This window comes from Neoarius graeffei, chromosome 1 (assembly GCF_027579695.1).
Source record: "Neoarius graeffei isolate fNeoGra1 chromosome 1, fNeoGra1.pri, whole genome shotgun sequence".
NCBI classification, from domain to species: Eukaryota; Metazoa; Chordata; class Actinopteri; order Siluriformes; family Ariidae; genus Neoarius; species Neoarius graeffei.
The window spans coordinates 86,492,127-86,780,484 of NC_083569.1; the positions used below are offsets into that span (position 1 = coordinate 86,492,127).

A 288,358-nucleotide genomic window follows, 5' to 3' on the forward strand; every position below is an offset into this window, starting at 1 on the left:
AAAGGAGTCCGAGGGAGAACGGGGTTTTGTCTTAGCAGCGTGGCTACAGGCGCTGATAGCAGCAAGTATGTGTGTGCACGCAAACACTATACTACTATACTACTAGTGTTGTACACACATTTTCCCACTCCCTTATTTAGACTTGTGAAGCAGTTTGCTCAACTGCTTGCGCTTCTGCTTCGGGGTCGGGCTCCGGGTCAAAAGCGAAAGCTTGGACTGTTGCTTGACCTGCCATTGCTACTGTTCACACACAGCTAGCATGGCCGCAGCTTGGTCAAGCCCCTCCCCCCATGGCCCGCCCCCACCCTCTACCCTTCCCCGCCTCCTGCTTCTCATTAGCAAAACGACGCACTGGGAAAAGCGCTGAAATGGGGCTTTCTCCCAGGAGGCTAAATTTACGTGCCGAGGGTTCATTTCGAGAAAGGCTGCGGATATAACATCCGGAAGCCTCCACGAGCCCGTTTAAAGCATCAACAAACCACCATGCCATGGGACCTTTAAATTGTTGTTTGCTGGAAGAGAAGAGCAGGGACTATTGAGAATCGAGCGGCTGTGGTTTATTTACACTTGATATTAAAACTTGTAGCGTCCTAGCAACCACCACAAAGACACTTACAAAAAGCCCAGAAATTCCTCCTTACCCTGGCATAAACGATACAGGATTTATCTTGGTGTCCTGATCACCAGATCTTTAACCCAGCCACATATAAAAAGTTGTTCTCCTCCATGCTCTTCCAGGTTTTCATCTGTTTGTCCGTGTAGAACGATGTCTGCAGCACCAGGGTGTTTGAGATGTCGGGGAACTCAACGGATGGATAATTTTCCAATTCATAGGAAAAATCTTTCTTTACTAGCGAGTAAGGATCTATCCCATCGCAAAGAGCAACTTTCTGAAGGTATCCTGACTGTGTATTGGCCTCTAAACTGTGAAAATTGTCAGAGACGGTTTCACTTGCTCTTTACATGACAACAGCCAAAACAGTTTGACTGAACACCACTTCATTCACCGGAAGTAAACTCACAAGCAAAAGTCATGTGACTGAATACAACCTATATTCTATTCCAGGTTAACCACTCGCAAAGAACGACTGAAAAATCTTCAACTCCGTGGACTGTCAGTGAAGAAAGTGGCAGGATGGTGGCTGCACACTGACTGTATGGCAGGCCTCGGAGAGAGCTGTTCTCACACAGCATCGTTATTGTGGGCTTGAAGCTGGAGTGAAACAAAGGGATTCACTGACAGTGACCAATAAAAAGGCGGACTGGGTTCTTCCTCCTGCTGTGAAAAAAAGTCTCCTACTCCCGGATCAGAGATATTTCCTTTCTAAAGAAATGCCCAAGTCAAGTTCCTCAGCCACAATCAGAAGTTCAAGACAAAGTTCTAGGGAAAGAAAAGAAAAGAAAGCAAGTACAACTTTATTCATCACACACACTTGTGAAATTTCCTCTCTGCATTTAACCCATCTGGGGCAATGAACACACACACACACGTGAGCAATGAGCACACACACATACCCAGAGCAGTGGGCAGCCATGCTAACAGCACCCAGGGAGCAGTTGGGAGTTAGGTGCCTCGCTCAAGGCTGTCCCATATTAACCTAACCACATGTCTTTGGATTGTGGGGGAAACCAGAGCACCCAGAGGAAACCCACGCAGACACGGGGAGAACATGAAAACTCCAAACAGAAAGGCCCTTGCCGGCCGCTGGGTTCGAACCCAGAACCTTCCTGCTGTGAGGCGACCGTGCTCACCCCTACACCACCGTGCTACCATTATGTGAAAGGGGAGAGCGCAAACGCAGTCCCCCACTACCAGAAATTCTCTCATCTCATTATCTCTAGCCGCTTTATCCTGTTCTACAGGGTCACAGGCAAGCTGGAGCCTATCCCAGCTGACTACGGGCGAAAGGCGGGGTACACTCTGGACAAGTCGCTAGGTCATCACAGGGCTGACACATAGACACAGACAACCATTCACACTCACATTCACACCTACGGTCAATTTAGAGTCACCAGTTAACCTAACCTGCATGTCTTTAGACTGTGGGGGAAACCAGAGCACCCGGAGGAAACCCACGCGGACATGGGGAGAACATGCAAACTCCGCACAGAAAGGCCCTCGCCGGCCACGGGGCTCGAACCCGGACCTTCTTGCTGTGAGGTGACAGCGCTAACCACTACACCACCGTGCCGTCACCAGAAATTATGCAGTTGAGAATTCACAAAGGTCAGCACAGCCTGAGTGCAATGGCTGGGCCTCACCTTGAGCAAACCACCTTCTTGATCATGGTGTTGCCCCTGCCAGGGAGACGGTAATACTGTTTATCTTTTTCTCTGTTTGAACGATTGGAACCACAAACAGCGCAAACATGAACCATATTTAAGACAGATTAATCCTTGCTTACAGGAAAGACGATGTCTGGTTGTCCCCCAGTAGACGCTATCATGTGATGTGTGACGTCATGTGCAAGGAGTCTATAATATCAGCCAAATTCATCCAGATGACAGACAACTGTGTGATCAAAATATGACCATCGAAGAAGTCTCTTATGCAATTGACCATCTAAAGGTGAACAGATCTCCCAGTGCTGATGGTCCCTCTGCTGAATTTGAGGAGACCTTTCCAGAAGAGTTGGCCCCCTTTATAACTGAAGTCATATTAGAAAGTACTGAAGTAGACACTCTCCCCCCCAGTGACTCAGGGCTTGATTACTTTCATTCCCAAACCCAAAAACCATCTCATGTCTATTGATAACTAGCGACCTATTTTCATTCCTGAATAATGACAAGATTTCTGCCTCCATAAGTGCTAAACAAATTAAAAATGTATTAGATTCAGTTATTGATGAAGTTCAGTCAGGATTTTTAAGAAAAAAAAAATACATATTTCTAATAATATCAGGTTTGTCCTTGATTTGATTGATTATTCCTTCTTCTGTCCTGATGACCGCTACATCCTCTTTTTGGACTTCTATAAACAGGGATGTGATTGGCCAAGGACAAAAAAAAGCAGGAAAATATAGAGACCCATAATGCGACATGGCAGCAGGGTGGTGTGGTATGGCGCGGCAACGACGTGGTGCGGCAACAATGCAGCCACTACACACAGTAACCTCATTTTGATACTTTTAATGACAAGTGCAATACGCAAACATTTAGTGCCAATTTTCATCATTGGAAAACAATTATTTTTAGGGCAAACAACCTCAAACATCAAACAGTAGGTGCAGATATTAGAACAGGTGATGAGCACACACACTTTTTTCAAAATATGCACAATAACAATGTCAGTAAGTGTAGTATAAAGTCAAGAAGTGTAACAAAGTACAAAGTCAGGAAGTGTAACATGGACATAAGTGAAAAAACACTAAACTCCCTCATCAACAGCTTTAATGTCAGGGCTGTTCACTGCAAGTCTGGCCATAAGTCCAAAGTATGCTAGAAAAGATATAATAAAATAAATTATACAATTATGACACAATCCCTGCATATTTTAGCCAATAAACACAAACTGCAGTACACATGAACTTGGTCTATCACCAGTATACTGACATTGTTATTATGCAGCATGTATGATAATGTGCTATGCAGCCAAGATGGACTATAATAATAGTTCAAGTTTTTCATCAGCATCAATGATGTTGATATTATGTTGCCTACACTTATGTTATTATGAACCACATTGAACATTCTGTAATTAAGCAATATAACAAGGGTGGGAGTGTGGCTGTTCCTGGATATCCTCACAGGTGTGGTTTAGCTGCAGGCATGAAGCCGGGGCTGAGAGTAATCAATGAGTATTGCTATCTTGGCAAGGCATTCCAATAATCTCTACCAACTCAACTACAGAACAGGGTATACTGTACAGCAATCCTTAAATTAAATACCTTTTTTTTTACTACCTTTAGATTTTTACACCATCATGACAGAGTTGCAAGTGTTAATCAGTGACCTTTTGCAATGTGTACACAGATTTTTAACATGTATGCTATACATACTAGTGTTTCAAATGACAAACCACCAGTGAATTGCTATGACGTCGGCATCAAACTGTTGAGACCTCAGGTTTGAGACGATAATCTTGATAGGCTAAAGCCCACCATTTAAACAAACTGATGCGAATTGTAGCAGACAGAATTTCAATCAAATTAGGACACCTCATAGTCAAAAAAATAATACCTCTACAACCAAATTTAACACTTAATTGCTTTGTTCACTTAATGCTAACATTCTAAAACCTTAGTAACATTAGGAAGCCATCTTATGCGAACGGCTAGGCAATTGCTAGGCAAACAATTTTGTTAGCTGTGGCAAATCATGTTGAATGCTGACACACGAAACTTTCCTTTCCCAAAAACAAAAAAATGCCTTTTTCCAACTATACAAGTAAATCATCTAAACACTTTCAAGAGGAGAAATGTTTACTCACTGATACCTGCCGTTTTCATTTTTTTCAACCTAGCCTGATAGCTACACATTGACCAACCTGGCTAGTACCATAACTGGCTAACTAAGAAACATTTGACTAACGTTAGCATTAATACCACCGTGGCAAATCTTGGACATTGAGATCAGTGAAAAACTATTAGATAATAGACATGCAAACAAATACATGAAAACAATATTAGCATGCTACGTCACACACGAGAGTAGGGTGACAGCTGCATCCATTCCAACAACAAACTGACTACTAACGTGCGTGCGTCTTACATTACTTGACTCGGGTCACAAAGGTTACTCTCACGTTATGCATAATGCGCTTTTTTTTTTTATTATTATTGGCACCGCTTAACCTAGGGTAGGTTATTATGCGCACGCGTGGCTCATTGGAGTTGCCTATGGATAATGTGGTCCTACCCTAGCCTAGTAAACTAGACCCACCCGCCTAGCGGCCAAAAATATTTTTGCCTACGAGTGGGTCTAGCCTCGGACCATATCAGCAACACACCCCGGGCATCAAATCGTGCCCGCCAATCACAACGCAAGGTTTTTGTTTGGATTCTTTGGGCGGGCTTTTGCAGGAGTGACAAGGCTGCGCGACGCTGGAGAAAGCGCTATTGAACAGCGCTCGTTTGACTCCGCTTTGGAATCAGTTTTAGAAGAATTAGACTTGGAGTTTTCGTTGAAACATGAGCAGGAAGAGGCTCTCCGCTCATTCCATGATCGCTGAAGCTTCACCAAAACACTCGACGCTCCAATGGTGTCCCTCTTCACATGCTGTTTGTTTACCCCATAGACATATAAACAGACGCCGCATTGAGCTGGTGGCCCGTTGCTGGGATACGTCAGAGTGTCCGCCATATTTGATGTGGCAAATCTTCCCCGTAAACCAATGTAAGTAAATGGACTGAACTTCATAAAGCCCCTTTCTACAATAATATTTAACTCGATGCCTTTTATTCACCCATTAAGACACACACGTATATATTTGGGAAACAAACAGGCATCAAAACAACACCTATAACTTTTAATGTGATGGTTATAAATAGTGTGCAAAATACCCTGTACACTGCAAACTAGCGATAGATAGCTCAGGTAAGCTAATCAGTCAGCATACCGTAGCAAGCTACCAAAACCTGAGGCCACAATAACCAACCTTAATATGATAAATGACTTAACCAGACTGAATATGATAAATGATGGAAATAGTGGAAAAACTGGAAATAGTGAATGAAAATAAAAATTGCCTGTTTTATTTATTGAGTCACCACACAGACCTACTCTCGTTGAATAAAGTGAGCTGAATGAGTGCCAAACTGAGTTCGGCCAGGTTCTAACGTCATACCAAAACAAAATACATCACTGATTCCTTCACATTCAGAAAGGTTAAAAACGTTCATCATAGTGTGGCACTGTATTATCTAATTCTCACTGCTTATAACTATACACCTCCCCAGTGGAGATGAGCTGGGAAACTGAAGACTGAAGGAACAGTATTGAAAAGTATTTTTCCAGTCTCACCTGTGAAAGGTAATCCCATGTGATCTTGTTTGGACGGTAAACCTGTTGGTACAGTTAAACGCAGCACATGAATGAGGCATCTTTATTCTCAGCTACTGTCTAGACGCTATACCAGACGGTTGAAGAATCTCCACTTTGCCACATCCAATATGGCGGCGAGGATGACGTATGATTCTACGCAGAATGCGGCATCTATGTTTATGTGTCTATGGTTTACCCTCCCCCACTGCTTTCTGTCGCTCTGACTACGTCACAGTCACTGTTGCGCCGATTGATCAGAGCATTGGCCTATACGCACAGAGACAGTTTGAAAGACAACGGGTTGTTCCTACCCACACCCTTCGGAAACGTCTACAACCGAGACCAGACTAAATATTCACATTTAGTCTGGCTTGCCAGGCTAGTCCTACCCTACCATACGTATTTGCATGTGTAGCCTGGTGAGGGGTGGCCTCTGGTGGAGAAAGGTGGAATTTTACCTTCTTTATGTGCTGTACCTTTAAGAAATCAAAAACGCGAACGGACTACGGCAACCCCACTAGGCCATTGAAGGGAGGCGTGACTTCCTGATAGGAAGAACCGGGAAGATTCACAGGAAAAGCGAGGTTGGGGGGTTAATGGTTTAAAAACCCTGTTATAACACTTGAGTGAGCAATGTAAGTTCGTACATTTATACTTAAAATAGTTCAAATACAAATGAAGTGTCATTGAAAAATTTGAGTTTGAATGTTCTGGTGCACGTAGCAGATGGAGTTTGATTGGTCTACCGTGTATTGGAGACTGGAGAAACGTGGGTGATAGTTGCTAGTAACGAAAGTGAGTATGATTTATAAGACTGTACCGCTTAATTTTTAATTACCAGTAACAATGATGTTATTTAGAGAATAATCAACTGTATGGTTGTTCCGTTCACAGCCTGTCCACTGCCGTATTTTTGGGGTTTATTGGTACTGTAACGTGTCGAATCCATTGTTTGCACTGTAACGTATGGGATGTGGTTTATTCCCCGCGCATTTTATGTGTACTACTTATACATTTCGTAAGCACTCGGTTAGGTTTTCTGGTGTTTTGTGTTTGGTAAGATTGTTTCAAGAATAAGACACCTGGTTCACAGAGGGGGACCAAATTGTTTTGATTATATAAACAAACTCTTATCCCGGGCTTCAACTAGCCTACTGGGAACTTTGGTTTTCAATAAATCCATTTTATATTCAATTGCATTTGTGCGCTGTGTGTATTTCTCCCGGCTACAAATCTTGGTACCAGGAGTGGGGTTACTTGTACATATAGGCGCCCAGGGGTGGTGAGTTATAGTGCAAACAATCCAAAATACGGCAGTGGTGAAGAACGGCTCGGGTCCAGTGAGGAGGAGCCAACCTGGTGTGGTCAGATCACTGTGCAAGGGAGCGTGCGGATTGCAGACAAGGCCAGGTGTGCGTCGTTGGAGGGGACGGCATCCATCCACTCCCAGGGGACACCGTTGCAGAGACGTTATCCTTTGATTAGCGTGCTTTAAGGACTGAATCTCTCAGGATGGACGTATCGATTAATCTTGAAAGTGAGGACCCTATACAGGTGGACATTCAAGCACAGTTGACTAAACTTAGAGAGGAGCATGAAAGAGCTATGGCTACCATTGCAGGTTTGCGAGGTGAAGACAATAGATCTTATGTCTATATTTCCAGGGAGCGTCACATTGCTCCCTTTAGCGGGGATCTTGAGAAAGATGGGAGGTCAGTGGATAACTTCATTGAAGAGATTGAGAGGGTTCTCCGTACAATGGCAAATCGGTCAGCTCATGATAAGTATGATTTTGTCATGTCATTACTGAAAGGGTCTGCTTTAGAAGAAGTACGACTTTGCACAGATGACAAACCCATTCTGGTGGAAGACTTGTATAAGCACTTGAGGGAAGCGTTCACTGATAAACGTAGTGTGCCCCAGCTCCTGCATGATTTCTATAGCTGCAAACAGAGAGAGGGTGAGGACATACTTGACTATTCCCATGCCGTGCGGAAGGCCTTGCAACAGGTTGTCAAACGCTCACCTACTTCAATTTCCAATGTGCAAGTGGCCTTGCGGGACCAGTTTGTGGAGGGGATTCGTGAGCCTACTCTGAGACGGGAACTTAGAAGATACGTGAGAGGTAAACCCGCTAGCACAATGGTAGAAGTGCGTGAGGAAGCTAGTCTCTGGACAATGGAGGAGCCCTCTGCACATGCCAAATCCACCAAGAGTAAGAGTAGAGCATCTGATCAGGGAGATGAGGCCTACTGTGCAGCAGTTGGCGCCTCGGGACAAAATCCCATGAGCTTGAATGACGTTTTGAAGGTGGTGTCAGAGCAAGGGAAGCAAATTAATGAGCTAACACAAGCAATAAAAGACCTAACAACTCAGACAGCAACCACCTCCAGGGTACAGCCCCGGGCTCCTTTAAGATTTACACAAGATGGTAAGCCAATCTGTCTGAAGTGTCAGAAAGAAGGCCATATCGCCAAAGAATGTCCACAGAAATACAAGGTGAGGGGGGTGGTTAACTCTGGGGCTCAGGGAAACGACCCACCCCAATTGCTGTGAGCCAGGCAATTCGGGGAGAAAATACAGGCTCAAAGATGTTACCCTCTCATGACGTCTTATTGCAACGAGCAGTAGGCACTTGTCCAGTGGTAGAAATTAAGGTGAGGGGTGTACCCATTTCTTGTTTGCTGGATACAGGGAGTCAAGTGAGCACCATTACTGAAAAATTCTTCTATGAGCATTTGGGTGGGCAGGACAAAGATGTCCTGTCTACCACTGGGTGGCTCAAGTTGACAGCAGCTAACGGATTAGACATTCCGTATAAGGGGTATCTCGAGTTGGAAGTGGAGGCTATGGGGATGAATATCCCTCACTGCGGGTTCTTGGTTGTGAAAGACCTACACGATTCGCGGGGCTCAGCTCCAGGCATAATTGGCATGAATGTCATCAGCCGATGTCGTCAGTTGGCCCAAGCTGAATTTGATACCACATCGGGAGGGAAACTACTTTCTGAATGGAGGACTGCATTCCAGAATGTACAGGAATGTAGACCTGACAAAACTGTGATGGTGAGGACAGCGAGTAAAGGGTCATTGTATGTACCGGCAGGGGCAGTCACCGTCGTCCAGACTCGAGTACAGGCTGCAATGTTGAAACGGGAAGGGCCATGGTTGCTAGAGCCTAGTAGAATTTCGCTACCTGGAGGGGTAGTGGTCATGCCTACTTTGGTCAATGTGCATGGTAATTGGGTTCCTGTTCAAATTTGTAATTTGTCAGAGGAGGATGTATGGCTCCATCCAAGAACCCGGCTAGGTGTTCTGATGCCAGTACAGTGCATGGATAATGAACAACAATGCGAAGTCAGGTTTCAACGCATAGCAGCAGACACTGAGCAGATATCTTTGGACATGGGTGAGAAGGACACAGACACTAACATAACAAACCTCTTGGATAATCTGGATGTGGGTGGCACAACAGAACAGCAGACACAGTTGCGATCGGTATTGTCCAACTATGCGCAGGTGTTTGCTGTGGGGGAGGAGGATCTGGGATACACAGATAGAGTAGTTCATGAAATTAAACTGGTCGATGATGTCCCAGTTAACCTACCTTACCGCAGAATCCCGCCCACTCAGTATAAGGAGGTAAAAGAGCATATCTCCCAGTTATTGAGAAAGGGAGTCATACAGGAGAGCTCAAGCGCTTATGCCTCACCGGTAGTGGTGGTTAGGAAATCAGATGGCACCATACGTCTTTGTGTTGATTATAGGAAATTAAACCAGAAAACCATGCGTGATGCATTCCCCTTACCCCGCATCGATGAGAGTTTCGACGCTTTGCGAGGTGCAAAATTCTTCTCCAGTATTGACTTAGCCAGCGGCTATCATCAAGTAGCAGTCGCGGAACATGACCGCCATAAGACGGCCTTTACAACTCCGTTTGGCCTTTATGAACACCTAAGGATGCCGTTTGGAGTCTGTAATGGGCCCGCGACTTTCCAAAGATTAATGCAGGCAACCATGAACGACTTGGTTTTTCAGATTCTGTTAGTATACTTAGATGACATTTGTTTGTTCTCTAACACTTTCAGTGAACACTTGGAGAGATTGGATCTTGTACTAAGGCGATTGCAAGAGACCGGTCTAAAGGTAAAGATTGAGAAGTGTCATTTCTTACAAGAAAGAGTGACATTCTTAGGGCACCAAATCTCTGCTGAAGGAATAGGAACAGATCCTCACAAAATAGCTGCGGTAAGGGAGTGGCCAGTACCCACCACGTTAAAAGGATTGCGTTCGTTCCTGGGGTTCTGTAGCTACTATAGGAGGTTTGTTCAGGGATTTTCAAAGATAGCAGGTCCTCTGCATGATTTAGTGAATGTGTGCCTTGATGTGGGGCCCCCTGCCAAGGTCAATCAGATGCTAAACACCCTATGGAATGCTGAATGCCAGAAGGCCTTCGATGAGTTAAAGGAGAAGTTTACAAGCGCACCTGTGCTGGGTTTTGCAGATTTTACTGCTCCGTTTATTGTTGAAACTGATGCGAGTGGACTTGGGTTAGGAGCTGTACTGTCACAGCGGCAGGATGGCGTTATGAGAGTGATTTCTTATGCAAGTCGGAGATTGCGAAATGCTGAGAAAAATGACAAAAACTACAGTAGCATGAAGCTAGAGCTCTTAGCCCTAAAGTGGGCGATAGTGGAAAAATTTCGTGGTTATTTACTGGGAGCTAAATTTACTGTCATTACAGATAATAATCCACTGTGTCACCTCAACACAGCAAGGCTAGGAGCCATCGAACAAAGATGGGTGGCACAGCTGGCGACATTTGATTTTGACGTACAGTATCGCCCAGGGCGTTGTAATGCAGCTGCAGATGCCCTCTCTAGGCAGCCCTTAGCAGGGGAGCCTCAGGGTGCCCCAGAAGACATTGAGTATGACAATTGTACTGTGATTTGCAACGTGATGAGGAAGGGTACAGCTCTGCATTCTGAATTGGCTGAAATGGGCATGGCAAGATGTGAGGCAAGAAAGATACGAGCCTCTAGTGCAGTCACTCCCCCTATAAACCCGGCTCAGGGATCGACACTTAGCCTCCCGGGATATTCGAGAGATGAATTGTGTATGTTTCAACGTCAGGATCCAGTTCTTAGTGAATTTAAAACACTTTGGGATCAGAAACATAGACCAAGTGGGGGGGACAGAGCAGTTTTGTCGAAGCCTTTAAAATCTTTGCTCAAGCAATGGGTCCACATCAGGGAGTGTGATGGGCTACTGTATCGGGTGGTGCATGATGTAAGATACGGTGAGTGCTTCCAGCTCTTGATCCCTGAGGTTCTGAAAAGACAGGTCCTTGAGAATGTGCATGATGCCATGGGCCACCAAGGCATCGAGAGAACCTTACACCTCTTGCGGCAACGATGTTTCTGGGTTGGGATGTGGGAGGATGTGGACCGATGGATAAAGAGGTGTCAACGTTGCATCTTAACTAAAATGCCACAGCCAAAGATTCACCCGCAAATGAAGTCTTTCATAGCCAGTAGGCCACTGGAAGTAGTGGCTGTAGATTTTACAGTGCTGGAGCCTGCAACAGATGGTAGGGAAAATGTGCTAGTGGTAACAGACGTTTTTACCAAATTCACACAAGCTTACCCTACACGAGACCAGAAGGCAAACACCACAGCCAGGATTCTTCTCAGAGAGTGGTTCATGAAATATGGCGTACCGGAAAGGTTGCATTCAGATCAGGGCCGCAATTTTGAAAGTGAGGTAATTGCGGAGCTGTGCAAGTTGTATGGCGTCAGGAAGAGTCGCACCACACCTCACCATCCCACAGGAAATGCTCAATGTGAGAGGTTCAATCGGACCCTCCATGAGTTGTTGCGCACTCTGCCCCCTGAAAAAAAACGTCGTTGGCCTGAACACTTACCCGAGTTAGTGTATGCCTACAATGTGACTCCTCACTCAACCACTGGGTACTCTCCCCATTACCTACTCTTTGGAGTGGAACCCCGATTACCAGTAGATGCATTGTTGGGACGGGAGGGCCCTGGGGTTACCAATCAAGACTGGTTAGCTGTGCATCAAAAGAGGTTGAAGGAGGCCCACGCCCGAGCCAAGGCGTTTACAGAACAAAAAGCAGCTGAGAGAATGGCCTTACAGAAAGGAAAGGTTTATTGTCCACCGATTGATATTGGGCAGGTTGTATACATCAGAAATCGACCTCAAGGACGTAACAAAATTCAGGACGCTTGGCAGTCTGCCTCATACCGGGTAGTTGGTATTAAGGGGACTACGTACACCCTAGAACCTATTGGGGGGGGGCCGGCTAAGAGGGTGAATAGGGTGGACATCAGGCCATGTGCGGGTGGGGAGTTGGTTGACTCAGACCCTGAAAAGAGCAAGCGCAGACAGCCTCTAGAGTCAGTCAGAAGCGAGGACTCAGAGTCGGGCAGTGAATGCTCAGATGATGAAATGAGGGGAGAACTTGTTCCCATTGATGAAGTGACTGGTAATACAAGAGTGGAAAATGAAATTGGGGTCGGAATGTCCAATGAAGAATATCTAGGGGCTGAAGGGATAGCCCAGCCTCACCCTTATGAGGATGAGGGCACCGACCCTGAAGAAGATACCGGTTCAGAATCAGCCAGTATCCCTGTCTGCATCCCCCGTAGAAGCACAAGGCAGAATGCCGGACAACATTCAAACTTGTACCACCAACCTAGATCAGTGTTAGAGTCTGGTCCAGTTTGTCCCACTCAGGATTCAAATTGATATAGCAGTCCTGTGCAAAGAGGTTAAGGTGACACTGATAGTCATCGAGGACGTTGACTCCTTAGCAGGGGAGAATGTAGCCTGGTGAGGGGTGGCCTCTGGTGGAGAAAGGTGGAATTTTACCTTCTTTATGTGCTGTACCTTTAAGAAATCAAAAACGCGAACGGACTACGGCAACCCCACTAGGCCATTGAAGGGAGGCGTGACTTCCTGATAGGAAGAACCGGGAAGATTCACAGGAAAAGCGAGGTTGGGGGGTTAATGGTTTAAAAACCCTGTTATAACACTTGAGTGAGCAATGTAAGTTCGTACATTTATACTTAAAATAGTTCAAATACAAATGAAGTGTCATTGAAAAATTTGAGTTTGAATGTTCTGGTGCACGTAGCAGATGGAGTTTGATTGGTCTACCGTGTATTGGAGACTGGAGAAACGTGGGTGATAGTTGCTAGTAACGAAAGTGAGTATGATTTATAAGACTGTACCGCTTAATTTTTAATTACCAGTAACAATGATGTTATTTAGAGAATAATCAACTGTATGGTTGTTCCGTTCACAGCCTGTCCACTGCCGTATTTTTGGGGTTTATTGGTACTGTAACGTGTCGAATCCATTGTTTGCACTGTAACGTATGGGATGTGGTTTATTCCCCGCGCATTTTATGTGTACTACTTATACATTTCGTAAGCACTCGGTTAGGTTTTCTGGTGTTTTGTGTTTGGTAAGATTGTTTCAAGAATAAGACACCTGGTTCACAGAGGGGGACCAAATTGTTTTGATTATATAAACAAACTCTTATCCCGGGCTTCAACTAGCCTACTGGGAACTTTGGTTTTCAATAAATCCATTTTATATTCAATTGCATTTGTGCGCTGTGTGTATTTCTCCCGGCTACACATGATTCACGAGGGTCGCATTTTTATGCCTGAAAATCCGGAAGAATCACATCCTCGAACAATACTGCATGTCATCAATAAACCCGCTAGAAGGGAATAGAATACGAAAAAAAAAAAAAAGTGTCCTGTATGCGTAATAGTTAAATAATATTGGCTGGCATCGAATGGTCTATCAAATATATTCCATTCAGCGAGCATGATACTGAACGAGTCGAAGACAAGTAGCTGAATGGAACATAGCTGATAGATCATGAAAAAAGCCAGCCAATATTATTATTAATGCACATTCGATGGAACAATTATAGATTTTACAAAGTGTTAAGAACAGGGGCCTTTCAGGTGTTCAGTGCAGCTTTCGCTTTCAAAATTCTCTCAAAATCTTCTGCCTTTAACGAAGCAAACCTGGCGGCCATGTTTGTTTACAAACTGTCCCAGTTGCTCACTTGTGCGGAAGTTTTACACGCAAGATGCATCTTATTGCATTTTCAATTCACTGCAACAGGTTACTGCGGGCGCCGCTGGCAGAACAGAGAAATGCCGATACACTTCTCATTGAATATTCGCATCATGTTGTCTTGACAACCATGCAATGTCGTAAACCATATTCAACGCTCATTCTCCATTGGGTAGAGTGACGTGATAGACGTAGGATAAGTGATACGCTAACAATATTGCATGCTATCAAACCAAATGAACGAAACCTGCTAGAAGGGAATAGAACACGTTTTTATTCCATTGAAAAAAAGTGTCCTGGAAGTATAATAATTCCCGATATTTCACTCCGATGAGGTCACTCCCAGTGATTTCCTGTTGACTGGATGCATGTTTGTCAACATGGTGAACCGGTTCAAAATTACGATTCTTCTGATTAACTTGAGGATTTTTTTTTTGTGTGGATGTATCGATATATTATAAAGATCAGGGGTTCCCAAACTTTTCCATGCCAAGGCCCCCCGAACAGCATTAGCTTCTGGCCGGGGACCCCTTTGCAAACCCACAGACAATGCTACAAAATATGTAAAGAAACATCAACTTTTAGAATCTTTTCTCTTACTTTTATTCAATAGTCAATAATTGTTACATTTGTTTAGCATAAGAATATTATTAACTAACATGTTTTCAACACAAATATTTTCGCACTGAACAATAAACTGTATAACCTCCTGTAGTACCCGATTCAACTCGTTATCCATCCTTTTTACGACCAGTGCCTCGCGATGGAGCGTGCAGTGTGTGGCCACTACATGCAGGGCCTTCTGCTTAATGAGCGCGGTCACTCCACTGATCTTCCCGGTCATTGCCGCGGCTCCGTCCGAACACACCCCCACACAACAGGTCCAGTCCAATCCGTTAGACTCGATGTAACGTCCAAAACCTGAAAAATGTCTTTCCCAGTAGTTCTTCTTTCAAGTGCTTTACAAAATAGTATTTCCTCCACAAATCTTTCCTGTGAAATAAATCTGATGTACACAAGCAGTTGGGCCTCATTGGATAAATCTGTGCTCTCATCCAGCTGAAGTGCGAAGTATTCGCTGGCTCTCACCTGCTCCAACAGCTGAGCAGATACGTCTTGAGCCATGTCACCAATCCGTCGGCTCACGGTGTTAGAGAGTGGGACAGCATCGATTTTTTTGGCAGCATCCTCACCAAGCAATTCTCGGACAATGTCTTTAGTGGCTGGTAAAATCAAATCTTCTCCAGTTGAGTGAGGTTTAGCACGAGCAATGTGGTACGAGGCTAAAAATGATGCCTTCAGGGCCCGCTCGGGGACAGTACGGTAGCTTGCTGGGTGAATACAGCAGATTGCCTGACCAAATGCTCTTCTTTGCGTCTGAAGAAATCTACTGTTTTTTTGGCATCTGTCGGATGTTTTTGTACCAAGTGGCGCTGAAGTTTCGAAGGTTTTAAGCACTCGTTTGACAGGGTCTCCAGACAGAGGACGCATTTCGGGAAATCATGGCCATTTTTCTGTATGGCTGTAAAGCCATACTTAATGTATGCTGCGTCATATTTTCGGATTTTAGTTGGCCAGGACTTTAGTTTTTTTCGCAGCAGTGTCCTCCACAGCAGGGCTGTTGGTTTGTTCCTTCGGTCTCTTCTTCAAAAACCTGTCCATCTTGCGCTAGCAATACGCTAGCTTGAGGAGCAAAGCAGCTTGATAAATGGCGCAAACCGCAACGCCACAGGCAATCGGAGAGATGAGCATGGCAAACAACGTTTCGATATGTATTAATAATTATATTTTATAATAATGATTAAAAAACTAATTACAATATATTTAATAATAAAGTATTTTTTTTCCGCAATTTGTTATAGTCCCTCCAACTTTCTGAGGCCCCTCCAGCGCCCCCTGGCAGCCCCCACTTTGAAAACCACTGATAAAGAACATTAGACAGTGGCACAAAGATATGAAGTTTATCTTCTTGTGAATATGTTCACCACTCAAACGTCATATCTTCGTGCAACTGTATAATATCCTCTCTTTTTTTTATAAATTACATATAATTTATAATAAATGTTTTAAACACACTTTGAAGCCTTGTACTCAGATGGGTAAGCTTGACAATGTCTCAAAAGCATTTCCTTGTTCAACAGCCTTCATCTCTGTATATTTCCGTCTCTAAATTCCCACAAGCACTCGACTCAATTATGCATTTACACAAACCTAAAAAATATCTGGTCTACAGCACAGGTTTCCGAGTCCTACAGTAGGCCATATCCTGCACATCCGAGTGTTAAAAATCACCCAAATCAAGTCAGAACTGGTTGTTGATTAGATGATTCATTTAAGTGGGGGGGTTAAATGTGCAAGTCAGGAAATATTCCATGACCAGGACTGAACCTGTGGTCTCCAAAAACCGGAGCATTTTTCTTTCATGGAGCTGGTGGTGTTTGGATGCATTTGCCACACACTAACCTCAGGAATAGGGGCGTTGAGGCCAGGAACTTGAGACTGGGGTAGGACGGGGGAGGACCGTATCTCTGCATCGCAATAAGCCATGGAGGAGGAACCTTATGGGAGTTCTACAGAGAGAGAGATCGTTATTCACAACATAGCTGTGTCAGAAATGGAGATCATCAGGGGAAGAAACGTATGACAAAAGTCTGCTCATGCATGCGCACGCAGTTTGAAAACAGCAGAACAAGCAGTTCTCCACATCTGCAGCACCCTCTGCTGGATAAAGTGCACCAAGTGTTGAAAAGGGTGGGTACAATGGAGAAAGGTACCATTTGTTTTTCTTCTCCGAACCAAATAACGGCACCAAAAACACAATGCTCAGTAGCGAGTTGGAGCATTTCATCTGAACAACTACACTCAGATTTAACTTAAACCCTTCACTGTCTGCTTAAAATATAAGCGGTTACCTAAAAATCAGGAAAAGCCTTGGTGTACAAAAACACACAAAGTCGTTATTATTGTTCCATTTATTTCCCCAAACAGTGGAAATGATCACGTCCCATCACCTCCACTTATGTGTGACCCTTCACTAGCAGACAACGATTTAAAAAATAAGACACACAGGACCCAAACAGTGCTGAGAAAGTACAACTTCTTTATTAAAAAATAGGTTTAAAAATATAAAATTTTAATCTATAATCTCTTTTTATTATAAAAGCAACGCCAATAATTTGGTTGGCCAACACGAGACACATGCAACTTGGCTTAGAGTACAAGGATAAAGAAAATCACAAAGAAGGGTAGAAGTCTTCACTCACTGGTTACACCCTTATTAAATTCACATCAGTCCATTAATTCACAGCAACATGACCCAAAGTCAGATAAAAAAAAACATACACACTTAAGAGGATTCAAAGCACTGCACACTATAGATCACTCTTGTTAGAACACAACAAACCCAGTGAGGATTCTCCCAAAACAAACAAAAAAAACCAAAGCAAATTCTATGCTCCCTGACCCCAGGGTAGTATATATAGCAGTTACATATGCCAAGGCTAGATGAGCACTCAGTGAAATTCCTAACCAAGGAAACCCGCACGATCCAAAAAAACAACAAAATAATAAAAATATAAAACAAATGAAAGCAAAACAGTGACTATTAACATTCTGCCACCACTGTACACCGTCCTGCGCTATGGTGGCGTCACGCCAGTTAGCTTACTCCAGCTCCCGGCCCAACTTCCCCGCTGGTACGGCTTGCATCTGACCACACAAACCACCAAGGGCACACCACATACGTCTTATTGGCTTCTCTCGGATACCAGCTATTGAGGTATTTCACCTGACGTCACAGGGTCACGTGACGCCCCGGTGTCCGCCATTTTGGACGGCAAGCTAGCTAATGTCAAAAACAGTAGCTGGTATGTTACTGTAGCAATGTTTACGTTCAGTCATTTGGATGACTGTTAAAACCTTTCAGTCTCAAGTTTTTCCTTTACTGGATTTACTAGTTTACTGAGCCAGCCGGCCCCGGAGCGCTAGCCAGCCAGCCGGCCGGCCCCGGAGCGCTAGCCAGCCAGCCGGCCGGCCCCGGAGCGCTAGCCAGCCAGCCGGCTCCGAAGAGCTAGCTAGCCCCGGAGCGCTAGCCAGCCAGCCGGCCGGCCCCGGAGCGCTAGCCAGCCAGCCGGCCGGCCCCGGAGCGCTAGCCAGCCAGCCGGCCGGCCCCGGAGCGCTAGCCAGCCAGCCGGCCGGCCCCGGAGCGCTAGCCAGCCAGCCGGCCGGCCCCGGAGCGCTAGCCAGCCAGCCGGCCGGCCCCGGAGCGCTAGCCAGCCAGCCGGCCGGCCCCGGAGCGCTAGCCAGCCAGCCGGCCGGCCCCGGAGCGCTAGCCAGCCAGCCGGCCGGCCCCGGAGCGCTAGCCAGCCAGCCGGCCGGCCCCGGAGCGCTAGCCAGCCGGCCGGCTCCGGAGCGCTAGCCAGCCGGCCGGCTCCGAAGAGCTAGCTAGCCCCGGAGCGCTAGCTAGCCAGCCAGCCGGCCGGCCCCGGAGCGCTAGCCAGCCAGCCGGCCGGCCCCGGAGCGCTAGCCAGCCGGCCGGCTCTGGAGAGCTAGCCAGCCGGCCGGCTCCGAAGAGCTAGCTAGCCCCGAAGAGCTAGCTAGCCCCGAAGAGCTAGCTAGCCCCGGAGCGCTAGCTAGCCAGCCAGCCAGCCGGCCCCGGAGCGCTAGCCAGCCAGCCGGCCGGCCCCGGAGCGCTAGCCAGCCAGCCGGCCGGCTCCGAAGCGCTAGCTAGCCCCGGAGCGCTAGCTAGCCAGCCAGCCAGCCGGCCCCGGAGCGCTAGCTAGCCGGCCGGCCGGCCCCGGAGCGCTAGCTAGCCGGCCGGCCGGCCCCGGAGCGCTAGCTAGCCGGCCGGCCGGCCCCGGAGCGCTAGCTAGCCGGCCGGCTGGCCCCGGAGCGCTAGCCAGCCCCGGAGCGCTAGCTAGCCAGCCAGCCAGCCCGCCCCGGAGCGCTAGCCAGCCAGCCAGCCCGCCCCGGAGCGCGCTCAGTAAACTAGTAAATACAGTAAAGGAAAAACTTATAACGGGCCATGTCTCAACAGACTAAGAAGTTATTTCAATGACATTTAATAACATTTTGTTTATCCTGAGGACCGAAAGTAAATGAAAATGTGAACAAATCTTAGCTGTCAGTGAACAATCCTGGTGGAAGCAGGTAAACGTCGTTCTCCAAGCCTGCTAACCTCAATTTTTGCAAATACCTCTCCCTCTGCTCACCCTGTAAATGCTCTACGTCGCTGGATAGTGAAGGTGTTTTCTGCATCTCGCTCCTTTTTCTTTTATGTTTTTCGTTTGTCGCCTTCCTCGCATTCAAACTGATTCGAGCCGTGCCGTCCAAAATGGCAGCGTCACATGACTTGGTCACGTGAGTGAAATACCTCAATACCAACAACCATACACGTTGAAGGCTAGTGATTTCGCCTCACTGTTGGAGTAACATTTCGAAGCTTCAAAAGTTTCACTCGTAGTGTAACTACAGACTTCTAGACCTCACCAGCCAACTTGACGATGGTGCCCTGGCGAATGCTACAACTCATGTACTGCAACCCGCTAATGAGACCAAACAATACTTTGGGACCCAACGCGAGATTTCAAAGGCTCTCTGAGCGTCAAAGTAAAAGTCTCCCACTTACAGCTACTCCATTCTGCCGGTTACATATGTATTAATGTACCGTATTTTTCGGACTATAAGTCGCACTTTTTTCATGGTTCGGCTGGCCATGCGACTTGTACTCAGGTGCAATGTATATACGTTTTTTTTTCACCGCGAGAGGGCGCTATGTAGCTTTGCGTGCAAGTATGTGCCGTGTACTCTATTAATACCACTGAAAGAAAAAAAAATACCGTTACAACTGACAACAAAACAAATTAGCATTACAACAACAACGACTGAACAGAAATATGCCGCCAAAAAGAAAATCATATACTGCTGAATTCAACCTGCAAGTAATTAAATATGCAGCCGAAAATGGTAATAGGGCAGCTGAACGAAAGTTTGGATGCAGTGAAAAACTTGGTAGGGACTGGAGAAAAGCGGAGGATAATTTGAAGAGAATGAAGAAAACAAAAAAAGCTAACCGAGGGCTAAAGGCTAGATGGCCACGTTTAGAAGAGGAGGTATACAAATGGGTCCTCGAACAACGCGCTGCCGGGAGAGGCCTGTCAACTGTGCAGTTACGGCTCCATGCTCAGGTAATTGCCAAGGCAATGGATATAGCGGACTTTGCAGGGGGTCCGTCTTGGTGTTACCGCTTTATGCAACATAACCGCCTCTCTATCCGAGCACGGACAACCGTGTGTCAAAAATCGCCGGCCAACTTCCAAGTCAAAATTGATAACTTCCACGAGTTTCTGACAAATGAAGTAGCTGAGCACAACGTGACACCAGATCATATCATCAACATGGATGAAGTCCCCCTTACATTTGACATCCCCGAAGTGTCGCAGAAAAGGGGTAAAGACTGAACATAGGGACAACGGGTCATGAGAAGTCACACTTCACAGTGGTGCTGGCATGCTGTGGAGACGGAACGAAGTTGCCTCCCATGGTCATCTTCAAACGCAAAACAATGCCGAAAATTGAATGCCCCCCCTCAGTTGTCCTGGCTATGAATGAGAAGGGGTGGATGGACCAGGACATGATGAACGTGTGACTGACAAAGTGCTATGCCAAGCGTCCGGATGGGTTCTTCAAAACACGCAAGGCCCTGCTTGTGATGGACAGTATGCGGGCGCACATCACACCACAGTTTAAAGAAAAATTGAAGGCTTTCAACTCCATCCCTGCCATCATTCCTGGAGGCTTGACAAAAGTGCTCCAGCCACTGGACATCTCGGTGAACCGGAGCTTCAAGGCAGTTCTGCGACAACTGTGGGAGCAGTGGATGATTGATGGGGAACACAGCTTCATGGCAACCGGGAAGATGCGCCATGCAACTTTCCTTGATGTCATCGGGTGGATTGACAAAGCATGGGCTTCAGTGACAACGGAAACCATCCTGTCGGGGTTTCGAAAGGCTGGAATAACTGGAGCTGATGCTGAGTCTGACGACAGCCACGCAGAAGAGGAAACGGCGCTTCGTCTGCCGCTGGAGTTGGCAGAGTTGTTCAGAAGCGACACCGAGGATGAGGAATTCAATGGATTTGCTGATTTGGAGTGAAATCGTCAGCTTGATAAACTTGATTGACCTGTGTTTTATTATTAATGATAGGCCTATAGTTATTTAAATAAGTTATGTAATGATTTTCGGCCTATAGGCTATTGAATAACTTGATGTTACGGTACATATTCAGCCAGTTTTTCTCTGGGCTATTATAAATGATTTTGTTTTGCATTTTTAAAAATAACTCTCCTTCCAAGATGAACTTTATTCTTCGTCTCTGATGTTATGGTGTTAATGGTCTGAATAATGTTTTTATCTGATATGACGTTAACTGGCAGGCGCACTTTCTGCCTGTTTTTTTCTCTGAGCGTTTTTTTTTTTTTCACTAGACGGTTGTTTTTACTACCGTACCTGTCTTTGGAGATGATATACCTATAGCCTACTTGGCCTCTGATTTGATGAAATAAAATTCGACAAAAATGAAGAATGACACTCCTCGATGATGACTACAGCTTTAATAACAGAGATGAAAGAGCCATGGGGCGATAATAAGCCCTACCGTAAAAATATTCTAAAAGCAAACTGATTAATGCATCAGTAATAGGCTACTAATATTAGTTATAATAATAATAATATAGGCTATTAGTAATAACGATAGTGATAGTATTAAAGATAGTAGTAGATATTTAAAATAATCAGACGAGGCTACTTACAGGGCAAAGGGCGCGTTATCACTGCTCAGCTGTTCGTTTATTAAATAAACAATGCAGTCGCGCAGTAACCACGCGCCGCTTATCAGATAGAATCACAGATTCTATGGATAGAATAACCCTTCAAAAAAGTGCGACTTGTAGTCCGGTGCGACGTATACGTGTTTTTTTCGTCTTCATAATGCATTTTTTGGCTGATGCGACTTAAACTCCGGAGCGACGTATAGTCCGGAAAATACGGTAATTTAATTTCACAGTAAAGATATTGTTCTTTCAGGATTTACTTAAAGGAGAACTGAAGTCATTTTTAAACTTACTTTATTTCTTAATTAACGTGTTCAATTGTGTTTTCGGTTTTAGTAACCTTATATCGTGACTCGTATTGGCAACTAATTGCAATTAAATATTATACTTATTGGCCTATTCGGTTTTTAGCCATGCTGAATTTAGTTCGTTTGGTCCACGGCAGGTGTCGCTTATCTTCACGAGACTTCAAAATGTGAAGTGTCAGCCAGGTGTCAGTGCCGCCATTTTGAAAACTGCTTTCCAAAACGAAGTATTGCACAAAAACGAGTTTAAATGATGATTACTGCCTGCTTTTTTCAAACTTTCCTGATTGCTATCAAAACAAACAAAACTTCCAGCTTGATTACGTCAGCATTCGAAAGAGGGTGCGCACGTCTTTTGATAATGTTGGCAGATGTCGGTCACTTTGATTTCTGCTGTACGTTTTACTTCTGTGCTACGATGTCTCGCACAGGTCTCAACCAATCTCGTTTACACCCATCGCTTGGACATATGGACTGATATTACAGAGCGTATTTCAAAACACCCATAACTTGCTATAGCAGTGACAGAATAGCGATCAGAAATGCATTCTGATATTTCATAAAATGGGAGAAATAGAATTTTGATGATAAAAAAAAAAAAAATTTTTTTTTTGCCTTCAGTTCTCCTTTGGGGGCGGCACGGTGGTGTAGTGGTTAGCGCTGTCGCCTCACAGCAAGAAGGTCCTGGGTTCGAGCCCCGGGGCCGGCGAGGGCCTTTCTGTGTGGAGTTTGCATGTTCTCCCCGTGTCCGCGTGGGTTTCCTCCGGGTGCTCCGGTTTCCCCCACAGTCCAAAGACATGCAGGTTAGGTTAACTGGTGACTCTAAATTGACCGTAGGTGTGAATGTGAGTGTGAATGGTTGTCTGTGTCTATGTGTCAGCCCTGTGATGACCTGGCGACTTGTCCAGGGTGTACCCCGCCTTTCGCCCGTAGTCAGCTGGGATAGGCTCCAGCTTGCCTGCGACCCTGTAGAAGGATAAAGCGGCTAGAGATAATGAGATGAGTTCTCCTTTGATATACACTGTTTGCTCTAGTTACCAGTAAATTTGACATTTGAAATAGCTTTTTGGGACTGTGATAGTGGAGAGGCGGGGTCTCCTTCGACACCTGTGTGCAAACGGTGCCTCAAGTTGTGTGTGATGGGCGGAGGCAATATCTACCCTGATGAAACATTAGACGCACATACATCCCAATTTGTACAGAGAATTCCAGGAACGGAAGCTGCGCATTATGATGGGTACTGAACTTCATCCATGGTTGGCTTGTTCAGGAAATTTCCTGTCCTGAATCTAGCTAACAGTTTAGCTGCTCTAAAGTTACACAGGGCTAACTGGCAGCCAGCCACTGTGATGATCGCGCATTAATACGCTTTAATTTTAAAACGCATCACTTTCACTACATTCACACGCAGCGTCTGCATCACTGCGGAGTTTTCAAGCTCCGAAAATGGAGACGGGGGGAGATGCTCCTAGATATCATTTTAGTGTGGACGGGCAAAAACAGGACGTTTGGAAACAATGACGCAGAGACCCACGTTCGCTTCCTGATTGGGTCTCAGTTATGACACATCTTTCCCCAGATTCGTCAGCCATCACATGACCCTTTCCCAGAAGAAAACAAACGAGATCAGCTGTTTATCCCGGCATGCCCAGTGTACATGAATGGTCATGTGGTGTGTGCGCGTGTTTGTATCAACAGAGATCATTTCTGATACGGAGCTAAACACACTCATCTGAACAAAAACTCTATTTAAAACGCTGTTTTAAAACATTAACGCAGATGGATCCTTAGTCTATTTCGCAGTCTGCTCCTTCCTTAATTAATTCACGAATGAAAGAATAACGATGCTTTGGAAATAACCTTAGGTCAGATATTTGTAAAGTTAACCGACTTATAAATCCTTCTTTCTACACCTGTCACTCATTTAATGCAGTGTTTAAACAATACAAATTTTGAAGTTTATTAATTTATCAGTTTGTATGAATATTTATTACACTGGTAGCAAACTAGTACCGTTACCGTTCTACCACGCCAGGTACCGAGCCAACACTAATATGCACATGGGGAACAAACACACCACGCAAACGAGATCAACAAGAAGAACTCACAGGGCCAGTGGGCATGCCCAGAGCGATCCTCAGCTCATCAGACAGATCTCCAGGTTTCTTCTCCTTCAGCCGCGTCTCAAACTCCTTCCCCTGAGAGACGGAGCGCAAAGCAGAACCATGAGGAGGAGTCACACAAAAGGCACGAGAGAGACACAGAGCATGAATATACGAAATCCTTTTTCTGAAAACACTTTCCAGAGAAAGGTCAGCGCTACTCAAACAGTCGGCATTTTTTCACTCAGGGTACACATTTGCAGAAATAAGACGTTATGCAGGTGTATTAAAAAAAGAAAAAAAAGTCATGTTTCTTGTATTAAACTTATGTTTACATTAGTGTCATCGGATCACCACAGAGAACAATTTTTAAATTTTGTTTCCATGTTGATTCATTTTTTATGCCTTTTTGGTCCATTTTGGCATGTTCTACTGTACACTGAACTATAGATCATACAAAACCCCACATCTCTAGTGCATTTTGTGCTACAAGATTGATATGAAATGATAATGTAGCATCTCTGCTTCATTTAATAAATGCATATAAAGGAGTCCTTTATCACCCGGCAAAAATTTTGCAGTTCTTTAATAATGTGTCCGTCGTTATGCCAAATGACGTTTTTGGTCAGTGTTCTCAAAAAGGAACCCAAAAACTCAATCACGGATTCTTTTAATGCTATCCATTTTGGTAGTTTCAATCTCTATACATGTCGGAATAATGCACAGAAAAATGTGTTGACTGTAAGGCACCGACACCTTTCAGCGTTGATTGAAAATGTTCACTGGGATAATGGAAAAAGCAACGTAGTCTCCGTAGTCCTCTCTAAACTCGGGGTTTAATCAGGGTTAAAGAATTTCCCTTAATGTTTTTATAATTACCATGAGAAGTAAAGGTATAAAAATGCTTTTAGTCATTACAGACTTGAAGTAATTGCACTGAGTACTGGTTTAATTGAGAAATGTAGTCTCCGTAGCCCCCAATTCTTCATTAGGCGTTTCTTCGTTAGAAAAGATATTTGATTCTTTATTCGTACAAATGTTCATTCAATAAAGAACTAGGTAAAATATCCAAATATCCTTCTGTTAGCAGTATTTTTGTTTTATCGCATAATAAAATGTGAAAAAAAAATGCTCTTAGCGATCAAGATTCAGGAGTGTCATTTCATAATATTTCCAATAAAATAAATGTTATTTCCCAGCTGGGAGGTCCGTCTGGTGAAATACCGTGACTGAGGTCTTGAAAGTACTGAACAACGCCCTCTGGGCCGAGGTCACGGTATTTCACCATATGGACCGACCTTACGCTGGTAAATATATTTATTTTTTTCTTTACCAAATTCTAACAGAAAACGAGAGCGCCCGAAAGGGAAAACCGAGCCGAGCCGCCATTTTGAATCCTCATTCACGGCTGTAATGCAAATGGCTTCCTCCTCGGTATACAAGTGCACTTCCATGGCAGGAAAAATACTACATTTTGCCGCCTATGTAGTCCCCTATTTATACAAATAGGAGTCATTCAGGATTCAGCCATGTTTTTGCTCAGCGTTAGCAACAGTTACAGGTTTTTAGCTTTCTCCTGAAATGTTTTCTTTTATTTCTTCTTCCTCAGGGTAGTAAAACTCACTTTCGCTGTGAACACTGTCGTTATCGCTATCCATGCTGTAAAATTAATGCTATTCTCCTGAGAAATGCTGGCAAAAATTTATAAGATTTTTGAGAAAAATCTTATAAATAAATCTTATTAAAAAAAATAAATAAATGTTGACAAAAAAAAAATGCTACCATGTTTGTTGTTGTGAACAAGCGAGTCGACAAAAGGTCCATACCCGGGGTCCGCTCGCCAGCCAATCAAAGCGCAGGATTTGGACTGCGAAAAAAATAAATCTAGTTATACCTTTAAAATTTATATAATTCACCGAAACAGTGGTCTTGAGGCGGCACGGTGGTGTAGAGGTTAGCGCTGTCGCCTCACAGCAAGAAGGTCCTGGGTTCGAGCCCCGGGGCCGGCGAGGGCCTTTCTGTGTGGAGTTTGCATGTTCTCCCCGTGTCCGCGTGGGTTTCCTCCAGGTGCTCCGGTTTCCCCCACAGTCCAAAGACATGCAGGTTAGGTTAACTGGTGACTCTAAATTGACCGTAGGTGTGAATGGTTGTCTGTGTCTATGTGTCAGCCCTGTGATGACCTGGCGACTTGTCCAGGGTGTACCCCGCCTTTCGCCCGTAGTCAGCTGGGATAGGCTCCAGCTTGCCTGCGACCCTGTAGAAGGACAAAGCGGCTAGAGATAATGAGAATGAGATGAGTGGTCTTGATCAACAGGCCATATCTTCTGAATCAGATGAGGAGACCTCATGAAATTTTCACACTGTAATATTAAGATATGTGGAAACAAAATGCACCGACTAAAAATCTGAAAACCAAACTTTCAAAAAAAAAAAAAAGACCATTTTGGAACAGAAACGTGTACCGAGTGAAAAAATGCAGAGTTAAACATGAGAAAGGCCAGTGCATTACCTTGTAGTACAGGTCTCCATGGATGGTGAGCTTCTGCTTGATCTGCCACTTGAAGAAGGCGTCATGGAGCTTCTGGTAGTCGATGTCAATCTTTCCCATCTTTGGGCGAACTTTCTCTCGCATTTTGGTCTTCATAGTTTTTGCATCCTCCTGTTGAAAGGACAGAAACATTGAGCCGGTATAACCTTTCCTTTCCTCACATTTTATTCAAAAGCACGGGGTGAAGGTTACACTGTACTGCAACAGCATGGAATTCCAACGAAAGGAACAGCAAAGTTGATTACATGTGTGGAGCACAAACACCAACCGGTTTTCCTCTTCAGTTTGTGTTTGAATTTCACCAACCTCTCTTACAGCCTTTAAAACCAACAAAGATCCTTCAGGATTTTCTAGATCAGTAAATCATTTTGAACTGTTAAGCCAGTATCTCACTGGGCTGCGACAGCCTGCGACTAGCTGGAGACACAATTGCAATAAAATATGCGAATTTCCACTTGGAATCGCACTGAATTGATATTCGCATATTTTACCGCAATTGTTGCGTCTCCAACTAGTCGCAGGCTGTCGCAGCCCGGCTTTCCCTCGGCAGGCAGGGAAGTAGAGGAAACCTCACGGAAACTGACTTGAGAAGGGTTCGCGACGGCTTTGCGACACCGGCGACGCGTTTGCGGCTATTTTGAGAGAAATTTTGTCGCACGAATTTTTTGAACATGTTCAAAATTTCAGCGACGAAGGAGCGACACTTTGCAACTCATGCGAGGAAATTGAGAATCCCCGCCAATGTTTCAAGACACTTTTGAAACTCTCTCGCGAATGACGTTCGCAATTTGTCGCAGCCCAGTGAGATACTAGCCTTAGGGCGTTCCATCTGAGATGAAGATCATGATGAGAGCAGAAAGCATGTAGCAGCTCCACACACACACGGTGAAACTGCAGTATATTTGCACTAACAGGTCACAGGGATTATGGTCTGGCACTAGTGACGAGATACATCAGGCCATAATGTTAACTTTTTGAGGCCATTTAAGGTGTCAAAAGTTTTTACCCCCCCTTGAATTTCCTTTTGCCCTAAAATTTTGCGGTATTTCGGCAAGTTTTCAAGTACACGGTTCAAGGCAATACTGATATGTTTTCTAGTGGTAGAATTGAGTTATCTAGACAAAAGTACATGTTTAAAAAAATTTGTTTTTATTATTTTTAAGAACATTTATTTCTGCAACAGAACAAGACAAGCCCTGAAAACATGACGCATCAATCAATATCATACTGCATTGTACAGTACTAGGGATGGCGAAAACTAAAAAAAAAAAAAATCTTGAGGGACCACCGAGCCTCATTAGCCGGTTAAAGTCGGTTAACCTACGAGTTTAAAATTCTAGAATTGGAATTATTAGAATCTATTCCAAATCTAACCGCGAGCATCCGCACATTCAGTCCCAGTCGCTGCCCTCCACTCACATTCCCTTTTCTACAGCGCCAAACATTTAGTCAAACGCGGCACTGATGTCGAGGGGTTTGTATTGGAGCGGAGGACAAATGGCTGCAGCTTAGAGACAGTTTCAGTTGGCCATGATGGCGCTGAAAATAAAGTCAAGTGCTAGAAGAAGTACATAACATTCAGTGATGGGAATAACGGCGTTAAAATAAAGGCTGTTATAACGCCGGGTAATCTAATTAATTAGCTACAATCGTTATAACGCCGTTACCAATATCAACACGCCATTACTGCATGGTATTGAAGTTGCTCTGAAGCCGTCACCGACTTGGCTCACAGACATAAAAGCTGCGTTTGTCGCTCCCCCTCCAGACACCGCTGTCGTTTCATTCTCTCCCCTTCCCTCCAAAAGTCGGCATCTGCGCCTTTAGTTTGTGTGGAGAGATCTGATCTGCAATAACATGCATTGTTGGCTACAGACCGAAACATACTTTCAGAATGCACTGGCCAAGGCAGGACTAAACTCCATGTGCCTTCTAATAATAATTAAAAAAAAAAAAACAGAATAGTAATTTGTAAGCTAAAAAGCCTGTGTCTACACTTTTCTTTTGCTGAGTGGCAGCTGTCTTCAACTGGGGCAGGAGGGCGGGACATGACTGAATGGGTGTTTCTGATTTGTCAGCTGTCTTCAACTGGGGCGGGAGGGCGGGACATGACTGAATGGGTGTTTCTGATTTGTCAGCTGTCGTCCTTACACCGCATGGCATGCCCCAAGCGTTTACAACACAGAATTCCAGGTTCTCCGCTCCAAAATCGGCAGCTTCAAAACGATTGATTTTTTTTTAACCGACGACCAAAAAAAAAAAAAAAATTAACCGGTTGACGTTGATTCGGTCAACCACCGGTCAGTCAGTCATCGGTTAACATCCCTATACAGTACGACTATGTAATACGTCTTTTTATATAGGAGTTTAGGACACAAACACACTGTTTTGCTGATAACAATGACGAGCAATCCTGCAAACATGAATTATAAAACAGGAGTCTGTCCTGCAGTGCTGATTTGCCATTGCATTTAGGAGGCAATTAAACCACCCGTCCTCCTCATTTACTGTAGAGGGTGTGGTTTACTATTTGAGACACAAAAGCACGTCTTTCCGTTCATTGAATACTTACCACTAGCTTTTTACACACACGCACGACGATTTGCTCTTCAGCCTTTTAGCAGGATATACAGGTTAAAAAATAAACATCAAAATGTAGAATTGAAAACTATTTGTTTCAACTGATCCTTCAGTTTCACAGAAACAGCAATAAAAAAACGACTTTTTTTGAGTAGCGATTGCAGAATTGCTTTATATTTATACTCAAGAATCATTCACGCACAGGACAGGCATTTTACAAGGAACTTTGGTATGTCGCAGCCGGGGCCTGAACCTGCGACCTCCTGCTCAGGGGGGCAAACGCTCTACCACTGAACCGCCGCGGAGTTTTAAGAACGGGGAAAATTCTTGCGAATCAACATCTTTAATGTAACTTCTTATTCACGTAACAGGGCTCGACATTAACGTTTGTCCGCTTGTCCGGGACAAGTGATCCTTTATGTCGGACAAGTTCATCGTCTCAGTTACTTGTCTGATCGGACAAGTGCCAAAATACGCCGATATTCGGGTTACATATCAAATTTATCAGTTTATTCACATGATTTCCGAAGCATCTCACTCGACATATTGTTTTGATGAATCGCCGGATGTTTCTCTTCGGAAAGAGCGATGTGCGCATGCGCAATATTCCACTTGCGAAACCGGCCAATACCGCTTTGTGTATTTGAGCTGAAAAGTAAACGGTCGTTTATCAGACCCTCCAGGATTTCGCGATGTTGCAATTTGCAACTTCAACGCAAATTCAACCAATCCCCGTGAATTCAGGGTGGTGTTGCGATTATATCCAATCACCGCAACTTTCCCACAAATTTGACCAATCGTTGGCGTCGTCTTGAGGTGACGTCGACAAACTACCTTCCGCCTTACTTCCGTGTTTCCGTTCAAGAGAAGCAGCATGTGCGAGTCAGTGTTTATGTAGGCTTAAATTCTGTTACTGAAAGTGTGTTATGTTTACAGTGAAGGACTGTGTGCACTTTACATTATTTTTTTTACTTAATACAAGAAGTTAATGGATGCCAACATTTTTGCCAAAATGGTATTTTATTTTCCATTGTTTAGGCAGCTTCAGCATCATACTGTGAGATTCTGTTCAAATTGGGTTTTTTTTTCCTTCTATGAAGCCTGAGCCATTTATTTTATTAGTTTATAATTATTGTTTAATTTAGTCTTCAGGAGAGACTGCCTGCACACAGTACTAGTATTAATAGTTTTTTTCTTACATGAAAGCTGAGGCATTTATATTATATTTTAAGGTAACTTCATGTTGTGCTGTGAGGTTCTATGCACTTTAGCTTTTGAACCAACAGGTGCATTTGGATAAGTAAAGCCTATTTTTCTGCATTTTTGTAGTCCTGGTAAAGTTGTTTATAGGACCATTTCTCAGTGTCTTTGTTTTTTTAATCAATAGTTTTTCAGTAATAACTTAATATTTAACATATCACTCAATTTTAATCACAAAAAGAGAAAACCGCAACAATTTCTCGCAACTTTCACTTCCTCCCGCAATGTAATCGCAACAAAAACCTAAAAAACACCGCAACTTTCATCGCAACCATTAAATACCATACAGGAGCCACAATGAATAATTAGACAACAATTAATCAGTGGAGGATATATATTCAAAGTTAATAATTTAAAAATGAAAATATACTGTATAATTTTAATTTTCTGGTTTTCAATTTCTCATAAATAAATTAATGATTGATGGAGTCCAATTTTTTTCTGCAGTGAATAGATTGTGTTAAAGTAATTCTGGTGAAATTAGTTTATTACAAATAGTTTTTGTGGGTTTTTTTTCTCAAATTTTTCTTTGGACAAGTAAATTTCCTTTCAACTTGCCCGACAGGACAAGTGGTTTCAAAAGTTAATGTAAAGCCCTGCGTAACATCTACCCCTTTTCCACAAAATCAGTTCCAGGGCTGGTTCGGGGCCAGTGCTGGTGCTGGTTCACAACTCGTTTAACTTGCGAGTCAGCTGAGAACCAGTTTGCTTTTCCATAGCTCACGGTGCTAAGGGAAGCCATGTCATTACGTCGCTGTATATGTCAGTTACGTCGCTATGTTTGCATAAACCTTGGCGCGAATATCGAAGTAAAAACACCACAGAAGAAGCAGCAGCAACAATAAATGACTTCGTGTTTGTACAGCTGCTGCTTCTCGTCGCTTAAAAATGGCGATCTTTCGCAGTCTTGTTATTGTTGTTGGTCTTAACAACTCCACCCCCCCGCTGACGTAAGCGGTTCTTTCCTCTGGCCCAGCAGAGAGTTGGTGCTAGCCTGGAACTGGTTTTTCTGGCCCAGAGCCAGTTCTTTGTCAATGGAAACAGAAAACCCGGTTCCAAACTAAGCACTGGCCCCGAAACAGCCCTGGAACTGCTTTGGTGGAAAAGGGGCAATTGAGACCGACAGAACACTTCCACTCGAGTTTTTTTTTTTCAATGCTCAAAGCGAATAACTGAGCGGGTCCACATTAAAAACACAACTAAAGAGGAGGGGGAAAAGGGTTTGGAACATGATTATCCACAGCAATGCTTTTATCCTGGGTATAACTGGACGAGGTGGACATAATTGCTCTCAAAGCTGTTCATGAGTCACACATTAATAGAGAACATCATCTACATCTGAGGTCACTGGTCAAATAAAACATTTGCCCATAGTTTATCAAGACCAGAAGCTACACAATCCAAAGATGATTGTGAATATATAGTAAATGCATGCAAGTAACCGAGTGGTTCACCTTCTCCTGCAGGGCTTCTCTCATCTCCTGGATCCCGGTGCGTTTGATGAACTCGGGCAGCTCGAAGGGTGGTTTCTCGATACCCCTCTTCCCCTGCAGGTACTTCCTCTTGAAGCACCAGTGGCGTGGTACGGGTACGGTGTTCCTTGTGGCCTTCAGGTGCACCAGCAGCTTGGGCTCCTGCGCAGTCACGTCATGCATCTCCACCACGTCATCCATCTCCACCACGTCTGGACGAGCCACCAGCTAGCGAACGAGAGGAAACGGTGATCAAAGATTACACATTGTGTATACATGGATAACTCAGGCTTTATATTTCTACATATCTTTGTGTGAGAAACCTGTTTGAGCTCCGCTACAGTCAACCTGTTCATCCTCCTCAGCTTCTTCTTGGAGAGTTTTGGCACATCCTGTTTGGTTTCCTGTGAGAACAAGAAGAAGGGGAGATCTAGTTCAATACAGAACACACAAAATAGAACAGACCCAAACGTTCCAGGGACACGTCACCTCGTCACTGTCTTTCTTTTCCTCTAAAAATTTCTTCTTATACGAGGTGATTTCCTGCCTCTCAGTCTTCTCCGGCTCTTTCTCCTTCTCTTTCTTCACCTCATCGGTCAACTGGGGGACACCACAGAAACCCATAAAAACCACAATAATACGTCTTAGCAATCAGAGCGCTGCTGTGCTGAAACGTGAGAAGCGCGTAACACCCGACTCTTGGTTTTCAGCCTTAGTTTGCACTCTCGACTCGGCAGGACGTAAACGCTCACCTTAAACGCTTCGAAGATCCTCTTGAAGAAAATGTAGTTGGGGTCATAGATCTCCGGCTCCTCGGTGACGTACTCGATCTCCACTGCGTGATCTTTCTCTTTGTCCTTCTCAGCCTCGTTCTTTCTCACCTCCACTTGATCATTCTTCTCCTGACTCCTCTTCTTCTTCTTCTTCCGGTTCCTGTGTCTGCGGCTTTTCTGGAGGTCACATTCAAGTTTTAATGGTCACCATCAATGAAGAAAGTGTTGCATTTTGCTGAACTAAAAGTCATTAATGGCAGTAAAAGGCGTGGGGATGCTGGGAGGTGGCTTTTTTTTTTGGGGGGGGGAGAGAGAGATCAGCATCTCTGCATTGGGACAGGCTGCATTGCTCATCCTGTAGTTAATCAAGTTAAACGAATGGCTGCTAAAAGAAATGTAAGCCGGCTGATTGAATTATTGCCACAAACAGACTTGCAAACTTACTCCGAGCATTAAAAAGAAGAGGAGCTGATTGGAGAAGTAAGGAATAAATCTGTGTTATATTTTCCAAAGAAAGGTTTTATCCTCCTCTCACTTTTTAAATAAACTTGTATCATGACTTTAACGATCAATTAGCAGCACACGTCAATTAGCTATGAACCAGAGATGGGACCAAGTCACACATGTGCAAGTCTCAAGTAAATCTCAAGTCTTAACCTTCAAGTCCCAAGTAAGTCCCAAGTCTTTTTTGTCTTGGGCAAGTCAAGTCAAGTCAAGTCCTATAATAAGTCAAGTCAAGTCACCTTAGGTGTACTGGCGTAATTTTAGCAGCAGAATATGAATTTAATACATTGAAAAGGCAATACATAAGTAAATGTCAGTAAACATCCCTGGCACATGTGCCCAACCTGTTAAATATTTGCATTTTAAATACTCATGTTCTGTAAAATACATCATGGAATAAAACAAAACAGTAATAATGTCACAAAGTTATTTATTGATGGCAAAATTGATTGCAAGATTGAAAGCCAACTAAGTTTCTCACATTGTCATCAGCCAACAAGAAAAATAAACAGAGAATTGGCATTCTGTTATGTGCGTAGTTAAAAGAGGGTAGGACGACACCTTGGGTTAACAGGGGCATGAGCTCCTCCAATCTCTAATCACGTCAGATGAGATGATTATTATTAATAAGATACACGTGGAGAAACCTGAAGTGACTTCGATGTATGTTTGCGCCAGTAAAAAAAAAACCCCAAAGGATAGAGAAATGTGTCAGACATAATTTAGGTCTCAAAAAGAAGACCTGTTCGCCCGTGCAAAAGTGACATCATGTTACCCCATAGGACAAGCTCCAGAGGTGTGTGCAAAAGCGCTCTCTCTCTCTCTCTCCCTCTCCGAGGCTGCCTCAGCCTGTGCGGAGCGGGGACAGATAGAACGACTTTAGCGCGGGAGTCTTGGTTCCCGCTATAATAGATTGTTACGAAAATAAATGTTAAATGAAATATGCATCCCGCGCATTCCTTTCCACAGGAACTTTGCTCACAACGTTTCGGTCGTGGCTAACGCACTGTCCTCCTTACCACAAGTGCAACGTTTCGGGAACAATACGGAAAGGACAGCGCGCGGGATTCATCTTTCCTTCAACAATTACCCAGAGACTTTTTAAATGACCTCACTGGGAAATATCCAGTGCACCTGTTCAGTTACAGAGTTGCGCTCTCTAAATTGTAGTCATTCAGACCATTGTTTTGGCGGCCTGGTAGCCTGATATACTAAATGTAAATTCATGGTTTGGATGACTGCACAATTTATTTTCCTAACACTGTGTTACAGCGGGAACCGAGACTCCCGCGCACAGTCAGCCTATTTTGCAGAGTTTAGTATCGCTGCTAGCCTGTATTCAAACAGCGAGTGGCATGCCGGGGAATCCAAATCGTGGCGCTTTCTTCAATAGTGCATGATAGGCAGTGGGATGGAGTTTTCTTTTCTTTTTTGATCGGGTAGTGTGACGAAAAAAATGTGCAGGTTGCTGCAGTGCTATTTCAAACGGCTATGATAAACTCCCTGCCTCTCTGCCCTATGGACAGTCTGGCTAATGTACATGAACACACTTACACCAATTTGTGCTGCTCATGAACGCGTACATGTTCACAAGCTGACCATTAGCTTAACCCTGAAACAGAACAACAGGGTAGGAAGCTGCTTATGTTATTCAGCATCACGACTGCAAAGTGCACAATCAACTTACTACTACTGATATACAATATCATTAAACTTGACATAACTACATTGCTTACCAGCATTCACATAAGAATTTCACAATAATAAACTGAATCCCTAGCTACATCTGCAACGGCTAAAATCCTCCTACCGCTCACTCTCGTGGCTAACATTGGCTAACGAGGAGTTTAGCTGCGATCACCAAATAACAACACATTAATAAACTTACTGGGCAGAATGGATCTTCAAATGCCGGACGAAATTGGAGGTCGTGGTCTGGCTGTCAGAAATCGTCACGTTGCAAATCTTGCACTGCGCCGTTCGTCGTTTACCTTCTAGGCAGTAGCCCTTGAAGCCGAAAGTGATGACTCTTGGGATGGCTGACATGATGATATGATGTGAAATCTGTGAACACACCGTGGCATGGGGCGTGCCGGTATATAGCCCACGCAGAGAGCGTGCCTGATGGACAGGGCGGTGACAACGCAACGGCAGTGCAATCAAAATTACTGAAGTATGTGCATATTACATTTTATTTTCACAATAAAAACACGATGGAAATAACACTCAAGTCACTCAAGTCATCGTGTGTCAAGTCAAGTCAAGTCCCGAGTCTTAAACTTCCAAGTCCGAGTCAAGTCTCAAGTATTTTCATGTTTTGTCAAGTCAAGTCACAAGTCATGAAAACAGTGACTCGAGTCCAAGTCCCCAAGTCTCAAGTCCCCACCTCTGCTATGAACACATACAGTTAGGTCCATAAATATTTGGACAGAGAACATTTTTCTAATTTTGGTTCTGTACATTACCACAATGAATTGTGAACAAAATTCAGATGTAGTTGAAGTTCAGACTTTCAGCTTTAATTCAGTGGGTTGAACAAAATGATTGCATAAAAATGTGAGGAACTAAAGCATTTTTTAAACACAATCCCTTCATTTCAGGGGCTCAAAAGTAATTGAACAAATTAAATAATTGTAAATAAAATGTTCATTTCTAATACTTGGTTGAAAACCCTTTGTTGGCAATGACTGCCTGAAGTCTTGAACTCATGGACATCACCAGACGCTGCGTTTCCTCCTTTTTAATGCTCTGCCAGGCCTTTACTGCAGCGGTTTTCAGTTGCTGTTTGTTTGTGGGCCTTTCTGTCTGCAGTTTAGTCTTTAACAAGTGAAATGCATGCTCAATTGGGTTGAGATCAGGTGACTGACTTGGCCATTCAAGAATATTCCACTTCTTTGCTTTAATAAACTCCTGGGTTGCTTTGGCTTTATGTTTTGGGTCATTGTCCATCTGTATTATGAAATGCTGACCAATCAGTTTGGCTGGATTTGAGCACACAGTATGTCTCTGAATACCTCAGAATTCATCCGGCTGCTTCTGTCTTGTGTCACATCATCAATAAACACTAGTGACCCAGTGCCACACTGTAAAAAATAGAATTACGCTTTGTTCAAGTTATTCCATATTCACAATTGAATGGACAAGAAAATATGAATAATTATTAACGAACAGAAAAATCCACATCAAACTGATAGGGTGCACCTCAATGATGTGTAAATATCAGGGCCGGTTCTGCCCTAATCTGGACCCGGGTGCAACATCGCGCAACCCCTAAAAAAAACACACACACACACACACACACACACACACACACACACACACACACACACACACACACACACCAGTCTAAATCAGGACAACCATCACATAACTATAACTATAAACATTCTACATCAACTATTTTAACTAAATGGGCTATAATAAATCAGCCTGCAGCCACGGCGGGCTAAAGTAACCATTCAATGACACAACTGAAAGCCTGCAGGAGATAGTCCCTGTGTCCTCGATTTCTTCTGTTCGTCTACTAAGCCAAGAAGTATATACTCGTTTTGCGTTTTCTGCCTCCTTTTTTGTATTTTCAACCCTGCGTTTATTTTCTTTCCTTTTCTGAAAACCCGATTTGTGTCCAGACATTTTGTTCTGCTACCAACGAACTAACTCGTCAGGTCTCGTCTCTCGAGCCCGCGATGATGCCCGTGGGAAGGGCAACAACTGATACATTTTTACAAACAGCCAATAAACAGCCAATAGGGAGGTTGCAACGTTCAGGCTCTCCTTTGCTCAGAGACACTCAGTAACGCACTTATTCAGGAGCAGAGAGAACTCTTTATTTTTTTATTGGGGCCCCTCTCCACACCAGTCCCGGGTGCAAATGCTATTGTTGCTACCCCTCCAGAACCGGCCCTGGTAAATATACAATAGTGAATAATCTGAATTGAAAATACATGATTGCCACAGGTGTTTATTCAGCGCATGCTCTTAATGACCAAGACACGGGGTTTCCTCTCCCAAATGCAAGGGCTGGGCAATGTGGTTCTCTCTCCAGTTGAAGTTCATGGCTCGGGTGGATAAGGTGCCATACCATAAATCCGGGGACCCGGGTTCGATTCCGACCCGAGGTCATGTCCCGATCCCTCCCTGTCTCTCTCTCCTGCTCATTTCCTGTCTCTACACTGTCCTATCCAAATAAAGGTGAAAAAAGCCCAAAAAAAATATCTAAAAAAAAAAAACTTGTGATAACCTCAATTGCGGCGGCACGGTGGTGTAGTGGTTAGCGCTGTCGCCTCACAGCAAGAAGGTCCTGGGTTCGAGCCCCGGGGCCGGCGAGGGCCTTTCTGTGTGGAGTTTGCATGTTCTCCCCGTGTCCGCGTGGGTTTCCTCCGGGTGCTCCGGTTTCCCCCACAGTCCAAAGACATGCATGTTAGGTTAACTGGTGAATCTAAAATTGACCGTAGGTGTGAATGTGAGTGTGAATGGTTGTCTGTGTCTATGTGTCAGCCCTGTGATGACCTGGCGACTTGTCCAGGGTGTACCCTGCCTTTCGCCCATAGTCAGCTGGGATAGGCTCCAGCTTGCCTGCGACCCTGTAGAAGGATAAAGCGGCTAGAGATAATGAGATGAGATGAACCTCAATTGCCTTTTTGTACTACTGTGAATGCCACCGTTCAGCAAAAAGAGAAATCTATGTTGGCAGAATGAGGAATTGAAAATTCACTTAATTAAGAATTCTTAATAAAGATAACAGTGTTATCATAGTTTGGATTATCATGGGCACATCGTTGGCAAAACATAAAATTCTTAATGCAGACGGTTGCCTTGAAATTTCAAGTATTCTCAACTATTCTTTTTTTACAGTGCACTGGCAGCCATGCATGCCCAAGCCATCACACTGCCTCCGTCGTGTTTTACAGATGATGTGGTATGCTTTGGGTCATGAGCTGTACCACGCCTTCGCCATACTTTTTTCTTTCCATCATTCTGGTAGAGGTTGATCTTGGTTTCATCTGTCCAAAGAATGTTCTTCCAGAACTGTGCTGGCTTTTTTAGATGTTTTTTAGCAAAGTCCAATCTAGCCTTTTTATTCTTGAGGCTTATGAGTGGCTTGCACCGTGCAGTGAACCCTCTGTATTTACTTTCATGCAGTCTTCTCTTTATGGTAGATTTGGATATTGATACGCCTACCTCCTGGAGAGTATTGTTCACTTGGTTGGCTATTGTGAAGGGGTTTCTCTTCACCATGGAAATTATTCTGCGATCATCCACCACTGTTGTCTTCTGTGGGCGTCCAGGTCTTTTTGCATTGATGAGTTCACCAGTGCTTTCTTTCTTTCTCAGGATGTACCAAACTGTAGATTTTGCCACTCCTAATATTGTAGCAATTTCTCGGATGGGTTTTTTCTGTTTTCGCAGCTTAAGGATGGCTTGTTTCACCTGCATGGAGAGCTCCTTTGACCGCATGTTTTCTTCACAGTAAAATCTTCCAAATGCAAGCACCGCACCTCAAATCAACTCCAGGCCTTTTATCTGCTTAATTGAGAATGACATAACAAAGGAATTGCCCACACCTGCCCATGAAATAGCCTTTGAGTCAATTGTCCAATTACTTTTGGTCCCTTTAAAAACAGGGTAGCACATGTTAAGGAGCTGAAACTCGTAAACCCTTCATCCAATTTTAATGTGGATATCCTCAAATGAAAGCTGAAAGTCTGGACTTTAGGTCCATGTCCATTATATAACTATAACTTGAATAGGTTTCAGTAAACAGGTAAAAAAAAAAAACAACAAAATTTGTGTCAGTGTCCAAATATATACGGACCTAACTGTACAATAAACCTTTCTACTGACTACAGAGAATGAAACGAAAGACTGCTGGTAAAACTCACCTCTTTTTTAGAGAGTGTGCTTTCTTCTTCATAATCCGAGTACGGACGAGAGCTGTTCATGTCCACATCGGCCGTGTCGTCATCTTCCTCTTCTGAGAACACAACACACACACAGTGTTAACCCTTCCGTTTCCTGGAGCAGTTTGCTCGGCTCAAGGCCGTTCACTGCGTTCTCACCTGTAGGAGCGGCGGTGAGCTGCTCCTGTCGGACCTCCTTCAGCTGCAGGATCTTCTCCAGAGCCTGAGGGATCTTCGGCCCGACTCCCACATCATCACTCTGCCACGCCTGATCACGCAACATACAAGAGATAAAATATCTGGATCAGCAAAGAACAAAATAGTTATTTTTACATTAAGACCTGCGACTTTCATGTCATTTCCAAAAGTTAAGACCCAGAACACTCATAAAATCCCATCATGCACTGCACTGGCTCGTGTCAAGCTGCTGTAGTGTCATGCAAGCAGAACAGCCAGAACACACTGGTGCAGCGATGAAACCATTTTCGTGAAGCATAAAAGAGCAGGTCATACCTCTCTCGCATCTTCTCCAGGTGGAGGTGGTACTCTCTGCCTCTGACTGCTCTGCGGTACCATGGAAACGCCTGGAGGGGGTGGGCCACTGGTTATCAAGGCTACAAGAAGTAGTGTTGAGATGGTGAGAGGTGAATGAAATTTATAGCTCAGCTCACTATTTCAAGCAAGTAGCTTTTTTTGTCCCGCTAGAAAAATTTACAAATTGAGAAGATTGTGTTTACGCCCATACCTAATGTAAAAATAGCCTTTTGTTACTAGCTGTTTTTTGTTTTAATTAGGTAAAGGTGTAGATCTGGAGGGTCCTCAGGCATAGTGTTTTGGTAAACTGGGATGTATGGATGCTGTCACCCCCCGGCTATCACACATTCACTCGAGTTTGTTGATGGTGTAGTGGCTGCTGCTTTATGTCCTGGGGCTCCCTCATGTCTGTGTTACCTTCTGGCTCTCCCTTTTAGTTATACCGTCATAGTTGTTGGCCGCTGTGGCCTGATGGTTAGAGAAGTAGCTTTGGGCCCAAAAGGTCACTGGTTCGATTCCCTGGATCAGCAGGACTAGCTGAAGTGCCCTTGAGTAAGGCACCTAATCCCCCCCCCCCAAGTGCTCTGGCAAGAGTGCTGGTGTACCTCGTGTCCAATTAGCCAAAGAAAAGCTGATGATGTGATCATCAGCTCGGGTGGTTCCCGACTGTCATAATTAGCCTTGCCGGAGTCCTTGCTTACACTCAATGCAAAACGTATACTGTTTTTAACCATTCAGTGACACCGGGCATACCCAACAACTTGTGTTTTCACATCTCGATCTCCTGAGATGGAGATGCTGACCTCTTCGGCTCCTCGGACCTGCCTGATCCATCCTGATGCCCTACTTCTGGTTGGAGTCTCATCACATCGCTCCTGTGGAGGACGGCCCCGCATGGACAGTCGAAAGTCGCACTTGGAAGATGCTCTGGACACTTACAGTTTTGCTATGATGGCTGAGGACTACAACTGACATGAGAACTTTAGGACTGCAGTCGTACTCAAGTCTCCAACAGTTGATAACTTCAAACAGACTTCATATTTAACACTGAGGTTGCGATCCCCCCGGGGGGACTTTTTGGACTGTTCCAAACACACGTCTGAAGCTCCGCGAGTTTTTGTGCTAGAAACATTCAAGTAACACCACTAGAAACCTTGAATCTTCTAGTTTTCCAAAAAATTTTTTTTATATATCTCAACAGCCTCTTAACGACACACCCTTCAGCTATTCACATGTTAAGCGCATGGAACATCAGTGTCGTCATTCGCTCATTGTGTAGCAAGGGGAGGTGAGAACACGCCCCATTTCACCGGTATAAACAAGCGCACATGTTCACTTGTTTCCATACCAACTGAGAAACTTTGAGGAATGGCCAATGCAAGGAAGATGTCTCACTAGCGGTTGTTGTCATGCTTTTTCGGTTAGTGTATAGGGAGAGCTACATTACATTTAGCAGACGCTTTTATCCAAAGCGACCTTACAATTGAGAAAAACAAAATCAAGCTACAGTAAAACACAGGAAATCAGAGTAAGAAGTGAGTGCATGTTTGATGGTTAGTGGGTTGTTAGGATAGGAGGTGCTCTTTGAAGAGAAAGAACTAGTTGATCGAAACGTGCCATGTTATTTTCGTCAAGTTTTGAAAACATTTTTCTGTTGCCAAACTATGTTTCACTGATTTACAGTAATTAGTTACCTAAATCAACATGCCCTGCATAGTCATAGTTTATCTTCATTGCTAACTTTAGATTTATTATAGTCCGTGCATAAGATTATGAAATGCAGCTCTGGCTTTTAGGGCTTCTTTTCTTTGCAGTAACTTTCCAAGCAGAGAGGTGTGGGAGGGGGCAGGGAGGTACAGGGGCCAGGGGCTTTGACAAATGGACTATTGACAGTGACGGGGGGGGGGGGGGGGGGGGGAGAGATTACAGGTGAATTACACCTACCTCATCAATATTCATTTGAAAGGCCAACTGGCTTTGAAGAAAACAAGCTGTGTTCACACTTATACCGGTACGAAAGTGGTATAACTGTATCGATACAAAGTATACCGGTACAGTTTAGTGCATCTGTCCACACTAGCGAGAAATGTTTGTGGTTTTCTTTCACGGAAGTTGAAATGCGCGTGCGCGAAATGTTTCCGTGGTTACCGAGTAACTTCCTTCCGAGAATATGGCGGATGAAACAATGCGTGTGTGCTTTTTGTTGTCAATGTACAGTCTGTATTTCTGGTGGTCATTTATTCAGTCGAACCGTATAAAACGCGCGAGGCAGTTACGAATCTCCCTTTCTCCCCCCTCCCTCCCTCCTCTTCCTTTCTCCCCCCCCCTCCTCTTCCTTTCTCCCCTCCCTCTTCTTCCTTTCTCCCCCCCTCCCTCCCTCCCTCTCTCCCCCCCTCCCTCCCTCCCTCTTCTTCCTTTCTCCCTCCCTCCCTCCCTCCCTCCCTCCCTCCCTCTTCTTCCTTTCTCCCTCCCTCCCTCCCTCCCTCCCTCCCTCTTCTTCCTTTCTCCCCCCCTCCCTCCCTCCCTCCCTCTTCTTCCTTTCTCCCCCCCTCCCTCCCTCCCTCTTCTTCCTTTCTCCCCCCCTCCCTCTTTCTTTCCTTCTCTTCCCCTCCCTTTCTCCCTCTTCTTCCTTTCTCCCCCCTCCCTCTTTCCTTCTCTTCTCCTCCCTTTCTCCCTCTTCTTCCTTTCTCCCTCCCCCTCCCCTCCCTTTCTCCCTCCCCCTCCCCTCCCTTTCTCCCTCCCCCTCCCCTCCCTTTCTCCCTCTTTCCTTCTCTTCCCCTCTTCTTCCTTTCTTCCTCCCTCTTCCTCCCTCTTTCCCCCTCCCCTCCCTTTTCCCCTCCCCTCCCTTTTCCCCTCTTCTTCCTTTCTTCCTCCCTCTTTCTCCCTCCCTCCCCCCCGCTCCCTTTCTCTGCTCCATGTAGCTCCACGGTCGTTTTGTTTTCGCATGCGCATTATATTTGTATTGATACAGAGCCGCTTCATCTGTCCACACTACAGCGAAGCACTACAGTACCGATACTGTACCGGTACGAAACCCATACATTTGTGGGTTTCGTACCGATACAGTTATACCGCTACAGTACCGGTATGGACCCTTTTCACGTGACGTCACGACAAACGCGGCCGCCATTTTGGACATGTACTACCAGTAGTTTACCACAGCCAACATTGAGGAACGACAGCAAAGAAAGTTTTTACTTTCAGCAAGACTTCCATCATGCCACTATATTGTTGTGCACCTGGATGTAGTAACCATCAACAAACAAGGCAAGGGTTATCGTTTTATCGGATCCCGGTAGATGCTGACTGACAGAGAAGATGGATAGCGGCATACCAACACTTGTGTAGTGACCACTTTGTTGGAGGTAAGACGAATAAAATTAGCCAGAAAAGGCATTACATTGCTGTTAACATTCCATTCTAGTTTACTGTAATTATGATCTGGCAGCTATTTACACCGGATCCAGTGTAAATAGCTGCCGGAGCCAACGTCCGAGCTAGCGAGCTAGCGCTGGCTCCGGCCGGGCGCGAGCTAGCGTTGGCTCCGGCAGCTATTTACACTGGATCCGGTGTAAATAGCTGCCAGATCATAATTACAGTAAACTAGTAAATACAGTTTTCTGCATCTCGCTCCTATTTCTTTTATGTTTGTCGCTTTCCTCGCATTCAAATCGATTCGAGCAGAAGTCCACTACATGTCCAAAATGGCGGTCGCTGTTACGAAGGTCACGTGACTGAAAAGGGTCTATAGTTGCTAGTGTGGACAGGTGTTGTGGTACGAAAGTAGTATCGTATCAGTACAAAATCCCTAGTGTGGACAGGGTAATAGATAGTCTGAAGTTTCTACAATTAGTATTGAAATTACAGAAAATTTCTGAATGCTGTTCTTACTTTTACGTAGCCAACACCTATGTTTACAAGGTTCAGACTTCAAAAGTCTTGCGTAGATATATTTATAGTGTTTTTTTTTACAAGGTTTGAAGACTCTGAAAATAGTTTTTTGTAAGGTTGTTTGCACTTAATTGAAATAAAAACAAATTTCATTACATTCACTTACTCTCATATTGCTGAGGGCGTCCAGAATATAACCATGTGTGTCACTTTTGCATGGATGTTTTTAGTTGGATGAAATACTTAAAAATGTCAAGGTTTATCAGACTGCCACAGAGCGTCTGACAGGCCCAGGACCTCAGAGTGTTTTACTATAATTCATTTCCTGGTTACATAGTTGTACTTTGACTATATAGAACACCATTATAGAAGCTTTTTATTTATAAAATCGCGCCAGCTTATCACCCAGATGAGGATGGGTTCCCTTTTGAGGTTTCTTCCTCGTGTCATCTGAGGGAGTTTTTCCTAGCCACAGGCTTGCTCATCAGCAGGGGTGTAGTGGTAAAAAAAGAGGTGGGTAAACTATAAATTTTGGGATCGGGGGACCACGACGTTGTAAGGGCCAATTCATAGTTGACGCAAGCATGACGCAAGGATGCTACGATGCGTATTGTATGAAACAACTTTTCTGACACATAGGAGTGTGTGTGTGTGTGTGTGTGTGCATGACAGTGCATGTGTGTGTGTGTGTGTATATATATGACAGAGTGTTTGTGAATGTGCATGTGTGTGTACTTGTGTGTGTGAGTGCATGTATGTATGTGTGTGATAAGGGTTCCCTGAGGTCTCTACTCTATATCATTCATAAAACAAGATACACAATAAGTATGTTTGAGGTTTATTAAATCTTAATAAAGAGAAAAATAATGTCAGTGTGAAAGAATGGCAAATTACACATACCAACAGTAGGCCATATGAAATCCATAAGCTGACAGATCACAGCAGTAGACCTTGCACTAGAAGAATGTTAACTTTTGTATGTGTGTGTATGAAAGTGTTTGTGTGTGAGTGTGAATGTGCATGTGTGAGTGAGTCCAAGCATTTGTGTATGTGTGTGTGTGACACCAAGTAGAGTGGTGTTTATGAAATCTAAATAATCAATAAAGAGAGAAAAATAAAGACTGTGTGTAAGAATGGCAAATTACACATACTTTCAGTCCAGATGTGTGGATGGCATCTGATGCTTTCTGATACTGTCTCAGTTTCCTCTGCCTCCATTTCGTCTGTCTCTGCATCTTCTCTGTCTGATTCTCCTCCCTCATTTTCTCTTCCTTCTGTTCCGTCTATTTCTGTTTTTCTTCCCTCATTTTCTCCTCTCTCTGTTTCTCCCTCAGTTTCCTCTATCAAAGTTTCTCTTAAAGGCCTATCTGATTCTCCATCCATTTGCCTTCTCTCTTTTCCTCCCTTTTCTCCTCTTGTAGTTGATCCTGTTTCATCCTCTCTTTGCCCTATTTTCCTCCTCTCACTCTCTCCTCCTTCTGTCTCTCCTCCTGCTGTTTCTCCTGGCCCCGCAACACTGTCTGTCTCTCCACCACTATCTGTAAAATTAAATTAAAACGGCTAAGTACACCAATCATGTGGACAAGTATTTCTGCCCAATCTGAATGCTATAGCCTTCTTTAAAAAATAAACACACACACCCACACCGAGAAGGGCGGGGAGGAGTGACTTGCCTAACGTTACTTTAGGCTAAGTTCTCTATGTTATGTCCGTGACATGAAGCTAGCATGCTGTCATCATGACTTCGAGATTAACATGAAATGACAACTATTTGTCTTACAATGCGCTACAAATACTGAATTTATGTTGATATAATAATTACCAAAAACTTTAGACTGCACTAACAACGTCATTTGTCTGCCAGAAAGGTAGGCTAATTTGTTGGCACAAGTTAACAACCTAACGTTAGTTAGTGGCATGGTTCACAAACCAAAACGATGGGGAGTTTATCCTAAAACGTGAAGTTCAGGATTCTTTTTGGACTCACTGTGTCGAGACGTTTTGCTGGTATCAGCTGGAAGGGTGATGCTCCGACGCTTCAGAAATCGCCTAATATCCATTTCTTCACCATTTCTTCACACACGTAATCAGTGACTAATGAATGTCGCAGTCTGCTGGCTCCCGCAAGAGGGCGAGCGGTAGACAGACAATTACTACGCGTAGGCTACGCAGTGTTGATAAAACCCACAAGAACTTGTGCAGGATCTACTAGGTGTAGGCAATTGAAAAATAACGGAAAAGCTGTTTTAATATCTGTATAAAACAAGAGACATACGTGCGTAAACTGTATTTAGAGGTGGGTAAACTATGCTTGGACGTGCGTAAACTATATTTAGAGGTTCATAAACGCTATTTCCTAAAATCTGGAGGTGGGTAAACGGCGTTTATGTGCGTTTACGCACCACTACATCCCAGCTCATCAGGGATAAACAAATTTATTAGGGACAAAATTAGCTGAGGTGTTTAAAGCCTTTAAATTTTCTGCAAAGCTGTTTTGCGACAATATTGTTAAAAGCGCTATACAAAGAAACTTGTATCTCGCCTAGAGCAGTATGTTGGCATTCATGGCACTGCTCTCCAATGGTTTAGGTCATACTTGGCAAATAGGAGCTTCGCTGTGATGATTGGCGACCTCTGTTCTTCATATGCATCCCTCTCTTGTGGGGTGCCACAGGGCTCTATTCTCGGCCCGATTCTGTTTTCTTTGTACATGTAACCTCTGGGATCAATTATAAAAAAAACCCACAATCTGTCTTTTCATTTTTATGCTGATGATTTGCAGATATATTTGCCCATGAGACCCAATGAAAATACGGCGCTTACTAAGTTACTGGCTTGTATTACTGACGTAAAGCAGTGTCTGGCACGGAACTTTTTGCATTTGAACGACAGCAAAACAATGTATTTTATTTGGCACGTCACCCACGTCAAATGTTTTTACAACAAATTTTGGTACTCTGGCCCCCTTTTTTAAACCATTTGTACAAAATCTTGGGGTAACGTTTGACAGTGGGCTTAAATTTGATAAACAGATTAGTTCTGTTGTTAGAACGAGCTTTTTTCAACTTCGTCTCTTGGCCAAAGCGAAGCCGTTTCTTAGTCGGCAGGATCTCGAGAAGGCAATTCATGCATTTATCAGTTCGAGACTGGACTATTGTAATGCCCTGTATGTTGGCCTCAGCCAGTCTTCAATTTTACGTCTTCAACTTGTACAGAACGCTGCGGCCCGATTTTTAACAAGCACGCCTAGACGTGAACACATTACTCCTGTGTTGTCGTCACTCCATTGGCTTCCAGTCTGTTTTAGAATTGATTTTAAACTTCTGTTTGTTTTTAATGCCATCAATGGCCTGGCTCCCTCTTACCTGTCTGAGATTTTAACTATTCGTGATCGTGGTAGGGCCCTGCGTTCTTCGGGTCAGCTTCTGTTAGAAGCTCCAAGGTCGAGATATAAACAGTGGGGTGATCGTTCTTTTGCTGTCGCTGCTCCCAGACTGTGGAACAATCTGCCCCCGACATTCGCACCACTATTGATCCCGGCCTTTTTAAATCCAAGTTGAAGACCTACTTTTTTAGATTGGCATACAATCCTGACTAGGGGAGTCTTGTTTTTGAGGGGTGCTTCGTTTCGTCTGTTTTATTTCATGTACTTCTGAAAGGCTTCTGGTAATCTGCAGCACGGTGGCACCTTCCGCAGTCAAAACCTGTTTTTATGCGTTTTGGTGTTCTGTTTTATGGGTTTGATGTAAAGCACTTTGGGTACCTTTTGGTTATTGTAAAGGGCTATATAAATAAAATTTGATTGATTGAAAGAAACTGACTTGACAATTCAAACAGGAAAAATAATAATAATAAAAAAAATCCTGGCTGTCTTGGTTGACACGCCTCTGCAACATTGCGTGGCGGTCAGGGACAGTGCCTCTGGAGTGGCAGACTGGGGTGGTGGTCCCTCTTTTTAAGAAAGGGGACCGGAGAGTGTGCCCCAATTATAGGGGAATCACAGGCTTCTGGTAATCTGCAGCACGGTGGCACCTTCCGCAGTCAAAACCTGTGTTTTTATGCGTTTTGGTGTTCTGTTTTATGGGTTTGATGTAAAGCACTTTGGGTACCTTTTGGTTATTGTAAAGGGCTATATAAATAAAATTTGATTGATTGAAAGAAACTGACTTGACAATTCAAACAGGAAAAATAATAATAAAAAAAATCCTGGCTGTCTTGGTTGACACGCCTCTGCAACATCGCGTGGCGGTCAGGGACAGTGCCTCTGGAGTGGCAGACTGGGGTGGTGGTCCCTCTTTTTAAGAAAGGGGACCGGAGAGTGTGCCCCAATTATAGGGGAATCACACTTCTCAGCCTCCCAGGGAAGGTTTACTCCAGGGTACTGGAGAGGAGAATTCGACCAATAGTCGAACCTCGGATCCAGGAGGAACAATGCGGTTTTCGTCCTGGTCGCGGAACACTGGACCAGCTCTATACCCTTCATAGGGTGCTCGAGGGTTCATGGGAGTTTGCCCAACCAGTCCACATGTGCTTTGTGGATCTGGAGAAGGCATTCGACCGTGTCCCCCGTAGTATTCTGTGGGGGGTGCTTCGGGAGTATGGGGTTCGGGGCTCTTTGCTAAGGGCTGTCCGGTCCCTGTACGAACGGAGCAGGAGTCTGGTTCGCATTGCCGGCAGTAAGTCAGACCTGTTCCCAGTGCATGTTGGACTCCGGCAGGGCTGCCCTTTGTCACCGGTTCTGTTCATAATTTTTATGGACAGAATTTCTAGGCGCAGCCAGGGGCCAGAAGGAATCCTGTTTGGGAACCACAGGATTTCATCTCTGCTTTTTGCGGATGATGTTGTCCTGTTGGCTTCTTCAAACCAGGACCTTCAGCATGCACTGGGGCGGTTTGCAGTCGAGTGTGAAGCGGCTGGGATGAGAATCAGCACCTCCAAGTCCGAGGCCATGGTTCTCGACCGGAAAAGGGTGGCTTGCCCTCTCCAGGTTGGTGGAGAAGTTCTGCCTCAAGTGGAGGAGTTTAAGTATCTCGGGATCTTGTTCACGAGTGACGGAAGGATGGAGCGTGAGATCGACAGGCGGATCGGTGCAGCCTCCGCAGTGATGCGGTCGCTTTACCGGTCCGTTGTGGTGAAGAAGGAGCTGAGCCAAAAGGCGAAGCTCTCAATTTACCGGTCGATCTACGTTCCGACTCTCACCTATGGTCATGAGCTTTGGGTAATGACCGAAAGGACAAGATCGCGGATACAAGCGGCCGAAATGAGTTTCCTTCGCAGGGTGGCTGGGCGCTCCCTTAGAGATAGGGTGAGAAGCACAGTCACTCGGGAGGAGCTCGGAGTAGAGCCGCTGCTGCTCCACATCGAGAGGAATCAGCTGAGGTGGCTCGGGCATCTTTTTCGGATGCCTCCTGGACGCCTCCCTGGGGAGGTGTTCCAGGCATGTCCCCCCGGGAGGAGGCCCCGGGGAAGACCCAGGACACGCTGGAGGGACTATGTCTCTCGGCTGGCCTGGGAACGCCTCGGTGTTCTTCCCGAGGAGCTGGCCGAGGTGTCTGGGGAAAGGGAAGTTTGGGCTTCCCTGCTTAGACTGCTGCCTCCGCGACCCGGTCCCGGATAAAGCGGAAGAAGACGAGACGAGACGAGACGAGAAAAAAAAACCTATGCAGCCATCTACAATATAGCTACATTGATATATGAACCTAGATCTGGTTTGAATTGAAAAGGAAAAGGTTGCTATTAAAGACAATCAGCATACACTCTACTACTTACCAGAGAAAGCAAGTGAGAAATCTGCAATTCATCCCCGAGTCTTAAGCTGAACATTGACAGTTAATAAAAGCTCATCAGGAAATCTCCACAAAAGCACTGCCATGTGCAAAATTTGAGACACTGCAATGAAATACACGAGCAGCACGAAACCTGGTTATGTTAGAAAGGTAGCAGGGGCTAATGCTAACTAAAGAAGAAACCCGTAATGCTCGCGCTTCTGCTCCACTCAGGGCTGTTAAACCCAACATTTAACTGAACTGAACCACATCAGATCAGGAGTGAATTCAAGTTTAGAGAATCATTACTTATTGTTTTGTGGATCATATGTACTAAACATCAGATCACATCTGACATGCTACTGCACGGCTCGAAATTCGCGGTGGTCCGGTCGCCCGAGGCGACTTAATTTGTCATTTGGCAGTTAATTCCTGTCACTAGCCAGCCCGGCTGGCTAGTTTAAAAAAAAAAAAAAAATTATATATGTATGAAGCGAAGATTCAGACACACCGCCAACTAAAGCCGCCACATATTAAGCGTGTGCCGTGTCTGTGTTCATCGATGTGTTTATCGGCGGGACGGAAAATACCGAAGAATTCCGAATCATATCGTGTACGAGTCAGGCTGTCAGTTTTTTCACTACTGCGCATGCATATAACGCATCTTGTTGAATATCGCGGTAATGACGTTATCAAATTCAATAGATGGGGCCACATTATCGTCCATTTAAACACGCGTTTTTGTTGTTTCATCTACATCGCAATGAAGCTTTGGCAGATGTGGAATTTTCTGAAAGGTGTACAGAAACCGCCAGAGACGGGGACAAAGCGACCTCGGTCTGAAGAGGAGGAAAAGGCCGCCGATAAAGCGTACGAGAAGGAGAAACGACAAAGGACTTATAAGCAAACATGGGAGCAGGGTAGGCCTTGGCTGCGATACGATTTTTATGGAATAATTACTTTTCAAGTTGATTCCTAGTCAATATGAAGCTCCTAATGCTTTCTCTCTCAAATGGTTAAATACAGAAAGTAGGGGTGGGACACGATTAAAAATTTTAATCTAATCAGAGCCTTTGAAATTAATTAATCGAAATTAATCGCATAGAAATATCTGACTTGAGAACAGGTAGAAAGACATTTTTTCCACATGGATTTTGAATGACAATACATAAGCTTAAATCAACAAAATATTGTTTATTTTTTTTTTCAAAACCAAGATCAACAAGCCAGTGCAAATTCTGCCATAAAGTTCAGCATATTTAGGAAAGTTAATTTCAGAAATTCAGGTAGCTTTATAGGTATAGGTAGATCTTCTGTAAACTATAACTGGGTTTTTTTTTGGGTAAAACGCAATACTTTCCAAGTACATTCAGAACAAGGTAAACCCTGTTAGAAAACATCTCTGTTGCCTCTGAGGCTTTAACACACTTTGTTGATTTATCAACAGTTGAAATGATTACAAAAAAAAAATCAGAGAAATTAAATCAAATTCAGTCCAACTCTGAATAACATTGGCCAAGACAAACAGTTCAACATAAAGTGATCCATTAAAAAACGTGCCATAAAGTTCAGCATATTTAGGAAAGTTAATTTCAGAAATTCAGGTAGCTTTATAGGTATAGGTAGATCTTCTGTAAACTAGAACACTTTTTTTGTAAAACGCAATTCTTTCAAGTACATTCAGAGCAATGTAAATAAACCCTGTTAGAAAACATCTCTGTTACCTCTGAGGCTTTAACACACTGTTGATTTATCAACGGTTGAAATGATTACAAAAAAATAAGAGAGAAATTAAATCAAACTCAGTCCAACCCTGAATAACATTGGCCAAGACAAACAGTTCAACATAAAGTGATCCATTAAAAAGTGCCAGTGATTGACCTCAATCTCAATTCTTCCAATATCCTTTTGAAAAATAACTGGCCAACTGGCCTCAGGACACATTTAACTGATTACTGCTCCTTCTCTTTCAGCCAGTTGTTGAGACAAACTAGCCTGTTGACATTTTCGGAGCTCAAGGCTGCCCTCTTCTTTTGAGCTATATTACCTGCCAGGGAGAATAATCTTTCGCAAGGGACAGAAGTGGCAGGGCTGCCCAGATACTTGCGGGCCAGGGCAGAGAGCTGTGGATGGGCTCCCTCATGAGTGGACCACCACTGCAGTGGGCAGTCTCTCTCACTGATGGTAGGCTCTGCCCTGTAACGGGTCAAGGCTCCTTTGGGCCAATCTTCATCCTCCGATTCAGAATCTGAATTATACAGCAGGAGGCTCCTCTTCCTTGCTGGCTCCTCTGTGCGTTCCGGAGTGGCTCTGCCTGGTTGTTTTTGCACCAGTGCCTCAATGCTGGTCCACACCTCTCCTCGCTCTCCTCTTGGTAGACACTTTAGGTCCTTAAAATCAGAGTAAGAATCAGAAACAGGTTTGTTGTCGGTTGTCAGTCAGTCATTTGTTGTCAGTCAGAGATTTACAGTGTAAAAGCTGGGTGAAATTCATTGTCATATATGGTTTCCATCATGTTGTTATTCCATAGAAGGGGGGGGGGGGGGGCAGAGGAAACGGGTTCATAAGCAAGAAAAGAGAAAACAAGACCATTACATGTTACCTTAAAACGAGGGTCAAGTGCTGTTGCCACTCTGAGCCATCCATGGTTGAGGGCATCCTCGCGTTGAGACAGTTCCTTTTCAAACACAGCCTTGAACTTCACCACATAAGCTGGGTCGTCATCTGAGGCCTCCATGGTGCGGGTCAGGTGGCGGAGAGCAGGTAACAACTGAGGGTAGAGGTCGACCGATCTATCGGCTGAATTTTGCCATTTTTTAATGAATCGGCATCGGCTGATTTTCTTATTTGGTCGCGCCGATTTAAAGTCAGGCACGACAGCTACGTAGAACGCGGCGTGCAAAAGACCCAAGCCAACAAATGTTTCAGGAGTCAGCAGAGATAGCCTACAGGTAAGGCTTCAATTCTTACATTTCAATGTCCTAAAGTCGTATATTTGCTCTCATGATAGTTGTAATCTGTGATGTGTTGCTTCATTTAGCGAAAGGAAAAACGAATAGCATTTCAACTGCATCGGAGTTGTAGAATTCCTCTCGAAACGAAACGTTGCGATGCGTAGCCTTGTGGCCGCGAGTGCGTCGGGAATGCGTCGACTATGTAAGCCCCCTTAACGCTGGTGACCGCTATGTTCCGATCTAAACTGTAGTAACGGACAATCTAAGTGAAAAGTTAACAAAAAGAGGACGCAAAACTAACCTGTGAACGTATTATAACATTGCCATCCCATGTCCATTCGTTTTCGCGATGTATACATGTTTGATTTGATTGTGAACCAGAGACCGATGCTAGACCTCTGCAGTTCCTATTTCCGGTTTCCTGCACAGCATGCTGGGAGACGGAGTTTTATATTGTTGAAACAGAAACGTGTGAAAGTTCAAGGCATGGAAGTTCCACAGTGAAACTGTATAACTTGAACATGTATTTTACCATTTTGAAGTAACTATCTGAAGTTGTCACATCATGGAAGTATTCTTGCACTCTGTTAGTCTATTGATTATTTTAATACGTTTAAGTCATTAATTTGTTAATTCTTATGATGAGTACAGTCATTTATATAATATATAGTATAAATATTATGTATGTTATTTATAATGAAAATAAATGTTATGAATAATAAAATCTAAATGAAATTAATAATTTTTCATTAACATATAGTAACAGTAACATTGAAGGCACTATTAAATGCTAATTGTGTTAAGTTTATAAGTGTTGTGCGTCCTCTTACTAGTATGATATTTTAGCATGCCAATTAAGGACAACACGATAGCATATCGGCCCTAAAAACCGGCCCAAAAAAATTGGCAGCTCATATCGGCTGACTCTGACCTCTAAATATCAGTATTGCCATCGGCTTTAGAAAAACCCATATCGGTCGACCTCTAGTTGAGGGCATCCTCGCGTTGAGACAGTTCCTTTTCAAACGCAGCCTTGAACTTCACCACATAAGCTGGGTCATCATCTGAGGCCTCCATGGTGCGGGTCAGGTGGCAGAGAGCAGGTAACACAACTGAGCACGACACATAATTCTCACCCCCAAGGAGCTCTGTCACATCTCTGCAGAGGATAGTTAATCAATCAATCAAATCAATCAATCAATATTATGTAAATAGCACATCATACATAACTGTCATTCAATGTGCTAAAGAGTAGAGAAAGACAAGAAAGAAGGGTATTGCAATAGTCAACTCTACAGGTAATTAAAGCGTGGATTAATTTCTGCAAATCCTGTTTACATACAACATTTTTAATTTTAGCCATGTTCCTAAGGTGCCAAAAAGCTGATTACAGTGATTAATTATTTTGCCATTTAATAGTGGATTAAAAACAGTATCAACTTTATACTATAGTCATAGTGATATTAACATTCAGTACAATACATTTTGGAAGGGTAATTTAAGTTATACTGGACTCTCAGTCAAATCACAACGTTTTGAATCCCATTAATGAAAGTTGGTGAGTGTTTACCTGCATGGTGAAAGTAGGGTTTCGAGCCTCTGCAGTCTGTCCCACTCAGCAGTAGTCAACATGGTGAGCTTGTGCTTGGCGAGCGTAGCCTTCACAGCATCTTGGTTCTTCAGCAGACGAGAGACCATCAACAGGGTGGAATTCCATCTTGTGGAAACGTCCTGCATCAGTGGCTCGTTGTCTTGGCCTAGTTGCGTTTGCTCCTGGTGCAGTTCCTCTGTGTTTGAGGGGCTGTGTTTAAAATGCCCGACTATCTTACGACATCTCACCAGTGTGGCTGTGAACCCGCTGTCAGCAAGGCAAACTGTGATCGTCCTCTGTAACAGGTGAGCAACACATGGCATGTGCTGGAATGTGAGCTGTCTCATTGCAGCGGTCATGGCATGGGCACTGTCTGTTCCGATTGTGGTGACTTTCTGTGTGATTTCCCAGGCCTCTGCCACAGACTCAAAATCTTCTGCCGCATTTTCAGCAAAGTGCCTTGTGGTGATCTTCTTGATGGTTAAGGCAAACGAGTGAAGACGCCACTTGTCAATAAAGTGTGCCGTCACACCGAGGTAATTTGCGTTGCTGACCGAGGTCCAGTGATCCCCAGTAATAGCGACGCATTCTGCTTTTTCCAACAAATTCTCTTTCTCTCCCTTTTCACTGTCGTAGAGCTGCTGGACCCTCTTTGTCACTGTTTTTCTGCATGGCAGCTCATACGTGGTGTCAGACAACGCAATCTGAAGTACCTTTTCCAGCCCCTTATCTTCTACCACTGCAATGGGTCTGCAGTCGAGAGCCGCCCAGTAAGCCAGCGCGTTGGTCATTTTCTCTGCCGTGGTCTTGCTGACCTTGCCCTTGAAACTCAGTTGATGTAGTGTGGGTTGGCTGTGTGTCGTCCATGTTGGGTTAGCTTGCGCGCCATCTGCCAAGCTTGCTGCTACATGTTTGGCATTGAGGTGGTATTTCAGGCTTGATGCACTGCGGTGATACACGAACTCCTTGTTGCACAATTTACATACGACCACGCTCTTATCAACTCTCCCATCCTGTATTTTATAACAGAATTTCCCCTGCATGGGGCCAACTAAAACGTTCTCATCCGCTTCTTGTACTTCTTCCATCTCTCCTTCCAAAAACCAGCGTCCTTTGAAAACCGGCGTTCTTTTTCTCCTGTTCTTTTTCTGTTTCCGTCCGGCTGTATTCCGTCACGCATTAGTGCTGCCCCCACAGGTAAAATCCCAAACGACGACTTCTGAGTTTCCAGAAGGCTGTGTACACCATCAGACGTAATGCCACTCTCCACTGCTCTAATGCAGAAGGACGTGTCTGTTATAGTGTGCGATTAAAATACGTTGTTTTTTTTTAACGCGTTGATATTTGTGATTAATTAATCGAAATTAACGCGCTAATGTCCCAGCCCTAACAGAAAGCATGTTGGACATATTTTGGGTGCTATAGTCATAATAGTAAGTATATTTGTTTTCAATACTCATACACCAAGTTGCCAAGTTTTCCAATATATTATTATTTGTTGATATTCTATTATGGTGCTCTGTGTTGTTCTCATTTATGTATTTAACAACAGTATCAAAATACTCGGGTCTTGAAATAAATGCACATTAGTCATGAACAACGGTAACTACTCTCTTTTGCGTTATTTTTGACAGAAGTAAAATTCACACATGAACAAATTTTGGCGAGTTGATTTTCTGTTTCGCTAGTCACTTTGGAAGGTAACTAGTCCGGCTGGCTGGTGAAAAAAATATATGAATTTCTAGGCCTGTACTGGTACCGATACGCATAACGTTCAATTATTCAGTCGGTTTAAAGGCAATGTGAGGCTCCTGTTTGAAAGCTACAATACCGTTCAAAAGTTTGGGGTCACCCAGACAATTGTGTGTTTTCCATGAAAAGTCACACTTTTATTTACCACCATAAGTTGTAAAATGAATAGAAAATATAGTCAAGACATTTTTCTGGCCATTTTGAGCATTTAATCGACCCCACAAATGTGATGCTCCAGAAACTCAATCTGCTCAAAGGAAGGTCAGTTTTATAGCTTCTCTAAAGAGCTCAACTGTTTTCAGCTGTGCTAACATGATTGTACAAGGGTTTTCTAATCATCCATTAGCCTTCTGAGGCAATGAGCAAACACATTGTACCATTAGAACACTGGAGTGAGAGTTGCTGGAAATGGGCCTCTATACACCTATGGAGATATTGCACCAAAAACCAGACATTTGCAGCTAGAATAGTCATTTACCACATTAGCAATGTATAGATTGGATTTCTGATTAGTTTAAAGTGATCTTCATTGAAAAGAACAGTGCTTTTCTTTCAAAAATAAGGACATTTCAAAGTGACCCCAAACTTTTGAACGGTAGTGTACATCAGACCAATACATATAAACTACTTTAAATAAGTGCTCTCTAACACACAATTGAAGACTTGAATAAACACAGGATATGTCTGGCAGCCATCTTGGCGAGGTAATGTACAACAATGCAGTTAAAGGTGCTGACTGCAAAGTCATCTGAAATATAAAAAAAAAAAAATTTAATTGGGCGTGACATTTTCCTGTCTCACATGTGGAGGAAACGATCATTTTGCTGTCCTGAGGGTCGCTTTCCTCTGTTCTGGGACTGAACATCCTGCCTTGAGGTAAACAGTACGGCGCTACGGAAACAGCCGAACACGAGGAGCTTTAACTAATTAGCATAACTATGGAACTGAGTCACACCAAGATGGCAACATGCGGAAAACATCGTGACTCTGCATCGACCTCGGAGAGTTTTCAGTCACAGGGATATAATTTATGGTTGACATTCGCGAACAAATTTGTGAAACAAAAGATGACTCTTTTCTCTGTTCCTGCTTTTGTGTTCTCGTTTCTTTCTCTGTAAGCCCAAAACATTAGGTGTATAACTCCATGCTCGCTACTGTGGAGTCGAGCCCACGCATTCTCAGGCTAAGATCGCTAAGCGCTAGCTAGAATGATTTAGTTACCTGTCCAGAAAAATGAGGTCATCTAATCTTGCTCCATCTTGCAGCTGCACTTACTAGTCAGGTTTTCCTTTTCTTTTCCGCTGGAGGGAGAGTCGAGTCCGCCATGTTTGCCCACGCTGACTTGTTTTGGTTAACAGTAGGTCAGACGCCCCACGGTGGTCACATGATATTGTTGCTCACTTACTTCAGCAATCTCCGGAATCGTAAAACGCGGGACACTTTTTATCTCGGCAAAACATTTACACACAGGATACACGGTGTGTGCAGCAGCGAAACATCTCCAAACTCCAACAGCAACAAAACATTTTACCCAGAATTCAACTTTGCAGTCAGAAGCTTAAAAAGCAATTCTGACTCCGCTCTAACTGTGGAGTGGCGGAACAGACAGTCACCTCTGAGTGGAGGAATAGGGGGCAGCAGGTTGGGTGCAGGTCCTGCTTCTGGGGCCCGGGTGCCTGGTGGTCCCACCTGCTGCAGCTTAACCAGCTCCTGCTGCCTCTCGTGCTCCAGCAGCTGTGCAGCCTGGAGACAAACAGGAGAAGCTTAGTGGTGAAATGGGAACGAAACCCGCTGAACACGTTCAAATTAACTCTTTTTTTTTTAGCCGAATCTCAGAGTACCAAACTAAAACCTGTGTACATGAGTACAGTGGTTATTAATGTTCTTACTCTCTTCTGTTGCTCGAGAAGCTCCTGCTCCTTCAGCTGCTCCTCCATCACTCTGGAATCGCCCTGAAACACCACACACACACACACACACACACACACACACTAATCCATTTCACTTCCATCAGCAGGCACCCAAATTGTGGGTCATAAGAAGGAAACCATCTTAAATAGACAATATAACATCGACATTGTGATACATTACGCCACTAACTGCATTTCAGAGAGACACAGTTTGTGCCCAACACTGTTCCTTGTAGCAAGCAGCAGCAGTTTAAAGACCAGGGCTGTGAAATAAAAATGACAAAATCCGAAGAAACAATTTTAGCAGGGGGTCTGGGAGGAGCAGCCCCCCAGGAGCCGGGGGCCCCAGAAGCTGAACAGATTGTGTGTATATTGATAGATTTGAAGCATCTCCTGAAAGCAAATATTTTCTCAACCATGCCATTTAATTTGAACTGTATTATTATTATTATAAATTGAATATATAAAATGTGAACAAGATGGTCTACCTGGTAATCTATAGTTCGACAGCTTCAATTTCACCAATTCCGCATGTTTTTTTCCTTTAACATGGTCAACCAAACGCGTTCTTCCACCAGAACCGTACTTCACATCCTGATGGCACAAGATGCGGTAAGCTTTCCCCGGTTCTTTTATCTTCCGTATGTGCTCATTCACTACCGACTTTAAATTCCAGCCATCGCCAATTCCATGGATTTTTGATGCCGTTTTCCTTGTCAAACGTTTTTGACATCGTCGGTCTTCCCGTCCTCCCTCTGAACGATGTCCCTCCGTGACACGGACATACCGCGAAATTCTCCTTTTCAAAACCGTTGATATCAAAAGCGTGTTTAAAGAGCACAAGATTCATGCCATGGTTTGTAAGCATGGCGCAAATGCCGTAAACCGGTCTGTCATTGTTGCAAAAGAAACCCCCCCCCCCAATTTTTATTGCAAAATTAGATGATTTACTAAAATGATAATTTTTGGAGGCCAAATTCACGGAATTCTGCGGATTTTTCACAGCCCTGAAAGACTAAAACATACTTTTAGCTACATTTTGAGGTTTGCTTTGGTTAAACCAAAATACTGATACTTTTCATGCATTGTTGGAATGTTTTATGTACAGGATATTTTTCAGACACTCTGCCCACCAATTAATAAGTTGTCCATTCCTGGTATGATTTGTGGTTGCTGAGAAAAAGGGTGTTTCAAACAGACAGAGGTTTAAAAAAAAAAAAACCAACAGTCTTATCCCCTCCTCAGATTCTTTCAAATCTATTTAAGCACAGCCTTATCATACCTGACCGGCCCTCTGAGCGATCTTCTGCGGGTCGTCCTGTGCCATGCCAGAGGAGATGCCCGGTGGCTCCATGCTCATGCGGATACCAGGTGGAGGTGGTCCTCCCATTATGCCCATGGCCTGCAGCACGCCCATGCCTGGCGGCAGAGGCATAGACGGCATTGGGAGCATGGGAGGCAGACCTGGCATCTGACACAGTGAGAGAATTTGCATGAGACAAAAGGTACTCTTGTTGGACACCATAACTTTAAATCCCCCAAGTGTCCCATCACTCCAACATCATGCTAAGCAAAACAGTGTTTGCTTTTCAACTGTTAGCTACCTTACAATGATCTGAAACAAGAGTCTGCAGAGATCCCTTACCGTCGTCATGGCCTTGTCATCTCCGCCGGGCAAGCTGGGTTTAGTCAACATCACACCGGTCTGAGGAAACAAATCACAATCTACAGCTCGTCATTGATGAAAACAAGACGCACATGGCTTTTACACCGTTCTGTCAGCATCACGCTTTAGACTGTCGCTGTGAACAATAACTCAAGCCACTGTCTGTGGTACAAGTAGCTTAGTAACAACAAGACCCAAAATATATTTCACAAGAAACAATTTCGTCAGAAAATAAGAAAACGGTTCCTCTACACTCAGTCGGAGAGTGCAGACAGAAAGGGAACATCAAAAGACTACGGATTTAAAACCTTCCCGAGAACATACAGGGTGTCCAAAACCAACAGGACCTAAACTACAAGTTGTCGTACTTATTTATTTGCACTTATTTTTCCCCCCCATACAGGTGGCATTAAAATAAACTGGATGACAAGGAAGAGAGCTTGCTTCTTCGTCTTGGTTCCTGACTTTTCAGACACCCTGTACATCGCTTCGATAACTGAATGTTCATCCATCTAGAAAAGAGCGCCTCTGCATTTCATACTTGTCCACCAGATAGGCGCAAGAAACGTTATAAAGTGACCTGAATGCATTTATGAAAAACTGAAAGAACTTTAAATTTGACTTTAAAGCATTGCTGCTGGTGTACAAATCTCTAAATGGTACAGGGCCCAATTACCTCTCTGATATGTTGCAGCGGCCTAACCCAATCAGATCTACCAGATCGCAGCAGCAACATTTACTGGTAAAACCTGTTGTTAAAACAAAGTGTGGTGAAGCAGCTTTTAGCTACTGTGCAGTACAGCTATGGAACCAACTGCCAGAGGACATCAAAAATGCTCCTGCTGTTGGCAGCTTCAAATCTAGACTAAAGACCAAGCTGTTCTCAGATGCTTTCTGCTAACTGATAAATATCATCTTTACATGATTTTAAACTTTACTTTTACAGTCTCTGCATGTTTTAAACTTTACTTAACTTTTATTCTGTTTTATTCTGCTGTTTTTTACTGAACTTTTACTTCATTTTATTATTTTATTTCTACTATTGTTTAATTCTTATTTCTCTCTTCTTCCCCCTTTATTTTATATAATTTTATTTTCTATTGTTTACTGTTTTGCCTTTACCTCTGTAAAGCACATTGAACTGCCACTGTGTATGAAATGCGCTATATAAATAAACTTGCCTTGCCTTTAGTTGTATAGTTTCTGTATAGACTTCAAGTTTAATCTTGAATAATAAAAGATTGTGTTTAAACCTCGAAATGTGAGGTGTGTGAGGATTTCAGAGGATAAACTTCATATGCAAGTCTTCGGCACGTGCAAAGAATTTCTGTAGAGCAAAGAGGAGTTCAAAAATAATGAAACTGAATGCTTAAGATGTCTCATCTCATCTCATTATCTCTAGCCGCTTTATCCTTCTACAGGGTCGCAGGCAAGCTGGAGCCTATCCCAGCTGACTACGGGCGAAAGGCGGGGTACACCCTGGACAAGTCGCCAGGTCATCACAGGGCTGACACATAGACACAGACAACCATTCACACTCACACCTACGGTCAATTTAGAGTCACCAGTTAACCTAACCTGCATGTCTTTGGACTGTGGGGGAAACCGGAGCACCCGGAGGAAACCCACGCGGACACGGGGAGAACATGCAAACTCCACACAGAAAGGCCCTCGCCGGCCCCGGGGCTCGAACCCAGGACCTTCTTGCTGTGAGGCGACAGCGCTAACCACTACACCACCGTGCCGCCCTGCTTAAGATGTAAAAAAAAAAAAAAAAAAAAAAAAAAACACTATAAAGAGCAGCAAACAGTAATAAATGAAACAAAGTCAGTGTTGGGTGTGATGACCCTTTGCTTTTAAAAAAATAAATAAATAAAAATTATGAGTGCTCTGAGGGCACAATATCCCCCGCTGGCAACTCAGCCATAACTCTGGTAAAACGTGACTGAATTGAATGAAATTGCAATATGTGTATTACCGACATATAACAAAGAAATCTGACAAGTTTCATGAAATTCCTCCAAAAACCGAGAGAGGAGTTGATTTCAGAAGGTGAGTACCGTTCCTGGGGCGGATGGATATCAGACATCGCCATGACATAATCCCCCTTCGGGCCTTTCAGCCAGCAGGACACAATAAAAATTGTGAGGGAAGTTGATTTCAGAAAGCAAGCACACCTTGATGAAATTGCCAAAGTACAAGTTTGTTAATAATCAAGGGCATAACTCTGGTAAAAAATTTGCCCAAATTAAACGAAATTTCAAGACGTGTATAACTGTAATATAAACTTTTACCAAATTGGGTGAAATTCCTCCACAAATTGTGAGAGGAGTTGATTTCAGAAGAAAAACACACCCTCATGACATCGTCAATCAAGCGCTGTAACTCTGGTCAAATGTGACCCAATTTAACAAAATTATAATGTGTGTATTACCGACATCTAACAAAGAATCCTGCCAAGTTTCGTGACATTCCTCCACAAATTGTGAGAGGAGATGATTTCAGAAGGTGAGCACCCTTACCGGGACAGACGGATGTCGCCACGACATCATCCCCTTTCGGGCCTTTCAGCGTCTCTCGGGTACAATTTGTGCAGTTTTAGAACATACTCAAAGCAGCAGCCTTGAGTACGTTCTTTCGATGCAAACATTTTCCTCGAACATTTATTTCCATGCTGGAAAACTAATGCACTAAGGTTTAGAAATCTAATGTTTTTGAGAAGCCACCTTTGTCACATGCACACTCAAGCACAGTGAAATTTATCCTCTGCATTTAACAGTGAGCAATGAGCGCGTGCACACTCGGAGCAGTGGGCGGCCATGCTACAGCGCCCGGGGAGCAGTTAGGTGCCTCGCTCAAGGGCGCTTCAGCCCATGGCTGCCTCATGTTAACCTCACCACATGTCTTTGAACTGACTCGATAATGTAGATATCAGAAAATAAAAAAGTCTATATCCGTAAGCCATAGCCGAATGGATAGAGAAGCAGCTTTGGGATCAAAAGGTTGCTGGTTCGAGTCCCTGGACCAGCAGGATGCTGAACATATCTGTTTAGTCAAGCCATTTGTTAATGGTGTTTATGAGGTAAAGGTGTAGATCTGGAGGGTCCTCAGACATAAAGAGTTTTGGTAAACTGGGATGTATGGATGCTGTCAGTCCCCCACTCGCTTGCTCACTCGAGTTTGTGGACGGTGTAGTGGCTGCTGCTTTATGTCCAGGGGCTCCCTCATGCCTGTGTTACCTTCTGGCTCTCCCCTTTTAGTTAGGAAGTCATAGTTAGTTGCCGGAGTCCCTGCTTGCACTCAGTGCAATATGTATACTGTTCCTACTTATTCAGGTGACATTGGGCATACCTAACAACCTGTGTCCCCCCCCCAATCTGTCCCTCTGAGTTATATGTCGGTCCTGGGATAGAGATGCTGACCTCTTCTGCTCCTCAGACCTGCCATCGCATTGCTCCTGTGGAGGACGGCCCCATGAGGACAGTTGGGGGTCGCACCTGGAGGACGCTCTGGACTCTTGCATACCCCTTTTCCACCAAATCAGTTCCAGGGCTGATTCGGGGCCAGTGTTGGTGCTGGTTCACAACTCGTTCAACCTGCGAGTCAGCTGAGAACCAGTTTGCTTTTCCATAGCTCGGGGTGCTAAGGGGAGCCACGTCATTACGTCGTTGCGTTTGCATAAACCTTGGCGCGAACATCGAAGCAACAACAACACAGAGAAGAAGAAGCAGCAGCAGCAACAACAACAATAATGGATGACTTCGCGTTTGTACAGCTGCTGCTTCTCGTCGCTTAAAAATGGCGACCTTTCGCGGTCTTGCTATTGTTGTTGGTCTTAACAACTCCGCCCCCCCGCTGACATAAGCAGTTCTTTCCTCTGGCCCAGCAAAGAGCTGGTGCTAGCCTGGAACTGGTTTTTCTGGCCCCAGAGCCAGTTCTTTGTCAGTGAAAACAGAAAACCCGGTTCCAAACTAAGCACTGGCCCCGAACCAGCCCTGGAACTGCTTTGGTGGAAAAGGGGAAGCAGTGGTGCTTTTGTGGCTGGGGGCTGCGGTTGACTTTAGGACTGCAGTTGTCGTGAACGGTTTTGCGCTTGGGTTTCTGTCGGTGGGGGGTTTATAGCATCAACGAAGCTGACTTTATGTTAGGACTGTTAATGTTATAGTCATGTTGTCTGTTGTTGCCCAAATGAGGATGGGTTCCCTTTTGAGTCTGGTTCCTCTCGAGTAGGGCTGCGTACCAGTACTGTCCCATGAAAATCGATTCGGTATAGGTCCAAAATACCGGATCATGAAGTACCAGTACTGTACCGAACCGATATAAATTTACACCAAGTATCTGCTTATTTTGTGACTGAAGATGCGTAAATCCTACCACAAAGACAAAAATTTAGCACTGGAAAAGACGTAAAATGCCGCGCTGAAACTTGAAATCAGAGCCATCTTTGATTTGAGATCCTCTCGCCACAGTCTCACGAGACATTGCGAGAGCCTGGCTGATCCAGCGTTCTGATTGGTCAAAAAGACTCAAAATCAGGTCAGCCATTTTTCCTTTGCTGGCATTGGCAGTCTTTGCTGCTTTGTGTAATTTTGCCGCGCAAGTTAAAGGCCGCGGACTGCGCGGAGTCTATAGTACTCTAGTGTAGTCACTTCTCACTGTGAGACAACTTATGACTTTTTGTCCCAAGTTAACTATAGTGTGAGCAACGGTCTCAAAAGTAGCCGGTCACCGGCAGCAAATCGCCGTCTGTGGCTTGTTATGCCGCCGGCTATTGTCAGTCGAGTCACAAAACCTAATATTAAATATTTCTGACGGCAAAAAAGTTGTGAATGTAAATTACATCCACTATGTCATGTATGTCCGTTGCCGTGTCAACTTTGTTTACATCCTCGACATGAGAGCAGCCATTACTGCCCCTTGTGCCATATGTAAGCCGTACTCTGATTGGCTTAGAGTGTTCCATGGACTGTGAATGGTTCATACCATCATGTGACTCACAAATGGCGATGAAGAGAGTTGCAAGCGGCTCCATGCTGGATGCGTGGCTAAAAAGGTCTAGAGGGAAAGGTAAGTACGTTTTGAATGCAAATTTATTCTGTCATTGTGTTGATATAGAAAAATAAATACGTCTTAGTCCACCGTTTCTCAGCCTTGCTTAAGACATTATAATCGCAGATCGTAAAGTTGACTCTGCGTTTGACAGCTGCTCGAAAAAACAAACTGCGTGCGTAACAACGCTAATCAAGCTTAAGCTAGACGACCCGCCTCAAATACCCGTCCCGGGTAAATGTCATCCCAATTTTAGATGACCTGTTCGTAGGCCCCTACATGTATATATAAATTCAAGAAATATTTTTATATCATATAATCTTACTTTCTTTGATTTATTTTGGTATGAATCTGGAAAAACCTGTCACCTTAGCTTAGTCAAAGTGCACATCAGACTTAAAATTATTATATCATCCATATGTGGATTTCAATCGGACTACTTATGTGTTTGTTTGCAAATATTTCTGAAATTTGATAAAATGACTGAGGTATGGTTTCATATTTCAAGTTTCCAAATAGCATTGATTACCCTTTATTTTCACTGTTAAAAGTTACCAGAGGCCACCATTTCTCAGTGCATTTCATAAAATTTTCCGTGCCAAAAAAAGGGGGGCGCACCCCTCCCTTTGAAACCCCCCCCTGCACGCTTTGCGTGCATTATGTCTGCCGCTGGCAGACATTTTACCATTTTGCACCCTGCTGTAAATTATTTGTACCCTGCTATTCTCCCAAACTTTGAAGCCCCTGTGTGAGACTGACGCTACGTTCACACTGCAAGGCTTAATGCTCAATTCCGATTTTTTTGTGAAATCCGATTTTTTTGTGAGGTCGTTCACATTAACAAATATATGCGACTTGTATGTGATCCTCAGTATGAACAAAAAGCGACCTAAAAGTGTTCCGCATGCGCATTGCAGGATACGACGACGTCACACGCAGTGAGCATGGCCAGTGTTTACGGAAGTAAAACCGCCCGGTTGCGGTATGACCCATCCAATCTAGCTTGAATAGCTGTATCCCCCCAAATGGAAATCAGCTCCCTAACCTCTGCGTCCTTCCATTGAGAAGATTCAGAACCTTCACAGCCTGAAGCGTCCCTCGCATTGATGTCATGCGCAGGGGCGCAGATACGTTTTTTGAACTGCAAGGGACAAAAAACTGGGGGGGACAAAGCTGCCAGCAAACCAACCCCAACATGCCTGTCAAACTTGTTGTTAGTAACCATAGCAACCAAGCTCGAGCTCGCAACCTGTGCAGTCTGCGCAGCTCAACCAACTGAATATCAGTCTTTGTTTTGTTTTATGTGAGTTGTTGCAACTATGTATACACTGCTGTGCACCTCAATAAACTGAATGGTAATTAGTCTTTTGATTTTTCCATGAGGTTTGCCTTATGCAAAGAAAGACAGCATAGACGTTTTTTCCTCCCTATAAGTGGGGGGGACCGAACGAGGTGAATTTAAATCTGGGTGGGACGAATCCCCCCCTCTATCTGCACCCGTGATTATGCACCATGTTGTTGTAACTTTTTTGAGAGACCCGCCGCCTACTTCAGCGCAGAATAGTGACGTTTGTGGCTTGTTGATGACGTGTAAGTCGGATGAATGCGACCTGGCGGTTCAGACTGAAGTCGCATATGAAAAGAGCGGATAGGAATCGGAATTAGGACCACATATCCAAACGGCCTGGGTCGGATTTGAAAAAATCGGATCTGTGTCGTTCATATTGTCAATAAAAGATCGGATTTGAGTCACTTCAGCCTGCAGTGTGAACGTAGCCCGAGAGGGTGACTGAGAAGTGAGGTAGGAAACCTAGTTATGTTCGGTTTTCTTTGAATAAACATACTGACAAGTTGTCAACAGTTTATTAATGTTTCTGTCATTATTAAAGAAGTTCAGAAGAATTTGTCAAATTGTTCAGGTACAGGTCCGGACCTGTATCTAAACCTCTGTACCGGTACCTGATGTTACGTTTAGGTACGCAGCCCTACTCTTGAGCTTTCTTCCTCATGTCGTCTGAGGGAGTTTTTCCTTGCCACCGTCGCCACAGGCTGCTCATTGCGGATAGACTAGGGATAAAATTAGCTCATATTTCAAAGGAACAGTCCACCGTACTTCCATAATGAAATATGCTCTTATCGGAATTGAGACGAGCTGCTCCGTACCTGTCCGAGCTTTGCGCGACCTCCCAGTCAGTCAGATGACAGGCGTACTAACACCTTCTGCGTGCTTTGACAGCGCATTGATACGGAGCTCAGATATCAATGCGCTGCCGAAGCACGCAGAAGGTGTTAGTACGCCTGTCATTATAGTGCCGACTTTCCATAGCATAGAAAATCGCCACGTTTCAATTTGTGTAACTGAACTTGTTTCATGTCACTGGTCATATAAACCTATGTAAACAGGAAAAACGCGGAAGAGTTTGGTCGCATCTAACCACAGCCCCAAAAAATACCATTGGCCATACTGAGCCTAGCTACATTGCTAACAGGAGTGACGGCGCGTCTGACTGACTGGGAGGTCGCGCAAAGCTCGGAGAGGTGCGGAGCAGCTCGTCTCAATTCAGAGAAGAGCATATTTCATTATGGAAGTGTGGTGGACTGTTCCTTTAAGTCGTTCAGATTCTGTAAAGCTGCTTTGCGACAGTGTTTATTGTTAAAAGCGCTATACAAATAAACTTGACCCGAACCCCAGGCTGCTCTGTGGATGAGAGCATCTGCTAAATGCCATTAATGTAATATAACAAAGTTTGTACTAAAAAAAAGTGCCCAAGACTTTTGCACAGTCCAAATGGTGGGAAGTGGGCTTTGTGAAATGTTACCTGCATCATGTAGGATTTCAGTCTGTCTATTAACTCTTCTCTCGGGCCTAAAGACAGAACAGAGCACAGCACACTTTCAGCATTTACACACTCAAAGCTTAAAAAGAAGAAAACTCCAGCGGAAATGAATATATTAGAAACGGAAGTGAGTGAAAAAGGGAGGTTGAGGGACTGAGTAAACTGTGCTGGAGCTCACCGTTAGCGCTTTTCCACACAAACATGGCGGACCGCCTCATTCATTTACACCAGGCTCAGCGCCATTAGGAATAAAACACGGCCTTACACTGGCGCACGCAATACAATACAGAGAGAGACAAAACATTCTGCAACAAGGCAAGTTATGAAATCACACCAAGCTATAGCCGGTTTTGTTTTTCTCAAGCTAATGCTAACGCTAACATACAGCGCTGCTTGCCGTTAGCTGAGCTAGCTAACCGGCGCACTCACTCGGGGGTTGTTTGTTTGTTTGTAGATGAGCTCGTTTTTCTCACCCATAACAGGCGCTCCGATCTCCGTCAGTTTGGCCTGTAACTCGGGGCCGCTCCATGAGTTCAGGTCCGGGTTCGGCTCTGTGCCCGGGATTCCATCAGCCGCCATCTTTATTTTCTGATTTGCACACAGCGCGCTGCACACAACACATTCACACAGATCTGGCGCAGAGGATCATGGGAACTTCCGCATACGTCCAGGCAACGCGAACGGGGCGCGCATGCGCATCCACACAACAGTCCTCAGAAATGTGAATGTGTTTGAGCAGATAGATTTCCTCAGAGGATATTCTGTGTAAATTATAGCAATTCTATATAATTTAGTCAGTAAATATACACATACTGAAGTATCAGAAACATATTTTAAAACAAGTGTTGCCAGGCAAAACAAACCTCACCTGGGAGCACTTACTCATCATGAATATGAAGTGAGTAAGTAAAATGTATTTCTAAAGCACATTTAAACACAGTTTACACTGACCAAAGTGCTGTACAGAGTGTAAAAATAAATAGATATAAAATATATAAAGAAACAAAAACAACTGATTTAAACGTTAGCAACAAAAGACAAACAATTACTGACATGACAAAAGAAAAACAGTTAAAATGTAGGGAATGCTGATGCTAACTTGGTGTATGAGTATTGAAAACAAATATACTGACTATCATGACTATAGCACCCAAAATATGTCCAACATGCTTTCTGTATTTAACCATTTATGAGAGAGAAAGCATTAGGAGCTTCATATTGACTAGGAATCAACTTGAAAAAAATTAATTATTCCATAAAAATCGTATCGCAGCCGAGGCCTACCCTGCTCCCACGTTTGCTTATAAGTCCTTTGTCGTTTCTCCTTCTCGTACGCTTTATCGGTGGCCTTTTTCTCCTCTTCAGACCGAGGTCGCTTTGTCCCCGTCTCTGGCGGTTTCTGTACACCTTTCAGAAAATTCCACATCGCAACGTAGCTTTGGCAGATGTAGATGTAAACAACAACAAAAACGCGTGTTTAAATGGGCAATAATGTGGCCGCATCTATTGAATTTGATAACGTCATTACCGCGATATTCAACGAGATGCGTTATATGCATGTGCAGTAGTGAAAAAACCGACAGCCTGACTCGTACACGATATGATTCGGAATTCTTCGGTATTTTCCGTCCCATCGATGAACACAGACACGGCACATGCTTAATATGTGGCGGCTTTAGTTGACGGTGTGTCTGAATCTTCGCTTCATATATATTTTTTATTTTCAACTAAGTGACAGGAATTACCCGCCAAATGACAAATTAAGTCGCCTCGGGCGACCGGACCACCGCGAATTTCGAGCCGTGTAAGGCATGGATGACTTTTTCCAGGTCATTGTATGACAGAACAGATTTAAGTTTTGCAATCATCCTTAATTGGTAGAAACTAGTCTTAACAACAGAAGAGATTTGTTTGTCAAGGCTGAGTTGGGAGTCTAGAATAACACCCAGGTTTCTTGCATGGGTTTTGACAAATGGAGAGAGCCAAGGTTGCCAGAGATGGAATTTCTGGATTTTGGGGGGCCGAAGATTATGACCTCAGTTTTGTCTTCATTTAACTGGAGGAAGTTATTGGCCATCCAGTTTTGAATTTCTTTAAGGCAGCCCAGAAGAGGCTACAAGGAATTTCCAGATTTTAGAGGGAGGTACATTTGGGAATCGTCAGCATAAAAGTGGAATGTAATATTACATTTTCTAATGATGTTACCCAGTGGGAGCATATATAGGCAAAAAAGAACAGGACCCAGGATGGACCCCTGGGGGACACCGCAAGACGCAGGGGGTGAGGAGTATTGGCCTATGGACACTGAAAAGGTTCTTTGCTGGAGGTATGAGTGGAACCATTTTAGAGCAGAACCCTTAATCCCAACCCACTGTTCAAGCCAGGCCAGCAGTGTTGTGTGGTCTACAGTGTCAAATGCAGCACTAAGGTCCAACGGGATAAGAATGGCATTATCACCAAAGTCGAGGGTGAGCAGCAGGTCGTTTGTTACCTTTAACAGGGCTGTCTCAGTGCTATGACGGGCCTTAAAGCCAGATTGAAATGGTTCTAGGATTTCTGCTGAATTAAGGAAGGGAAGAAACTGTGTTAACACAACCTTTTCCATAATTTTTGAAATGAATGGGAGTTTAGAGATGGGCCTGGACATTTTTTAAACATTTTGGATCAAGGTTATGCTTTTTAAGGAGAGGCTGGACTACCGCGTGCTTAAAACAGGTGGGAACACTACCGGTGGCAAGGCAGGAATTTAGAATGATTTGAATGCTTGGACCAATAACATCAAGTACATCTTTAATAATCAGGGAAGGGATAGGGTCGTGACTCGGGCTGTTGAAGTTTTCATGTGTTTTACAGTGTCCCACAGCTCAGTGTATGAAACTGCCTGAAAGTGGTCAAAGGTAGCTGTGGCATGGGGGAGGTATGGGGGGGGGGGGGGTTCAGATACAACAGGAGAAAACTGTACCCTAATGTGGTCAATTTTCTCAATGAAAAACTTCAGGAATTTCTCACAGCGGTCGGTGGATGCCTCGACCTCTGGGGACACTTGAGGGTTAATAATTGAGTTGATGCAACTAAATAAAATCTTTGGCCGGTGGGAATGTTCTTCTATGATGTCAGAGTAATGCTTATTTATTTATTTATTTAGTTATAAGCTTTGCCACAAAGGCAGGGCGACCCCACAGAGCATAGCTCCACTACGGGGACCCAATCTAAAAAAAAAAATTAAATAAATAATGATAATAGTAATTGACAACAATGACGATAATAATAATAGAAAATTTCCAACAAAAGTAAAAGAAAATAATAATAATTACAACAAGGCAATAGTAATACTAATAATTAACAACAAAAATGATAGTAATAATAGTAATTAACAGCAAAGACGATCACTAATTTGACGACACGTGTGACACTTAATACATATAGATTTAAAGGACTGAGGGACGTTTACATTGTAAAATTGTTCAGTAATATTCATATAGTACTCGCATAGTTCCTTCTTGAACTGGCTTAGTTTGATTATAGTTCTAATATGTGCAGGTAAGATGTTCCATACTCTTGCAACTCTGATGTAGTAACTGTTTTGAAACGTTACAGTTCGTGATGTAGGAACATTTAACAAAGGTCCTTTGACAGTATTCCTTGTTGTCCTTCTTGAGATGTTAATGGAGATGTTAGGGTCGCTATCAGCTGCTAGACGTTTGAAAAGATGAATTAGATCCAAATACTCGAGCCAATAAGTTATTGGAAGTAGTCCAAGCTTGAGGAGTCGATCTTTATCGCTGACCTCCGTTCTAAAAGGCAGGGATAGGATGTATTTGGTTGCCCATCGTTGAACTCTTTCCATGGTGGTGATTAGCGAGAGAGTTTGAGGGGCCCAGACTTGAGAACAATAAGCAAATATGCTCCGGATCAGGGTGGTGGAGAGGATAAAACGAACAAAAGAGTCGTGGATACCAGTTGATGATCTTCTTACAAACCCGAGCATTTTATTTGCTTTGGCAGTTACTGTGCGTACATGGGTTGTCCACTTGAGGTCAGATGACACAAGGATCCCAAGGTCCTTATGAGCATTTATAGATTTTACCTGATCTTCATTTAGATGATGAGATGAATTGACAGGCTCAGTGTTCCAGGTAATGGAAAGAAGGCAACTCTTAGAGATATTTAAATCCATACGCCACTGTTTGCACCACTCACATATACAATCGAGGTCCCGCTGAAGGATCACTTCATGTTCTAAGATCTTAATGGCCCGATAGCACTTGGTGTCATCGGCAAACAATGCAACAGATGTTGAGGAGACAACTTGAGGAAGGTCATTAACGTAGACGAGGAAGAGGAGAGGCCCAAGTATTGAGCCTTGAGGAACTCCAGATGCGACTTTAAGTGGTGGAGATGTAACACCAAGAACTGTAACCCTTTGGTAACGATCTGAGAGAGAGTTCTCAAACCACTTCAGATTACCACAGATCCCAAAACGTTGGAGTTTCCAAAGAAGTAGATGGTGGTCTACCCTGTTGAAGGCCTTGGCAAAGTCAAGATAGATGGCATCAGTCTGCACTCTTTTGTCAAGCAATTTGCCAATTTCATGCAGAACTGAGAGAAGCCGAGTTGTTGTGGATTTCCACTTTAAAGGAACAGTCCACCGTACTTCCATAATGAAATATGCCCTTATCTGAATTGAGACGAGCTGCTCCGTACCTCTCCGAGCTTTGCGCGACCTCCCAGTCAGTCAGACGCGCTGTCACTCCTGTTAGCAATGTAGCTAGGCTCAGCATGGCCAATGGTATTTTTTGGGGCTGTAGTTAGATGCGACCAAACTCTTCCGCGTTTGTCCTGTTTACATAGGTTACATTACGGAGCTCAGTATCAATGCGCTGTCGAAGCACGCAGAAGGTGTTAGTACGCCTGTCATTATAGTGCGGACTTTCCATAGCATAGAAAATTGCCACGTTTCAATTTGTGTAACTGAACTTTGTTTCATGTCACTGGTCATATAAACCTATGTAAACAGGAAAAACGCTGAAGAGTTTGGTCGCATCTAACTACAGCCCCAAAAAATACCATTGGCCATGCTGAGCCTAGCTACATTGCTAACAGGAGTGACAGCGCGTTTGACTAACTGGGAGGTCGCGCAAAGCTCGGAGAGGTACGGAGCAGCTCGTCTCAATTCAGATAAGAGCATATTTCATTATGGAAGTAAGGTGGACTGTTCCTTTAAGAATCCATGTTGGAGTTGATGTAGCTTAAAAGAGATATGATCGATGATTTTGTTGTAAACACAGTGTTCCATTACCTTTGAGACAAGCGGTAGTAAGGAAATTGGCCTGTAGTTAGAGACTTCATTAGCTGGGCCATTCTATAATATCGGGACGATGTTCGAAAGTTTCCATTCGGCTGGTAACTTGCCTAATGTTAGACATTTATTGAAGAGGGAACATAGTGATGTACATATCAGGGTTCTCCACGAGAGGTTTTAGAGGGGCGGGCCGCCCCCCTTTCTGTGATTCCCGCCCCTGTTTAATTTCTGCCGCCCCTTTACAAAAGGTAGAGACGTCCCTTTGTTTTCTTTGTGACAGATAGCCTTTCTCTGTTGGAGTACCGACAACGCGACAACACCCGAGTGTGAAACTCATTTACCAGCAATTAGTTTAGTCAGTCTGACGATTATAGTCTAAGAAAAGCGTTTCACACTTCGGCGTTTTTGACACATTGTTCTTGCGCCGGGAGATAACACGCTGTGGCAGCGGGGGTGTGGTCAAGCATCGGTCTGTGACAGGAGGGCGGAGTCAGGGAAGGTAAGTGGCAGAATCACTACACCTGTCGTTAATTAATGTGTTTGTGTGTCTTCCCAGTGACCGCGCCCTATTTAAGGAGAGAGAGCGAGAGCAGAGGGAGCTCTCTCCCGAACCAGACGGCTGATGTGTGTGCGTGTGTCTGAGCGTGTGTGAGAGTATATATGAACGCTGAAAAGCTGAATAAAAGAGAGTTTTGTGAACTCAGTTCTGGCCTGCCGTCCTTCTGTGCTCTCCCGGGTTTCAGCACCACTGTGACAGTTCATGTAGGTGGGTGGAGCACAGAAGGACGGCAGGCCAGAACTGAGTTCACAAAACTCTCTTTTATTCAGCTTTTCAGCGTTCATATATACTCGCACACACGCACACACACCAGCCGTCTGGTTGGGGAGAGCTCCCTCTGCTCTCGCTCTCTCTCCTTAAATAGGGCGCGGTCACTGGGAAGACACACAAACACATTAATTAATGACAGGTGTAGTGATTCTGCCATTTACTTTCCCTGACTCCGCCCTCCTGTCACAGACCGATGCTTGACCACGCCCCCGCTGCCACACACGCCTTTATAATAACGTGTGAATCGACACCAAGTTCGAGATAACTGATTGTTATTGTCGGCAGAGAAATAAAGGATAAAAACAAAAAGTTCAAAGTTGGTGCGGAGCAGTGTAAATATAGTTAAAACAACATCTTTTCAATGTACTTTACTCTCTCAAAAAAATTATTTTTTTCCAGTGGTGCCTGCAATTACATTTCCATTTCAAACAATGTCAGCTTTTGTGGAGCAGTGTGAATATAGTTAATACAAAAACTTTTCTGTACTTTTCTGTTCTTTCTTTGTAGTTTGCTAAATAAAAATATATTTTTCCAGTTCCATTTCAAACAATGTGTCTGAATATGATGTGTAAGTGTGTAATGTATGATGTGTTTTGTACCAGTCCAATTGATTCCTCCATTCTAAATGATTACTATTTGAGAGTATTTTATGCAAATTATATGCAAATGACATGTAAATTTATGCAAATTAGTTTCAAGGTCATCCGATTGACCCCCACCCCCCTATATTTTCAATCCGTGGAGAACCCTGCATATGTATAGTGCACAACTCCTCAACAATCGAGCTGGTATCTTGTCAGGACCAGTAGCTTTTGTTACATTCAGCGATAGTAGGGCGTCTTTTACATCATTTGAAGAAAGTTGTAGCTCATCTATAGTGTCAACCAAAGGAGTTTTTACAGCTTCAGATGGTGTATGGCTTTGATAATCTTCAGGATTCAGCGGAGGCTTGAGTGTAGAATAGAAGTAGTTGTTGAACAAATTAGCCACTTCGATAGGATTATTAGCAGCTTCTTTGATTGTTCCATCGTTGCTTTTCAAGACCATTTTGCAAGGTACGCTTGACTGTTTAGATGTTGATTTAAAGATAGACCAGAACTTCTTAGTGCTTGATTTTAACAGAGTTGGTAGAGTTTCAAAGAATTCCTTACGCTTAAGGGTGATAAGTGCCTTAGATTGTCGACGTAGTGTGCAAAATCTTTCACGTAGGTTAGTGAAACGTAGTTTTAGCTTTGGCTTTTCTCCTAGCGGTCTCTTTTTTCTTTAATAGATGCTTGACTTCACTGTCGATCCACGGGGGAGAGCAGCACCTTTTGATCATCTTCGATGGAATGTATTCTGAAGCAGCAGCTAAAAAGATATCACTCCAGCATTGCCAATCTGAGTCAATGTCGATATTAGATGTCGGTGATGGTGAAAGATCAGCGAATGTTAAAGAAGCAGAGAGACTGTCCCAGTCAACGTTTTTATAGTCAAAAACAGTTCTTGAATCGCGTGAAGAAATAGTCGCGTGTGTTGTGAGGTCGAAGAACAATAGGGAATGATCAGTGAAGATACCCATTGTTCCAGGTTCAATGCATGTTATGTTTGAAACCATCTCTGGGGAGTTGACAAAAATGAGATCTAAAATGTTATCTTGTCTTGTTGGATGCATATTTAATTGCTGTAAAAAAAAAGTCAAAAGTCAGTTCATGAAAATCCAAAGAACCAGAAGAGATATTCCTCCCAATGGATGTTGAAATAAAATCAGAGTTCCAAGTTAAGTCAGGAAAATTAAAGTCACCAGTAATCAGTATTTTATCGTACTTTGAAGTGAGTTCGAGTAGCAAAGTAAACAGTGACAGCCATTCATTAAGATCACAATTCGGAGGCCGGTAGCAAACGCAGAGAAGACAGTTTTTAGATTTAAAACATTCAAGTTCAATAGCAATGATCTCCAAATGGTTAGACCAGTCCCCTAAAACGATTCCATTGAAAATTAAGGTATCCTTTAGGGCTAAAAGTACACCTCCTCCTCGCTTATCAGCCGCGTGATCTTTTCGAATTATGTTCTATCCAGTTGGAATGATTTCAGTGTCAGAGATACTGTCGTTAAGCCGTGATTCAGAGGCTGTCCACACGGCAACGGATTCAAGTGAATCTGATAAAATTGTTTATCGTTTCGGCCTGGCGTCCACATGGCACCGGCGTTTTGGGTGCCCCAAAACGATATTTTTTGAGAACGGCTTCCAGAGTGGAAAAATCTGGCAACGGTGCCATTGCGAAGTCGTCTGGATGAGTAGAACGGATTTGTTTACGATGATGTCACAACCACATGACTAGAACAAGCAGCATTCTCGCTGTTTTGTATGAACCACTGCATTGCATTCACTTTTGTATACAGCTTTTCTTTTAAATAAACAAGTAACTGAACCATTTCTTGAATTTCTTTTTTGTATTGGATAAGACCTGCTTTTCAAAATGTTCACACACAATATAAAAAGTTATATAAATTATATATATATAGGGCGGCACGGTGGTGTAGTGGTTAGCGCTGTCGCCTCACAGCAAGAAGGTCCGGGTTCGAGCCCCATGGCCGGCGAGGGCCTTTCTGTGCGGAGTTTGCATGTTCTCCCCGTGTCCGCGTGGGTTTCCTCCGGGTGCTCCGGTTTCCCCCACAGTCCAAAGACATGCAGGTTAGGTTAACTGGTGACTCTAAATTGAGCGTAGGTGTGAATGTGAGTGTGAATGGTTGTCTGTGTCTATGTGTCAGCCCTGTGATGACCTGGTGACTTGTCCAGGGTGTACCCCGCCTTTCGCCCGTAGTCAGCTGGGATAGGCTCCAGCTTGCCTGCGACCCTGTAGAACAGGATAAAGCGGCTAGAGATAATGAGATGAGATAAATTATATAAAAATGCTTTTCAAAATGTTCACACACAATAAGAAAATTAAGTTATATAAAACTATGCACACTAATAAAGCTAATTTGTACACACAGAAGGCACGATTTCCTCGCGTAGTCGCAGCCATCATCATCATCATCTTGTGTGTTTTCACGCTGGGTAGAAGAAGGGGTTTATGCGCATGCGTCCTACTACTTCTATTGTTCTGGTGTCTCCGATGGGACCGTCTTACAGCGCACCTAGAGGTGTGGCATGTGTATTGCACAGTTTTCAGCAAGCGTTGCGTTGCCATATGTACCTGATATTTTACTGATCCATTGCCCATGTGGACGCGATATTTTTTTTAATAAAATCTCGTTGCCGTTGTCGTGTGGATGTAGCCTCAGTGATGGCAATGATGTCCAGCTCTTTTGCATAAACCAGATCTTGAAAGGCTTTCAGATTGCTGATTTGAGTCCCGTCAGATGACTTATTTAGGCTGCGAAGACTCTGAGCGTTAAATGACAAGCAGCGAAAATTTGATGCGACAATAACGTTCCTGGGTGTTGTATCTGAAGCTTGTCTTGGACATGAAACAAATTTGCTAGCCATAAGTAGGAAAATTACATTAAAAACCATAAAAATATTAGAGACACAAAAGCACACAAACACATCCGGGACATGAACGCGCGTGTAACCCGGCGAGGACGTGCGCGTAACCCGGCGAGGCTCTAGCTTTCTTAGCAGCAGCCTGGAAATTTGACAGAGAAGTTCGGAACATTTCTAGGGACACCATGAGGTGGTCCTTCTTCCATTTCCGCTCGGCTCTACGACAGACCTGCCTGAGGAGGCGGGTAGACTCATCAAGCCACTGTTGGGATTTAAAATTGGGACGTCTGAATTTAAGAGGAGCCACAGTGTCTAAGATGGCAACACAGGAGGTATTGAAAAGGAGCATTAAAGGGATAGTTCGGGATTTTTGACATGAATCTGTATGGCATCCCCATCAATAGTGTCGTGCAAACACACTGACTTACCCCTGACAGCATCCTGTGAGTCCAGTTCTTGTCCAGTTTTGGTCCAGACGAAAGTAGTCCGGCAAGTTTGTTGGGGTCACGAAAGTAAAACGTTTTTCGTCTCAAAACAGTATGTGTTCAAAAGAGTGATATATTTGCATCACAAAACCGTTGCCAAATAAAAAGTCAGACCTCGAAATCGCTTGGCACTATTTTCTCTCCCTTCTTATCACTGCGCGCTGCCGCCAGGTGACAGCCACGGCTGTTTCATTCATTGTTTTAGTGATGGGAATTTCGGCTCTTTTTCGGGAGCCGGCTCTTTTGGCTCTTCTTACTATAAGGAGCCGGCTCTTTCGGCTCCCAAACGGCTCCTGAGATTTTATTTTTGATTTAATTGCTGCAATTAACTAGTTTAATTCATTACATTATTATTTATATTTTATCAATAGGATGTTTTCCATTTTATTTTTTAGTTTTTGTAGCCGGGCGGCACGGTGGTGTAGTGGTTAGCGCTGTCGCCTCACAGCAAGAAGGTCCTGGGTTCGAGCCCCGGGGCCGGCGAGGGCCTTTCTGTGTGGAGTTTGCATGTTCTCCCCGTGTCCGCGTGGGTTTCCTCCGGGTGCTCCGGTTTCCCCCACAGTCCAAAGACATGCAGGTTAGGTTAACTGGTGACTCTAAATTGACCGTAGGTGTGAATGTGAGTGTGAATGGTTGTCTGTGTCTATGTGTCAGCCCTGTGATGACCTGGCGACTTGTCCAGGGTGTACCCCGCCTTTCGCCCGTAGTCAGCTGGGATAGGCTCCAGCTTGCCTGCGACCCTGTAGAAGGATAAAGCGGCTAGAGATAATGAGATGAGATGAGTTTTTGTAGCCATTGTAAAGGTTTGTAAAGTATAGCAGTGTAACAATGTTCTAGCTATAGAAATAAAACTTACTTACCAATTAATAAATTATTTTCTCACAAACATAATGCAAAACTGTGTTACATTACCAATATAAAATACACAGAAGACATCAACTGTTTATCCTTTATGGCTTTATTTCACACTCGACCTTGAACAAAATGCCACAAAATAAATTATGAAGTATAAATCAGGCCTAAGAAACTATGAAGCAAAGTTGGAAATTATTTTAACAAACACAGAACAATGTGCAACAAAATATGTGGCACCTTGAGCGCATGTAAAAAGAGAAAAAAGTGCCGCACTCTGCTCCACCAGTAATGAGAAGCCGCTGGAACAGCAAATATGCTCCTGTTATAATGACTGCTGTCTCGTTGTATACCGCAGATTAATCTGGCCATGCCAAGGCGGTTGCCGACCGAACCTGTCAATTTATGAGCGACAATTTATATCATGAGCTTTAGGAATTCACGGCAACAAAACAATGATCATGGTTGTCAAATAGACAATCATCCTTCAGCTGAGCTGAACTCTGTCTCTCTCTCTCTCTCTCTCTCTCTCTCTCTCTGAGGCACCTAAGGACAAAAAACTAATTCGGCTCCCCAACTCGGCTCCCACCGAAGAGCCGGCTCCCGTCGTTCACTTCAAAGAGCCGGCTCTTTGAACCGGATCGTTCGCGACCGACACATCACTACATTGTTTACTGCTAGCAAAGTTAGCGACAACATCTCTGACTACGACGGTGAAATGTGTGCGGAGATTCAGCCACATCTTTGTTGCTACAGCCTGGATAGTCGCAAGTGCGCACCATTTTCACAAATATATTATTGTATAGGTTATAGAAGGTGATAAATTTGTCGCTGCTCTTGCTCTCAAATTAGCTTGTTAGTGCCGCTGATCTGAACTCCTAATCACTGCCAAACAATGGGAAAGGTGTTGATTCCTGCGCAGATGTCAACATGACAGCGCGCAGTGATACCGAGGGAGAGAAAATAGTGCCAAGCGATTTCGAGGTCTGACTTTTTATTTGCCAACGGTTTTGTGATGCAAATATATCACTCTTTTGAACACGTACTGTTTTGAGACGAAAAACGTTTTACTTTCGTGACCCCAACAAACTTGCCGGACTACTTTCGTCTGGACCAAAACTGGACAAGAACTGGACTCACAGGATGCTGTCAGGGGTAAGTCAGTGTGTTTGCACGACACTATTGATGGGGATGCCATACAGATTCATGTCAAAAATCCCGAACTATCCCTTTAACTCCTCTGGACTGGAGAGGTGCTGATGTGCAGTGGAAATAGAGGTGGTAATGTCATTTATTAAATAACATCGAGAGAACTTCTTTGCAGTGAAAGAGTTAATATGACGGGAGTAGTGACCAGAAGATCTGGTTGTAAACAGGTGGTGAAATAATTTTACGCTGAACACAATAGGCATATGATCGGAGATAGATGCATCCTCGATGCACATGGAATCAATGGAAAACCCACAGGATAAAATGAGATCCAAAGTGTGGCCATGAACATGGGTTGGCTGATTGATGTGTTGGATAAGGCCAAAAGAATCCAATAAGGAACAGAACTCACTAACCATCATTAGCACACTAACTGTTAAAGTCAAATACAAGTGTTAGCGTGTTAACTGTTAAACGCTGTCAAACCTTAGCGTTAGCGCTAATTTAAAAACGCTGTCAAAAACGAGCGTCAGCACGCTAACTTAACAAAAACTGTGAAAGACCAGCATTAGCGTGCTAACATTTAACAAAAACACTCAAACACTAATGTTAGCGCACTAACTGTTAACAAAAATGCTGTCAAACACGAGCATTAGTGCGCTAACATTTAACAAAAACGCTCTCAAACTCTAGTGTTAGCATGCTAACTATTAACAAAAACCCTGTGAAAAATAAGTGTTAGGATGGTAACTTTTAACAAAAACGCTTTCAAAAACGAGCATCAGCGTGTTAACAAAAATGCTGTCAAACTCTAGTGTTAGCATGCTAGTTTAACAAACCTGTCAAAAATGAATGTTAGCGCACTAACTTAACAAAAACGCTGTCAAACTCTAACGTTAGCATGCTGATTGGTCACAAATGAGCATTACCGCGCTAACTTAACAAAAATGCTGTCAAACTCTAGCATTAGCGTGCTGTTAACAAAACTGCTGTCAAACTCTAGCATTAGTGTGCTGTTAAAAACGCTGTCAAACGCTAGCATTAGTGTGCTAACGTTGAACAAAAACGCTCTCAAACTCTAGTGTTAGCACGCTAACTGTTAACAAAAACCCTGTGAAAAAAGCGTTAGGACGCTAACTTTCAACAAAAGCGCTTTCAAAAACGAGCATCAGCGTGTTAACAAAAATGCTGTCAAACTCTAGCATCAACACAGTAACTGTTAAAAAACGCTGTCAGAAACGAGCGTCAGCACACTAACTTAACAAAAACCACCAAACACGAACAAAACATTCACAAACTCTAACATTAGCATGGTAACTATTCATAAAAAACGCTTTCAAAAACGAGCATCTGCGGGCTTAACGTTAACAAAAACACTGTCACACTTTAATGTTTGCTAAAGTGTGCTAACTTAACAAAAACCATCAAACATTAGCATTAGTGCGCTAACGTTGAACAAAAACATTCACAAACTCTGTTAACGCACTAACTTAACAAAAATGCTGTCAAACTCCAGTGTTAGTACGCTAACTTCACAAAAACGCTTTCAAACTCTAGCCTTAGCATGCTAACCTAACAAACTCACTTTCAAAAATGAGCATCAGCGGGCTAACTGTTAACAAAAATGCTGCCAAGCACGAGTGCTAGCGTGCTATTAACAAAAATGCTTTCAAAAACAAGCATCAGCACGCTAACTGTAAATAAAAATGCTGTCAAACTTTAACGTTAATGCACAAACTTAACAAAAACACTGTCAAACTCTAGCGTCCGTCTGCTAAATGTTAAAAAAAGTCAAATACAAGTGTCAGCGCACTAACTTAACAAAAACTGTCAAACAATAATATTAGTGCACTAACGTTTAACAAAAACGCTGTCAAACTTTAACATTAGAATGCTAACTGTTAAAACGCTGTCAAACTCGACCATTAGCATGCTAACGTTTAACAAAAACACTTTCAAACACTAGCATTAGTGTGCTAACCTAACAAAAATGTTGTCAAACTCTAGCATTAGCGTGCTAACTGTGAATAAAAACACCTTTCAAAAAACGAGCATCAGCATGCTAACTGTAAACAAAAACGCTGTCAAACTAATGTTAGCACGCGGTGAACAAAAATGAGCATCAGTGCGCTAACTGAACAGAAATGAGCATCTCCACAAAAACACTATCAAACTCACGTTAGCATGCTTACTGAACAAAAATGTTGTCAATCTCCAGCGTTAATGTGCTAACTTAACAAAAACGCTTTCAAACTCTCACGTTAGCATGCTTACTTAACAAAAATATTACGTAGTGGATGTTCATTATGTCTAACTATTACAAATATTTTAAGTTCGTTTCTTAGACAAGGATATTTTTTAATCTTGTTACCTTGTTGACAGTTTCGGCGAGAATCTCCCGCCTTCTTCAGAAACAGTCACCAGATGTCGAGTGGTGACGTGCCTTATCAGCTGATGTTGCGTGCAGGAGGCGTGAACGTCCCGCCCAATTTGACAGGTACTCCACGCCTTCTGCTGTCAGGTCGCTCCTCCAGGACTGCGCTCCAGGTGTGCAACAGTGCGTACGCTCCCTCGTCCCGGTTCATCGTCCTCTGCGCCCGCTTGCGTATCTCCACTGCCTCTAAAATCCAACGCTGGAATCTATTTTCTTCAGCGCGAATGACTCTGGCCTCTTCCCAATTCATTATGTCATTTTGCCGTTTGCAGTGGTCTGAAATGGCTGATTTCAGGTTTTCTTGGTTTGCTTTTTCTTTTTCGGATCTTGTGAGTCTTCTTGTTGTTTCTTTTTCACATTCTAATTGGTGTTCTTTCCTTCGAGTATGGAAGCATCTGCCCGTTTCACCAATATAGACTTTATTACATGAACGGCAAGGGATTTCATAGATGACGTTGCATTTATTGTCCAGTTGTATTTTGTCTTTGGGGTGAACTAGCAGCTGTCGGAGGTTCTTGTATGGTTTGACCGAGGTGTTGATGTGGTATTTCCTCATGGATCGTTGGATGCGTTCTGTGACTCCTTTTATGTACGGTAGTGTGACAAAGCCTCGGTTTGTTTTTTCGGTGTTTTTTCTTGTTTGTTTATTTTCTTTTATTTGTGTCTGTAATTTCCCTTTCCGAATTGCCCACGGTGGATATTGGCAGTTTTTTAATGCCTGTTGGATGTGTTGTTCCTCCTCCTGTCTGTCTTTCTCCTCCGTAATGTTCTGTGCTCGGTCGTATAGTGTTCTGATTACTGACATTTTGTGTGCGATGGGATGTTCAGATGTCCAGAGAAGATATTGGTCGGTGTGTGTAGGTTTTCTGTATGTTGTAATTCTAATGTTCCCTTCTTCTGTGTGGTGTATTTTTAAGTCCAAAAAATATATAAGGCACGTCACCACTCGACATCTGGTGACTGTTTCTGAAGAAGGCGGGAGATTCTCGCCGAAACTGTCAACAAGGTAACAAGATTAAAAAATATCCTTGTCTAAGAAACGAACTTAAAATATAACAAAAATATTGTCAATCTCTAGCGTTAATGTGCTAGCTTAACAAAAACGCTTTCAAACACGAATGTTAGCGTGCTAACTTAACAAAAACGGTTTCAAAAACAATTAGCGCTCCAACTGTGAACAAAAATGCTGTGAAACTTTAACGTTAGTGTGCTAACTTAACAAAAACACTGTCAAACATGATAGTGCATTAACTGTTAACAAAATGCTGTCAAACTCTAGTGCGAGCACGCTAACTGTTAACAGAAACGCTTTCAAACACTAGCGTTAGCATACCGTTAGAAAAATGCTTTCAATCACTAGCGTTAGCATGCTAACTTAACAAAAACACTGTCAAACTAGCATTAGTGTGCTAACTGTTAACAGAAACGCTTTCAGACACTAGCATTAGCGTGCTAGCATTTAACAAAAACGGTCTTAAATGCTAACGTGAGTGCGCTAAGTGATCACAAAAATATTTATTCATGTAGTTTATTTATTTATGTAAAGAAGAGAATGCAGTGTTTGTAAATAAAAGCTGAGGTTGATGGTGTTTGTGTGTGATGAAGTGTGAAGGAGAAACACAGTGGTGTTGGGTTTTATCTACACAGACATCAGCAGCTGAACTTCATCCATTTTATTGATCAGATTCAATTCTGCAGTAAATCTCAGTGTGAACTGTAAATCAGCTTTATTCAGATTTGATTCGCAACGACAAACTTCCACAATCATAATGTGTAAAAAACAGACTGTAGGATTCAAATGATTTATTGATGAGAAAACAAACCCCAGGCATTAAAATAAACTGTACAGAACTTTAAAAGGGGAAATGTCTTTCTAACATTCACCAGAAAAAGTAAAATATTTCTTTTGATTCTCACCATTTAATAGATGATTAAATCTGTGAGGTGAAAATTCATTCAGTCTTTAATACAGGAGAGATGATCAGTGGGGCTGCGTTTTTATCTCCAGCATTATAACCAGGATGGAAGAATGGATAGAGTTTCTCAGTGAAAGACTGAGCAGTGAAAGAGTAGATATGAGATCTGGACTTCACATCATAAAAGGAGACCAGACCCTCGTCATAATCCACAAACACCCCCACCGTCTCCACCTTCTCTCTCAGTGGGAGGCGGACATCGGGATCAGCATTAGCCCAGTACTGATTCTCATCCCTCAGTCTCACAGTCCAGACTCCATACTGAGGTTTCAGTGTAATCCACTCCTTCCTGTTAATGTTCTCTCTCACAACTCCTAATGTCCACGCAGTTTTCCCTCTGACCTGCACCTCATAATAAAATCTCCCTGAGAAACTCTGCTTTCCCACAACACCGAAATACCGATCAAACCTCAGTAGTATGAGATTCTGCCGCTTGTCTCCACCTCTCACTTCTTTTCCATCAGCAGACAGGATGAGATATGGATTTGCTGTATCAGGATCCAGAGTCACATCCACTGAGAGAAACACACAGTGTGTGATGTGAGTTTGCAGGTAAAAAAGATTAAATCATCATCCAGTGGCTCAGATTCATTCGGATTTATGAGAGGATTTGTAGAAGATTAAATAATTCAACATTTTTAAATGATCTCTTGTAAAAAGAGAAAACTTGTCCACACTGTTCCAAATGTCTGTCGTTTTCACAGCATTTTTACTGAATAATGAACAAATGCTGACTGTTGAACCTGTAGACAGCATGTTGCTGTAGATGTGAAAAGCATCATGGTCTAAACTCTCTGCTGGGTGAATTCCACACTCAATAGATTTTTCCTGTGAAATACAACACCGTCATTTTGAGAGGGATTTTTTTAGCAGGATCTTTTTCACCTGCTTTTCTCCAGACAGTTTTGTTGTCAGAGTTTACTGATAAGATTCCACTATTTCTTCAGCCTTTGACTTCAGTAAGGTCACTGAGCTCATTATTTTACTATTGTACGGTAATTGATCAGTTTTCAGGCTCCCTGTGTGTGTAAGTTTAAAAGCGCACTGGGAGAGAGAAGGAGAGAGACACACCTTCATTAGCTCGTAGGCGAGTGTGTATAATATTCCCAAAATAAACTATTTACACACAGCATTGTGAGAGATTTTATTATCTGGAGGCATTTAGTTGATGACGTCATCAGTTTGGTGTCGGAGTAACATTACTGGATAAAAGCTAAAGTGGAATCGTGTGTGTGTGTGTGTGTGTGTGTGACTGAGCTCTGTGTAAAATCTGGAGGGCTCAGAGCCCATCCCCTGCTGTAGAGACGAGTGAAGCCACCTGGCCGCCATCTTACCGCTCACATCGCGTGTATTTGGTTTGTGTGTTAAAGCGTCGTATCCGATCAAATTTGCCCCAAGAAAAGTATCTCCTGACTTTTTCCCCTTTCATTCCCTCCTCTTATTTTCTCCACTTTATCCCCCCATTCCTTACAGATCTTTATCGCACTCCGCTTCACTGTTATTGGTTTTTCCCTTTTCCAGTTCAGTCTCTGATCTTTTTTTTTTTGAACGGCTCTTTTACTCCTATAATTATTTTTATGGAGATTATTTCAGTTTCTCTTATACAGTCGATATTTCTCTTTCGTATATTTCTTCTTCCTTTCTATCTATCTAGAGCAGCAGCTACAATTATCGACAGTCCATAATTATCGACACCTTTTCAGATTTACCAATAAAAAACAATTTTAAAAAGCTGAGTTTCAGTTATAACAGTTATTATTGGTTAATCAACCGGAAGACCCGCCTCACCCTTTGATCTTGTCGTCTGATGACACAGCTTGCTACCTGAGATGGAATTTTTTAGCATGATCAGCAATTTGAGGAAAACCCGGGCGTCATCATCGCAGGTAAGCATGGTGGAAAGATCATGGACATGTTTTTACTGATCAAATTCACCGATATTTCATGATCTCCTTGTCGAAACCTACTTTGTTTCTGACTCTTTCATTTGACAGTCGCCATTTTGTATCTAAACGAGCGTTTGAGAGTCACGTGAGGTGTCGATAATAGTGATCACTTTCGTTTAGTAGATATGTTATGTTCATTATGTCTTCTTATTAAATCAAATCATTAGTTTTCTTTTGTTTCAGACATGTAAAAGTTTTTTCCTTTACCTGACATGTTTCGACGGTGTGACCTCCCTGTCAATATTGACCCTCTGATGAAGACGGAAGTTACACCGTCGAAACATGTCAGGTAAAGGAAAAAACTTTTACATGTCTGAAACAAAAGAAAACTAATGATTTGAATAGTGATCACTTTCACCGGTGTCCACCATTATCGACACCCTGTGGAATTAAGGGACATTTACAACTGTTATGGATCGATCTTTGTGTAACATTGTTGAAGTCGATGAAGGACTTAAAAAAATATGAAAGTGCTGTGATTTGTAATAATTTTTTTCTGATTGATAACAGAATGGAATGTGTATCGAGTATTTGGAATCCGATTGGAAGAAATAGAATTAGAGCAGAATTAAATTCCTAACATATAAAAAATTACATGCTTGAAATATTCAGATTTTTCGATTCCATTCAGAATTTTTTTTTGCAGTTTGTTGTAAATATCGACCACATATTACAATATCAGGAGACATTTTATATTTTGGTTTGAGGAATGACATGCGACCTTTGACCCGGATGTCCATGCGGTTACAATGTCAATTGCCTGTTGAGATTTATTGGTAAACGACAAAACTAGAAATTAATACAAACAACAATGAATGACGAACAAAATGTGCTCGATGAGAATACTTAGAAAGTGGAACAAAAAGATTTTCTGACAGGTTCAACATTACCAGTTCATTTGTTTACAAACATTAGAATTACTTCCTCATTTACGTAAACACCGACATCCATATATTTATATAAAAGATATTTTGTACTAAATATAAAAGTCTATGTAAAACTAATTTGAAATAAAAACTGTTTTGTTAACTTAATACCACATACCGATTATTTTTTAATGTAAATAATCATCTGGATGTCGATAATTGTGGAACGGTGTCACGTGATCTGATACGCTCAGTAATCAGGAATCAACTCTTTTTTTTTTTTCTCCAGTGGAAGTTTGAGTCATTATTCATGCACAATTTACATACTGAAAATCTTTTCTACTTTTGCAACGGCCAAAAGATTGTTAGTGTTGATAATTGTAGCCGCTGCTCGCTCTATCTATCTATCTATCTATCTATCTATCTATCTATCTATCTATCTATCTATCTATCTATCTATCTATCTATCTATCTATCTATCTATCTATCTATTATTATTATTACACAAACACAAAGGCTGTACAATATTTCCTTTCTATTTCGGACAGTTGCTGAAACAGGATTATTTTCTCGTGTTATTTGCCATTTTCACTTCATTCTCACAGTCATGTCTTAACAGTGTTTATTGGTCACATAATTCACCGTCATTTTCGACACAAACAACTCAATTTTGATGCTTTTTCTTTTTAAGACTGCACAGTGTTTAGTAAATGGTGTGACCTTTAATGTGTGAGACAAATGCAGTGAGAAATAGAACTTGGCAAATGATGTGACAAACAAATGCGACTTTTATCCGCACAAACGGCGCTGTGCACACACGTGTAAAAATGATCACACTATCAACACTCGCAGGTGAAATGTCCGTCCACAGCCTTTGACCTGACGGTTTGTACAGTTCACTGCTGCACATGCAGACGTTTTTCTTGTCATTTTTCTCACCAACTCCATAAATAACTTGTCCAGTTTTTTCTCCTTGTCAAACCGGCCGAGTCGACAGATTTGTTGATTTTCGAAGGTAAATCTGCCATAATTTTCTGAATATTGTTGCTATTAACATCAGGTTTGAGAAAATCATTAAATGATGAAATCTAAAAAATATTGGTGAATAAGTTAGTTAATGAAATCTTATTTCTTTGACATCACCATTCACTAGTTACTGCTCACAGATTCACTGGGTAAGTCCTTTATCTTTCAAATGAATATGTACATGTATTTATATGGTCATGTGACCTTACTAATGAAGTGTTCATTCGTATTAAAACAATTCTATGATCAATAAAGTCAATAAAGAAGCAGAGTCAATATCTGCATATCTGTAATGTGTGTACAATGTGCTTAAATTATTCATTTAATCCCTATAATACGCCCTTTAATGTCCCTCGGCCCACATCACTTTAAATGTATAAAGTTATAAATGTGGTATTTTGGGATCATAATGTAGCCCCCTACTAATTTTAGTTCATCCTTTTGTATTTTTTTTTTGTTGTTATCTGCAGTGTAGGGTTGCCCTGGTTTATAAAATATCACCTCATTTATTACTTATGTGATTTATTTTATGCATTAAAAGAGGAAACTGTATTTTTGTTAAAGTGTTCAAATACCCCACGTTTAGAGCAGACCTTGAACTTCTCATGTCTGTTTTCTGCGGGGGATAGACAGGTGTCAATCAAACAAGTTGGGATAGACTTTTGACCTGTCGGATTTTGTGAGGGGCGGGACTTAGTTCAGACACGACGACACGGAGCGAGGAGAGAAAAAGAGGATAATACCTGTTTTAAGTTCATTTTATTCTTTGGAAATACTTTTTTTTGGAAGAATTAAAAGCCCAGTGGGATTGCGACTTTGTGTAACTCTAACCAGCGGAGTGTGGGCTGCGTTGGGAGACGTTTTAGTGCAAACCTGGGCATTTTACGGCCCGCGGGCCGCATCCGGCCCTTTGGTTCATTCTGACCGGCCCGCGTAAGGTTAATTAGAAATTACAAAATAAACGTATTTTCTAATTTTACCTCATGCATGGGCTGAATGTGCATTGCTTTTATTTTGAAGGTGTGTTCAACAAAAACGCAATGCGCGCGACATGAACATGACATGAAATCCCACGAAACCTAATCCCGCGATAACTACTGCCGTAATTTGTCCAGACCAACCACAAACTTGTACGTCATCCTTCAAACGGTCCAGCCAATCACATAGTGTGACGTCACCAGCAGGCGCCGGAGCCCGAGCCGATCTGTAGATCTGATTCCTACTTTTTGGTGAATAATCTCATTATTTTTACAAAATATTACATACACAAGTGTCGATATGCCAAATCCCCCCCTTCATGGCCTGCTCTTAAGAATGAACTGTCCTTGTTACAAAAATGTCTGAAATATATAAACAATCCCCATGCAGATATACTGCACACATTCATAGCACAAGTTAACCTTTCATAAACACCTCGTTTTTTTCCATTTTACATATATTGTGTATATATATGTATTTGATAAGTTTTCTTTTTAGATTATATTTTCAGAGGAGGTGTGATTTTATGTTGTAATATAAAATAATTGTTTATGTTTAATTTAATAAAAAAAGATCTGATTCCTACACCGAATCGACTGATGATCATCTGCCAGCTGTGCTTCGCATCTCCACCTCAGACATTCAACCTGACTCTGATGCACTCGTTAAAGACCAACAGAGACTAGATTTCTCTCACTGAACAAATAAAAAACTGAAAAACAGTTTTTTGAGGTGATTAGACTACAAATGTGGGCATCATTATTATAATCTGATGTATCTTGCTTGATATTTGGAGTAGAAAGACAATATTGTGATGTCTTTATTGTGTTTTGGGGTGAATGTGACTGAAAAAAATGGTACAAACGTTCACATTTTAACCATTGTTTTGGGAAATTTGATTGAATAAATGACATTCTTTGTAAGGCAAGCTCGTTTTTTCCATACTCTTACCAGTCTTAGCAGCTTGTAAAAACAATGTTATTTATTGCTTTATATAAAGAAATACAATTAATATTACGCAGAATCTAGTTCAGCCTTTTGGTCCGGCCCTCCACTAAATTTTCTGTTTTTCATGTGGCCCCATGGAAAAAATAATTGCCCAGCCCTGTTTTAGTGAGTATGGTGACTGAGCTCGTTCTTACCATTAGTTGCTAAGCTACTACTGTTAGCATGTAAATGGAGTTAGCTGACTAGCGTGCGCCTTCACAGGAGCGAAGGAGACCTACGTTGGGCTGCATGTAGGAAGCCTGGGATTATTTACAAGTTTCTGAGTGAGTATAGGTATTGTGGATGCTAAAATTATGCACATGGTTGTTCATCAGTGTATTCATTTGAGATTTTGACTTTCAATGTTAGTGTGCTTCAGACATCGCCACTCATGCTGCTGCAATAGAGGTGCTCAGGACTTGCAGCTGCCAGGGACTTTCTGCACGTGGACCGAGTTTTTCTTCTTCCTCCTGCTCGCTGTGTGTGGAAGGTTTGAATGGACTGTTACTACCATCTTTCTGAGTTTCCAAGGGACTGAGAGTACTAACTATTCTCCAGCTGAGGGTTACATATGAGCTCCAACAGCGCACCAACGAACATGCTACCATAGACTGAGTTAGAAAATCCCGGGTAATATTATTATTTTCATTTGTTTATTTTATTTATTTTTTTTTGGGGGGGGGGTTGAAATAAATACTGTGATATTTTTGCAATCAATGTGTGTGTATGAGAGTGATTCGTGTTAAATAGTGATGTAAGCCATGTCACTGCAAGATCTGATTTATGTGGAACATTAAAGGGCCATATCTGAGTAAGTACGAAGCATGGGAGTTAAAGCTCACACATACAGTATAGCTAAATTATAAGCTAACTGGGCCTCTTTGCACCTTGGTTTGAATCATGTTTTTTTTTTGTACAACCCCGATTCCAAAAAAGTTGAGACAAAGTACAAATTGTAAATAAAAACGGAATGCAATGATGTGGAAGTTTCAAAATTCTATATTTTATTCAGAATAGAACATAGATGACATATCAAATGTTTAAACTGAGAAAATGTATCATTTAAAGAGAAATTAGGTGATTTTAAATTTCATGACAACAACACATCTCAAAAAAGTTGGGACAAGGCCATGTTTCCCACTGTGAGACATCCCCTTTTCTCTTTACAACAGTCTGTAAACGTCTGGGGACTGAGGAGACAAGTTGCTCAAGTTTAGGGATAGGAATGTTAACCCATTCTTTTTTTTTAAAGATATTTTTTTGGGCTTTTTGCACCTTTATTGGATAGGACAGTGTAGAGACAGGAAACGAGCGGGAGAGAGAGAGACGGGAAGGGATCGGGAAATGACCTCGGGCCGGAATCGAACCCGGGTCGCCCGCATTCATGGTATGGCGCCTTAACCACCTGAGCCACGACGCCCCCAATGTTAACCCATTCTTGTCTAATATAGGATTCGAGTTGCTCAACTGTCTTAGTTTTTTTTTGTCGTATCTTCCGTTTTATGATGCGCCAGATGTTTTCTATGGGTGAAAGATCTGGTCTGCAGGCTGGCCAGTTCAGTACCCGGACCCTTCTTCTACGCAGCCATGATGCTGTAATTGATGCAGTATGTGGTTTGGCATTGTCATGTTGGAAAATGCAAGGTCTTCCCTGAAAGAGATGTCGTCTGGATGGGAGCATATGTTGCTCTAGAACCTGGATATACCTTTCAGCATTGATGGTGTCTTTCCAGATGTGCAAGCTGCCCATGCCACACGCACTAATGCAACCCCATACCATCAGAGATGCAGGCTTCTGAACTGAGTGCTGATAACAACTTGGGTCGTCCTTCTCCTCTTTAGTCCGAATGACACGGCGTCCCTGATTTCCATAAAGAACTTCACATTCTGATTTGTCTGACCACAGAACAGTTTTCCACTTTGCCACAGTCCATTTTAAATGAGCCTTGGCCCAGAGAAGACGTCTGCGCTTCTGGATCATGTTTAGATACGGCTTCTTCTTTGAACTATAGAGTTTTAGCTGGCAACGGCGGATGGCACGGTGAATTGTGTTCACAGATAATGTTCTCTGGAAATATTCCAGAACCCATTTTGTGATTTCCGATACAGACGCATGCCTGTATGTGATGTAGTGCCGTCTAAGGGCCCGAAGATCATGGGCACCCAGTATGGTTTTCCGGCCTTGACCCTTACACAGAGATTCTTCCAGATTCTCTGAATCTTTTGATGATATTATGCACTGTAGATGATGATATGTTCAAACTCTTTGCAATTTTACACTGTCGAACTCCTTTCTGATATTGCTCCACTATTTGTCGGTGCAGAATTAGGGGGATTGGTGATCCTCTTCCCATCTTTACTTCTGAGAGCCGCTGCCACTCCAAGGTGCTCTTTTTTATACCCAGTCATGTTAATGACCTATTGCCAGTTGGCCTAACGAGTTGCAATTTGGTCCTCCAGCTGTTCCTTTTTTGTACCTTTAACCTTTCCAGCCTCTTATTGCCCCTGTCCCAACTTTTTTGAGATGTGTTGCTGTCATGAAATTTCAAATGAGCCAATATTTGGCATGAAATTTCAAAATGTCTCACTTTCGACATTTGATATGTTGTCTATGTTCTATTGTGAATACAATATCAGTTTTTGAGATTTGTAAATTATTGCATTCCGTTTTTAATTACAATTTGTATTTTGTCCCAACCTGTTTGCACCGTGGGTCAGAGAGGACTGAAATTTCATCTGTGCTGTATGTCGAGCATGTATAGCATATTTGACAATGAAGTTGACTTGACTTGACTCCTGACATTTATTTACTATAGATCAGGATTTTAAAACATGAATCAGCCTCAGAGATGCGCAGAAACGTCAGCAGTGATTCCATAATATCCATGCAAATTTAAGCTCCAAGATTCATGTCGGGGAAATAATTAGTTTTAGAAAGCGATGACTGACACAATTCTTTGTATATTTGAGAGGAAACATCAACTTCTTTGAGTGTTTGTGTCACTTGTTGATATTCCACGTGCGCCGGATCCGCCATGTTTCTATCACAGAGTCGGTGTCGGCAGTGAGGAGACTCGAGCTAATAAACTCACGAGGTGCAGGTTCACATCAGATTATTTGAGCTCACGCCAATATATACATCTCATCTCATTATCTCTAGCCGCTTTATCCTTCTACAGGGTCGCAGGCAAGCTGGAGCCTATCCCAGCTGACTATGGGTGAAAGGCGGGGTATACCCTGGACAAGTGCGCATATATATATGAATATGAGACCATCTAAGCTTCTGTTTATGTAAAAATTGATGGATTTTACAATTATCGAGCCGTTTTGTAATCAGAACTAAAGGTTGAATTGAACAGTTAAACCACTTACAGTGGGGTGATGGGCTTAATTTTTATCTGAAAATGCGGCTGAAGAGACGATCTATTAGTCTGTCAGTGTTTAAACCTCTGTGGGAAACTGAGTGAGCCGTCAGAAAACAAAAGAAAAGAGGAATCTATCTTTTCTCTGTTCCTGCTTTTGTGTTCTCGTTTCTTTCTCTGTAAGATCAAAACATTAGGTGTATAACTCCATACTCACTACTGTGGAGTCGAGCCCATGCGTTCTCAGGCTAAGATCACTAAGCGCCAGCTAGAACAATTTGAACAATCTGTCCAGAAAAATGATGTCATCTAATCCTGCTCTCTCTTCCAGCTGCACTCACTAGTCAGGTTTTCCTTTTCTTTTCCGCTGGAGGGAGAGTCGAGTCCGCCATGTTTGCCCACGCCGATGTGTTTCGGTTAAAAGTAGGTCAGACGCCCCATGGTGGTCACGTGATATTGTTGCTCACTTGCTTCGGCAATCTCCAGAATTGTAAAATGCGGGACGCTTTTTATCTCGGCAAAACATTTACACACAGGATACACGGTGTGTGCAGCAGCGAAACATCTCCAAACTCCAACAGCAACAGAAATAAAACATTTTACCCAGAATTCAACTTTGCAGTCAGAACCTTTAACTGCATGATTATAAAACTCTTCGACTTCTTCGTCCAGCACAACAACAACATTCACCTCTGAAAGGGAAAGAGTTTTATACTCATCACTTTTCCACACACATGGTGGAACAAATCATTCTTTCAGAATAATCCATTTTTTCCACACAGTGTTTTACTCACATTTATAATCTTTCATTTTTACAAGTGAAGCTGAATTCAATCAAATCATAAAGCTGAACAGTGAAGGCTAAAGAACAGTGGTTTACTCAGAGTCTGGGGATTTGGACTCAACCCCTTCCAGTCTGATCTACCAGTGGATAAATAGTTTGTATGATCTATAACGATGTCCAAAGTTGATGCTAAGGCCATTATTAAAAAATGTTCTGTTTCCGGTCCACCGGCCGGGTGAGTGCCGTTTGTGTGGTTGAAAATATTTTTTTAACGCCAGTTTTTCGACATTTTTTTCAGGTTCATAAATCTAAAATCAAACTTGACATTTACGCATTCCCAGGGCTTTCCACTAAGGTGGTGTTTACATTAGACCGTATCCGTCTCGTTTTCGTCGCGGATGCACTGTCCGTGCACGTTAAAACGCCGGGAAACGACTCCACAGGCGGAACAACTTGAATCCGCCAGGGCCCACGTATTCAACCCAGTTCGTATCTGATCCGGTGCTGTGTAAACATTGAGGGACGAGGAAACGCTGTGCTGAGCTCTAGCTGACGTCGTCATTGGACAACGTCACTGTGACATCCACCTTCCTGATTCGCTGGCGTTGGGATCACACACACAGCGGCTCAGTCCCGAATCACTGCTCGTGCGCTTCACTCGCGCGCTCTGTGAGCTGCGCAGGGCCGGAGTGCGCACCCTCCAGAGGGCACTCGCTGTTCAGGGCGGAGTGATTTGGAGCGCAGGAGGAAGCGCTGAGCCGCACTGAGGTTTATTTACACATTTCAACTTATTTACCTCCTTCAGGCGCTTCAGTGAGAACATGAACATCACAGCCAGGTGTGTTTATCTGCTGCAGAAGGTGTTCGCTTGCCATCCTTCCACTTGCAAGTGGTGAGTGACTTGCACATGCCCGATATGCACTGGGATCATGTGACGTGCCGTCTAATTAGTCATGTGATTAGCGTATCCGTGTATTGGCGTTGCTGTGTGCACGCGAATCGTTTTAAAAACGTTAATCTGATGATCCGCTGATACGGTCTAATGTAAACACCACCTAAGGCTCATACTAGCCAGCCATGACAAATAAGTAGCCGGGGGGGGGGAGTAAACACAAAATAAACTCCTGTGCACGCAGCTCCCAGGATTAAATGTATTTTCCACAGACCATTTATTTATTCACTTTACTCAAATACAAAGTAAAATGGCAGTAAATCTTCTTTCTTTTCTTGCGTATTGCATCATGAGGCGTTCCTGGCTTGTAAATCTCTTATTTTCGGTGCATGACACATTCACGCAGCTGAGCATGCTATGAATTAACAACGACAACGGTCTGCAGTGGCGGCTACACAATTACACACTCAGCGAACATTTCTCCATTTGTGTATGAAAATACACTCCAACCACTCAGTTTGGTTTCATTTACAACCAACGGTGTCTTTTGATGCCAGCACGTAATTGAACGAGAGAAGACTGGTTTACCGGAGACAAAATAAGCGTTATCTCTGCTTCTGTTCCCTCCGACGGCCCCGACACACTACTGCCTCCGCCGAGTGCGCGCGCATTCTGAACTGAATCAGCTCTGCGCATGCGCCGTGCGGCACAGAAAAATGGCAGCCACCATGAAGGAAGGAGATCCGGAGTTTTCAAACATTTGCTTAAGTGTGAAATCGCAAAATGGTATTCTAGCGAACAAGAAAATAGTAAAGATTCAGAAAAACAAATCATTCAGTGATCATTTTAATAGTGTAATTTCATCCGAACTAGGCCTAACGCTCGATTTAGAACTACAAAAAGTCCGTGTGTCGGACATTTTAAGTACCTTTGTAAAAGTTTTGCAAATGTTGCAGTCAGCATTTAAAATGCTAACTTAAAGTTTTTGTACACGTTTCAGTTGATTAAACTGTCATATTTTATTAAATGTGTCTGCTTTTGTAATAAAAAAGTATTGAAAGAAAAAGCAAACACAGCATTGCGATTTCTTATCCATCCATATAAAACAAAAAATCCCTCCCTCCCGACTGAAATTTTTTTTGCTCACCCGGTGGACAGGAAACGGATTTTTTTTTAAGGATGGCCTAATCTGTGTTTCTCTCCTATGAATGAATGAATGAAAAGTACAAACAGGTCTCAGGTGCTCCATTATAACTCACTAACTCCCCCACACTCCTGCTGCAGACTCCGGAGAAAGAAATAACCTGAGAGTTATAAAACACATTTCTTTATGGATCTGATTCAAATCCACGATGACCTTCACCGTGTTCTGTTGCTATAGTGATACAGGGGCGCGCTCGTGAGAGGGGAGACGTTTAATGGTACGACACGCTCCAGACTCGATGGCCTTTGCCTCGCCCAGAGTAACCCGGAAGTTAAACTGGAATATTTGTGGTGTTGAATTTTGCAGCCTGAATCTGACTGGTTGAATCCGACACTGAAATTAGCGACCTGAATCCAGATTTCTGAAGATCTGAAAACTCAATTATTCTGTCTGAATTTCTGAACACTGAAAAAATATATTTGAAGAAACATCCTTGATTTTTTAAATCTGAATTTTAAAACATGAATCTTTGAACACTGAAAAACGATAACTTGCATTTCAAGGATGTTAATTCAAAATAAATAAATACAGACATGAGGTTTGCAACTGTATATATTTCACTCCTGGGTGTAAATTAGAGTGTTTTGGGTTTTAACCCCCCAATAATCAAAAGCAGCCAATACAACGCCCCAAATAATCATATCATCATGATGAATGAAAAATATTAACTGTTATAAAACATGATAAAGTGGTCGGTTTTCTCGATTCAATGTAATTAGGAAGTAAAGAATGACATTTCTTTCAGCCCCCCGTCCCTGTGTAAGACGTGTTTGTGGAACCCATCCTCCTCTCCCCGCGTCTTCTCACAAGCAGTAGCCGGTGCGAGCGGGAGCGAGCCATCATACAAAATGAAAAGAGGAGCAACAAAAAACCAACCAACAGCTTTAACTTGTTGGTGCAACAAAAAGAGAAAAGCCTCTTCCCAACAGGAGGTATGTTACTGTAATGGCGCTGACACTCATGAGTCAAAGAACTGAATGAAAGTCTGATTTTCTGCTGTGGTTTCACTGTGTGAGGTGAACTGTTAGCTAACTAGACTAGCCTTCAGAGAATCACACCACTTTTATCAGAGATACTCGCTAACTGCGATTATCTCGATTATTTCGAAGATTTATCAAGTGGTTATTTTTAAATAATAATTTAGGAATTACCCGTTGCCAGGGTTTTAACAACGATTAATGCTGCAATAATTATGAGGCAGGTAATGATTCACTCAATTGACATTTTGATTCACGATATACATTTTTAAAATAGCGAATGATTTCATGTCCATTATTTGCTTGGAAATCCCCTCAAATTATATCACTTCCCAGCCACAGACTGGCCTGTTTGTTTGTTTGAGATATTCCAGAAATAAACGTATCACAATCACCAATTTTCAGAGGGAACTAAATTTCACCAGTTTTATGAAATCGAAAGGTAGTCTCGCTTTAACAATGACTGTAACAGGTTGCCACTAAATTTAACACTAACAGCAGCATTAACTGCAATGAAACTTTAAAACGAACAGATCATTGTAACATATCACAGTAATAACAATTAAAAACATCTCCTCCACGTTTTTATTCACAACTGCCTCGAGTAATCAAGATGGCACAACATGCACTGCTAAATGTGAACACAAACATTATCCTGGTTCAGTATTTTCAAGTATTTTCTGCACAGATTACACTATTGTACAAGACTGCTCAGTGAGGTCATTATACAATTTTACATACATTTTTATAATTATAAAAAATTAAAAATACCCCCTTTACAAAATATTTTTAATGATCCTATGCCTGGCCCTTTCCCAGTGGATCTAGTTAGTCTACGTGCTGATTAAACATGTATTTTATTAATGTCCTAGCAACGGCTAAAATGGCTAGGATACAAGGTCTGTAATTATTAAACCCCCCCCCCCCCCCCCCCCCCAAACTAAAAACCCAAGGCCTCGCCCTTCCACTACCACAGTGATCAGTGCACACTCATTGACAAATGGCTTAATTTACATTAGGGGGGGACCATTAAAATCCCAGGAATATTCTTAAATTAATATTAAATTAATTTAAATATCCCAGGAATGTTTCCTCGGGAATATTCTTTACTCTGCAAACGTCTTTTGTTTTTTTCCAAGTTTAACATGGAGCAGTATTTTAAATAGAGCAGCAGCTGCAATTATAAGTAAATTGTGCCTAATTACTCAAACTTCCACTGGGAAAAAAATGTTGATTCCTGATTACTTAGAGCAGGGGTGTCAAACTCATTTTGGTTCAGGGGCCACATACAGCCCATCTGATCTCAAGTGGGCCGGACCAGTCAAATAATTGCAAAATAACCTTCGTCAACTCCAAATCTTTAGCATTGTTTTTTCAGTAGGCTATGCTTTATGCTTCAGCCTACATTTGTAGCTGACATAATCACTGATCACAAGGGATCGAGATTATTACACATTTATTCACAGAGAGGCCAATGGATTTGAAATAAAATGCATTTCACTCTCAAACAACTGGTTTATTTTTATACAGTTGAGTGAATACATTTTTACATCTGACAACCTGAACCAACTCCCCACACTAAACTCAAGTGGGAGCTATGAAGAAAGTAGCCTAAACATCCTGCCTAAATGTGCAAATTTATGAAAAATAAAATTAAATTAACAAACATAAAAGTTATAGCAGTGCATGAGCAATACGATTAGGCTACATCAGATCAAACTATTTTGTAGGCTCGGCCTACTGAAGCTGAGAATGATACACTGCACAATATTCATTGTCTTTTAAAGTGAAACCAGAGTAATCTTATTTTCAAAGAACTGCATTCTTCAGACTGCAAACATTTGTGAACATTACAAGAATTAGGCCCAGGCCTTAATGCTGATTAACCTCCCTCCCCGCTTTCCCTCACCAAGTCTATCGGCTGCTGCTGGCTCCTGACACTTGGCATCTTTTAGCCTTCACGAGGGCATCAATATCAGGTTTCAAATCCTGAGTAGCAGCACATTTCACAATGTCATTCAAGTGTGCGTTTGATAACCTTGAGCGGTGCTTTGTTTTGTTGAGGTTCATAACAGAGAACACCTGTTCACAAAAATAGGTAGTCCCAAACATGGATAAAACCTTTGCAGCCAGGGATGTTAATTTGGGGTACCCTGGCAAGAGATATTGATAAAACGTGTCCTAAGCTCACCAACGCAAATTTCTGCTTCATATCAGAATCACACTGCAAGTCAATTATCTCGAGTTGGATGTCAGCGGGCATATCAGAAGCACTGAGCATTTCGGTTATTTCTTTAAAAATTCATAAGTTGTCACAGGAATGGGCTAGAGATTTACTTTTTTTTGACATCCTTAGAAATTTTTTCTCTACAAGTCTGGGGCCGGATTAAACCATCTAGCGGGCCGTATGTTTGACACCCCTGACTTAGAGTATCAGATCACGTGACACCGTTCCACAATTATCGACACCCAGATGATATTTTTTGAAATAAATAAACAACCGGTATGTGGTATTAAGTGAAAACAAAACAGTTTTTTATTCAAAATTAGTTTTACATAGACTTATATTTAGTACAAAATATCTTTTATATAAATATATCAATGTCGGTGCTTACGTAAATGAGGAAATAATTCTAATGTACGGTGGCCGGGAAGTGCAAAACAAAATTACAAACTGTAAAACACTTTTACATTTATTAAAACAAAATTACATTGCCAAAACACTTTTACCAAGGACAAAACAAATTTACATCTTAGAAAACAAACTGACAAGATGTGAAACACTTTTATGACGCTGAGACAAATCTACAAGTGGCAGAACACTTTTACGAGTCCCGGAACAAATTTACAAATGAAAATCTTGACAGAAGGGGAATGTACCAAATGCCGCAAGCAACTTGGAAGTACGGTTGCCGGGAAGTGATGGAGTGAGCGGTCGATCTGTGTCGTCTTCTATGGAGTTTATGGTGAAAGAACTTCAACTGTGACTGAACGATGTTTTGCCCCTTTTGTGGAAAACACATGAACCACAAAATGGAACTCTGTCCATTCCAGCAGAATAACTGTGTCCATCATATAAACAGTTCCTGGAGTACAGAAGCTCAAAGACAGAAGAACGACAGTCCTGTAACTGTGGGCTGAAAGGAAGATATCGGCCAAAACAACGAAGGAAACGTGTCCAGGTAAGCTGTATTGGCTGTTCTATACATAGCATTGCAAAACTGTATATCATATTTTATCAGTGCATGATATATGAAATTAATTTTATGTTTCTATTATTTTACTAGATAAACATAAAATTGATGGTGCCACATGGAACTGATTTAAAAGCTCTAAGAGGGAAAACACTCCCGTTATTTACAGACCCGGAGGTAGCAGCACCTGATCTACTGAAACAAGCTGTCCAGAAAATGCGAAATTTCAACAAGGACATGCGTGATGGACTGTATATTCTTTTCTCTAGACTGCTCAGAGGTGATCCATGTGCCTGGGTCAGAAAAGCCATTCAAACTGCCAGAATATAAAAATGAAACAGGAAAAGCATATTCCAGGATTACTTTTTCATTTGCATAGAAAGACACTTTAAAGGAGGTTTGTGGAGATCATGATTCAATATTTTTTACATAATTACATACTCTACTGTAGGATACATAATCTGTTGGAATTTTTTTGTTTTTACAACAGTGGATGATACGTCAGACTCTGATTCTGAGATTGTCATCACATCAAGGAGCACAGGTAAATTCAATCAAGCTGACAGTGTGGTACATACATTTATTATGTATTTAATTTTTTAAAAATAAGTATGCATGTATTCATTCATTTCTTGGATCTATGTTTTAAGTGTAAAACCTATGTTCTGGTCTATATTTTAGAAGAACAAGGCTTGTTTTGATTATTTTGCAGTTACTATCAGAAACACGAACAACCTTTCACCATCGATATATACTATATGTGGGAAGGGAACAATAATGGAAGCTGTTAAAAATTGTTGATAATTGTATGCGTTTCCTCTCAGGTTTTTGAACCATAAAACCAAAGTACTCCCCAACACAAACCTGATGATGAAAGGTAAGTACTCACTTTTATACAAGAAGTAGTTTATCCTTAAATTGTTGATGTGATTATCCCAGAGCATTTGCTTTGATGAACATGTAGCAGAAAACACTATACATGTAATGTGATTAATAACAAAAAATAATCTCTTATTTATAAATCTTACAGTTCCTCCGACTACTAAATGTTACTCAGAGCTCTACTGTAGCCTGTCTCATGAACATAGTAACTTTCTGAATTTTCTGAATCATGTTTCCGAGATGGACCGGGACATTCAGCCACAAATCAGCCTGGACAGGTATTAAGGCAGACTGTGGCAGCCTGATGTTTCTTGCGTTCAGTGTTGTTTCATACATTTTAAATTGTTTTTCAGATAGTAAGATCTGATACTGAGGATCTGGATCCACCTGAAACAAATCCAGACAAGACTTCTTGCTACAGGGAAGTAAAAGAAATGATAAGAGCTCAATTTTAATTCATGGATTCCATGGGAAAGAAATTTGTGTTTGTAAGATGTTTTAACATGAAAATGGTAATTTCCCAACAGTAAATACACAGACCTGTACGCACCAGATGTTGAGGAAGAGGAGCTGGCTGCAGTCAGTGTGAAAACATTTACAAAAACACACAGCAATGTAAAGTAACAGCTATTAACTGTAGCATTGCAGTTTTTCACTGTACAACGTACACCACTGTCCAGCTGTGGGTGACAGATTCAGACACTTAGTGTTCAGGCATAGACAGCAATGTTTCACTCCAAATCAGATGACGGGGCTCACCACGGTCTGGTTTCATAGTTTGTCAAGATGCATTTTCACTTTTCCCTGTGATGTTTCCAACTGATTCGGATACCTCTTCACCAAATGTTACATTAATAAACAACAAAAATTCAGATATCGCCTTTTAATTATTTCTGTGATAGACTGGTCATGAGATTTTCAATCCATTTTAAAACAACAAGTGCATTTTCAAATGTACATGATTCTCAGGCTAGAAAATTTTACTTATAGAGCATCAAATTACAACATGGTCATCTCTTGGCATACATTTAAAAAAAAATGCAGGAAGAAAACCCAACAACATAACCATCAGCGTGCCACATGTAGTTCGGTTCCACTGAGTGGTAGGTTCTTCTTATAAGAACCTTCTGTGTGCTCTCCTCTCACACCCTCAAGGATTAAGGTCCCAGAGCAAATTCATCACATCATCTCTCTTCACTCGAAGATTGTACTTTTGCTCGAGTACCTGCCACATTGTGCGGCAGCCAAACAGTTGCCCAGGTCCACAAAGTTCCAATCTGATGGCGTTAATTATCGCGTTTGCAGAGGAATAATCCTTTCTGCGGTACAAACCGGCTTCATTGATTACTTTTAAAAGTCCTCAAGCTGATGTTTACACTGTGTGAACTTGACATCATATCCATGATTACATCATATGAGTGGCCTTCATTCAAATATTGTACATCATGGCAAGGCATATCTGGTCCTTCTGTCTGGTCCGTGTCCTTTTAAAACCTCTAGAGACCGTCCACACGAAAAGCAAAGCAGTGTTCAGTGGTTCATGTGTTTTCCACAAAAGGAGCAAAACATCATTCAGTCACAGTTGAAGTTCTTTCACCATAAACTCCATAGAAGATGACACAAATTGACCGCTCACTCCATCACTTCCCGGCCACCGTACTTCCAGGTCGCTTGTGGCATTTGGTACATTCCCCTTCCGTCAAGATTTTTGTTTGTAAATTTGTTTCAGGACTCGTAAAAGTGTTCTGCCACTTGTAGATTTGTCTCAGCGCTCGTAAAAAAGTGTTTCGCATCTTGTCAGTTTGTTTTCTAAGATGTAAAACTGTTTTGTCCTTGGTAAAAGTGTTTTGGCAATGTAATTTTGTTTTAATAAATGTCAAAGTGTTTCACGCTTCCCGGCCACCGTACTAATATGTTTGTAAACAAATGAAGTGATCATGTTTAACCTGTCAGAAAATCTTTTTGCTCCAATTTCTAAGTATTTTTCATAATCATATTTTGTTAATCATTCATTGTTGTTTGTATTAATTTCTAGTTTTGTAGTTTACCAATAATTCAAAACAATGCTCAGGTTGGTGAACCTTCAGTATTTTCAAGCAACTGATTTTTTTTTTCATTGAGATTTTAAATTTAGATCTAAAAATATAAAATGTCTACTGATATTGTAATATGTGGTCGATATTTACAACAAACTGCAAAAAAAAAAATTCTGAATGAAATAAAAATCTGACAATTTCAAGCATGTAATTTTCTAGATGTTAGGACTTTAATTCTGTTCTAATTCTATTTATTGCATTTGGATTCCAAATACTCTATAAACATGCCACTCTGTTATGAATCAGTAAATAATTATTATAAATCATAGCACTTATTTTTTAAAGTACTTCATGTACTTCAACAAATGTTACACAAAGATAGATCCATAACAGTTGTAAACGTCCCTTAATTCCACAGGGTGTCGATAATGGTGAACACCGGTGAAAGTGATCACTATTATCGACACTTCACGTGACTCTCAAACACGCGTTTAGATACAAAATGGCGACTGTCAAATGAAAGAGTAAGAAACCAAATAGGTTTCGACAAGGAGATCATGAAATATCGGTGAATTTGATCAGTAAAAACATGTCCATGATCTTTCCACCATGCTTACCTGCGATGATAACGCCCGGGTTTTCCTCAAATTGCTGATCGTGCTAAAAAAATTCCATCTCAGGTAATGAGCTGTGTCATCAGACGACAAGATCAAAGGGCGAGGCGGGTCTTCCGGTTGATTAATTAACCAATAATAACTGTTGGAACTGAAACTCACCTTTGTAAAATTTTATTTTTATTGGTAAATCTGAAAAGGTGTCAATAATTATGGACTGTTGATAATTGTAGCCGCCACTCTATTTCTTCTTCTAACCACAACCCCGTAAATTTATTTTTTTATGGAAGAATCCAACTCTTTAATCGCCCCAGTATCACGAGCACTGATGACCGTCTCCATTTTTGTGCAGGCCGCGTAGTTGACAGAATTGTACAATTGTACAGAATCCAATACATCACGAACCGGGATTCGTCAAAGATATCCCAACTGACCAAAAGTCAACACTTTAAACACTCTGTGAGCCGAGAACCGCTAAAAATCACAGCCAGTCTCAAAGCGTACAGAACTGAACAGTAATACTGAGGACCGAATCGCAGACCTGAACCAACACCCCCAGCTTTTTTCATCGAATTTACACTGATCTCATGAATGACCCGTATAGATGTCTAAAAACCGGAAAAATCTGATGCCTGCAAAGCAATTTAATAAATTAAATAAAAGTAGTGAGAAGTGTGTAGTCTGATGTAATGGAGTATAAATACATTTTTAAATCATAAATGTACTTGAATAAGAGTCTTGATGGTAGCTGGTGGTAAATTATTTGTGGGCCACAGTAAATAACATACATCACTAATATATAATTAAAAAGTTTATATAAAAGCTTTGTCTTTTGAATCTGAACTGTGTTTCATCTGAATAACAAACACGGTACACAGAAAAGTTTTCACCCTTTTGTTAAAAACAAACAAACAAACAAAAACTTAGTTTTGTCATCTGTCCTTTTGTGTAATTTGTACTTTGTTTAGAAAATGTGTGCTCAGTCCATCAACTTTCAGTTTCTCCTCCAAACATCTTTGAAAGGAAAAATAATGATGGAATAAATAATTCACTTCATTCACGTTCAGGTCACCTGAGACTGAGTCTGGAACACGCCCACTGGTGACGTAATACGGAAATGTCACCAAAATGGGTTAGAATATATTCACCCATTGGAGCTCAAAACTCGGGGGGCGTGTCACACTGTAGTCACATGACACGGTTGCCGCTGATTGGCTGCATGACCCTACAGCAGAGCGTCTCCCTGACTACAGCACTGGGCTCGTTACAGTTCACCCACAGACTCGCGCTTTATATCATTCTGGGTGTTTTTCTGTCCGACTGCGAGTTTAAAAAAAATCACAAACATCCATCCATCTTCTACCACTTATCTGGATCCGGGTCATGGGGGTAGCGGCAGAAGCAGAGCAGCCCAGACTTCCCTCCCCGGCCACCTCCACCAGCTCTTCCGGGGGAATACCGAGCCATTCCCGGGCCAGCCGAGAGCTGCAATCTCTCCAGAGATTTTACACAAATCTCTTATTGTTTTCTTATTTACACAAAACTATCATCATGAGGCTGTGTTCATATAAATCTATTATAGAGCTAAAGTGTGAAGCTGTAGTTCAGTGTAATGGTGAGTTTAATCCTGTAGGATCAGACTTTACTTTCTCTTTCTTCTAACAGACTCCCAGTAAACTCCCAGTGTAGGTGATGGAAACCACAGCAACCCAATAACAATCACAACTATTGTTACTCCATGATTAATGAACTGTGGATTTAAACACAGGTTACACTGAAGTTTTCCAGACAGAACATTAAAAATTTTGGAATTCAAAATTAATGTCTTTTTCCCCTCAGCACTTTTGTTTCAAAACAAAATCATATCCGTGTTATTTTCTTAAGGATCTCTCTCTCTCTCTCTCTCTCTCACACACACACACACACACACACACACACAGTAGAGTCTGTGATTTAACTGTCCTGAAGATAAAAAGTTCAAATTGTTCTTACCTGCACACAACGATTTCTTTATAAACTCTGAAATACAAAACAATATTATTTTGTATTAATTTATCCAAATACAATTAGATTCAACAAAAATAAAATTAATTAATATGTGAATAATATTTACACTACAGACCAAAAGTACAAAACAATGTACAACAAAAAAGTTTATTGCCATCAGTAGATTTTCTCTAAAAACACTGAATGTAAAGAAAGGAGAGAAATATAAATCTCTGTTCCTCTTACTAAATATATACAGTTCCCTCCATAATGTTTGGGACAAAGGCAGATGTTTGATTTGCCCCTGAACTCCACAGTTTTAAATTTGTACTCAAACAATTCACATGTGGGCGGCACGGTGGTGTAGTGGTTAGCGCTGTCGCCTCACAGCAAGAAGGTCCTGGGTTCAAGCCCTGTGGCCAGCGAGGGCCTTTCTGTGTGGAGTTTGCATGTTCTCCCCGTGTCCGCGTGGGTTTCCTCCGGGTGCTCCGGTTTCCCCCACAGTCCAAAGACATGCAGGTTAGGTTAACTAGTGACTCTAAATTGACCGTAGGTGTGAATGTGAGTGTGAATGGTTGTCTGTGTCTATGTGTCAGCCCTGTGATGACCTGGCGACTTGTCCAGGGTGTACCCCGCCTTTCGCCCGTAGTCAGCTGGGATAGGCTCCAGCTTGCCTGCGACCCTGTAGAACAGGATAAAGCGGCTAGAGATAATGAGATGAGATGAGATGAGATGAGACAATTCACATGTGGTTAAAGTGCACATCCTCAGATTTTAATAAAGCAAATGTTTATCCATTATAGTTTGACCATGTAGAAATTACAGCACTTTTTAATAATATTTGGGACACGGGGGTTCACAGGTGTTGGTGATTATTCAGGTGTGTTTAATTGCTTCATCAGTGCCGTCATCTTTAGAGTCGTCTTTTACTGTTTGTCAGCATGAAGAACAGAGTTGTGCCAATGAAAGTCAAGGACACATTAAAAGGTCGAGAGACAAAAATAAAACAGTGAGAGATATTGGCCAAACTTTCAGCTCAGCAAAACCAACTGTTTGGAACGTTCTTAAGAAGAAAGAGAGAACGGGTGAGCTTAGTAACCATAAAGGGTCTGGTAGGCCAAGGAAGAGCTCCACAGCTGATAACAGAAGAATTCTCACCATAATGAAGGAAAATCCCCATAAACCTGTCTGACAGATCAGAAACACTCTTCAGGAGGTAGGTGTGGATTTGTCAGTGAAAAATGTCTGCAGAAGACGTCATGAACAGAAATACAGAGGCGACACTGCAAGATGCAAACCACGAGTTCGCCACAGGAACAGGAGGGTCAGGATAGTTTAGTAAAAAGTGATTAAAGGAGCCTGCAGCGTTCTGGACAAAAGGTCTTGTGGACAGATAAGAGCAAGATGAACTTGTATTAGAGTGATGGCAAGAGCAGAGTGTGGAGGTGAAAAGGGACTGTCCAAGATCCGAAGCACACCACCTCATCTGTTAAACATGGGCCTGTATGGCTGCCTCAGGTACTGGCTCACTCATCTTCACTGATGATGGAACTGCTGATGGCAGCAGCACAATGAATTCTGAGTGCTGTAATGTCCACATGGTAAAACTCAGGAGGATAAAAATACCCTTTATGAAAATCTGAGGATGTGCACTCTAACCGCATGACAATGGTTTGAGGACAAATTTAAAATTGTGGAATGCAGAGGCAAATAAAAACAATATGCTTTGTCCCAAATATTATGTATCTAATTTTTCTACTCACAATTTTTAACAAATTACTTTTCACAAAGTCAGATGTCCTTACCGTCTTCCACTCTCTGTCTCTGCAGCTCTAAAAAGAGGAAAAAGTTCAAATTAGAGACGAGACATACCTGTAGGATCCTGTTTAATACACTGTTATTATTTCCCATGGTGTTAGTTGTACGTGTTGAATAAAACCAGAGTCCACTTTACTTAACTTGAGATTTCTACTTCATGATTATACATTTTATAGAGAGTAAAAATGTGGTGTTGAACACATGAATGTGTTCACAAGTAAAATATTATATACACTATATGGACAAAAGTATTCAGACACCTGACCATCACACCTCCTGTATATGAGCTTGTTGGACGTCCCATTCCAAAACCATGGGTGTTAATATGGAGTTGGCATTGGGCATATTGATGTGAAGCTTGTGTGCAGCTGTTGGCCATGGAAACCTATTTCATGAAGCTCCTGATGCACATTTCTTGGGTTGATGTTGCTTCCAGAGGCAGTTTGGATCTCTGTAGTGAGTGATGCAGCAGAGGGTTTTTCTGCACTACGTGCTTCAGCACTCAGCGGCCCTGCTCTGGGAGTTTGTGTGGACTATCACTTCGTGGTCGAGCTGTTGTTGCTCCTCGATGCTTCGCAATAATAGCGCTAGCCCTATGTTTACATTAGCGTGTCACAAGTCACTCATGTCGCTTGTAGTTTGTCTCTTGTGGGCGTGGAGCGAGCACTACTGTTGTCGCCGGTGGGTGTGTACCGTCCATTCAGCTCCATGAGAAGGAGTCCTGAACAAAATGTAGACTACAACACACAATTTACTACAAGATATGATTTACTTGTCTTTAAAATATATTTTTTCAGTTGAAACATTGTATTGAAGTTGGAAAAAATGAGGAAAATCTGGTTGCGTGTTGTATGTTACATAACATGCATATTTATATTAGCTATTAGCAACACACGCTAACTCTAATACTTCGTTACCTCGCCCCCTAGTGGGATGGCAAGGTATTGTGATCACCCTGTGAGTCTGTCTGTGTGAGTCTGTGTGTGTGTGTGTGTGTGTGTGTGTGTCCCCGTGTCCCCCACCCCAGATTTTCGCTCATAACTCAGCAACGACTGGACAGATTGACATGAAATTTGTTGGGCTGATGCATCATGATCATAGGAACCCATTCAATTCATTATGTTGTGGTGCGAAGAAAAAAGAAGAGAAAGAAAAGAGTACTTTCACATGTATATTTTCCAAACAATTCTGCTTTATGAGAAAAGAATGAACTACGATTTGTTTTGATCTGTTTAATAATACTAGCGCCGCACTGCCTGTCTTTAATGATGCCCTTGAAAATTGATAAAGCAATGTATTGTCACCCGACAAAACTTATATTCAGTTGGAGAAATGGAAGAAACATTCACACATTATCTCTAGCCGCTTTATCCTTCTACAGGGTCGCAGGCAAGCTGGAGCCTATCCCAGCTGACTACGGGCGAAAGGCGGGGTACACCCTGGACAAGTCGTCAGGTCATCACAGGGCTGACACATAGACACAGACAACCATTCACACTCACATTCACACCTACGGTCAATTTAGAGTCACCAGTTAACCTAACCTGCATGTCTTTGGACTGTGGGGGAAACCGGAGCACCCGGAGGAAACCCACGCGGACACGGGGAGAACATGCAAACTCCGCACAGAAAGGCCCTCGCCGGCCCCGGGGCTCGAACCCAGGACCTTCTTGCTGTGAGGCGACAGTGCTAACCACTACACCACCGTGCCGCCCATGGAAGAAACAAATAAGAAAAAAAAAATAGTGCATGAATATAATCTGAATGACCCCCTTCTAGCCAAGAGGAAATCGTCGTTATGCTGCAGGGGCAAGGTCTGCTATCTCTGATTGCCTTGTTTTCTTTGTAATGTCTCAAAACAGGTTTAATGAGAAATCATATATGACGGTTAAAATTAAACCATTCACAATGGCCGCCAAAGTAGCGTCATCACCTAGTTTTCGTAGCAGTTTATCGCAGTATGCAAGTTCGTTGGCCAACTGATGCTAAGCAGAAATATGCAGCAAAGCTTCTGTACAACAGTGGCACCAAAGTTTTGCCTGATCCTTATGCAGTTACGAACAAATGGGACCCAAATCCAAACACCTGGCCTGACCTTTGGCGATATCTACTGTATGTGATTGGCACGCCTTCAAAATACACAAAAGAATCAATGAAAGCCTACAAGTCTCTTGATGTTAATTATTCAGTTGTTTTATTGAAATACTCATTTATATTTGCTTTTTGTGCCTAATAATAAAAAGACAGATTAAATAGGCACAATATATAATCTTTGAAACATAAGTTAATGTTGTTGCTTCACACACACACACACACACACACACACACACACACACACACACACACACACACACACAAAAGATGTACAGTACAGTACTAAACTTCAGCAAGTTCTACATTTAGAATGCACAAGCAGTGTTTTAAATCCAGGCTATGCTATTTATCTTCAAATACATATCATGAAAATTCGACCAATCTTTTAATATCAAATATTTATACTGAAAAAAGTACATAAGTTTACTGCGAGTGCGTTTGCGGAAATCTTACTTGTGTGCTGCATACAAATCAGCTGCTCATTTTTACTCATCTTTTGTTTGATATCTAAGCAATGTCATAGCACAACAAATTATTTCTGATGAGGAAATTTTATCTAATATCATATTAAACTGCAAAACAAAATAATAAAAAATCATGTGTCTTGCCAGATATAAAGTGTCGAAAGCAAACACGGTCATTGTCAGTAGGTTCCCACTTGTCACGCTTAATTGCTGCGATCCAAAGCTTTCGGCGAGCTTCAGGTTTCTTTGGTATACGGTAAAAGCTCTTGGGATCATTCTTATCAAATCTGTATGTACAGCCGATAACACGACACTACCATAATTAATTAATGACCCAATAGCTCCGATCGGCCATTTATAAATAGCTTCTTGCCAACCAAAACATCACGTGACCATTTTATGACGCTCCCAGAGAACATGAATGGCTGCCTGTTGCTTTGTTGCTCGTGAGTGTGAACATATCTTTCCAGCTGACTGAGGCAAATCTAGCAGAGCAGAAATTTCACAAACTGGCTTGTGGTAAAAGCGGCATCCTCTGACAGAGCCGTGTTTAAAGTCACTGAGCTCTTTAGTCCGACCCATTCTACTGCCAGTGTTTGTCTGTGGAGATTGTACAGCTATGGGCTTGAGTTTATTCACCTGTTAGTAATGAGTGCGGCTGAAACAGCTGAATTAGGAGGGGTGTCCACATACTTTTGGCCATGTAGTGTACAGCAGAGCTAATGTTATGTCAAAATGATCATTCATATCAGTAATTTGTACATTTACCTAAATTCCTTTCAGACCACACACACACACATTTCTTTTGTGTAGACCTTTTAGAGTGCTTTATTATCTTACAGTTGATTATTCACTATAATTTTAAAGCACAAAATTTATTCTCACCTGCAAATTCCTTCTCCTTTTGAAGCTCTGAGGCTGAAACAGAGAAAATAGTTTTGAGTATTCTGTATAAATTCAGTATAAATAGATGAAGCAGTGTAATATAATGATAAAGTAAATGAACAACACATGAGATTGCGGTTATGAAATGTAAGCCTCCTCTGATGTTCTATATTTGTTAAATGATGAAGCACACTTCACACAGTGGAACATGATGTTACAGGTCAGTTATGACTCCGATAGAAAACAAGTCATTTAATGTATTGTGAGTGATGTGTTTGTGTCTCTGCTCTTCTTACAGAACCCTCGATGGAGTGAAATCAGAGTCAGTAGAAACTCAACCTGAATTTGTAATGCTTGAAAAGAAATGTGTAAATGTGATGATTGAAAACTGAGAGTGTGAATCTCAAGATATTTGAAGATAATTGTCCTAAATTAAACTATCTGAAATTCAGATATTCAAAATTTAGGTTATGAAATTCAAGGTTTCAGAAATTCTGGTTTCAAGAATTCCGGTCGTAATAAAATGATGTAGTATAATATCGGGTTCTGCTAACGCTGATTTCACTCCATAAACCTCCTTCCTGTTTACTTCCTGTTGTCCAAATCTGGATACATGACCTGAGCTGCCCATAATCTGGTAGCATTCATTTCACTAAACATGAGAAGGAGCTGTAATTTCTGCCCTCTGCCCCGATCTGCACCTTCTCATGAACCTTCACCATGTTAAACTGTGTTTCTAAGTCAGAGGCCCAAACAGTGTAACAACCTCCCAGTTACCTTTGTGATTATATTTGATCAGGATAATGTGGTCTGTTCAAGGTTCTGACTACAAAGTTGAATTCTGGCTAAAATGTTTTATTTCTGTTGCTGTTGGAGTTTGGCGATGTTTCACTGCTGCACACGCTGTGTATCCTGTATGTAAATGTTTTGCCGAGATAAAAAGTGTCCCGCATTTTACGATTCCAGAGACTGCCAACGCGAGTGAGCAACAATATCACATGACCACCGTGGGGTGCATCTGACCTACTTTTAACCAAAACAAGTCAGTGTGGGCAAACATGGCGGACTCGACTCTCCCTCCAGCTAAAAGCCAGCGGAAAAGAAAAGGAAAGTCCACCTAGTGAGTGCAACTGCAAGATAGAGCAAGATTAGATGACATCATTTTTCTGGACAGATAACTAAATTATTCTAGCTAGCGCTTAGCTATCTTAGCCTTAGAATGAGTGGGCTCGACTCCATGGTAGCGAGTATGGAGTTATACACCTAATGTTTTGGTCTTCCAGAGAAAGAAATGAGGAAAACAGTAACAGAGAAAAGATAGATTCCTCTTTTGTTTCACGGATCTATAGGTTGCTTGCATCCGACATCACATCCGCCTCATTAGATATGCAAGACATGAAGTGGTGGTCAGCGAAGCTCACTGTTTACAAAGCGTTACTATCACTGGGGCACCTTGCGAGTCGTTAAAATGCCCGACACTTGCATTGTTTTGGGCTGCTCAAATCGAACAAACCATACAACTGATAAATTTCTTCTGGGTTCCCCGTGAAGTGATAAAGGGTGAAAGAGCAAAGGATTTTACCAAAAGACAATGAGAGAGGCGGCTCTTTAATGTTTCGTTGCAATCGATGGGAACAGAGTCGAAGAACGCTCCAGTTTGCAGTGATCACTTTGGGAAAGGTTGGTAAATTCCTCTGATTTATTTTGTTTGGATTTGCAAATGACTCTTCTCACCATTTTTCTGTTATTTCTTGGTGTTCTGAAGTTGAGGAGATGCTTCAGTCCTCAGGTGTGTTTTTGGTAACTATTTGATCGTGGTCTCCATATTGTAAACTAATACATATTTTTCCACTTTATTTATTTATCAGGATGTCCTCACAATCTTGACAATATGCAGCATTTATTTATTCTTGCTGCACTTTCTCTGTTTTAATAAAAAAAATGTATTGTTTGCTGGAAGAGAAGAGCAGGGAGGATTGAGAATCAAGTGGCTGTGGTTTGTTTACACCCCATACTAAAACTTGTAGCGTCCTAGCGACCAGCGCAAAGATGGGTACAAAAAGCCACAAAATTCCTCCTTACCCGGCAATAAATGATACAGGATTTATTTTGTAGTGTCCTGATCCCCAGATCCTTAACCCAACAACATATAAAAAGTTGCTCTCCTCCATGCTCTTCCAGGTTTTCATCTGTTTGTCTGTGTAGAACGATGTCTGCAGCACCAGGGTGTTTGAGATGTTGGGGAACTCAATGGATGGATAATTTTCCAATTCATAGGAAAAATCCTTCTTTACTAGTGAGTTAGGATCTATCCCATTGCAAACAGCAACTTTCTGAAGGTATCTTGACCGTGTATTGGCCTCTGAACTGCAAAAATAATCAGAGACGGTTTCACTAGCTCTTTACAAAATGGCAGCCAAATTGGTTTGTCTGACCACCACTTCATTCACCGGAAGTAAACTCACAAGCAAAAGTCACGTGACTGACATTCGCAAATAGCTTCTATTCAACCACAAATTACATCCCTGTGACTCAAAACTCTCTGAGGTCGGTGTAGACTCTGTTTTCTGTGTGATCTTGGTGCGACGCAGTTCCATAGTTATGCTAAGTAAAGCTCCTCACATTCGGCTGTTTCCGTGGGGCCGTACTGTTTATCTCAAGAAGTAGGAAAACAGTACCAAAATGGAGAAAAGCGACTCTTAGCGCATCAAAATGATCACATCTCATCCATGTGATATTGTTCTCGCAAGACACAGGAAAATGCCATGCACGATTTAAAAAAAAAAAAAAACCTGAAAATTTCAGATGACTTTGCAGTCAACACCTTTAAGTTTCCTTCAATTAATTAATCAGTGTGATTTTAAAAGGACAAAAAGCTCATTCTTACCTGCTTTTTGCTTCTGCTTCTGAAGCTCTGAGGAGAAAACAGGTCCATTATTTTAACAAACAAAGAAACAAACATTAGTCAATTAATTCCAGAGTAAATAATATCATATACCGTGAGTGATCTGAAGCCTTGCTGAAATTCTCTGTGAATTCAGTTGTGGATTTACTGATAAATCATCTGTTCTACTGTTTTGTGTTTATCCATCAGTTTATGGTTTTTGAAGATCATATTCTCTTTAAATTCTGTTTTCTGGATTTCTCTGTCTGCAGCTCTTTAATAAGTCTGCAGTACTGTGTCTATAATGCAGTCAGCCACAGAAGCACTGGGCAGCAACACTGTGACTGCTGTGCTGAGAAACTTCAGAGCTGCCCACTGTGGCAGTGGCTCGGCGATGTGGAGGATCAGCAGCAGTAGCATGCAGTGCTGACAGACACAGCAACATGCTCTCGACTCTCAGTTCTTCCAGCTCCTGATTACTGCTCCCCAGTGTTGAATTATCACTTTCAGAGTTAATTTGTGACCAGTTGGACATATATAAACACTCTGGGTGTTAATTCAACACTGGGGATTTTGCTGAATGTAAGCTGAAGTTCACTAGTACACTCGTATATTAGCTCATGGACAAACAGTGTGTGTTTGGTGACCCCTGTATATATTTTTTTTTAAATCACTGCAGCCACTTTTGGTTGGAGATACACACACACACACACAGAGTATATTTGATATATACACACACACACACCTTATCGAGGTTCCTGGCCTGCCTATATAGAAACTTGAGTTTGGTATTGGCCTTACGTGTGTAACACATCTGAAAATTAGGTTAAGCCTAATTTATGTTAATGTATTGTATATTGTGTACTATGTGTTATTAACAGGAGAGTTCAATATGTAATGTAATTTCAATGTACTGTATATTGGGGTGTAAAAAAAAATATGCATTCCTAATACGAGATTTTAATATCTAATATAATTGTTTAAATATATATTGTTTATAATGGTTGTTCAGGTCCAATCCTACTGTAGTATGTGCTTTGTATTTTGTTTGTCGGACTGTAGGCCGATAAACTACACGAGTGTAACACACGTTACTTCCTATGCAGCCTGTGTTCCAGAGGGTGTGCGGGTTGCTAAGGTAACGGGGTTATGTGAATATCCTCTTGTCCGCGGTTCCACGGACATTAGTGATTTTGATTAATAGTAACACTACATGAAAGTTACGGACTTTGAGACCAGTGATCCACGGTTGTATTTTTTGTTTCCACTTGAGTCGGTTCAGCGGGACGGGGTGGAGTCACAGCTGTTTTCAATTACTGCTGTTGCTATGAGCTGTTGAGTCTCGGCTAGCAGGTTTTTTTTTTTTACTGGGGATTAAACACGTAAAAGAGGACTACTTCGAGGTGCCCGAAGGAGGTTCGTGGTACAGAGTCTTCTCAGCTGCTGCGGATGGTAGTGGGGTCGTATGGACGACGGTCAATGTTGGTATTTGGAGTCAACGTCCTAGAGTGACTACAGTTAGCTTGGGGAAGCTAACTCACAGCTGTTCGTGAGTAAACAGTGATTCTTTTCCCTCGGATGTTTAGAGCTCCAACGCGCGCCAACTTGGGTACCCATACGTTACTGTTTTAACTCCGGCCGGGTATTTTCTTTCTTTTCCCCTTTCTATCTTGAATGTGTGGTTTGTTCAGTGTTGTTGTTATTTAATATTATTAATGACTTTTGAAGAAGGTTAAGCACAGTAATGGGTTCATAATAAATGTTTATTACTTATCTTCTGATATAATCTACTGTATGCCTGATCTTACTTTCCTATGTCATGGTAATTAATGGTCTCCAATAGGTATAGTGTAAATATGTTAAATTGTCATTCTCTGAGGGTAATCAGAGTGGGGGCTCAGAGTATAGCTGTATAGAAGCACAGCAGTCAACTGTAAACATTTCCATAGTTTACCCCAGGCCTCTGTATAAGTGAGCATCATCCCTAGAGTGTAAAGAACTTGTAGTGTAATCTATTGCTGATGAGCAGGGTGTGTTACACGTATATTGTCAGCTATATGGTTACCACTAAGAGACTGGTCTAAATCAATGCCTGAGTATTTAACACAAGATTTACTGGTAATTTTTTGACCATTACATGTGATGTCCAGAGATTCGTTACTATTAAGTCTGTGTTTGGAGCCAAAAAGTACTGTATGGATTCTGTCTTGCCAAGGTGCAGAGACAACTTGTTGAGCCAGTGATCTGTGAGATAATTAATAAGTTGTGCAGATACAGCTTTTTCCAAAACCTTACTTACAATACTGAGGATTGAGACCGGACAATAGTTGCCAGCTTCAGTTTTGCTATGTTTCTTACAGATCGGGGAAATTTTAGCAGACTTGATGTCAGAAGGGATCTTACTAGTAGAAAGGGACAGATTTAGAAGATGAGTGAGTGGAGAGGTTATGAACTCAACTCCATCTTTTAAAAGATGTGGGAATCTGATCCAGTCCAGTTATTCGGATTTACATTGAGGAGAGTCTTTTGGATGAATTCCTCAGAGATTGGTTCAAATGAGAACTGAGAGCCAGAGAGACGCACCTGTTCATAGCACTTATACACATGATTAGGGCCATATTTTCCACATCCGGATGGTAACTGCAGTTGCAGAGATGATGCAGTGGTTGAAAAGAAGTTATTGAATTTCTCTGCTACCTTGGTCTTATCAAAACAGATCTGGTCATCAATGTTTAAACCAATAATCTGAGAGTTTGACTTTACCTTAGAAGTGCCAAGGGTTTTTTTTTAAAATTCACCAAAGTTCAGTTAAAGTTAAACAACACTGATGACATTTTAAATTAAGAGCTTTTGTTTTAACTTCAAACTTTAAGGTATAACTACATAACTTTTTCAGGTGAAATGTGCTGTAAACCTCCTTGTCCTTTTACTTTTCACTTTTGCAGAAAGGGTTTGTGGTAATTGAAGTGAATAGATAAAGAAATAGAGGTGAGAGTTTGAGACAGGACTGAATTAAATCATCCTCTTCAGAGAGCACGGCCAACTGGACTCCTGTGGACTGCTGACTAAAGCACAGGTTCTTTACCCTGGTCCTGGAGAACCCACTGTCCGACACATTAGTGTTCTCTGTGCTCTAACACACCTGATCCAGACGATCAGCTCATTAACAGCTCTTCCTGAGTTAAAGTGAGTGTGTTAGAGCAGGAAAAACACTGAAATGTGTAGGACAGGGGCTTCTCCAGGACCAGGGCTGGGAATCTGTGGACTAAAGCTCCGGGATAAACTGATTGAAGCTGGAGACATTACAATGGAAAATGATTGAAATATTACCTTTGTAACAGATAACTGCAGTTACTATCCATCCGACAGCAATAAGACATGCTGAAACTGAAACACCGACAACCCACCTCCAAGCATCAAAGACTTTACCTAAAATGAGAGCAAGAATAGAGATATTTTTAAGAAACCGTGCAAGAATTTGTGAAGAATTTGATAACTACTAAACACACACTTACTGACAGAATTGTAACAAAATATCCAATAGATATACAGGAATAAAAATAATGCAAAAATCGTGTGTTCATCATGCTCATGGTTCATCTTTAATCACCTCATCTGTGATGACAGTAGAATCTTACAGTATAAATATAAGAGCTTTTAATCATAGACACTTACGATTAATGATGACCTCTGTCTCCATCATGTGATGTTCTTGTAGAAGTCTGCAATAATATCTGTTGGAGTCGCTATAATCATAAACAGTGGTGCGGCTTTTCACACTGAAGCCCTCAGTGTCTCTGTGTGTCTGTGTATCTTCAGCAGGCAGAGCGGCTCCTTCTCTGTCCAGCCACACAACCTCAGGTTCAGGTTTCCAGCCTCTGGACTCACACACTAGATTAATCCCTCCTGAGTGATCATAACTCTCCATCATGATCACTGGGTGGCTTCCCTGAGCTACAGGCAATCAACAAAGTATTGCTTTAAATATACTGAAATCATGTTCAACTGTTAACCCCCATAGAGGTGATTATTTTATGCTCATTTTCAGTTTAAAGACTGTTCTTAACATGGTCAAAGAGAATACTATGAAATGTGACACTAAATATAAAACTTTACTAATTTCACGAATTTCCTCATCAAAATCACCAACTTGTGTACCAGATCCCATACCTACATGTTTTTCAAACCGATAATACCAGGAGCAGTCAAACCTCTTCTAAAAATAATCTGTTCTTCCTTCAGCACTGGCTATGTACTTAAATCCTTTCAACTAGCAGTTATCAAACCCCTGATTTAAAATCCTGACTCAACCCCTGTCTGCTGTTCAACTATATCAAACCTCTCAGTTATCTCCAAGATCCTAGAAAAGGCTGTGACACAGCAGTTATGCTCACAGGAATAAAATTCATGAAACGTATCAGTCAGGATTTAGACCTCATTATGAGGTCTAAGTAATGAGACACTAGTTAAAGTGGTAACTAGAAAATGTTGTTCAGGAAATGGCCCAGACAGCAAGCAGGATCAGCCCGCTTCCGTAAAACATGCGGCGCCCTCGGCACAGTGACGGCATCGGCTGAGACGCGGCAACCGGGAGCGGCCCGCTTCCGTAAAACCTGTGGGGTTGTCAGTTTGTCGCTGCATCGGCTGAGTCATGGCAACCGGGAGAGGGCCGGTTCCATAAAACCTGCGGCTCTGTCGGCTGTCTCTGCATCGGCTCAGTCGTGGCAACCACAAGTGGGCCAGGACATTTTTAAACTAACAGAAAATCCAGTGGCCTATACAGACCAAGGTATATATTTTTTTAACATGCAGGCTTAGGCTATTTGTTTTGGGGTGGGTAGAGATATTGATCTCGGAACCATCCTAGCAAATAGTCATGCCTACAATTTAAATTCTCAACACTAGATAGCTCAGCCCATCACAAAACTGTTACTGCGGTCAGCGAGCGCATACTGGTCTTACCCATTTTGTACAGGCAACGTAAATGCGAGGAGATGGCGTCAACATCAAAAGCACCCAGTTAAACATGGATAGAACTAGCTGTCCTTTGAACGGTTGGCGGGCGGCAAAGCGCTATATGCAAATCGTCCTGTAGATGGCTCATCTTTGCTGCCTATCAAGCTGGCGGCGACGTCACCCGGATTCAACCCATGCCACGCTGACTTGTTCATTATTTATTTATTAGTAGTAAAAAATATGTTTTTAAAAATATATATATATATATTAGAAGTCATTACATATCAAACACATTATTCTATAAAACTTTTTTTTTAATAGATAGGACAGTGTAGAGAGACAGGAAATGAGCAGGAAAGAGAGACGGGGAGAGACCGAGGAATGACCTCGGGTCGGAATCGAACCCGGGTCCCCTGATTTATGGTATGGTGCCTTAGCCATCTGAGCCATGACATCCCCATTATTCTATAAAACTATGGCCGTTCAAGTCACTGCAGTGACGTCACGTGTGCAGACGTTTAAATTGGAAGACTCCCCCCTCCACGTGCTTTTGGATTGCTGGTCCCGCGCGGTGAAGTCAAGCCGGAGCAGCTGTTAATAACCTGAGGTAAGTCTTCTATAAAAAAAAAAAATCCTTAAGACGCGTAAACGATTAGGGTTCCCTTGACCTTGTTCAGTAATATTAAATGCTTTGAGGTATGCTGATTAAAATTGATTGTTGTCGGTCTGTCAGATGATTTCGTCAGAGATTAAATGCGATATCAGAGAATTCTCAATTCAATTCGCTAGATTAATAAGATGGATGACGATCATTTTTAAAAAAATAATGTCTGTGTAAAGTGCCGACAGTGCAAATGGGCATTTTGGGGGAAATGTATGAAAATGCCGTGGACTTTGAAGCGCGAAACCGGAAGTAAACAAACCCTGCGCCATATTGGAAGGCCAACAAACTCGTGATTAGGGGGAAATAACGGCAGCGCGCGGTATTTGAACCCACGAGGCACTTGGATCATCAAAAACCTACAATGGTAAACTTTTGTGCTGTTGGGGTGTTCTAATGCTGCGTTCATGTGCTATGGGAATTATGGTAAATACCAAACGCCGACATGGAAAGCACACATGAACGCCTCCTCTTGTGGTATTTTCCCACTGGGCAACTCGTAGAAAATTTTGGTACGAGTTGCCGAGATGAGATGAACTTTAACCTTTTCAACATGGCGGCGAGCGGTACAAGACACTTGAATGTTAAGCATTGTACGCTACTAAAGGTGTTTTTTTTTTTTTTTTTTTGGTTAGTGGGTTAGTGGGGTTTTTTTTTAACTAGTGGGTAGTTTTTGGTGTCTATGCAATGTTGCGTCATTAACAGGTGTAATATAATACGTTAGAAATCCGTTTCCTTTAAAAATGTGGTGTTATGGTTTGTTTTTACCTATCCAGAGCAGACGCTATTGCTAACGATAACATCTGGTCCACCATCTTTAAAATTTGTCAACAACAACAAAAGCATGTGAACACAACACACTGGTAAATACCACTTCCCAACTGGAAAATATCATCTTCCCATAGCACATGAACGCAGCATGAGACACAAGCAAACCAAGGAGCTTTCTGCCAGGAGACAGAGTATTTAGCTGCTTTATGCAGAGCGACCTGAATACTTCTCGTCTACAACAGTACAGAATATGTTCAGACCATTTTGTTACTGGTAAGTCACTAGGCTAGAGTGTTGTAGAACATTTTTTTAAAAATGTTTACTGAATAAAAACATCCTTAATTTTATCACATTTATGTTATGTATTTCATTTCTTTCTTTTCTTTCAAGTAGTTGAATGGGCCTGCGTCAGTTTCTAAAAAAAAAAGTATCTTTACACTTCAGTAAGTTAATATTCTTTGTTAGTATTCTTACAGAAAATAAAAAGGAAACGGTGTGTTTGTGTTATTAAGCTTGTTTAGATTTTTTGATGCAGTTTAAAAGTAAAGAATTCTTCGCAACAACAAAAGAGAGAATGCCGCTGCAAAATCAGTCATTTTGATCACAAAAATCACCCCCCAAAAAATTGAAATCATGTAGTAACTGCCTATAATGTACTTCCTTTTTTTTGGTCTGTTTTAGCCAGCCCCTCTTTCTTTTACAAGATATTTAGTCCAGTCTAGTGTTTGCCATGAAACAAATTGCAATAGTAATCATTCAATAGTACACATTCCAAGTGGAACATACTTTTTTTTTCAAGGTCATGGGTATCAGATTTTCCATACATTTTGTCATTGGGAGTACTAGAAGGGAATGGGTTAAAATTCATGTCAAATTGAAACTAGTTTGTGTAATTAGACGTTGGTCTTGCTCCTGTCTCAACTGTTCTTTTTATTCCTTAGGTAATTTCTTCAATATTTCAACTGATCTAAGGTAAGCATGGCTCATGAAATGCATTCTCTCAAATCCAATCTTAGACGCAAGGCAGTCAAATCAGTGTCCAGTTTGCTACAAGGTATTGAGGAGGGTAACTTTAGAGATCTGACTGATGACCACACTAGACCCCGAAGCCGTTTGTTTTCAGGATAATGGCTGGCTGATGAAATTATTGGCTGGCTAGCTGACTCAGCCAAAACCTTAATGGCTGCTGCAGCCACCAAAATGTTTATGGCTACAAATGGCTGATACTGGACGTCACTGTGTGGCATATATCCGGGCAAACGGATCAAACAAATGGGGGGAATAAATAGCAAATTACCACAGGTCCCCTGGTCTCTTACTTCATTGTAAATATAAATCTAGCAAGATTGGAGTTCAGTGCTAATAATAAACTAATCTGGATTGTTCGAGGAAGGCATCTAGCTATCTACTCTCACTAGCAATGACCAGTGAAGGACTGGCAGCTATCTTACTATGATGAAAGTAGAGTGGTGGAGTACTTTTTTTATCAATCTCGAAGTATGTGAATAGGGTTGCCACATCTGAGTTGTAAAAAACCGGGACACATCGGTCGGCGGCCGCGCCTGCGCGCACGTACGAGCGCGGGGGTTGAGGGCTGCGGATACGCACATCTACAATGCCTTATGCCTTATGTGAATGTTCACGTTTAAAAATAAAACAGTTCAACTGGTGCAGTTAGGCGTTTAGTTAAAATTCATTTTGTCTTCTTAACCCTTAAATGGGCACTACCACAAGTATTATTACAAAAAATAATTTCATATAGGAATGATCTTATTTGGACGCCAATATTTTTTTTAACAATTTTTTTTTTTTTTTTTTCTTTTTGACAGGTACCGGATCTTCTACTTCATTCTGTCCGACTCCCTCATCGTCTGTCTCTCCTCCCATTCCGTTTCCAAATCAAAATAATACAAATATAATCAATATAATTTCTCTCAGTCTGCTTCGTTGTTGTTTTAGCCTTTTCTCTGGAGAACTGAACTTTAAAAGTTAGACTACCGTATCATACCAAATAGCCCTAATCCTTTGTTTTAATCACAAGCGAGAGGTGCTATGTTATTGGGACAACTGATTTATTCATTTCTCACGCCAGTGTTCAGGCATTCTTTTTTGATATATTTAATTTATTTAATGATTCATTTATTGATGAAATTGGCCCAGGCTTTAGAACCAGCCTTTATCAGAATCAGAACATAGGAAGTAGACAGCCAGCCTACTCGCGCACCGACCAGGGAACTCTCACCTATTGTTTGGTATTACGGTATTCCAGTATCTTTGATTTCGCGCGGCCGCCGTTGTATTGACCACGATCACCTAGCAACGGCGACTGGCTGCGTGCGCAAACATTCGGTGAGGCCGCACAAGCAGCTGCCTACAATATGCCCGCTTACGTGAAAACTATTAATATGTTAAGTGGCTGCGAGAAACATTTAATGATTTGTGTTTATTTCAATGGGGATAATGTGAGGAAGTAAAAAACCAGGACAAAACGTGTCCCGGGAAGGTTATTCCATTTTCCTGGACATTTTCCATTTTCCACAAAAAAACCGGGACAATCCCGGAAAAACCTGGACGTGCAAACAAACAAAAAAATACCTTTACACTTTCCCTCAGCAGCGGCAAAGAATGCAGCCATCTCGTCGATATCGGAGTCGATTGATGCTCTGGGTGGGTTCCCGGGTTCCCCAGTGTATCGTGGTAACGGTGTGAGGGGCGGGAAGCCAGACAGGTAGTCACAACGGCAAGCTTGTGGTGGCTCTCTGTGCTGTGATATCAGTTCTAAATCTCTACAGTGTATGCCTATACGTCTCTATTGTGTTACTACTAGTGTCTACAGTTGATCATGTTTGTGTCACTTTTCTTGTAGCTCATGATGTGGATAAACCCATTATTTGATGTACACAATTCTTAGTGGCTCAGCCAAATTTTATTAGATAGCGGCTCAAATTGGCTTACAAAATTATTGGCTGGCGGCGGCTCAAATTCTAAATGGCGGTTTTAGCGGCGCCTGGCGGCGGCTTCGGGGTCTAGACCACACTGTACATGTAAATCATGTTGTAAACTGTGAAAGTGATGATGTTATGTATGACTGGGACAGTGACAGTGATGGAGACGACCCTTTTGATCATACACCTGACCTTGGTGATAGTTTGGTGAATTGGGCTTTGGAGTTTAATGTAACCATGGTAGCACTCACTGCCTTGTTATCCATGGCTTGTAACATATATAACTAAATCATTCATAATTCTTGACATGACAGCTGTGAATTTTGCACAATTAGTCAAGTATCTTTATAGATACTTGAAATGAGGAAATGCATGCTCAGTATCCTACTTTTCTGCTGCCATGTTTTACTGTTCATTTTAGTCTCTTAGCATGACACTGTACAGCACTAACCAGTTTTCACTGTTTGTAAATGCGCTTTGCAAGTTAAACTTAATAATGAATCTAATGCAAATGTCATAGCCATATTTGGAAAAAATTTGGCATCTTCCTTAGCAGTCACCACGCATTGGTCCCCTGAAGCTCCTACATGTTCTCCACCAGCCCGCAAGAAGCCCCGCACACAGCTTGTGAATGCTCCCCACATCAAAGCCCCTGAAGGTATGGCCTGTGACACATTACCGGTACCAAGTTATTCATAATTCTTGACATTATGGCTGTGATCAGTGCTCAGTATCCTATTTTTCTGCTGCCATGTTTTATTGCTCATTTTAGTGTCTTAGTATGACACTGTACTAGCCTGGCTAAAGCCATCCCCTTTCTGCTTCTTTCCATTTGCAGTATAGGGTCTGGATACACAGTGCTGGGAGGGGTTTGCTCATGTAGCCAGACTACCGGACCAATAAGTGAACGGGGCAGGTTTGGGGGAGGGAGCTAATGGCGATGATGCCAAATGATGTCGGGCATATATGTCATGGGCAACTGTCAGCGATTGAGAGAGCAGGTCCAATCGTTTCAAACCAGAGCGGAGTTCATTCCTCCCACCTAACAATCGCTTCAGGGCACTGTGTATCCAGACCCTATACTGCGAATGGAAAGAAGCAGAAAGGGGATGGCTTTAGCCAGGCTAACACTGTACAGCACTTTGGCTAGTTTCCACTGTTTGTGAATGTGCTTTTTAAATTCAACTTACTAATGAATCTAATGCAAATGTCAATATAGCCCTATTAGGAGAAAATTTGCCATCTTCCTCTATCACCATGCCTTGGTCCTCTGTGGTCCCCACACCACCTTGGAATCCACCTCGGAGGCCCTCAGATTCCACTGCAGACCTTGTAAGATCTTTTCAAAGATGGTTAAAAGAAAATATGTTGGCTTTGAATCTGTGTGGAACACTAAATACAGATTTAATGAGGGTGTATACAATTCTGATGCCCATTTTCTTTTGTTTTTCCCAAGATCCCTCCATGAGAACAGCATTTGGATCACTCCATGACACCAGAACATGGCCGGGTTTCTGTAGAGGCTGTGCCTACGTGTATGTATTTTACAAAGGTGGACAGTAAACAGCAATGGACTTATTGTGTATAAATGTGTTCTACCAACGCTTTTATTTCTGTCTTATTTTGCAGCCCTTCTGAGGGAGATACTTATCCAGTTGACTACTATCCGGGAGCAACAAATGTTCATTTTGGTTCAACTCCAGTCACACTCCACCGGTCGTCCAGTTTCTGAAGCTCTGCCTGATGCGTCACACTGTCGACTGCCACTTTCTTCCCAGGAAGACCTTCAGAATCTGGAGGTCCTCTTGAAGAACCCCGAAGAGAAAAGAAATTTGGTGAGCAAACGATAAAAAAAAACAAAAAAAAACATGAAATGCAGTTGGCAGGAAATGTTTTGGCAGCCGTGGCCTAATTGGTTAAGGAGTTGGTCTTTGGATCAGATGGTTGCAGGTTGGGATCCCACCCTGACCAATGGAAGGTGTATACCGACACCTTCATCCATGGTTGAAGTGCCCTTGAGCAAGGCACCTAATGTTGCTTCAGGGACTGTAACCAATATCCTGTAAAAGTGTAATGTGATGTAGTAATTGGTGATATGCATACACTTCTTTCAGACAGTACATCTGGGAATTGTGGGGGGATTGACTGTGAAGGAGACCGTTTGGCGCATAATGAAGAGGACAGTAACCACATCTCTGGCGAAAGGACTGAACTGGAGTGGCGTGAATGGCAAGCCAGCATTCAAAAACTTGGCTTTGAAGCTTGTTGTTCTGGGTAAGTTTTAGCTTTGTCACTTAAGCAAATTGGTTTGGATGTATGGGTTATAAAAATATGTGAAGTTCTTTGCACTAAATCACTGTCACATAAGGGTGATCTGACCAGTTTTAATATATCCTCTGCATTAAGTGATGTACAGTTGCTGACACTGGAGTGAAAGTTGCACTTCTGCATGAATGGTCATGTATTTCTGTTCCTCCCCCCCAGATGCTGTCAGAAGAAACGTGTTGACAAAAGATGCTTCAGACAAACAAATTGAACAGTTGATCACCTGCTGGCTCCAGCTAGCAGCGGACAGAGATGGAGGAAGGAGTCAAAGGGGTTGTCAGGCTTCCTAAAGGCATCGTGTTTGTTACACATTTTTAGTGCGTGTGGTGGTTTGTGTGCACGTGCATGTGATTTTAGTTTTTCACATGAATGGAAATGTTTTTTGAAGTTTCAATTTGATATCTTTTAGTTTGAAATTTTACCCTATTAACCTGTAGTATCTCCCAATGGCAAAATGCATTCGAAATCTGTCACGACCTCCCCTTTGGTTTTTCCTTTTTTGCAACACCGAGTAACATGGTGGCAATCTGACCACCAATCTGTCGATACACACACTGAAAGGGCATACATTTGAGTTTTGTATTTGGAGTTGTATGTATACTTGCATTAAGGAAATAAACTGACTGCCATTGACCCTGTTTGTAATTTTTTTTTTTAAGGTATTGAACACGCTTAACTAAGAAAATGACTTAAGCTTGAACGTCTCTTACCATTTTCAGTACAAAGAATAATACTTAGGAGGCTATTTTTGTGATTACCTAGACACATGACTTGATATCTGAGGACTGACTCGTAAGCGCCGTGCACTGTTCTAAATTTGTATAAAATAGCTTTTGTTCATTATATACGAACTCATGAAGTCTAAGATCTGCTGGACACCCTATGTTGGTGTTTTAAACAACATATGAGTGTGAATAAAGCCGCATATATGAGCGGTAATGATTAGATTTGATTTTTGCAGCATAGCTGCTAGATGGCCACTCGGCGTTCCGGAATTGGCCCGAGTGTAATTTCGCATACCTACAGTTACCAGCGCCAGAAGCGGGCCGATTTCTAAACACGCGGCTTTCCGCACTCGGTCCGCATTCGAGCCGAGTGCTCGGTACGGAATCGGACCTAGATTCACTCCCGAGTGTTGGCCGACTGTTTTTGCCGTAATCGAGCCGCTTCCGGGCCGCGGGCATTTTGCTGTTTGGGGGCCCTCTCCTGGCTCAGGTCCTATTTGACTGATTGTTATCAGTTTGTAGATGTAAATGGAAACTTCTCTACACATACTAAGGTAAAATGTGATCTTCCACAAGGTTCTGTTTTAGGCCCAGACTTTTATTATGAAATTATTCATAAACATGGTATTAGTTTCCACTGTTATGCTGATGACACACAGGAAACTACACATGGGAAACTAATACCAAGTTTAACCAAAGCCAGATGAGAGACCCAGTGTTTTTTTCCCCAGAAAAAAATTAAAGCCCTAAATTCTGGCATGATAAAACACAGACAATTGAGCGCCAACAGCGCGAAGCGAAACTAGGGGGGTCCGGGGGCATGCCCCCCCGGAAAATTTTTTAAAAATAGATGCTCTCAGGTGCATTTTCAGGGTCTCTGAGAGGTTTTAGATCCATGATTATAGGATAGATTTTACCAGTGTTTCAATGATTACTGACCTAAATAGTATTAAATGTATACACATTTGAAATTTCACCTTAAAGTTCAACATGCAAGTTAAACTGTTTTGTTATAGATTACTTAGGTATACGATAGATTTGAAAATCTACGGGGATCCCTTGCACTTAATTATCTATGATCAAGTAGTGTCGTAACAAAAATGTGCATGAAAATATGAACAGCGGTTTGCTCCATCTTATGCAAGCCAATGAAGAGAATCGATCATCATGACCTCCTGTTGATCACAAAGGGATCTGAACCTCAGAACTGCCACCTTAAAATAAGTTGCTGTATTACTATAACTAATGATTTAGAATATTTCTGATGCAATTACCGTAATATATGTATACTGTAACTAAGATACACTGAAAAGAAAAGTAAGGCAACTGCATATTATAAAGTTTAAATTTTGGCACTTTATTAAATGGACTAGATTAAGATTAAAACAAATTTAAAGGAAAAGAAAACTTAATTCATATATTTAAGTTTGCAGATTATGTATTTATAAAAACATTCATGAAGAGATTGTGTTAATAAGTGTCAAATGTAGCATAATTTCGAATAATAATGATCAGCATATTTGGCAGTGTGATGTCACTGTGAGCCTTTAACAAAAGAATAATCCGGAGCCTTCTTTTGTTTAATGGATCCCAGGGACATCACACTGCCAAAAATGCTCATGATGATTATTTGAAATGATGCTATATTTGACACATTTGGACAACTTCACTTCATGAGAGTGTTTATAAGTACATAATCTTTCTGCAAACCCAAACTAATGAATTAAGTTTTCTACTCCTTTAAAGCAGATTAATTCTCCTTGGCTTTTGCTTGGCCCAGTGTTGGGCGACCCTCTCATAGTCCATCTCGCTGTCATCCATGCTGATGTGGATCAAACTGTCCAGCGAGTCTTCTCCTAGCTTATTAAAGTCAGTCGGCTTTGTCCGTCTGGTGGGGAACAACATCGGCAGCCAATGAGATCGTTTATAATGAATTGGAAACTTCCGGGATGTCTGACGTTTTCTTTTGATATTTTTATTGGACGGTTTGAACACGTGATCTTGACATAGCCAACAGATTACAGTTTGTTTACATCATACCACGCGGACAAACTTTGACAGAATCAACACAAACATTGGGAAAAAAGACCGCTTGTTTAACACAAATATCAATCAGTATGTAAATAGATCTGTTATTTGCTCTCCTATGTATCGAGTTACTTGTGGGTAGGAAATTTTAACGTATCGGTATAAATCTAAGCGTATCGGATTTTAACTAAAGCGACTAAGCGTTATCGGTAGGCAGAGCAAGCGTATCGGGCCCGACACGCTAAAACGCTTTGGGGAAAACCATGGAGACCACAGCTTAATGAGGTTGAGGAATATGTGAAGGACATTAGACACTGGATGCTTATTAACTTCCCCGTACTTAAATCTGACAAGATAGAAGTCGTTGTTCTAGAACCACATGCAGCTAGAAGTACGCTTTCTGATTACATCATAACTCTGGATGGCCTTTCTGTTTCATCATGTGCAGCAGTAAAAGACCTTGGTGTGATTATTGACTCCAGACTCTCATTTAAAGCTCATGTAGATAATATTCCAAGGATAGCCTTCTTTCATCTCAGAAATATTGCTAAGATAATAAATACAATGTCCCTACATGATGCAGAAACACTAGTTCATGCTTTTGTTACCTTTAGGTTGGATTATAGTAAAGCCTTACTGTTTGGATGTTCCAGTAGGTGCATAAACAAGGTCCAGTTAGTACAGAATGCAGCAGTGAGAGTCTTTACGAGACATGACCAAATCACCCCTGTCTTATCCACACTGCATTGTCTCACAATTGAATTTCTCAGTGATTATCAAATACTACTCTTGACCTACAAAGAACTAAACAGTCGTGCACCACAGTACCTGAGCTACTTCTGGTCTTTTATGTTCTGCCATAACTACTTCGATCAAAAGGTGCAGGATGTTTGTTACTGCCTCAAATCATGAAGGCTTCAGCAGGGGGAAGAGCCTCTTTATACAAAATCCCCACATTCATGGAAAAGCCTTCCAATGAGTGTTCAGGACCCAGACACAGTCTCTGTTTTGAAGTCTATGCTAAAAACATTTGTTTAGTCAAGTGTTTTGTTAATAGGTATTTATTAGGAGCAGATCTGGCAGGTTCATGGGCATGAAGTGTTTTGGTAAACTGGGATGGGATTTTGGTAAACTTTGGCTGCTGTCAACTTAATATACTCCTTCTTTTGGACCTTAGCTGTGCTTTGGCATTGTTCGTCATGAATTGCTTCTCTCCTATCTCTTTGCTTTTGGTATTTCTGGTTCTGCCTTTTCCTGGTTAAAATGCTTGTTGGTAAAATCCTGGTTAATTATCCGCTGTCATGGTTTGAATTTTCATTGCTATGCAGATTTACATCAGCTGTAGGCCTTCTACATCTGCCCTGCCCCCTCCCTTTCTGAACGCATCCATGACCTAAAGCTTTTAAAACTTAATACTGGTAAAACTGATTATCTTCTGATTGGTTCCAAATCAGTAACCTTCTCCAACAGTAGTCTTAATCTGGTCATTGATAGCACTGTCATTAAACCTTCACCCCACTGTACATAACCATGGTGTTATCTTTGATTATGCCCTCTCTTTTGAAAAATATATAAAGTCCCTGTCTAAAATGGCCTTTTTTCCACCTTCACAACATTGCACGTCTCTGTCCTGCACTTAGCACCAAGGATGCTGAAACACTCATCCGTGCTTTTAATGCACAGTAATGTAGTTGTGGTAATGCTCTGTTCATTGGTCTTCCAGCTAAATCCATTGCTCGGCTTCAATATCCAGGTAGTCGTCGACTTACGACCTATGCAACTTACGACCGATCAACTTTACGACCGTCTGGTTATGACTGGCAAGTGTTTCCTAGCTGAGCTAGCTGAACGTACGACAGTTTCTGCCCCAGCTCCCGGCAGCGTCCAGCATCCAGCCCCTCACCGCGTACGACAGTTTCCGCCCCAGCTCCTGGTTTATGAAATGAGCAAATCCGCCCGCCAGCCTGAGCGCTGCAACAGCTGATGATGACGTAGATGACCCACAGCCAAGCACCAGTGATGTCAGCAGTCACTAAGTTTTGTATTTTGCTATGTTTTACATTTGTATTTTGGTATGTTTCAAACTAAAATGTTTTCTATTTTCACACCTGTATTTCATATTTTTTGGTTTTGCACATATTAAACGAATTGTACTGTACGCAGTGTAGTATGCAGTGTTTGACTTAAACCAAATAATGAGCCACGGTAATGAAATAAGAAAATGTTGATAAAATAAGACTTTAAGATGATTACAATATCATTACACATCACGGCAGCATGGTGGTGTAGTGGCTAGCGCTGTCGCCTCACAGCAAGAAGGTCCGGGTTCGAGCGCCGTGGCCGGCGAGGGCCTTTCTGTGTGGAGTTTGCATGTTCTCCCCGTGTCCGCGTGGGTTTCCTCCGGGTGCTCCGGTTTCCCCCACAGTCCAAAGACATGCAGGTTAGGTTAACTGGTGACTAAATTGACCGTAGGTGTGAATGTGAGTGTGAATGGTTGTCTGTGTCTATGTGTCAGCCCTGTGATGGCCTGGCGACTTATCCAGGGTGTACCCCGCCTTTTGCCCGTAGTCAGCTGGGATAGGCTCCAGCTTGCCTGCGACCCTGTAGAACAGGACAAAGCGGCTACAGATGAGATGAATATACTTATGTTCATTTAACATAGGCCGACTTACGACCAGATCGGTTTACGACTGGTCAGTCATAACCAAACGCAGTCGTAAGTCGACAACTACCTGTATTTAAAACTCTGCAGCCAGAATACACACACACACACACACATATATATATACTAAACACTTGGCCCACATCACCCCATCCTCCAGAAGCTCCACTGGCTCTTCTAGCTCACATTCAGTACAAAATTCTTCTGTTTACATTTAAATACTCCCTGGCCATGCTCATCAATATCTTATGGAATTATTTCAGCCCGACTCTCCCCTTCACAGTCTCAGGTCTTCATCTTCTGGTCTGTTGTCTGTCCCCACATTTAAATTATCCACCATGGGTTCCAGGGCATTTAGGGTTGCAGCCCCCAAGCTGTGGAATTCTCTCCCTCAGTGTCTTTGGGATTGTACATCTCTTCCCAAATCTTCTCTCTTCTCTCTCTGCTGTTCCTCCTCTCCTGAGCACTAACTGTTCTATCTTCTTCAATGCTTTGAACAAATCTGTTATCTTTATGCTCATGTAAATTGTCATTTTGTGTTTTCCTTTCCTGTGTCTCCTATCTGTGTTTTCTTTTGGTTGATTTGTTTCTCTTTCTGTCGTGTCATTACTCTGTAAAGCATCCTTAGATGGGTGAAAGGTGCTATATCAATTAAACTGGTTGTTGTTGACTTTTAACCTGCTGATAGAGAATTACTCTCTGTTTAGACAGTACCACACTCATTCATTTAAACAAACTTGCACATCCTGATGAGGTGCTGCCTGTTTAGACAGTGAAGGGGCTTCCTTACATGTAAATTGAACATTTAGGATTTTTCAGGAGGCTCAAGCATCTGGACATTTTCATGGACTTAGATGATCAGTCTTTGAGTGCTCAGAGCTTCACGCAATTCACTGCTTTACCTGTTCTGTAGATACACGTTCCACAATCTGGGTCACAATCTGGGCCTAATAAAACCTCTGAGTATGAAATCAGTCAAAAGAATTCTGAGAGAGATCACATTTTGGTTCATTTCTTTAAAAGAAGTGATTAAGATTCTTAATTCCTGATTGTGCTCAAATTCATGAGAGTTCAAGAAAAGTTCTAATGAGTCAGAAGTTGATAAAACAGCTGTAGCCAGACACAAAGCATGTATTTTTCGGAAAGGTTTCAAACGGCCAAAATGATCATGAGATAACTAAATGAAAATTGTCAAATTTTTGTGATGGAACTGATTTCTTCATCTTTAAAACAGAGAAGATGCAACAGTACTGGAGTGATGATTTCGACACATCAGGAGAGAATAAAGAGAGAGCACCGTGTCCAGCACGACCATCTGCAAGGACTTGAAGAGGGAAAGGAACAATACTGTCATCACTAAGAAAGCAGAGCAGAGGATGTACTTTCTCCCCCAGCTGAGGAAACAGGAATATTGAGAAAGTCGTCATAGGCTACTCTTTGATATTGAGATGTACCTCAGTGTATTCTCTGTCAATATTCCTTCTTCCTGTGGCCTGGTTGCGTTACTGTTTGCGAGGCCTGGGACCAAAATGACGTGTGCGACACATTTCCCTCCAGTTAAAAAGACAGACTGTGTGTTCAGACAATCAGTGACTATCCTTATCAATAACACGTCCCTACAATTTCTGGGAGAAGTTAATGTTGTTGTATTTTTGATTTTGCTGTTGTGTTTTGTTATTTGCCGTTGTGATTACCGATTTCTCAATGTGTTTTCTGATTTGTTGTTTTGATTCTTTATTTGTTGCTGTGATTTGCCCTTCAGGGCCACTGTGGTAAATGTGCACTGTAGGATCGCTATAAACTGACAACAAATTCTTTGTACATTCAGGTTTGGACCCGTCCTGCATGTTTTAGTGTTTCCCCTTCAGCTAATTAACAGCCCTTCCTGAGTTAAATCAGGTGAGTTCGAACAGCAAAAACACATTTCACTGCATAAAGCTTCAGTGCAGAAATGGATCTTACCCTCGACAATGATGTTAACAGTGATGTTATCATACCAGGATTTGTCCTCAATGAGACACTTATATCTTCCTTCATCAGAGACTCGGAGAGGTGAGAGTTTGAGTGAAGCGTTGCCTTTCTGTAGCTCCTCTTTAAATAGTGATGTTCTTCCTCTGTAGGGCTGAGCCTGCTTTTCATTTCTGTCTTTATGATCCTTATAGAGATGCACTAATGAAGCCACTTCCTCTAGTCTCATCCATTCCACTGTCATGTCCACAGCGCTGCTGCTGGGTTTGAGAAAACAGGGCAGAACCAGATCTTCACCAGCTACAGCAACAAGAGGAGCTTCTGGACCAACCATCTGGAATCGCTCTGTGTTAAAAAAAAACAACAACCACAGTACATCAGTATGTAGCACCTGCGATATGCAATGTGCTCAGGACCAGTGTGTAGGTTCGATAAGAGCAGTAATTAAGTATGTAATAAAGAGACCACAGACCGTGAGATAAGTTTTAACTGCCAGCATACTTTTATCGAGAAAATTGTATGAAATCGGTACACCAAGATATGTGATTATGTCATGAAATGCAAACATCAATTGCAGATAACATCAAAAATAAAATAAAACTTATCAAATATTTGATATTCTTGTTTTATATTCCCCCTTTTCCCTATAGGCTTTGTTCAAGTATTCAGGTTTCAGTTGTTAGTAATCAAACTAAAAGGTTATTTTATCCTCTTTTAGGATTTAAGTTCTATTTTTCTAATTTTAGGCCTATTTTAGTTTAATCCCCCCTTACTTTTGTCTTAATGATTCACTTTTTACCAGAATATATTCCAGTTAATCATTAAAAAAAAGAGAAGGAAACTTTATCTTTCCACATTCACAATTCACCTGAGAAAATGAAATGCAATTGTTATTAAATTTGTCCACTGCAATTCACAAATCACCATAAACAGTTCCTGCTTATCAGCCTTGAAATGTCCAGATAGCATGCAGTGCAGACCGCAGTGAAAAAATGACAAAATGAATGTCCAGGCTATAGACCAGGGGTGGGCAATTATTTTTTCCATGGGGCCACATGAGAAACAGAAAATTTTGTGGAGGGCCGGACCAAAAGGCTGAACAAAATTCTGCATAATATTAATTGTATTTCTTTATATAAAGCAATAAATAACATTTGTTTTTACAAGCTGCTAAGACTGGGAAGAGTATGGAAAAAACGAGGTTGCCTTACAAAAAATGTCATTTATTCAATCAAATTTCCCAAAACAATGGTTAACAAAATGTGAACATTTGTACCATTTTTTTTCAGTCACATTCACCCCAAAACACAATAAAGACATCACAATATTGTCTTTCTACTCCAAATATCAAGCAAGATACATCAGATTATAATAATGATGCCCACATTTGGAGTCTAATCACCTCATTTGGTGTTTTTCAGTTTTTCGGATCTGCTCTCCACAAACTAAACACACGGCTTTATCTCTGACTTCAGTAAATAAATACTTAGCAGTCCATGTTTTGTTGAAAGCCCTACATTCGGCATCTACCTTTCTTCTTTTTGCGGACATTTTGGGGGCTAAAGTCTTCTTGAGACCTGCTCGCAACAACGTAGATTCAGTGTAGGAATCAGATCTATTGACCCATCCCACGTGACGTCACGACAAATGCATCTGCCATTTTGGACATGAACTACCAGTAGTCTGCCACAGCCAACAACGAGGAACGACGGCGAAGCATCGAAAGGAATACAGCCATCAAAGAAAGTTTTTACTTTCAGCAAGACTTCCATCATGCCATTATATTGTTGTGCACCTGGATGTAGTAACCATCAACACACAAGGCAAGATTTATCATTTTATCGGATCCCGACAGATGCTGACCGATGGAGAAGATGGATGGTCTCTAAAATATTGGCAAAATGATGTTTATTGACATAGCAATCGTGTGTAACGGGAAGCATTTGCATATCCGAAGTGTTGTGTTTACATCAAAGATAAAATAAACCGATATGACAACGACTGCTGCTGCCAGGTTGGGGACACAAACTACTGTAGTAGAAAGGAAGTGTGCCAACAGTGCCAACAGACTTCTTTTGTGGTCGATTCTGCTTTAAGGTAAGATGCATTTAATTATTCGTCTGCTGTGGGTTTGGAATCGGTAGCCTGACCGATTCGTTCATGTTTGTGGTGCCATTTGTTTGTTGACGCGTGTTGAAATGGAAGATTGGTTGTTGACATGATTTCCAGTGATGCTTTGGTGCTGCTGTGGATCAGATGTGTTGACTAGCCTGACTGTTTTTTTTTTTCTTGCATGTGGTATCATTGTTGACGCGAGGTTGTTTTTTGAACATGCCAATGCGGACACGATTTCCCCTGATGAGTTATGACTTCAGATGCGATGCGTGTGTGGAGGTGTGGAGTCCGCGTGATATATGCGTAAGATAGGCTTCTCATGTGTTTGGAGATCCACGCTCTGAGACAAGTGCAAGCACCCCCCCAAGGGAAGAAAAGGGACCCCCCGAAAATATCGGCATAGTTCGAACACTGGGTTGGAGAAAGTAATGGCAAATAGTGAGTGCACAAACCATAGAAGGTAAACTGTACACAGCGCCAGGGCAGTGTGATGGTATGCCTACTTTTAGATTGTGTTAGCTTATCAATGAACACACTCGTCACTCGCCGAGTTTCACGTCTTTACGACGGATACTTAAATGTGTGTTAGGTATTATTGTTGCAGTCTAAGCAGTCATTGTAGCAGCTAGATGAGCAAGAACCGAAAGGGTCTGTGCCATAAACCGTTATTTCTTCATGTCCAAAATGGCGGTCGCATTTACGAAGGTCACGTAAGTGGGAAGGGTCAATAGATCGGCTCAGGCTCCGGTGCCTGCTGGTGACATCACACTATGTGATTGGCTGGACCGTTTGAAGGATGACGTACAAGTTTGTGGTTGGTCTGGACAAATTACGGAAGTAGTTATCACGGGATTAGGTTTCGTGGGATTTCAGCGGGGAGAAAAAGATGGCGAACTGAGCAGGTGTTTCCATCTGAGCTCCTAAATAAAGTCCCGATGTATTAGTTTTTGTAGTTATATAATCCACTTTCCCGAACAGTAAAAAAGAAAAACTCAATCCAAACATGAAAAAAAACAATACGAAACCTTCAGTGGCTAAAAGCCTCCCATTTACAACCCGTATGAATAGTGAGCATGACTATTCAACGCCGATGGAGACAGCTAATGCTAGCAGCAACAAACGGGACAGAGTGTCGACAACCCCTGCAGATACTCCAGAAAAATCACACATGGAGAAGAAAGCAAAAGGTACGACTCAGGAGAATGACTCCGATACATCTACTGACACCATACTGAAAGCTATCGACACACTTGGAAAACGTGTTGATGACCGCATGGGCGAAGTTAGAGAGCAGATGCAACAACACAGCACCATGCTGGCTGCTATCGCCAAATCAGTGCAGCTCAACTCAGAGGAGCTGAAAGAGTGTAAAACAAAAATAAAACACCTGGAGAAACAGATTGAATCACTCACAAAGGAAAATGATGACATTAAGGATCGGCTGTTGAATCAAGAAAGATACAAAAGGCGATGGTGCCTTCGTATTCAAGGAAAAAAGGAGAAGGTGAATGAAAACATCAGAGCAGAGGTGGTGGAGCTTCTGGGCAGAATTGCACCAGACCTGAAGATGAAGATGGACGAAGAGGTTGACGTTGTCCACAGAGTGGGACGAGCGATGGAGAGCAGGCATCGACAAATCATCATTCTGTTTGTGAGATGTACAGTGAGAGATGACATCTGGAGGAGAACAAGGGCTTCCCATGTGTGTAAAGAAGAAGGGATCCGCTTTGCTGAAGACCTGACCCAAGAGGACTGGAGATCCAGACAGGCAATGTGGCCAAAAATCGACCAGGCCAGGAAGGAAGGCAAGGCCGCAGGTTTCAGGGGCCCATTTGGTTTCATAGAAGGCAAGCGCATTATGATTGAGACTCCAGGTATGGGTTGACATCTAAATGTGAAATAGATACACAGTGGAACATTCCGGTAATGGGACTTTTACCTCAAAGCTTTTCACGCCACCTCCCTAAACCTTTTCATAAACCTTGTTCATGTGTTCTGTGTTCCAGTTGAAAATTGACATTTCTTTTTTTTTTCTTTTAATACAAGGGGACTCAAAGACTCTGTAAAACGCAAAGCTGTTTTTTTTTTGTTCTGCAAGGGGCAACAAGCAAATTGCATCTTTCTCCAGGAAACTCATTCTGATGAGTCTGATGTTAAGTTTTGGTCACAACAATGGGGAGATAAAATCTTCTTAAGTCATGGTACAAACCGCTCGGCTGGAGTTGCCATTTGTTTTAACAGATGTCCTGGTAAGATTTTGTGTAACAAGGTGGATAAAGATGGACATTGGATTGCATGTGTTTTGAATATTGATAACATTCTCATTATCTTGATTAACATTTATGGGTATAACAATGATAAAAAAATAGGAATTTGTTGCATCAAATATCAACAGTTATAAGGGAACTTGATACAAAATTTCCCACTGATCATTTGATAGTTGGGGGTGATTTCAATGTAACCCCTGATGAGTGGATGGATAGATGGCCTTCAAAACTCTCAAGGGAACATAGAAACCCTATCATGGAAAGTTTCACTAACGATAACAAATTAATAGATATCTGGAGAACCTTAAACAAAGATGTCAAACAATTTACCTGGCACAAACCCAATGGTCAAATTCGATCTCGTATTGATTACTGGTTGGTCTCAAATTCAATTTCACAATATGTTACAGAGACAACAATCTCTAATTGTCCTTTGAGTGACCATTGTACTATTAATTTAAGACTAAAAAACAGAGTTCAAAACAACAAATTTAAAGATTATTGGAAATTTAATGCCCAGCTGCTGAGAAACGTGGAGTACTGTGACTCAATTAAAACACTAATTGCGGACATCAAAAACAACGACTCTATTAGCACACCGATATCCAAATGGGAATATCTAAAATTTTGCATTAGAAAATTATCAATTGCACTTGGTAAAAAACTAAATAAACAAAGGAAAGAAGAAGAAGCAATTGTGGTTAAAGAACTTATGAAGCTTTATAGCAAGTTGGATTGGACTGAGGAAGAGAAAGTAAGAATTAATAACCTGCAGTCCCAATTGGATGTGATATATGTGAATAAAGCCAAGGGTGCCTATGTGAGGTCCAGAGCCAGATGGATAGAAGGGGGAGAAAAAAATACAGCCTACTGTTGTAATTTAGAAAAACGCAGACAAGAATATAACTCAGTTTGTAGTCTAATAATCAATGGAGAGGAATGCACAGATCCTAAGTGTATTTCAAAGGAAGTCTTTAATTTCTATAGTAACCTTTATAAATCCTCATATTCAGAACAGAAGGTTACATCCTTCTTTGACAAAATTAATAATTTGATTCCGGTAATTGATGATGACTTTAAAGAAATATGTGACAAAGACTTAACTGTGGATGAATTTGATTATGCTATTAAAAATATGGCATCTGACCGCTCACCAGGGCCAGATGGAATAACAACAAATTTCTATAAACATTTTTGGGAAGATATTAAACTCCTATTGTTCCAAGCTTTAATTGAGTGTATAAGTCAAAAAGAACTCATGGAAACAATGAAACGGGGTAATAAAATTGATTCCAAAACCTGGAAAAGATAAGAAAATTTTAAGCAAACTAAGACCTATAACACTTTTAAATACGGACTACAAAATTTTTACAAAAGTCTTGGCAACAAGATTAAAAACAGGTATCTCTAAAATAATTAGCCCAATACAATCAGGATTTTCTTAAAGGAAGGATGATCCATAACAATATTCGTTTGGTTCTGGATCTCATTGATTATAATCACCTAATTAAGGACGATGGTTTTATGTTGTTCCTGGACTTCCACAAGGCATTTGACTCAATTGAACATGCCTTCATTATAAACACCTTTAAACGTTTTGGATTTGGTAATGCATTTCTTGATATGATTGCTATGTTATACACTGATATTAATAGTTGCGTTTCCCTCTCAGAAGGTACATGCTCCAGATTCAGGGTAGACAGAGGCATCAGGCAGGGCTGCAGTATTTCACCTCTTTTATTTATTGTAGCTACAGAATTACTAGCCATAACTGTTATAAACTCAGATATTAAAAGATTAGACATAAACAACCACAAATTAATTATAAGTCAGCTTGCTGATGATACAACAATTTTTCTAAAAAATAAAGAACAAATTCCTTTGGCCTTAGAAACAATAAGGTTTTTCTCTCAAGCTTCCGGTTTGCACCTGAATCTGGAAAAATGTGAACTCATGAGTATCCATAGTTGTTCTGATTCTTTATTGTATGATATACCTATCAAAAATGAGATCAAATATCTAGGAATTTGGATAACTAAATGTGCAGACGTTAGTGAAAAAAGAATATTCAAAATACTTTTGATAAATGCAAAAAAACTTTAAATAATTGGCTGCAAAGGGATTTAACACTGTTTGGTAGAACAATATTAACCAAGGTTGAATCATTATCTAAATTAATCTATCCAGCATACTCCCTAGCTATCCCACCAAGGATTGTAAAAGAAATGAATAGAACACATTTTAACTTCATATGGAAAAATAAACATCACTACATTAGAAATGGAGATTTGATAAAGGACTATGAGGATGGTGGCATAAAAGCAATTGACTTTGAAATTATGAATGGAATGTTAAAGATCAAATGGATCCGGTCCTTCTTAAGAAATGATGATGAGATATGGTTCTCGTTGCCTTCTCTTATTTTCAACAAAGTTGGAGGTATTGAGTTTCTATTAGTATGTGATTTTGAAATATCCAAACTGCCCATAAAACTTTCTCAATTTCACCAACAGGCTCTGTTATATTGGAAAATGATGTTCAAACATAATTTCAGCCCCCATAATGTGCCATTGTGGAATAATAGGGTGATATTGAGTCAGAGGAGGTCTATGTTTATGGAAGACTGGATGGCAAAACAAATTTGGTCTGTTATGCATATTTTGGATGGAAATGGAAACATACTTGAGCTAAATTATTTTAATGCTAAATATAGTACGAGTTGCTCCAGTGAGACCTATAGGAAAGTCACACAGAATATCCCAAGAGCTTTTATCCATTTGATTAAGAATAATATTTGGAACATACCAACTCCAAATTTACACAAAGTAAAGATAGATGATCTGGATTTAGTCAACGAAAAATGTAACAATAAATTTTTAAGGCAGTACACTTTATATCCAAGTATAACAAAAAGCTCACTCATTCTGAAAGATTATAACAATTCTGATATATTATCTATTCAAACAAGATACTTAAAATTCCCAATTTCCCCAAAATGTAAAGTAGTTCATTTTAAAACTATAAATAACATTTATCCCTCAAATGAATTTATAAAAAGATTTAAATTTAATGTAGCAAACTGTTATATTTGTAAAACAGATATGGAAATGACAGAGCACCTGTTTTACAAATGTGAAATTGTCCAAAGTCTGTGGAAATCTCTCCATGATTTAATATCATCCAGCTCCAGAAATATTGACTCCTGGTCCTTTCAAAATATTCAAATGGGAGTAATCCTTAAAGATAAGAAAACTGAGTTTTTGGTGAATAATCTCATTATTTTTACAAAATATTACATACACAAATGTCGATATGCTAAATCCACCCCCCCCATGGCCTGCTCTTAAGAATGAACTGTCCTTGTTACAAATATGTCTGAAATATATAAACAATCCCCATGCAAATATACTGTACACATTCATAGCAGAAGTTAACCTTTCTGTGGCAGCGGGGGCGTGGTCTAGCATCGGTCTGTGACAGGAGGGCGGAGTCGGGGAAGTTAAGTGGCAGAATCACTACACCTGTTGTTAATTAATGTGTTTGTGTGTCTTCCCAGTGACCGCGCCCTATTTAAGGAGAGAGAGCAAGAGCAGAGGGGGCTCTCTCTCTACAACCAGATGGCTGATGTGTGTGTGTCTGTCTGTGTGTCTCTCTCTCTGTGTGTCTGTCTGTCTGAGTGTGTGGGAACATATATTTAACGCTGAAAAGCTGAATAAAAGAGAGTTTGTGAAATCAGTTCTGTCCTGCCATCCTTCTGTGCTCCACCCACCTACATGGACTGCTACAGTGGTGCCGAAACCCGGGACCCGAGCACAGAAGACAACAGCCCCATGGAGTCCTCCACCTTCGCCGACCTGATCCACGCCCTCGCCACGGCCCAACAGAGCCAGTACCAGGCGCTGCTCGCCCTCCGAAAGGAGCAAGAACAACGGTTCGAGGCCCTGGTGCTGGCGCAACAGGAAGATCGTCGGGCGTTCCGGCACCTCCTCGCGTCGGTGGGGTCCACCATCTCCACCGCCGCGGACCCTTCCCCCCTCACCCTCACGAAGATGGGCCCACAGGATGACCCCAAGGCATTCTTCACGCTTATTGAGCAGGTAGCAGAGACCTCAGGGTGGCCGGTGGAACAGTGCGCAGCGCGCCTCCTCCCCCTGCTAACGGGAGAGGCACAGCTGGCTGTGCTACAGCTCCCCGCCGACTGCCGGCTGGCCTACGCGGACCTTCACCGGGCCGTCCTCCAGTGGGTGGGACGCACCCCGGAGCAACAACATCAGCGTTTCCGCGCTCTGTGCTTGGAGGAAGTCGGCCGGCCGTTTGCGTTTGGCCAGCAACTCCGGGATGCCTGCTGGCAGTGGTTGAGGGCCGACAGTTGCGACGCCGAGGGACTCATCGACCAGGTGGTACTGGAACAGTTCGTCGCGCATTTACCAGCAGGAACCGCAGAGTGGGTCCAGTGCCACCGCCCGGCATCGCTGGATCAGGTAATCGAGCTGGCGGAGGATTATCTGGCGGCTGTCCTGGCGGCAGGACAGCAGATGGCATCTTCTCTTCTCTCCTCTTCTCTCTCTCTCTCCCCCTCCTCCTGTGTCCCGTCCTCTCCCCGTTACCCCACCGCGGAGGCGGGGGCCGGCACCACCCCAGCCGGCCCGCCGCACCTGCGGTGCCCTCCCGTTTCTCCCTTCTGTGTCTGTCTCTCCCCCACCTCAGGTGAGTGAGCCCCAGATCACCAGTGCAGAGGGAAAGCCCGGGCCGGTTTGCTGGCGCTGCGGGGAGCCGGGCCACCTTCAACAGCAGTGCATGGCGATGGAGGTGGGCGCGGTGGTTCGGATCCCCAACGCGCCAGAGGCCGCCCTCGATCAGGCCGGAGTGTATCGCATACCGGTGAGTATCCAAGGGACTACATATCAGGCGTTGGTGGATTCTGGTTGTCATCAGTCCTCAATTCGCCAAAGCCTAGTTCAAGACGAGGCATTGGGGGGAGCACAAGGGGTGAAGGTGTTGTGTGTGCACGGGGATGTTCACTGCTACCCTTTGGTGTCGGTCCACATTATTTTCAGAGGGGAGAAATTTATAGTGAAGGTGGCGGTTAATCCTCACCTTACCCACTCTTTAATTTTGGGGACTGATTGACCAGGATTTCGGGGTTTAATGACACGCCTAGTAAAGAGTGGGTCCTGCCATTTGACAGGGGGAGGTCCCGGTGTCGCTTTGGCGGGAGCAGCTGTCACAGAGCCGTCTACGTCATCTCCGCGTCAGAGTGAGGAGCCGCCGGCTCCTCCTCTCTCTATTGGGGAATCCCTCGCGGGTTTCCCATTAGAGCAGTCGCGAGACGAGACTCTGCGGCATGCATTTGACCAAGTGAGAGTAATTGATGGTCAAACGCTCCAGCCGAATGCCACCCCGTCCTTCCCCTACTTCGCGATTATGAAGGATAGATTATACCGAGTGACGCAGGACACTCAAACTAAAGAGCGAGTCACGCAGCTTTTAATTCCGAAGAGCCGCCGGGAATTGGTATTCCAGGCGGCTCACTTTAATCCCATGGCTGGACACTTAGGGCAGGATAAAACACTAGCCCGAATAATGGCCCGGTTCTATTGGCTGGGGATTCGCGGCGATGTCCGTAGGTGGTGTACGGCGTGCCGCGAATGCCAGTTAGTAAATCCAGCGGCCATTCCAAAAGCGCCTTTGCGCCCTCTACCATTAATCGAGACCCCGTTCAAAAGAATTGGAATGGATCTCGTCGGGCCATTAGATCGGTCAGCATGAGGGTACCGCTTTATATTAGTTCTGGTGGACTATGCAACGCGATACCCGGAAGCCGTGCCTCTTCGCAATATATCTCAGCACGCAGTATTGCGGAGGCGCTCTTCCGCGTCATCTCCCGAGTTGGAATCCCGAAAGAGATTCTGACTGATCAAGGCACCTCGTTTATGTCACGAACACTGAACGAACTGTATGGGTTATTAGGTATTAAGCCAATCCGCACCAGTGTGTATCACCCACAAACGGATGGTTTAGTGGAACGGTTTAATAGCACCCTTAAAAACATAATTAAAAAATTTGTAAGTGAGGACGCGCGTAACTGGGATAAATGGCTCAAACCCTTGCTCTTTGCAGTGCGAGAGGTCCCCCAAGCCTCCACGGGGTTCACCCCATTTGAATTATTATATGGGCGTAAGCTGCACGGCATTTTAGACATGCTGCGAGAAAATTGGGAGGAGGGACCTTCACCAAGCAAAATGAAATTCAATACGTTATTGACCTGCGCGCAAAACTCCACACACTCACACACCTAACCCAGGAGAATTTGCGGCAGGCCCAAGAACGGCAAACCCGCCTGTACGACAAGGGTACACGCCTTAGAGAGTTTGCACCGGGAGAGAAAGTACTCGTACTGTTGCCCACATCGAGCTCTAAATTAGTCGCCAAGTGGCAAGGACCCTTTGAGGTCACGCGGCGAGTCGGGGACGTCGACTATGAGGTGAAGCGAATGGACAGGGGTGGGCACTACAGATTTACCACCTCAACCTACTCAAACTCTGGAACGAGGAGATCCCCGTGGCGTTGGTGTCGGTGGTTCCGGAGAAGGCGGAGCTGGGGCCGGAGGTTCAAAAAGGAACATTAGCATCACGTCCCTCTCCGGTCCCCTGTGGAGACCACCTCTCCCTGACCCAACTCGCGGAGGTTGCCCAGTTGCAGACCGAGTTTTCGGACGTGTTCTCACCCCTGCCCGGCCGCACTAACCTCATAGAGCACCACATTGAGATGGCCCCGGGGGTGGTAGTGCGTAGCCGCCCTTACAGGTTACCCGAACACAAGAAAAAAGTGGTTTGGGAAGAACTCGAGGCCATGCTCGAAATGGGCATCGTCGAGGAGTCCCACAGTGACTGGAGCAGCCCGGTGGTCTTGGTACCCAAGGCCGACGGGTCGGTCCGGTTCTGTGTGGACTATAGAAAAGTCAACGCGGTGTCTAAATTCGATGCGTACCCAATGCCTCGTATTGATGAGTTGCTCGATCGGCTAGGCACGGCTCGTTTTTACTCGACACTGGATTTAACAAAGGGTTATTGGCAGATCCCCTTGACTCCATTATCCCATGAAAAAACGGCCTTTTCCACACCGTTCGGCTTACACCAATTCGTCACACTTTGTTTGGGGCTGTTTGGGGCGCCCGCTATGTTTCAGCAGCTGATGGACAGGGTCCTCCGCCCCCACGCCACCTATGCGGCCGCGTACTTAGACAATATCATTATTTCTAGTAATGACTGGCCGCGGCACCTACAATGCCTGAGGGCCGTCCTTAGGTCGCTGAGGCGGGCGGGTCTCACGGCCAACCCGAAGAAGTGTGCGATTGGGTGGGTGGAAGTATGGTATCTGGGCTTCCACTTGGGCAATGGGCAGGTGCTTCCCCAAATTAACAAGACTGCAGCGATTGCGGCCTGCCCGAGGCCCAAGACCAAAAAGGGGGTGAGACAGTTCCTGGGACTGGCTGGCTATTATCGTAGGTTTATACCTAATTATTCAGACGTCACCAGCCCGCTGACTGATCTGACCAAAAAGGGGGCACCAGATCCGGTCCAGTGGACGGAGCAATGCCGGCGGGCTTTTTCTAAGGTTAAGGCTGCACTGTGTGGGGGGGCCACTTTTACACTCCTCTGACTTTTCTCTCCCCTTTATGTTGCAGATGGATGCGTCGGACAGAGGGCTGGGGGCCGTTTTGTCCCAGCAGATGGAGGGGGAGGATCACCCCGTCTTGTACATTAGTCGCAAGCTGTTGGTGCGTGAGGGGTGCTACAGTACCATCGAGAAGGAGTGCCTGGCAATCAAGTGGGTGGTCCTCGCCCTCCGGTACTACCTGCTGGGACGCCCTTTCACCCTCTGTTCAAACCACGCGCCCCTCCAGTGGCTCCACCGCATGAAGGATGCCAATGCGCAGATCACCCGTTGGTATCTGGCACTCCAACCCTTTAACTGCAAGGTGATCCACAGGCTGGGGGCGCAGATGGTCGTGGCGGACTTCCTCTCCCGTCGGGGGGGAGTCGGCTGCGGGCCGGACGGCTACCCGGCCTGAGTCGGGCAGTGGGGGTATGTGGCAGCGGGGGCGTGGTCTAGCATCGGTCTGTGACAGGAGGGCGGAGTCGGGGAAGTTAAGTGGCAGAATCACTACACCTGTTGTTAATTAATATGTGTTTGTGTGTCTTCCCAGTGACCGCGCCCTATTTAAGGAGAGAGAGCGAGAGCAGAGGGGGCTCTCTCTCCACAACCAGACGGCTGATGTGTGTGCGTGTGAGAGTGTGTGGGAACATATACTATTTAAAACTGAAAAGCTGAATAAAAGAGTTTGTGAAATCAGCAGCCGGTTTCACTAAGTTAGACTATGACTTTAACTTAGACAGCGGGTATAGTTGGGCTTAGCATAGACGTCTAACAAATACTGTTGCACAAAGCAGTTAAGACGCCGACGATCTTAAGTCGTACTATGCTGCAAAGGATTGTGGGTATTTTAAGACTCTTTTCAAAACAAAAAAATGGCGGACAGTGGTCGTTCAGTGCCATTTAGCTACTCGGAAAATCTGGCTATATTAGAGGAATTTAATTCCTACAAAGACGTTTTATTAAGCAAATTCATTAAAGAATGTAGCAATAAGAAAAAACATGAAGTGTGGGAAAAAATAACGTCGTCTGTGAATAGCGTTAATCCATCTGCGAGAAGAGATGTTGCTGCCGTGTGTAAAAACACCCCCACTGGAGGAGGGGGTTTGAAGAAACTAAAAGTAACCACCGAAATGGTCATCAACATTTATGGCGACGAGTCACCCTTATTCTAAGGAGTGAAAGGAGGAAAGGAGAGCGGAGTAACCGGCTTCGCCAGACCCAGCAGCAACTCCCTTAGCAACGTTGCTAGCAACGTTGAAGCTGAGGCTCCTTCACCCTCGGAGTTGTCATCACCCAGTACCTGCGCGGATCCGGGAGTCTAACACCATTTGCCAAAGTTAACTTAAGGTAACTTTTTCACGGTCTTTTGTTGATAATCCCCTTGCATAGCTTGACAGGCTGTTTAACTCCGCCATACTTCCGCTGCCAAGCTGCGTGCGCAACCCTCTACGTGGCCTCTCGAGCTGAGATCCTGGCAGTTGTTCCCTTAGAAGACCATGTGGTCGATCCTCATGGTCGGCTCGCCATCTTAGATTCTTCACAGTGGTATGAAAATACCATGCAACCAACCCAACAAAAAACCTGACCTGTTTATGCAACAGGTTATACATAAACATTAATTCGCAGCATAAAACTGTCAAATTCAGATACATTACAAACTGATGAGACATCGGGTTTCATTACCTAACTGTTCACCATTAGGCCTACAGCTGCTGGAACACTGGTTCATTCTCGTATACAATACTCCAAATGAACAGAAAACAAGAAAATGAAATGACATGAACTGACCAAATCCGTTCAACAACTTTTCCACGGCAAGTTCGGAAGGTTTGCACATGAAAGTGAGGATAATTGGCAAGATATCGGTTTAACCAGTCTAGCTTAAGTTTGTTTAATAATCTGTTTTTAATTCAAAGGTTTGTCTTATATTCATCCAAGTATTATGTATTTTAAAACACGATTCGAGCGCCGAAGAACTTTCTTGCATCTCCTGTTTTTAGCTGCTTCATTCAATTGAAAGAAAAAAAACGGACTTCCGGTGTAGCGACTAATGGAGTAGGATGCGTTTCTCCGAGCTCCTGCAGCAACCTTTAAAAAAAACTATTTTAGGTACACCTTTTGTATCTTTTTTCAGTGTGTGTGTTCTCCACCATCATAATTTTAATTTAACGCCGTCTTTTTGCCGATCAAAATGCCTCCAAAGCCTAAAGTATCTGTACAACCACCGCGGCCTGCTTCGCACGTTGCATCCCTGCCCCGTAGTGATTCCCCTTCTGGCTTGGCCAAAGCCGCAGGCGGCGCTGCTTTCCACGATTTTAAGGCCGAGCTGCTCTCGTTACTCCGTGTTGAGATGTTGGCTATTTTTAAAGCTGAGCTTCAGGCTGCCTTGACCGAAAACTTGTCAAATATCAAGACTGAGCTACAGGCAGTGAAGTCTGAATTATCTAGTAGCATTACAAACATCCAGTCTGATGTGTGCACTCTGAAGACTACCGTAGGTGAAATGGAGACATCGCTGTCCTCCTGTGCCGGCGACATTACTACCTTACAGGCTAAACTGGAGCATCTGACAACTGAACTGACGAGATTGGACAATAAATGCGAGGATTTGGAGGTGAGATCGCGGCGCAATAACATACGGCTAGTGGGCATTCCCGAAGATTTTTCCACCTTTTTTACTGCTACAGCTGTTTCCTCTCTGCTCAAGGAGGCTTTTAAGCTTGAGAAGGAGCCTCTCGTGGACCGCGCTCATCGTACTCTCCAGCCGAAGCCCGGAGAACGCCCGCGCCCCATAATCACTCATTTGCACTACTATACAGACTGTGTGGACATACTGCGCCGAGCCAGGACTCAGCAACGGATCAAGATTGGAGACATGAGTTTTTCTGTCTTCTCCGACCACACTCCGAGGACGGCCCGTGCCCGAGCCTCCTTTAATGAGGTCCGACGCCGACTCCGCGAAATACCGGGGATTCGCTTTGGTTTGCTGTACCCGGCGCGCCTCCGGGTCACTCATAACGGTGCAGAGAAGGAGTTTAAATCACCAGAAGAGGCCAGTGCATTCATCAGGTCGCTCAATAGTGAGAGAACCGAGAAATGATACACAACCTTGAGGAAGCCGTGTCAGTTAATATTGCAGGGTTCCCGCGGGGTCTAAAAAAGTCTAAAATTCAGAAAGTTAAATTTTAGGCCTTAAAATGTCTAAAAAACACACATTTTCATCCCAGGCCTAAAATTCTTACATCCGCTCAGTCCGTTCCTAGAAGTGCCTGCAAAACATTAATAAAAAATGTGTCGGTTGCGTTGTTGTCTGCCTGCTAAAAAACTTCAATTACCGATGATCGCGGCAAGTATGCAACGGTCCAGTTTGTCCACTACGCCTACCGTAGTTCTACCTTCTAAGTTCCCGCCGAGTTTATGCAGTCTGTGGCCAGGGGCGCAGATAGGAATTTTGAACTGGGGGGGACTGAGCTGTCAGCAAATGATTCCATTTTGTGTGTGTATACACACACACACACACACACACACACACACACACACACACACACACTACCGTTCAAAAGTTTGGGGTCACTTTGAAATGTCCTTATTTTTGAAAAAAAAGCACTGTTCTTTTCAATGAAGATCACTTTAAACTAATCAGAAATACACTCTATACATTGCTAATGTGGTAAATGACTATTCTAGCTGCAAATGTCTGGTTTTTGGTGCAATATCTCCATAGGTGTATAGAGGCCCATTTCCAGCAACTCTCACTCCAGTGTTCTAATGGTACAATGTGTTTGCTCATTGCCTCAGAAGGCTAATGGATGATTAGAAAACCCTTGTACAATCATGTTAGCACAGCTGAAAACAGTTTAGCTCTTTAGAGAAGCTATAAAACTGACCTTCCTTTGAGCAGATTGAGTTTCTGGAGCATCACATTTGTGGGGTCGATTAAATGCTCAAAATGGCCAGAAAAATGTCTTGACTATATTTTCTATTCATTTTACAACTTATGGTGGTAAATAAAAGTGTGACATAACATTTTAACATAGCCTATGGAAATCCAAAGTTTGCACATTATCATCATGCACAGAAACTGCAAAACTAGTTTTAAAACCGCTAAGTTCCAACTGTTAAACCTAGCGAGAGGCTGGGCTGTGTGTGTAAAGTGTAAACCAGTGCATCCTGACTTTTTAACTATGCCTGTGTGTTGCGTGAGCGGCAGTCAGTCAACAACTCTTCGCAAAGTTTCCTTATGAAACAATATGCTCGCTGAAATTATGGCAGGGAACGCCAGATTAAACATTAAAACTGCCTTCTGAGCACTGTATCTACAGGCTACCACCAAAAGAAGGAGGCTACCAGAAAGGCTTCTCTACTCCGTACGATTTTACTTTCACTACGACATTACTTTGAACAGACTATCAAAAAATTGCAAGGTGATATGATAAAGTAAGGCACAGTTTACTTACAGTCTTTTTTTTTGAAAAAAAAACGATGCAATCGTTTTCTGCCTTTTGGCACCCTTCATCATGCCGTGTTGGGGTCCTGAACTAGGAGGCGCTGTCCCCGATATGCCTGTCAAACTTGTGGGTAACCATAACTATGTCTGTACTGCTGTGCACCTCAATAAATCGAATGGTAATTAGTCTTTTGATTTTTCCGTGAGGTTTGCCTTATGCAAAGAAAGACAGCATAGACATTTTTTCCTCCCTATAAGTGGGGGGGACCGAACGAGGTAAATTTAAATCTGGGTGGGACGAATCCCCCCCGTCCCCCCCTCTATCTGCGCCCGTGTCTGTGGCAGTCAGAGAAGGTTAGCGGTTGTGTTGGCAGTGCAATGAAGAGTGTGGATAGCACGTCGAATAATAGTGACTAAAGAGGTTCACATACCTTTGCCACTCACAGATATGTAATATTGGATCATTTTCCTCAATAAATAAATGACCAAGTATAATATTTTTGTCTCATTTGTTTAACTGGGTTCTCTTTATCTACTTTTAGGACTTACGTGAAAATCTGTTGTTTTAGGTCATATTTATGCAGAAATATAGAAAATTCTAAAGGGTTCACAAACTTTCAAGCACCGCTGTAGGTATGAAAAACGAGAACGTTCTGCGAGCAATAGGCTGAAGCACACTATCGCTAAAAGGAGCTGTGTTGGGCTGGAACGGTGGGTTAAATAGCCGCTCACATTAGCGCGGAGAGCGTTCACACTGTCAGCGGTCTCAAAAGTAGCTGGTCACCAGCGGCAAATCGCCATCTGTGGCTTGTTATGCCGCCGGCTATTGTCAGTCAAGTCACAAAATTTAATATTAAATATTTCTGACGGCAAAAAAAGGTGAACGTAAATTACATCCACTATGTCATGCATGTCCGTTGCCGCGTCAACTTTGTTTACATCCTCGACATGAGTGCAGCCATTAGCTGTGTTGCCAGATTGGGCGGTTTCCCGCCCAATTGGGCAGTTTTAAGTGCATTTTGGCGGGTTTTGAACATATTTTGGGCTGTAAAACGTCAGCAGTATCTGGCAATATATATATCACACACACATTATCTCTAGCCGCTTTATCCTTCTACAGGGTCGCAGGCAAGCTGGAGCCTATCCCAGCTGACTACGGGCGAAAGGCGGGGTACACCCTGGACAAGTCGCCAGGTCATCACAGGGCTGACACATAGACACAGACAACCATTCACACTCACATTCACACCTACGGTCAATTTAGAGTCACCAGTTAACCTAACCTGCATGTCTTTGGACTGTGGGGGAAACCGGAGCACCCGGAGGAAACCCACGCGGACACGGGGAGAACATGCAAACTCCACACAGAAAGGCCCTCGCCGGCCCCGGGGCTCGAACCCAGGACCTTCTTGCTGTGAGGCGACAGCGCTAACCACTTCACATATATATATATATATATATATATATATATATATATATATATATATATATATAAAATATTTTTTTTTACTTAATACAGGAAATTAATGGATGCCAACGTTTTTGCCAAAATGGTATTTTATTTTCCATTGTTTAGGCAGCTTCAGCATCATACTGTGAGATTCTGTTCAAATTGTTTTTTTCTTCTATGAAGCCTGAGCCGGTGGTGTAGTGGTTAGCACTGTCGCCTCACAGCAAGAAGGTCCTGGGTTCAAGCCCCGGGGCTGGCGAGGGCCTTTCTGTGTGGAGTTTGCATGTTCTCCCCGTGTCTGCGTGGGTTTCCTCCGGGTGCTCCGGTTTCCCCCACAGTCCAAAGACATGCAGGTTAGGTTAACTGGTGACTCTAAATTGACCGTAGGTATGAATGGTTGTCTGTGTCTGTGTCAGCCCTGTGATGACCTGGCGACTTGTCCAGGGTGTACCCCGCCTGTCGCCCGTAGTCAGCTGGGATAGGCTCCAGCTTGCCTGCGACCCTGTAGAAGGATAAAGCGGCTAGAGATAATGAGATGAGATGAGTTTATAATTATTGTTTAATTTAGTCTTCAGGAGAGACTGCCTGCACACAGTACTAGTTTTTTTTTTCTTACATGAAAGCTGAGGCATTTATATTATATTTTAAGTAACTTCATGTTGTGCTGTGAGGTTCTCTGCACTTTAACTTTTGAACCAACAGGTGTATTTGGATAAGTAAAGTCTATTTTTCTGCATTTTTGTAGTCCTGGTAATCTTTTATATTGGTAAAGTTGTTTATAGGACCATTTCTCAGTGTCTGTTTTTTTTAATCAATAGTTTTTCAGTAATAACTTAATATTTAACATATCACTCAATTTTAAACGACCCCCCCCCCCCCCCCCCCCATGGGCTGCCCCCATAGTCTCCAAAATTTCTGTGGGAAACACTGGCGTGCGTAACAACGCTAATCAAGCTTAAGCTAGACGACCCGCCTGAAATACCCGTCCCCGGTAAATGTTATCCCAATTTTAGACGACCTGTTCCAAACCATCCCGCCCCATGAAAAATTCGTACTTGCATATCTCTCTCTCTCTCTCTCTCTCTCTCTCATTCATATATATATATATATATATATATATATATATATATATATATATATATATATATATATAATCTCATCTCATTATCTCTAGCCGCTTTATCCTTCTACAGGGTCGCAGGCAAGCTGGAGCCTATCCCAGCTGACTATGGGCGAAAGGCGGGGTACACCCTGGACAAGTCGCCAGGTCATCGCAGGGCTATATATATATATATATAATCTCCCCCTGCACGCTTTGCGTGCATTATGTATGCCGCTGGCAGACATTTTACCATTTTGCACCCTGCTGTAAATTATTTGTACCCTGCTATTCTCCCAAACTTTGAAGCCCCTGCACTGTAGACAATCTTAGCGTGCACATTACATGTCGTCAACGTTACCATGACAACATGGAGCGCATGAGTCCAGTCAGCGTATTCAGCTTTCTAACAGTGCTCTTTTTTTTTTTTAATATATTATTCTCTCCCCAATGTTGTGTCTTTCCTGGCTTTATTATTTAGTATTTATTCATTTTGCATTCATATTTTGCAATGATTTTACACCTCTGTCTCAAATGGCCCCTGTTTGCTCCACTACTGCTTAAAAACCTGCTGTCTCCCTTGTATACCTCTCGCAAGGTATGACTTGATTTCATTGGTAAATCGCTGCCGCCTTGCGCGAGTTTGCTGTTTAACTGGAAGCAAGTGTGCTACGGGGCTACTACGTATGTTTTAACTATTAGTTTTAAAAGATGTGCATGCATTTTTACTGTTAATGTGGTTGAAATGGTTGCTACAGCAAGTGGAGGTCTGCGATGCTGTGGTTTGCAGCATGGGGTTCACATGAGCAATCAAGAAAGTCATCATCTGACAACAGTGCATTATATAATAACGCTGTTTTATTACCAGAACACCACTAACCAAAAGTTTAAATGAGTTCTGTTGCAGTTAGGGGAAAAAACCAAACCCCTACAGACTGCATTTACTGCACAAATGCCCTTTATCACTCTATTGTCTTGTACTTTTGTTGCTATGTGACATAATGTACTAATGTTGTACTAATGTTGCCATATGACATAAATAAGCACACAATCAGTTTGTATCCCTGATAGTCAGTTTACCAATACAAATGACTTTGTTTTGAGAATTGAACTCGATTGTCTTTTTTTGGGAAGGGTGGGGGTAGGGCAGGTTGTAATGCTTCATGTTGATCTAAAAAAAATTTTCATAATGGTCTTAAAAAGTCTAAAAAAAGGTCTAAAATTTAACTTACTGAATCCTGCAAGAACCCTGTATTGACAGTTATTACTTTATTTCATTTGTTTCCTCTTTTCTTTACTATTCTCATATACGCACACTGTGGTTTTCAGTTTTCACTTCAACTTGGACTTGATTGGTTGTACCGTTCTGTCAAATGTTGCTAGGCCTGCAGGAGCTCAATCCGAAGCTCGATAGTCATGCTTAAAGCCATAAGTTTTTGTTTTGGGGATCTGACTCCTTGTGGAGTTAGCACTGGGTTCTCCATCGTTTGGGGATGGGGTCATTGTAAGTGCAATGGGGTGGGGTGGGGGGTTCAATCTAAGTGTGGTGGTTTTTTTTGCTTTTGGTTTTTTTGTGTTTTTTTGCATTTTTCCCCCTCTTTTCCTTCCTTCCTTCCTTGGGGGTCCGCATTCACTCTATTTCTATCTCTAGGAACTTAACATATGTCCACCAATGCTAGTACTTCTGATATTCCACATATTGGGTCCTCTGTGAGCTGGAATATTAAAGGCATGGGGAGTCCAATTAAGAGATCAAGGATATTTGCTCATTTGAAACGTCTTAAAGCTGACCTAGTGTTTCTGCAGGAAACCCACATGCGCATCAAAGATCAGTTCAGACTTAAATGTTCCTGGGTTTCCGAGGTGTTTCACTCTAATTTCAACTCTAAAGCCAGGGGGGTTGCTATTTTAATTGGTAAGTCAATTCAGTTTTCAGCTTCTAAGGTGATATCAGACAAAAACGGCAGATACTTAATTGTTACAGGCACACTATTTCATACTCCCGTTTTATTAGTTAACATATATGCCCCCAATTTTGATGATCCACACTTTATGAATAAACTTTTTGAATGTCTTCCCTCATTGAACAACAGCCTTCTTATAATTGGAGGGGACATGAACTGTGTAATCGATCCCAACCTAGACCGCTCTAACCCACGAACTCTGACCCCTTCTTTAATGTCGGTCACTTTCATATTTTATGTCCAAGAACAGTTGCATTGGAGATTTTATAACCCTTGTACCAAGGAATATTCATTTTTTTCTCAGATGCATCAGTCTTTCTCTTGGATTGATTATTATTTTATTGATGCTAAACTAATTCCCAAAGTACTGTCTGTCAATTACCACCTGATTGTTATTTCTGACCATGCTCCTCTTTCTTTAGATGTTCAGTTCTCTTCACAACCCCGGTACTCAGCACCTTGGAGGTTCAATACATTACTTCTTTCAGATGATAAGTTCACCGAATTTATTGCAACTAAAATTGATTATTATATCTCTATAAATCAAAATGATATGGAACCCGTTTCTTGTTCACTACTGTGGGAATCATTAAAAGCATACTTGCGGGGACAAATTATTTCCTACTTTGCCCACTTAAATAAGTCCCGTAAAACCAAATTGCAAGAACTCTCTATCAATATCACCAAATTGGACCAACAACTCTCTACTTGCCCCTCTCCCAGTTTACTTAAACAACGTGTTGATTTACAGACTGAATTTGATCTCATCACCACTAGTGATGCAGAGCGACTTCTCTTACGATCACGCTCCACATATTATGAACATGGCGACAAGGCAAGTCGGCTCCTGGCTCATCAACTACGTCACCAGGCAGCCTCACGTATGATCCCTCAGATAAAAGATTCATCTGGCTCATTGCATAAGGATCCCACTACCATTAATTCTGTTTTTCACTCATTTTACTCCTCTTTATATACATCTGAATCTCCACCTGACACCACTGAAGTGAATTCATTCCTAGATAGCCTCAGTTTTCCTGTGTTAAGCTTAGATGCTGCTAAAAAACTTGACTCGCCATTAACGGTAGAAGAAATCACTCTCGCTGTGAGTAGCATGCAAAATAACAAAGCTCCTGGCCCTGATGGATTCCCAGTTGAATTTTTTAAGACATTTCAGGAAAAACTGTTCCCTTTACTGCATGCTGTTTATAAAGAATCACTGGAACATGGCACTCTCCCTCCCACTTTAAGGCAAGCCTCCATAAGTCTCCTCTTAAAAAAAGATAGGGATCCAAATCTCTGCAGCTCATACAGACCTCTCTCATTGATAAATGTAGATGCTAAGATCCTTGCTAAAGCTTTGGCCTGTCACCTGGAAAACATTGTACCAACTATTGTCTCACATGAGCAAACTGGATTTGTTAAGGGGCGGCAGTTATTTTTTAATGTCCGCACACTCCTAAATATTATTTACTCTAAAACTACCACAACACCACCCGAAGTAGTAATCTCGGTTGATGCAGAAAAAGCATTCGACAGGGTTGAATGGGACTATTTATTTACTGTACTAAAGAAATTTGGACTGGGAAATGGGTTCATTTCAAGGATACGTCTCCTTTATACATCTCCACAAGCAAGCATCTCCACTAATGGCATCCAGTCCAGTTTTTTCACTCTAACCCGTGGTACCAGACAGGGGTGTCCCCTATCTCCTCTATTGTTCACACTAGCTGTAGAGCCCTTGTCAATCTTTCTGAGGTCCTCCTCAACTTTTAGAGGGATCTCACAATTGAGCATAGAATTTGTCACTTTATGCTGATGATTTATTGTTGTATGTCTCAGATCCTGTCCTTTCCATTCCCACAATTTTATCTGCTTTCCAAAGATTTGGATCATTCTCAGGCTATAAAGTGAATATCTCTAAAAGTGAATGCTATCCTATTAATGCTTCAGCATCACAGCTTACACAGTCAGATGTCCCTTTTAAGATGAACCTGTCTGGCTTTAGGTATCTTGGGATCAGCGTTACTAGAACGTTAAAGTCACTTTTTTCTGCTAATTTTTTTACCTTTAATGTCTAAAATTAAATCTAACTTCCAAAGATGGAGAAGCTTGCCTCTCTCATTAATTGGAAGAATTCACGCAGTTAAAATGAACATCTTGCCCAAATTTCTATTTTTGTTCCATTGTCTCCCACTTTTCCTGCCAAAGCAGTTTTTTTTTAAACAATTGATCAAACTATTTCTGATTTCTTATAGTGTGGAAAGGCTCCCAGGATCCGTAAATCCATACTTCAGAGATGTAAATTCAATGGTGGATTGACAGTTCCGAATTTCCAGCTGTATTATTGGGCAGCACATATTCATCGAATTTCATTTTGGTTCAAATCTACGAATCTGCCATGGTGCAACTTGGAGGCACAGTCATGTGTTTCATCTTCCTTACCTGCTTTACTTACCTCTTCTATTCCATCTAACCTCTCTGGCTTTACAAATAATCAAGTGGTTCTCTCCACACTTAAAATTTGGTATCAGTTTAGGAAGCACTTCAAATTTAAGTCAGCATCTACATTAGCTCCTTTACTGAAGAATCATTTATTTCAACCTCCGCTTACAGATTCAGCCTTTCTTGCATGGCATAATAAAGGCCTGAAATGTTTTAAAGACCTTTACAAGGATGATATTTTTCGCAGCTTTATAGATCTCTCAAGAGAATTTCATCTCCCACCTTCTCATCTCTTTCGATACTTTCAAATTAGACACTGCGCTAAAGCTTTGTTTCCAGTTTTTCCTTCCTCACTGCCTACTCTACACTGGGAGGTGTTTTTTAAACCACGATCCACTTCAAAAATCATTTATTTCTAAAGTTTATAACGAACTTCTTTCTTTTGATTGCTCACCAGTTACTAAAGTTAGGACTGCCTGGGAAGTAGTCTGGTTAACACCAGACCATATCACAAGTGAAATATGGTCTGGAATCCGCCTATTGAATTTCTCGTAGGGGAGGTGTGGTTTACGATTGTCAACGGCCGTTTATTGGACGTTGCGAATGTCTATCATTTGGCGTATACGTAACCTATGGCCAATCATGGCAGTTGTACCCGGTGACGTAGTTAGAGCGACAAAGAAGAGAAGGAAAGAGAAAGAGAAGGCAAAACAAAAATAGGAAAACAACGGCATCGAACGATTACTGCCGTTTGTGCAAGACAAATATGAGAGAAGCTGGTTTGGTTAGTTTGGTTCGTATCGCTCGCTGCCATGTTAAATGTGATCCGTAAACAGTCCCAAATAAACTACAAGCTTCCGTTTGTCGAGTAGTACGCGTCACCGTCTTTCCACCCCTCCCCACTCTCTGATTGGCTCCCTAACTCAGGCGAGCCTTTAGACCATAGTTTCCATGCTGTCTTTTCAGATCGGAACGATTGTGCAAAGCAGCATGGGATTTCCCAGGCTACCTGGGAAGATGAACTGGATCTAAACTTGGAGGATGACTGGTGGGACACTGCTCTTAAGAAAATTCACACAAGCTCATCCTGTGCTCGTCTCACACTAATACAGTTTAAAGTACTGTTTAGAGTCCATTTTTCCAAAGCTCGATTGTCTCAAATCTATCCCAGTATTGCCGACAAATGCGACAAATGTCATGCCTCATCCTGCAATTTAACCCATATGTTCTACTCTTGTCCGCTACTCTCTTGCTTCTGGTTGAATTATTTTGATACCATGTCTAAAATACTTTCAGTGACCATAAAAGTCTCCCCCCATGTTGCCATATTCGGGCTCCCAGAGGACCATAACCGGTTTACCTCTCATCAATTAGATATTTTAGCTTTTACTTCCTTACTGGCAAGACGCCACCTTCTCCACTGGAAGTCGACTAAAGCTCCCTTGAGTAGTCAGTGGCTCAATGACGTCATGTCTTTTCAAAAGTTGGAAAAGATCAGATATTCAGTGAACGGTAACTCTGCTAAATTTTATAACAAGTGGCTTCCCTTTCTTACATTCTTCCACTCTGTCCAGTCTCTGCCCCCTAACTGACGGACCCTCTCTCTCCCTTTTTATTTATTTATTTATTTTTAGGGTTGGTTTTTTTTTGCCTTTTGGTTTTATTTGTATTGTGCAGCTTTAATATTTAATTATTACATAATAGAACTTCGTTATTTATTTATTATTTTTTTCTTTGAATTGTGTAATGTCTTGTTCTTGTTTGTATGAAAAAAAAAATCCTAGGAGGTAGACTGTATGCCTTTCTCTTAATTCATCGAGATGCACAGTATTTCTGTGGTATTGGTAGGTGAATTTTGTAGATTGTGCAGGGATGGTGTGGTACTTAATGTTGATTTGACATTGAGTCCTGTTTTGATGTGCCTTGCCTCCTAATAAAAATATTAATAAAAAAAGGAAAAAAACTGCATCTCGTTTGCCTTTCTTTCTCCGGCTTATTAAAGAGACAGTATACAATTTCAATACCAGTAATTACAATGAATTAAATCGAATTATGGATATAGTTCACAATGTGTTATATTTATAATGTATTATTGTATAGTTTTAATTAATAATATAATGCTAGTTTATATTTATTCATCCTGGTTTCATAAGGGAAATTGGAACCTGTGTTACAAATCTTTCTCTCCCTCTAATTTAATTAATTAGACACGAGTGATTTACTGGGAAACATGCCACTTGTATTTTTCATATGAACTACATTCGAGACCTGAGTAACATTTTCCATATCCTGAGGATATCGATGAATTGTTTTGATTCACTTGGGTAGTTTTTATTTAGGAATGTGTCCATATAATAAGAAGAAAATTACACCTTGGTTTGAAGATATGAAGATTTTCTTCTTGGGAGCACAGTGGTGTAGTGGTTAGCACTGTCGCCTCACACAAGAAGGTTCTGGGTTCAAGCCCCGTGGCCAGCGAGGGCCTTTCTGTGTGGAGTTTGCATGTTCTCCCCGTGTCTGTGTGGGTTTCCTCTGGGTGCTCCAGTTTCCCCCACAGTCCAAAGACATGCAGGTTAGGTTAACTGGTGACTCTAAATTGACCGTAGGTGTGAGTGTGAATGGTTGTGTGTCTCTGTGTTAGCCCTGTGATGATATGGTGACTTGTCCAGGGTGTACCCCTTCTCTCGCCCATAGTCAGCTGGGATAGGTTCCAGCTTCCTCACGACCCTGCACAGGATAAGCGGTTGCAGATAATGGATGGATGGATTTTCTTCTCATGTTGGAAAAACTCATATTTTTCATCTGAAACACATCCTGGACCTGAGTGACATATTTTCCAATATCTTCACTCTGATGATGTCACTTCCAATGTTTTCCTCCTGAGTTGACGCACATTGTCAAAATGGCAAACCAGTTAAAAATTAAAATACTTTTAAGTTGCTTTTTTTGTGGATGTGTCTACAGTTAGGTCCATATATATTTGGACACTGACACAAATTTTCTTTTTTTACCTGTTTACTGAAACATATTCAAGTTATAGTTATATAATGGACAAAGTCCAGACTTTCAGCTTTCATTTGAGGGTATCCACATTAAAATTGGATGAAGGGTTTAGGAGTTTCAACTCCTTAACATGTGCCACCCTGTTTTTAAAGGGACCAAAAGTAATTGGACAATTGACTCAAAGGCTATTTCGTGGGCACGTGTGGGAAATTCCTTCGTTATGTCATTCTCAATTAAGCAGATAAAAGGCCTGGAGTTGATTTGAGGTGCGGTGCTTGCATTTGGAAGATTTTGCTGTGAAGAAAACATGCGGTCAAAGGAGCTCTCCATGCAGGTGAAACAAGCCATCCTTAAGCTGCGAAAACAGAAAAACCCATCCGAGAAATTGCTACAATATTAGAAGTGGCAAAATCTACAGTTTGGTACATCCTGAGTTCACTGGTGGACTCATAAATGCAAAAAGACCTGGATGCCCACAGAAGACAACAGTGGTGGATGATCGCAGAATAATTTCCATGGTGAAGAGAAACCCCTTCACAACAGCCAACCAAGTGAACAACACTCTCCAGGAGGTAGGTGCATCAATATCCAAATCTACCATAAAGAGAAGACTGCATGAAAGTAAATACAGAGGGTTCACTGCACGGTGCAAGCCACTCATAAGCCTCAAGAATAAAAAGGCTAGATTGGACTTGGCTAAAAAACATCTAAAAAAGCCAGCACAGTTCTGGAAGAACATTCTTTGGACAGATGAAACCAAGATCAACCTCTACCATAATGATGGGAAGAAAAAAGTATGGCAAAGGCGTGGTACAGCTCATGATCCAAAGCATACCACATCATCTGTAAAACACGGCGGAGGCAGCGTGATGGCTTGGGCATGCATGGCTGCCAGTGGCACTGGGTCACTAGTGTTTAATGATGATGTGAGACAGGACAGAAGCAGCCGGATGAATTCTGAGGTATTCAGAGACATACTGTGTGCTCAAATGCAGCCAAACTGATTGGTCGGTGTTTCATAATACAGATGGACAAGGACCCAAAACATAAAGCCAAAGCAACCCAGGAGTTTATTAAAGCAAAGAAGTGGAATATTCTTGAATGGCCGAGTCAGTCACCTGATCTCAACCCAATTGAGCATGCATTTCACTTGTTAAAGACTAAACTTCAGACAGAAAGGCCCACAAACAAACAGCAACTGAAAACCGCTGCAGTAAAGGCCTAGCAGAGCATTAAAAAGGAGGAAACACAGCGTCTGGTGATGTCCATGAGTTCAAGACTTCAGGCAGTCATTGCCAACAAAGGGTTTTCAACCAAGTATTAGAAATGAACATTTTATTTACAATTATTTAATTTGTCCAATTACTTTTGAGCCCCTGAAATGAAGGGATTGTGTTTAAAAAAATGCTTTGATTCCTCTCATTTTTATGCAATCATTTTGTTCAACCCACTGAATTAAAGCTGAAAGTCTGAACTTCAACTGCATCTGAATTGTTTTGTTCACAATTCATTGTGGTAATGTCTCATCTCATCTCATTATCTCTAGCCGCTTTATGCTTCTACAGGGTCGCAGGCAAGCTGGAGCCTATCCCAACTGACTACGGGCGAGAGGCGGGGTACACCCTGGACAAGTCGCCAGGTCATCACAGAGCCAACACAGACACAGACAACCATTCACACTCACATTCACACCTACGGTCAATTTAGAGTCACCAGTTAACCTAACCTGCATGTCTTTGGACTGTGGGGGAAACCGGAGCACCCGGAGGAAACCCACACGGACACAGGGAGAACATGCAAACTCCACACAGAAAGGCCCTCACCGGCCACAGGGCTCGAACCCGGACCTTCTTGCTGTGAGGCGACAGCGCTAACCACTACACCACCGTGCCGCCTGGACCTAACTGTATATAATAAAAAGAATATTACATGGTGATGTGATGATATGAAGTTTATCTTCTTGTGTTGAAAAATATTTCATTTGTTTGCTGTGCTTACTTGTGAAATATATTCAGCACTCGAAGATAAACTTCATATCTTCACTCTCTCTCATATCTTCTTCTTCCTCCATGTCCAGCACAATTGCCAAGTTGGGGTCCATGTGGACCCTATTGATCCACATGTCAGATTAATTGGAGCACAGTTTTACACCAGATGTCCTTCCTAACACAACCCTCCAATTTCTGGACTTGGGGAACAACCATTCACACACACAGGCAATTTTGAGCCAGTTAACCTAACTGCATGTCTTTGGACTGTGGGAGGAAACCAGAGCACCTGGAGCAAACCCACACAGACATGGGGAGAACATGCAAACTCCACACAAAAAGGACCCCATCGGCCACTGGGCTCAAACCCACAACCTTCCACTGCACCACCGTGCCGCCTCTCTCTCTCTCTCTCTCTCTCTCACTCACTCACACACACACACACACACACACACACAAAAAAAAAAAAAACAACAACAAAAAAAATGGCATTGAGCAGACACTCTTATCCAGAGCAATGTACAACATACCCAGAGCAGCCTCGGGAGCAGTTGTGGGTTAGGGGCCTTGCTCAAGGGCACTTCAGCCATTCCTGCTGATCCAGGAAATTGAACCGGCAAACTTTTGGTCTCAATGCTGCTTCTCTAACCATGAGGCATATGCATCCACACACTAGGGCATCTCAAAAAATTGGAACATTGTGGAAAAAGTTAATTTTTTAAATTCATAATTTAATTAAAAAAGGTAAACATTTTGAATTAAATTATGTAATGAATATTCTATATTCATTACATGTAAAAGTGGAATATTTCAAGCCTTTTTTGTTTTAATTTTGATGATTATGGCTCAAGGCTCATGAAAATCAGAAATCCAGTATCTCAAATTATTCGAATACTTCATTTCTCGTCTCGTCTTGTCTTCTTCTGCTTTATCCGGGACCGGGTCGCGGAGGCAGCAGTCTAAGCATGGAAGCCCAAACTTCCCTCTCCCCAGACACCTCGGTCAGCTCCTCAGGAAGAACACCGAGGCGTTCCCAGGCCAGCCGAGAGACATAGTCCCTCCAGCGTGTCCTGGGTCTTCCCCGGGGCCTCCTCCTGGGGGGACATGCCTGGAACACCTCCCCAGGGAGGCGTCCAGGAGGCATCCGAAAAAGATGCCCGAGCCACCTCACCTGGTTCCTCTCGATGTGGAGGAGCAGCGGCTCTACTCCGAGCTCCTCCCGAGTGACTGTGCTTCTCACCCTATCTCTAAGGGAGCGCCCAGCCACCCTGCGAAGGAAACTGATTTCGGCCGCTTGTATCCGCGATCTTGTTCTTTTGGTCATTACCCAAAGCTCATGACCATAGGTGAGAGTCGGAACATAGATCGACCGGTAAATTGAGAGCTTCGCCTTTTGGCTCTGCTCCTTCTTCACCACGACGGACCGGTAAAGCGACCGCATCACTGCGGAGGCTGCACTGATCCGCCTGTCGATCTCACGCTCCATCCTTCCCTCACTCGTGAACAAGATCCCGAGATACTTAAACTCCTCCACTTGAGGCAGGACTTCTCCACCAACCTGGAGAGGGCAAGCCACTCTTTTCCGGTCGAGAACCATGGCCTTGGACTTGGAGGTGCTGATTCTCATCCCAGCTGCTTCACACTCGACTGCAAACTGCCCAAGTGCATGCTGGAGGTCCTGGCTTGAAGAAGCCAACAGGACAACATCATCCGCAAAAAGCAGAGATGAAATCCTGTGATTCCCAAACAGGATTCCTTCCGGCCCCTGGCTGCGCCTAGAAATTCTGTCCATAAAAATTATGAACAGAACCGGTGACAAAGGGCAGCCCTGCCGGAGTCCAACATGCACTGGGAACAGGTCTGACTTACTGCCGGCAATGCAAACCAGACTCCTGCTCCGTTCGTACAGGGACCGGACAGCCCTTAGCAAAGAGCCCCGAACCCCATACTCCCGAAGCACCCCCCAAAGAATACCATGGGGGACACGGTCGAATGCCTTCTCCAGATCCACAAAGCACATGTGGACTGGTTGGGCAAACTCCCATGAACCCTCGAGCACCCTATGAAGGGTATAGAGCTGGTCCAGTGTTCCACGACCAGGACGAAAACCGCATTGTTCCTCCTGGATCCGAGGTTCAACTATTGGTCGAATTCTCCTTTCCAGTACCCTAGAGTAAACTTTCCCCGGGAGGCTGAGAAGTGTGATTCCCCTATAATTGGAGCACACTCTCCGGTCCCCTTTCTTAAAAAGAGGGACCACCACCCCAGTCTGCCACTCCAGAGGCACTGTCCCCGACTGCCACACGATGTTGCAGAGGCGTGTCAACCAAGACAGCCCCACAACATCCAGAGACTTGAGATACTCAGGGCGGATCTCATCCACCCCGGTGCCTTGCCACCGAGGAGCTTGCAAACCACCTCAGTGACTTCGGCTTGGGTAATGGACGAGTCCACCTCTGAGTTATCAGCCTCAGTCTCCTCAATGGAAGACATGACGGTGGGATTGAGGAGATCCTCAAAGTATTCCTTCCACCGCCCGACAATGTCCCCAGTCGAGGTCAACAGCTCCCCACCCGCACTGTAAACAGTGTTGGCAGAGTACTGCTTCCCCCTCCTGAGGCGCCGGATGGTTTGCCAGAATTTCTTTGAGGCTGACCGATAGTCCTTCTCCATGGCCTCCCCGAACTCCTCCCAGTTCCGAGTTTTTGCCTCCACAACTGCCCAAGCTGCAGCACGCCTGGCCCACCAATACCCGTCAGCTGCCTCAGGGGTCCCAGAGGTCAACATGGCCCGATAGGACTCCTTCTTCAGCTTGACAGCATCCCTTACTTCCGGTGTCCACCACCGGGTTCGGGGATTGCCGCCACAACAGGCACCAGAGACCTTGCGGCCACAGCTCCGAACAGCTGCGTCCACAATGGAGGTAGAGAACATGGTCCACTCAGACTCAATGTCCCCCGCCTCCCTCGGAAGCTGGGAAAAGCTCTCCCGGAGGTGGGAGTTAAAGACCTCCCCAACAGAGTGCTCGGCCAGACATTCCCAACAGACCCACACCATACGTTTGGGCCTGCCAGGTCTGTCCAGCTTCCTCCTCCACCAGCGGATCCAACTCACCACCAGGTGGTGATCAGTTGACAGCTCAGCCCCTCTCTTCACCCGAGTGTCCAAGACATAGGGCTGGAGATCAGATGAAACCACAACAAAGTCTATCATCGACCTCCGACCTAAGGTGTCCTGGTGCCACGTGCACTTATGGACACCCCTATGCTCGAACATGGTGTTCGTTATGGACAAACCGTGACTAGCACAGAAGTCCAATAACAAAACACCACTCGGGTTCAGATCGGGGAGGCCGTTCCTCCCAACCACGCCCCTCCAGGTGTCACTGTCGTCGCCCACGTGAGCATTGAAGTCCCCCAGTAACACAATGGAGTCCCCAGTCTGAGCACCCTTCAGTACCTCTCCCAAGGACTCCAAGAAGGCCGGATACTCTATACTGCTATTTGGCCCGTAGGCACAAACAACAGCAAGAGCCCTCTCCCCAATCCGAAGGCGCAGAGAGGCGACCCTCTCGTTCACTGGGGTAAACTCCAACACATGGCGGCTGAGCTGGGGAGCTATAAGCAAGCCCACACCAGCCCGCCGCCGCTCACCATAGGCGACTCCAGAGAAGTGGAGAGTCCAACCCCTCTCGAGGAGCTGGGTTCCAGAGCCCAAGCTGTGCGTGGAGGTGAGCCCGACTATCTCTAGCCGGTACCTCTCAACCTCCCGCACAAGCTCAGGCTCTTTCCCCCCCAGCAAAGTGACATTCCATGTCCCAACAGCTAGCCGCTGTGTCCGGGGATCAGGTCGTCAAGGCCCCTGCCTTCGACTGCCACCCAATCCACACTGCACCAGTCCCCTACTGCTACCTCTGTGGGTGGTGAACTTCATTTCACTTCATTTTACTTCATTTCAAGTTTCAGTAAAACAGTACCATGCATCTCTTGGTCTAGTTCACAACCACAATCATGGGGAAGACTGCTGACTTGACAGTTGTCCAGAAAATGATCATTGGCACCCTCCACAAGGAGGGTGAGCCACAGAAGATCATTGCTGAAAAGGCTGGCTGGAAAAGGTGCACAAGCAACAGGGATGACCGCAGCCTTGAGAGGATTGTCAAGAAAAGTCGATTCAGGAACTTCGGAGAGCTTCACAAGGCGTGGACTGAGACTGGTGTCAGTGCATCAAGAGTCACCACACATAGATGTCTTCAAGAAAGGGGCTACAACTGTAACATTCCTGATATCGAGCCACTCCTGAGCCAGAGACAATGTCAGAAGCATCTTACCTGGGCTAATGAGAGAAAGAACTGGACTGTTGCTCAGTGGTCCAAAGTCCACTTTTCAGATGAAGGTAAATTTTGCATTTCATTTGAAAATCAAGGTCCTAGAGTCTGGAGGAAGAGTGGAGAGGCACAGAATCCAAGGTGTTTGAAGTCTAGTGTGAAGTTTCCACAGTCTGTGATGATTTGGGGTGCCATGCCATCTGCTAGTGTTGGTCCACTGTGTTTTATCAAGTCCAAAATCTACACAGCCATCTACCAGGAGATTTTAGAGCACTTCATGCTTCCATCTGCTGACAAGCTTTATGGAGATGCAGGTTTCCTTTTCCAGCAGGACTTAGCACCTGCCCACAGTGCCAAAACTACTACCCAGTGGTTTGCTGACCATGACGTTACTGTGCTTGATTGGCCAGCCAACTTGCCTGACCTGAACCTGATCGAGAATCTATGGGGTATTGTCAAGAGGAAGATGAGAAACACCCTACCCAAAAATACAGATGAGCTGAAGGCTGCTATCAAAGCAACCTGGGCTTCAGTAACACCTCAGCAGTGCCACAGACTGATCGCCTCCATGCCATGCCACACTGATGCAGTAATTTGTGGTAAAGGAGCCACAACCAAGTACTGAGTGAATAAATGATCAAACTTTTCAGAAGTTTGACATTTCTGTATTATAAATCCTTTTTTGATTGATCTTAGGAAATATTCTAATAATTTGAGATACTGGATTTCTAATTTTCATGAGCTATAAGCCATATTCATCAAAATTAAAACAAAAAATAGGCTTGAAATAGTTCAGTTTACATGTAATAAATATAGAAGATATGAAAGTTTACCTTTTTGTATTAAATTACAAAAAAAAAACCTTTTTCACAAGATTCAAATGTTTTGAGATGCACTAGTGTATATTGTTCTGTGTGTAACAAGACAGAGCTTCTTTAATTGTACTTTGTGGAAGCAAGGTCATTTTTTGTTTCTTGTCTTAATCCAACATTAGGTAGGAATAATACCTCAAAATATCTTTCAAAATCATTTTTGATGGAACATTGACATGTAATATGGAGAATGGCTTCTCTTCCATTCTGAGCCCACGCCTGGTTCGCCTATTATAGCGCTATGTAACTCAAAATAAAATGGCTGAACAGATTCTTGTAAGAATAAGCTTTAACAATATTTAGGCCGTAAGGTGAACCCCGAAAAGTCTTTCAGAAACAAGATTCCGCTCCGACGTCTCCGAACTACATAATATCCAATTCTTAAAAATGGACGTATTATGAAATGATGTCATCAAAAAGTTCTCACCTTGTAATGCTGTCAATTTTTCGCATGAAGGCTTGAAAAAGCGAACTAATGTCATCGGCGCGGAATGATATTTTGGCACTGCGGAATAAGATTTCGCTACAGAACAGGTTCCACGGTTGCTGACATATCCCATAAACACCCGCGACGTAGCCCCATTTCATAAACAAGAGACCAACATGGCAGCCGCCACAGCCTCGTCTAGCAGCAGTGGAGGAGAGGAAAGTTTGGAAATAATGGCAAAAAGGAGAAAACTTCTTGCACGTAAGCAGTGGTATATGCATATAGCTTCTGTGAAGCACAGAGTGACCCAGGAATTTACCTTCAAACGGTGGAATACATACCGGGACAGTATCCGACATAAGCAAGGTGTCATCAGCTCTCGGCGACAGTGTGTGTTCAGCCTTGATTGGGATACACACATTCACAGGGTGCGACTCCACGAGTGCCTTTTATGGCAAAGGCAAGAGAAAGACATTTGCTGTAGCGTGTGAGAAAGATGACTTCCTGAAGGCCTTTAAACATCTGGGAACTGACTTCAACCTGGAGCCCTCCACTTTTGCCCTACTTTGCAAATATGTGTGCCACTTGTATGATCAGCGTTGACACTGATAGTGTCAACGAGGCTAGGTACAAGGCTTTTTGTTTGGCATCATCAGCCTTGCCAGAGTTATCCATTCCCCCAACAAGTGATGCCCTCCATCAGCACAGCAAAAGGGCAAATTACCAGGCTGCAATAATGAGGTCATGTGTGAAAAAAAACATAGGTGCACCATCACCTGCTGGAAACGGGTGGCATGTTGAAGATGGAAACCTACAGGTCACCTGGATGACACAGAATCCAGCCCCTGACTCAGTTTTACACATGATCCACTGTGGGTGCAAAGAAAGTGCCTGTCAGACTGGCAGATGCTCTTGTGTCTCTGCAGGAGTCTGTTGCACGGACTTGTGCAGGTGTAGCAATTGCTCAAATATGAAGGAGACAGAGGACAAGGAAGATGACCAGTGCCCTGACAGTGATGACGAGGAGTAGCACCTGACTGAATGTTATAGTGTTTTTTTTTTTTGTGTGTGTGTGTGTGTGTGTGTCTTCCCCCCCTTTCTCTGTCACTGACACCTAGGTCATTGCCTGGATGCTGACCCCTGCTTTTTTGCACCGTGCCACAGGACTTATATATATATATATATATATATATATATATATTTTTTTTTTTTTTTTTTTTTTTGTATATATAAATTTGCATTTATAATGTGTATATATCACTGTTTTGTTGTTTACATTTTCTATTAAAGTTTGCAATTTGCCACATAGTTCTGTTGTGATGTATGATGACTCAGTCTTGCATCTTCTTTGTTGCCGCTGCTGCAGGTGCATAGTGCTGCCTAGTGCGTTTACCTACCTCTACTGTGCCGCTGCATAGGTAGTGAATACTTGAATCCCTGCCATTGTGCCTCTGAACTGAGCAATAGAACTGCAATATTATATATAGGTTGTATTATTATTATTATTATTATTGTGTATTATTATTCCTATGGACTCTTCTCCTTCCTGCACAATTTCTTAAATCTTGATCTGAAATCACACGCATTGCCTATATATTATATATGCCATTTTATGGCTAATCCATGGTGTGTATAGCCCACAATGACGAGTCAATACTCTATTCCATTACTGCCTGTGTAACACTGTAGGTCTCTTTTTCAAGCAAATTGTTTTATGGTTGATCAGTACTTTATAGTTAATAACCTAAGAGAATGAATACATGAATGGTCCTAGTCATAGACCATTACACCATATTTTGTACTATAATAATGGTGGTGATAATTTTTTTTATTCTAATAATAATATAAACACTTCAATATACCACATATATGCAATATTGTCTTAGTGATGTATTTAAAGCACTATTTAGGACTTAGAAGACATTTCACCCACTTTGGAGGGTGTTTTGGAGACTTTTTCTACTAATGTGACTGTAATTACGCAAGCTGTCAGCTGATCTGTGGTCAAAAATCGGCAACGCGATTGGTCCAGACCGGTCACATGATGTCCCGACACGTCATTTTTAGAGGAAAATACTTCGCCACGCGATCGCTTGGTGCGAGGAATTGACAGGATTATAAGGTGAGAACTTTTTTCGCCACACTTTCTAGTACTCATTCTTAGTTTTAAAATAAATATTTCGTAGTTCGGAGACGTTGGAGCGAGATGAAACGAAAACGGGGTTCACCTTACGGCCTAATTCTCAGTACAGACATCATGGCAGTCGAGGTGAAAAGACCAAAGATGATGCTGTTGGAGGAAACCAGAAAAAGAGAGTGTGACCGAGCCAGACAGGAGTAAATCTTTGAATGGAGTTTCCTCATTGCTGAGAACAAAGAGAGATAAAAGGCTTCAAGACAGACACCAAGCTGGGTTTCTTTCTGTTGTCAAGTCAAAGTTGTCGACTCACTAGCTTTTGATCATGAGCCAAGTCAGTGCCTTTCCACAGAGGTTTAGCAGCTAGCTACAGCTTGAGGTGATGTGAGCAAACTTGTGAGATAGCACTCAGCCATCGGTACAGTTAATAAGTGCTCTTGTGTTGGTTGCGGTCTAGCTTTGTTGGTGACCCACGTTTGCATTATTTTGTGTCAGGGCATCCAAGATTTATCAGGTTAATTTAGTTGACTAACTGTTCTTTGTCTGGGAGCATCCTACAGCATTAGATATATCTCTGTGTGTGTGTGTGTGTGTGTGTGTGTGTGTGTGTGTGTGTGTGTGTGTGTGTGTGTGTGTTAGCATGGTTCTGGTTAGTGTCGGGAAATTTCACACCAAGCTTTCATGGCATGTGTTGAGCAGGAAGGGGCGTGTCACATGAAACCTCGTTTCAAGGCTTGTATTGTTTTACAGAAAACCATGTGACCGATGACAAATGAGGCCTCGGTTTGTGTGGTACACGTCAGCGTGTCACTTTGAGTGTCGGTTCTGGGATAACAGCGCTTGAAACAGCTGGTACTTTGTGGTTTGTTAGATGGTGGTTTAGTTTGTGATGAAGTCAGTGTAGCAGAGCGGAGTATTGATGCCTTGTGGTTGTGAAACTTTTGAATAAAACTATATATTTGATGGTAAGATAATATAGTAGAAGCATAAAATAATAGTTAGTAGTGGTAGTTATTCTAGTAGTAGATTTATTATTTATCTCTAATGTATCCTCTCTTTTATCCTTTTATTTTCCTTTCTTCTTCTTCTTCTTCTTCTTCTTCTTCTTCTTCAATTTCTTTCTGAAATTGAGTCTGAAAGGAACAGGAAATCTTCCCTGATATGGGAATATTTTCAAATTGTTATAACCAGTCAGGTTTGTAATGTGTTCAGTGGTATTTTATGTTTGTCATTTTGTCTGTTTAAAATAATCATCATAACACATCATGCACTTTTATGGAATTTTCATGTCGTTCAGGTGAAGTGTTTGCTGTTCCAGAAAGAGCTTGTGTACAGCAATAATACTTCATCAATGCTTCAGCATCACTGAGCTGTTCAAGGCAAGGCTTTCCAGAAGTCAAGACACAAGCCACCGTAATAAACTAGTAATACTGTAGTATAATCAAAATTATCTTCTTCAAAAAAAGTCAATAAAAATTTCCCTCCTTCCTCTTTGTGTGTGTGTGTGTGTGTGTGTGTGTGTGTGTGTGTGTGTGTTTTCAAGTTCAAAGTGTTTATTGTCATCTGCACAGTAAGGACGTCCTCTTGCACAATGAAATTCTTAGTTTGCTGTCCACCATGAATGCCAATTACAAATAAATAAATAAATAGGCAAAAGAAGTAATACAAAGTAAAGGCAATATAGTGCAAAAATAAAAGCAAAGAAAGCAAAAGCAAAAACAACAAAAAAACACCCAGTATAGTACAAAATAAAGGTAAGTGTAGTGCAAAATCTCATCTCATTATCTCTAGCTGCTTTATCCTGTTCTACAGGGTCACAGGCGAGCTGGAGCCTATCCCAGCTGACTACGGGTGAAAGGCGGGGTACACCCTGGACAAGTCGCCATGTCATCACAGGGCTGACACATAGACACAGACAACCATTCACACTCACATTCACACCTACGGTCAATTTAGAGCCACCAGTTAACCTAACCTGCATGTCTTTGGACTGTGGGGGAAACTGGAGCACCCGGAGGAAACCCATGCAGACACGGGGAGAACATGCAAACTCCGCACAGAAAGGCCCTCGCCGGCCACGGGGCTCGAACCCAGACCTTCTTGCTGTGAGGCGACAGCGCTAACCACTCAAACATCAGGGGCATAAAAGTGAATTACACCATGGAGCTGTAGGGGGCACCCAAGAGCATAATGGGGTTTTAATGAATAGATGCAATAGATACAGGGTCAAGACAGTAAGAATAAAACTGTCTGAATTAATTTAAAATTTTTAATTTTAAAAACTTTACACTATATATGAACCAAGAAGATGGGGAGGAGCCGTCTCGTTCTTCACTGAATGGTTCATTGGAAAGAAGATGAGATGTGGGAAGAAAGTGCAAGTACCATTCCAGGATGCACAAAATAAAACTGGAGTCTCAATAGCTTTCCAAAGGAATTTAATATACAAAAAATGTGGATGCATTTTATTTTTGGGGTTAGTCCCTGAAAATTTCAGCCACATATTCGTGTTGTGCTCAGTGCATTTCACTGAAGACAATTTTAGCAACTTGGGGTCGGATCAGATGGGCTTTGTTATACAGCTTATATTGAAAGACAGAGCTGTTGGAGTTGACTGCGAGTCTGCAAACAGTAAATAAACCATTCAAAATAAAAAAAATAAATAAAATGTTAAATTCAGTATTAGATATTGTAATAGATTTCTACTTTTGGAATGAAAATGATGCTAAATTTAGATAAAACACATTGTTTGACAATCATAATTTTCTCGGCTACATTATCTGAATTAACCATAATATTGGGGAAATAATAAACTCCCTCGCTTCAGACAGTTAGCTGTTGTTAGGTCAGTTAGCTTGGTCAGGTATCTTACCCAACTTTATGGATGTAATCGGGCACACAAGCTAAATAAATACTACATGTATATAGTTCGGGGATATTTGTTTCAGATGTACACAAGCATCTGAATGTCATCATGAAAACAGCAACATGAAGACCGGAGCAAAATAATTCTGTATCAGCGTGATCGAGTGTGATCTTTTTGGTGAACGTTGAGAGGAGACTCCCAGATTAAAGACTTTTTTCTTTTGTGATGCATTTGCACTAAACTTGCAGTAAAGTAGCTGGAATTATAAAGTTATCTTAAAAGGGACATGCATACACCTTTCAATTATTTTATATTATTCCCTGAAATTCTTTTGTAAAATTTGTGAGTTGTTTTTATTGGGAAAAATGCCTTTGATCTTTTTCTCATGCTGTTTTAGCATGGTATGAAACCCCAATCATGATGACGGGCTGATTTTGCGGCTGTGCCTTTAGATTTAAATATGGAAATAGCTTTTATCTGATTGGCTAACATCTTTTGTCATCCACACACAGGTTCTGTTAGCCAATCAGAGGGATGTCGAACACGACAACAACAAGAGACACAGACTGCAGGCTGGAGTTCTGTTGACATGAGACATGTGACTTAGGGTTAAGGTGAGGCGGTCACGTGAAGGTCATGTGTTTCCTGTCTAGAGTGGAGCTCCAGTCTGCAGCCAGACCCTCCTCAGACAGCGAGGCATCAAGGACCGTTCAAGACTGATCTCGAGAACTCTCGTTTTCGGTCTTCTAAGATGCCTTCAAACTGCTCCTGGTTGAAGGCAACGTTTAATTTACCAACTTTATTGGACTGTTACAAAATAAACATAAAAAAAGAAATAAACATAATAAAGTAAGTCAGCCCAAAGGGGAGAACGCGAACAGGTGACCCATGCAAGGCGTTTCCCCGAAGGTATAAAAGAGAAAAATCATACAATTAAAATTAGACTAAATTGATCTGTGGCAACCACAGTCACGGTACACAGACCAAGTACATGAAAAGTCTGTATTATAGGTGGAGGTCAGTAATTCAAAGTACAGCTCTAACAGGGATGATTTGAAAACAGGGAGGCTACGGAATTTATCTGGGGAAAAATATTTACATACATAGTTCCATGGATGTATCCTCAATGCTCCCCATCACCTATAAATCTGTGCAGCAGCTCTCTCAAGGAGTGGAAAAAATAAAAAAGATGGCAGACCAAACTTAACAGAAAAGTGATTTTGTATACAAAAGTTTTGGGGCTTTTTTCACTTAGATTTTTGAAAAGTAAATGAGTTTAATATGATTTGTGAGGCATCTGTTAGCCAACTAACTAATTTGGTTTAGTTACATGCCGTGCTGATGTCACACGTTACCATAAATTCTGTCCTAAAATGTCGTTCCAAACAAAAGTCCTGAGATGCCTTTAGTTGAAAGTCCTGCCTTATGAGACACCTGTCTATTACGGCCATGAGGCAACAAGGCAGCAACCTTCTGTTTTGAACGCAGATGATGGTTGACAGGAAAAGAAAGTTTGATCAGTGTCTAATGATCCTTGATGCCTCGCTGTCTTGTTAAACATCCTCCTGAGACAGCATTGTCCCTTTTTTTCGAAAACACCTGATGCAATTCTTGTGTGCTCAGTAAAAGTTCTTCATTAAAACTGTCAGTCTCTTCAGTTAATACACCAACATAATGGGTGTCTTTTCCTCCGTCCTTCACGTCTTTCCTTCAGCTCATGATGTTTTCCATCAAGGTTAACGAAAAGTGGTGAGGAAAGGACAGAGGACGGAGTATTGGGATGCAGCCCAGGGTTCAGTTAAAGAGAGTCACACACCAAGAGGAGCTGAAATCAGTTCTCTCAAAAACAACTTTTATTCTCCAATAAACTCCACTAAACTTACTGAATTCCACAAGCTTAGAGTTCACTAACGCACAGAGAGAGAGAGAGAGAGAGAGAGAGAGAGATTTTTCATACCTGATTGAGATTCCACAAAGCTGGAGAGAATCAGGAGAGTCACACAAATAACCCCTGAAAGAAAGTTTCTCATTATTGCTTCAGTCTGTTTCACAAGATAAATAACACTTTACACATTACACTTGTTTTAGCGCAATTTAACACATCACTTCTCTCAAAAAATCTAAATACTCCAAAGTACTCATTTTAAGATGAATATTTTCACAATAAGACACAAAGTAAACACGCTTTGTTCCAAAGTTCATGCTTTCAGCTGGTGTACTTTTGTTTTTGTTCTTTTGAGAGACACCTTTTTTCTAAAGAAACATGAGAAGAGGTCAGGTGGTGTCTTTGAAGCAACTAGTTTAGGTTCAACTTGCACCAGGCCGAAGTTATGTGATATAAAATTATAGTACGAGGTTGTATGTATGATAGTGTGAGTGATCTAGAAATGTAAGTCCTCTGCCGCCAAGGAGATTCTGTCTCAGGGATATCCGGGAGCAACAGTCACTGACACAGACCCAGCTGCTCAGAGATGTTTCTCAGTTTATTGAAGGATAAACATGAGGATATATCCACATTCAGGAGTGTGGTGGAGTGATATGATTGGAAAATGTAATCTCAGGAAGCAGAGTTGTCGGAGTGTGATGGGGAGCTTCAGTGGGTGATGGAAAATTACTGAGCAGGATCGCTTTATGACAAACAGAGAGCAGATGTGCGAGCAAAGATCAGTTTCAAGGATTGAACTGAAACTCACCAAAACAAGCTACAAGCACAAATCTCTCTATTAATGTGTTCATACTAAAATACTCACTCAGGTTTTAAAGGAAAAATCCACCCTGAATGATTTGCATGTTAATCTTTATAATTATCAGCTGAGCTTCAGTGGAGTTCAAGATTTATTTTGGAATGAAATGCAAAGTTCATCTTTTCATCTGCACTCCCCAGCCACTTTATTAGGAACACCCATACTGTTTTACATACTTCTCGAATCAGCCAATCCCTCGACAGCAGCACAATGCATAAAATCATGCAGATACAAATCAAGAGCTTCAGTTAATGTTCACTTCAAACATCAGAATGGGAAAAAATTGTGATCTCTGTGACTTTCACTGTGACATGGGTGTTGGTGCCAGATGGACTGGTTTGAGTGTTTCAGAAACTGCTGATCTCCTGGGGTTTTCACACACAACAGTCTCTGGAGTTTACACAGAATGGTGTGAAAAACAAAAACCATTGAGTGAGTGACAGTTCTGTGGGTGGAAATGTCTTGTTGATAAGAGAGGTCAGAGGAAAATGGACAGATTGGTGCGAGCTGCCAGAAAGAATATAGTAACTCATAGCAACTCTTTACAATCATGGTGAGCAGAAAAGCATCTCCGCATGCAACAGTGAAGACCACACTGGTTTCCAGTCCTGCAGCCAAGAACAGGAATCTTAGAATCAAGAACAAGTTCCGATTAAAGTGGCCGGTGAGCGTACATGTTGGTGATTTGAAATTTTATTAATTGTATCCTGCATTACCCACAATGCCATTCGACTACCTGGTTATAGTGATGTCAGAAAGACTGTAACTCTCACTTAATCGCTGTGTAAATACTGATGCAGCAGAGTTTTAGTCCTTTAGTCTGTCTAGCTCTCTCACCTCCTCCTGTGTTCATGAAGCTCAAACTGAGCTCCTCTTAATCCCATTTTACATCAGACTGCTGTAACACCACATTCAACACACTCACATGTTCACCAAGTGCACTTTACCCCAGACACTGACAAAGCAGCGATTTAAAATTAAATTAGGACATTTATTAGGAATTACGATATCTTGAAACACTACAAATTAAAATGTTGATGCTGATAATCTAAACAGCACAAGGGCAATATTTCAGTCTGTAGACGACTGTAACAGCGAGTGTTCTGGTATCAGGGAAAACTTTTAAACTGCCACAGAGCAAAGAACTGAAAATCTCACTGCATTAACACACTTTATGTCGGCTAATCATATACAGTGGGGTAATGCGTGTTTATAGTATTTAAAGATATTTACAGATTGTTTTCTCATCCATTGCATAAAAACACAGGAATTAATGCTTTGTTTTAATAACACAGTGCAGGAAATCCTGCAGTTCCTGTAGAAGATTTTGAGCCATGCAGGTCGGCACGAGACATGATTTTTTTGTGCTGATCTCAGTGGAGTCTCTCACACCACAAAGGTGAAATAATTAATCACAATTATTTTAAATCAGATTAAGTGAAGCCATTGGATTGAAGTTGCTTGCATTTACATAAAAACAGTTATGAGTTTTAATAAGTTTGTACACCCTTTACAATTCCAGAGACCAGTTTTCTCAAAAACAGCTTGTATAACTCAAATGTACACAACTCTGAGGGAAATAAACCCTGAAGTGGTAAAATGAGCTTAGAATTCACTGTATATAGCTACCACACACACACACACACACACACACACACACACACATCTGATTGAGATTCCATAAAGCTGTAGAGAATCAGGAGAGTCACACAAAAACAGAATGAAAGACAGTTTATCATTATTACTTCAGTCTGTTTCACAAGCCATCAATAACATTTACATTTACAAGGAACAACTTTCACTCAGTGAACAATTTTACACATCAGTTCTGTCAAAAACTCAAAATACTCACTCATTTTTAAGGTTTATAAGAAGACGCTAAAAGATGAAGCCTCTTTGTCTCTGTGCACACTTCAGTTTGGTGTGCTTTCATTTCCGTAACTTGTTTCTTAGGGCGTATTCACACCTACGTTGTTTGGTCCGGACCAAATGAACCAAATTTCCCTTGGTCCGGACCTTTTGGGTTGGTCTGAATACAAACCACCGAACTCTGGTCCGGACCAAACAAGCGGACCGAGACCGAACTGCAAGGTCGGACTCGGTCCGGACCAAAGGAACCCTGGTGCAGACCTTTTGGAGGTGTGAAAGCAGACCGGACCTAATCTGACAGTTTTGCTTTTTTGTACCTCGGGAGCTTCCGTCGTTTGTCGAGCATTATGGGAAATAGAGTCTTGACAGTCCACCGCAAAGTGCAAACACTGTTTCAGTTGTCAAGGGAACCTTACAACAGTCGTTCAGTCATTCAGACCAATGGTAGGCTAGACTACAGAGTACAAAAAATGAGTAGGGGGCAAACGTGGGCCGAGGAAGGAACGCGTACCCTTGTGGATATCTGGGCAGATGTCCACATATCTGAGCTTTTGGAGAGAACACACAAAAATGCTGACGTGTTTGCTGTATTCAGTGAGAAAATGAAGGAGAAGGGGTTCACGCGCTCCCCAGAACAATGTTGGCTAAAAGTGAAGAAACTCCGTCAGACCTACATTAAAATCAGGGACATTCTTTCAAAAAGTGGCGGTACTAGCGACGCAAAAAAGAAATTCATCTATTACGATGGATAAGGCGAATATCCCGACACATACCTCCTCCGTCTTGCGTGAAGAGCCAGAACTGTCACAACATGATGTGCGCTCATCAGCGCTATCCTCCGTAGCCGCCTTGCCCTTTGTCGTCGTCGTTGATAAATTACTTGTACAACAGCATAGTAATCACACAATTGTGAAAACAGTAAAAACTGGAAAAAACATATAGCTTTGATGACATTAAAAAGAATAACAGCACGGAAAGCCTCCATGACTACTTTTGAACTTAACGCTTTGTGCGCGTGTCGTCTCTGACCAATAGCTGAACGACCTCAGGGCGCGTGGCTTTGTTGACAGATTTTGGTCCGCTTACTAAAATATACAGTGTGAAAGCGAACCGCACCAAAATGGAAAAAAAAAAAAACCATTTGGTTCGGACCAAAGCAAGTGAACTATCCTGGTCTGAATACACCCTTAAACACACCCTTTTTCTACAGAAGCACGCTAAGAATTCAGGTTGTCTCTCTGAGGTCACTAACTTTGTTGCACATTGCAGTGGTCTCTCTTTAAATATTTTTTATTTCTTACTTGTACAAATAAGTACAAAAAAAAAAAATGTCGAACAAGGTCTTACTGTGGCTGAGAAAACCTGTTGAAAAAGCTGTGTTACTGTCCGGAGTGATTGTTTACATGTATCTCATGTCAGTCAATTTATCGATGCTTCCCAAAACCCATTCACTTCGACCCCATCTCAGTTTGTACAGAAAGGAAAAATATGGTGAAAATCAAGAAGCACCCAGTTGGTCCATCTTTCATCCCACCACTTTAATTTGATTGAAAGATGGCTTGCTGGCAAATGCTAATTTGTTTATTTAATAACCTTGCTCCCTGTCATTTCAGATAACTTGTACATCATGTCAAATTTTTCTCAGTGGTTGAACCATTCAGTAAGAGTGCTTGTATGCCTGTGTTGGGGCTTGAAAAAATATTTGCACCGGGGTCAATCACAATTATATTACACTACTGGTCCAAATGTAAAACATTCTTCACTTTAAATTTTCATCTTCCTTTTGAGCATTTTAAATAAATGAGCATTTTTTTTGTTGTTTAACAAAATGTTTTTTTCCATGTTTATTTCTGTTTCATGCTTTGATGTGATCGCGATATTAAGCCATTGAATAAAGCAGTTATGCTCCTGAACTGCTTCCATTATTATGCTGCTAATCTGTATGAACGTATGTGCTATAAGTGTTTTTGTTGTTTTGTATCAGTGACTTCCATTTTATATCCTGCTTATCCAGTGCGGGCTGCAGGTGAGCTGGAGCCAATCCCAGCTGACTTCTGGTGAGAGGTGGGGTTCACCCTGGACAGACTATCACAGGGCTAACACAGAGAGACAGACAGACAGACATTCACACACACACACACACACACACACACCTATGTGTAATTCAGAGTAGCCAGTTGACCTAATCTTGTCTTTGAACTGTAGGAGGAAACCGGAGCACCCGGAATAAACCCATGTAAGCACGAGGAGAACATACAAACTCCATATAGAAAGGACCCTGGTCAGCTGGCAGGTTCGAACCTGGAACCTGTTTAAAGGATAAGCACTCATCTGCTTACACACAGTCATGAATTTTATAAATTAATCAGCTTAATTTTAATAAATAAATTTAAAATTAAATAGGGTTTGTGTGCAGTTTATCCATAGAAAATACATACAGTCTCTGTGAAAAGCTATGTTTCTGATACTGTCTCCCCCTGTCCAGTTTTTGTGGACTTTAAAGGAATGAAAACTATTAATTAATTAATGGTGTCATATTTGCATATTTAATGTTGGCTCAACTAGCATCGCCTAGATTTATTGAGTGCCTTTACAATTTCCAAAAGTTACATTTCAGAGTGCGATATTGTGATTAATTCAAACTGTCAGACAGGGTGCTGGACTTACTGCTCCTCACTCAAGAAGAAAATCACAGAAGGTAAATGGGCTTACTGTCAGGGACCGAATAACACAACTGAGATATGCAATGCTTTCAGCAAACAATTTAAGTTGCATTTAAGTGCTTTGTGAGGTCTGAGGAGTGAATATCACTGTACACATCTCACTACATGCTCACAACTCTTGCGTTCTACATCTCAGCTGAAAACCTCTCTCTTCCCACAATATTCTTCTTATTTTTCTTGGGTGTCAGAACAGTGCTAGATAAAGATAAATAAATAAATGTTCTCTTCAGCATATTATGTATTAATGTTACTCTAAACTTAACAGAAACTTCCTGAGTTTGGTGACCAGGTAGAACTCGTATCAGAGGGGAATTCACAATTTTTAAAAAATGAAGGGTGTAATGTTTTACTGTGACTTTAAGAACATAACGCACTGATGTCACATGAGAACATGTATCTTCATGCATCTGTACTTGAGCTGAAGAATCTTACAAAATAAGTCACGTAGTCTGCATCATACAGCAGCTCAGATAGAACTGATCCTGCTGTTAGAGTCATTCCTTATACAAGTCCCTACCTGTCAACATAAAGATAAACATAACTTCTGTCCAAACCTGTCTCGCTTCTCATTATTGTCTTTATTAAAAGTATTGTCAAAAGACAGAACATCAAAACATTCATGTCAAGTCAGACAGAAAAACAAATGAAACTGGTATTTTGATGCAAAACTGATAAATGTAATAGACCTCACTTTGATCTCAGATGTGCAAGAGCACCTTCAATGGTTTTTATATAAATGGTCCATAAATAGTTTCACCCTAAAAGGTGCAGGAAGAGTGTCTCATCTCACTAATCCCCTCATCCAGAAAGTAGACATACAGTGTCTTACAAAAGTATTCATCCCCTTTGGTGTTTGTCCTGTTTTGTCGCATTACAAGCTGGAATTAAAATAGATTTTTGGAGGGTCAGCACCATTTGATTTACACATCATGTCTACCACTTTAAAGGTGAAAATTGCTGTTTTATTATGGCACAAACAATAATTAAGATGAAAAACCAGAAATCTGGAGTATGCAAAGTCAATACTTTGTAGAGCCACCTTTTGCTGCAATTACAGCTACAAGTCTCTTGAGGTATGTCTCTATTAGCTTAGCACATCTAGCCACTGGGATTTTTGCCCATTCCTCAAGGCAAAACTGCTCCAACTCCTTCAAGTTAGATGGGCTTCGTTGGTGTACAGCAATCTTCAAGTTATGCCACGGATTCTCAGGTGGATTGAGGTCTGGGCTTTGACTCAGCCATTCCAAGACATTGAAATGTTTCCCTTTAAGCCAAGGGTCATTGTCCTGCTGGCAAGTGAACCTTCATCCCAGTCTCAAACCTCTGGCCAACTCAAACAGGTTATCCTCCAGAATTGCCCCATATTTAGTGCCATCCATCTTTCCTTCAGTCCTGATCATCTTTTCTGTCCCTGCAGATGAAAAACATCCCCACAGCATGATGCTGCCACCACCATGCTTCACTGTAGGATTGGTGTTCTCAGGGTGCTGGGTTTGCGCCACACATGCCATTTCCCATGATGGCTAAAAAGATCAGTTTTAGTCTCATTTGACCAGAGAATCTTCTTCCATGTGTTTAGGGAGTCTGCCACATGCCGTTGAGCAAACTCCAAACATTTTTTCTTAAGCAATTACTTTTTTCTGGCTACTCTTCCATAAAGCCCCACTCTGTGGCATGTACGGCTTAAAGTGGTCCTATAGACAGATACTCCCATCTCCACTGTGGATCTTTGCAGCTCCTTCAGTGTTATCTTTGGAGTCTTTGTTGCGTCTCTGATTAATGCCCTCCTTGCCCGGTCTGTGAGTTTTGGTGGGCGGGGCCTTCTCTTGTCAGGTTTGTAGTGGTGCCATATTCTTTCCATTTTGCTATAATGGATTTAATGGTGCTCCCTGGGATATTCAAAGTTTGGGATATTTTTTATGACCCAACCCTGATCTATACTTCTCCACAAGTTTGCCTCTGACCTGTTTGGAGGCTCCTTGGTTTTCATGGTGCTTGCTTAATAGCATTGCAGAGTCAGGGTTGTTCCAGAACAGGTTGATTTATACAGACGTCATGTGACACTTTGATTGCACACAGGTGAATCTTAAATCAGCTAATTATGTGACTTATGAAGTGAATTAGTTGGACCGGCTCTTATTTAGGGGTTTCATACGAAAAGGGGTGAATACCTATGCACACTCCAGATTTCTGGGTGTTTTTTTCCCCCATCTTAATTATTGTTTGAGTCACAATAAAACAACAATTTGCACTTTTAAAGTGGTAGGCATGTTGTGTAAATCATATGGTGCTATCTCCCCCCCCCCCCCAATAAATAAATAAATATCAATTTTAATTTCAGCTTGTAATGCAACAAAACAAGACAAACACAAATGGGGGATGAATACTTTTATAAGACACTGGAGATATGAACTGCATAGCTGGGCAGTTCCGTTTTACTGCATTTATAGCGGAGCTCCAGACTGAAGAAACTATGGAAACCATCGAGTTGGTTTTTCATGGACACACAGGGATCCCAGCCGTGTCCGTCCCTCGCGATTCTGAGTGGCTGTTTGATTTTGGCCGGAAGCAAAACTAGAAGGAACTGGAAGCGCGAGCACACCTACATAACTTCTTTTTGTCTGCAGATAGTTTCATATTTATCAGGTTTTTCCACCGGGAGCAACTCAAACAGCGCAGCAACATCATCATTACTTTACACACTTTAATACACAGAGGCCAGAACAAGCTCACCAAGGAGAGAAAGATGGAGTGAAACCCAGGAAGAGAAAGAGAGTTTTGCCAGAGGAAGAAAAGGAAAGAAGCGGTGAAAGAGCGAGAGAAAGGCGAAGAAATCTTTCACAAGAAAAGCCACAAGCTGAAAGAGAAAGAAAACAGGGGAAATGAATTAATAGAAATGATGAGTTGTAGGAATTTGATTCTAAATAATGATGTTGATTTTGAAATCATTGCGAAATCCTTCGGGATCTGACAAGTTGACCTGAATCCACTCAGTGTTTTCATGAATCACTGTGTGGATCCACTCAGTGTTTCTTTTGTTTTCAAAACATTTAGCTATAAATCCCTAAGTCACACTGGAGTTTATAGTAATAAAAAGAATAATATTGAACATGTGAGTTTGGAGAAATTTATCTTCTCGTGATAAAATTGAAATTGAAACACATCAAAGTGCATCATCTGCTGCATGTTTGTTTTCATTTGAATGGAAGCTCCGCTATTCGGTCGGACCTCATTTTATATTGTATTTAACCGACCCCTGTCCGGTGTGTATTCCCTGCGCCTGTTTCGGCCCTTAAATCATCTTCAGTGTTTGAAGAAGCACGCTCAAAAAATAAATGAATAAATAAATCCCCAGTTTAGTCTGCGCCATTGTTTGGTTCACGCAGAGATGATTGTGTCCAGGCTTTAGAGCAGGTTAGTGAGCGTGAGAACAGTGTAGTTTCTGTTAGGGAAAGTCTGGACGCCCTAGGTGGAGTTAGCAATCCCCCAACTCCGGCATTAGAGCCCTTACAGCGGGGCGAATGGGTGACGGCTCAGTGGCATAAGCGTAGAGCCAAAGCTACCGCTGAGGCTCGCCCACGGGAGCACCACTCCTCTCCGCGTCACGTGTCGAACAGGTTTGCTCTCCTTAGTGATGCACCCACTGAGAAACCTGAAAGAGCTCTGGTTATAGGGGACTCTATCATACGGCACGTGAAATTAGCTCAGCCTTCAGGGGCACCAGCAGCTTTAGTCAGGTGTATACTGGGAGCCAGGGCGCCGGACATAGCAGGCAATCTTAGGGTCCTAGGCAAGCACAGGTTCTCAAAGATAGTTATCCATGCAGGAGCTAATGATATATGCCTTCGTCAGTCTGAGGTTACTAAGAGTAACTTTGTAGAGGTGTTTAAATTAGCGAAGGCGATGTCCGATGCTGTAGTATGCTCTGGCCCCATCCCAATGTGGCGTGGCGATGTAGCTTACAGCAGGTTATGGTCGCTGAACTGCTGGCTGTCCAGGTGGTGCTCTGAAAACAGTGTGGGCTTTATAGATAATTGGGCTAATTTTGAGGGCACTGCTGGCCTGTTAGGGCGGGATGGTATCCATCCCACTCGGGAAGGTGCTGCTCTCATTTCCTGCAGCATAGGTCATAGTCTCAGAACAGGCCTAGTTAATTTCTGACAATCCAGAGGCAAGGCCAGGGAGCAGACGAACAGGCTAAACCGACTGTCTGCTAGCTGCACAAAGTCGTCACTCAGGGCCCACTACATCGAGACTGTGTCTGTTCCCCGAGCTCAACAAAAAGGTAGAAATTTTCAGAGAGTTTGTTCCAGTAACCTAATCAATATAAAATTAGATCATACTAACTGTACAGCTGCTGCCAGCACCTTTGATCTAAAGGTGGGGCTATTAAATATTAGATCTCTTACATCTAAAGCGCTAATGGTTAATGAACTCATTACTGATCAGGAGTTTAATGTACTGTGTTTAACAGAAACATGGATTAAGCCAAATGAATATATAGCATTAAATGAAGCAAGTCCTCCTGGATACAGTTCTATACACCAGCCTCGTCTAACTGGCAGAGGAGGAGGCGTCGCGGTTATTTATAACGATTATCTAGGTGTAACACACAAACCTGGTTATAAATTTAATACATTTGAAGTTCTTCATACTCATATAATGTATGTAGCCTCGAAAAATAAGTCTACCCAGTTAATTCCATTGCTTATTATTTACAGGCCCCCAGGGCCATATTCTGAGTTTCTTTCTGAATTTGCAGATTTTATCTCAGATCTGGTTATTTCCTTAGACAAAGCTTTAGTTGTCGGAGATTTTAATATTCACTTCAATAACCCAGAAGACCCTTTAAAAACAGCGTTTGTGTCCATCTTAGATTCAGTCTGGATTAAGCAGAATGTCATAGGACCGACCCATAATGGTGGTCACATCCTCGATCTAATACTAACATTCAGATTAAATGTAGACAATATAGTCATACTTCCACAGTCTGAAGTTATCTCAGATCATTGTCTCATCTCATTCAAAATATGTCTGAGTAATAATATATGCACCTCACCACGCTACTTTATTAAACGTACTTTCACGTCAACTACTGCACAGAGCTTTATAAATGATCTCCCAGAGCTGTCAACTTTGATTGGGTCACTGTCAGCCCCTGCAGAACTTGATCAGGCAACTGAATGCTTAGAGTCAACATTCCGCCATACTTTAGATAATGTAGCTCCTCTAAAAAGGAAAATGGTCAGAGACAAAAAATTAGCACCCTGGTATAATGATGACACTCGCACATTAAAACAGACCACTCGAAAATTGGAACGTAAATGGTGTCAAACAAAATTGGTAGTGTTCAAATTAGCTTGGAAGGAGAGCTTCCTGAAGTATAGAAAAGCTCTTAGTGCTGCGAGATCAACATATTTCTCCTCCCTAATAGAAGATAACAAAAATAATCCTAAATCAAATCAAATCAAGTTTATTTGTACAGCGCTTTTAACAATAAACATTGTTGCAAAGCAGCTTTACAGAATTTGAACGACTTAAAACATGAGCTAATTTTATTCCTAATCTATCCCCAATGAGCAAGCCTGTGGCGACGGTGGCAAGGAAAAACTCCCTCAGACGACATGAGGAAGAAACCTCGAGAGGAACCAGACTCAAAAGGGAACCCATCCTCATTTGGGCAACAACAGACAGCCTGACTATAATATTAACAGTTTTAACAGGTATAACCCTCAACTGTCCTCATGGGGCCGTCCTTCACAGGAGTGGGGCGATAAAACTCCGACCAGACACAGGGCACCAGGATGGATCAAGCAGGTCCGAGGGGCAGAAGAGGCCAGCATCTCAATCCAAGGATCAACATGTAACTCAGAGGGACAGATGGGGGGGGGGGGAGAGAAAGAAAACACGTTGTTAGGTATGCCCTAAAAATGACAAGTATTAAATCTGTGTGGTAGGCTCGCAGAGACGAGAATCTTTACATCAGGCATAACACACAATGGCATGTTAATATGGTAAAAAATATATCATGACCTGCTCTGGCTGGATGCTTGATTGGGTGATGGGAGCACACTCCTCAGCAATGATGAGATGCAGATGGGACCCTTAGGCCTGGCCAAGACAATTCAGTTACATTTCACTGGGTCTGGGACATGCGACAGAATGTCTGACGGCCGATTCCCTGCAGGCTACGATAGCCAGTCGAGGTCCCCACCGTCTCCACCAAAAGATTTCCTGTTGACTCCATGTAACTCAGAGGGACAGATTTGGGGTGGGGGGGGAGAGAAAGAAAACACAGGTGGTTAGGTATGCCCAATGTCACCTGAATAAGTAGGAACAGTATACATATTGCACCGAGTACAAGCAGGGACTCCGGCAACTAACTATGACAGCATAACTAAAAGGAGAGAGCCAGAAGGTAACACAGGCATGAGGGAGCCCCGGGACATAAAGCAGCCAGCCACTACACCGTCAACAAACTCGAGTGAGCAAGCGAGTGGGGACTGACAGCATCCATACATCCCAGTTTACCAAAACACTCTATGTCTGAGGACCCTCCAGATCTACTCCTTTACCTCAAACACCATTAACAAAAGGCTTGACTAAACAGATATGTTTTCAGCCTAGACTTAAATGCTGAGACTGTGTCTGATTCCCGAACATTACTTGGAAGGCTGTTCCATAACAGTGGGGCTTTGTAAGAAAAGGCTCTGCCCCCTGATGTAGCCTTCACTATACGAGGTACCAGCAGATAGCCTGCACCTTTTGATCTAAGTAGGCGTGGCGGGTCATAGAGGAGCAGAAGTTCACTCAGGTACTGTGGTGCGAGACCATTTAGTGCTTTAAAGGTCAATAGTAGTATTTTATAATCAATACGAAATTTGATTGGGAGCCAATGCAGTGTGGATAAGACAGGCGTGATGTGGTCATATTTTCTAGTTCTAGTAAGGACTCTTGCTGCGGCATTTTGAACTAACTGGAGCTTGTTTATGCACTTATTGGAACATCCAGACAGTAAGGCATTACAATAATCCAACCTGGAGGTAACGAAAGCATGGACTAGTTTTTCTGCATCATGCAATGACATTAAATTTCTTATCTTTGCAATATTTCTGAGATGAAAGAAAGCTATCCGGGTGATGTTATCAATGTGAGTTTCGAATGAAAGACTGGGGTCAATAATCACTCCGAGGTCTTTTACTGCTGCACGTGAAGAAACAGAAAGGCCATCCAGAGTTACTGTGTAATCAGAAAACTTACTTCTAGCTGTATGTGGTCCTAGCACAAGTACTTCAGTCTTGTCAGAGTTAAGCAGAAGGAAATTTATAAGCATCCAGTGTCTAATGTCCTTAACACATTCCTCAATTTTATTAAGCTCTCTCATCAGGTTTTGCAGAGACATACAACTGTGTGTCATCAGCATAACAGTGGAAACTAATACAATGTTTACGAATAATATCGCCCAGAGGTAACATATATAGAGAAAAAAGCAGTGGACCCAAGACAGAACCTTGTGGAACACCAAACTTTACCTCGGTACGTCTAGAAATATCACCATTTATATCAACATACTGATAACGATCAGTTAGATAAGACCTGAGCCAGGAGAGGGCCATTCCCTTAACTCCCACAACATTTTCTAGTCTATCCAGAAGAATGGAATGATCAATGGTATCAAATGCTGCACTAAGGTCAAGCAACACAAGTAGCGAGACACAGCCCTGATCAGACGCCAACAGTAGGTCGTTTACTACTTTAACCAGTGCTGTCTCTGTGCTATGATGAGGTCTAAATCCTGACTGATACACCTCATGGATGTTATTCCTATGTAAATATGAGCATAAATGCTGTGCCACAGCTTTTTCAAGGATCTTGGAAATAAAGGGGAGGTTTGATATTGGCCGATAATTGGACAGCTGACAGGGATCAAGGTCAGGTTTTTTAATCAGGGGTTTGATAACTGCTAGTTTAAAGGATTTTAAAGGATTTCTATTTAATACTGTAGCAAAATTAACCAGGAATAAGTCCACTATAGACACATGCACACCTGCAGTATGTAGTAGCAACGACTTCATGAATTTTTTTAATGACAAAATTGAGAATATCCGACAAAAAATTCAAACTACTAATTTAAGGTTAGACAATGAAAGTGACCTTGTAGTTAACAATATAACTGTATCAGATCATCAGTTAGAATGTTTTACTCCCCTAAAAGAAACTGAATTACTTTCATTAATCTCTACATCAAAAGCCTCAACTTGCGTACTAGATCCCTTACCGACACATCTATTCAAACAGATAATGCCTGGAGTAATTGAACCGCTTCTAAAAATAATAAATTCTTCTCTTATGATTGGCTATGTACCCAAATCCTTTAAACTAGCAGTTATCAAACCCCTGATTAAAAAACCTGACCTTGATCCCTGTCAGCTGTCCAATTATCGGCCAATATCAAACCTCCCCTTTATCTCCAAGATCCTTGAAAAAGCTGTGGCACAGCAGTTATGCTCATATTTACATAGGAATAACATCCATGAGGTGTATCAGTCAGGATTTAGACCTCATCATAGCACAGAGACAGCACTGGTTAAAGTAGTAAACGACCTACTGTTGGCGTCTGATCAGGGCTGTGTCTCGCTACTTGTGTTGCTTGACCTTAGTGCAGCATTTGATACCATTGATCATTCCATTCTTCTGGATAGACTAGAAAATGTTGTGGGAGTTAAGGGAATGGCCCTCTCCTGGCTCAGGTCTTATCTAACTGATCGTTATCAGTATGTTGATATAAATGGTGATATTTCTAGACGTACCGAGGTAAAGTTTGGTGTTCCACAAGGTTCTGTCTTGGGTCCACTGCTTTTTTCTCTATATATGTTACCTCTGGGCGATATTATTCGTAAACATTGTATTAGTTTCCACTGTTATGCTGATGACACACAGTTGTATGTCTCTGCAAAACCTGATGAGAGACACCAGTTTAATAAAATTGAGGAATGTGTTAAGGACATTAGACACTGGATGCTTATAAATTTCCTTCTGCTTAACTCTGACAAGACTGAAGTACTTGTGCTAGGACCACATACAGCTAGAAGTAAGTTTTCTGATTACACAGTAACTCTGGATGGCCTTTCTGTTTCTTCACGTGCAGCAGTAAAAGACCTCGGAGTGATTATTGACCTCAGTCTTTCATTCGAAACTCACATTGATAACATCACCCGGATAGCTTTCTTTCATCTCAGAAATATTGCAAAGATAAGAAATTTAATGTCATTGCATGATGCAGAAAAACTAGTCCATGCTTTCGTTACCTCCAGGTTGGATTATTGTAATGCCTTACTGTCTGGATGTTCCAATAAGTGCATAAACAAGCTCCAGTTAGTTCAAAATGCCGCAGCAAGAGTCCTTACTAGAACTAGAAAATATGACCACATCACGCCTGTCTTATCCACACTGAATTGGCTCCCAATCAAATTTCGTATTGATTATAAAATACTACTATTGACCTTTAAAGCACTAAATGGTCTCGCACCACAGTACCTGAGTGAACTTCTGCTCCTCTATGACCCGCCACGCCTACTTAGATCAAAAGGTGCAGGCTATCTGCTGGTACCTCGTATAGTGAAGGCTACATCAGGGGGCAGAGCCTTTTCTTACAAAGCCCCACTGTTATGGAACAGCCTTCCAAGTAATGTTCGGGAATCAGACACAGTCTCAGCATTTAAGTCTAGGCTGAAAACATATCTGTTTAGTCAAGCCTTTTGTTAATGGTGTTTATGAGGTAAAGGAGTAGATCTGGAGGGTCCTCAGACATAGAGTGTTTTGGTAAACTGGGATGTATGGATGCTGTCAGTCCCCACTCGCTCGCTCACTCGAGTTTGTTGACGGTGTAGTGGCTGGCTGCTTTATGTCCCGGGGCTCCCTCATGCCTGTGTTACCTTCTGGCTCTCTCCTTTTAGTTATGCTGTCATAGTTAGTTGCCGGAGTCCCTGCTTGTACTCGGTGTAATATGTATACTGTTCCTACTTATTCAGGTGACATTGGGCATACCTAACCACCTGTGTTTTCTTTCTCTCCCCCCCACCCCAAATCTGTCCCTCTGAGTTACATGGAGTCAACAGGAAATCTTTTGGTGGAGACGGTGGGGACCTCGACTGGCTATCGTAGCCTGCAGGGAATCGGCCGTCAGACATTCTGTCGCATGTCCCAGACCCAGTGAAATGTAACTGAATTGTCTTGGCCAGGCCTAAGGGTCCCATCTGCATCTCATCATTGCTGAGGAGTGTGCTCCCATCACCCAATCAAGCATCCAGCCAGAGCAGGTCATGATATATTTTTTACCATATTAACATGCCATTGTGTGTTATGCCTGATGTAAAGACTCTCGTCTCTGCGAGCCTACCACACAGATTTAATACTTGTCATTTTTAGGGCATACCTAACAACGTGTTTTCTTTCTCTCTCTCTCCCCCCCCCCCCATCTGTCCCTCTGAGTTACATGTTGATCCTTGGATTGAGATGCTGGCCTCTTCTGCCCCTCGGACCTGCTTGATCCATCCTGGTGCCCTGTGTCTGGTCGGAGTTTTATCGCCCCACTCCTGTGAAGGACGGCCCCATGAGGACAGTTGAGGGTTATACCTGTTAAAACTGTTAATATTATAGTCAGGCTGTCTGTTGTTGCCCAAATGAGGATGGGTTCCCTTTTGAGTCTGGTTCCTCTCGAGGTTTCTTCCTCATGTCGTCTGAGGGAGTTTTTCCTTGCTACCGTCGCCACAGGCTTGCTCATTGGGGATAGATTAGGGATAAAATTAGCTCATGTTTTAAGTCGTTCAAATTCTGTAAAGCTGCTTTGCGACAATGTTTATTGTTAAAAGCGCTGTACAAATAAACTTGATTTGATTTGATGATCTGGCACATGTACATTGGGTTTCGAGTCTTCTATTTCTTGGAGCGATTAATTTGAAGAAAGTTGCATTATATTATAGTCTGTCAGTATTTCGATTTCTATAATAAGACACGGAGGGGGTGATGAAAGGAATTTGTTGTAATTTTTTTTTCTTTTATGGTATAGGAAAAAACATGCCGGATGACATCTTATATCTATCACTCCACACATATATCATGTATATTATCCTAACTAAATATATGAAACAAGGTAATGGCCTTTCAGTTGTTGTCCATTACTAGCTGCTTTGGCCTATTGATAAGTAATATGCAATGGTATAAGAGGCATTTGTGACGTTACAACAAATTTTAAACAACATACATGTATTGAATAACAACACATAGCCACGTACCCTGGCTCGTTCTCTTTTGGCAAAGGCACCACCGGACTTTTGCTTTTTGACCGCCCCTTCGGGGGGTCTGCTGTCATCTGTTTCTCTTTTGACAGATTGATTCGGCCCGGGCCTGTCAAACAACGTCGGCACAGCTGACTCCTCCAACACCAGTGGATAAGTTGGATCAAACATTCTTCGCGTTCTGGACGACAAAGTGAAACAGTGCTCCTCGAAATGTGCTGAACAGAGACGTGACCATTTTGTTGACTTCCAGTTCGCACGCGTTTTGGAAACGTTTCTTTCCCACTCTTTTGCTATTTCTGGGTGTTTTTTCCAAGGAAAGGAATGGAGTTTCACTCCTTCCGACGTGGTGTTAGAACACCCGTAAGCCACACATACAATCCCTTTTCGGTTAGACGCCATTTAACTTTTTCACGCAAGGAAATCACAACACCACAGCTCAATATCACAAAAACGACACACTGATGTGACGTCACTTCCGGCATCTCTGAATGAGCCCGTTCTTATCCAGGTCAATCTCCCGGCGCGAAATTTAAAATTACTTCTGAGGTTTAAAATGGACAGTTAAACGAAGAATTAAAACCAGAATTCATCTTTGGAGTCATATATTGTTTGTTTAGCAATTAATACGATATGCCTGTCAGTGGGTCTTTAAGGTAATGTTAGAAAGTGTGGAACAGGGAACTCTACCTCCTACACTGACACAAGGCCTGATTACTTTAATCCCCAAACCCAAAAAGGATCCCCTACTTATTGATAATTGGTGACCAATTTTGTTACTGAACAATGACTACAAAGTCTTTGCTTCAGTATTTGCTAAACGACTTAAAATGTCTTGGATCCAATTATGCTCTGAAAACTATAAATTAATCATTGATAAGACAAGGAAAAAACTTAATGGCTTCAGAGAGATTTATCCTTGAAAGGATGAATATTACTGACAAAGGCAGAAGGATTATCCCGTCTTTCCATGTACAGCTACCCCCTTGTCTGTCAACAAGCAGCTCTGCAATGCCATTGATAAGTTACTGTTCAATTTAATTTGGGAAAACAAGCTACAGTGGTGCTTGAAAGTTTGTGAACCCTTTAGAATTTTCTATATTTCTGCATAAATATGAACTAAAACATCATCAGATTTTCACACAAGTCCTAAAAGTAGATAAAGAGAACCCAGTTAAACAAATGAGACAAAAATATTATACTTGGTCATTTATTTATTGAGGAAAATGAGCCAATATTACATATCTGTGAGTGGCAAAAGTATGTGAACCTTTGCTTTCAGTATCTGGTGTGACCCTCTTGTGCAGCAATAATTGCAACTAAACGTTTGCGGTAACTGTTGATCAGTCCTGCACACTGGCTTGGAGGAATTTTAGCCCATTCCTCTGTACAGAACAGCTTCAACTCTGGGATGTTGGTGGGTTTCCTCACATAAGCTGCTCGCTTCAGGTCCTTCCACAACATTTCGATTGGATTAAGGTCAGGACTTTGACTTGGCCATTCCAAAACATGAACTTTATTCTTCTTTAATCATTCTTTGGTAGAATGACTTGTGTGCTTAGGGTCGTTGTCTTGCTGCATGACCCACCTTCTCTTGAGATTCAGTTCATGGACAGATGTCCTGACATCTTCCTTTAGAATTCGCTGGTATAATTCAGAATTCATTGTTCCATCAATGATGGCAAGCCGTCCTGGCCCAGATGCAGCAAAACAGGCCCAAACCGTGATACTACCACCACCATGTTTAACAGATGGGATAAGGTGGTTATGCTGGAATGCAGTGTTTTCCTTTCTCCAAACATAACGCTTCTCATTTAAACCAAAAAGTTCTATTTTGGTCTCATCCATCCACAAAACATTTTTCCAATAGCCTTCTGGCTTGTCCACGTGATCTTTAGCAAACTGCAGACAAGCAGCAATGTTCTTTTTGGAGAGCAGTGGCTTTCTCCTTACAACCCTGCCATGCACACCATTGCTGTTCAGTGTTCTCCTGATGATGGACTCATGAACATTAACATTAGCCAATGTGAGAGAGGCCTTCAGTTGCTTAGAAGTTACCCTGTAGTCCTTTGTGACCTCGCTGACTATTACATGCCTTGCTCTTGGAGTGATCTTTGTTGGTCGACCACTCCTGGGGACGGTAACAATGATCTTGAATTTCCTCCATTTGTACAGAATCTGTCTGACTGTGGATTGGTGGAGTCCAAACTCTTTAGAGATGGTTTTGTAACCTTTTCCAGCCTGATGAGCATCAACAACGCTTTTTCTGAGGTCCTCAGAAATCTTCTTTGTTTGTGCCATGATACACTTCCACAAACATGTGTTGTGAAGATCAGACTTTGATAGATCCCTGTTCTTGAAATAAAACAGGGTGCCCACTCACACCTGACTGTCATCCCATGGATTGAAAACACCTGACTCTAATTTCACCTTCAAATTAACTGCTAATCCTAGAGGTTCACATACTTTTGCCACTCACAGATATGTAAGATTGGATCAGTTTCCTCAGTAAACAAATGACCAAGTATAATATTTTCATCTCATTTGTTTAACTGGGTTCTCTTTATCTACTTTTAGGACTTGTGTGAAAATCTGATGATGTTTTAGGTTATATTTATGCAGAAATATAGAAAATTCTAAAGGGTTCACAAACTTTCAAGCACCACTGTACATCATGTGAAAAAGTCTGTTGTTATGAACACATGATTCTGGTGATCTAAACTTTCTTGATTTTACTACCCTTAATAATACCTTTAAAATTAATTGAATAAAACAGTTTCTACATAATCCCACATCCACATGGAACTTTATACTCAGGTACATTTTCATTACACGATTGGATGCCTTGAATATGTAGTTTTACACAGAGGTGGAAAGTAACGAATTACATTACTCGCGTTACTGTACTTGAGTAGCTTTTTTGTGTACTTATAATTTTTCAAGTAATTTTTAAAGAGTGTACTTTTACTTAAGTATGTTTTCTTTTAAGTCGTGTACTTCGGTACATTTTACATCACAACCGTTACTGAGTAAAAAAAATAAATAAAAAATAAATAAAAAATAAATAAAAAGGCTAAAACGGAGAAGGGGAAATGCGCTCTGGAAATGAATCACGGGAAGGACAGTTGGCGCGCGCGCGAGTCTCACACAGACGATGGCGGACATGCACCGGCGCTTTAAGGGGGGGGGCTCACGCCCCTGGGCCACAGCCAATCAGGGGCCTTGTAATATTAATCATATAATAAACTGTCGGAATCGTGGGCCTACATTAATGTACGGATAGAAATAAGGTTAGAAATAAATGAGCGCACAGTAGCCTGCTGTAAGAGACATGGTGGATGTGGTTCGCGAAACGAACACCCACAACTGGACCAGAATAAAATGTAACAAAATGTAACGTCACGCACGAAAGCGCGCCAAAGACTGCAGACTACTGAGACACAAATTTAGAGGCTTTGAAAGATGAAGCGTTCACATGTTAGCAGGGCGCATAAAAGGAAAAAAAGAGAGAGATGCAGGTAATGATAGAATCGTTGCCTAAAGTCACAGACTTTTTTAAGGTAAGGATCACCAATCTGTTCAGAATATCAGCTACTTATCAGTTATCAGCCTACCAGCAGCTAGGCTATGTGCAGCTAGGCTAGATATGCTATGATCTGTCCAACAGTAAAATAAATCAGTTGTGATTTGAATACGTGTCGTGTGATTTGAGTTATAATTGTTGCGTCTGTTAAGTCACTAGTGAGTAGGAGGAGTCAAGTTGGGCAGTCAATTAAAGTAATTGGATGCAATGAGTGGAGAGGACTTTCTTACTTACCTTGTTGAAGTGTTTGGAGCTGGTGAATCCTCATAGGCTGGTTTGTATCCAATGAATTTTAGACTGTATAAAAGTTGGAGTGCGCACAAAGTCGGTATTGCCACCTTGTCAAGAGAGCTACGCGGCACCGGTAAGCTGCTGGTTTTATTCATTGCGCTGCTTGGGTTTGGTCTGCCGCTGTGCATGACATGTATTGTTTGCTTAGTTAAGTCCTCTCCTTAGTTTTTGTGACATTGTGCGTGTAACGGTGGCTTAATAGTGACTGTTTGTTGTCCTGTGCTTCCACTCGCATTATATGTTTAAAACATTTCCCGGTTACAGAGCAAGCGGTGTATGCTGGGCAGTGTAGTCGCTTGTTGGCAAATACTTACCTGTGTTGAGTAAGCTGGTAAATGTAGTCTAGTGGAGACATTGACGTACTCAGTGTGGCTTTGGGTCTGTGAAGAAATGAAATCAGCATTTGGCCCTATACATTTGTCATGTTTTGACTTGATTTGTCAGAATGAAATGTATGCTTAGTAGTTTGTGCATAGACATTTATTTATTGGTGTTTTGATAAACATATATTTAGGAGCCATCAATTAAATTAATAATTGTATTTATAGTAAAGTGCTGCTGCTTATGGATGTTTGTATGGACACTTGATTTATATGTTGTGGGTTATATTGGTATTTATTAATTGTATTGTGGCTTTATTTGACTGTGTATTATGCGGTTTACATTCTTGATGCGTCAGAATTGCTGGTTTACAACACAGCCTTCTGTTTTATAGGTTTATAACCTGCCAAACGCTGCTGCTGTACTGCTACTGCTGTACTGCCAAATACTGCTGCATGTACAGTTACTGAAGCAAATTGTGCACAAATAAAAAAATAAACCAAAGACGAGTTATAACCTTCCAGTGTGCTCTTTTGATGCCCCGTTCGGTGGGAAAATCAGGAAGAACCGAACAATAATCCTGTTAGTATAATAGCATATTTTGATGGGGATAATGTCTAAAACCATGGGCGTCGCCACCATTGAATGTGAAGGGGACATGTCCCCCTCACATTTCATAATTCTTCGTTTGGACCCATATATATAAAAGGCAGCTGGGCCATAGAAGGTTCACGCTACACGCGTGTAAAGAAAAGTGGACAAACGTAGCATGACTTGCTCTGGGCCATAGAACGGCGTTCACGCTGCACACTTCACGCGTGAAGCGTGAAATGAACATGCGCACTTTTTTTTCTAGGCGTGAAGATGGAAATTCCAGTCAATGCATGCGGTCACCGCCGCGCCAGCCAATCAGAACGGGTCTAGGGAGATAACTCTATGCTTTCAGGGGAAAACTTCAGAAAAAATATAATTGAATGGTATAATTGAAAAATAGTTCTTCATCGGGATTGTCAAGCAGATTATAGAATGTTCGGTGAAATTCACCACGGGTTTCTCTCAGAAGGAAGTGTTCTCGGCTCCAAATTCTGTTCCTTTTTCTCTTCCTCTGCCTCAGTAAAAGCAGAATGAGGCAATCGTCGTCATCCGAAGAGTCCGTATTGTTGGTTACTCGGTCAAAGTAGAACAGACGCAACACGTGAACATCCAAGCATGAAGTTTAATGGCCCAGGGTCCGGTTCTTCACGTGAACGTGCAGCATGCAGCGTGAACCTTCTATGGCCCAGCTGCCTCGTTCACCCAGCGCCGTTTCTATTACTTCGTGAAAGAATCCATTCCACTTGATCGATAAGAGAAAACACAGAGCACTGAAAATCCACTCCGGGTTTTCCGGGCGCTCCCTACAACAGCTCACCGCGCGCGAGTGAAGTGAATCTCAGCGCGCGAGCACAGAAATGTTGGTGCAGTTGCTGGAAAGTGGAGGAGGTGACGTCATCCCCATTGCCACCTCACAATGTCTAGCTTTTGCTAAAACCTTATTCTTTTGTTATCTGCCCTCAAAATTAACCCTAGGACACGTTAAATTAATATTCAACTAAACAGTGAAATAAGCTTAGCCTAATGGGGTATTCTTGGTTGATGATGAATTGTTTGCAGTATTTGCTCCTCCCCAGACACAATGGACATAAGGACATTCTTTACAAAGAAGTGGAAAGTCAGTCAAAATTTCCCCACAGGACAGGGTTTTTTGTCCTAATGGAAATGTTGGTGCAGTTAGCTGGCTAGTCAATGTTAGATGTATCAGCTAGCTTAATGTTAGCTGTCATTTAATTCAAACCCAGTAGGCCTGCCTTACTGTAATGCCAAGAATGAGGTCAAGTCTGCTCTGATATTTATTGATTCCTTGTTTTGTCTGGTCTTTGGCAGTTTTCTGGAAAGTAAGATGGGAAATCAGTGTATGGGGAAGGAATAGTAGAGAGGAAAGCGATGGAGAGATGGATGTTATTCCAGGTGGATTGTGAAGGAAAGGGGGATAAAAGTTATGAAGTGGTAGAAATTGTGGTGGCACCAATATAAGGAGTTATATCTATAAATCTGTTATACTAATCTGTAAATGCTACTGTAGTACCACCATTGCATGTAGGTTGACGAAACTGCACTTGTTCATTGTGTGAAGTTATTTTTTTGTGTCACCTTTGCTTGACAGTGTGATTATGAAGTTTGCATGATGCCATGCCTGTTCATTGTGAGATTATGAATATTTTTTAAACATACAGTTGAGTGTCACTATTGCTTGGCCCAGTGGCATGTTGTTACATCTAAAACTAAATAGAAAACACAAAATAAAAAGTAAAATGCACCCATAAAGTCATTGTTGGTGATAAATTGTCACATTCATCTCATTATCTTAGGCAGAGCGGTGGGTTTAAAAACAGGCTGATGAATATATGGACTAGTTGAATGAGGACTTATTGTTGAAAATTAATTAAATTTTCTGGCGGAGGACCCCCCGCCAGTGTGTCCCCCCCCCCACATTAAAAATGCTTCTGACGCCCCTGTCTAAAACAGCATCTAAAGAAATTGATGAAAAGATTATAGCTTATAATGTTCACAGTTCGGGCAGCAGACAGAGTAAGCATACTGAGGGGAATAGCAATACAAAGCTAGCGCATATCCACATTTCTCGCTAGCTGTGTTGGGTGTGTTAACCCGTGTGGATTTAAGTGAAATACTTGACAAGTTCTGTGGTCAAGACAACGTTTTAAGGTAAGGACACTTGATGATTGTTTGCCTGCCATGGCTTGTTGTTGACGAAAGGCCCACATGATTTTGCCTTGTGCAGCTACTGCTAGCGTCATGCTTTGAACTAGGTTAAGCTCATTTGCGCTAAAGGATGGGTTTATTGAAGGACTTTGATGTAGCTAGTTTCTTTTTAAAAAATCGTATGCTCAAAACAGTATGCCCGTGTTCATCATGTTTAACTTTTTTCTTGAGTGCGTGGAATATTGTTGCAAGTGGTATTTCTATGCAGTCGTGTCAAGAAGGCAGTTGAATGCACGGTCTCCTTCAAGGAGAAGGAAGACTTGCATGATGCTTGAACATAGATCAGTAAAATAGACCCTAGTAGGACTTGGTTTCATGTATTTTGGTCTGTAGAGTTATGAATTTGGCCACTGTCCATGGTGTTTACATTTCATGTGGCCGCCAAGCCAAGTACCTTCATGTTCCCCTGTCAAAAGTTAAACTCTCTAGGGGTGCTTCTGCTGTAGCAGTTGCTCAAAGTTTGATTTGTCCATCATGCGTCTTATCTGTTGGGTGTCTATGCCCAGCAGATTTTCCCATTTTGTCCATTTGTAACCATTTTTGTCAAACAGGAGCTGCTTTTGCACTTGGTTATTGCCCATCCGGCAAATGTGAGCAATATATTTTAGTTGTACGTAGCAGGATGGTTTTATATCCTGGCTTCCTGTCAGTTTCTGGAGGTCAGCATTGGACATCTTGTAGCTCCAGTCTATATCTTCATTTGTAGTGTTCTTTTGGTCAGGGGCATTCTTTTGTTTATATCCACCTTTAATCATTTTCCTTAGGAAGCTGTGCCACACTACCTCAATTTTGTGAATTTCACTGGATGATAGTTGCCATGCCTGTGTGCTGTACAGGAGACGAGATCGAACACATGCCACTAGGAACTTTTATATGGGTATTAGTAGTATTCGGTGGTCGGTTAGAACGCGTTTCAGTACATTCCATTTCATGAATGCAGCACTTATCCTAGCATGCAGGAAGTGTGAGGATTCATCAGTTGCTGACATTATAACCAAGATATATTAAAAACGTCCGCACCTTTAAATTAGTGCCGCCAAGGGAAATGATACTTGGTTTACATTTGATATCCTCATTGACGTTAAAAGCCATTGTTTCTGTTTTGACATATGATATTTGTAAACCAAAGCGGGTGTAGGTCTTATCATACAACTGAAGAATATTCTGAAGCTCCTCGATGGATCCAGCAAGTATGGCCTGATCATCTGCGTATAGAATCTGTTATGCAATCCTCTCCTGATGCTCGTGCTTTCATACACATTTCTCTTGTGGATACCTCATTTGGAATGCAATATCTGAACTTGAAGCCTGTATCTGGGTACAGTTTTGATCTCTCATGCTGTGCAATCCTGACAACAAAGTCCATATAGATATTTAAAAACTGATGGTGATTCTAGGGCACCTTGTCTTGCAGTAAGTGTTTTTCATGCTGCCGAGCTATTTTTATGTATTTTCCTTTTTAAAAGGACTTGTCTGTAGGTGTGTGTTTTGTTTACAACACAGGTCTACATTAGCGCACGCACGCTTGTGTGGTTATCTCTGGCCATGCCCCTGCGTGAAAGTTACGCAGTATCACTGTCCTGTCTGTGGTAATCAGAACCGGCTCTGTAATGTGCGCGTTCTTCTCTCCCTCTGTGGTCGGATGTGTTGAGCGACGTGAGCATGGGCCTTGCGCAGCTACGCTGAGCCAAACATAACCTATCGTAGGCTTCTAGGCTAATTACACGCTTGCACTGTATTGCAAATAAAATAAGTGTTTTCCTGGCCAACGGTAAGGGTAGGGTTGACAGGTAGCCTATGAGGAGCCTAGCCCCTGGGCCACGGGTGTTGATAAAGCACCACTGCGGACATGGAGGAGACCGAGGAACCTGTGGTGGACGACCCTACAGAAAACGCAATTTCTTCCAGTAATGAAGTGCACCCCTGGCCCTACATACGTGATCACTTCAGCTTCGTAGAGAAAAGGGGTGACAGTTTCATTATGCAATGAAGATTGTGTGCCCAAGAAGACAACCATTGCAGCATACAGAAATTTGACGTCTAATCTGCGCAAGCATGTTGAGGTAAGTATTGTCATTGGCATCATAATCACGGGTGCAGATAGAGGGTGGGACGGGTGGGATTCGTCCCACCCAGATTTAAATTCACCTCGTTCGGTCCCCCCCACTTATAGGGAGGAAAAAACGTCTATGCTGTTTGCCTTATGCAAAGAAAGACCTCATGGAAAAATCAAAAGACTAATTACCATTCGGTTTATTGAGGTGCACAGCAGTGTATACATAGTTGCAACAACTCACATAAAACAAAACAAAGACTGATATTTGGTTGGTTGAGCTGCGCAGACTGCACAGGTTGCGAGCTCGAGCTTGGTTGCTATGGTTATCCACAAGTTTGACAGGCATATCAGGATTGGGGTTGGTTTGCTGGCAGCTTTGTCCCCCCCAGTTCAAAAAACGTATCTGCGCCCCTGATCATGTTTCCTTTCCATAGTAAAACCGACAATGGGCTGGTTATATTCCAAAAATAGTGGATGGCATTGCTAATGTTGAAGTAGCAACCTGTTGGTACTGTAACATAACGGTAACTAGTCTGTTATTCAGTTAGCTAATCATGCAAGCAAGTTAGCTCGCCAACCTGATGTGATCAGTCCTCCTACCATTCTACATCCAACAGGCCAGAAAGGAATACTAAGCAAAACAAATAATGATTGAGTTGTTCAATAACGCACAGTGCACACAGGCAAGCTACGAGATTTCGGTGCAACATTTCACTTTCATATTTCGTGTACAATGCTTTGTGTGTGGTCAGGGCGATGTAAACGACATGACTGTGTATTGACCTTTTTTGTTTGTCTGTTTAATGCAGCATTATCCTAAGCATTCAATTTGATACACTTCCTTTTAAATAAAACATCTGGTTTGAGATGTACATATATCCTTGTTTCCTCTTTTTCATTTTTGCACAAGACAATGGAGGCAGAAAACACCCATTGTTAAAAGTAAAGTTGTACTTTTACTCAAAGTACATTTTAAATGATCTACTTTTTACTTTTTTTTTGTCTAACTTTTACTTAAGTAAAATTTCATCAGAGTAACAGTACTTGAGTATAATATTTTAGTACTCTTTCCACCTCTGCTTTTACAGTCTGTGATTATGAAATAGAGAAACTTCCCCTAATCCTGTCCAATTTCCATAAACAAATGCTCTTGGCATGGTCATTAATTTATAAACGCAACTTTTCCCCACATAGATACTTCATCTGGAATAATCAGCACATTAAATATAAATCCTTATTTTTTTCAATCTTGGTTCAGTAACATAATTCTAGTAACTCAATGATAATGGAAGTCTGCGAAATTATTCTGAGTTCCTCCAAACATTTGGTATTCCTGTTACCCCATGAGTTTGCCATTGTAATGGATGCCATTTCCTCTGGTATCCTAACTCTTCTAAGAGGGGCTGAAAAACCAGTTTGTTTACCACCTCTGGACCCCATATTGACCTCAGTGGGTCATGTATGCTTCTCTGTCACATCCAAGAACAATAATCGCAATATTCGCACATTATTCCAGACAGAGATCACCACTATCCCCTCTGTGGTTCAGTACTGGACTGGTCTTGTTGGTGACCTGAACTGGAGCAGCATGTGGAACCTCCCATACAGATACTTCCTTCCAAAGTAAGGGAGGTGTCTTTCAAACTGATTCATAGATACTATCCTGTCAAGCATTATCTGCTTAAGTTTAAGAGAGACATTTGTGTGGACTGTTCATTGTGAGACAGACCCGGATACAATAATGCACCTGTTCTGGCAATGTCCCTTTACCATCACATTCTGGACAGAAATAACCTTGATATAACATGACAATGAAATATCAAAATAACATTACAGCCAACCTTGACTCTGATTTTTCTCTGTTGGAAATATGTACTGTTTGGTTTTCATAACAAAAGCAAAAAACAGTTAAATATAATAAAGTTGTTAATTTTAGGAAAATACCATATTCATAAAGCCAAGTTTAGTCATTCAAAACCTTCACTTTTAGCCATGTGTGTATGAGGGCGAGAGCTCAGTGCTCGAACTCCGCTAGACAGGAAACACATGACCTCCATGCTCAGAATAATGAAGTAACTGTTGGGGTCTATTCCACTGCAATATAGTCAGTAGGGAGGAGTGAACGAGTGAGTGATTTCAGACACGGACAGAGTTGCTTGGTAAATTTGCTGACTGTTAAGATGTTTCTGTGCTGTATGAGATAAACGACACTTCTGCTTTCTTTCAATAATTTTTTTTAAATCAAATTAAAAGGAATAACCAATAGGATATACAGGAAACACATGACCTCCACTCTTGACAGGAGACATGTGACCTAGGGTTAAGGTTAGGAGGTCACATGTTTCCTGTCTCGAGTGGAGCTCCAGTCTGCAGCCAGACCCTCCTCAGACAGCGAGGCATCAAGGACCATTCGATACTGATCTCGAGGACTCTCATTTCCTGTCTAAGATGCTTTCAAACTGCTCCTGGTTGAAGGCAACATCGATGTATCCTCAATGCTCCCTATTACCCATCAATCTGTGCCACAGCTCCCTCAAGCAGAGGGGGAAAAAGATAGTGAACCAAATTTAACAGAAAGGTGATTTTGGAAACAAATACAAAAATTGTTGATGCCTCGCTGTCTTGTTAAATATGAATTCTCCTTCACATCTTTCCTTCAGCTTATGGCATTTTCCATCGAGGTCAAAGTGGTTAGGAAAGGACATAGAACCTCAGAACACACTTTTTTTTTTCCATACCTGACTGAGATTCCACAATGCTGGAGAGAATCAGGAGAGTCACACAAATAACCCCTGAAAGAAAGGTTCTTATTATTGCTTCAGTCTGTTTCACAAGATAAATAACACTTGTTTCAGGGCAATTTAACACAGCACTTCTCTCAATCTAAATACTCACTCATTTTAAGACGAATATTTTCTCAATAAGAAGACGCTAAAAGGAAAAGCACTTTGTTCCAATGTTCAAGCTTTCAGTTTGTGTACTTTTTGTGATTTGATAAGCCACACCCTTTGTTCTGACATGAGGCTGTTATTTATGCAAGCCTCTAGGTTGTGTGTGTGAGAGATTTCGTCTGTAATAGCCTCCCATATTTTTCCACGAGCATCTAGAGCACCATCGTTAAACACACCCTGGTGAAAAATAAATGTGCCAAGTGTACTAAAATTTAGCATACTTTTGTGTACTTGAAGCCACACTAATCATCAGTATACTTCAGGTGTGTTTATGATTAGTTAACTTGAGGCATGCTATTTTGGAACAACTAATTTTGTACTAAATATATTTTAATTGTAATTAAATTGTAGAAAAGTGCAGCTTGAAGCATATTTAGTGTACTTTTATGTGCTAAAGTGGAACAACTTAAAGTATATTTTGTATACTTTAAGTATATGACTTTATGTACTAATGTATGCTTAATTAGTCAAATTAAAGTGCACTTTGTTTGTATTATAATATGTGTACTTTTAAAATATGCTTTCAGTGTATGTTACAATGATTTTTGAGCATACATTTTACAATATATCAAAAATGTGTAAAAACAAATTTCAAATAAGTACACTTTAGAAATTACACAACTTTCACTTAGTGTATTTTGGTATAATATATTTCTATAAAGTGTAATAGTATTTAAGTGTTAGCGTGAAAGCATGATGTTGGTATACTTCTATATTTACAAAAAGTACAATTTGTGTAAGTACATTTTCAATATACTACTGAAAATATGAATATACTTTAAATACAATAAAGTTGTTTTTGTGGTTTTTTTTTTTTTTCCCACCAGGGCAAGAACTTGCCTTTAAGCCTGAAAACAATTGGGGAATACAAAATGAGGACTGACTGGTAAATAGTGCTTTTTCTGTTCTCTCAAGTGTTATATCCATCTGTCAATCCATCCATTTTCTATCCTGCTTATCCAGTGCAGGTTGTAGGTGAGCTGGAGCCACACCCGGCTGACTTCTGGTGAGAGGTGGGGTTCACCCTGGACAGGTCACCAGACTATCACGGGGCAAACACAGGGAGACAGCCATTCACACTCACACCTATGCCAAACCAGAGCACCCAGAGGACACCCACATCAACACAAAGTGAACATACAAACTCTACATTGAAAGGCCTTTGGTCAACTGCCAGGTTTGAACCTGGAACCTGTTTGCTGTGAAGCCCCACTTTAAAGGAGAAGCACTCATCTGCTTTCACACAGCAATGAATTTTATAAATTAATAAACTTAAATTTAATACATTGTATAAATATTTAACTTGATTGTTAAATTTAAGTTGTTTGCAGTTTTCTATAGAGAAAATAGTCTGTGATAAGTGATGTTTCTGATGCCATCTCCCCCGTGTAGTTTTTCTTGACTTCAAAGGGACTTTGATTATTAATTAATGGTGTCGTCTTTGCATACCTAATGTTTGCTCAACTGCCATCACCTAGGTTTATTGAGTGTCTTTATAATTTCTGAAATGTAAATTTCAGAGAGATATGTTGTGATTAATTCAAACTGTTAGACAGGGTGCTGGACTCGCTGCTCCTCACTCGAGATGAAATCACAGAAGGAAAATGGGTTTGTCAGAGTCACAATAACACATCACTAAGATCTGCCATGTAGAAAGTATTTGCACATGCACAACTCCTGAGTAAGTGCTTAGTGAGGTCTGAGGAGTGAATATCACTGTACACAAATCCTCACTACATGTTCACAAGTCAGTTCTCTGTCTCAGCTGAAAACCTTTCTCTTCCCACAATAGTTTTATTTTTCTTGGGTATCAGAAAACTGAGATAGTGAACAAATAAATAAAATGCTCTCTTCAGCATATGTATTAATTTTATTATAAAATCACCAGGAACTTCCTGAGTTTGGTGACCAGGTAGAACTCATACCAGAGGGGAATTCACAATTCAAAGAAAATGAAGGGTGTAATGTTTTACTGTGACTTTAAGAATATAACGCACTGATGCCACATGAGAACATGTATCTTCATGCATCTGTACTTGAGCTGAAGAATCTTATAAAATAAGTCATAGTCTGTATCACACAGCAGCTCAGATAGAACTGATCCTGCTGTTAGTCATTCCTTATACAAGTCCTTACCTGTCAACATAAAGATAAACATAACTTCTGTCCAAACCTGTCTCGCTTCTCATTATTGTCTTTTATTAAAAGTATTGTCAAAAGGCAGAATATCAAAACATTCATGTCAACTTAGACAGAAAAACAAATTAATTGGTATTTTGATGCAAACATGATGATAAACCTCATTCTGATCTCAGATGTGCAAGAGCACCTTCAATGGTTTTTATATAAATGGTCCATAAACAGTTTGACTCTGAAAGGTGCAGGAAGAGAGAAGAGACTATCTCCCCTCACGCATCCCCTCAGCTGAAAAGTAGACATACAGTGTCTTGCAAAAGTATCCCCCCGGTGTTTGTCTGGTTTTGTCACATTAGAAACTGGAATTAAAATGGATTTTTGGAGGGTTAGCACCATTTGATTTACCCAACATGATTACCACTTAAAAAGGTGCAAATTGTTTTATTGTGACACAAACAATAATTAAGATGAAAAAACACAAATCTGGAGTGTGCATAGGTATTCACCCCTTTTCATATGAAACCCCTAAAATGAGAGCTGGTCCAAACAATTCACTTCATAAATCACATAATTAATTGATTAAGATCCACCTGTGTGTAATCAAAGTATCACATGATATCTGTATAAATCAACCTGTTCTGGAAGGACCCTGACTCTGCAACACTACTAAGCAAGCAACATGAAAACCAAGGAGCCTCCAAACATGTCAGAGACAAAGTTGTCGAGAAGTATACATCAAGGTTGGGTTATAAAAAATATCCCAAACTTTGAATATCCCACAGAGCACCATTAAATCCATTATAGCAAAATGGAAAGAATATGGCACCACTACAAACCTGACAAGAGGCGGCCACCCACCAAAACTCAGAGCGGGCGAGGAGGGCATTAATCAGAGATGCAACAAAGACACAAAAGATAACACTGAAGGAGCTGCAAAGAGCCACAGTGGAGATGGGAGTATTTGTCCATAGGACCACTTTAAGCCGTACACTCCACAGAGTGGGGCTTTATGGAAGTGTAGCCAGAAAAAAAGTAATTGCTTAAGAAAAAATGTTTGGAGTTTGCTCAACATGGACTACAGTTCAGCCTTCAACACCGTCATCCCCAGCAGACTGACTGAGAAGCTCTCCACCCTTGGACTGATATCCTCCCTCTGCTGCTGGGTCCTGGACTTTCTCACAAACAGACCCCAGGCTGTCAAGAGTCGGTACCAGAACATCCAGCACCAAGACAGTGAGCACAGGGACCCCCCAAGGCTGTGTGCTCAGTTCACTCCTGTACACCCTCTTCACCTACGACTGCACCCCTACCCAGAGTAACACTTCCATCATCAAGTTCGCTGATGACACCACTGTCATTGGGCTGATCACCAGCGGAGATGAGAGAGCCTACAGGGAGGAGGTAGTTCAGCTGGTCTCCTGGTGCCGGAAAAATAACCTCTCCTTGAATGCTGAGAAGACCAAGGAGATGATTATTGACCCGAGGAAGAGGAGGAGAGACCAGCACGCCTCGCTGCACATCAATGGGACACAGGTGGAGAGGGTGAAAACATTTAAATTCCTTGGAACTCACATCAGTGAGGATCTCACCTGGACACACAGCAGACCATCAAGAAGGCTCAACAGAGACTCTTCTTCCTGAGGAAATTTGGACTGTCCACCAAACTCCTCAGCAACTTCTACAGGTGCACAGTGGAGAGTGTCCTGACAAATTCCATCACTGTGTGGTATGGGAACTGCACAACTCAAGACAGAAAGGCTCTCCAGCGTGTCATTAAAATGGCATAGTTCATCTGTGTAGCTGTCCTCCCCCCACTACAGGACATTTACAACACCCGGGTCACAAAAAGGACACAGAGCATCATCAGGGACCAAACACACCCACAACACAGACTATTCACACTCCTGCTATCTGGCAGACGCTACAGGTGTGTGAAAGCAAGGACTACTAGACTGACAAACAGTTTTTACCCCCAGGCCATCAGGCTTTTGAACCACGGATTATGATCACCATCTACCTCTATATTAGCAATTTTGCACAAGACATTGCACAGTATATCTACCTCTATGTTTGCACATTGTTTGTTTGATTGCCTCTTTTTTTAAATATCTTCGTTTTTCATTCTACTTTTATATTTTGTATTCCATATGCACGTTATATTTTATATTTCGTATTTTATATTTATATATATATATATATATATATATATATATATTTCTTTTTATATTGGTAAGCATAGTTTGGTCAGGCAGTTGCAAAATAAGAATTTCATTACCCAATAATAAACCGCTGTGTCTCTGTTATTGTGTATATGACAAATAAACATCTTGAATTCTTGAACAGCATGTGGCAGACTCCCCAAACACATGGAAGAAGATTCTCTGGTCAACTGAGACTAAAACTGATCTTTTTAGCCATCATGGGAAATGGCATGTGTGGCGCAAACCCAGCACCCTGAGAACACCAATCCTACAGTGAAGCATGGTGATGGCAGCATCATGCTGTGGGGATGTTTTTCATCTGCAGGGATAGGAAAGATGTTCAGGACTGAAGGAAAGATGGATGGCACTAAATACAGGGCAATTCTGGAGGAAAACCTGTTTGAGTTGGCCAGAGGTTTGAGACTGGGATGAAGGTTCACGTGTCAGCAGGACAATGACCCTAAACATACTGCTAAAGCTACACTGGAGTGGTTTAAAGGGAAACATTTAAATGTCTTGGAATGGCCTAGTCAAGGCCCAGACCTCAATCCAATTGAGAATCTGTGGCATAAATTGAAGATTGCTGTACATCAACACAACCCATCTAACTTGAAGGAGTTGGAGCAGTTTTGCCTTGAGGAATGGGTAAAAATCCCAGGGGCGAGATGTGCTAAACTAATAGAGACATACCCCAAGAGACTTGCAACTGCAATTCCAACAAAAGGTGGCTCTATAAAGTATTGACTTTAGGGGTGAATATCTATGCACACTCCAGATTTGTGTTTTTTCATCTTAATTATTGTTTGTGTCACAATAAAAAACAATTTGCACCTTTAGAGTGGTAGGCATGTTGTGTAAATCAAATGGTACTAAACCCCCCCCCCCCCCCAAATCCATATTAATTCCAGCTTGTAATGTGACAAAACAGGACAAACACAAAGTGGGATGTTTTTCCCCATCCCAAACACCAAGTGGGACTTTTGCAAGACACTGTAGATGTGTACTGCATAGTCAGGCAGTTACTTTTTACTACATTTACATCTACCTTTAAAATATGATGCCTTGACTAAATTTTGTTGTAGGACCAGGGGCGCTGAAAGTTGGGATCTCGGCACTGTCAACCTCTTTCTCCCCCAGGATCTCTTCCACATGCTCTTGCATGTCCCACTCCATGCTGCGGATTTACTTGCGTAACTTGCACCTCCAAGACCATTGTAAACATGGCCTTGTGCAGAGTGTTGTCTCTTTCCCTCTGTCTTTGCTGCATCTTCTCTTTCCGAGGCTTACAAGTTATTTGTGTGATGTCCATCTGGACTGGAAACCTTGTTCTGACAGCATTCTGCAATCCAGTAACGAACTCTCGGTAGGTCCCGTTACTGGTGTGCATCCAATCTGGGTGGTTTGCATGCTTCTCTTCTGCAGGAAACTTGTCCTGAATCTTGCTGAAGTCCAAACCTAGTTCCTTTGCAAACACTCAGCGTAGTTCATGGCTGGTGGGGAGGTATGTTTTACAGAAGCTGTCAAGTTCCTTGGCACACTTAAGTCCATGCTGCCTAGGATCCTTTATTTCTGCAGCCATTCGCATAATCTCCTCTGAACTCCAGGCACAGGAGACCATAGTTGGGCCTTCTGGCCTGGCCACAGCAACTACTGGCATAGGTGCCATTTCTGGAGGCTGAGAAGAAGATGGAGGAAGAGGGGGAGGAAAGGAATCCTGCATCGGGCTGAGTTTTGGATGAATGGCAGCATTCCTCTGCGAGGCTCCAGGCACATGGGAGAGTGGAGCTAAAGCTGTAAAAGCACTAGAATTCTGATTAGTTCCCTGCCATTCTACCTGACCCTGGTGTGTATGTGAATTTGCCCATTTATCTCTTACCACAGCTTCCGTTTGCCACATTCTAAATGCACCCCAATCAACCTGCATTCTTTCTTCTTCTTCTTCCATTATCTTCCTTTACTCATTTCAACCTCTCCTCAAGATTCTGTATCTGTAATAGACTTAAACTACCTCCTTCTGGAAATCTGCATCATTCTATCCACATCTTAAGTTGCTTACACAAGTCCAGTCCATAATTGGTTATCATAAATTTGATTTTGGACAAAAGGGATAGGTTTCAGGAGTTTTTTCAGTTTCTGACTGCTTTATTCCTTTCTGTCCCATTTTACCATGCAAAGACCATGTTTTACGCTCACGTTTTACCCCAAAAATGTGTTGTGATCACGATTACTTACTGCTATTCGTCAATAGACAGGTAGGTTTCTCATCCACCCAAAACCTTACTTAAACAAAGAGTAAAAATGGTTTTTCCTTTCAATTCTCTCAACTTCTTATACTTTTTAACAGGGGAAATTAAATCATATTCAAATCAAACTTAACATGATACACAACAATCTGGCCACATCATACTAAGCTTAACATTTTTTTTCTTCTTGTGCTTAACTGAACATGCTACAGTACACCAGACATGTTACACTGATCTATGAAGTTGTGCAATGTCATGAATGAAACAGCCTAGGGGTCCATTTCGGTGGTCTTTTGGCAGCTGTCCATGCCACTCAATCACTGCAAGGTGGTCCACCAGTAGTTCCTCTGTCCGGTTACCCCTGAGCCTCCACACAGTCTCTTTATAAGTTCTCAATGTGACAACGTTGTCAACGTGATGCCATATGCTGCCACGGCAGCACTTAAAGGCGCAGGAGCACCACTACAGTCTATCCCCCCCATCATTTATCGTCGGCCCGACGATACAACTCATGCTACCTGGAACCCCAAAAGTGAAGCCCCATCACCGATTAGTGGTCCTTACCCCACAAGGCAACCGATGGGGGTTAGAATGTTGTCCCGCCATGGCTCGAGTGGTGCGACGCTGAGGCTGCTCGCTACTACCAAGGCTGGGTACAGGCGGCTGAGTGACCAACGGGCCTGCAGGCCAGGCTGTTGGAAGGGGCGTCCCGAGTACTCTCACCTCCTCCATGAACATCACCCTGCGGTGCATCAAGCCCGGCAAGAACATACAAGCCGGAGCCACTCGCCTGCTCCCCGAGGAGGACATCATCTTTGCTAGACAGCTCCCCTGAGTCAGCGAGAATTGGGGCTCCTGGTTGAACCAAACCTGAAGGACTGGCGGGGTCATACGGCCCCACCAATCCTTTCAGCATGTTCCGATGCACGTGCTTCACCTTCGTCGGGTCCCCGACAGGGGCAATTGTGTACACAGCCCCAGCTTCCGAAGGAGCCCGCACTACCGTGTGCACCAAGGGACTCCACTGGTCCTGGATTTTGTTTCGACCCCGCACCCCAAGATTGGGTACATACACCAGCTGTCCCACTTTTAAAGCAGGACCCCGCACCCGTGCATCATGCCTGTTTTTGCGATATTCTGCCGCCGCGGCCAGACGTTCCCTAGCCCCATCGAACGCCACTTGGAGCCGGGTCTGGTGTTCCTGTATCCAGTCACACACCTGTCCCTGGACCGGCAGCTGAACTCTACCAAGAAGAAAATCCACTGGCAGCTGTGGTTCCTGCCCAAACATCAAGAAGTGAGGAGATTCCCCTGTAGCCTGATACGGGGTGGTGTTATAACAGAAGAGCACATGTGGCAAACAGGTGGCCCAGTCGCGCTTGCGGGAGGCCGGCAGAGTGTGCAGCAGATTGTGCAATGTACGGTTAAACCGCTCACATTGGCCGTTACCGGCCGGATGATACGGAGTCGTTCGTGATTTCTGGATACCATACATGCTACAAAGTTGTTGGATTAGAATGCCCTCAAAACAACGCCCCTGATCAGAATGAAGCCTACTGGGAATACCGAACCAATAGAACCACTCAGTTATCAAGGCCTGGGCCACAGTTGGGGCCCGCTGATCCCGTGTAGGAACGGCAATGGAATACTTGCTGAAAATGTCCGTAATTACTAGGACATTCTCTATCCCCCCAGACGTGGGCTCCAGGACAGTAAAGTCCACAGCCACCATCTCGTTGGGCCGAGAGGCCAGCAGATGGCCCATGAACGTGGAGGCAGAAGGAGCAGTTTACTTAGCCACCTGGCATCGTGGCCACTCCTCACACCACTGGCGGACCTCCGCGAACATTCATGGCCAATAGCACCGTTGCCGGACCAACTCCAGGGTCCGATTGACCCCTTGGTGGCCATGCTGTTGATGGAGTTATTGCAAGACCTCTGACTGTAAAGCGGCTGGCAAAATCAGCTGACAACACTCTTCATGACCACTGGGATGCAAGACACGATGGTAAAGTACCCCCTCAATTTCAATTAACTGGTCCCACTGCCGCAGCAAGACCAGGGGCGGGAGGGCTTCCCTTTCGGCACGAGTCGGCCACCTATGGTCCTTCCAAAAGACCAAGAATGACTGAATAATAGGGTCACTCGCATGTAAAGCACGCAGGTCAGGAGGGGCATGGGACGGCAACACAGAAACTACCAATTGAGTGGCTTTAATGCTGCCTCCATGAACTGCTACCTGCTGCAGCAGTCTGGGGACTGCAGTTCCTGAAGCCAAATCACACGCACCCTCATCGTCCAGTGAGTACTGCCGCGAAAGAGCGTCGGCATTATGGTTGGACTTTCCTGAGCGGTACTTAAGTTCGAAATCAAAAGACGCCAACTGTGCCGCCCATCGATGCTCTACAGCCCCCAGCTTCGCGGAGGTGAGGTGGCTCAAAGGGTTGTTATCGGTGTAAACTACGCACTTCTGCCCCAATAGATACTCCCTGAATTTCTCTGTAATGGCCCATTTTAGGGCGAGAAACTCAAGTTTCATGGAGCTATAATTGCTCATATTTCGCTCAGTTGGTTTCAAGGACCTACTGGCGTACGCTACCGGCTGAACCCTACCATCCATTTCCTGGGAAAGCACCGCACCTAAGCCACTATAGCTTGCGTCTACTTCCAGGATGAAGGGCCAGCTAAAATCTGCATAGGCCAGCACCGGCGCAGAAACAAGCTTGTTTTTGAGCCCTTCGAAACTCGCCTCACACTCCCCCGACCAGGCGTCCTGGAGCCTCTGCCCTGATGCCCGTCTGGATCTGCTGCCCAATTCGGCTACCAGTCGATGTAATGGAGCTGCCAACTTTGCAAAGCCCTCGACAAACCGCCGATAATAGCTGGCAAAACCAAGAAACGAGTGAAGCTCAGACACGTTGGTAGATCGCCGCCATTTTAAGACTGCTTCCACCTTATCAGGGTCGGTAGAAACTCCCTGCTGGGAGATGACGTGCCCCAAGTAACGAACCTCTGGTTTAAAGAATGCACACTTCCCTAACTTGGCCTTCAGCCCCTCCGCCTGCAACCGTGTCAAGACCAACTCCAACCGCTGCAGATGTTGCGCTACAGTGGATGAAAAGATGACGATGTCGTCAAGATACAGCAGTACGGAATGGCACTGTTGGTCACCAAACATGCGTTGCATTAATCTCTGGAAAGTGCTTGGCGCATTGCAAAGACCAAACGGCATTCTGTTCCACTCGAACAGCCCGAATGGTGTACAAAATGCCGTTTTGGCCCGGTCACCCTCTGACACAGGGACTTGATTATACCCACTGGCTAGGTCCATCGTAGAGAACCAGCGAGCACCGGCCAACATGTCCAACGTCTCCTCAATTCGAGGAAGAGGGAAGGCGTCCTTCCGAATCTTCGCATTTAGCAGATGATAGTCCATGCAAAGCCTTAAGCTTCCATCCTTTTTTTTCACTAGAACCAAAGGTGAGGCAAATGGACTGCTGCTTTCTCTGATGACCTTTGCCTGAAGAAGCTGGTTAATGTGGGTTTTTACAGCCTCGTAATCGGAGGGGGCAATGCGCCTATAGCGCTGCCTAACCGGGGCCGGATCCAACAGTGGGATGTCATGGGAAATGAGGGTGGTACAACCTAAGTCGCCCTTGTGGGCAGAAAACACAGAGGAATATCTCAATAGCAGCGCACGAACCTGGGACTGCTCCTCCTCAGCTAAAGGGGACAAGTCTACCGCCCTAATCTGCTCCTCCACTGACAACGGGGCAGGCGAAGGGGGACCAGTCGTGGCGGCAACCGAATGGACTTCTACAACGTCCCGTGGTAAGCTAACAATAAACACGGGGCTCAGCTGCCCAAGTCTGGTACGAGGGTAAAGTAGAATGTCAGTACAACCCACATTAACTACCGGGACCTGCACTGAGCCACGCACCACCTGCACAAGAGCTGGGGACACCAGCAACCCTCCTGGCAACCCCCAGTCTGTCGGCTCAAACAGCGTGCCAAGTCCTGATTGCTGCTCTGAACAGGTGGCAGTGACCATCTTCATAGTTCCCCCCGGAACCCGCCATGGCCTTCGACCCCCAACGTTCATGACACCACTGGTCGTGATTGAGGACTGAACTTCGGCCCAATAGCAATGCTGCAGCGCTTCCACCACCGGCTGTGGGGCTGTAGACATGGACGGGAGATCGAAAAGCATGGGGCCATGCTGCCCACATAATTCCTGGTAACACCTGCTAATCACATTCATGCCAAGAACCCCCGGAACCTTGGCGACCATGCCCCCCGGGGGGTCGCGAACAACCAAAACACCGCAGTCATGCATACTCTTACCACAGAGCTCGACGTCCAGCTCCAAATAGCCCAAGTATGGAATCTCTAGGCCATTAGCGGCTCGAAGTTGCAGCCAGTGGCATGATTGTAAATGCTCCAGCCCCAAAGATTCGAAGTAGGCCAAGAAGAAACTTTCAGTTATAGTCGACACCATAGACCCGGTATCGATAAGACATGGAACCTGAACCCCGCCCATTACGACAAGCAAATGTGGACAATTGGACAATAAAGCATTGGCAACGGTGAGAGACGCAAGCTGAATGCCCGAGCCCTGAGAAGCCCCATCCGGACTGTGGCTCTTCAGTGTGGCGGGCACTAGTTTTCCGATGACTGGTTCAAGTGGGAAGGCCGACCCTCTAGGGGCCTAGGGCCTCGGTATGGAAGGACTTGTGAAGGCCCCACCACTCGCTCCCCGTCGCAGTCACTGGCATAATGGCCTGGTTGACGGCAGCGTCTGCAGATGATAGGCCCCTCCCGAGAAGACCGGCCACACTGCCGCGGCTCCTCCCGTGCAGCCGCACCTTGGGAAAGAGTTTTCAGCTGAAGCTGCTGTTGTTGCACCAATTCCATTAACTTCGCCATGTCAGCCTTCAATTGCTTCATGTCAGACCTAGTCAGGGGCCCCCCATGAGGACCACTGGTCACAACACAAGATGTACCGGGGACCCCAAAGACTCGATCACCGGAGGGTAAAGAGAAACTACGTGGCCGTGAGGGTACAGAAGAGCCCTCCCATTCCCAGTGAATGGCTTCCTTACGGACCTCGATTAACGTAGCCATTGGTTTAGACCTAATGAAACTCAAGTCATGATGCAACGCACCCTCACTAACATGTTCCACAAACTGGCCACGCAGCAGAACATCTGCATTAAAAATGCCCTCAGGCGCGCTCCGTTTGACCTTATCCATCAAGGTCATCAGGGCAATCGAGAACTCCAGCAGTGACTCTCCCTCTTGCTGTTTTCTAGAAAAGAAAGCTTCCTGCAAAGCAACATATGATTGTGGGCAACCGTACAGCTCCTGCAAGATTTCAAGAATCTTCTCCGGGTTTTCCTTTTCCTCCTTCGACCTATACCGAATCTCTTCCTGTGCTTCGCCCTCCAAATGATTGAAGAGGAAGTAGGCTTTATCGATTGTAGAAAGGTGACGGACCCGCATACAGGCCTCCACTTCCTCCTTCCACGCCTCGATACTTATACCTACACTTCCCCTAAAATATGGGCACTTCTTTTCCCGAGGGACAAAGACTAGTCGTTCGGTAGTGGATACTGTAGACGCACTAGAACTGGCTGCACTCGCAGTCGAAGCGTGCGCGGCTTGAGCAGCTCTTAAGCGCTCTTTCTCGGCTCTCATCTGAGCCAGTTGGTCCCTAAGCTCGCGATCCTCCTCAGACATGCCGTACAAAAGCACCGAACAAATTTAGAATGTTTAGACTTACAGAAATAGCCAACAGGAACTCCAAAAGGCTGCAGTCTCCTGAAGCCGGCTGCTGCTCCGCTCCTAGACAAAGGGAAAAGAACTCACACCACACACTCAGCAATACTCATTCACTCAGACACCCATACAACATACACCCTTGCATATAATGACCATACAACCGACTTATATCACTAGAATAATAAACCGATCTACCCAATAGAACACCCATCTCTGTTTTCATGCATATCCTGCCGGCTATGCCAAAATGTAGCGTGGCAGCAGCAGTGCCGAGAGAATATATTTTTGACTACGCCACCAGGGGAAGACAAATCCCCCCTGGAACTAAAGTAGATTCACAGTTTACCCACCAAAGGCACTCAGATTCATGCAAAGTGAACAGAGACAAGGTTCTATTTCAAATTGTACAAATGTTTATTTTCCTTTAAATATTCTCATTAATAAAATCTTTAAACAGTCGGTAGTGCACGGTCCACGCACACACATACACCCACCGTGGTGGGGGTGGGGGTTAATTGGCCCACCAATTAAGAGTAAAAAGAAAAGGACAAAAACAAAAAATATAAAAACACACTATACACAGATTCGTGGTGCCGGCCAAGCCCACAGAGCCGGTAATTGGCAATTCACAACTCAAGTGATAGCACACACACAGAGCACGCTATACACCAATCACAGCAAATATCAAATCCCCAAGGGCACAGCAAATATTGCATCCCCCCCCAAAAGGGCACAGCAAGGCACCTTAACCAGCACAGCATTCGTGAGGACCAACATGAAGCCCACCCAAACCCTGTAGCACAACCAATGCCCCACAAGATAAGTACAAAAGAAATACAAACAAAATACACAAAAACAAACCAAAATAAATACAAAAACCAAAGCAGTCAAACACAAAACACTGTACCCACTAGTGGGCAACTAACACCCGCTTCACACCCAACTCTCACTCGCACTCTCTCACCTCCACATAAACACACAACCACACACACCAACATACAACCACACACACTCGTTACAATGGGCCCTCATTCACTCGCGGCGGCTACTACTATGGGGTGCGGCCCCTCAATCGAGTGCGGCCGCACAACAACGTTCCTATACCACAGCGTGAGGGCCGTAGCCCAATGAATCAAAAGCAGAACAGCAGCCGAAAGCAGAAGAGGTGGATACGAAGATCCGTAGGGCAGGCCCAGTCGTAGCGCAGCGCCCGGCAGCCTAAAGGCAAACAATAGTTGCCAGATTAGCTAAGCTAGTTATTAAATGTTACTAGTTGCAATACACATCAGTCTTAAAAATAACATTACTTACCCGAAGCCCGATGATATAGATACCAATATACACAGAAACCGAGTGAGCCAAATGCTCAGAGACACACAACACCACAAACGGTTACCCTGCCTGGAAGGAGAAAGCGTTAGCCACGGGACAATGCAAAAACATAAAGCTGAACCCCATGTTAGCGAGAGCTACGTACCAGAAGCAGATCCCAGGACGGGCACAACAGCATACCAGATGCTGATACGAGTGTACGGACAAGCAGGCTACGGTGGTTAGCCTCCCAATAAAGACGCTTCCGTTGAGAGCGTGAGCCCACCACACGCTGCCTACACAGCTGAAGCAGCTCCCAGACCGAACACAACGCGAATCAAATGCTGGTACGAGTACAACCAACAAAGCTTACGCACTGGTAGCGGTGGCTGTACGCTTTTAAGGGTTCCCAGCCGTACTAAGGCTACCGGCGCATGTAATGATGTCAACGTGACGCCATATGCTGTGACGGCAGCACTTAAAGGCACAGGAGCACCACTACAGAGGCATCGTCTGCTGGGTTGTACTTGCTTTCAATGAACTTCCACTGCTGAATGCTGGTGTTCTGTCTGATAAAGGAAACTCTATTTGCAACAAAGGTGTGGAACCTAGCACTGTCACTGGCTATATACTTCAGCACAGCTTGACTGTCAACCCAAAACGTGGAGCTTTGTAAGGGGAGATGTAATTCAGCCCTCAACAGCCTGTCCACCTTAACAGACAGCACCACCGCTGCTAATTCTAGTCTCAGGATTGTGAGTTGCTTTAAGGGGGCAACCCTCACTTTTCCCATCAGGAAACACACGTGGATCCCACCCAGGTCATCAGTCATCCTCAAATAACTCACCACCCCATACCAAAGCTCGCTGGCGTCAGCAAAATGGTGCAGTTGGATGATTGCTGGATTTACAAAGTTAGGAGGTTTGATACAGAGTGGAACATTAAAGTTGACCAGTTTTAGAAGATCTTTGATCCAATTAGCCCACTGTTTAGATTGTCCCAGGGGAATTGGCTCATCCCATCCATAGCCCTGCTTACAAAACTGTTGTAACAGTTGCTTGGGTGGGAGAGTGAGAGGTGCCAGGATACCCAATGGGTCATACACAGAGCTTACCATTGACAAAATTCCTCTCCATGTATGTGGCTTTTCAGGAACTACAATATTGAACCTGAAGTCATCATTTTCCACACTCCACTAAAGTCCAAGAGCTCGGTCAACTGGCAATTGGTCTTCGTCAAGATCCAATGATCTGATGTCCTTTCCTCTTCCTTTATGTTTGACAGCACAGCTCTGTTGTTGCTTACCCACTTCGTAAGCTGGAATCCTCCTTTACTACACAATTCCACCAGTTCTGATGTTAACTGTACTGCATCCTGTACTGTGGGCAAAGATGTTAAACAGTCATCCACATAAAAATGATGCATTATTGTGTCTGTCACCTGTGGTCCCATGTGGGGATTATTTTCCACCGTTCTTCGCAGGGCAAAGCTGGCACAGCTTGGGGAGGAAGCGGCTCCAAACAAGTGTACCAGCATGCGATGGTCTGTTGGCTCTTGTTCAACATTCTCCTCTGTCCACCATAAAAAGCGCAGAAAGTCTATGTCTGTCTTGGACACCCTGACTTGATGGAACATAGATCTAATATCAGCCATGAGAGCTATGGGTTCTTGTCTGAATCTGAGCAGAACGCCAATTAGTGAGTTGGTAAGGTCAGGACCCTGCAAAAGTTCTAAGTTCAGGGACCTATCCTGGTACACCGCACCATAGTCAAACACCACCCTGAGCGTGTTCTTCTTAGGGTGGTATACTCCATGATGCGGAATATACCAGACTCTTCCTTCAGTTCCTTCCATTTCTTCTTGTGGGACCACTTCAGCATATCCTTGTACTATGACATCACTCAGAAAAGCTGTATACTCATTATGAAAAGACTCGTATCTCTTTAGCTTCCTCTTTAGGCTTTGGAGACACTGCATGGCAATATGATGGTTATTAAGCAACTGCACGTCATCTCTCCTAAAGGGCAGGTTTAGAGTATAGTGACCATCGATAAGTGAAATGGAATTGTTTGCAATTTCAAGGAACCTTTTATCCTCAATGGAGAGCTCATGCTTTTCCTCTGTAGTCTTTTCATTAAAGTCATGATTGTACTGGCTGATCAACAACTTTTCTAGATTTACAACAGAGATCCTATTCGCTGCTGTAGATTGACAGTCATTACTGACAGTAGCCTTGCCATGGCCTAAGGGCCCATTGACAACCCATCCCACTAGGGTCTTTACTGCATAGGGGCCCTCACCCTGACTGTTTATAATTTTGGGGTGGTGGGGCAGATGCCAGAACAGAGTCCATCTGAAATTTCAAACACTGAGAAGAGGGTGAGAGCCCTGCCTGTTGTTTGCCAAAGAATCCTTGCCATATGAGGTTTTCATAAACTGGATGTTTGGGCCGTCATAGGAACACCCAATTCTTATTATAGCACATGTAGCCTCAGGCTTACTTGCTTTTTTATTTTCTTTCCCTAACTTACTGTTTCTGTTCCCCATTTTACACTGTTATATCAATAGGTTATGACAACAATGGCTGAGTTTCTTAACTAGGGTCATAAGAAGAATAGGTTGGACTATGTCCAAAAATGCGACACAATAATCCTTTAGGTATGTTCTTATTAGTAACAATTTATCTGACATTTATCTCAAGCTAAAAGTAGGTATCATTTAGCACAACAACCTCAAAGACAACTCACGCATGTGTACAAGATTTATTTCTCTGTTTCAGAATTTGGAGGAGGACAGTACTCTGTTAATTCATCAGTATTTTGCATGCACACCGGTGTGTCTTGGTGAGTGCATGATCGAATCTCTCTATCCCGTTCCTATGACGGGCCAGTTGTTCACACAGAACAAAGGGAGCAAGATTCAATTCTTTCCCAGTTATGAGTCACTGAACGTGAATCCGTCGAAACGCCCTCTTACTTCACTCTCTCAAGTAGGTGAGCCGTTACCCAGTCGTCACTTAGGCGGATTTTTCTCTTACACAACCCAATAGACTACTCGCGGTTTATTGTCTCAAAATTGTGTTCTATCCGTTTCTGCAAACATATTGATGGTACCACAGCTTAGCAGTCCTCCTTGACTAGGACAAATTTCTGTCCGTCTCTTATATCAGTCCTCCTTGACTAGGACAGATTTCTGTCCATCTCTTACATCAGTCTTTAAATACTGTTTCCACTAATTTCTTTACACAAGAATGCAAAGTTATCACTTACTGGTTCGGTGAGCCCTGACGGTCTGGTCTCTCGTCCGAGTTCTCAACTCCGCACTGTGGCCTTGGGAGTGTCCCGTCATCCAAGGTTCAGACGCGTAGGGCCCACCCAGGGACGCTAAATTGTAATGAAAACTTCTAATAAACACTTCAGAATGCTTAGCAGTTGTCTTTTCAGTTATTTATTATTGTAGATCACATAAAACAGAGATATAACAGGAAAGGAAAGAGAAGAAGAAGACACCACTTCAGTGATGCCGAGAGTACGCACTCTGAGTTGTGTCTTAGTGGCTGTTATCTATTATACTCTAAAGACATTTGCTTATTGCTCGCATCTTCACGTGATTGGCTCAATATTTTCTATGAAGCTTTGTTAAAGCGTGCACCTGGCATGCTCTGGGATGTGCAGGCGGATGTATGGTTAGGGAGAACCCAGACACCCTGCTTATCACCAGCCAAGGACACAGAAAGGCAATTACAGCATGTGGGAAAAACAACTTTTCTCAGTACACTAGGCCAGGGGTTCCCAAACTTTTCCATGCCAAGGCCCCCCAAACAGCATTAGCTTCTGGCCGGGGACCCCCTTTGCAAATCCATAGACAATGCTACAAAATATGTAAAGAAACATCAACTTTTAGAATGTTTTCTCTTACTTTTATTCAATATTCAATAATTGTTACATTTGTTTAGCATAAGAATATTATTAACTAACATTTTCAACACAGATATTTTTGCACTGAACAATAAACTTTTCAACAAACTGTTGATAAGAAGAGCACAAAAGAACTCAAACCACTCTCAATTGTGTGTGTGTGTGTGTGTGTCTGGGAGTGACAGATGGTTTACACTAGTGGGGGGGATGGGCTTGGTGGCTCCTACATAGTTTGTCAACCCTGGGCTTAATCTCCATCAGTGCCATACGCATGTCCACATGTAGACGTGCTCTATGTTTGGTTTTGAGTACCTTTAAAGTTGAAAAGCCAGACTCACACAAGTACCGGTAGGTTGTTGCAAAAGGGAGAAGGCATTTCAATGCCCTGTCAGCCAAGCTGGGATAGTCCTTTCTTACATGTAGCCAGTAGTTAGACAGGGGAAGAGCCTCAAAGTCCATTTTTAAATCCCCTGAGTTTGTCATCTCAATCAGCTCCTCCTGTGACTTTAAGTCCAGACTAGAACCGACACCGGGGGCAAAGGGGTTCCTAACCCAGTTTAAATGTGTGTTTTCGAGGTCAGGGAAATAGTCTTTGAAATATCTTTGGAGGTGCTCCAGGTGCGACTGGATCAATGGAGAGACGGAGCCCAAATCATCACATGACAGCAGCTCCTGGTGAAATAGTGGGAACATTTCTGTAACTTCCTCCTGGAGCTTGTTTGACCACAGCATGATCTTTTTGGAAAAAGCACGCACTTTGTCTTGCACCTGGAGTATGTGTGTGTCACGTCCTCGCATGCTTTGATTCAGTACATTTAGATGCTGGAAAATGTCTGACATGTATCCAAGTTTGCGGATCCAGGTTGCATCGGTGAACCGATCTGCCAGCTGATGCTTTTCAGATGAGAGGAACTCTGCAACCTCCCTCCGCAGCTCATAGACACGGTTCAAAACTGCGCCCCGTGACAGCCAGCGCACGTTCGAGTGAAGCAGCAGCCCCTCAAAACGAGCGCCCATCTCATTACAAAGCAGGGTAAACAGTCTGTGTTTCATGGGACGGGCTTTAATAAAATTCACGACTTGTATAACCTCCTGTAGTACCTGATTCAACTCGTTATCCATCCTTTTTGTGGCCAGTGTTCCTCAAACTAGCAATACGCTAGTTTGAGGAGCAAAGCAGCTTGATAAATGGCGCAAACCGCAACGTCACAGGCAATCGGAGAGATGAGCATGGCAAACAATGTTTCGATATGATGTATTATTATCAGGGCTTTGAACCGGAATTTTTTTCCTATTGGTTCGTTCCGAACAGAAACGGAATTTTAACGTTTCCGGTTTTGGGTTCCACCATCAAATAGACGTTCCCGAACCGGTTAGAAAAAAAAAATTTCGTTCCTGGAACGGTTAATTACGTTCCCTGTCAGCTGTTTAACAAATGGCTATAAAATTATGTCTCTGTCTCATCCAGCTTAAGCCAAATGTAGGCTAATTCTATTACAACCTTCATTAAATAAGACAAGAAATAATTCAAAACAATTATTATTTCAAATGTTGGTGATTTGGATTCTCAGTATGTCTTCCCATCTACACAAACAGAAAAAGTGCCAAAAATGAAAGAGAATTTGTTTAGTGTGTTACCAAAGGCGAGTCAGGCCCTATAGAGGGCTACCGCATGACGTCACCGCGCTGCGAGATTTTGTTAGGCGCCATATTGGAAGTACACATCTATGCAAGTACATACATTCATAAACTACAGCTGAAATGTAGCCAGGGCCGGTTCTGCCCTAATCTGGACCCGGGTGCAACATCGCGCAACCCCCCCCCCCAAAAAAAAAACAAAACACCAGTCTAAATCAGGACAACCATCACATAACTATAAACATTTTATATCAACTATTTTAACTAAATGGGCTATAATAAATAAGCCTGCAGGCAGCCACAGCGGGCTGCCTCAGAAAAGTAACCATTTAAAACTCGTTTTGCATTTTCTGCCTCCTTTTTGGTATTTTCGACCCTCCGTTTATTTTCTTTCCTTTTCTGAAAACCCGATTTGTGTCCAGACATTTTGTTCTGCTACCAACGAACTAACTCGTCAGGTCTCGTCTCTCGAGCCCGCGATGATTCCCGTGGGAAGGGCAACAACTGATACATTTTTACAAACAGCCAATAAACAGCCAATAGGGAGGTTACATCATTCAGGCTCTTCTTTGCTCAGAGACACTCAGTAATGCATTTACTCACTAGTAGTCCACCTTCCCGCTCTCTCCATTCAATCAGCGAACGTCACACAGGAAGTGAACCCCAGCGGGTCATAGAAACTTGCGCAGGAGAAGAATGACTATTTGTAGGCTACAGAAACTTTGAGGAACGAAATAAAAACCGGTATTAACCGGTTACCATTATTTTTAATAAGCGTTTCTGTTCCGGAACATAAAAAATAATAAAGTTTCTGGTTTCGTTTCTGTTCCATGTGAAATAGAAAAAGTTCCCGGTTTTCGTTTTCGTTCCTTGAACCGGTTCAAAGCCCTGATTATTATTAATAATTATATTTTATAATAATGATTAAAAAACTAATTACAATATCTCATCTCATCTCATTATCTCTAGCCGCTTTATCCTTCTACAGGGTCGCAGGCAAGCTGGAGCCTATCCCAGCTGACTACGGGCGAAAGGCGGGGTACACCCTGGACAAGTCGCCAGGTCATCACAGGGCTGACACATAGACACAGACAACCATTCACACTCACATTCACACCTACGGTCAATTTAGAGTCACCAGTTAACCTAACCTGCATGTCTTTGGACTGTGGGGGAAACCGGAGCACCCGGAGGAAACCCACGCGGACACGGGGAGAACATGCAAACTCCACACAGAAAGGCCCTCGCCGGCCCCGGGGCTCGAACCCAGGACCTTCTTGCTGTGAGGTGACAGCGCTAACCACTACACCACCGTGCCGCCTAATTACAATATATTTAATAATAATTATTTTAAAATATTTTTTTTCGCAATTTTTTGTTATCGTCCCTCCAACTTTCTGAGGCCCCCTAGCGCCCCCTGGCGACCCCCACTTTGAAAACCACTGCACGAGGCCACTTGAGCTGAACACACAGAAATACAGAGAATAGGAATGTTCATTCACTAAATTTCCTTCACAGTGGCTGCTCAGAAACAGAATCGTGCACTGAGTCCCTGGGTCAGTGATATTGCAAACCATTTTTGGCATTGCTGCAAAACTTAGTGGCCTGTAACTGTCATATATGTAACTAAAAAAATGGTGGGTCAGATCTATTTCAGTGTAAGGTCACAGAGCCATGGCAAATTTGTCACCCATTCTAAATATGTTCGATATATATTATCTAGGGGCGGCACGGTGGTGTAGTGGTTAGCGCTGTCACCTCACAGCAAGAAGGTCCGGGTTCGAGCCCCGTGGCTGGCGAGGGCCTTTCTGTGTGGAATTTGCATGTTCTCCCCGTGTCCGCGTGGGTTTCCTCCGGGTGCTCCGGTTTCCCCCACAGTCCAAAGACATGCAGGTTAGGCTAACTGGTGACTCTAAATTGACCGTAGGTGTGAATGTGAGTGTGAATGGTTGTCTGTGTCTATGTGTCAGCCCTGTGATGACCTGGCGACTTGTCCAGGGTGTACCCCGCCTTTCGCCCATAGTCAGCTGGGATAGGCTCCAGCTTGCCTGCGACCCTGTAGAAGGATAAAGCAGCTAGAGATAATGAGATGAGATAAGATGAGATATATTATCTAAGCCTCTAAACTTCAGTATTGTTTGGCCTTAGCCTAATTTTGTGGTCTCTGATATATATACAGTATATGTAGTGGAAGTCAACTTGTGACCGAGTAAGACCATTTCTTGTACTTGTCTGTGAAGATTCTCAATCATCCAGGTCATAGTAAACTGTGGGTGGTAGAAATGGGCAACTGGACTTGCTTGAAGATTCTTGAAAACGTTTCACCTCTCGTCCAAAAGGCTTCCTCAGTTCTGTCTGACTAATAGGGAATATCAGATATTTATCCTCTCCTGGATCAGAATCAGAATTCTGATGACCAGCTCATCTAAGGTGTCATTGAGGCATCATGTTGGTGTGGGTCACTGGAGGCTGGGTGTGAACGGCAAGTCATTAGGGTGATCAAAGGATTGCCCTTTAGGGTGATCAATGGCAATCTGACTCTCTCTGTCCTCCTGTGAGTCACCGAAAACAGCTGGGTCCTGGCGTACACCCAGCCGTCTGGGAAGAGTGTCCAAGACCGCCTTGTAGATGTTTGACAAATGATGTCTTAAGGCCTCTGCATGCTCTTGCGACAAGGCTTTCGCAGATAGCGTTTTGCAGACAGTTGTAATTTATCGTTGAGCGGGGAGTAATAGGCGTGCGCGATGTTATTCACTGCCACAACGCAAGGGGGCGTGAAGTCGCGAAATCGCTAGGAGTTGTTGGTGGGTGTGGTTAGTGGAGTGTTTATCCTCCGGTTACTTATAATGACTAGAACTGGAGTCATATAGATGTACGTACTTCCTCACTTCCTCGATCAATCGCTCTTCGTGCTGCTCCATCTTCGCTCGTGTTTGTAAAAATGGCGGTCGTGAAAACAAAACAAACCGGGAAAGTAGGGAAGCGGAAGTGCGTGTACAGCGGATGTAGAATGGACCAATCAGAGCCCTCTTGTCTGTGATGCTGTCTGCGAGGCTTCTGCGGTGGTCACAATTTTTGGGAGGTGTGCGCAGAGCGTCTGCGAAGGTGGGGTGTTAGGCCCCCACCTCTGTTCAGTGATGCCCGTTCCAGGTTGTCAAAAATGGCTTCTTTTAACAATAACCCAATAACACCCTGAAGCAGAAACTGGTCCACCCTAAGGACAGAATACCCAGACACAAACAGGACAACATAGTTTATGCAATTCAGTGCAGTGAGAATTGCATGGATTCATATATTGGGGAGACAAAACAACCACTATACAGGCGCTTGGCCCAACACAGGAGAGCCAGCTCCTCAGGCCAGGACTTGGCTGTCTACATTCATCTTAACAACAAAGGACACTCATTTCAGGATTGTAACGTACGCATTTTAGCCAGAGAGGATCGTTGGTATGAGCGAGGAGTTAAAGAAGCCATTTTTGTCAACCTGGAACGGCCATCACTGAACAGAGGTGGGGGTCTAAGACATCATTTGTCAAACATCTACAAGGCGGTCTTGGACACTCTTCCCAGACGGCTGGGTGTACGCTAGGACCCAGCTGTTTTCGGTGACTCACAGGAGGACAGAGAGAGTCAGATTGCCATTGATCACCCTAACGGGCAATCCTTTGATCACCCTAATGACTCGCCGTTCACACCCAGCCTCCAGTGACCCACACCAACATGATGCCTCAATGACACCTTAGATGAGCTGGTCATCAGAATTCTGATTCTGATCCAGGAGAGGATAAATATCTGATACTCCCTATTAGTCAGACAGAACTGAGGAAGCCTTTTGGACGAGACGTGAAACGTTTTCAAGAATCCTCAAGCAAGTTCAGTTGCCCATTTCTACCACCCACATTTCTTGTACTCATAAACTTTTGGAGCATCTTAAAGATTATTTTCTTGTCATTGATGATATCTCTGATGGCTTTTGAGACCTGCAAGAGTCTTGCAGTTCTTTCCACATTGCTGATATGTCAATCTTCCTGTAGCAGCTTGCCTTTCCAGATGTTGACTTTGATGATGGCGCTTGAGTCCGCTGACTGATCGACACACTTTATGGCAGATCGTGCATGTATGATCATCGGGGATGTCATATTGGTAATTGACCTTCTGATGACTCTGTTTGTGGCTGAGAAGACCTGCTTTTGAGAAGCAGATGCAGCCACATTGATCACACATAAGAGACTCCTTTGAGCCTCGCTCTGGGAGAAGGTTGACATCTCTCATATATCTGCCTGCACGTTTTTGTTGTGCATACTCTACTCTGTTGTTCTCAAAATCTTTGACGCCAGTAGCAATCAGATTTCTCCACACCTGCCGATCTGATGCAAGGTCTTCCCAGGTGTCTACATTGATATGTGCCTTATTGAGTGTGTCTTTGAGATTGTCTTTAAAGTGCTTGTGGGGCTTGCACTGTGGTCATTTTCCTTGTGCTAACTCACCAAACATAACCTGCTTAGGCATGCGAGTGTCTTCTAGGCGGACAAGGTGACCAGACCATCTAAGTTGATGTTTCATAACCATGGACTCAATACTTGTTGTATTCGCCAACTGCAGCACTCTTGTATCAGGCATATGAGATCGCCATGAGATCTTTAGAATATTACACAGACAACGCTGATGAAAACGCTCAAGACATTTATATATGCCTGCGGTAAGTTGTCCATGTCTCACAGCCGTACAGCATGGTTGTTAACACACATGCATGATAAACATCAGCTTTTGTTGCTACTTTGATGTCTGATTGTGACCAGAGCCTTGATTCCAGTTTACCAAATGCATCGCATGCCTTCAAGAGTCTATAAGAGATCTCTTCATCAAGTGTGTTGGATCTAGATAATGTGCTACCAAGGTACGCAAACATGTCTACGACTTCTAGTCATTTACCCTTGACATATATCGATGGCGGGGTGTATGGCTTGCCTGGTGCTGGTTGCAGCATGACGACTGTTTTTTTGAGACTGATAGTAAGTCTGAATTCATCACAGGTGGTTGAAAAGCAGTCCATAAGGAGCTGCAAATCTCTCTCACTGTGGGTAATAAGGTCACAGTCGTCAGCATAAAGGAGATCATGAATCAGAGCCATGGACACCTTATTTACAACAGCGAATCGATGGATGTTGAAAAGCCTTCCTGTTGTGCGTTATCGAATGTATATGCCAGCATCGCTTTGTGAAAAAGCCTGCATAATCACGATGGCAAAAAAGATAGCAAATAGCGTAGGTGCCAGAATATCACCTTGTTTCACTCCAGATTCGACTGGGATAGGTTCTAAGAGCTCACCATTGACACAGACCCACGCTTTTATATTGTCATGAAGAGAGTGAATGAGCCCCGTGAACTTCTCTAGACACCCAAGCTTAAGAAGAATACCCCAAAGATTTGGCCTATGCACAGTGTCAAAAGCCTTCGTGAGGTTGATGAAACACTGATACAAATCCAGTTGTTGCTCTCTACACTTCTCTTGAACCCGTCAGGCTGTGAAGATCACGTCAGTTGTTCCTCGATTCGGTCTGAAGCCACATTGCAACTCAGGCAGAATGTTTGGTGCAAAATGATCCAGCAACCGATGCAGCAGTACCCTGGCAAACACTTTTCCAACAACTGACAATAGAGAGATCCCATGATAGTTGTCACATACATCTTTGGGTCCCTTCTTATAAAGTGAAATGAGAATGGCGTCTCTCCATAGCTGTGGAGTTGCACCTCTCACCCACACATCATGAAATATTGTATACAAATGACTAGAGATTATGTCGCCTCCTTGCTGAAGTAGTTCAGCAGGTATTCCATCATTCCCAGGTGCTTTTCCGGAATTCATCAACTTTACAGCGGCCATTATTTCATCATTCATGGGTGGCTCATCAAGCTGGTGGATGATAGGTGCTTGTGCAAGTTTCTCAACGACAACAGGATTGACTACAGACTCACGATTTAAGACATCACTGAAGTGCTGTCTCCATCTCTACTTGATTTCATCTGGCTCACACAGCAGATGAAATCATATATAAAATATTACATAGGCTTTCCAAAAAAAATCACGAAGACATTGTACTGTCAAAGAACTCACTTTGTGCTCACTTCATATTTATTTTGTGTCAGAAAAAGTGGATTGGATTGGTACCTCACATTACCAATCAACACAGTTGGGCTCTTGGAGAATGTGAACATGGCTTGCTTGAGGATAAACAGCGAGATAGAGCGGTGAGAACTTGGATCTGCACTGCACAGGGCAGTGGCAAGCATTGTTTATGACAACAGATTCATGAAATCCCTCCCCTACTTTGCAAATTTCAGGTATGTATACCTACAAACATGGACCTGTGACCATTCTGAAAATAAGCTTCTGAGAAGAATATGAGAGAATGATAATAAGATGGTTATTTTGTACTGATTATGATATGGTGCAGTGGCGGCTGGCCCATAGGGGGCGCTCGGGCGCCGCCCTCCCAGATGTGGAGGGGAAACAAATCTATCTATCTATCTATCTATCTATCTATCTATCTATCTATCTATCTATCTATCTATCTATATTTACAAATTTTATCAATGTCAGTTTTACTTAATAGTGTGTGCCTACATGCAATCTGAATTATTTAAACACCATTTCCACCAACTGACTCTCATTCAACAGTGAATTTCCATCAACAGACTTGTATCATTTCTCTTCTTGGGCGTTCAGCAAAGCGCCCCAGAAGTGCAGCGAAATAATCGCGTATGGTTGCTAGGGAAAAATAATAAATATTTGGCCAATCATCATTGCCGAATTTAATGGTTTTGGGGCGCTGGAAATTTCGCCCCTGCTACAGAAAATCTCTCTCTCTCTCTCTCTCTCTCTCTGGTTAGAGGTGATGTTCAAAACTCGACTTTTGGTTCATACTGGACAATAATCACACATCTTTCTTGTCATAGTGTGTATTCACAACAAGAGTGTCAACACTGTTTCACTTCCCCTCTCTCTATCGTTTCACAGAAATACACCTAGCTCAGAACACACACACACACACCTCATTTCATAGTCACTCTCTCACACACAAATCTTACACTCACTTTAGAATCAGACACACACACACCACCTCTCTCTCTCTCTCTCTCTCTCTCTCTCTCTCTCTCTCTCTCTCTATTTCTTTTCATACAATCACTCAGTCCCACACTCACCTTAGAAACCTTCCCCACCCTTCTCTCTCTCTCTCTCTTTCTCTCTCTCTCTCTCACACACACACACACACACACACACACACACACACACACACACACACTGTTGATTTGTATAGATTCAGCTGAAATCATACCCTTGCTGTAAACTCCAATCAAGAACTTAAGTATTGTATTGTATTTGATACCGTTCCTTTCCAAAGCATAAATGGAGCCTAATATAGCTGTAAATTGTTAATTTACTTGATCTGTGAAACTGCTGATTTTAAGTGGAATTGTTGTCATTTTCTGACTGTTTATTTGAATTCTTATACTGGACTAGGCAGGGAAATCTATTGGCACACCAGCCCCACCAAGAATTTTTTTCACCAGCTGCCACTGGTTGACAGTTTATTATCAGCAGTTACAGTGGTGCTTGAAAGTTTGTGAACCCTTTAGAATTTTGTATACTTCTGTGTAAATATGACCTAATACATCATCAGATTTTCACACAAGTCCTAAAAGTAGATAAAGAGAACCCAGTTAAACAAATGAGACAAAAATATTATACTTGGTCATTTATTTATTGAGGAAAATGATCCAATATTACATATCTGTGAGTGGCAAAAGTATGTGAACCTCTAGGATTAGCAGTTAATTTGAAGGTGAAATTAAAGTCAGGTGTCTTCAATCAGTGGGATGACAATCAGGTGTGAGTGGGCACCCTGTTTTATTTAAAGAACAGGGATCTATCAAAGTCTGATCTTCACAACACATGTTTGTGGAAGTGTATCATGGCATGAACAAAGGAGATTTCTGAGGACCTCAGAAAAAGTGTTGTTGATGCTCTTCAGGCTGGAAAAGGTTACAAAACCATCTCTAAAGAGTTTGGACTCCACCAATCCACAGTCAGACAGATTGTGTACAAATGGAGGAAATTCAAGACTATTGTTACCCTCCCCAGGAGTGGTCGACCAACAAAGATCACTCCAAAAGCAAGGCATGTAACAGTCGGCGAGGTCACAAAGGATCCCAGGGTAACTTCTAAGCAACTGAAGGCCTCTCTCACATTGGCTGATGTTAATGTTCATGAGTCTACCATCAGGAGAATACTGAACAACAATGGTGTGCATGGCAGGGTTGCAAGGAGAAAGCCACTGCTCTCCAAAAAGAACATTGCTACTCGTCTGCAGTTTGCTAAAGATCACGTGGGCAAGCCAGAAGGCTATTGGAAAAATGTTTTGTGGATGGATGAGACCAAAATAGAACTTTTTGGTTTAAATGAGAAGCGTTATGTTTGGAGAAAGGAAAACACTGCATTCCAGCAGAAGAACCTTATCCCATCTGTGAAACACAGTGGTGGTAGTATCATGGTTTGGGCCTGTTTTGCTGCATCTGGGCCAAGACAACTTGCCATCATTGATGGAACAATGAATTCTGAATTATACCAGCGAATTCCAAAGGAAAATGTCAGGACATCTGTCCATGCACTGAATCTCAAGAGAAGGTGGGTCATGCAGCAAGACAATGACCCTAAGCACACAGGTTGTTCTACCAAAGAATGGTTTAAGAAGAATAAAGTTAATGTTTTGCAATGGCCAAGTCAAAGTCCTGACCTTAATCCAATCGAAATGTTGTGGAAGGACCTGAAGCGAGCAGTTCATGTGAGGAAACCCACCAACATCCCAGAGTTGAAGCTGTTCTGTACGAAGGAATGGGCTAAAATTCCTCCAAGCCAGTGTGCAGAACTGATCAACAGTTACCGGAAACGTTTAGTTGCAGTTATTGCTGCACAAGGGGGTCACACCAGATACTGAAAGCAAAGATTCACATACTTTTGCCCCTCACAGATATGTAATATTGGATCATTTTCCTCAATAAATAAATGACCAAGTATAATATTTTTGTCTCATTTGTTTAACTGGGTTCTCTTTATCTACTTTCAGGACTTGTGTGAAAATCTGATGATGTTTTAGGTCATATTTATGCAGAAATATAGAAAATTCTAAAGGGTTCACAAACTTTCAAGCACCACTATATGTTAGTCAGGCTGAATTTTACAATAAATGCCTTGTGATAGACTAAAACCTGCACAGTGGTCTTGTTCCAGTGGTACAATATTTTCTTTCTGTAAGCTTTCATGACCAAGCTTATATTATTAGTAGTATTAGCTTTGACTGTTCTTTCATCTGTTTGTCAATTATTGTACTGTACTGTGTTATACTCAATATGAATTTTTGCAGGATGACTTCAGAACTGGAAACTTTCCACAACTATTCGTTGATGTATACATCTAAGCAGTTTGCATATGGGTATGCGTTGTGTCTCCATTTTTATTTTTTTCTTTTCAAGTTAACTCATAATTGTCATTTTAGAATAAAGGCTGGCAATTCAGCAAAATATCATCAGAATTATGCTTTCTGTAATGAGTGTTACATATGTCAAACTGAAAATTATTTAAATCTAACACAAGTAAGATTTAGATATTCTTGTACTTGTATCATCTCATCATCTCTAGCCACTTTATCCTGTTCTACAGGGTTGCAGGCAAGCTGGAGCCTATCCCAGCTGACTACGGGCGAAAGGCGGGGTACACCCTGGACAAGTCGCCAGGTCATCACAGGGAATGATCATATCAAACAATTTTTATCTGCTGTATTTGTTTATTCTTTTCATATACTATAATTTGACTTTGTGTACAGATATCCAGGCTACAAGGTAAGATGTCTTCTTGCAGCCATAGACTACAACGCTCACCTCAATAGACCACTCATGCACAACAAAAAGGGAGAAGTTGTGTAAGCATTCCATTAATATGTTCAGTAAGGTCAAATTTGTCAGCAGTACCAAGGCACTGTGAGAATTTATCTTTTGAAACAAAATGGAGGTGCTCATTTCTCAGCTTTTCCAGAATTCAGATCTTCCAAAAATACAGGAAAATTCCTGGTCTTGCTTGTTTTTTTTTTTTCAAGGATGCACAGCTTTCCAGATTTTTTACCAAGGCAAACTGGCACCTCTGCCACTGCTAAGTTTATGCTTTCAGTTGGTTTCTGTCCCCACCATGATGGCTGCTGTGAATGCATGTATGCAACTGTTGGTCCAGTTGTGTTCAAATTTGGTATCCAGGTTGCAGACTAACTTGTGGTAGCAATCAATAAAAAAAAACTGGGTTCTGGCAGTCATCTTTTTTTTTTCTTTTTTCCCTTGGCCCTTCAGGTCAGAGGAGTGTTGTCATTCCATGTGGCATCCTTACCCTGCCACACTTTCTAATGGTGACCATTCAAAAACATTGAGGGGGGATCTACTTCAAAATTGTAATGACTTGCACCTGTGACAATTTTTAATGACTCTTTGTGGCTATGTGTCAAGGGCACAACACTATGGAGCAAACTATAAGTTCACTGCTGAAATAACTCTGGAAACACTTGTCCAGTTACTTTCAATTTGGTGCAAGAGTTGCACAATCCTTGAAAAAGTAATTGGGTCACAGTGACCATCTTGCATTTTCTTTTCTTTCTTGCATTTCTCACATTCTGACTGTTCTAACGAACTTGAAACCTCATGAATATAATTACAATATTTCAAGGAATTGCACTCAAGCAATCAGGCTGAAACCAGTTTTATATAGTTTTCGGAGTGTGTGAATTTGTTTTCATGTAGGACTAAAAAGGTCATGGCAGCCATCTTGAATTTCAAGATCTTCTGAAATCACTCTTGTGCTCACTCGATCAGGCTGAAACTTGGTAAATTTAGGCACACGAATGAACCTTGGAACTATATATCTCCTCCAGTCTTGGTGGTATCTTGGAGAGCTCTTGATGGAAGCAGTGTGTTCTTGGGCAAATCTGAAGATGGGGACAGCACATGAAACATGTATAATTTTATTTCCACTTCCTGCAAACAAACAATTTTGGAAGAATCCACAAAGAAAGCTCCCAAAGTACATGAATTTCTGGAATGTCAATGATCACTTGAACAAATCTGACCATTTAATTTTTTTGCTGTAAACAAAATGATTTATCCAATATCATTTCACAATCTTGGATAAATCATTTTGTTTACAGCAAAAAAAAAATTAAATGGTCAGATTTGTTCAAGTGATCATTGACTTTCCAGAAGTCAATGATCACTTGAACAAATCTGACCATTTAATTTTTTAAACAAAATTATTTATCCAATATCATTTCACAATCTCTCCTGTGGGTTCACCACCCACAGAGGTAGCAGTAGGGGATTGGTGCAGTGTGGATTGGGTGGCAGTCGAAGGCAGGGGCCTCGACGACCTGATCCCCGGACACAGCGGCTGGCTGTTGGGACATGGAATGTCACTTCGCTGGGGGGGAAAGAGCCTGAGCTTGTGCGGGAGGTTGAGAGGTACCGGCTAGAGATAGTCGGGCTCACCTCCACGCACAGCTTGGGCTCTGGAACCCAGCTCCTCGAGAGGGGCTGGACTTTCCACTTCTCTCGAGTCGCCCATGGTGAGCGGCGGCGGGCTGGTGTGGGCTTGCTTATAGCTCCCCAGCTCAGCCGCCATGTGTTGGAGTTTACCCCAGTGAACGAGAGGGTCGCCTCTCTGCGCCTTCGGATTGGGGAGAGGGCTCTTGCTGTTACGTAGTGGATGTTCATTATGTCTAACTATTACAAATATTAAGTTCGTTTCTTAGACAAGGATATTTTTTAAGCTTGTTACCTTGCTAACAGTTTCGGCGAGAATCTCCCGCCTTCTTCAGAAACAGTCACCAGATGTCGAGTGGTGACGTGCCTTATCAGCTGATGTTGCGTGCAGGAGGCGTGAACGTCCCGCCCAATTTGACAGGTAGTCCACGCCTCCTGCTGTCAGGTCGCTCCTCCAGGACGGCGCTCCAGGTGTGCGACAGTGCATACGCTCCCTCGTCCCGGTTCATCGTCCTCTGCGCCCGCTTGCGTATCTCCACTGCCTCTAAAATCCAACGCTGGAATCTATTTTCTTCAGCGCGAATGACTCTGGCCTCTTCCCAATTCATTATGTGATTTTGCCGTTTGCAGTGGTCTGAAATGGCTGATTTTAGGTTTTCTTGGTGTGCTTTTTCTTTTTCGGATCTTGTGAGTCTTCTTCTTGTTTCTTTTTCACATTCTAATTGGTGTTCTTTCCTTCGAGTATGGAAGCATCTGCCCGTTTCACCAATATAGACTTTATTACATGAACGGCAAGGGATTTCATATATGACGTTGCATTTATTGTCCAGTTGTATTTTGTCTTTGGGGTGAACTAGCAGCTGTCGGAGGTTCTTGTATGGTTTGACCGGGGTGTTGATGTGGTATTTCCTCATGGATCGTTGGATGCGTTCTGTGACTCCTTTTATGTATGGTAGTGTGACAAAGCCCCGGTTTGTTTTTTCGGTGTTTTTTCTTGTTTGTTTATTTTCTTTTATTTGTGTCTGTAATTTCCCTTTCCGAATTGCCCACGGTGGATATTGGCAGTTTTTTAATGCCTGTTGGATGTGTTGTTCCTCCTCCTGTCTGTCTTTCTCCTCCGTGATGTTCTGTGCTCGGTCGTATAGTGTTCTGATTACTGACATTTTGTGTGCGATGGGATGTTCAGATGTCCAGAGAAGATATTGGTCGGTGTGTGTAGGTTTTCTGTATGTTGTAATTCTAATGTTCCCTTCTTCTGTGTGGTGTATTTTTAAGTCCAAAAAAGCTATTGTCTTGTCCGTTTCCTCTTCGTGTGTGAATTTGATGTTGCCTGTCTTGTCTATGGAGTTTAAATGATCCGTGAGTTGTTGTGTGTGGCCTGTTTTGGTTATTTCAAGAATGTCATCAACATATCTTTTCCAGAAGATAGGTTTGCAGTCATCCGGTGCTGTTTCTATGGCTCGGGTTTCCAGATCCTCCATAAAAAAGTTACATAGAGTGGCAGATAGTGGGTCCCCCATTGCAAATCCCTCTTTTTGTCTATAGATTATGCCTCTAAAGTGGAAAAATTGGTGAAACGGGCAGATGCTTCCATACTCGAAGGAAAGAACACCAATTAGAATGTGAAAAAGAAACAAGAAGAAGACTCACAAGATCCGAAAAAGAAAAAGCACACCAAGAAAACCTAAAATCAGCCATTTCAGACCACTGCAAACGGCAAAATCACATAATGAATTGGGAAGAGGCCAGAGTCATTCGCGCTGAAGAAAATAGATTCCAGCGTTGGATTTTAGAGGCAGTGGAGATACGCAAGCGGGCGCAGAGGACGATGAACCGGGACGAGGGAGCGTATGCACTGTCGCACACCTGGAGCGCCATCCTGGAGGAGCGACCTGACAGCAGGAGGCGTGGACTACCTGTCAAATTGGGCGGGACGTTCACGCCTCCTGCACGCAACATCAGCTGATAAGGCACGTCACCACTCGACATCTGGTGACTGTTTCTGAAGAAGGCGGGAGATTCTCGCCGAAACTGTTAGCAAGGTAACAAGCTTAAAAAATATCCTTGTCTAAGAAACGAACTTAATATTTGGCTCTTGCTGTTGTTTGTGCCTACGGGCCAAATAGCAGTATAGAGTATCCGGCCTTCTTGGAGTCCCTGGGAGAGGTACTGAGGGGTGCTCAGACTGGGGACTCCATTGTGTTACTGGGGGACTTCAATGCTCACGTGGGCGACGACAGTGACACCTGGAGGGGCGTGGTTGGGAGGAACGGCCTCCCCGATCTGAACCCGAGTGGTGTTTTGTTATTGGACTTCTGTGCTTGTCACGGTTTGTCCATAACGAACACCATGTTTGAGCATAGGGGTGTCCATAAGTGCACGTGGCACCAGGACACCTTAGGTCGGAGGTCGATGATCGACTTTGTAGTCGTTTCATCTGATCTCCGGCCCTATGTCTTGGACACTCGGGTGAAGAGAGGGGCTGAGCTGTCAACTGATCACCACCTGGTGGTGAGTTGGATCCGCTGGCGGAGGAGGAAGCTGGACAGACCTGGCAGGCCCAAACGTATGGTGAGGGTCTGCTGGGAACGTCTGGCCGAGCACTCTGTTGGGGAGGTCTTTAACTCCCACTTCCAGGAGAGCTTTTCCCAGCTTCCGAGGGAGGCGGGGGACATTGAGTCTGAGTGGACCATGTTCTCTACCTCCATTGTGGACGCAGCTGTTCGGAGCTGTGGCCGCAAGGTCTCCGGTGCCTGTCGTGGCGGCAATCCCCGAACCCGGTGGTGGACACCGGAAGTAAGGGATGCCGTCAAGCTGAAGAAGGAGTCCTATCGGGCCATGTTGACCTCTGGGACTCCTGAGGCAGCTGACGGGTATCGGCAGGCCAGGCGTGCTGCAGCTTGGGCAGTTGCGGAGGCAAAAACTCGGAACTGGGAGGAGTTCGGGGAGGCCATGGAGAAGGACTATCGGTCAGCCTCGAAGAAATTCTGGCAAACCGTCCGGTGCCTCAGGAGGGGGAAGCAGTACTCTGCCAACACTGTTTACAGTGCGGGTGGGGAGCTGTTGACCTCGACTGGGGACATTGTCGGGCGGTGGAAGGAATACTTTGAGGATCTCCTCAATCCCACCGTCATGTCTTCCACTGAGGAGACTGAGGCTGATGACTCAGAGGTGGACTCGTCCATTACCCAAGCCAAAGTCACTGAGGTGGTTTGCAAGCTCCTCGGTGGCAAGGCACCGGGGGTGGATGAGATACGCCCTGAGTATCTCAAGTCTCTGGATGTTGTGGGGCTGTCTTGGTTGACACGCCTCTGCAATATCGCGTGGCGGTCGGGGACAGTGCCTCTGGAGTGGCAGACTGGGGTGGTGGTCCCTCTTTTTAAGAAAGGGGACTGGAGAGTGTGCTCCAATCACACTTCTCAGCCTCCCAGGGAAGGTTTACTCCAGGGTACTGGAGAGGAGAATTCGACCAATAGTCGAACCTCGGATCCAGGAGGAACAATGCAGTTTTCGTCCTGGTCGCGGAACACTGGACCAGCTCTATACCCTTCATAGGGTGCTCGAGGGTTCATGGGAGTTTGTCCAACCAGTCCACATGTGCTTTGTGGATCTGGAGAAGGCATTCGACCGTGTCCCCCATGGTATTCTGTGGGGGGTGCTTCGGGAGTATGGGGTTCGGGGCTCTTTGCTAAGGGCTGTCCGGTCCCTGTACGAACGGAGCAGGAGTCTGGTTCGCATTGCCGGCAGTAAGTCAGACCTGTTCCCAGTGCATGTTGGACTCCGGCAGGGCTGCCCTTTGTCACCGGTTCTGTTCATAATTTTTATGGACAGAATTTCTAGGCGCAGCCAGGGGCTGGAAGGAATCCTGTTTGGGAACCACAGGATTTCATCTCTGCTTTTTGCGGATGATGTTGTCCTGTTGGCTTCTTCAAACCAGGACCTTCAGCATGCACTGGGGCGGTTTGCAGTCGAGTGTGAAGTGGCTGGGATGAGAATCAGCACCTCCAAGTCCGAGGCCATGGTTCTCGACCGGAAAAGGGTGGCTTGCCCTCTCCAGGTTGGTGGAGAAGTCCTGCCTCAAGTGGAGGAGTTTAAGTATCTCGGGATCTTGTTCACGAGTGAGGGAAGGATGGAGCATGAGATTGACAGGCGGATCGGTGCAGCCTCCGCAGTGATGCGGTCGCTTTACCGGTCCGTCGTGGTGAAGAAGGAGCTGAGCCAAAAGGCGAAGCTCTCAATTTACCGGTCGATCTACATTCCGACTCTCACCTATGGTCATGAGCTTTGGGTAATGACCGAAAGAACAAGATCACGGATACAAGCGGCCGAAATGAGTTTCCTTCGCAGGGTGGCTGGGCACTCCCTTAGAGATAGGGTGAGAAGCACAGTCACTCGGGAGGAGCTCGGAGTAGAGCTGCTGCTCCTCCACATCGAGAGGAATCAGCTGAGGTGGCTTGGGCATCTTTTTCGGATGCCTCCTGGACGCCTCCCTGGGGAGGTGTTCCAGGCATGTCCCCCTGGGAAGAGGCCCCGGGGGAGACCCAGGACACGCTGGAGGGACTATGTCTCGGCTGGCCTGGGAACGCCTCGGTGTTCTTCCCGAGGAGCTCGCCGAGGTGTCTGGGGAAAGGGAAGTTTGGGCTTCCATGCTTAGACTGCTGCCTCCGCGACCCGGTCCCGGATAAGCGGAAGAAGACGAGATGAGACGAGACATTTCACAATCTATTTAGCATGCAGCATATAATAAAAAAACAGGTCAGCAATTACATGAAACATACTAATGTGATTATTTCCTGCTAACTGTTCTTTTTTTTTCCCAGGATGAACAGAATGTATTCAAAGAGTGCTCAGCATTGGCATTGCTATGCCATGCAAGACACCAAAAAAAAAAATACTTATATACCAGAAATGATAAAGGGTATGTGAAAACTGCTCATGGCATCAGAACTATCTTCAAAAGTGACAATAAGTGAAGATGACCCAAGATGTATAAAGGACACCATAGCTCCATCGACACTTCCACCAACCCAAGAACTCGTCCAGCAAAGGAGAAGTCGCTTCAAGCTACATAATCCAGAAGCATCATAAAAAGAAATCACATCAGGAGATAAACAGACATTTATTTGTATAATATGGACTGGTTTACCATTTATTGTAAGTAAACAACTCAAATGATAGAATAACAAGGTAATAAGCATGTCAAATATTACAGTATATGAAACTAAGAATCCATCCATCCATCATCCAAGTAATTGAACTGCTTCTAAAAATAATAAATTCTTCTCTTAGGATTGGCTATATACCCAAATCCTTTAAACTAGCAGTTATCAAACCCGATTAAAAAACCTGACCTTGATCCCTGTCAGCTATCCAATTATCGGCCAATATCAAACCTCCCCTTTATCTCCAAGATCCTTGAAAAAGCTGTGGCACAGCAGTTATGCTCATATTTACATCAGAATAACATCCATGAAATGTATCAGTCAGGATTTAGACCTCATCATAGCACAGAGACAGCTCTGGTTAAAGTAGTAAATGACCTACTGTTGGCGTCTGATCAGGGCTGTGTCTCGCTGCTTGTGTTCCTTGATCTTAGTGCAGCATTTGATACCATTGATCATTCCATTCTTCTGGATAGACTAGAAAATGTTGTGGGAGTTAAGGGAACGGCCCTCTCCTGACTCAGGTCTTATTTAACTGATCGCTATCAGTATGTTGTTGTAAATGGTGATATTTCTAGACAGGGGCGCCGCCAGAAATTTAGGGCCCCATGAAAGATTAGAATTTTGGGCCCCCCAACTTTGCCCACCCTCGTCACAATTGCACTATTGTCATTATTTGACTTTTGATAGCCCATGGACCTTGAGTTTGTGACTTTGTTATTAGGGCCCGAGCCCTATAGGGCGAAGGCCCTATTGTTCTTGTAAGAGTTCACTATTATTAGGGCGCGAGCCCTATGGGCGAAGGCCCTATTGTTCTTGTAAGAGTTCACTATTATTATTCTTCCGTCTTCTTCTTTATTTTTCTCCGCTGTTGGGCCATTTTCGGGGCGCTTGCCATGGGCGAAAACGCACGAAATTTGGCACCAGTTCCGAGAATTGCCACCGCTACTCAGAACCAGAAGCCCAAACTTGGCCGGGGCTCAGGGCCTCTATAGCGCCCCCTAAGTCATTGTGATTTTGGTCTCCCGCATTAAGGTGCCTGGTTGCCATGTAGTTTGTAGTAGTGGCATGCCATTTGGTACGCATGTGTATCTCACTAAGCCGGACAAAAATGTAATGCCAATGCATTAGCCACGCCCAACAGGAAGTGAGGTAATTTCACTTTTGTGCGAAATGCATGGCCACGAAGACGGCGCAACTCCTCCTAGACCGTTCATAGGAATGTCACCAAAATTGATACACATCATCTACAGACATGGCTGACAAAAGTTACTAAATACGTTTCACGTAGCATAAACCGTTCAGAAGTTATACGTCAATCAATTTTCGAGGCAAAATTTTACATGCTTAAAAATTCATAACAAATCTTCTAGTTGGTCAAAACTGCTCATACTTCACACGCACATCACTCATTGGGCTTCTGACATGTTACCCAATTTCTGTGATATTTCGCCACTGGGGGCGCTATTTTTGGGCAAAAATTCCAATCTTTCCTCAAATTTGGTCAAACTTCACGGCCACCCTCTTACTACCTCCCATGTCATGTATACCACATTTTGGGTATTTTCGTCCATGGGGGGCGCTGTTTTTGGCCGACGCAATTGCTCCAAAACGGGTTTTTGGTAAATTATTCCATAATGCTTTCCCTTCACACCACTACCTTGTGATAGTACGTTGCTGTTGTAGACACTTATTTTTCCAACTCATAATCGCTCATGTACAGCATAGCGCCACCTAGTGACATGGGAAAAACCAAAAAATTTATTCTTCAAAAATCTATATCTCATCTTCTATTTACTCAATTGTCATCAAACTTCATACGCAAACTCTTCATAGGTCACCTGACATATACGCCAAATTTTGTGCACTTTCGCCCCTGGGGGTGCTGGTTATGGCAAAAATGATATTGCAGCTTCTGATTTGTCAAACTTCGCAAGCAAACTCTTTACAGGACCCTTTTTGGGGCGCTTGCCATGGTCGACAACGCACGAAATTTGGCTCCTTTTTCTTAGACTGCCACCGCTACTGAGAACCAGAAGCCCAGATCCAGGCGGGCCTCAGGGCCTCTTTAGCGCCCCCTAAGTCGTTGTGATTTTGGCCTCCCGCATAAAGGTGCCTGGTTGCCATGTAGTTTGTAGTAGTGGCATGCCATTTGGTACGCATATGTATCTCACTAAGCCGGACAAAAATGTAATGCCAATGCATTAGCCACGCCCAACAGGAAGTGAGGTAATTTCACTTTTGTGCGAAATGCATGGCCACGAAGACGGCGCAACTCCTCCTAGGCCGTTCATAGGAATGTCACCAAAATTGATTGACATCATCTACAGACATGGCTGACAAAAGTTCCTAAATACGTTTCACGTAGGATAAGCCGTTCAGAAGTTATACGTCAATCAATTTTCAATGCAAAATTTTACATGCTTAAAAATTCGTAACAAATCTTCTAATTGCTCAAAACTGCTCATACTTCACACGCAAATCACTCATTGGGCTTCTGACATGCTACCCAAATTCTGTGATATTTCGCCACTGGGGGCGCTATTTTTGGGCAAAAAATCCAATCTTTCCTCAAATTTGGTCAAACTTCACGGCCACCCTCTTACTTCCTCCCATATCATGTATACCCCATTTTGGGAATTTTCGTCCATGGGGGGCGCTGTTTTTGGCCGACGCAATTGCTCCAAAACGGGTTTTTGGTAAATAATTCCATAATGCTTTTCCTTCACACCACTGCCTTGTGATAGTACGTTGCTGTTGTAGACACTTATTTTTCCAACTCATAATCGCTCATGTACAGCATAGCGCCACCTACTGACATGGGAAAAACCAAAACATTTTTTCTTCAAAAATCAATATCTCATCTTCTATTTACTCAATCTTGATCAAACTTGATACGCACACTCTTAACAGGTCACCTGACATATCTCCCAAATTTTGTAAACTTTTGCCACTGGGGGCGCTGTTTTCAGGCAACATTTTATATCTCGGCTTCTGATTGGTCAAACTTGATCAAACTTGACACAACAACTCTTCATAGGTCCCTTGACATGTCTACCAGATTTGGTGAACTTTCACCACTGGGGGCGCTCATTGCGCTGTATCAGTTGCAGGAGAGGTGTTTACAATCATGAGGCACCAGGAGTATGTTGTTTTGGTTGCCTTAAACACACATGACTTGTGGGGAATGGGTAGGCAGTCGGGAGCAAGTGTTGTAGCGTTACATACAGACTAATAGATGTCTAACAGAAGACAATCCTATGTAGCTATAGCTTGGTGACTGATGAGGTAAATACATTAATTTGGTTGGGAAGCCATGGCATAAAATTTTCTGTCCATGACAACATCTCAGCGCACCGTGTGCTCTGTGTCCGATTCTGTGCTTTGTCGCCATTGTGGGAGTAATGTCTCTTGCCGAAGAAGCTGTGGAAGGTATTTCGCGGGGACGCATGCCCCCGCCCCCCTTGGCCGCTGGCGCGAGGGCCCGTCGAGGCCGCTTGCGGCTTTAATTAGGGCCCGAGCCCTATAGGGCGATGGCCCTATTGTTCTTGTAAGAGTTCACTATTATTATTCTTCCGTCTTCTTCTTCTTCTTTATTTTTCTCCGCTGTTGGGCCATTTTCGGGGCGCTTGCCATGGGCGAAAACGCACGAAATTTGGCACCAGTTCCGAGAATTGCCACCGCTACTCAGAACCAAAAGCCCAAACTTGGCCGGGGCTCAGGGCCTCTATAGCGCCCCCTAAGTCGTTGTGATTTTGGCCTCCCGCATTAAGGTGCCTGGTTGCCATATAGTTTGTAGTAGTGGCATGCCATTTGGTATGCATATGTATCTCACTAAGCCGGACAAAAATGTAATGCCCTTGCATTAGCCACGCCCAACAGGAAGTGAGGTAATTTCACTTTTGTGCGAAATGCATGGCCACGAAGACGGCGCAACTCCTCCTAGACCGTTCATAGGAATGTCACCAAAATTGATACACATCATCTACAGACATGGCTGACAAAAGTTACTAAATACGTTTCACGTAGGATAAACCGTTCAGACGTTATACGTCAATCAATTTTCACTTCAAAATTTTACATGCTAAAAAATTCCTAACAAATCTTCTAATTGCTCAAAACTGCTCATACTTCACACGCAAGTCACTCATTGGGCTTTTGACATGTTACCCAATTTCTGTGATTTTTCGCCACTGGGGGCGCTATTTTTGGGCAAAAAATCCAATCTTTCCTCAAATTTGGTCAAACTTCACGGCCACCCTCTTACTACCTCCCATGTCATGTATACCACATTTTGGGTATTTTCGTCCATGGGGGGCGCTGTTTTTGGCCGACGCAATTGCTCCAAAACGGGTTTTTGGTAAATAATTCCATAATGCTTTTCCTTCACACCACTACCTTGTGATAGTGCGTTCCTGTTGTAGACACTTATTTTTCCAACTCATAATCGCTCATGTACAGCATAGCGCCACCTTCTGACATGGGAAAAACCAAAAAATTTATTCTTCAAAAATCTATATCTCATCTTCTATTTACTCAATTGTCATCAAACTTCATACGCAAACTCTTCATAGCTCACCTGACATGTACGCCAAATTTTGTGCACTTTCGCCCCTGGGGGTGCTGGTTATGGCGGAAATGATATTGCAGCTTCTGATTTGTCAAACTTGGCAAGCAAACTCTTTTCAAGACCCTTATTGGGGCGCTTGCCATGGTCGACAACGCACGAAATTTGGCTCCTTTTTCTTAGACTGCCACCGCTACTGAGAACCAAAAGCCCAGATCCAGGCGGGCCTCAGGGCCTCTATAGCGCCCCCTAACTCGTTGTGATTTTGGCCTCCCGCTTTAAGGTGCCTGGTTGCCATGTAGTTTGTAGTAGTGGCATGCCATTTGGTACGCATATGTATCTCACTAAGCCGGACAAAAATGTAATGCCAATGCATTAGCCACGCCCAACAGGAAGTGAGGTGATTTCACTTTTGTGCGAAATGCATGGCCACGAAGACGGCGCAACTCCTCCTAGACCGTTCATAGGAATGTCACCAAAATTGATACACTTCATCTACAGACATGGCTGACAAAAGTTACTAAATAAGTTTCACGTAGCGTAAACCGTTCAGAAGTTATACGTCAATCAATTTTCAATGCAAAATTTTACATGCTTAAAAATTCATAACAAATCTTCTAATTGCTCAAAACTGCTCATACTTCACACGCAAATCCCTCATTGGGCTTCTGACATGTTACCCAATTTCTGTGATATTTCGCCACTGGGGGCGCTATTTTTGGGCAAAAAATCCAATCTTTCCTCAAATTTGGTCAAACTTCACGGCCACCCTCTTACTACCTCCCATGTCATGTATACCACATTTTCGGAATTTTCGTCCATGGGGGGCGCTGTTTTTGGCCGACGCAATTGCTCCAAAACGGGTTTTTGGTAAATAATTCCATAATGCTTTTCCTTCACACCACTACCTTGTGATAGTGCGTTGCTGTTGTAGCCACTTATTTCTCCAACTCATAATCGCTCATGTACAGCATAGCGCCACCTACTGACATGGGAAAAACCAAAAAATTTATTCTTCAAAAATCTATATCTCATCTTCTATTTACTCAATTGTCATCAAACTTCATACGCAAACTCTTCATAGCTCACCTGACATATCCGCCAAATTTTGTGCACTTTCGCCCCTGGGGGTGCTGGTTATGGCACAAATGATATTGCAGCTTCTGATTTGTCAAACTTGGCAAGCAAACTCTTTACGGTGTTTCGCGGGGACGCATGCCCCCGCCCGCCCTGGCCGCTGGCGCGAGGGCCCGTCGAGGCCGCTTGCGGCTTTAATTATTCTTCCGTCTTCTTCTTCTTCTTCTTCTTCTTTATTTTTCTCCGCTGTTGGGCCATTTTCGGGGCACTTGCCATGGGCGAAAACGCACGAAATTTGGCGCCAGTTCCGAGAATTGCCACCGCTACTCAGAACCAAAAGCCCAAACTTGGCCGGGGCTCAGGGCCTCTATAGCGCCCCCTAAGTCGTTGTGATTTTGGTCTCCCGCATTAAGGTGCCTGGTTGCCATGTGGTTTGTACTTGTGGCATGCCATTTGGTACGCATATGTATCTCACTAAGCCGGACAAAAATGTAATGCCAATGCATTAGCCACGCCCAACAGGAAGTGAGGTAATTTCACTTTTGTGCGAAATGCATGGCCACGAATACGGCGCAACTCCTCCTAGACCGTTCATAGGAATGTCACCAAAATTGATACACATCATCTACAGACATGGCTGACAAAAGTTACTAAATACGTTTCACGTAGCATAAACCGTTCAGAAGTTATACGTCAATCAATTTTCGATGCAAAATTTTACATGCATAAAAATTCATAACAAATCTTCTAGTTGCTCAAAACTGCTCATACTTCACACGCACATCACTCATTGGGCTTCTGACATGTTACCCAATTTCTGTGATATTTCGCCACTGGGGGCGCTATTTTTGGGCAAAAAATCCAATCTTTCCTCAAATTTGGTCAAACTTCACGGCCACCCTCTTACTACCTCCCATGTCATGTATACCACATTTTCGGAATTTTCGTCCATGGGGGGCGCTGTTTTTGGCCGACGCAATTGCTCCAAAACGGGTTTTTGGTAAATTATTCCATCATGCTTTCCCTTCACACCACTACCTTGTGATAGTACGTTGCTGTTGTAGACACTTATTTTTCCAACTCATAATCGCTCATGTACAGCATAGCGCCACCTACTGACATGGGAAAAACCAAAAAATTTATTCTTCAAAAATCTATATCTCATCTTCTATTTACTCAATTGTCATCAAACTTCATACGCAAACTCTTCATAGCTCGCCTGACATATACGCCAAATTTTGTGCACTTTCGCCCCTGGGGGTGCTGGTTATGGCAAAAATGATATTGCAGCTTCTGATTTGTCAAACTTGGCAAGCAAACTCTTTACAAGACCCTTTTTGGGGCGCTTGCCATGGTCGACAACGCACGAAATTTGGCTCCTTTTTCTTAGACTGCCACCGCTACTGAGAACCAGAAGCCCAGCTCCAGGCGGGCCTCAGGGCCTCTTTAGCGCCCCCTAAGTCGTTGTGATTTTGGCCTCCCGCATAAAGGTGCCTGGTTGCCATGTAGTTTGTAGTAGTGGCATGCCATTTGGTAGGCATATGTATCTCACTAAGCCGGACAAAAATGTATTGCCAATGCATTAGCCACGCCCAACAGGAAGTGAGGTAATTTCACTTTTGTGCGAAATGCATGGCCACGAAGACGGCGCAACTCCTCCTAGGCCGTTCATAGGAATGTCACCAAAATTGATAGACATCATCTACAGCCATGGCTGACAAAAGTTCCTAAATACGTTTCACGTAGGATAAGCCGTTCAGAAGTTATACGTCAATCAATTTTCAATGCAAAATTTTACATGCTTAAAAATTCATAACAAATCTTCTAATTGCTCAAAACTGCTCATACTTCACACGCAAATCACTCCTTGGGCTTCTGACATGCTACCCAAATTCTATGATATTTCGCCACTGGGGGCGCTATTTTTGGGCAAAAAATCCAATCTTTCCTCAAATTTGGTCAAACTTCACGGCCACCCTCTTACTACCTCCCATGTCATGTATACCCCATTTTGGGAATTTTCGTCCATGGGGGGCGCTGTTTTTGGCCGACGCAATTGCTCCAAAACGGGTTTTTGGTAAATAATTCCTTAATGCTTTTCCTTCACACCACTACCTTGTGATCGTACGTTGCTGTTGTAGACACTTATTTTTCCAACTCATAATCGCTCATGTACAGCATAGCGCCACCTACTGACATGGGAAAAACCAAAACATTTTTTCTTCAAAAATCAATATCTCATCTTCTATTTACTCCATCTTGATCAAACTTGATACGCACACTCTTAACAGGTCACCTGACATATCTCCCAAATTTTGTAAACTTTTGCCACTGGGGGCGCTGTTTTCAGGCAACAATTTATATCTCGGCTTCTGATTGGTCAAACTTGATCAAACTTGACACAACAACTCTTCATAGGTCCCTTGACATGTATACCTAATTTGGTGAACTTTCACCACTGGGGGCGCTCATTGCGCTGTATCAGTTGCAGGAGAGGTGTTTACAATCATGAGGCACCAGGTGTATGTTGTTTTGGTTGCCTTAAACACACATGACTTGTGGGGAATGGGTAGGCAGTCGGGAGCAAGTGCTGTAGCGTTACATACAGACTAATAGATGTCTAACAGAAGACAATCCTATGTAGCTATAGCTTGGTGACTGAGGAGGTAAATACATTAATTTGGTTGGGAAACCATGGCATAAAATTTTCTGTCCATGACAACATCTCAGCGCACCGTGTTCTCTGTGTCCGATTCTGTGCTTTGTCGCCATTGTGGGAGTAATGTCTCTTGCCGAAGAAGCTGTGGAAGGTATTTCGCGGGGACGCATGCCCCCGCCCCCCTTGGCCGCTGGCGCGAGGGCCCGTCGAGGCCGCTTGCGGCTTTAATTAAATTTCTTGTATTAACCTACCAGGGACTAGATGAAAACTGGTCAGTGACTAATTCTGGTGCATTTACAATCACAAATGAAAATTCAAGATTTTGCCACATGCCTTCTTGTGCTAGGACAATTGGTAGTGAAATGTGTGATGTGACTGCTAATAAATCATAGAAAAAGTTTTCTACCCAGCATCAAAATACCTATGGAAATCCCATGGATTGTTATGTATTGGGTAGAAAGCTGTGTGTACTGTTCTGCAAAAAGGGAATATGTTTGATCAATTACGTACGTATTTCTTCATATGCTGTAACCTCTATCCCTCTTTTATGTGTGCTGTGCTTTCTCCAGCTCCTCAATTTGAAACCAATGGTTTAGAACGTGTGAACATTCCACACACGTAACCATGTCAAACACTTGACTGGTGTCCGTTATTAGCAACACTTTAATCTAGCAAACTGTATATGGCGCTCGCTCATTAAAAACTTAAATCCTAAAGCATTTATGGGTTGTATTGCTGCTTACCTCCTTCTCCAAAAGGGGGTTCAGTGGTTTGGTAGGGCGGAGGTCCCCCTGACAGGGCCGTAACTACCATTGAGGACACCGAGGTCATATCCTCGGCATTTTTTTCCCACGGTATCTATTTTTTTTTTCACTCAGAAATGTGAAATTAATATATGATGAAAATCGTTCTGACTTTGATCGGTGGAAAATTCTAAATTCAGCTTGCATCCCCCTGTTCTCATTTGTTTGTCTAAAAATAAAGTCCACATAATCATTTTTAAACAAAGCTGAAATATCCGACATTGGAAACATTTCATATTAGGCAGCCTCGCGATAGTCAGCTAAGCACCACGGGATATACAAGGGTTGAGAAGTGTTCTCATCAAGGTCCGACTCTGCAGCCAGTCAGTTTGTCAATTAGTCATGGAATCTGAAAATTGACATAAGATGAAGAAGTCTACTACACTAAAACAAACCAAACTCAGCTTTGGAAAGTCAACAAGTGAGAGAAAAAGAAAGAGGGAAGAAGGTGAGTTAATTTTGCCAGTCACTGACAGTTATGTGCCGGAATGCTTATGATCATTCAAAGTCCTTCCCCGCGCCATGTGGCGCATCGGGCGGCGCCGATCTCCGTTTCTGTAGCCCTCGGCCTCTCGCCTATTACATAGCTAGGGTTACAGTGGGGGGCCAGTCCTCTGGTAACCACGAGAGTTTAAGAGTTTATGATCATTAACAGTGCAATTTTAATTAGCATTTCAAGCAACAACAGTCGAAGCCACTTAGCTAGATAGGATTTTCGTTTTCCAGGTGGCACAAACTCTTTTATTCTCTCCCTCGATTTGATTTGGTGCGTTTCAGATCAGAAAAGGCTGGACAGCCGTGACCTGTTGTTTATGAAGTTATTGGATACTGACGAGACTTGAGCTATTTTGCTAACTTACCAGACTATAGGCTAACGTGAACCCAAGACACTATTGTTTTGATCATTGGTTGTATTTTCGAATGGAAATGAAAACACAAACTTATTATGTTCACATTTTATTTACAACATGATGTACCACCTCTGACTGCTTTCTGTCAATCATGAACAGCCCAGCCGCGTTCACAGCTCCTCCTCCGATCACCAGCTGGAGATAAGCCTCCTCTCGGGAAGTCTTGTCCCGCCCCTCTTATTGACTCCCATCTCCAGTGAGGCTGTCTCCGAATGTGGCGTTTTAGTCAGTTTTGTCCAATAACCGTCTAGTATTTTGCTATTGAAAAGGGCATATATTTTTTAAAAAGCAATTGAAGTCCATTCAGGCTCGGCTAGATTGCGTTGTCACTCTCACTCACTCACTCACTCACTCACTCATTCACTCACTCACTCACACACACACACAATCCATCACTCACTCACTCACTCACTCACTCACTCACTCACTCACTCACTCACACTCCATCACTCACTCACTCACTCACTCACTCACTCACTCACTCACTCACTCACTCACACTCCATCACTCACTCACTCTCACTCACTCACTCTCACACACACTCTCTCTCTCTCTCTCTCTCTCTCACTCACACACACACACACACACACAAAATACTTTTGTGATCGTGCAGTTTTGAAATTGTTAAAATAAACATGTTCACCTACAGTGGTGCTTGAAAGTTTGTGAACCCTTTAGAATGTTCTATATTTCTGCATAAATATGACCTAAAACATCATCAGATTTTCACACAAGTTCTAAAAGTAGATAAAGAGAACCCAGTTAAACAAATGAGACAAAAATATTATACTTGGTCATTTATTTATTGAGGAAAATGATCCAATATTACATATCTGTGAGTGGCAAAAGTATGTGAACCTTTGCTTTCAGTATCTGGTGTGACCCCCTTGTGCAGCAATAACTGCAACTAAACGTTTGCGGTAACTGTTGATCAGTCCTGCACACCAGCTTGGAGGAATTTTAGCCCATTCCTCCGTACAGAACAGCTTCAACTCTGGGATGTTGGTGGGTTTCCTCACATGAACTGCTCGCTTCAGGTCCTTCCACAACATTTCCATTGGATTAAGGTCAGGACTTTGACTTGGCCATTCCAAAACATTCACTTTATTCTTCTTTAACCATTCTTTGGTAGAATTACTTGTGTGCTTAGGGTCGTTGTGTTGCTGCATGACCCACCTTCTCTTGAGATTCAGTTCATGGACAGATGTCCTGACATTTTCCTTTAGAATTCTCTGGTATAATTCAGAATTCATTGCTCCATCAATGATGGCAAGCCGTCCTGGCCCAGATGCAGCAAAACAGGCCCAAATCATGATACTACCACCACCATGTTTCACAGATGGGATAAGGTTCTTATGCTGGAATGTAGTGTTTTCCTTTCTCCAAACATAACGCTTCTCATTTAAACCAAAAAGTTCTATTCTGGTCTTATCCATCCACAAAACATTTTTCCAATAGCCTTCTGGCTTGTCCATGTGATCTTTAGCAAACTGCAGATGAGCAGCAGTGTTCTTTTTGGAGAGCAGTGGCTTTCTCCTTGCAACCCTGTGATGCACACCATTGTTGTTCAGTGTTCTCCTGATGGTGGACTCATGAACATTAACATTAGCCAATGTGAGAGAGGCCTTCAGTTGCTTAGAAGTTACCCTGGGGTCCTTTGTGACCTCACCGACTATTACACACCTTGCTCTTGGAGTGATCTTTGTTGGTTGACCACTCCTGGGGAGGGTAACAATGGTCTTGAATTTCCTCCATTTGTACACAATCTGTCTGACTGTGGATTGGTGGAGTCCAAACTCTTTAGAGATGGTTTTGTAACCTTTTCCAGCCTGATGAGCATCAACAACACTTTTTCTGAGGTCCTCAGAAATCTCCTTTGTTTGTGCCATGATACACTTCCACAAACATGTGTTGTGAAGATCAGACTTTGATAGATCCCTGTTCTTTAAATAAAACAGGGTGCCCACTCACACCTGATTGTCATCCCATTGATTGAAAACACCTGACTCTAATTTCACCTTCAAATTAACTGCTAATCCGAGAGGTTCACATACTTTTGCCATTCACAGATATGTAATATTGGATCATTTTCCTCAATAAATAAATGACCAAGTATAATATTTTTGTGTCATTTGTTTAACTGGGTTCTCTTTATCTACTTTTAGGACTTGTGTGAAAATCTGATGATGTTTTAGGTCATATTTATGCAGAAATATAGAAAATTCTAAAGGGTTCACAAACTTTCAAGCACCACTGTACATGTTCATCTTGTTGGGCTTGTGATTTTGACTCGTTTCCAAAATGTATGAAAAGTCACCATATTAGGACATTTTTTTTTTTGGCAAATAAGATGTGTCGCAATGTTTGACCTCGGTATTTGAAAAATCCTGGTTACGGCCCTGCCCCCTGAGGCTGAATCTGTGCATATTTAGGGCACCCCATTAGTTATGAAACTGGTTATTAGCACTAGTTATTAGCACCAGCATAACATAATATTTCATCTTGTTTATCACACAAGTCAGTTCAGTTATTAAAATGGAAAAAAATGTCACTGTACAAATTGTAAAAGTGTTCTCTTGATAGGCTAATCCAACCACGTTCATACTGTTCATTTACCATTCGCTAATATTTTGAACACACGTGAGTGATAGCTACCTTTCTTTGGGAAAAACTGAGTGACCAGTTGCCTGCCTCTCCGGTCCCTCTCAGCTTTCAGCTGCCTTTCTTTATGTTTTTGACAGCCACTCTTCATATTTAGCGATCATAGACTGTACGCACTCCACTGCTGGCTGGCTAGCTGCTGCACCGCGACTCAGCAGCAAGTAGCGTTGCACTGATCAGCATACAGATTTAACGCATTGCACTTCTACCAGAACTGGACCGTACCATTTCGCAAAAGGGGGAGGGTTAAATGACAATATGTTGAAGAACTCAAGAAATAGACAACCTTGTTCAATTAGCTCATTTTACCAGATTGAATATTGCATTGTTGTTATTTCAAAAGTCTTATTAAAATCATTAAAAGCATATGATCAGCCCCTTAAAGGGCCCCATGGCAGTGCTGGGCCCCTAGAATTGTTCTAACCTTTCCCCCCCTGGCGGCACCCATGTTTCTAGATGTACTGAGGTAAAGTTTGGTGTTCCACAAGGTTGTCTTGGGTCCACTGCTTTTTTCTTTATACATGTTACCTCTGGGTGATATTATTCATAAACATTGTATTAGTTTCCACTGTTATGCTGATGACATATGTTTCTGCAAAACCTGATGAGAGACACCAGCTTAATAGAATTGAGGAATGTGTAAAGGACATTAGACACTGGATGCTTATTAATTTCCTTCTGCTTAACTCTGACAAGACTGAAGTACTTGTACTAGGACCACATGCAGCTAGAAGTACGTTTTCTGATTACACAGTAACTCTGGATGGCCTTTCTGTTTCTTCACGTGCAGCAGTAAAAGACCTCGGAGTGATTATTGAACCCAGTCTTTCATTTGAAACTCACATTGATAACATCACCCGGATAGCTTTCTTTCATCTCAGAAATATTGCTAAGATAAGAAATTTAATGTTACTACATAATGTGGAAAAACTAGTTCATGTTTTCTTTACCTCCAGGTTGGATTATTGTAATGCTTTACTGCCTGAATGTTCCAATAAGTGCATAAACAAGCTCCAGTTCGTTCAAAATGCAGCAGCAACAGTTGTTACTAGAACTAGAAAATATGACCACATCACCCCTATCTTATCCATACTGCATTGGCTCCCAATCAAATTTCGTATTGATTATAAAATACTACTATTGACATTTAAAGCACTGAATGGTCTCGCACCACAGTACCTGAGTGAACTTCTGGTCCTCTATGACCTGCCATGCCTACTTGGATCAAAAGGTGCAGGCTATCTGCTGGTACCTCATACAGTGAAGGCTACATCAGGGGGCAGTGGCTAGACCTAGCTTGGAGCTGGTCTAGAATGGAGAAGTAAGTGTGGGTGCAATCAGTTAATTATTGAAATTAAGTGATCAATCTCGTTAAATCAGTCTCATTAAATTTTGAAGGTCAATAATTAAAATGAATCAATCCCATTGAATCGTTTAATTTGACTCGTTTGAATTGAATCATACCATAGAATCAGTCTCATTCAGTGAATCATTTAGTGAATCGTTCAGTGAATCATTTAGGGAATCATTTAGTGAATCGTTCAATGAATCATTTAGTGAATCATTTAGTGAATCATACCATTAATCCTGGATAAATTACCAGACAGCTAGATTATGGTATATTTCCAAATTATTAAGCTCACTTACCATATTATATAACATTTACACCCTTTTGAATTCTTTGAGAAGATTGGGGACTTCAGATATTGTTGTTCACACAAATAAACAGTTTGTTTAATAAATGAATTTATTATACAAAGATAAAAATAATAAATCAATATATACAAGCAGTGAGGTGTGTGTGTGTGTGTGTGTGTGTAGGACTTGACCATGTGTTTAGCCTCGTGTAGCTAACTACACGTGGTGGAGGCCTAGATTAGCCTTGTGTTGCTAGTATGTGTTTGTGAAAGGCCCTATGACCTAGCTAAAGTGTGTTTGTTAGGCCTGGTGAGGCCTACTGAGCACGTGTGGCTAAAGACAAAAGGGAAGCTATCTAAAGTGTATGAGGCCTGGTCAGGCCTGTTGAGCACGTGTTCTCAGTAACAAAAAGATTCCACACTCATAGCATTACCAAACTCACTGAAACCTTGATAAAGGTCAAAATGTATGATAAGGAAATGAAGGTGTTAGTCAGAATAAGAGAGAGAGAGAGAAAATGCACAACCTATCAAACAACTGAGAGAACATAGAACCAAAAATAAATCAACACGCTGCGTGTCTAACAGTGTAACATAAACCTGGGTTTAAATTCACACTATTTCAAATAAAAGCAAATTCCTAAGACTATCCTAATTATGCCCAAATGCCAAAATCTTACTTAATCCTGCCTTTAGCAAGATATGAAGAACTATTCGCCGGTGTAGTTTCGGGCCTCGCCGTGGGAGCACGTGAGCCGCTCGTGATGGAGGTGCAGAAAACTTTCGGGTCCAGCGGAGCACTTGGGTGGTTCCTGTGGAAAGCAGAGGATTCTTGGTCCGAACCTCAGCGTTCGTGAGGAAAAGTCTCTGATCAGAATGAGATGCACAGCGCTTTTGAGTTAAAAAGGATTCAATCGCTTCTTAACTTTTAACTGCCTGGGCTGCAGTCGTGACGTCACTTCTAATGCAAGTAAACCGGTTGTAACTCAGGTTGAGTTTAAAGATCGCGCGACTCTAGAGTTTACCTTTGCCAAGGGTAAGAAAGAAAATCGCGCTGAGTGATGGATCTTGCAAGAAAGAAGACGTCTTTCTGGGTGGAGAGCGCCTCTTTATACGTCCAGATTCATCGGAAGCCAGACGTGAGAGACAAAGATGGTGGAGCTTCCGCTTGGATTTATGCGTGCATGGCAGACTGACGTAGGTGATCCCGCCCACGCGTGACGTAGGTCACACGGAAGTGGACTGGGAATTGTAGTTCTGACACAAGATGGCGGCATGATACCTACAGTCCCCCTTTTGGTCTCAGGGGTATGACGGAGTCGTATCACTGAGAGCACCGTATCGTATCATCGCCGTGTCCATAGTCCTTGAGGTAGAGTTGCTCTGCACAGTCCATGGTGTCCTGTGAAGACTGTGTAAACTTGTGAGTTCCAGTAAGACAGTTGGAGACAGAGGCATTTTGGGCATATAATCACTATGGGCATTTTGGGCATATAATCACTAACTAGATCAAAACCACATCAAAAAAAAAAAAATTAAACATTGAACATGAAACATGTAGCATTTAATTTCCTATGCATAAAAAAAAAGAAAAAGAGAAGAAATGAAGGAAGGAAAGAAGTATTAGTGTTTGGGTTGGCAAACCTAATCTTCTGGGAAGGTGATAGCAGTGGGTGGTCTGGCTAGAAAGCGTGCGCTACTGCGGCTAGCTGTCGGGGACACAAACCATCTTATCTAGCTAGGCGTGTAGTGTTATGTATGGGTTGCCTGGGCAGACCCAGTGGATGTCTTTAGTGAAGGTGCACATCTCCAAGTTTTGTGGATTCACAAAAGTGAGGATAGCACTGCCAAGACTATATGCCAGGTGTATTTGCGATGAATACACACTAGTAATAATAGCGGATTTTAGTATTTATCTACCATGTTATACTGAAGGGTTATTACTTCATTGGGTTGGTGAAGTCTGACCGGGAATGTTAGTGTACGCTTATGGTTGAGTGATGCGTACAAGCTAGGTGGACATGATGGGCCTAGCTGTCGTCCACCCCCTTTTGGAGTGAGGACTGTTCAAAAGGTTTGATTTGATTATCATGGAAATCGATATGAAAGCGTTTGATTAGGCCTAGATATCCTAATGTGATACGCGACGGGGAACGGTTTTCCCACGATCGAAAGGTCTCGACCAGGGTGGTAGGAACTTCTCTGAGATTCGGGCGTAGTAGGCTTTGTGTCCTCCTACTCTCGAATTGAGATTCTTTTGGGCACCTGTAACGGTTGACTGTAGGTGGCGTCGTAGGTCGGCGACATGATGTGCGGTGTATGCAATCGCGACACTCATGGCATCTGGTTTGTATAGGAGATGCGGGGGAGGAACCGACTCTCGCCCAGTCATCATCCCAAAGGGTGTGACTTCAGTGGCGCAATGAGGGGTGGACCAAATGGCCCTTAGCATCAAGAGAAGTTTCGCGTCCCAAATTTTACCATGGTTTGTGATATACTCTCGCAGCATGCTCACAGTGGTTTGAATGGCTCGTTCAGCCTGACCAGAGAATTGAGGGTGGTACGCGATATGGAATTTCGCCTTGACGCCTAACATGTTCCACAGCGCAGCCATTACACCAGCAGTGAAATGGGTGTCTGTGCCTGAGTCGATGGATAGAGGGAGTTTTTGCCACTAGGGGGAGTCGCGATGTCAGGTGTCTCGACATCGGGCTCGGTGTGCCAAGACATGAACTGAAGTTCATCAGAAATTTGATCTCGCGTGGCGCTTGGTTGATCAGTGTTCGCACTAATCTCGTCACAACGGGTTTGTGCACATTTTGTGGGATCCAACGACTGTGGGGTTTTGTTTTGTGTGAAGCTGAATACGTTTATGTTGCAGGGCTTGGTTGGGATTGGGTCGCCTTGTGAGAGCCGTGTGTCTGAGAAATGGTGGTGAAGACTTTAGCGCACGTGAGAGGTGCGTTTTGTGTGTTTGCCTTCGCCACCAGGGGGGGCCCTACATCCTGACCCTCGCCTGCTGTTTCAGAGGAATCTTCTTCCCCCTTTTACGAGATATACCCGTGGTTCCTGGCCTAGTCATGCCAGCGAATAGCTTTTTGTCATTTTTCTTGGGCTCTTTTGTTTTATCTGTTGAGGGGTCTGATGTCTCCTGTAACAGTTCTTTAATCTCAGCCAACTGGGCTTTTAAAGAGTCCAGCTCTGAGGGGAACTCATCAGGTTGGTCTGAGTCACTGTGTTGGTCGTCTCTACCCTTACGTTTAGAGCTACAGTCGGAACGCTTCTGCCATTTCTGGTCAGAGCGGGGATGACGGTTCTGCTGCCAACCGTTTTGTTCCCTACGACCCTTTTCATGTGATGGGCGATTGCCATAGTCACTGTGGACTCGCCCTCGGTCCCTCCTGGCCTTACCTTGTCGATTTTTCCACTCACCCTTGTGATGGTTCGGCAAGGATCGGGCTGGACCGGAATTTCTCCAGGTGGGTCCCCCTTTTGGAGCTTCACCTCCTTCTAAGGTTAGCGGGGGCTTGTCCTCACCCTGGAGGCTAAGGACTCTGGGGTCATCATCGTTTCCGTTTGCGGTTTTGACGATGGTCTCCCAGGTCATTTGGGCTAGTCGCCTAATTTCCCTCATCGAATAGCGACCTTGTCGACACGTCAGTGTGACATGGGTCCGCACGCTTGGGTGGAGGTTATGTAAGAAGAGAGATATGAAACCTCTTTCTTCTTCCAACCCTGGTGCGCTACTACCTTGGAAATAGGCAGTACGTAGCCGTCTGTAATATTCACGAGGCGCCTCAGACCGTTTTTGTTTGACTTGTAATGCACACAATATCGCGGAGGTTTCGTCCGTGTATGGCGCATATTCTTCCCTCATGTAATTGCGAAGTTTCGAATAACTATCGCGAATGTTTGGGGGTAGTGTCTCTAAAAAGGCACGAACGCTACTACTGGAGGTCTTCCAGATTAGTCTAAGTTTTTCACGTGTTGTGGCGTTCGGCAGGTCCATCAGGCATCGGTCAATTCCTCGTAAATAATAATTTACGTTAGTTCTTTGATTGTCGGGATCGAATTGTTCGATATCTTGGGCAAGTAGGTCAATTTGCCGTAGGCGGAGGGCTTGGTGCGCGTCCTTACGCGATGACTTTTGCTCTCCTGAGTACTCACTATCTAAGCTACTCTGGTGTTGTTCCCGTTTCGCACTAGATTCGTGGTCTGATTCATCTGAAGATGGATCAGGGAGACTGAAGCGCACTGACCTAGGTGTGCTATGGGCCTGGGCTCCGGATGAGCGCAGGATGGCTCCATCTTGGCTACACAACGACGGGGTCGTGTAGCGAGTTGATGGAGTTTGGCGGGGTGTCTGGTTCTCGACCAGATCATTTACGGTGTCCGGTTTGGACGCCTCTTCCCGCTCTGAGCTTTGGCGCATTGTTGGGGGTCTTTCACGCCCCTTGCGCTGCTCTTGGGGGGTCTGCTCCTGGGCAGCCCTCTTAGCAACCATTTCGGCTTTCTCTAGCCGTTCGGTGCAATCATCAAGGGAGGTCTTCAAGAGCTCAAGCTCCCTATGTAAATCATTATTATCGGCTGTCAGCTTGGCATTGCTGGTGGTCAGCCTTTCAACCTCTCCGCGAAGGCATCTGATTTCTGAATCAGCATCTTGGAAGTATGATAGGAATAGCTTACCTAGTGCCGCTTGGACACTAAAAGTTGTTCTTTTTGGATCTCTCATATGTTTGTTTGAGTTATCTAAGTTGTTTTGGCATTCACTCTCACTCGTGTACTTAATGTTTGCCTTTCCGGAGGCAGAGCAGTGAAGGAGGTCTGCGATGACCTCAAGGAGAGACACGTCTTGAGCGTTGTCTTCCATTTTTGAGACACGAGGGGATGCCAATTTACTTAGGCTGGATACTAGATAATTAATCAAGTTAATTATTAATTTAATCATTATTAATTAACTATGTAATTAATTAATAAGGTTTATTTGGAAATGCTCTCTTATCCTAAGTTGAATAGGTTATGAGTATTTGTGATATGGTTATCACACTACTGTTAACCGTTTTAACACACCTGGGGATATACCTTAGCAGTTGCTGAATCAACTGAGTTTATTTGTTGCTGAACAATATTCCAGAAGTCAGCAAACCAATCTCGCCTCACACGGGGCACCAATTTAACTGTGGGTGCAATCAGTTAATTATTGAAATTAAGTGATCAATCTCGTTAAATCAGTCTCATTAAATTTTGAAGGTCAATAATTAAAATGAATCAATCCCATTGAATCGTTTAATTTGACTCGTTTGAATTGAATCATACCATAGAATCAGTCTCATTCAGTGAATCATTTAGTGAATCGTTCAGTGAATCATTTAGGGAATCATTTAGTGAATCGTTCAATGAATCATTTAGTGAATCATTTAGTGAATCATACCATTAATCCTGGATAAATTACCAGACAGCTAGATTATGGTATATTTCCAAATTATTAAGATCACTTACCATATTATATAACATTTACACCCTTTTGAATTCTTTGAGAAGATTGGGGACTTCATATATTGTTGTTCACACAAATAAACAGTTTGTTTAATAAATGAATTTATTATACAAAGATAAAAATAATAAATCAATATATGCAAGCAGTGAGGTGTGTGTGTGTGTGTGTGTGTAGGACTTGACCATGTGTTTAGCCTCGTGTAGCTAACTACACGTGGTGGAGGCCTAGATTAGCCTTGTGTTGCTAGTATGTGTTTGTGAAAGGCCCTATGACCTAGCTAAAGTGTGTTTGTTAGGCCTGGTGAGGCCTACTGAGCACGTGTGGCTAAAGACAAAAGGGAAGCTATCTAAAGTGTATGAGGCCTGGTCAGGCCTGTTGAGCACGTGTTCTCAGTAACAAAAAGATTCCACACTCATAGCATTACCAAACTCACTGAAACCTTGATAAAGGTCAAAATGTATGATAAGGAAATGAAGGTGTTAGTCAGAATAAGAGAGAGAGAGAGAGAGAGAGAGAGAGAGAGAAAATGCACAACCTATCAAACAACTGAGAGAACATAGAACCAAAAATAAATCAACACGCTGCGTGTCTAACAGTGTAACATAAACCTGGGTTTAAATTCACACTATTTCAAATAAAAGCAAATTCCTAAGACTATCCTAATTATTAATTATGCCCAAATGCCAAAATCTTACTTAATCCTGCCTTTAGCAAGATATGAAGAACTATTCGCCGGTGTAGTTTCGGGCCTCGCCGTGGGAGCACGTGAGCCGCTCGTGATGGAGGCGCAGAAAACTTTCGGGTCCAGCGGAGCACTTGGGTGGTTCCCGTGGAAAGCAGAGGATTCTTGGTCCGAACCTCAGCGTTCGTGAGGAAAAGTCTCTGATCAGAATGAGATGCACAGCGCTTTTGAGTTAAAAAGGATTCAATCGCTTCTTAACTTTTAACTGCCTGGGCTGCAGTCATGACGTCACTTCTAATGCAAGTAAACCGGTTGTAACTCAGGTTGAGTTTAAAGATCGCACGACTCTAGAGTTTACCTTTGCCAAGGGTAAGAAAGAAAATCGCGCTGAGTGATGGATCTTGCAAGAAAGAAGACGTCTTTCTGGGTGGAGAGCGCCTCTTTATACGTCCAGATTCATCGGAAGCCAGACGTGAGAGACAAAGATGGTGGAGCTTCCGCTTGGATTTATGCGTGCATGGCAGACTGACGTAGGTGATCCCGCCCACGCGTGACGTAGGTCACACGGAAGTGGACTGGGAATTGTAGTTCTGACACAAGATGGTGGCATGATACCTACATAAGGCACCTCCTTCCCTCCACTAGCCTGGGTGTACACCTTGGGCAAGCGTTAGCACACCCTAATGCCTCCCCTGTCAGGGATATGATGTCTCACGGACAGATGGGGTTCGATAGCTTTGGCAGGCAGCTCATCTAGGAGAGGGAAAACTCCAATCTCAAACCTCTGCTGCCTTGCAGGCATACCCTTTTGCGGGAAAGGCTTCGGGAGTAAACCCCGAGGATAAATCTGGAGCCGGAGTCCCATTGGCAGTTGGTTTCTGTGCACAGGATCCCTCTGACAACTCCTGCGACGTTGCTGGACCCATAACGTACTGGTGTACTCCTTTCCTTTGGACCACCCATCAACGTGGAGAGGGGAGTCTTTCTGCCTGGGTAACAGTCAGTCTCCCGAATTTCCTATCCAGGTCCTGCACACTGGAGAGGACACTCCATCTTCGCTATAACAGCGTAGGCACAACACAGGAAGCAGCAGTCTACCGGTTATAAGTCACGGCTCGATTGACGTAGAGCTAGGCGCCAGGGGCTTCTTCCGATGGTGGGGGAGGCTGTTGAGCCTCATTAGACAGCTACCGCCCACCTCAAGCTGGGCAGCCCCCAGTCAATTAGGTGCTGTCTCATCATGATCTGCCTGCCTCATAAGGTGGACGAGGTCTAGGATAATACCGAACAGCGGATCATAAAACTATCACCAGGCACAAACAAAGGAAAACATAAATCACGCACTCTTAAACTGGGCACTTGGAATGTCAGGACAATGACACTGGGCCTGAGGCCATCCTTAAAAAAAAAATCCGTTTCCTGTCCACCGGGTGGGCAAAAAAAATTTCAGTCAGGAGGGAGGGATTTTTTTTTATTATATATGGATGGATAAGAAATCGCAATGCTGTGTTTGCTTTTTCTTTCAGTACTTTTTTTTATTACAAAAAGCAGACACATATAATAAAATGACAATTTAATCAACTGAAACTTGTACAAAAACTTTAAGTTAGCATTTTAAATGCTGACTGCAACATTTGCAAAACTTTTACAAAAGGTACTTAAAATGTCCGACACACGGACTTTTTGTTGTTCTAAATCGACCGTTAGGCCTAGTTCGGATGAAATTACACTATTAAAATGATCACTGAATGATTTGTTTTTCTGAATCTTTACTATTTTGTTGTTCGCTAGAATACCATTTTGCGATTTCACACTTAAGCAAATGTTTGAAAACTCCGGATCTCCTTCCTTCATGGTGGCTGCCATTTTTTTGTGCTGCACGGCGCATGCGCAGAGCTGATTCGACAGGGCTTTCCACAAGCACCGGCTGCCGGCCACACAATTAAGTCCAGCCGGCTACTTTAATGACTATTATTTTTGTAGCCCACAGGCTCTAAATATTAATTTTCGATTTTAATAAAATTAAATGTTTATCTAACGGACTGACAATAATGTCAAACTGAACCGTTGATCAAGGGAGAGTAACTCATCCGCGCCCCGACATGCGGAGGCAGTAGTGTGCCAAGTTGGCTAAGCCCCACTGCAGACCATTGTCGCTGTTAATTCATAGCATGCTCAGCTGCGTGAATGTGTCATGCACCGAAAATAAGAGATTTACAAGCCAGGAACGCCTCGTGATGCAATACGCAAGAAAAGAAAGAAGATTTACTGCCATTTTACTTTGTATTTGAGTAAAGTGAATAAATAAATGGTCTGTGGAAAATACACTTAACCCTGGGAACTGCGTGCACAGGAGTTTGTGTTTACTCCCCCCGGCTGGCTACTTATTTGTCATGGCTGGCTAGTATGAGCCTTAGTGGAAAACCCTGGGAATGCGGAAATGTCAAGTTCGATTTTAGATTTACGAACCTGAAAAAAAATGTCGAAAAACCGGTGTTAAAAAAAAATTTCACCTGTACAAACGGCACTCACCCGGCCGGTGGACCGGAAACAGAACATTTTTTAATAATGGCCTGACTGAAGACCTAAATGCAATATGTGATGCTCGAAAGACTGCCGTGATAGATCTGGAACTATGCAAACTACAGTTGGATATTGTTGCCCTTCAGGAAACTAGACTACTTAACTCAGGCTCTGTCAGGGAAAAAGAGTATACTTTTTTCTGGCAAGGTCGTCCATCAGGGAGCACGAGAGAATATGGTGTTGGTTTTGCAGTCAGAAACAACTTGTTAGAGTCCATTATTCCTCCACAAGAAGGTAGCGAACGTATCTTGTCCCTGCAGCTACAGACATCTGTTGGGTTAGTGACAATCATCAACTCTTATGCTCCAACAATGTCTTCTACTGATGATGCTAAAGACCAGTTTTTTGATGAACTCAGTGTAGCCATCAAAGAGATCTCCAGCACTAATAAAATCTTCATTCTAGGTGACTTTAACGCTAGAGTTGGTAAAGATCAACACTTGTGGCCAAACTGTCTGGGTCACTTTGGCATAGGAAGGCTAAATGAAAATGGTCAACGGCTGCTTGAACTATGCTGCCTGCATAATCTCTGTGTTACCAACACCTATTTCAACACTAAACCACATCACAGGGTCTCGTGGAGGCATCCCCGTTCTAAACATTGGCATCAACTCGATTTGATTCTGACTCGGAGGAAGGACTTACAATGCGTCAAGCTCACTCGCTCATACCACAGCGCTGATTGCGATACTGACCATTCTTTAGTTTGCAGCAAAGTGAAGCTAATCTCTAAAAAGCTTCATCATGCAAAAAAGAAGTGTCTATCTCACATTAATACAACTAACACACGTGATCCATAAAAGGTCCAGAAATTTAGTCTGGCTAACACAACTTCAAAGCTCTGCGAGCATTGGTCTGGCAAAGATATTATGCCCAACCGTTTCCCAAAGCGCGTGGTTGACCCGCCTCACTGAAATGCCTCAGTTTGCTACTGGTCGAAGCCAGAAAAGGCTGTGACGAAGCTTAAACCAATCACATCACTCTTTCCTCTGACGTATGTGACACGACGGAAACTGCTTGAGTAACAGGAAGAAGATAAATACCTCCAGAGCTGCTCTTTGCTCCGTTTTCAATGAGAACTTCCCGTTGAATGCTTTCAATACAGCATCTACCGCTGTGTCAAAGGCTTGCCGCTGCTCCATGTTTGTAATGTTTCTAGTGAATGAAGCGCTTCCGGCATAGATTCTGTAAACAATCTATGGCTTCCGGTCGCAGTTCTACTACGTCACTGCCTTGAACACGCCTCTACCCAGGGCCGTTGGAGATGCTCAAAGTTGATTGGCTCCCGATTTTTTGGGAGCTTGGAAGAGCTGGAGATAGCTTGCCTTGCCAGACTAAGTTCGCAACATGCCCCCGTGTTGCATCACACTTAGGATGGGCGGGCCCAGGCTACCAGAAATTCACATCGTTATTGGAAAGTGCTCTACCCAGCACAGCTACCAACTCTGCCTGCAAGCATTGGGAGCATTTTAGGAACGTTCTCTACAACTCTGCCTTAGAAGCCTTTGGTAAAAAACAAAATAAATATCCTGATTGGTTCGAAGCTTACTCAGAGGAGATACTACCACTCATAGAAGAGAAGAGACAAGCACTATTATCTTACAAAAACACCCCTAGCAAGGAAAATCTTCAAGTTTTACGATCAGCACGCAGCAGAGTAAAACAGCAAAGCACTACATTTTAAACTGTAAAATATAATTTAAAACTACAAACATTACGTGAAGCATACAAAGACGGTGTAATTCATCATACACATTATCTGTAAAAACCATGCACAATGTTCACTTCATACATACTAGATTTTCATTAAAAATTTGTATGAGGAAAATGCAAAATGGGCCACTTTCAGGAGTAAATCATACATGGCATATTTATTTATAAATCCTTATAAGGATTTACTACTAAGACAGTGGTAAACTCTTATAAGTTCTTTACTGTTCTTTTTCGTATGGGTTGTTCTGGTGTCTCCGAAGGGACCGTCTTACAGCGCCCCTAGAGGTGTGGCATGTGTATTGCATCGTTTTCAGCAAGCGTTGCGTTGCCATATGGACCTGATATTTTACTGATCGTTGCCCATTTGGACGCGATATATTTTTAAATAACATCTCGTTGCCGTTGTCGTGTGGATGTAGCCTTAGACAACTTCAAGAGAAATGTAGAGAACAGCGTAGACTGCTCTTTATTGCATTCATTGATCTAACTAAAGCATTTGATCTTGTCAGTCGTGCTGGCTTGTTTGAGATCTTGGATAAGATTGGTTGCCCTCCCCTACTTCTCAATATCATCAAGTCTTTCCACGACAATACCCATGGCACAATTGTCTTTGATGGTTCAACGTCTGACCCCTTTGTCATTCGAAATGGAGTCAAACAGGGATGCGTACTTGCCCCCGCATTATTTGGGATTTTCTTTTCTGTACTGCTGAAACAGGCATTTGAATCGTTTACTGAAGGCATTTATCTATAGATCAGATGGAAAGCTTTTTAATCTCTCCCATCTGAAAGCTCTAACCAAAGTTCAAATGAGATGTCTCAGAGAATTTCTCTTTGCTGATGATGCTGCTATCACCACTCATTCAGAAGAACTGCAAAAACTAATTGATTCCTTCAGTTCCATGTGCCAAGATTTTGGCCTCGTCATCAGCCTGAAAAAAACCCAAGTCATGGGCCAAGATGTAGATTGCCCACCCTCAGTCAAAATTGCTGGCTATGAACTAGAAGTTGTTCATGACTTTGTGTATCTAGGCTCTTCAATATCTGATACTTTATCACTAGATGCAGAGATAAGCAAGCGTATTGGCAAAGCATCTACAACAATGTCAAGGCTTACAAAGAGAGTGTGGGAAAACAAATACCTGTCCGATTACACCAAGATGCAAGTCTACAGAGCTTGTGTTGTGAGTACCTTACTATACGGTTGCGAGTCATGGACCTTACATGTATACCAAGAAAGACGATTGAATAGCTTCCATATGAGATGTCTTCGTAGCATCTTGGGTATCACCTGGAAAGACAAAGTACCAAACAACATCGTACTTGAGAGAGCTGGGACCATCAGCATGTATGCCACCATCAAACAAAGACACTTGCGCTGGCTGGGGCACGTTGTACGCATGAACGATGGTAGAATACCAAAAGATCTTCTCTATGGCGAGCTTGCTGAAGGAAAGCGCCCGACTGGCAGGCCAAAGCTACGGTTTAAGGATGTTTGTAAACGTGATCTGAAGGCCATCAACATCAACACCAACACTTGGGAAAAGCAAGCCGCTGACAGAGCCTCATGGAAGCAAGCAGTGAAGACTGGTATTGACTATTTTGAGTCTTCCTCTAGACCAGGGGTGGGCAATTATTTTTTCCATGGGGCCACATGAGAAACAGAAAATTTTGTGGAGGGCCGGACCAAAAGGCTGAACTAAATTCTGCATAATATTAATTGTATTTCTTTATATAAAGCAATAAATAACATTGTTTTTACAAGCTGCTAAGACTGGTAAGAGTATGGAAAAAACGAGGTTGCCTTACAAAAAATGTCATTTATTCAATCAAATTTCCCAAAACAATGGTTAACAAAATGTGAACGTTTGTACCATTTTTTTCAGTCACATTCACCCCAAAACACAATAAAGACATCACAATATTGTCTTTCTACTCCAAATATCAAGCAAGATACATCATATTATAATAATGATGCCCACATTTGTAGTTTAATTACCTCATTTGGTGCTTTTCGCCGGAGATCGGCTCCGGCGCCTGCTGGTGACGTCACACGATGTGATTGGCTGGACCGTTTGAAGGATGACGTACAAGTTTGTGGTTGGTCTGGACAAATTACGGAAGTAGTTATCACGGGATTAGGTTTCGTGGGATTTCATGTCATTTTTATGTCGCGCGCATTGCGTTTTTGTTGAACACAACTTCAAAATAAAAGCAATGCACATTCAGTCCATGCATGAGGTAAAATTAGAAAATACGTTTATTTTATAATTTCTCATTAACCTTACGCGGTCCGGTCAGAATGAACCAAATGGCCGGATGCGGCCCGCGGGCCGTAAAATGCCCAGGTCTGCTCTAGACAAAGAGTTGATGAGAAAAGACAGCTGAGAAAGAAGCGCACCCAGCTACCTTTGCCTTCAACACAGTTTCTATGCCCTAACTGTGGCAGAGACTGTCATGCCAAAATCGGCTTAATAAGCCACTCAAAAGCGTGTAGTCCATAGTCTTCGAGACTAAAGGAGGCCAATAACATCAGGGGGTAGAGCCTTTTCTTACAAAGCCCCACAGTTATGGAACATCCTTCCAAGTAGTGTTCGGGAATCAGACACAGTCTCAGCGTTTAAGTCTAGGCTGAAAACATATCTGTTTAGTCAAGCCTTTTGTTAATGGTGTTTATGAGGTAAAGGTGCAGATCTGGAGGGTCCTCAGACATAGAGTGTTTTGGTAAACTTGGATGTATGGATGCTGTCAGTCCCCCACTCGCTTGCTCACTCGAGTTTGTTGACGGTGTAGTGGCTGGCAGAGGTGGGACCAAGTCATTGCTTTGCAAGTCACAAGTAAGTCTCAAGTCTTTGCCCTCAAGTCCCGAGTCAAGACAGGCAAGTCCCGAGTCAAGTCCAAAGTCAAGACTGACAAGTCTCAAGTCAAGTCCTAAGTCCTGCAGTTTGAGTTTCGAGTCCTTTTAACCACAGAGTAATAATATATTTACACAGCTCATGTATGCTTTTAAAATCTGCATTTATTTATTAAAACAAGTGCAATTGAAATTGCAGAAAAAATTAGTGCTGACATTGCACTATTAACCAGTCATTTTTAACATTTAACTCATATTTTGTAAGAATATTCTTCATTTTAAACCACTCGTTTACAGAATAAACACATTTGAAAAAACAAGTGCAACTGTAATTATTTGTAGAAAAGTGCTAACATTGTATTTCCATGGCATATTGCATTTCAACTAGTTCCACAGCAGTTTGTCCTGTCCTGTACTTCTCATCTCATATTGTCTGTGTGTTTATGTGTGCGCGCGCGTGTGCGTGTGTACGTACATGTGAGAAACATAAATACATGAACATAACAATGAACAGGGTTGTGCTTTTTATATGTCAGAGCCCTATGCTGCATTACATTTGCAAAAGACCAAATTGGCCAAAAGTCTGTCAGTCATTTGTGCACGATGGGGACATAGTATGATGCCACAATGGCTGAAAACTTGCTCCACTGGAGCACTGGAGGCAGGCACTGCCAAGACTCTGATGGCCACTCGGAACAGTGAAGGAAGAGTATTCATGTTCAATGCCCAGAACAAAAGGGCGTTCTGTCCTTCGGCTATGTCAAGGTAGTGACTTAGCTGTAGTGATGGAGTAGTCCCAACATCCTTCTTCTTCCTCTTATGGTATGCAGCAAACAGCCCTTCTCCTTCTCTGAGGTCCTCTTGCTCTTCTTCATCAACAAAAGGCACAGGTTGCTCAGTCTCTGCAGCATCTTGCAGGATCAATTCTGGCAAAACATGTAAAAACAATAGCAGTAACTATAGAGTCCTTATTACCATTTGTGTTGGTGATGCAGTGTGTTAGACAGAAATACTACAGAACACTTAATCATTATTGTAGTCAATTATGGGGCTTTTCCACTACCAACGCGGCTGAGTTGGGCTGAGCCGTGCGGTGCTGAGTTGGGCTGAGTTGAGCTGAGTGGGGCTGTTGGGGTTGCATTTCGACTACAACCACGCTGGCTGGAAGTGGGTGGACACATTGGGTGGAGTTAGCGAAAGTGGGTGGATGTCACGTGATGTCGTTAGGCGGCGCAAACAGTGACATCAGTGACCTTTTAAGCGGTAGTCTCATGACCCGGATAGTAAACAATAAACATGGAGGACATGGAGTCGTTAGTGTTGCTGGTCTTGGTGCTGTGGCTAGTTTTCTTGCTGATCATCTTCTTCTTTGTCATCTTCTAATTCTTCTTCTTCCGGGTTTACACCCCTATAGCAGAGGGACGTTGAAACGGCGCCGATTCTTGGTCAGAATGGTCGGTTTCCGTCGTAAGTCAGAAAATCAACGCTGAAACGGCGCCGTGAAACGTCGATTTCTCCGCCATCGGAGAAGGTCGATTTATCACTGTTGAATCACCGTGGGTAAAGGTTGATCTGTCGACCGTCAGAGAAGGTCGAATATACGATGTTGAACCGTCACTTTTGCCGGCCAGTTTTCAACATTGGTAGGATGAGCAACTAATTGTTCAGAATATAAATTCTGGCCCGTAGCCAGGGGGGATCGGAGGGTTCGTTCGATTCCCCCCCCGGACACACACACGCCCCTCAAGATTACTCAAGATTTATTCATTTGTTCATGTCCGATGAATATACATTGATTCACATTTAAATTTACAATATCAAATCCAGACTAATCAAAAAAGAAAAGTAGACTAAGTGAGGACGAGTTAGAAAAACGGGTTCATTTCTCCTATGTTTATGTTTACACGTTTTGTTCAGACTGCTTTACACCCCAATCCAGTGGGTGGCGGTAATGCCCCCATTAGACCCCTTTCACTGACGTCACCCGAAACCGGAAGTAAACAAACCCTGCGCCATATTGGAAGACCAACAAACTCGTGATTAGGGGGAAATAACGGCAGCGCGCGGTATGTGAACCCACGAGGCACTTGGTTCATCAAAAACCTACAATGGTAAACTTTTGTGCTGTGTTAGGGTTCTAACAAAGCTGATGGGAAAGGTGAAAAGAAGTCTTTCTACAGAATACCAGCTGTGATTGAGACACAAGCAAACCAAGGAGCTTTCTGCCAGGAGACAGAGAGAGTATTTAGCTGCTTTATGCAGAGCGGATCTGAATACTTCAAGTCTATTTTGTTACTGGTAAGTCACTAGGCTAGAGTGTTGTAGAACATTTTTTTAAAATGTCTAAATTAGAAGATTTGAAGTGTGCTCGTGTATTTGGGGGGTACGGGAGTAGGGGGCCAGATGAAGTCCACCTTTGGGGAAAAAAGATTCCCCCCCCCCCCCCCCCCCAATGCTGGCTACGGGCCTGAAATTGCCACTGTTTGTCTTATCCTGCTTACACATAGATACAAGTAAATGATATAAGTATAAGTGATAATGATAAGTAAATGATAAAAAAAGAACAAAAACCAGTTTACTTTCTTAACTCAGCAATGGATTTGACCTTCTATCTTTGAAAGTTTTTTTGCAAATAACTTAACATTTCCAAGATGATCATAAATTAATTCTAAGAAGATTGAAAGTGTTACAAAACCTGCGTCTTATACCTAACTGGTGGGAATGGTGGTGTTACAACTTATCCTGGTGTTACTTTCATACCCGGTGTCTCTCATCTCTGTTGTATTGACTTTCATTTCAAGGCATGATATAAAAAAGGGCCAGTAGGTATACGTAGCGATATGTCGTTGGATGTCCCACGCTGTCCCAGAATGCAGTGCGATTACCACTGCTGTTTACTGGATAACGTCATTTTCGTTATATACCTGGGTGCACGTGAAACTCCCACACCACTCGGTTGGATCGCGACTCTCTTGTGGATCGGCCTGCTGTTACGCTTGGACCATTGAAACAACATTGAGAAAAACACTGGACCACGCTACATTTTCATTCATCCCTGGACATCTGGTACGTACCATTATTCAGTCACTATTAATAAAGGGAATTTCGAATACAATTTCAAGCAGTTTAAGAAGTTATGATGAACTTCAGTCATATCATGCGTTGGAGAAATTTCCCTCAACTAGTATCCATTTGAAACAACAACAATGCAGATGCATTATTCAATCGAAAAACGAGTCGAAGTAGTTGTCTTGTTGGAGTGAAAACTTAGCGTTGGTGTGAAAACTTAGCGTTTAAATCGAGCATGTAGGCCTAGGTTGCATGTCGTTTTGAGCTGACCTGTTCTTTTGTGTAGCCTCATTATTGTCTCATTATTGTCTTCATGCTACATTTTATTCTATCAGGTGTCTACCTTAGCCCTTTGTGGAGGAACCGACATAGGGGTCACAGTGAGGCAGATGCTGCGTAGCCTCCTGGTCAACAGCTTGGCCAGCCAATTTAACTGGGCTGGAAAGGGGGAAAAAACTGCGTTTAAGGACACCAAGATCCATGATGTCCTGTTTGGTAGGTTATGCATGTGCACAAAGCTGTAAAAGAGGGTAAAATAGTAAGCTGTCGCAAGTACTTGTACACTACTTCTAAACGTTCTTTGATAACTCCTTCACTAACTGTAACCAGGGTATTAGGCAGAAAAAGAAAATTACCAGTCAAAAATAATATTTTATATAATCCTGATGAGCGCCGCAGGCGCAAAGTCCCTCTAGGGGGGGTCTGGGGGCATGCCCCCCCAGAAAATTTTTGAAATTTAGACTTCATTTCCTGCATTCTAGGACATTTTCAGGGTGAAATGGAGTGTAATTTTTGATCAGAAATATTGCATATTTTTACTTTGTATTTTTTTCAGTTTCACTCCTGAATGTATCAGATGTATGTATGGTGTTTGATTTGGTAACAAAAGTGAAAATAAAATAAACAACAATGAATTGTATATAATCTTTTGATCTAGTTACAGTATTGAATAAAAAAAAAAACCCAACAGTATTCTATTTTACGTGGCACAAATTAAATCGCAGAATGTCTGTCACTGACTGTCATCCATAATATTTTGACCAGGGCTTTGAACCGGTTCAAGGAACAAAAACGAAAACCGGGAACTTTTTCTATTTCACATGGAACAGAAACGAAACCAGAAACTTTATTATTTTTTATGTTCCGGAACAGAAACGCTTATTAAAAATAATGGTAACCGGTTAATACAGGTTTTTATTTCGTTCCTCAAAGTTTCCGTAGTCTACAAATAAAAAAGTCATTCTTCTCCTGCGCAAGTTTCTATGACCCGCTGGGGTTCACTTCCTGTGTGACGTTCGCTGACTGAATGGAGAGAGCGGGAAGGTGGACTACTATCACGTCTCCAGGGGGGTGTCATGGCTCAGATGGCTAAGGCACCATACCATAAATCTGGGGACCCGGGTTCGATTCCGACCCGAGGTCATTTCCCGATCCCTCCCCGTCTCTCTCTCCCGCTCATTTCCTGTCTCTCTACACTGTCCTATCTATAAAAAAAAACTATCACGTCTCCACGTGATAGTAAGTGCAGTGTCTGAGCAAAGAAGAGCCTGAATGATGCAACCTCCCTATTGGCTGTTTGTAAAACTGTATCAGTTGTTGCTCTTCCCACGGGAATCATCGCGGGCTTGAGAGACGAGACCTGACGAGTTAGTTCGTTGGTAGCAGAACAAAATGTCTGGACACAAATTGGGTTTTAAGGAAAGAAAATAAACGGAGGGTTGAAAATATAAAAAAGGAGGCAGAAAATGCAAAACGAGTTTTAAGGTAGGACAAATGGTTACTTTTCTGAGGCAGCCCGCCGTGGCTGCAGGCTTTCAGTTGTGTCATTGAATGGTTACTTTTCTGAGGCAGCCCGCCGTGGCTGCCTGCAGGCTTATTTATTATAGCCCATTGAGTTAAAATAGTTGATATAAAATGTTTATAGTTATGTGATGGTTGTCCTGATTTAGACTGGTGTTTTTTTTTTTTTGGGGGGGGGTTGCGCGATGTTGCACCCGGCTCCAGATTAGGGCAGAACCGGCCCTGGCTACATTTCAGGTGTAGTTTGTTTTATGTATGTATGTACTTGCATAGATGTGTACTTGGTCTTCCAATATGGCGCCTAACAAAATCTCGCGGCGCGGTGACGTCATGCGGTAGCCCTCTATAGGGCCTGACTAGCCTTTGGTAACACACTAAACGAATTATCTTTCATTTTTGGCACTTTTTCTGTTTGTGTAGATGGGAAGACATACTGAGAATCCAAATCGCCAACATTTGAAATAATAATTGTTTTGAATTATTTCTTGTCTTATTTAATGAAGGTTGTAATAGAATTAGCCTACATTTGGCTTAAGCTGGATGAGACAGAGACATAACTTTATAGCCATTTGTTAAACAGCTGACGGAACGTAATTAACCATTCCGGGAACGAAATTTTTTTGTTCTAACCGGTTCGGGAACGTCTATTTAATGGTGGAACCCAAAACCGGAAACGTTAAAATTCCGTTTCTGTTCGGAACGAACCAATAGGAAAAAAATTCTGGTTCAAAGCCCTGATTTTGACCAAACTACTCAAAAATTAAAATTAACTTTGAAAGAACGGGAACTGAGTTTCTTTGGTTTACACAAAGATTACAGACGTCTAGGGGCCTGCAAGAATCGGTCTGCTGCTGCATCAAAGTCAAATTCCTGACGATCTAACTTTTCGTAGCTTTGTCTGATGAGCTGCTCCAGCCTAACTATACTTAATTTTGTTCTCAACTTGGTTTTGATCCTGTTCTGAACAGAAAAGACTCGCTCAGCCTCTGCATTGCCAACAAGCACACATATTGCCATTGACATGAGGTGAAACATGCTTGGATAGAGCCGCTGATTTGGCATGTTTGGACCTCCAAATATCTTCATCATGAGCTGAGTTGGTCTTGCAAAATGACCCTCTTCCTGCCATTCATCATCAGCATCTGTTGAGAACCTGTTCTGGTATACTAGTCGCTTGAAGGCAAGAAATTCTCCTCTTGCCTGTCTGAGGGTCGCTATCCCAATCGATCGGACGGCGACCCCCCCCGCGGCTGGAGGCTAGCAGGCGCCCGCTAGGCGCCTCCATCCTCCTAAACCCAGATGCGCCTCGCGCCTCTCAAGGCTCTCTCCCCCGACCTCCCGACACGCGCCTCCCGCGTCACGCCGTGCGAACGCCTCGGCCCACCCCCCGCGGACGTGCGCGGCTGCCGGTGGATCCTTCCACTCTGGCTGCCCGCGCGCACCCCAGACCGGGACGAGACGGGGTCGCGGCCATGGGCGCGAGAGGCTCAGGCTGAGGCCGGGGGTCGGAACGACGAGAGGCCGCCTGAAGGGGAGGGCCCCCTCTCCCTTTTTCGAAAACCCCATCCGAACGCGACCTCAGATCAGACAAGACGACCCGCTGAATTTAAGCATATTACTAAGCGGAGGAAAAGAAACTAACCAGGATTCCCTCAGTAGCGGCGAGCGAAGAGGGAAGCGATGAAATATTCTGATTTTTCATTTCAAGTTTTCAGTATTTTTCGTATTAAACTGTGTTTCTTACGATTTGTAAATGATGGCGGAACATAACTGGATTTATCGGATGACATGTGGGAGTATTCATGTGCGAAAATTTTCGGCATTATCGTCCGTTTCAGTATCCGTCTGTGTGTATACTTGCCCGTTGAAATCGGCAATCACCCGTCAAATTTACGGGTGGACGGGTCTCTGCCTAATACCTTAACTGTAACATTACGATTATAACGACAACGACAAACATATTGTGAAAGATGCAAAGGATTAAAAAGGATTAAGAAACTCACCAGGCGCCTTACTCAGAAAAAGCAGGTGTGCAGGCAAGTCCAGGGAGGCTGACTGAGTGACGAACGGTCCGGTAGTGGCATTTCTATTTCCGCTTTGTGTCAATGGGGAAATTAAAATGTGTTTTTTTTTTTTTTTAATCCCGTTTAAATTGTCACAAGATTCACATCTATGGTTTCTGATTTTTACATATATTTTCTGTACTAGTACCATTACTTGCCACCTACCACTAGAGTGTGACGTGCATAGTCTTAACAACTCAAACTTTAACAATTATCACCATGCAAAGTCTCAATGTTGTTTTGTTCTTTTTCTTTCAGATGCTCTACAAAAGCAGCTGCCAGGGAGCACACACGCTACTTTTAGTGACGCAATCAAGAAGTGGCTTAAGTATGCGCCAGAGAGAGAGGGAGGGATGAGGAGACGTGAGGTAGGGTGACATTTAGAAACCCATAGCCTACTGCTGACTTTCTTTATCAATGCTGCATCAAATTAATTTTGGTTATGTTTTTCTGTTTCCATGTACAGGTGTCTGCGCCGCAGGAGGAATAGGCCACAATTATAAATTATAAATAAATCATAAAATGTTTCTAAGAACTTGTTCAAGTGTGTTCTGTTCCTTATAAATGTTAAAAGTTATGCCTCATTAGATAGCTTGACAAACATTAGGAGAGGTGCATTGTTGCATGCATTTTTATATCCTGTTGTACATAAAACAGGACGTAGCCTACGCACATTGATATAAATTAAGTTTCACTTTCATGGTTGAAGTATGCATGTGTGTGTTCATCCTAGGCAAGAGCCCCGATGCTTTATTGTTAGCTAGTTTAATTTAGCCTGTTTTGCTTAATTTGTAGCCTTCCTGTTGTACATAAAACAGGAAGTAAAGTTGGATGAATCATCGCCGAAAATTAAACTATAAATCGACCGAAATCCGTAGTTGAATAAAGGGTGAAAGGGGGTCTTTTCTCTGTCGGCCACCATCCACTTTTCAACGTCGTTTCAACGCAAACTCGTATGAGCAAAGCGGTGTTGAATCAACGCCGGTTATCCACGATGATTCGACGGCGTATGGTCGAAGAACATGCCGATGATTCCCCGTCGAATCAACGCCCTTTTGTTATCTGGGCAGTGTTTCCAGATGGTGGTTAAAGATCCCAGCGTGCTCGTGGGGCGTGTGTGGACATGTGAGGACACTCCTCCTCACCAATCAGTGCACAGGGGACTGTCTCCTCACGCCCCTAGCCCCACTCGGCTCGGCTGGACTCACTTCAGCCTCACTCCAAAACCGTACGAGTTTTGGGTGCTGAGTAAGGCTGAAGTGAGCTCAGTCGTGCTGCTCTGAGGTAGTCGAAACGCGAGCTGTGTTGGGCTGAAGTGAGCTGATGTGAGCTGAAAAAGGGTAGTGGAAAAGGCCCATAAGATCAGATTATGAGGGAAAAAGTTACATTAGACTCAGTAACATTTACCTTTAACTTGTTGTGCCACCTCTGCCTTGACATCATGATTGACCAGCACATGGGGCTCCACCCACAACAGAGAAAAGGCTGGATCCAAGGCAGCTGCTTTGATGTAGACTGGATCTGAAAAGGGAGCAGTGACCCCATCTTGTGTCCTGGCCATTTTCATGTTGATGAAGATTCCAAGAAATCTTCTGTTCAGGGATGCCTGGAGACTTCTGACCAGGCTGCTCAGGAAACAGACTTGAGGCTTCAGCTTCTCAAGGTGGTGGCTGAGGGACAAGATGGATGGAACAACAGCACTGATTGTGATGACCTTCTCCCCCGTGTCAAATCAGTTGCTTCTCCAAATGGCTTCAAGATGTCCACCAACTCCTTCAACAGATTCCACTCCTGTGCTGTGAATGACAACTCTCTGTGCCCAGCCTTTTCTAGAACAGCACAGAGCTTTAGATGATTGCACTGGAGAACTGCCTTCATTTGCCTCAGTGTTGCAGCAGGGATGCCTTTCTGTTCCCCAAATTCAGCATCAAACACATCTTTGAATGTTGTGCTTGTGTGCAGCAGTGAGCTGACTTTTGATAACTTTGAAAGAGAAGGAGATACCACATTTGTTTCTTTCAAACCCTCTCCCACCACCAGCTGAAGAGTGTGCGCAAAACACTGCAAGCACTGTTTCTTTGCCATAGCAACATCTACTGTTTGCTGATCTTCCAGGGTTAAGTCACACCAGAGCTCAGGGTCATCAAGATGATCTCCATCATCGTCATCCTCTTGTTCACTGGGGAAGCACACAGTGAATGCTTTTCGCATGTTAGCAGCATTATCACGAATAATGTAGTCCAGTTTATCTTTAATGTTGTATTCATCACATATTGACTCAAATTGGTCACAGATTCTTTCAGCTGTGTGTGAGCCTTTGAAGCACTCACAGGCCAAAAGATTGGACTTCAGCTGTATCCTCTCTGCCTCTTTCTCTATCCAGTGCACAGTGACACCCAGGAATCCCCTCATCTTTCAGTCAGACCAAATGTCCACAGTGACTGAAACATGGTTAGTGTTGCTCAATAGTTTTTAATTTTGAACGTCTCTCTTCAGCGAGGTTCTCTGTTTTTGATGTCAGTGTTCTGCGACACACTGGGGTGTACTTGCTGTCAAGTACTGTCAGAAAGTGCCTAAAACTCGTTTTCCACAATAGACAGGGGCAAGTTGCAATCAGTAATCAGGTCGGACAGTATTGCATTGGTGATAGCTTTCTGCTGTGGATGACTCATGCTGTAATGCCCAACACGATTGTCCAGGAATTGCGAGATTGAAGGCTGTTGTGGTTCATTTGTGATGCTTTTGTTCATCTGGTATTCTTCAAATCTGTAAGAGGTAAGCATAATAAACAGGTGTCAGAAAATCCCTTATGGCCACAAATGAATTGTATTTAAACTACTCTTTATTACTCATATTATTAATATCAATATCATTGTGTTATGAATTGCATGTGTATGTATTGTATGTGTAACGGGTACCATAGCAACGGCACCGTGTTGAACAGATTGACTCCTGTAACACTAAGTTGCAGGAGGGAAACGAGGAGACAGCGTGTCAGATTCACGAGTTCTTGCAGTAATTTATTAATAAAAATATTTTCTTTAAACAACACATCTGTAATGTTCAGTTCTTTTTTTATGATTTACATATTACATATTCAATATCTGGGCGGCACAGTGGTGTAGTGGTTAGCGCTGTCGCCTCACAGCAAGAAGGTCCGGGTTCGAGCCCCGTGGCCGGCGAGGGCCTTTCTGTGCGGAGTTTGCATGTTCTCCCCGTGTCCGCGTGGGTTTCCTCCGGGTGCTCCGGTTTCCCCCACAGTCCAAAGACATGCAGGTTAGGTTAACTGGTGACTCTAAATTGACCGTAGGTGTGAATGTGAGTGTGAATGGTTGTCTGTGTCTGTGTCAGCCCTGTGATGACCTGGCGACTTGTCCAGGGTGTACCCCGCCTTTCGCCCGTAGTCAGCTGGGATAGGCTCCAGCTTGCCTGCAACCCTGTAGAAGGATAAAGCGGCTAGAGATAATGAGATGAGATATTCAATATCTTTTAAACATATTCAATGAATTTCAGTGTTCATGTCAATGTACAAAACTCAATATCTGAATACAAAACTCATAACACCATGCCAATACGGATATCATGACAAAACAAATCTCTTATCACCCAAATACATGTTCACTTACTTTCCATGTTTGTATTTTACACTATTTATCAAAATTGAATCTGCAGACAATGGTAATATTAACCAGCTAAATGTTCAGCATACTTGTAGACTTCCATTCATAGTATTTATTCTAGTATTAAATCAATACAGTACTGCATATTACTCTTAGAAGCCATAAAGTGCTTATTGTGTAACTTCAGTCTCATTTTAAACGGTCACCTTCAAGGCCGGATTAACTATATGGGCCTGCGGCACAGTGCCCAGGGGCACTAACCACTCACAGCCAGTGGGGGGGGCACCACATGACAGAAACTTTAAAAATATTTTTCGTGAATGTTTGTACACTTAAAATGGTTATACACTTGACATTGTTAAATAGTCATATATAATTCATTAAGAACACTAATTTCATAAGAACAACAACAATAATCATAATTCTGAGCAAGAGTGGCCTATGTGACCATTAACCCCCCTTTCCTCAACCTGTCAGTTGAGCCAGTCCACCTACGGTGAAATGTATAAATTTTTTTAAAAACCGCGGTAGAAATGAAAAATGGACAGACATCAATTGAGTGGTTGTGCGAAGAGAAAATTAAAAAAAGAGAAAGACTCCAGGCGTGTAGCTGCAATTAAAAATGTTCCAGTGTTAGATCGTTTTTTTTATTAAAACATCGACAACTGCTGTCACTACCAGCGCTGAAGCTGGGGAGGAGGATATGTGCGAAGCCACTTTAAGCCAGGTAGAGATCAGTTCACACCATGGTGACGAGAAGGAAGACGAGGGTGTTATGAATGTCAATCCAGCGCAGCCGATGCCAGTAGAACACTTCTCTATTTCAACTGATCCTGCGCTATGGGGAGAACATGTCTAGGTTCATACAGAACAGATACTCTTTGAATTGATACACATATGTACATTGTACATCTGAATATGCCGTACTGGATGTTATTTGAATTTATATTTCGAATTGAGACATTTGAATATGTTGCCCAGATCGATGCTATTTTAAATGATACACATTTTGAATTGACACATTTGAATATGCTGTATTGTATATAGATGGATGCTGTTTAAATTGCTGATGCTGTTTGAATTGATACACATTTTGAATTGAGACATTTTAATATAGATAGAAGAGAGTATGGATGCTTTGAAGGATTTTATTGAGACATACAAATATATGCTGCTCATTTTTGAATAAGACATTTCAATATGCCTCCATGCATATCGTTGGTTGTTTTCAGTGAATTTGATGGGCTGATGTAGCCTACTTAATAAATTTTCAATGAGAAAGAATGACCTTGTTTATGTGTACTATTGTTTATGTATATGCTACTATTTTTGACAGCAAAGGGCAAGGTTTGTGAGTGTGTGCAGGAGGTTACTGAACGCGTGCGCGCAGGGTGGTGGTGGGGGGCACTTGAGGTATAGTGCCCAGGGGCACCCCATTGGCTTAATACGGCACTGGTCAGTCAGCGGGCTGGTGACGTCCGAATAATTAGGTATAAACCTACGATAGTAGCCAGCCAGCCCCAGGAACTGTCTCACCCCCTTTTTGGTCTTGGGCCTCGGGCAGGCCACAATCGCTGCTGTCTTATTAATTTGGGGACGCACCTGCCCGTTGCCCAAATGGAAGCCCAGATACCGTACTTCCACCCGCCCAATCGCACACTTCTTCGGGTTGGCAGTGAGAACCCACCGCCTCAGCGACCTAAGGACGGCCCTCAGGTGTTGCAGGTGTCGCTGCCAGTCGTTACTATAAATGATAATGTCATCGAGATATGCGGCCGCATAGGTGGCGTGGGGCCGGAGGACCCTGTCCATCAGCCGCTGAAACGTAGCGGGCGCCCCAAACAGCCCAAAAGGAAGTGTGACAAATTGGTGTAAGCCGAACGGTGTGGAAAAGGCCGTTTTTTCCCGGGATAATGGAGTCAAGGGGATCTGCCAATATCCCTTCGTCAAATCCAGTGTCGATTAAAACGAGCCGTGCCTAGTCGATCGAGCAGCTCGTCAATACGAGGCATTGGGTACGCGTCGAATTTAGACACCGCGTTGACTTTTCTATAGTCCACACAGAACCGGACCGACCCGTCGGCCTTGGGTACCAAGACCACCGGGCTGCTCCAGTCATTGTGGGACTCCTCGACGATGCCCATTTCGAGCATGGCCTGAAGTTCTTCCCGAACCACCTTTTTTTTGTGTTCGGGTAGCCTGTAAGGGCGGCTACGCACTACCACCCCCGGGGGCATCTCTATGTGGTGTTCTATGAGGTTAGTGCGACCGGGCAGGGGCGAGAACACATCCGAAAACTCGGCCTGCAACTGGGCGACCTCCGTGAGTTGGGTCGGGGAGAGGTGGTCTCCACAGGGGACCGGAGAGGTACGTGATGCCAATGTCCCTCTTTGAATCTCCGGCCCCAGCTCCGCCTTCTCCGGAACTACCGACACCAACGCCACGGGGACCTCCTCGTTCCAGAGTTTAAGCAGATTGAGGTGGTAGATCTGTAGCGCCCCCTCCCTGTCCGTTCGCCTTACCTCATAGTCGACGTCCCCGACTCGCCGTGTGACCTCAAAGGGTCCTTGCCACTTGGCGATTAATTTGGAGCTCGACGTGGGCAACAGTACGAGTACCTTATCTCCCGGAGTGAACTCTCTAAGGCGCGTGCCCTTGTTGTACAGGCGGGCTTGCCGTTCCTGGGCCTGCCGCAAATTCTCCTGAGTTAGGTGTGTGAGCGTGTGGAGTTTTGCGCGCAGGTCCATAACGTACTGAATTTCGTTTTTACTCTGTGAAGGTCCCTCCTCCCAATTTTCTCGCAGCACATCTAAAATGCCGCGCGGCTTACGCCCGTATAACAATTCAAATGGGGAGAACCCCGTGGAGGCTTGGGGGACCTCTCGCACTGCAAATAACAAGGGTTCGAGCCATTTATCCTAGTTACGTGCGTCCTCACTTACGAATTTTTTAATTATATTCTTGAGGGTGCGATTGAACCGTTCAACTAAACCGTCCGTTTGTGGGTGATAAACGCTGCTGCGGATCGGCTGTTAGGTTTATATAAGTATTATTCTTATAAGTATTATTATTAAAATGGTGACAAAATTAAGGATTAACTTAAGGTTCAGTTAAAAATGACCTTCTGTCTCGGCTGGACATTGTTTGGGAACATTTTGTTTATGAAATGTGTATTTTTGATCAGAGATGTGTCTGAACGACGCCAAGGTCTGTTTTGATGTCAGATCGACCCACACACACTTTAATGTTGGATGTAATGGTAGCCTTATTGCTGAACAAAGAGTTAAGACTCTTATATTATATTTTTATAGTATAGTTATAGTACTGTATATATTATTATAGTATATATTACTTATAGTATATTTTAGAGCTTTTTAAGATCCTTTATTATTTTGGACTATTGCATATACTGTGTAGCCTGACCTTCGTCCAGTGGAGAAGAACACTTCTTTGTTAGACCAAACATAGTCTTTGTTTAAAACATTGTCGTAAAAACATCTCACGCGCTTTGACGTGCGTAAATGAAATTGCTGAATTGCTGAAATATTATTTTGCTTATGATTGAAGGTTTCTTTCACACACATATACATATGGAATTAAGATGTGATTTGCTGACCTAGCACATAGACACAGATATCAAAATGATGTCACTTACTCACACCCTCCCATAGACACACACACACACACCCCTCTCTGAGGTCACATACAAACACACACACATTTGACAGACACAATAGCCATTTGGAGAGATTATGATTTGTTATAAAAGGTGTTTGTAATCTTTCATCTTTGACGAAGTGACTGTGCGAATAAACTGGCATGTGAATCTCTGATTCTTTGTCTGTGTTAGGACTTGGACTGTTTTGGCCTCTAGAGGCCGCTGTTATTTCCTTTTCGTGTCATATTTATTTTGGCCTCTAGAGGCCGCCACTGTTCCTGTGTTTTGTGTTTTTTTTTGGTTAATTGCCTGTTAGTCCTAATTATCTTCACCTGTGTCCTTAATTAGTTTGTGTATTTATACCCCTGAGTTCAGTCCTCTTGTCACGGAGTCTTTGTGCTGTTATGTTTATCTCCAGTTTCCTTTGTACTGTGTTTTGTGGATCTTCTGAGCTTTTGCATTTTTGCCTTTTTCTTTTTGAATTATACTCTTTGTTTTTTGTTTTTTTTTTGTTTTGCCCTGGATTGTATATAGTGTACATAGTATAAATAAACCTTTTGTTACTTTTTCTACTTCCGCCTCACGCCTCTGCATTTGAGTCATTCCCCTGGTGGCCTAGTGGGGGTTTGCTGGATCATCACACCAACGAACCAGGTTCGAATCCCAGCAAAACCCTAACAGAAAGACTCCGTCATGACCGACTCAGCAGAGGCTGCTTCAACTGTCTACCCGGCCAACCTTCAGGGAATTATGGCAGCTTTGACACGCTTCGGAGCGACCATGGATGCTCATGGACGTACGCTCACCAGCCAATGTGAGGCCTTTGCTCACCACGAGGAACTGCTTCAGCAAATTGGGAAAACCCTGGCACAGCTGACATCTCTGCCTGCATCTCCTGATCCAGTTCCTGCTCCTGATCCAGCTCCCACTCCTGATCCAGCGCCTCCTGCCATGCTGCCTTCTTCACCTCGCGAACCCAGCCTTCCTGCACCACAGAGGTATGACGGCAAGCACAGTGAGTGCCGAGAGTTCCTTACCCAGTGTCAACTCACCTTTGAGCTTCAGCCTACCACCTACACTACGGATCGCCGCAAGATTGCCTTTGTGATCACCTTATTAGCTGGTAAGGCGCGAGCCTGGGCTACTGCTATCTGGCAAAGACAGGGACCTGAGTGCTTTGATTTCCAGCTGTTTTCTGAAGAGATGCTTTGGGTCTTCGATCAGGCAGACATCAGTACCGACGCAGCCCGAAAGCTCATGTCCATCCGGCAGGGAGGAAGCGTCGCAGATTACGACATCTCGTTCCGAACACTCGCAGCAGTAAGTGGATGGAACGAGACTGCCCTGGTGTCAGCCTTCCACCATGGTCTGTCTGACCCCATCAAGGACGGTCTGGCCTCTATTGGATGCCCAAGTGACCTCGAAACCCTCATCTCACATGCTATTCGTCTGGACAACAGGATGAGAGAACGCCACCAAGCCTTGAGCCCCCCCAGCCTCCCTACCTCTACCTGGAGACCGTCTACCTCCTTCAGTGACTGTCCAGAACCCATGCAAGTGGGTCGTACTCGCCTCTCCGCATCTGAGAGGGAGCGCAGAAGGAGGGACAAGTGCTGCATCTACTGTGGCAAGCCTGGTCACTTCCGAGCATCATGTCCCGAACTCTTGGGAAAAGGACCGCCCTGTCCAGCCGAGGGAGGGTTGTGACGGGGCCTACCCTCTCTCCCGGACTCCCTGGCCAAGGAATCTACATCCCGGTCTCCATCTCCTGGGGTGAGTCTGTCCACTCTTGTCAAGCTTTGATAGACTCAGGGGCGGCTGGGAACTTTATGGATATTCACTTCGCCCAAAGCATCAATATACCTACTGCACCTCTTGAAGTCCCTCTGTCTGTGTCTGCCCTCGATGGCCAAGCGTTAGGTGATGGAAGAGTCACTCAAGTTACTTCTCCAGTCTTCCTCCAGTCTCAAGGTCACAAGGAAGAAATATCCCTGCACCTGATTCCTTCACCTGAGGTCCCAGTTATTCTAGGCCTTCCTTGGCTTACTCGCCACAACCCTCGCATAGACTGGGTAACAAGCCAGGTTGTGGAATGGGGCCCTGCATGCCATGCCTCTTGTCTGCTCTCTAGCTCTCCTGTGTCTCCTGCCGAGCCCCCTGATCTCACCGAGTTATCTCAAGTTCCCACAGAGTACTGGGATCTCAAGGAGGTATTCAGCAAGAGCAGGGCCGCCGTTCTTCCTCCGCACCGGGCCTACGACTGTGCCATCGACTTGCTCCCTGGGACTACCCCTCCTCGTGGCAGACTGTTTTCCCTCTCTCAGCCAGAACGCAAGGCTATGGAGGAATACATCAAAGACGCCCTGGTCTCTGGGTTCATTCGACCCTCCACCTCACCTGCTGGTACCGGCTTCTTCTTTGTCGGCAAGAAGGATGGGGGGCTTCGACCATGTATTGACTACAGGGGCCTGAACAAGATCACTGTGCGCAACCGATATCCCCTTCCGCTGATGTCCACTGCTTTCGACCTGCTCCAAGGCACCACCGTCTTCACCAAGTTGGACCTACGGAACGCATACCACCTCATCCGTATCCGACAGGGAGACGAGTGGAAGACTGCCTTTAACACCCCGTCTGGGCACTACGAATACCAGGTGATGCCCTTCGGACTCACCAACGCACCAGCTGTTTTTCACGCCCTAATCAACGACGTCTTAAGGGACATGATTAACCTGTACATCTTTGTCTACCTCGATGACATCCTTATCTTTTCCAAGACCGTGCAGGAGCACCGCCACCATGTCCGCCAGGTTTTCCAGAGGCTGCTACAGAACAATCTGTTCGCCAAGGCCCAGAAATGCGAATTTCATGTTCCCGAGGTCTCCTTTCTGGGATTTATTGTATGGACAGGCCAACTCCAAATGGACCCTGCCAAGACCCTGGCCGTCCGGGACTGGCCTACTCCCAAGTCCGTTAAGGAGGTTCAGCGGTTCTTAGGATTCGCTAACTTCTACCGCAAGTTCATCAGGAACTTCAGTTCTGTGGCAGCACCCATGTCAGACCTCACCAAAGGGACAGGTGGATCTTATGGCTGGTCTCCTCAGGTGGAAAAGGCGTTCAAAGACCTCAAGGCCCGCTTCTGCACGGCACCCATTCTGGTCCTCCCGGACACCTCCCAACCATTCATCGTGGAGGTGGACGCCTCGGACAGTGGTGTCGGCGCGGTTCTCTCTCAACATTCGGAAGGAAAGCTGCACCCCTGCGCTTACTTCTCCCACCGCCTGAGTCCTGCGGAGTCCCGGTACGATGTGGGGGATCGAGAACTGCTAGCGGTCAAACTGGCCCTTGAGGAGTGGAGGCACTGGCTGGAGGGAGCGCAACATCCATTCCTGGTTTGGACTGACCACAAGAACCTGGAGTACCTCCAGCAAGCCAAGAGACTGAACCCTCGACAGGCTAGGTGGGCCCTGTTTTTCAGTCGGTTTGACTTCACCCTCTCGTACCGTCCCGGCTCCAAGAACACCAAACCTGACGCACTGTCCAGGCTGTTCTCTGCCACTAACAGGGAGAATGAAGTCGGGCCTATTATCCCGGTGTCCCGGATTGTGGCCCCTGTCCGCTGGGGTATTGAGGAGGCTGTTCGACGAGCCCAACGCCAGGACCCCGGTCCTGGGATGGGGCCACCGGGCCTCTTGTACGTCCCACATCAAGCCCGGGCCAAGGTTCTCCAGTGGGGTCACTCTTCCCCTCTCACCGCCCACCCGGGAGCTCGGAGGACCCTGGACTTCCTGAAAAGACGCTTCTGGTGGCCTAACATGGAGCAGGAAGTAAGGTCATTTGTCCTGTCCTGTGAGGTTTGCACCAGAACCAAGAACCCACGACAGCATCCCCAGGGTCTCCTGCATCCTCTGACCATTCCCCGGCGTCCCTGGTCCCACGTGGCAGTCGACTTCATCACGGGTCTCCCTGAGTCACAAGGTAACATGGTCATTTTGGTCATTGTTGACAGATTCTCCAAGGCCTGCCGCTTCATACCTCTGTGCAAACTCCCCTCTGCTCTTGAAACAGCGAAACTTATATTTAATCATGTCTTCCGAGTCTTTGGTCTTCCACAGGACATCGTCTCAGACCGAGGGCCCCAGTTCTCCTCCCGAGTGTGGCACGGATTCTGCAAGATCATCGGAGCCACTGCCAGCCTCTCCTCTGGGTTTCACCCACAGTCCAATGGTCAGACGGAGAGGCTCAACCAGGAGCTGGAAACCACCCTGCGAGGCCTGGCTATGGATAACCCAACATCGTGGAGCACCTGGCTGCCATGGGCAGAGTACGCCCACAACACCCTGCAGTCATCGGCCACCAAGCTGTCGCCATTCCAGTGCCAATTCGGGTTCCAGCCACCTCTGTTCCCAGACCAGGAGGAGGACGCGGGGGTGCCCTCGGTCAACCAATATGTGAGACGGTGTCGCAAGACCTGGAGCAAGGTCAGGAAGACCCTCATACAGACCTCCAGAACCAACCAGACTCAGGCCAACCGCCATAGAAGACCTGCACACACTTTCCGCCCTGGGCAGCGGGTTTGGCTGTCCACTAAGGACCTTCCGCTGCGGGTGGAGAACCGCAAGCTTGCTCCTCGCTACATTGGCCCCTTCAAGGTGGTGCGCAGGGTGAACCCTGTCTCCTACCGGCTCCAGTTGCCCCGGACTCTGAGGATCAACCCCACTTTCCATGTTTCCCTGTTGCGGCCTGTACTGACGTCTACGTATGCCCCTGCCCCTAGGAACCCCCCACCCCCCCGCATCTTCCAGGGGCAGACTGTGTTCACTGTGCATCGCCTGCTTGACTCCCGCCGGGTCCGCGGCGGGTTGCAATATCTGGTGGACTGGGAGGGCTATGGTCCTGAGGAGCGCTGCTGGGTTCCTGCTCGGGATGTCCTGGATAAAGAACTGTGTCGGGACTTCCATTCGGCCCATCCGGATCGCCCTGGGAATGTCAGGAGACGCTCCTAGAGGGGGGGGTCCTGTTAGGACTTGGACTGTTTTGGCCTCTAGAGGCCGCTGTTATTTCCTTTTCGTGTCATATTTGTTTTGGCCTCTAGAGGCCGCCACTTCCTGTGTTTTGTGTTTTTTTTGGTTAATTGCCTGTTAGTCCTAATTATCTTCACCTGTGTCCTTAATTAGTTTGTGTATTTATACCCCTGAGTTCAGTCCTCTTGTCACGGAGTCTTTGTGCTGTTATGTTTATCTCCAGTTTCCTCTGTACTGTGTTTTGTGGATCTTCTGAGCTTTTGCATTTTTGCCTTTTTCTTTTTGAATTATACTCTGTTTTTGTTTTTTTTTGTTTTGCCCTGGGTTGTATATAGTGTACATAGTATAAATAAACCTTTTGTTACTTTTTCTACTTCCGCCTCACGCCTCTGCATTTGAGTCATTCCCCTGGTGGCCTAGTGGGGGTTTGCTGGATCATCACACCAACGAACCAGGTTCGAATCCCAGCAAAACCCTAACAGTCTGTTTTTCTTGACCTGATCATTATCGTCCTCGGATCCGAGGGGGCTCATGAAGGAATCAGGGTCTCTTTCTGGGTGAACCCCAACATCGGCTTAATACCTAAAAGCCCATTCAGTTCGCTCAGTGTTCGTGACATAAACGAGGTGCCTTGGTCAGTCAGAATCTCTTTCGGGATTCCAACCCGGGAGATGACGTGGAAGAGGGCCTCCGCAATACTGCGTGCTGAGATGTTGCGAAGAGGCACCGCTTCTGGGTATCGCATTGCATAGTCCACCAGAACCAATATAAAGCGGTACCCTCGTGTTGACCGATCTAATGGCCCGACGAGATCCATCCCAATTCTTTCGAACGGGGTCTCGATTAATGGTAAGGGGCGCAAAGGGGCTTTTGGAATGGCCGCTGGATTTACTAACTGGCATTCGCGGCACGCCGTACACCACTTACGGACATCGCCGCGAATCCCCGGCCAATAGAATCGGGCCATTATCCGGGCTAGTGTCTTATCCTGCCCTAGGTGTCCAGCCATGGGATTAAAATGAGCCGCCTGAAATACCAATTCCCGGTGGCTCTTTGGAATTAACAGCTGTGTGACTCGCTCTTTCGTCTGAGTGTCCTGCGTCACTTGGTATAATCTATCCTTCATAATAGAAAAATAGGGGAAGGACGGGGTGGCGTTCGGCTGGAGCGTTTGACCATCGATTACTCTCACTTGGTCAAACACATGTCGCAGAATCTCGTCTCGCGATTGTTCTAATGGGAAATCCGCGAGGGATTCCCCAACAGAAAGAGGAGGAGCCGGCGGCTCCTCACTCTGTTACGGAGATGACGCAGATGGCTCTGCGACAGAAGCTCCAGCCAAAGCGACACCGGGACCTCCCCCTATCAAATGGCAGGACCCACTCTTTACTAGGCGCATCATTAAACCCCGAAATCCTGGCCAATCAGTCCCCAAAATTAAAGAGTGGGTAAGGCGAGGATTAACCGCCGCCTTCACTATAGATTTTTCCCCTCTGAAATATATGTGGACCGACACCAAAGGGTAGCTGTGAACATCCCCGTGCACACACAACACCTTCACCCCCTGTGCTCCCCCCAATGCCTCGTCTTGCACCAGGCTTTGGCGGATCGAGGTCTGATTGCAACCAGAATCCACCAACGCCTGATATGTAGCCCCTTGGACACTCACCGGTATGCGATACGCTCTGGCCCGATCAAGGGCAGCTTCTGGCGCGTCGGGGATCCGTACCACCGCACCCACCTCCATTGCTGCACACTGTTGTTGCAGGTGGCCCGGCTCCCCGCAGCACCAGCAAACCGGCCCGGGCTTTCCCTCTGCACTAGTGCTCTGGGGCTCACTTACCTGAGGGGGGGGAGAGACAGACACAGAAGGGAGAAACGGGAGGGCACCACGGGTGCGGCGGGCCGGCTGGGGTGGAGCCGGCCCCCGCCTCCGTGGTGGGGGAATGGGGTGAGGACGGGACACAGAAGGGAGGGGAGAAAGAGAGAGAGAAGAGGAGAGAAGAGAAGACGTCGTCGGTTGTCCTGCCCCCGGAACAGCCGCCAAATGATCCTCCGCCAGTCCTACTGCCTGATCCAGCGACGCCGGGCGGTGGCACTGGACCCACTCCGCGGTTCCGGCTGGTAAGTGCGCAATGAACTGCTCTAGCGCCACCTGATCGATGATTCCCTCGGCGTCACGATCGTCGGCCCTCAGCCACCGCCAGCAGGCGTCCCGGAGCTGCTGGCCGAACGCAAACGGCCGGCCGACTTTCTCCAACCGCAGCGCGTGGAAGCGCTGGCGCTGTTGTTCTGGTGTGCGTCCCACGCACTGGAGGAAGGCCCGGCGAAGGTCCGCGTAGGCCAGCCGGCGGTCGGCGGGGAGCTGTAGCGCGGCCAGCTGCGCCTCTCCCGTCAGGAGGGGGAGGAGGCGCGCCGCGCGCTGCTCCATTGGCCACCCCGAGGCTTCGGCGACCTGTTCGAACAATGTGAGGAACGCCTCGGGGTCATCCTGCGGGCCAATCTTGGTCACGGTGAGGGGAGATGGGCCCGCGGCCGGGGCGCTGGTGGACCCCGCCGACGCGAGGAGATGCCGGAATGCCTCGCGATCTTCCTGCTGGGCCAGCACCAGGGCTTCGAAGCGCCGCTCTTGCTCCTTTCGGAGCGTGACGAGTGCCTGGTGCTGGCTTTGCTGTGCCGTGGCAAGGGCATGGACCAGGTCCGCGAACGGGGAGGATTCCATGGGGCTGCGGGGTTGGTGCTCCACCTTTTTCCTGGGTTTCGGCACCACTGTAGGCTCTCTGAGGTGTGGGTGGAGCACAGAGGACGGCAGGACAAAGCTTCAGGTACGAAATAGGCTTTTATTGCCAGACTTTTCAGTATAACAAAAAAGCTTTATTCTGATAAACACACACGCTGTGTTCTTGTCCCGGGAAGAGCTCTCCTCTGCTCTCCCTCTGCCTCCTTAAATAGGGCACGGTTACTGGGAAGACACACAAACAGGTTAATTACCGTCAGGTGTAGTGATTCTGCCACTCACCTTCCCTGGCTCCGCCCTCCTGTCACAAACCGGCGCT

At 43.2% G+C, this 288,358-nt stretch overlaps 2 protein-coding genes, 1 long non-coding RNA gene and 2 pseudogenes across 6 annotated transcripts; 1 reads left to right on the forward strand and 4 right to left on the reverse strand.

The window, feature by feature from the left end:
- Nucleotides 1-2,158: 2,158 nt before the first annotated feature.
- Nucleotides 2,159-2,313, reverse strand: LOC132896983 (U1 spliceosomal RNA; annotated as a pseudogene).
- Nucleotides 2,314-16,326: 14,013 nt separating this feature from the next.
- On the reverse strand, nucleotides 16,327-68,219 carry LOC132885406 (splicing factor 3B subunit 2-like; annotated as a pseudogene).
- On the reverse strand, nucleotides 50,743-55,279 carry LOC132865537 (zinc finger BED domain-containing protein 4-like). The gene is made up of 3 exons (XM_060898241.1): nucleotides 54,088-55,279; nucleotides 52,166-53,676; nucleotides 50,743-51,953 (listed from the first exon to the last, which is right to left on the reverse strand). The coding sequence occupies exons 2-3, from the start codon at nucleotides 52,298-52,300 to the stop codon at nucleotides 51,516-51,518; spliced, it is 573 nt and encodes a 190-aa protein (XP_060754224.1). The 5' UTR covers nucleotides 52,301-53,676; nucleotides 54,088-55,279; the 3' UTR covers nucleotides 50,743-51,515.
- Nucleotides 68,220-83,501: 15,282 nt separating the features above from the next.
- On the reverse strand, nucleotides 83,502-202,518 carry LOC132865041 (butyrophilin subfamily 1 member A1-like). 4 transcript variants are annotated; one of them, XM_060898238.1, is made up of 12 exons: nucleotides 202,405-202,517; nucleotides 202,248-202,301; nucleotides 194,627-194,692; nucleotides 173,763-173,816; nucleotides 132,734-133,084; nucleotides 117,374-117,652; nucleotides 117,029-117,127; nucleotides 113,702-113,728; nucleotides 110,815-110,847; nucleotides 107,359-107,385; nucleotides 105,560-105,586; nucleotides 83,502-84,334 (listed from the first exon to the last, which is right to left on the reverse strand). In XM_060898238.1, the coding sequence occupies exons 5-12, from the start codon at nucleotides 133,071-133,073 to the stop codon at nucleotides 83,796-83,798; spliced, it is 1,371 nt and encodes a 456-aa protein (XP_060754221.1). In that variant the 5' UTR covers nucleotides 133,074-133,084; nucleotides 173,763-173,816; nucleotides 194,627-194,692; nucleotides 202,248-202,301; nucleotides 202,405-202,517; the 3' UTR covers nucleotides 83,502-83,795. The 4 variants fall into 4 exon arrangements, with proteins under 4 accessions (XP_060754221.1, XP_060754219.1, XP_060754222.1 ...); XM_060898236.1 differs by lacking the exon at nucleotides 194,627-194,692 and having other exon boundaries at nucleotides 202,405-202,518; XM_060898239.1 differs by lacking the exon at nucleotides 173,763-173,816.
- A 10-nt stretch (nucleotides 202,519-202,528) lies between these two features.
- On the forward strand, nucleotides 202,529-203,683 carry LOC132865870 (uncharacterized). Its single transcript, XR_009650520.1, has 3 exons — nucleotides 202,529-202,723; nucleotides 203,288-203,346; nucleotides 203,424-203,683. It is a non-coding gene; the product is annotated as an uncharacterized LOC132865870 (long non-coding RNA).
- The last annotated feature ends 84,675 nt before the right edge of the window (nucleotides 203,684-288,358 follow it).

Bases quoted from the DNA above. Each gene is read 5' to 3' on its own strand.
- LOC132865041 (XM_060898236.1), bottom strand. The intron at 133,085-173,762 runs GTATGAAAAATC...TTTTTAACACAG, and splicing joins CTTTGTGGAATCTCAATCAG to AGCGATTCCAGATGGTTGGT. The intron at 107,386-110,814 runs GTGAGAATAAAT...TCCTCTTTTTAG, and splicing joins AAAGGAGAAGGAATTTGCAG to AGCTGCAGAGACAGAGAGTG.
- LOC132865537 (XM_060898241.1), bottom strand. From the start codon at position 52,300: ATGGAGGCCTCAGATGACGACCCAGCTTATGTGGTGAAGTTCAAGGCT. The intron at 51,954-52,165 runs GTAACATGTAAT...TCTGATTTTAAG, and splicing joins CACTTGACCCTCGTTTTAAG to GACCTAAAGTGTCTACCAAG.